Source organism: Choloepus didactylus, chromosome 5 (assembly GCF_015220235.1).
Source record: "Choloepus didactylus isolate mChoDid1 chromosome 5, mChoDid1.pri, whole genome shotgun sequence".
Classification (NCBI taxonomy): Eukaryota; Metazoa; Chordata; class Mammalia; order Pilosa; family Megalonychidae; genus Choloepus; species Choloepus didactylus.
In genome coordinates this window covers 62,451,799-62,740,156 of record NC_051311.1, presented here as the reverse complement: position 1 = coordinate 62,740,156, position 288,358 = coordinate 62,451,799, and the positions used below count along the sequence as shown (strand labels likewise).

Here is a 288,358-nt window from a genome sequence, read left to right as displayed (position 1 = left end):
AAGGTTGATTGTGGTGATGAATGCACAACTATATAATGGTGCTGTGAACAGTTGATTGTACACCATGGATGATTGTATGATATGTGAATATATATCAATAAAATTGAATTTTTTAAAAAAAATGGCTTTCTCCAAAATGTCTGTGAGCTTCTGTCTGACTTAGCTTCTCTTGACAATCTGCTTGGTTCTTGTGGGGCATTTCTCTCTAAGCATCTGGGAGTCCTCTCTTAGCTTCTCCAGGGCAAATTCTGGAATTCATCTCTTAGCTTAGCTTAGCTTAGCATCTCCAAATGTCCTTCTGTCTGTATCTCCCAGTGTCTCCAAGTATCTGGGTCTGTATTGGCTTCTCCAGGGGGCAAACTCTGGATTACATATCTTCTTTCCAAAACGTATCTCTCAGCTTCTCTGAGCTCCTTCTGTCTGTGAGCTCTCTTAAAGGACTCCAGTGATCTAATTAAGACCCACTGGAATGGGCAGGGCCACGCCTCCATGGAAATGATCTAATCCAAAGATCTCACCTACAGTTGGGTGGGTCATATCTCCATGGAAACAACCTAATCAAAAGGTCCCATCCTAATCAAAAGACTAATAAATCTGCCCCACAAGATTGCTTTAAAGAACATGGCTTTTGTGGGGGGACATAATGGATTCAAACCAGCAAACAGGGCAACCAACTCCCTCAAAGAGGTTATTCCTGAGTCTTTGCATAAGGCAGGGATGGCTTCATTGGCAGAAGGGAGGTAGCTCTGCTGTCAAGGGAGGGGGTTGAGAGTACTGAGTCCCACAAGTGAAAGACGGATATTGAAGGAATAAAGAAGTGGCTGTAAAGTGGGCCTCAGGGTGCTCCGCCCCCTTGCTGTCATTTGGCCCTTACATCGAGGAAAAACAGGGATGCCCCACTCTCCACCACCACCCCAGTGATCCCAGCTTCTGCTCTGGGTCATGGCAGCATCTCAGCCTGGCTCTGCAGACCGCACAAGACCCTTCACCCTGCCCTCCCTCCCACCCCTTTCAAATGCCTCCAGGGCCCTGCAGCAACCCTCCCAGCCCAGGCTCCTGAAGAAAGCAGAAGCTTCCTAACTCCCTCAGTGATTCCTCACATTGCCCCTGAAAGCTCATCCCCAACCCTTCAGGATCAGAAACCTTCCTTTAGTGGGCTGGGTCCTCCCACTTGCACAGCCTGGTGCAGGCCCCATTCCAAAGTTTCATCCTCTTTGCAGGAGAAACTTCCTCCCTTGGCATTGCCCTCTCCTTTTGCCTCTCACAACTTAATCAGAAAAGCAAAATGAGCCATGTTTTCTCTTCATCTGTCCCCTTGCAGTTAGGAGATTTTCCTTAGGTGGCCAAGGGTCGTGGGCCTTCACACCACCCAGCATGCAGGTAGCGTCACCTTTGCCAGCCTCTACTGCTTGGGTTTTACAACCTGCCGCACACCTCTGGCAGACCTGCTTAATTTTTCCCCCTAATTATAAAAATAATACAGGCACATTGTGAGAATCTACAAACTACAGAAAAGTAAAAGCAGAAGGAAAAAAAACACAAGCACCTATAATCCTGCCACCCAGAGGCAGTCCTATTAACATTTTGATGTATTTCCTTCCTGGATTTTAAATGCATTTTTCTGTAGCTGAGATCATCCTATATACATAATTTCATACTCTGATTTTTTTTTTCACTTGTTGAAACATTTGCCCATATCCTTAAAAATTGGTGGAAAATATTAAAACAAATTTTCCATATTAGGTTTTTAATGACAAAAGTAATTCGGTATTCACTTTTAAAGAATTAAAATAGTTCAGAAATATATGAAGGAGAAAATAAAATTTTCTCCTCCACTCCTCCTCACCTCCCCCATACCTCAGAATTAAACCATTTTGAACAGTTTCATTTTTATCCTTGCATAACTTTATACTCATACAAAATGGCTTTTTTAAAACATGGTTCTGCAAGTAGCTTTTTCATATCAATATACTTTGGAGACATTTCCTTATCAACACACAGGAATCCACTGCACTTTAAGAAAGCTGCCAAATAGTCCATCCATAGATGTACCATAATTTATTTTGCTATTCTCCCGTTAATGGATGTTTAAGATGCTTCTAATCACTTTTATCAGTCTTTATGTACATGCAAGACTATTTCTCTTGAATGATGTCCTAAAATTGCAATTGAGTGTCAAATGGTATGTGCATTTGATAACTGTGACGGGTGCTGCTAAGCTGCCTTCCTATTAGAAGGCTATAACCATTGCATACCCACTAATAGTGTGTGTGGCTATGAAAAACTTACCATGATTGTGTGCTAGTGTTTTGCCTATAGCCTAGTGGTTGACACTTGGATGTAGGAGGCAGTCTTGGGCTCAGATCCCAGCTCTGCCACTAACTGTGTGATCTTTGGTGACTCATTTAATGTCCCTATGCCCCACTCTTCTCGTCTATAGAATGATAATGATGGTGATAATCGTCTTATTCTCTTGGGCTATTTTGAGCATTAAAAAAAAATGAAATAATGTCTATAAACACTTAGCTTTGTAACTGGTACAAAATCAGCCTACAGTAAATAGCAACTCATTATCACTCTAATTTTACTTAATCATTCCCCTATTGTTGGATATTTAAATTGCAGAAATTCTTTTAAAGAACTTTCTTCAAAGGGCTTTATGTTTATCCTTTAAAATTTTAAGCCTACACTGAAAATAACTGAGCAGTTTTTTTAATGTTTAAAATGTTTATTTAATATTTAAACAACTTCACACTAGGTAATACCCATAACTGATGTCGTCTTAATACAACTCTTTTTATAACTAAATATGCCCTCCCAGTGTACATAAACACACATACATATTTTTTATTGTACTGTGTACCACCTATATTTATATACCAATAGCTTCAGGCACAATTACATAGAAATTTTGGAGCAAAGATGGAGAACGTTACGCCAGCGTTACATCACAGATCATGACCCAAGGCCCCACAGAATTTGATCAAGCAATATTCATCTGTACAGACCCCATGCTGTTTCTTCATCTTTCCAGGAGGTGATCCTATATATCTGGGACCTAAAATTGATTTCCATCCACTTCCCATCTCCCTGATGATTTTCCAAGTGAACAGACTCATGGTCTCCAACCATCTAAGTTCCTTCCCTTGGAAGAGCAGAGAAAACATCAATGACCTTTGAATTATGCAAGCAAGTGGCACGCAGGTGGCTTCCAGCATTGCAGAAGCCATTTATGGAGTGTGCAGGATTCAGCCCAGAGGTGCGCGGCTGGAAACAGAATGTCAGCCGCAGCTTTAGGCTAGCCCTTAATGAGCACTCAGTGACTTGCCAAAGTCACACACTTAAAAACTAACCAAGTTTACAAGCACCCGGGCTGCCCGGCCTCTGACTTCTGGACACGTGTTGCCTCAGGCTTATGGATTATAGGGACCCGCACACAGATGCTTGGCAGCTGAGCCAGGGCTTCTGGAATTTACAGAGGGCAGAGAGAAAGCCTCATGTAGTGGAAACATTCAATAAGCAGCCAGGCTGGGGGCTCTACGAAAACATAAAGCTCAAGAAAGCAAAGGGCCTCACCTCTGCTTTGGCTGATCAGACCAATGCCCCCCGGCCACTGCTCTGGGGCTGCCCCAGACCTCACTGAGATGTCCAAGGATTCTGTGGCCAACAGAGCAGGTTGCTGGGAGTTCATCGCCAGATGTTTCTTTCCTCATGGGACAACAAAGATTTCCCTTGCATAATTATTGCTGTATATGCAATTGCTCTGTACAATTCTGAATCCCCAGAATCCAGCACAGCACTTGGCTTGGAGAGATGTTCAAATATACCTCTTATGAACCCTAAAGATGCTCAAAAAATACCTTTTTTGAAACTATTTCGTGTCTTTGCTCTCATGGGAAATGTTCGTGTTTTTACAGCACTCTTAAGTAAACTTGGAGGGGATTTGGAGACGCCCATGTGCAGCTTGATGGAAAAAGTTATTATGTTTTCTTTTTTAAAGAATTATAAAAATAAAATATAGGGTAATTAAAGAACAGATTAAATACTGAATTTGTATAAAAGTTTCCAAGGAAAATATTTTCAAAATTTTAATGAGAAACTTGAGCTTGCATCTGTGAACCATAACGTTTTTTAAACACGTTTTTTAAAAATGTGTTTTAAGTGTCTCTAAATAATTACCTGATCTATTCGAATTCTTGGTAATTGCTGTCAATGAGAAATTTTACCCAAGTAGGAGATAAAAAGTTTAAAAGCATGTTTACCATCCTTCAACAATTTTTCAGCTGTTGAAATTATCTTCAAAGAGTCTAACATCTCTTCCTTATCTTGCATTGACAAATGTAACACTGAAATTTCTTGTGATAAGGCCAAGGATTTCAAATCCACCAAACTTTTGCTTGCCACATATTTCAGGATAATGCTGATCCTCTGTTTACATATGTGTTGTTAAAGCGGGTGCCACGCGGGTAGGATACCGTGATCTCAGGGTGACAGTGATTTCAGTGCAGGTGAAGACCGAGCCCTGCCCCTGCGGCAGCGCCAGCCTCCCCATGCCCTCACTCCTATCACCATGGCTGGATCCTGGGCTCCCAGACCACGTGGCGCCCAAACCCCAGCAGCTCCTGGGGCCCATCTCCCCCTTGTGCACCTGCTGACGCAGGTGCCCAGGTGGTGGAGCATTTTCGGCAGTGGGACTACAAGTGACAGAGGTCATTCATTTTTCTCTTTCGCTGTCACTCCACCCTCTCCCCACCTCCACCCCTGTTGGGCTGCTCTCTAAGAAACCCTGATGCTGCCGCTCACAGCTGGAAGTGCCTGCCCTGGGGACTCTGCCCACCCCAGAGCCTCCCCCAGCCCCAGAGACAGAGGTTGGCAGTGACTCCAAGGCAGCACGTGGTCTGCCGGGAATCTCTGCTGCAATGGACTCTACCCAGCTTCCACACCCTGCTTCTTTCTTGCTAACCAAATCCTGCCACTTAATAACTTGGTGATCTTGGGCAAGTTATCTAACCTTCATGGACTTCAGTTTTTTTCTCTCTCTCTTTTAAATAGCATTACTGATTTATAATTCACATACCACGAGATCCACCCATTCAAAGTGTACAGTTCAGTGGTATGAAGGTTTGAAGCTGTACATACCCCAGGAAAGATGATGTTCTTTTAAAATCCATTCCTGTGGGTGTAGATCTATTGTGGGTGGGACCTTTTGATTAGGTTATTTCAGTTAAGGAGTGCCCCAGGGTGGGTATTAATCCTCTTATTGGAGTCCTTTATAAGAGGATGAAACACAGAAATAAACCCTGGAAAAGCTGTGAGATGGCCCACAGAAAACAGAGAGGAAAGCACTGAAGCAGAAGCTGGAAGCAGTGAAACCCAGGAGAGAGGGACCAGCGGACACTGCCGTGTGCCTGGCCATGTCACAGAGGAGCTGAGAATCACCAGTAGCCAGTCTTTGGAGAGGAAGCATCACCTGTTGATGCTTTCAATTTGGACATTTCTCACAGCCTCAGAACTAAACTTATAAGGTGAAAAATCCCCATGGTAAAAGTCTACCCATTTCTGGTATGTTGTGTCTTCAAAACTGTAAGCTCATAAATTCCCATTGTTCAAGCCAATCCATTTCATGGTATCTTCTGGGCAGTCGAGGAAACTAAAACACCAATTAAATATATAGGGGAGGCGGGGCAAGATGGCAGACTAGTGAGCTGTATGTTTTAGTTACTCCTCCAGGAAAGTAGGTAGAAAGCCAGGAACTGCGGGGACTGGACACCACAGAGCAATCTGACTTTGGGCATACTTCATACAACACTTATGAAAACGTGGAACTGCTGAGATCAGCGAAATCTGTAAGTTTTTGCGGCCAGGGGACCCGCGCCCCTCCCTGCCAGGCTCAGTCCCGGGGGAGGAGGGGCTGTCAGCTCCAGGAAGGAGAAGGGAGAACTGCAGTGGCAGCCCTTATCGGAAACTCATTCTACTGATTCAAACTCCAACCATAGATAGACTGAGACCAGACACCAGAGAATCTGAGAGCAGCCAGCCCAGCAGAGAGGAGACAGGCATAGAAAAAAAACAACACGAAAAACTCCAAAATAAAAGCGGAGGATTTTTGGAGTTCTGGTGAACACAGAAAGGGGAAGGGCCCTGAGGTGCATATGCAAATCCCGAAGAAAAGCTGATCTCTCTGCCCTGTGGACCTTTCCTTAATGGCCCTGATTGCTTTGTCTCTTAGCATTTCAATAACCCATTAGATCTCTGAGGAGGGCCCGTTTTTTTTTTTTTTTTTTTTTAATCCTTTTTTCTTTTTCTAAAACAATTACTCTAAGAAGCCCAATACAGAAAGCTTCAAAGACTTGCTATTTGGGCAGGTCAAGTCAAGAGCAGAACTAGGAGAGCTCTGAGACAAAACGCAATAATCCAGTGGCTGAGAAAATTCACTAAACACCACAACTTCCCAAGAAAGGGGGGTGTCCACTCACAGCCACCATCCTGGTGGACAGGAAACACTCCTGCCCATCGCCAGCCCCATAGCCCAGAGCTGCCCCAGACAACCCAGTGTGATGAAAGTGCTTCAAACAACAGGCACACACCACGAAACTGGGCATGGACATTAGCCTTCCCTGCAACCTCAGCTGAATGTCCCAGAGTTGGGAAGGTGGAGCAGTGTGAATTAACAAAGCCCCATTCAGCCATCATTTGAGCAGACTGGGAGCCTCCCTACACAGCCCAGCAGCCCAGAACTGCCCTGGGGGGACGGCACTCACCTGTGACATAGCACAGTCATCCCTCAACAGAGGACCCGGGGTGCACAGCCTGGAAGAGGGGCCCACTTGCAAGTCTCAGGAGCCATACGCCAATACCAAGGACTTGTGGGTCAGTGGCAGAGACAAACTGTGGCAGGACTGAACTGAAGGATTAGACTATTGCAGCAGCTTTAAAACTCTAGGATCACCAGGGAGATTTGATTGTTAGAGCCACCCCCCTTCCCTGACTGCCCAGAAACACGCCCCATATACAGGGCAGGCAACACCAACTACACACGCAAGCTTGGTACACCAATTGGACCCCACAAGACTCACTCCCCCACTCACCAAAAAGGCTAAGCAGGGGAGAACTGGCTTGTGGAGAACAGGTGGCTCGTGGACGCCACCTGCTGGTTAGTTAGAGAAAGTGTACTCCACGAAGCTGTAGATCTGATAAATTAGAGATAAGGACTTCAATTGGTCTACAAATCCTAAAAGAACCCTATCAAGTTCAGCAAATGCCATGAGGCCAAAAACAACAGAAAATTATAAAGCATATGAAAAAACCAGACGATATGGATAACCCAAGCCCAAGCACCCAAATCAAAAGACCAGAAGAGACACAGCACCTAGAGCAGCTACTCAAAGAACTAAAGATGAACAATGAGACCATAGTACGGGAGATAAAGGAAATCAAGAAGACCCTAGAAGAGCATAAAGAAGACATTGCAAGACTAAATAAAAAAATGGATGATCTTACGGAAATTAAAGAAACTGTTGACCAAATTAAAAAGATTCTGGACACTCATAGTACAAGACTAGAGGAAGTTGAACAACGAATCAGTGACCTGGAAGATGACAGAATGGAAAATGAAAGCATAAAAGAAAGAATGGGAAAAAAAATTGAAAAAAATCGAAATGGACCTCAGGGATATGATAGATAATATGAAACGTCCGAATATAAGACTCATTGGTGTCCCAGAAGGGGAAGAAAAGGGTAAAGGTCTAGGAAGAGTATTCAAAGAAATTGTTGGGGAAAACTTCCCAAATCTTCTAAACAACATAAATACACAAATCATAAATGCTCAGCGAACTCCAAATAGAATAAATCCAAATAAACCCACTCCGAGACATATACTGATCACACTATCAAACACAGAAGAGAAGGAGCAAGTTCTGAAAGCAGCAAGAGAAAAGCAATTCACCACATACAAAGGAAACAGCATAAGACTAAGTAGTGACTACTCAGCAGCCACCATGGAGGCGAGAAGGCAGTGGCACGATATATTTAAAATTCTGAGTGAGAAAAATTTCCAGCCAAGAATACTTTATCCAGCAAAGCTCTCCTTCAAATTTGAGGGAGAGCTTAAATTTTTCACAGACAAACAGATGCTGAGAGAATTTGCTAACAAGAGACCTGCCCTACTGGAGATACTCAAGGGAGCCCTACAGATAGAGAAACAAAGACAGGACAGAGAGACTTGGAGAAAGGTTCAGTACTAAAGAGATTCGGTATGGGTACAATAAAGGATATTAATAGACAGAGGGGAAAAATATGACAAACATAAACCAAAGGATAAGATGGCTGATTCAAGAAATGCCTTCACGGTTATAACATTGAATGTAAATGGATTAAACTCCCCAATTAAAAGATATAGATTTGCAGAATGGATCAAAAAAAATGAACCATCAATATGTTGCATACAAGAGACTCATCTTAGACACAGGGACACAAAGAAACTGAAAGTGAAAGGATGGAAAAAAATATTTCATGCAAGCTACAGCCAAAAGAAAGCAGGTGGAGCAATATTAATCTCAGATAAAATAGACTTCAAATGCAGGGATGTTTTGAGAGACAAAGAAGGCCACTACGTACTAATAAAAGGGGCAATTCAGCAAGAAGAAATAACAATCGTAAATGTCTATGCACCCAACCAAGGTGCCACAAAATACATGAGAGAAACACTGGCAAAACTAAAGGAAGCAATGGATGTTTCCACAATAATTGTGGGAGACTTCAACACATCACTCTCTCCTATAGATAGATCAACCAGACAGAAGACCAATAAGGAAATTGAAAACCTAAACAATCTGATAAATGAATTAGATTTAATAGACATCTACAGGACATTACATCCCAAATCACCAGGATACACATACTTTTCTAATGCTCACGGAACTTTCTCCAGAATAGATCATATGCTGGGACATAAAACAAGCCTCAATAAATTTAAAAAGATTGAAATTATTCAAAGCACATTCTCTGACCACAATGGAATACAATTAGAAGTCAATAACCATCAGAGACTTAGAAAATTCACAAATACCTGGAGGTTAAACAACACACTCCTAAACAATCAGTGGGTTAAAGAAGAAATAGCAAGAGAAATTGCTAAATATATAGAGACGAATGAAAATGAGAACACAACATACCAAAACCTATGGGATGCAGCAAAAGCAGTGCTAAGGGGGAAATTTATAGCACTAAACGCATATATTAAAAAGGAAGAAAGAGCCAAAATCAAAGAACTAATGGATCAACTGAAGAAGCTAGAAAATGAACAGCAAACCAATCCTAAACCAAGTACAAGAAAAGAAATAACAAGGATTAAAGCAGAAATAAATGACATAGAGAACAAAAAAACAATAGAGAGGATAAATATCACCAAAAGTTGGTTCTTTGAGAAGATCAACAAGATTGACAAGCCCCTAGCTAGACTGACAAAATCAAAAAGAGAGAAGACCCATATAAACAAAATAATGAATGAAAAAGGTGACATAACTGCAGATCCTGAAGAAATTAAAAAAATTATAAGAGGATACTATGAACAACTGTATGGCAACAAACTGGATAATGTAGAGGAAATGGACAATTTCCTGGAAACATATAAACAACCTAGACTGACCAGAGAAGAAATAGAAGACCTCAACCAACCCATCACAAGCAAAGAGATCCAATCAGTCATCAAAAATCTTCCCACAAATAAATGCCCAGGGCCAGATGGCTTCACAGGGGAATTCTACCAAACTTTCCAGAAAGAACTGACACCAATCTTACTCAAACTCTTTCAAAACATTGAAGAAAATGGAACACTACCTAACTCATTTTATGAAGCTAACATCAATCTAATACCAAAACCAGGCAAAGATGTTACAAAAAAGGAAAACTACCGGCCAATCTCCCTAATGAATATAGATGCAAAAATCCTCAACAAAATACTTGCAAATCGAATCCAAAGACACATTAAAAAAATCATACACCATGACCAAGTGGGGTTTATTCCAGGCATGCAAGGATGGTTCAACATAAGAAAATCAATCAATGTATTACAACACATTAACAAGTCAAAAGGGAAAAATCAATTGATCATCTCAATAGATGCTGAAAAAGCATTTGACAAAATCCAACATCCCTTTTTGATAAAAACACTTCAAAAGGTAGGAATTGAAGGAAACTTCCTCAACATGATAAAGAGCATATATGAAAAACCCACAGCCAGCATAGTACTCAATGGTGAGAGACTGAAAGCCTTCCCTCTAACATCAGGAACAAGACAAGGATGCCCGCTATCACCACTGTTATTCAACATTGTGCTGGAAGTGCTAGCCAGGGCAATCCGGCAAGACAAAGAAATAAAAGGCATCCAAATTGGAAAAGAAGAAGTAAAACTGTCATTCTTTGCAGATGATATGATCTTATATCTAGAAAACCCTGAGAAATCGACGATACAGCTACTAGAGCTAATAAACAAATTTAGCAATGTAGCGGGATACAAGGTTAATGCACGTAAGTCAGTAATGTTTCTATATGCTAGAAATGAACAAACTGAAGAGACACTCAAGAAAAAGATACCATTTTCAATAGCAACTAAAAAAATCAAGTACCTAGGAATAAACTTAACCAAAGATGTAAAAGACCTATACAAAGAAAACTACATAACTCTACTAAAAGAAATAGAAGGGGACCTTAAAAGATGGAAAAATATTCCATGTTCATGGATAGGAAGGCTAAATGTCATTAAGATGTCAATTCTACCCAAACTCATCTACAGATTCAATGCAATCCCAATCAAAATTCCAACAACCTACTTTGCAGACTTGGAAAAGCTAGTGATCAAATTTATTTGGAAAGGGAAGATGCCTCGAATTGCTAAAGACACTCTAAAAAAGAAAAACGAAGTGGGAGGACTTACACTCCCTGACTTTGAAGCTTATTATAAAGCCACAGTTACCAAAACAGCATGGTACTGGCACAAAGGTAGACATATAGATCAATGGAATCGAATTGAGAATTCGGAGATAGAGCCTCAGATCTATGGCCGACTGATCTTTGATAAGGCCCCCAAAGTCAATGAAATGAGTCATAATGGTCTTTTCAACAAATGGGGCTGGGAGAGTTGGATATCCATATCCAAAAGAATGAAAGAGGACCCCTACCTCACCCCCTACACAAAAATTAACTCAAAATGGACCAAAGATCTCAATATAAAAGAAAGTACCATAAAACTCCTAGAAGATAATGTAGGAAAACATCTTCAAGACCTTGTATTAGGCGGCCACTTCCTAGACTTTACACCCAAAGCACAAGCAACAAAAGAGAAAATAGATAAATGGGAACTCCTCAAGCTTAGAAGTTTCTGCACCTCAAAGGAATTTCTCAAAAAGGTAAAGAGGCAGCCAACTCAATGGGAAAAAATTTTTGGAAACCATGTATCTGACAAAAGACTGATATCTTGCATATATAAAGAAATCCTACAACTCAATGACAATAGTACAGTCGGCCCAATTATAAAATGGGCAAAAGATATGAAAAGACAGTTCTCTGAAGAGGAAGTACAAATGGCCAAGAAACACATGAAAAAATGTTCAGCTTCACTAGCTATTAGAGAGATGCAAATTAAGACCACAATGAGATACCATCTAACACCAGTTAGAATGGCTGCCATTAAACAAACAGGAAACTACAAATGCTGGAGGGGATGTGGAGAAATTGGAACTCTTATTCACTGTTGGTGGGACTGTATAATGGTTCAGCCACTCTGGAAGTCAGTCTGGCAGTTCCTTAGAAAACTAGATATAGAGTTACCATTCGACCCAGCGATTGCACTTCTCGGTATATACCCGGAAGATCGGAAAGCAGTGACACGAACAGATATCTGCACGCCAATGTTCATAGCAGCATTATTCACAATTGCCAAAAGATGGAAACAACCCAAATGTCCTTCAACAGATGAGTGGATAAATAAAATGTGGTATATACACACGATGGAATACTACGCGGCAGTAAGAAGGAACGATCTCGTGAAACATATGACAACATGGATGAACCTTGAAGACATAATGCTAAGCGAAATAAGCCAGGCACAAAAAGAGAAATATTATATGCTACCACTAATGTGAACTTTGAAAAATATAAAACAAATGGCTTATAATGTAGAATGTAGGAGAACTAGCAATAGAGAGCAATTAAGGAAGGGGGAACAATAATCCAAGAAGAACAGATAAGCTATTTAACGTTCTGGGGATGCCCAGGAATGACTATGGTCTGTTAATTTCTGATGGATATAGTAGGAGCAAGTTCACAGAAATGTTGCTATATTAGGTAACTTTCTTGGGGTAAAGTAGGAACATGTTGGAAGTTAAGCAGTTATCTTAGGTTAGTTGTCTTTTTCTTACTCCCTTGTTATGGTCTCTTTAAAATGTTCTTTTATTGTATCTTTGTTTTCATTTTAATTTTTTTTTCATACAGTTGATTTAAAAAAGAAGGGAAAGTTAAAAAAAAAAAACAAGGAAAAAAAAAAGATGTAGTGCCCCCTTGAGGAGCCTGTGGAGAATGCAGGGGTATTCGCCTACCCCACCTCCATGGTTGCTAACATGACCACAGACATAGGGGACTGGTGGTTTGATGGGTTGGGCCCTCTACCACAGGTTTTACCCTTGGGAAGACGGTTGCTGCAAAGGAGAGGCTAGGCCTCCCTATGGTTGTGCCTAAGAGCCTCCTCCCGAATGCCTCTTTGTTGCTCAGATGTGGCCCTGTCTCTCTAGCTAAGCCAACTTGAAAGGTGAAATCACTGCCCTCCCCCCTACGTGGGATCAGACACCCAGGGGAGTGAATCTCCCTGGCAACGTGGAATATGACTCCCGGGGAGGAATGTAGACCTGGCATCGTGGGACGGAGAACATCTTCTTGACCAAAAGGGGGATGTGAAAGGAAATGAAATAAGCTTCAGTGGCAGAGAGAATCCAAAAGGAGCCGAGAGGTCACTCTGGTGGGCACTCTTACGCACACTTTAGACAACCCTTTTTAGGTTCTAAAGAATTGGGGTAGCTGGTGGTGGATACCTGAAACTATCAAACTACAACCCAGAACCCATGAATCTCGAAGACAATTGTATAAAAATGTAGCTTATGAGGGGTGACAATGGGATTGGGAAAGCCATAAGGACCACACTCCACTTTGTCTAGTTTATGGATGGATGAGTAGAAAAATAGGGGAAGAAAACAAACAGACAAAGGTACCCAGTGTTCTTTTTTACTTCAATTGCTCTTTTTCACTCTAATTATTATTCTTGTTATTCTTGTGTGTGTGCTAATGAAGGTGTCAGGGATTGATTTAGGTGATGAATGTACAACTATGTAATGGTACTGTGAACAATCGAAAGTACGATTTGTTTTGTATGACTGCATGGTATATGAATATATCTCAATAAAATGAAGATTAAAAAAAAAAAAAAAAGACATAATGCTGAGCAAAATAAGCCAGGCACAAAAAGAGAGATATTGTATGTTACCACTAATGTGAATTCTGTGAAAAATGTACAATGTTTTATACTGTAGAATGTAGGGGACCTAGAGATACCAATTAGTGGAGGGGGAATGATAATCTAATAAGAACAGATAAACTATGGAGGGTAATCTCAATGTTATGGGAATGCTCAGGAATGATTATGGTTTCTAAACTCTCTTGGATATAGTAAGATCATGTTGGAAGCAATAGAGTTATTTTAGGTTTTTTTTTCTCTTATTCCTTTGTTTTCTTAGGGGTTGTTAATTTTCTTGAGGTATGGTAGGAACATGTTGGAAGCAATGTAGTTATTTTAGATTATTTGTTTTTCTTACTCCTCTGTTTGGACATGGTTTATTAATTTTCTTGGGGTATGGTAGGAACATATTGGAAGCAAAGTAATTATTTTAGGTTATTTGTTTTCCTTAATCCATTGCTTTGTTTGAAATGTTGTGGGGTTTTTTTTGGTTGTTGTTTGCCTGTTTGTTTTTAATTTTTTGATAAACAAAGTTAAAAAATTGAAAAAAAATCAGTAGAAAAATGGGAGTAAAAACTAAATGACAGATAGGGTGGGATGGGGGGATGGTTTGGGTGTTCTCTTTTCACTTTTATTTTTTATTCTTATTCTGATTCTTTCTGATGTAAGGAAAATGTTCAGAAATAGATTGTGGTGATGAACGCATAACTATATGATCATACTGTGAACAGTTGATTGTATACCATGGATGACTGTATGGTTTGTGAATATATTTCAATAAAACTGAATTAAAAAAATATATATATATAGGAAACTTTTTCTAGAGCATGAATGTTTTCCATCACTTACTTTCGTGGGAAATCATCAGCAGGCAGTCTGGCATTATCAATCTGCAGAATGACATTAGCATTCACAGCAGAGGAAGAGATAATCTAGAAAAAGTCAAAAGGGAGGGCAAAACAAATAAGTCTGTTCTTCTAATTAATATTTCAGGAAATAAAGAGATGCCACACAATTAAGCTTTTGCATTCAAAATGTTACTTCTTTGAGTAACACTCAAAATGTTTAAAATACAATTTTTAAAAATACCCCCCCCCCCCGACATTTGACCAACTGCTGCCTGGTCTCATTTGGCTAGGGGTTTTTTGTTTGTTTGTTTTAAAGACAAATTTTATTCTCTTAAGATTATTACAAAAATAGTGTTTTTGTTAATTTTTTAATATAATCCCCTCCCCAGAGGTAATTTTAACTAAAATTAAAAGTTTAGACTAGATCTTTACAGACTTCCCTGCACACAGATATATAGTTTTTAAATATAAAAATGAAATGACAACATAATATTGTTCTACATTTTGCTTTTTTTCACTTAAGAATATATCTTGACTACCAGTCCATGTCAGTAAACAAACTCACTTTTTAACAACTGCATAGAATTCTTTGGTGGGGACGTACCATTATTTATCAAATCCCCGCTAGATTGACATTTAGATTGTTTCATGTTTTTGTTGTTGTTGCTGTTTTTGTGATTGTTTGTTTGTTTTAATCATTGCTGTAGTGGGTGCTGTGGTGTGCCATCCAGATCCCCTCTTTGGCACTAAGGCCTCATTCCCCAGGTCTACCTGTTGATGGCCCTCAGCTGTGTCCCTATCTGGAATTGTCCTCAGCCAAGTGGGTATCTTGCATCTAATGACCAACTGGTCAATGTGTCCGTGGATTAGGGGGTCAAAGGCTTGACTCCCTTGCCTCAGTGGCATAACTCTGAAGGGTCATTCCAGCTCCAGAACTTTCTGCAGGATTGGGTAAGGACTCTGTTCCAATTGCACCGTAGTTCAACTTCTCCCTCAGTTCAATCTTGCTTCTCTCACTCCTTACAGGTTCAGTTCCCAAGAGCATTTTCCAATAAAACTTCTGCACACAAATCTCTGAATAACCTGTCCTGAGATAATTGCAAATATAAAAGATTTTTTAAAATATTTTTACTTAATAGTTGTTACTAGAATTTTTCTTAGGGAAAGATGTGTCTTTGCAGAAAAAAAAATCCTTGATTTTCCACTTATATGAAATACCTAGAATATGCAAACACATAGAAATAGAATGTAAAATACAGGTTACTGTATTACAGGTGGGGGAGGTGGGGTATTTTAGTTTCCTAAGCTGCTTAAAGCAGATATCATGAAATGGTTTGGTTTAAACAATGGGAATTTATTAGCTTACAAGCTTACAGTTTTGAGGCTGTGAAAATGTCCAAATCAAGGCATCATCAAGATGATGCTTCCTTCCTGAAGACTGGCTGCTGGTGATCCTGGATGTCACTGCCACATGTCAAGGCACACAGAGGCATCTGCCAGTCTCTCCCTTCTCTTCTGGGTTTCACTGATTTCAACTTCTTGCTTTTGTGGTCTCTCTCTCTCTCTCTCTCTCTCTCTCTCTCTCTCTCTCTCTCGCTCTCACTCTCGCTCTTGTTCTCTCTTCATTCTGCTTATAAAGGACTCCAGTAATAGGATTAATACTCATCCTGATTGATGTGGGTCACATCCTAACTGAAGTAACCTCATCAAAAGGCCCTGCTTACAATGGATTCACACTCACAGGATTAGATTTAAGAACAAGTTTTTCTAGGGTATATACAGCTTCAAACCATCACATGGGGGAGGGGGAATGGGAGTTAATGCATAATGGATATAGAGTTTCTGTTTTATGTGACCGGAAAGTTCTGGTAACGGATGGTGGTGAAGGTGACACAACATTATGAATGTGATTAATCTCACTGAATGGTATGTTTGGCAGTGGCTGAGATGGGAAAGTTCATGTTGTATATATATTTCTACAATTAAAGAAAAAGAGCAACTAAAGAGACAATGACAATTAAATGCAATGCATGTTCTTGGACTGGATCTAATAATGGAGGAGAAAAAGCCCAATGGACATTATTGGGACATGAAAAAATTGGACTATAGGCTGTAAGCTTTATATCAATGTTAAAGTTCTTAACTTGATAACTGGGTATTTACGGAAGTGAATACCTTTGTTCTCAGGAAATGTTCATGGAAGTATTATGTGTTCAAGGAGCATGATATGTACAACTTACTTTCAAATGTTTAGAAACTACCTAGCTAGTTAGATGACTGATAGATTGGGGGGGTGGATAATAGAATGATATGACAAATGTGGCAAAATGTTAAAATTGGTGCATCTGTATCTGTATATCTGGGTGGGGGTGTACCGGAGTTCTCCGTATGGGTTTTGTATTATTTTTGCAACTGTTTGGTAAGTTTGAAATTATTTCAACTGAAATATTTTCAACAATTATTTCAACAACTGAATTTATGTCAACAATTACTTCAGATGGAGTAGGTCTCAAATCTCTAGCTAACATTCTAAGGTTTCCGTAACAAACACCCTTATAGGGTCATTGTGAGGAATAAAGAGGGAAAGCTTGTATGGACATGGTGAGCTCTCAGGAAGGGACATGGTGAGCTCTCAGGAAGTAATGGTTATTAGTGTTATTTATCCTTTTCATCTGCATAAGTTTCATGGCTTTAATATTCCCTGTTATTGGACATTCAGATGGTTTCTGGCCTGTGTCTACTATAAATAATACTCTCCCACTGTCTTACCTGGAAATTGACATATAGGATAATTCAGTGCTTTGAATGATCTTTAAAAGCTCTTGGCTCTTTAGAGAACTGATAACAACACTCACCCACCTCATGGTGTGTTTATGAGAATTAATGAATTAATGGATTAGAGCAGTGCGCGCCATGTGGGAAGCTTTACCAAAGTGTCTGATGGTGCTGATGCTGTGATCATCCGGCCACCTCCACGGGTCCCTCCCCGCTGGGTTCTAATTATAGGCTGATGCTCTGCCCTCTGTTAAGCAATCATTGTCATTTCTCCCAACTCCTGCAAGGGGAGAATCAGATTTGCCTCATCTATACATTCAATTCACTCAGAACTGGAACTCAAGCAAAAGGAACCTCCTGAGGAGAATCTGAGAAGCCTGGAAGCCACGTGTTCACCTGTGCTCAGCCCTTGGCTGCCGCGGCCCTCGTGGGTGGGAGACAGGCTGCTGGGCTCCCTCTCCCCAGAGCGTGTTCATTCCTCATCCTTGGCTCTGGCATTTGCCCTTCCAGGGATGGCAAGGCCAGCAGTGAGCAAAACTGTGAGATTCTAAAGAAAGGTCACAATCCCCTCTCAGTTTCATTTAGCGTTTGCCTTGTCATGTGGGACACCCCAGCAGGACAGAAAGTCGTTGGTGTGAAGCCACCCAGACCTGGGTTCACTCTTGGCTCAGACACCTGCTAGCTAGTAGTTTGGGCAAGTTAATTTCCCTGAGCCTTTGCTTCCTCATCTGAAAACAGGACAATACATCCCATCCAGGGTTGTTTTTGAGGATTAAATGAAATAATGTCTATAAAGCCTGAGCACACAAACTGGAACCGAGTGAATAATCAATGAATTTAGATTCCCTTCTCTCATTTTCCCACAGTCTTGTGAAGAGTAGCAAGAATGCCTTGCTTGGCTCGTTACTGTAAAGGGGAGGCTAAACTTGCATATAATTGTGCCTAAGAGTGTCCCCCTGAGTGCCTGTTTGTTGCTCAGATGTGGCTCTCTCTCTCTCTCTCTCTCTCTCTAACTGAGCCACCTCGGCAGGTGAACTCGCTGCCCTCCCCCCTACATGGGACCCGACTCCCACAGGTGCAAATCTCCCTGGCAATGCAGGATATGACTCCCGAGGATGAATCTGGACCTGGCATCATGGGATTGAGAACATCTTCTTGACCAAAAGGGGGATGCAAAATGAGACAAAATAGTTTCAGTGGCTGAGAGATTTCAAATGGAGTTGAGAGGACACTCTGGTGGACATTCTTATGCACTATATAGATAACACCTCTTAGGTTTTAATGTGTTGGAATAGCTAGAAGTAAATACCTGAAACTATCAAACTCCAACCCAGTAGCCTTGACTCCTGCAGATGATTGTATAACAATGTAGATTACAAGGGGTGACAGTGTGATTGTGAAAACCTTGTGGATCACACTCCCTTTATCTAGTGTATGGATGGATGAGTAGAAAATGGGGACAAAAACTAAATGTAAAATAGGGTGGGATGAGGGGGATGGTTTGGGTGTTCTTTTTTACTTTTATTTTTTATTCTTATTCTGATTCTTTCTGATGTAAGGAAAATGTTCAGAAAATAGATTGTGGTGATGAATCCATAACTATATGATGGTACTGTGAACAGTTGATTGTACACCATGGATGATTGTAAGGTATGTGAATATATTTCAATAAAACTGAATTTAATTTAAAAAAAAAAGGAATGCCTTGCTTGGTTTGGTTTGTAAGTCCAAGCCCTTGTTCCGTCTCCTATCACAGACACCATCCGGCCCCATCTGTGGCCACCGCTTATCAGCCAGTCAGTTCTGTGTGGGACCTTGTCTTGTGAGGAGCCATCAAAGGAACTGGGCATCTTGGGAGAGTGTTTCCTGCGAGATCTGACTTGCAGTATCTCGTGGCAGTCATGGGGTTGAGGGAGCAGCCTTATCTGGCTCTTTTCATGCAGCTGAACTAAGCCAATGGGTGAAAATTATAGGGAGCCGGATTCCAACTGAGGGGCCGGAGGCCATCTCTGTCATCGGCTGTGAACGCAGCGCATGGGAGGTCACTCATTGGTTTGGGGGGATGTTTGTTTCCTGTTTTGCTTGTGCTTCAGCCAAAGGAATACGGCAAAGAGTTTTAAAAATCGCATTACACCAAAAGGTTTAAAACAATTAACAACAGCCTCCTTTCCCATTCCCTACCCAGTCAGGCTTCTCTCCAGAGGTGAAAATTTTCAACTCTTTTAGATGTTTGTTCTGCTATTTACCTCCACATTTCCAAATAACATGCCTGTTCTTATATTTTCTGGTTTATTGCTTTCAGGTGATTCTGACTTTCTGTTACAATAGATGAGGATTTAACTCACTGTACCATGCCTACACCCTTATTGTGAGTTTTAGTTAAATCAATATTCAGATCAGGAATCATTCATGCCTTTGCAATGTCCTACAAAGTCCCGTAGAATCTAGCCGCTGGCTCCCTCTTCCGCTTCCCCATTGTTCATCCTCTCCAGCACCGCTGGCCCCCTTGGTTCCCAGAACCTGTGAGCACACCAGGCACGCGCCCACCTCACGGTCTTTGTTCTTGCTCTCCCCGCTGTCGGAATGCTCCCCGCTCTCTGCTTCCTAGTTTCATCCAGGAATCTAATCAAGTATCACCTTATCAGAGAAGGCTTTCCTGACCATTCTGTCTAAAATAATATCCTACCACACTCCATCTGCTCAGCTGGTTTTACCTTTCTTAGCAGACTTACTGTTACCTGACATTACATTATGTATTTATTGATTTAAATATTGGTTGTGTATTTATTGAGGGCAGGGATTTTGTTCAGTGCTGTACCTGGGAAAGTGCATAGCACATAGAAGGCTATCAATAATTATTAGTTTTAAAATTTTGATGAAATTCTATTTACTTATTTATTCTTTTGTTGCTCATGCTTTTAGTGTAAAGTCTAAAAATCCTAACAGAAGGTCCCAAAGATGTTTCTCTGTGTTTCCTTCTAAGAGATTTATAGTTTTAGCTCTTATACTGTTGAGTGTGAAATAGTATCTCACTGTGGTTTTGATTTGCATTTCCCTAATGGCTAGGAATGTTGAACATCTTTTGATGTGCTTATTAGCCATTTATGTATCTTCTTCGGAAAAAAATGTTCATCCAAGTGCTTTGCCTATTTTTAAATTAGGTTGTTTGTCTTTTTATTGTTGAATTGTAGGAGTCCTTTCTATAGTCTGGATATTAAACACATCAGATATATGGTTTTCAAATATTTTCTCCCATTCTGTAGGTTGTTCTATCACTTTTTTGATAATGTCCATAGATGCACAAATTTTTCAAAGTTTTGATGAAATTCATTTTACTTATTTATTCTTTTGTTGCTCATGCTTTTAGTGTAAAGTCTAAGAATCCTGAAAGAAGGTCCTGAAGATATTTCTCTGTGTTTCCTTCTAAGAGATTTATAGTTTTAGCTCTTATACTTAGGTCATGGATCCATTTTGAGTTAATTTTTGTATAATTTTGCACGTGGATATTCAGCTTTCCAAGTATCATTGTTGAAGAAACTGTTCTTTCTCCATTTAGTGGACTTTACTCTTGTCAAAATCAATTGGCCATCTCCCGGGGAGGGGCGTGGACCCGGCATCGTGGGACGGAGAACATCTTCTTGACCAAGAGGGGGATGTGAAAGGAAATGAGGTAAGCTTCAGTGGCAGAGAGATTCCAAAACGAGCCGAGAGGTCACTCTGGTGGGCACTCTTACGCACACTTTAGACAACCCTTTTTAGGTTCTAAAGAATTGGGGTAGCTGGTGGTGGATACCTGAAACTATCAAACTACAACCCAGAACCCATGAATCTCGAAGACAGTTGTATAAAAATGTAGCTTATGAGGGGTGTCAATGGGATTGGGAAAGCCATAAGGACCACACTCCACTTTGTCTAGTTTATGGATGGATGAGTAGAACAATAGGGGAAGGAAACAAACAGACAAAGGTACCCAGTGTTCTTTTTTACTTCAATTGCTCTTTTTCACTCTAATTATTATTCTTGTTATTTTTGTGTGTGTGCTAATGAAGGTGTCAGGGATTGATTTAGGTGATGAATGTACAACTATGTAATGGTACTGTGAACAATCGAAAGTACGATTTGTTTTGTATGACTGCGTGGTATGTGAATATATCTCAATAAAATGATGATTAAAAAAAAAATCAATTGGCCATAGATGGGGGTTTATTTTTGCCCCCTCAGTTCTATTCCATTGGCCTATATTTCTGTCCTTTTGCCAGTACCACACTGTTTTGATTACTGTAGCTTTGTAATAAGTTTTGAAATTGGAAAGTGTGAATCCTCCAACTGTATTCTTCATTTTCAAGATGGTTTTTGGCTATTCAGAGTCCCTTGCCCTTCCATATGAACTTGATGATTAGCTTTTCCATTTCTATGAAAAAGACCATTGGAATTTTGATTGGGATTGCCTTCTCTCTCAAACCAATTTTTTTAATACAAACATATCAGAAAATCTGCTATGTTTAGAATTCCTCTCTGAGTGCAGAAACAATGCAAGAATCAGAATCTGAAAAATAGAGGTAAAATATCAACATTACTACTGATAAAGTTGACTGAAGAACAGGACTTAGATCTGTAGCCAAACATCTTCTAGTACATCTGACTGCCACCCCTCCCCATACCTCACTGTCCATTTTACACTTACCACTTAGAACTGCAGGCTGCCCCTCCACAGGACAGAGCCTGCTCTTGTCACTGACCATATGGAGGCAGGGAATATATTATCCAAAGAATAAGCCTTTCCAAAGGGAAGGGATATGCCTCAGATGCTGAGATCCTTCTCCCATTGTCACCAATCAGTAAGTCTCATCTCCTTCCCTGGACAGAAGTTATTCTTTCCAATACTTTTGCAAGGATGAAAGATCCTATTTAGTAGCCCAGATAAGAGAAAGAGAAGTGGTAGAAAACACTTCCTCCTCCTCTTTCTTATTAGTTCTTTTTCATTCTCCCCTGGTGATCTACCTCCTGGAATTCTGTCCAACTGCTCTGATCTGGATGAATCACTCTCTAGTCCATTGTCCTGGGATTTTCCCTCATTGTCACTGTTTTGATTGCCTCCCCTTCACTCATGGTGAGAGATGGAGTCTTGCCCTAGGTTATGGGAATGGTCGGACACACAACATCTGACAGTGGACAGATGAAATGGGCAGCAGTTTATTAGTCACATATACTCATAGCCCAGGGGAAGAGGTCACCACACCACACAGGGCCACATAAGAGTTGTACTTGGGAAAGAAAGTGAACAACCAGGGGCTGTAGGAGGCAGGCTTTGTAGTATTAAGAAGGTGAGGTGCTCCCTTGTTGTTATGGAGGATATGATTGTTTTATTTGAATAATTCCATTGGCTGGAAGGGAACTGAAGCCTGTTACTCAAGGATAAACATTAACTGTGCCTGGTCCCCATGATAAGTAGGGTTGTTTGGCTAGGGGATCTGTCTATGGGAGCAGGGTGGGGAGAGGATCTTGTGGTTAGGCCATTCAGAGCCCTCTGAATTTTCCCCAGATTTCAAGGCAGCACATAATATTGGAACTTTTAGGTCTTACACCACAGTCATCCTGCAAATTCCTTCACCCTTCTTCTGTGTTGGAACCCCTGTTTGGTAGACTGCATTTTAGTGGAGCACAGCTTGCAATGGTTTACAAAAAAAGGATGTGTGGTACAAAAGTTTTCTATATCTGGCAGAATGCAAATGTCTTTATCCACTCTCACACTGATAAATACTTTATCTGGGCTTATAATTCTAGATTAGAAATCATCTTTCCTCATAATTTTGAAGGCTTTGCTCCACTTTGTTTTAGCTTTCATTGCTACTCTTTAAAAGTTTGATGTCATTCCAAAGTTCTTGAACTTTTTATGTGATCTGTTTTTTTCTCTCTGAAAATCTTTATGAACTGTATTAGTTTTCTATTGCTAGTGCAACAAATTACCACAAATTTAGTGACTTAAAACAATAAAAATGCATCATCTTAGAGTGCTGTAGATCGGAAGTCTGAAATGATCTCACTGTTGTCTTGAAGATGCACTCCTTTCTGGAGACTCTAGGGGAGAATCTCTTTCCTTGCCTTTTCCAGCTTCTAGAAGCTGCCTGCCTTCCTTGGCTCATGGCCATGTTCAAAGCCAGAAAAAACAGGATGAGTCTTCTCATGCTGCCATCTCTTTGGTTCTCCCTATTCTGCCTCCCTGTTCCACTTGTAAGGATCCTTGTAATTATATTCAACCCAACTGGATAATCCAGGATATTTCCCTATCTAAAGGTCAGCTGATTAGCAACTTTATTTCCATCTATAACCTGAATTGTCCTTTGCCATATAACCTACATTTTCACAGGTTCTGGCAATTAGGACATAGACATTGTGGGTGGGAGGGCATTATTCTGCTTACCAATGGGATTTTCCCTTTATTTCTGGTGTTCTAAAATTTCATGAAAATATGCCTTGATGAGAGGTGATTTTTTTCTTTTTCATTCATTCATTGTGCTGGGTACTTGATGGTCCTTTCAATTTAGATACTCATATCCTTCAGTATTGGAAGGTTTTCTTGTATTACTTCGTTGAGTGTTTCCTCCCCCTATTCTCGTCCCTCCCCTCCCCCCTCCCCAGAGATTGAACCTCCTGGCCTACATCACTATTTTTATTTTTTTCCAGAATACAATTTAAAAAAAATCACTCATCATAACAAGAACCAGAAAAATAACAACTTGAATGAGAAAAGACAATCAACAGAGGCATGCAAAGAGACTCAGATACTGGAATTATTTGAAAAGGGTTCAAAAGCAGCAATCATAAAAATGGACCTACAATTTTTCAGGCTTTGGTTTGAGGTCATGGTAATAGAGGGTAAACAAAATTCTTGCCCTCATGGGGCTTACTTTCTACTACATACATATTATGTCATGTCTATCATTATGCTTTTGGTTAAGTCTTGAACTTACTCATAATTTTTAATGTCTCTGCTGTGTAGAGTCTGTTGAATGTGAAATCCTTATAAGGTTTCTCTGCTGTTTGTTCTCTTGATAATTATTAGAGCTCTGTTTGAAATAGTAGCCATATACAAACAACAATAAGCTTTCTTCAGTAGAACTCATGATTGAAAAACTCAACTTATTCTTTAATTCTTTAACAATTTTTAAATTAAAAAAATTTTCTCCCACATCATCCATCTCTTTGTCTTTTTGTTTTACTTTCAAAGAGAGATTTCCACGATTTTATCTTCTATTGAATTTTTAATATCTACTATTAAATTTTTCATTTCCAAGAGCTTTTTGTTCTATGAGCACACCTTTTCATGGCATCTTATTCTTATTTCATGGATGAAATAAATTCTCTTGTCTCTGAGAATTAGTGGCATACCCAATGAATTTGACACTTATACTATCATATGACAAATTTATTTTTAGTAATAATTGTGAAAATAAATAAGTAATAAGATTCAGAAAGAGTGAAAATTCTCAATTATTGAACTTTGTCTAATCATGTCAGTAAACATAAATAAATAAATAAAACATTAGAATACAAAAAGTGGTAGATTAACACCTTTTCTTTTTTTTTAATTTTAAACTTATTTTGAAATACTTGCAAACTTACAGGACAGTTACAAAAGTAAAACAAATGACACACAGAGAACTCCAACATACTCTCATCCTTCCAGATATTCAGATCCACCAATTTCAACATTTTGCCACATTTGCTGTATCTTTCTATTTATCTATTCATCAGTTTATCAATCCATCTATCCATCCATCTATCTCTCTCTCTATTTATTAATCATTTTCTGAACATGAGTGTGGGTTATATAATATCATGCTCCTTGGACACTTGATATTGCCATGTACATTTCCTAAGAATAAGGACATTCACTTATATATCTACCTTAAGTGCAGATATCAAGTTTAAGAAATTTAATATTGATATAAAGTTTACAGCCTATATCCCAATTTTTTCAGCTGTCCCAGTAAAATCCTTTTGAGCCTTCTCTCCTCCCTTGTTAGATCTCACACAGGATCCTGTCCTGCCTTTATTTGTATAGGCCCAATATAATCACGGCATCCTTATACGTGAAAGAGAGAGGCAGAAGAAGTGGGAGAACCCGAGGGACCACAGTGTGAGAAGAACTTGGCCCAATATTGCTGGCTTTGCAGATGGAGCCCACAAGCCAAGGAATGCAGGCAGCCTAGAAGCTGGAAAAGCCAAGGAAATGGATTCTTAGAGTCTCCAGAAGGAATGTAGCCCTGATGAAATTTTTTCTTTTAATCTTCATTTTATTGAGATATATTCACATACCACGCAGTCATACAAAACAAATCGTACTTTCGATTGTTTACAGTACCATTACATAGTGGTACATTCATCACCCAAATCAATCCCTGGCACCTTCATTAGCACACACACAAAAATAACAAGAATAATAATTAGAGTGAAAAAGAGCAATTGAAGTAAAAAAGAACACTGGGTACCTTTGTCTGTTTGTTTCCTTCCCCTATTTTTCTACTCATCCATCCATAAACTAGACAAAGTGGAGTGTGGTCCTTATGGCTTTCCCAATCCCATTGTCACCCCTCATAAGCTACATTTTTATACAACTGTCTTCGAGATTCATGGGTTCTGGGTTGTAGTTTGATAGTTTCAGGTATCTACCCCGGTGACATTTTTATTTTCATCCAGGGATACCCATTTTGGACTTCTGTTCTCTAGAACTATAAGATAATAAATTTGCCTTGATTTAAGCCACTAAGTTCATGGTGAATTGTTACAGCAGCAATAGCAAATAAATACAGATTTTGATGCCTGGAAGTGGGGTGCTGTAACAAATAACTAAAAATGTAGAAGTGGCTTTGGAATTTGGCAGTGGGAAGAAGCTGGGAGAATTTTAGCAGCATGATACAAAAAGCTTGTCCTAAACAGATTGTTAATAGAAAGATGGATGCTAATGACTCTGCTAGTGAGAACTTAGAAGGAACATGGTAGAGAAAACATAGATCATCTTAGAGAATACCTAAACCATTGTGAGCAGACTAGTGGTAGAAACATGGATGTTAAGGATTCTGCTGGAGCACTGGGGCAGTGTGACACCCACACAGGGCCAGGAAGGGGACCAGGAACCCGCTGCTGGACCACCAGGAGCACTGCCCACAGCTCGGGAGGAGCTTCGAGAAGCCACCTTGGACTACTGCCACTCCATTTGCTGTGATTTCAAGCCAGCATCTATAGATACTTCCTGTGAAGGAGAGAGCCTCAGGCTGACAAAGGAGATGAAGTCACAATTACGCTGCTACATATCCCCGGATCTACACCACCAATCACTGTGTTCAAAGGGAACAAACGACCATATCAGAAAGACTGTGTGCTCATTATTAATCATGACACTGCTGAATACGTGCTTGAAAAGCTCAGGAGCAGCATGCAGGTCAAGAAAACAAGAGCCGAGGGTGCGGTAAAATCCAGGCCCGAATGGAACAGCGGTCCGCTTGTCCCGCACAGCCATCGCGCCTCCACCGCCTCCACCACCTCTGCCATTCAGAGCGCCAACGAAGCCTCCAGTTGGACCCGAAACATCTCCCTAGAGAGATAACCCCTCACCTGCACCTCAGCTGGGTGACATCCAAAGGCAGCTGAGGGCCAAAGTCGATGTGCCTGAGCAGCTGACCGGCAGCAGTGGGAGCCGCTCCTCAGACTTTGAGCGCTCCTCCGGCAGCGACCGCGACAGCTCCAGCTGCAGAGGTGCGGACAGTGCCCCGGCCTCTCCTCCACGGCTGCACACCAGCAGCCCTTCAACAGCAGGCCCGCCGCCGCCAACGGAACCAGTGCCCGCAAGGAAGCAGCCAGCCAGTGCACACCCTCAGAAATGACTTGCCCTTGAGTGAGTCTGGCAGTGACAGTGGTGACTCGAGCCAGATCTTTCAGAATCTACTTTTTGGTGCACAAATATGCTGCAAGACCAAGCTCCTGGAGCCTGGAGTCCATTGTCAAGAGGAAAATGTTGTGGATGCAGGAGTGTAATAAGAGTTTGAAGCTCTGGAGCTCAGATAGTCAAATCTTTAACTTGGAGGTGATGGGTGGTTTTCTCATGTCTTTTTTGAACAAACTCACATTTCAAAAGTTTAAGTAGATCTATAGAAGACTGTGCTGGTTTGATGTATTGTGTCCCCCAAAACTCCATGATCTTCAGTGCAATCTTGTGAGAGCTGATGGATTTAGTGTTGATTAGGTTGGAATATTGGATTGAGTTGTTTCCATGGAGATGTGACCCACCCAACTGTATGTGATGACTTTGATTGGATAATTTCCATGGAGGTGTGGCCCTGCCTACTCAGGGAGTACTTTAAAAAGAGCCACACAGGCCTAGAGCAGCTGCTAACAACCGAGAGTGACATTTGAAGAGGAGCTGAGCCTAGAGAGGAATGTCCTGAGAGAAAGCCATTTTGGACCCAGAACTCTGGAGCAGATGCCAGCCACGTGCCTTCCCAGCTAACAGGTTTTCCAGATGCCATTAGCCATCCTCCAGTGAAGGTACCTGATTGTTAATGCATTACCTTGGACACTTTATGGCCTTAAGACTGTAACTGTGTAACCAAATAAACCCCCTTTATAAAAGCCAATCCATTTTTGGTATTTTGCATGATGGCAGCATTAGCAAACTGGAATAAAGACCTAACAGAATTCACATCCTATCTTGTTAAACATCTTTAATGAAAAAGACAAGTATGAGCTGTCTAGGTTACTGAAAGTTCACATCTTCACTAAGCTAGTGATTCAGTTTTAAACATCAGTTTGGCCAAGTGGTCTGTGCAAGTGAAATGAAAAAATCTTTGAGGAGTAGAAGAGGAAGGGAAACCTCAGACTACAGCATAAAAGAATGTTAAAACCACTTTAAATTGTTGCTACAAAGCAGTAAGGAAGTTTTGTCTGTCCCAGCCCGACAAGCCCACATAGAACAGCACTTCAAGCCAGAGTCCTAGAGAGCCAGTTGGGGGGAACCCAAGCCACCTGCTGTTTGAATCCCCTTGCAAATTAGTAAAGTGAGGCACACAGCTGGTTTGTGGTAGGCCTACTGCCTCCAGTCCAGGCTTTACCCACTGTTCTCTCTTTGGAATCTCATTTTTTTGGAGCCAGAGATTCTTACACATGGGACTTTAAATGTATGTTGGAGTTTTTACTGGATTCCAAAAGACAAAAGCATTGGGTGCTCCCAGCTCAAATTCAGATCCAGACAGTCCCTAAATACATGTGGCTGACACGTGTGACTCATTTATATTGGGGCTTTTGGTTCCACTTTAGCTCCATTCTAAGTGTTCCTCATGAACTGGATTTTAGGGGTGTGGTGCAGGGGAAATGAGGTGTAGTGGAAAAACCTCTCTGAGCAAGTGAACCAGCAGCAAGTTTCCAAAAACCAGAATCCAGATAGGAGTGTTGCAGTATGAAATGAGCACATTTCTTGATGAGGTTGTTTCGGTTCATGCTTTTGTACCACTGTTTGTGCCTGACTTCCAGATGGATTTGTATTTTTATACAACTAGAAGAAAAACACAAGATTGCCTTCTGCAGTGTGCAGTTTCTGAATGACCCTGCTGTTGCAGATCACCGGTAAACATTCATATTGAGAGAATGTGTGATAAATTGTCTCATAAATAGTATGGAGTAGCCCATTTCAGTAGTTTGAATGACTATGTCCTGAGGAATTTCCATCTTCTTTGGTTCAGTGGGTATCAAGACATTAAAAATGATTTTCCTTCCCCAAGTCCCTCCACACACATGGCCCTGCTTTGCCCAGCTAGTGGAGGGAAGCATTCTGGACTAGAAGGGAAAGAGATGATCCATGGTGAGGGCTTTGGTTAGAGTTGAGCCATATAGAGTCAACTCTGTTTCATCCACGTGGTGACTCTAGGAACTGAGGATGTGGGGCCCCATCATCCAGCAGCACGCTCACACCACTCTACCCAAGCAGAGGTCCTGGGTACACCCAAGTGCCTTTTCTGGGCTTCTTAGCCCATCATGAGGTTTCAGTGGATTTAATGGCAAATTTATATATTGAATTAATAATTGATTTCTAATTCCTTGGTAATGATGACAGCTCAAGGATGGTGAAGGTCATGATTGGGAGATTTGAATTGTTACTGGATGTGGGAATCTTTTCAGGGCTCTTAACTTGCTCAAGCTGGGTCAGGTTCCAGGAACTTGAACTAAAAATATCTTTTTAAGCCTCTCTTATTTTATTTTTTTTTCTTCCAAAGTCTTGATTTATGTAAACATAACTGTGGATTTTGGCCTGTCTGGTCAAGATGTTTTTTGTATAGGAAGTGCCTTCGTGTGGAACTGGGCTTGGTGAGTCAAACTCTGCAAGCTTCAGATCCTCTCCCTTTCATCCATCCTACTTGATTGCATGGTTAATCTCTACATGGACTCTAGTAAACTATTATTTCTGTAGCAGAATGATTTCTTTCTACGTGTGGTGTTGATGTGTATGTGCTTTGGTGGTAGGAAAACTTTAAAATTCCAAAGTCCCCACTTCCCTATTTGAGAAGCCTATTGAGTAGGATGTCTATATATGTGTGATGCATTTATTGCATTATATGGATGAATATTAGCTACAGCCAAGTTGATTGCTTACCTTTGGCAAGGAAGGTTGAATTTTTGCAACACAGCCATAACCAGTAGGTTGGCAGACAAGACCAATTGAAGCTTTATGAAATGCATGTGTTTGGTGCTTCTGCTATTTCTATCTTGGGTTTTTTTTGTTGTTGTTGTTCCTTAAAGATTTTTAAAATTTTATGCCTAAAAGTTTATTTTGCTTAATTATGAAGTAGATATGCATGGTTCACATTTATGTGAAATATTTCTATGTAAAGTTTTTGTTGTTGTTGTTGTTTTTCTTTAAAAAGGATCAATATTTTAAAATTAAAAATGAAGGTCAGTAATACAAAAAAAAAAAAAAAAGATGCTGCTGGTGAGGGCTCAGAAGAAAATGACGAATATGTTATTGGAAACTGGAGGAAAGGGAATCCTTGTTGTATAGAGACAGCTTAGCCAAATTGTGGCCTTGATGTCATATGGAAAGCAGAACTGATTAATGATGAAATTGGACATTTAGTTGGGGACATTTCCAAACCAAATGTTGAAGGTATGGCCTGGTTTCTTCTCACTTTTTATAGGAAAATGTAAGAGGAGAGAAATAAATTGAGGGAAAAATTGTTAAACAAAGGAGAACAAGGGCTTGATTAAGAGCCAAAAATTAAGAGATTCCCTGTCGGGAAAGCATGCTCTAGAAAAAAACCTGAAGGTGTGGCTGGACAGCTGTCTTAGTCTGCAGGCTGCTGTGACAAACACCACACAAGTTGGCTTAAACAACAGGGATTTATTGGCTTATGGTTTTGATGCTAGAAGGAGTCCAAAATCAAGACGTCAGCAAAGCTTGCTTTCTCCTGGAGCCTCTAGCATTCTGGTTCTGGCTACTAGCAATCCTTGGGGTTCCTTGACTTGTATCTCTTCCTCCCATCACATGGCGATGTCCTCTCCTTTCTGCTCATCTAGTTACTGCTGACTTCTGGCTTCTCCCTGTCACCTTCTTTGACGCTGCCTTTTTCTCTTTATAAGGTCTTCAGTAATATGGATGAAGCTCCACTGATTCAGTTAGACACATCTTAACTAAAAACAACATCTTTGAAAGGTCCTATTTATAATGAATTCGCATTCACAGGGACACAGATTAGGATTAAGAGCCTGTGTCTTTTCGGGTGCATAATTCAATCTATCCTAACAAATGTCTGCTAATACCTTAGGAAGATCAGAAGGTCAAAGTATTCAGCCACACAAAAAAGGCTCTTTGAAGAGCTTGCAATTTATAAATCCCCTGAGCCTTCTCAGCAAAAGCCAAACATAGAGAAGAGCTTATCTCAGAAGGATCCGTGGGCAAGTCTCTTATTTAATGAAATTAATTCTCATGACATCCATAGGGGAGCCACAAGGTTCTTGAGAATTCAGACCAGCAGAAACACAGCCAGTTTGGACTGAAAGGAACAGAAAGCATGAAATGACAAAAGGCCATCAGACCTCCAAATCTACTGACAGGAAACAGGCTGAGAAAAGCAAACCTGAGCTATGTTTCGTGAAATAGAAAGGATTACTCAAGGGGTGGAATATCAAGCCCACAAGGTGGAGCAGAGACTACAGAGGATTATCCCAGGCCTTGAAACCTAGTGTTTGCCCTGGTAAATTTTGATATTTCTTGGGACTGGTGATTCTTTATTTTCCTTTCATTTTCTCCCTTTTTGAATGGGAATGTCTATAGCTGTTATCCTATACCTGTCTAATCATGTACTTTGGGAACAGATGACTTATTCCTTAAATTTCCCAGGTTCACAGATAGAGGGGAATTGTATCCAGGATGATACAATACCCAGAGTCGCACCTATACCTGATTTAGATGAGTTTGGGACCTTTGAACTAATGATACTTATTGAAATTTTGGATTTGAAGTGATGCTAAAATGGATTGAGAGTGCAGCTGTGAGTGATGGTTTGAAGAGGAGCAAGCTTGCTAGAGAGGAATGTCCTGGGAGAAAGCCATTTTGAAACTAGAACTTTGGAGCAGATGCCAGCCACGTGCCTTCCCAGCTAACAGAGGTTTTCCGGATGCCATCTGCCATCCTCCAGTGAAGGTACCTGATTACTGATGTGTTACCTTGGACACTTTATGGCCTTATGACAGTAACTGTATAGCCAAATAAACCCCCTTTTTATAAAAGCCAATCCAGGGGGGACTCGGGCAAGATGGCGGCATAGAGAGGAGTGGAAGCTAAGTAGTCCCCCTGGAACAACTACAAAAAAACAGAAACAACTAGTAAATAATCCAGAATAACTGTGGGGGGCAAACGAGACCATCCATTCATCATACACCAACCTGAATTGGGAGGAATGCCCTAGAACACAGCATAAAATCTGTAAGTAAAACCTGCGGAACCAAGTCGTGAGACCCCCTCCCCCATAGCCCGAGCTGCAGAGCCGCGTAGTGCCAGAGAGAAGCTCTCTCCCAGCAAGCGAATACAGCTCAGCTGAGCTCCAACTGGGGTTTTAAGTAGCGAGTGTGAACTGCTCACTACAGGTACGCATCCCCAAAAAACAGACAGAGGCTTTGGATGATGACTGACCTGGGAGAGCCGGAGGGTTGCCTTGGACTGGGTCTCAAGGGGACTATCTGTTTCTTTTTTGGCTCAGTGGAGAAAGCCCCAGTCATTTTCAGTTTCCAGGGCTGTGACTCTGGGAAGGGTGGAGACACCACAAGCAGAGAGCGAGACCATTGAAATGCTAATGACCTCCACCTGGGGGCTCTGTCTTCTTTAGGAGGAAAGGGGTGGGGCCCTTTCCATTCAGAACCAGACCCCAGAGCCTGGGGGAACACGGCCATACCTCCTCACACCAGTCAAGAATTACAGGCTAACAGGCGTCACCTGCTGGGCAGAAAAGCACAGTGACCTGAGGCATCAAAGGGTAGAACAATTTTCTAAGACACACCCGCAGGGAAACCAGATACTGAATATTTCTTCCCTCTGGGACCTGAGCCTGTTCTGGTCTGGGAAAACCTGATTTGGATAACCAAGGAAACCATGCCTAGACAACAGAAAATTACAACCTACACTAAGAAAAACAAAGTTATGGCCCAGTCAAAGGAACAAACATACACTTCAACTGAGATACAGGAATTTAAACAAGTAATGCTAAATCAATTCAAAAAGTTTAGAGAAGATATTGCAAAAGAGATAGAGGCTGTAAAGGAAGCACTGGACATGTATACGGCAGAAATCAAAAGTTCAAAAAACCTACTAGTAGAATCTATGGAAATGAAAGGTACAACACAAGAGATGAAAGACACAATGGAAACATACAACAGCAGATCTCAAGAGGCAGAAGAAAACACTCAGGAACTGAAAGCCTACAAGCAAAGGAGCAGATGGAGAAAAGAATGAAAAAATATGAGCAACGTCTCTGGGAACTCAAGGATGAAACAAAGTACAATAATGTACGTATCATTGGTGTCTCAGAAGGAGAAGAGAAGGGAAAGGGGGCAGAAACAATAATAGAGGAAATAATTAATGAAAATTTCCCATCTCTTATGAAAGACATAAAATTACAGATCCAAGAAGCGCAGCGTACTCCAAACAGAAGAGATATGAATAGGCCTACACCAAGACACTTAATAATCAGATTATCAAATGTCAAAGACAAAGAGAAAATCCTGAAAGCAGCAAGAGAAAAGCGATCCATTACATACAAAGGAAGCTTAATAAGACTATGTGCGGATCTCTCAGCAGAAACCATGGAGGCAAGAAGGAAGTGGTGTGATATATTTAAGATACTGAAAGAGAAAAACCGCCAACCAAGAATCCTGTATCCAGCAAAGCTGTCCTTCCAATAAGAGGGAGAGCTCAAAATATTTTCTGACAAACAGACAATGAGAGACTTTGTGAACAAGACACCTGCCCTACAGGAAATACTAAAGGGAGCACTACAGGGTGATAGAAGACAGGAGTGTGTGGTTTGGAACATAATTTTGGGAGATGGTAGCACAACAATGTAAGTACACTGAACAAAGGTAACTATGAATATGGATAAGAGAGGAAGGTGGGGAGCATGTGAGACACCACAAGAATGGAGGAAAGATAACGACTGGGACTGTGTAACTTGGTGAAATCTAGAGTGTTCAACAATTGTGATAAAATGTACAAATATGTTCTTTTATGAGGGAGAACAAGAAATGTCAACCTTGCTAGGTGTTAAAAATGGGAAGGCATTGGGGGAGGGATGTAATCAGCATAAACTAGAGACTGTAACTAATAGAATCATTGTATTATGCTTCCTTTAATGTAACAAAGGTGATATACCAAGGTGAATGCAGATAAGAGGGGGGAATAGGGGAGGCATGTTAGACACTTGCCATTGATGGTATTGTCTGATTCTTTATTCTACTTTGATTTAAGGTTATTTTTCCTTTTGCTGCTTCCTAGCTGTCATTTTTTTGTTTCCTCTTTCTTTTGCCTCTCTACCTTCTTTGACTCTCCCTCCTGCCTTGTGGAAGAAATGTAGATGCTCTTGCTTAGTATGAGCAGAATGTTCAATTAGGATGAACTTAAATGTTTGGAAATGAACAGGGGTGTTGGTAGCAAGATGTGAGAATAACTAACAGCGTCGAATGGTGTGTGAATGAGGTGGATAGGGGAAGCTCAGAGTCATATATGTCACCAGAAGGAAAGTTGGAGGTCAAAAGATGGAAATGTATAAAACTGAATCCTATGGTGGGCAAGGTCCATGATCAACTGTACAAATACTAGAAATCACTTCATGAACCAGAACAAATGTATGACAATACAATTAGAAGTTAATAATAGAGGGGCATATAAGGAAGAACCATATACCTATTACAAACTATATACTACAGTTAGTAGTATTTCAACATTTTTTCATAAACAGTAACAAACGTACTATATCAATACTAGGAGTCAACAATTGAGGGGGGTTGGTTAGGGATAGGGGAGGTTTAGAGTTTCCTTTTATTTTTTTTCCTTTTTCATCTTTCACTTTATTTCTTGTCTGGAGTAATGAAAAGTTTCTAAAAATTGAACAAAAATTAAGTGTGATGGATGCACAGCTGTATGAGGGTACCCAGGGGCAAGTGATTGTACACTTTGGATCTTTGGATAATTGTATGGTATCTGAACAATCTCAATAAAAATAAAAAAAAATAAAAATAAAATAAAATGGATTGAGATTTTTGGGGAACCTTGGGATGGGCAAATGTATTTTGCATATGAAATAGGTTGTGACTCTTTAGGGGCCAATGGGCAGACTAAGTTTGTGGTAATTTGTTACAGCAGAAATAGGAAACTGAAACATGTACTAATGAATACCAAAGGATACTTTTCAAACGGCAGCATCTGACACTGTTTCTGGGCTCTTCTATTGACTTTCTTGGCCCCATATCTATTTTTCTTCTTTCTTTTTCTATACTTAGCCTTTTATGATGGATCTTTTCTCTATTTATCCCTTAAGTATCATTGCTAGGATTCTGTCCTAACCCTTCTCTTCTCAGTGAGCACACTGTCCTTGAATAGTCCTGTTCATTCCCTTGAAGTCCATTTCCACTTATATTCAGATCTATATCTTCAACCCAGAACTCTTTCCTGAACTCTGGACCCATTTAATTATTTGCTTTCAGGACTTCTCAATGTAGATATTCCACGGCCATTGAAAACATCCTTTTACCACTTTCCACTACCCCCACCCCCATACATTTAGCTTCTGCCCTTCTCTCCTACCTCCCCCCCTTTCAGCCCATCCACACTCAGCACCCTGTGCACCAGCCATTCTCAGTTCCTTGCTGAGCAAAGCCAACATTCCCTTTCAACTGCTTCTCCTTTTCCTTGGAATGTCCTCCTCTTCCTTCTTCCTCCTGGTTAAGTGCTATTGGTTCTTCAAGACTCATTTCAAGGAACAACTACTTTGCTACACTTTCACTTTTCCCTGAATCTCAACCTCGGTCCCCCTCTTTTGTATGTCCTTAACAGCCCAATAGCACCAGTGCATTAATATGTTCATCTAACAAATATTTATTGAGTACTTATAGCACTCCAAGCACCATGCTAGCTCTGGGATGCAAAGGTGAACAGGACTCAGTCTCCAGCATCACAGAGAGTCTAGAGGAGGAAACAAGTAAGCTGGCAATTACAATAAGGTGCCCTGCAAGTCAGGGAGTGCTGGAGATGGGAAGGAGGGGAAGAGAAGACATTCAAGGCAGCAATCCCTCCTAGACACTGGAGAAAGCAGGATGCTTTTGGAGACCTCAAAATTCTGCTGGGATTTAGAAATGGGGTGGTAGATTGTGAGACATGAAACTGGAGAGGTGGAGAGGAACCCGAGAAAACAGGTCCTTATACACCATGCTAAGGAGTTGGGGCTTGATCTTTGTGAGCAAAGAAAAGCCATTGGAGGCATTAAAAGGAAACTACTGTGGCTGTAGTTTGGAGAATGGGTTGGAGGTGGACAAGAAAGGAAACAAAAAGGAAGAGTTGCAGTTACCCAAGTGAGAAGAGATGTTGGGGAAGATATTGTTGTTGGATGTTAGGAGAGAGAGAGAACTTGAGGTTGACAGCCAGGGATTTTTCATGTTTGTCTCCCCCACTGGTCTGTCATTCATCTTGACATTCACAGTGGTTAGAAAAATGCCTGGTATCTATTAGGTGTTTGGGAAATGTTGCTGAATTCTATTTCTTTATAATGACTGCATTTTAAGAATTAAAATGCAAGCTAAATAATCTAACTAGACAGAATCTGAAAATGGGATTGTCCTGGAAAAGCCCAGGTAGCTGTGGTGGCTATACTTAGGGGGAGATTTCCAGGAGAAATGTGGATATACTTTTCTCTTGGCCTCCTACTTTGGTGCTGCAATGAAAATTGCATTTAATGATCCTCCGTTTTACTAAGATAGTGAGAAAAATTCCACTTGATTGGTATGAATAGTGGATTAGCATCAAAAACCTTCTAAAGTAATTCTAAGAAATTTTATCTTTTGCCTGAGAATCTACCAGCTGAGACCTAGCTGACTTTTGTGGGTCCTTGTAATTACCCGAAGTGGAAATTCTGCAGTGGATTATGACATGGCTGGTAGGCTGGAGGCAGTGAGACCTAGTGGAATGAGCATGGGCCAAGGATAACTGGTTTCAGAACCCAGTTCAACCACCCACCCTGTGATCTTGGTAGGTCACTTAAACTTTCTCAGTCTAACCCATTTGGTGGAGACAATCATACCTTGTACAAGAGATGAGGCTTCCTACACTTGCTGTGGACTCCACAGTTGCTCATTCACACCTTCCTCCAGCTTTGGACACCTGCAGGAAGGTCAGTTGTATGCTTTCTAATTGTAGCTTCATAAATTTGATCCCCTCCTTCTTGGGTGTAAATGAGCCCTACTCATCCAGAAGCCTTTAACAATTTGGGTGGGTTTCAGCAGGCAGGACTGACCCCCGAGCCCAGAGCACTAAAAAGGCTTCTGGAGCTGTGGGTGAGAGCCAGATTCTGACCCAGGAAATGGTTCACAGTGGCCGGATCCACAGGGCCAGTGCTATTGTTTCTGAGATAATAACAATAAGAGGAAACAAGAGAATGGCACTTATTATGTGCCAGGTGCCATTCTAAGTATCTTCCACATTTTTGTTCTAGAGAAGTACATGGTGGCTGGTGGCAGACTTCTGCTAGGCTGACCCCTACCCCTAGCGGGTTGACTTCCTAGAGAGCACCAGTGCGCCTCAGGCTCTCTACACTTTTTTAGACCCATTTTTGTTTGTGGCCTCTGTAAAATTGATCCTTGGGGAAACTGAGACAACTCAGCAACAAATCGTCAAGTGGAGGCAAGAGCAATGGTTATGTTGTCTGAGTAGAAGAGCAATGGGGCTTGGAGTCAATCACACCCAAGTGGAATCCGGACAATCACAAACCGGATGGGAAAGTTACTGGCTCCCCCTGTGACTGGCTGGTCATAGTTAACTTCCAAGGTGGCTATGAGAATTAGATCAGCTTCTAGCACAGTGTTTGGTACACAACAAGGACCTCAGTGAGCATTGTTCCCCTCATCAACACACATCCCTGCTTCTTGTCCTCTCCCCTTGCCTCTTTCCCTCCCTAATGTTTTCACCCTTCAAGTCCCAGGTGAGGGTTGACATAATTGAGAGAACTTTCTGGACCCTCTCCACCACTTCCCACTGAAGTATCCCTCATCCCCACCCCCACAGCCCCACATCCTCTGGCATGTACTCCCATAGCACTCAATACTTACCAATTTTTAATTGACTATTTAATTGCCTATACTCCTTAGTAAACTGTAAGGGCCTTGAAGGCCAGGGCCCCATCTTTCAACCTCTCAGTGTGTGGCCAGCATATTCTAGGCACTCAATAAATATTTGAAAGATCTAAGATGACTGTACTAGCCAGAGTTCTCCAGAGAAATGGAATTAACAAGATATATACACACACATATATGCATTTACATATATGTGTGTGTATATATACACAGAGAGAGAGAGAGAGAGAGATTTATAGGAATTGGTTCACGTGACCTTGGGGATTGGCAAGTCTGAATTCTGTAGGCAAGGCCACAAGCTGGAAAGTCTAATGAAGGTCATGTTGTATTCCCCAGGAGAAGCAGGCCAGCTGAAAAGGAGGCACAAATTCTTCTGACTGCTACAATCCTCAGTTCTCACTTTAAGACCTCCAACTGACTGGATGAGAAGACTTCCCTCATCACTGAAGGTGGTATCCTTTGTTGATTGTAGGTAGAATCACTTGACTAATGATTTAAATCCATCTACAAAATACTTTCACAGTAACAATCAGGCCAGTGCTTGTTTGATCAAATAACCAGACACCATAACCTAGCCAAGCTGACACATGAAATTTCCCATCACAGTGACCACAGAAATGTGAAAATACATATTTTTCAGTTTGGGATATCATGTATAAAAAAAATGAAGGGGGCTTAAAAAAAACAAACTTTGTTCTTAATTCTTGGGCAGTAGTGAGTATCTAAAACAGAAGTTTTTTTATTGTTCTTTTGATATAATTTCAAATTTACAGAAAAGTTGCAATAGTTAAGAGGAACTCCTGTAGGCTTGTTACCCAGATTCACCAATTAGTTAGCATTTTGTTCCATTAGCTTTATCCTCCCTCTCTATGTATTTATATATTTTTCTAAAATCATTTATAAACTGGAATATTGTGTTCCTTTACCCATAAACATTCAGTGTGTATTTCCTAAGAACAAGGACATTCTAGTACCTGAACGCAGAACAATTGTTTAGTTGTTTCAGTTTGTTAAATCTGCTGGAATGCAATATGCCAGAAATGGGTTGGCCATTTCAATGGGGATTTATTAGGTTGCAAATCTACAGTTATAAGGCCATGAAAATGTCCAAATTAAGACATCAAGAGGTAGGTACCTTCTTTGAGGACAGGCCAATGGCATCCAGGTTCCTCTGTCACATGGGAAAGCACATGGGTGGCTCTGCTGAATCTTCTCTCCCAGGGTTAGCTTCTGGTTTCATTGGCTTTCTCCAAAATGTCTCTGGGCTTCTGTCTCAGCTTCTCCTGTGGATCCTTCTTGCTTCTCTCAGCACATTCTCTGTCTAAGTGTCTCTCTCTCTGTGAACTCTTAAAGGACTCCAGTAAAGGATTAAGACCACCTTGAATGGGTGGGTTCACATCTCCATGGAAATAACCTAATCAAAAGTCCCACCCACAATAGTACTGCCTCCACAAGATTAGATTAAAAGAACATGGTCTTTTCTGGGTACATAATAGATTCAAACCAGCACAGCTGAAAAAAGCAAAAGGAAAAGAGAGACAGAATGAAGGAGACTGAATGGTCCCAAGACTTCCCTGTGAAAGATTCAGCAAAAGCCCCAAGTAATACACAAAGGCCCCAGATGCACAGAGGATGCAGCACGCGAAAGGATGTAGCTGAGGGTGGCTGCAAAGAAGGTTTTGCCTCAGAGGCCCCAAAAGAAGGGCAGAGTGAATAAAAGGCAGCACATCTGGAAGCTCGGCACCCAGGATGTGCCAGAAGTGGCTCAGCAACAAGTGGGCCCAGTTCCCCAAGGACAGTTTAGGTTAACAGGATTGAGATTCCTGAGGGTTTTGAAAAGAAGCGTCTTCTTCAAGAAACCAAGTTAATCAAGAGACAGGCCTGTGCCTACCGGAGGTGTGGGAAGGTGTCTCCTTGTGGTTCTTGGGAAAAGAAAATCAAACGAGTGGGTGCTTTCAGGCACCCCTCTCTCCCCTCCTTCTCCCCCTGCCCAATAACTAGGGGGCATGTAAGGGCTCTGACCTTCTAGAAAAGTCCGTGGTGACATACATCATAAAGGAGTGGAATAGTAGGCTCTGGAAGAACTCTCAAAGCACTGTCCCCTTTTTTTGTCTTTTCTTTTTTTTTTTAAGAAGCAGAGAATATTGGAAATGGAGTTCTCCTAGCTCTGACACAATCCCTTCATTTCTGGAGTGAGGAAAACAAGGCTCAGGTCTCTCTGCTGCTTTGGGCGGAATCAGGACTGGATCTGGACCTGGAGCCGTGGGCGAATTCTGGGAGGAAAGAGAACGGGGAGATAGCCAGGGAATTCAGGGATACAGTCCCAAAAAGGGAACCGTGAAGATGAGCATCACGGTGGCAGTAACTTCCAAAGAAGTAGGATGAACATTACTGCAGAGGTGACAGTTCATCCACTTAGGAAACAAATGTAGGAGTTTGCCAGGCAGAAAGAAGTTCAGCTGCAAAGATCAAAATCTAGGGACCAGAGCTTCCATGATTGAGAAAATACATCTCTGTTCCGGGAGGGTGACACATTCTGATGCCACTTAGGAGAGTCCTTGCCCCCAAGTGTCTCTACTTTTGGCTTCTTCTCATTTGTATCCTTTTACTATAATAAAACTGTAATCAAGCAACAGTTGAGCTCTGACGGACTCAGTGCTCATCAGAAACATTACTGAGGAAGGAGATAAAGAAACCATGTAGCAAGCCCTGGAGGAACAGAACTTTGAGGATGGGAATCTGGAATTGCTTCTCTGACCTGGTTAAATTTAAAGCCATCAGTGACTATGATGTCAGTGTTCAAGTGGCTCAGAATGGCTCTGTTTGCTTTGATGGTTGACTTTTTGTCCTGTTCAGAAGTCAGACGGATCTTTAAGAATGATAATGGATTGTTGTGAACTTAATCAGGTGGGGACTTCAATTGCAGCTGCTGTTTCAGATGTGGTCTCTTTACTGGAGGAAATCAACATATCACCTAGCATCTGCTATACAGATATTAATCTGGCAAATGCCTTTTTACTATACCCACTAGTAAAAACCACCAGAAGCATTAAAACACAAACAAACAAACAAACAAACAAACAAAAACTAGGGACCCGAAAATGTGACTGTGGGTTTGTGGAGTGCGAAATCCAGGAGAGGTATTTTCAGACCATGAAAAATTGCATAACATTAATGTAGACTAGTAAAGATTTATGCAAAATGATAATATATGATAATATCAATACTGGATGGGGTGGGGTGCTGTTTCCCTGCAATACCTGATGGCTCCTCCCTGTCTTCACTGACTCTGTGCCTTCCCAGACTGGGGTTATCTGGCAGCTCCCCCAGTTTTACCAGACAGCCTCCTGGCGTGGGCCTCACTGGCCTCGTTCTGGTCCATTAGGAGCCATGCCTAAGCCTGGCTCTCCAACTCCTCACTCATCATGCTCTCTGAATGACCTTCACCACCAGCCCATTTCCCTCTCCTTCCCACCCTCCACAAGCCTTCAGCCTCTGGTGCCATTTGTTTATGCCCCGTCCATTCCTTTGTCCCACCTGGATTCTACTGACCCACCAAAGTCAATCTTAAACTGAAAATAGTGGTTGCCTCAAGGGAGGGGAACTGGGGGCTCAGGGGACCAGGCTGGAAGGGAGACTTCACTGCATGCCTCTTTGTACCTTACGAAGGTTGAACTAGGTGAAGGTCCTAGATGCTAAAATGAAATACGCAAAACAGAACAATCACATCTTCCTATGAGTACTTTTCTGACTGCTCCTGGGAAAAGGGAGGCCTTTACCCTACGGCCTGCTGTTTACTACATTTGGCACTACATTTGGTGGTGCGGGTCACCTTTTCCTGGATAAATGTCTATCTCTCTTCCCAGACCACAGGCACCTTAAGGGAAAGAGCTGTGTCCTCCATAGTATCTCCAGTGGGGTCTTGCAAGTATTGTGTTCAATACCGAATGACTCTTTAGTCAAACAAGGGTTAGATACTAGAAGATCAAAATCTAGGGAGAATTGAATGACGTTGAAGGTAAGGGAAGAATGGGAAGCTTCTTAATAAGTAAACTAAGATGCTACATTATTTTAAGAACTTGAAGTTGGGCATCTTTTGGTTGCAAAGTTGTAGACACCAAACTAAAATTAGCATAAATGGAGGGGAAAGAAGAGAGGAGAAGAAGGAGAAAAAGACGTTGTTTTCTTGACACATATAGCTTCTGGGTTATCCATCAGGATGGATTCAGGGACTCCTATCTGTCCTTCTCTTAGCTCTGCTTTCCCCTGGATTGGCTCATCCCCAGGCAGCTCATTTTCTTGGTAGCAGGGAAGGTCGCTATAGCTGCATTTTGCTTAGTTTCTTCTTACAACTTGCAGTCCCAGAGAGAAGAGAGTACTACCTTTCTGCTCTCTTTAGAAAAACCCGTGCATGCTTTTCATTGACCCAGTTTGTATCATGCTCTTTTTCTTGAATTAATCAGTGTGGTCAGGTGATGGGGGACTCTGATAGGCAAGGCCTGGGTCATGGACCCAGTCTTGGAGCTACAGGGTTAGAGGTAGAGCCTGTCCCACCTGAACCACAAAGACAGAGAGGGGGAGCAGTAGTACCGCCAAAGGAAGGTATATGGGGCCGAATATGTCCAACATGGGAATTAAAGATAACATAGTTTTCTAAATATTTATTGAATACCAAATATTACAGCACTGAGAATTAAAGCTCAATGAAGCTAATGGATCTAGGTATCAATGTGTGATTACATCACAATAGAGACAACCAGATACTATGTGACTCCTGAAAGTACACATCATCACCTATGAAGTAATCTTGCCAAAAGAAATGGTTTTGAACTAAAATCTAATCAAGCCTGTAGATCTAATTACCAACTTACAGGAAAGACAGAGGACAATATATGGGGATGTAATCAGCAAAATCCAGACTGTGGGAAACTCTATAAGACCATTTACCCAGTTTCTTCAACAAAAAATTTCATGGGAGAAAAAGATGGGGGGACCTATAGACTAAAAGAAATTTAACCTATCATAATAAATGGACCTTGTCTGAATCATTATTTTAACAAGCTATGAGAAAAAAAATTAAAAGAGACAATAAGGGGAAAATGGACACTGGTGGGATATTTGATGATATCAAGAAATTATTGTTGACTTTTAAGGTATCATAATGGTATTGTGGTTATGTCCCTATGTTTTATAGATACATATGAAAATATATAGAGAGAAATGATATGATGTCTGGGATTTGCTTTGACATAATCCTGAGTACAAAAGATTGGATGAAATAAGACTAGCCATGAATTGAGAGTTGAGGAAGCTGGCTGATGGCCATGTGGAGGGTCATTATAATATTCCTTCTGCTTTGGGTATGTATAAAATTTTCTATAATAAAATGTGTTTTTAAAAGTACATGATATGGATATGTAGTTTCCAAATATTTTCTCCCATTGAGTAGGTTCTTTTTTTTTCACTTTCATGATAAACCCTTTGATGCATAAAAGTTTTTGATTTTGATGAGGTCCCATTTAACTATTTTTTTCTTTTGGTGCTTGTGGTTTAAGTGTAGTCTACGAAACCATTGTCTAACACAAGATCCTGAAGATGTTTCCCTATATTTTTTTTCTGGAGTTTGATAATCCTGGTTTTTATATTTAGGTCTTTGATCCATTTTGAGTTCATTTTTGTGTGTATGGTGTGAGAGAGGAGTCCTCATTCTATTTTTTTTTTTTTTTGCATATGGATAACCAGTTATCCTAGTACCATGCGTTGAAGAGATTATTCTTTCCCAGTTGAGTGGACTTTGCAGTCTTGTCAAAAATAAATTGGCCAAAAAAAAGAAAAAAAAAAGTCAATGAACAATGGAGGGGAGGAAGGGAATGGGATGTTTGGGATGTTCTTTTTTATTTTAATCTTCATTTTATTTTTTGGATAATGAAAATGTTCAGCTTTGTGGTGATAAACACACAACTATTTGACAATACTGTTAATGACTGATTGTACACTTTGAATGATTGTATGTTATGTGATTATATCTCAATAAAATTGCATTAAAAAATCAAAATACATATATAAAAAAATAAATATATTCACTTCAATAACATTATTTTACTTAAAAGAGATGCTGTGCAATTTTTTAACCAGCATCATCAATACTGTATTTCAACTACTGCAAATGTACTATATAAATACTAGGACTAATTCAAACCATTTATATTTATGCCAAAGACTAGTTGTCATATAAATCATCATACAATAATTACAAAAATTGATGAAGGGGAATCAACATCCAGGTTTTAAAAATATTTTAAAATAAAAGGCTACCAACACTTCCCTAAAAAAAAAGTATATAATATTATTATAAAGATACATGAAACTTTAAAAATAGATAAAAATAATTGCCAAAAATGATTTTGAGCTACAGGGAAGTAACAAGAAAAAAAAAATCACCAATATGAAAGGAAAAGAAAAAATGGAGAACAAAGAGCATAAGATTTGGAATAATTAGCATTATTTCATTTATGAATACATCTTAAAGGTTTTATCTTTTGCAAGAAGTAGCCATAAAATAGAATCTTTTAAAAATGATGTGATCATGTGGTTACTTCTATTTGCTTGATTTTTTAATACTCTGCATTATTCTAGACAAACAAATAACTGTGATACATTAGCAAAGTTGTGGAGAAAGAAGCAGCTTGCCTCCATTAGTGGTGGGAGTATAAATTGGAACAACCCCTATGGAAGGGAATTTGTCAGTATCTAGTCAAGGATAGCCTTTGACTGACCAATTCCACTTCTAGGAATTTATCCTACAATTACACTCCCTCCCATGTAAAATGCCATTCATACAAGGTTATTCATTGTAGCATTATTTATAATAGCAAAAAAAATCTCTTTTTGTATTATTATGGAAAAACCTTCAAGATAATGTTGAATTTTAAAAAAGGCAAGATACAGAAGAGCATGTATATCACACTACTATTGTGTAAAAAAAGTAAAAATGTTTTCATGAGAGCTTATTTAAGTGGCTGACAGCTTATATTGCAGTTTTGAATATCTGTTTTTAAAAAGAAGAAATTATAATATATTGGAATTAAAGCACATAAAATAATAGTAGTAATGAATTTTACTATGTATATGATTATAAATTAATATCCCTACCCTTTTCCTTTCTTCTTACAAAAGATTTTTATGAATTAAAAATCTGTGAGCTCTTCACTGCCCTCCCCCCAATGTGGGACATGACTCCCAGGGGTGTAAATCTCCCTGGCAACATGGGACATGACTCCTGGGGATGAGCTTGGCCCTGGTATCATGGGATTAAGAAAGCCTTCTTGGACCAAAAGGGGGAAGAGAAATGAAACAAAATAAAGTTTCAGTGGCTGAGAGATTTCAAATAGGGTCGAGAGGTCATTCTGGAGGTTATTCTTATGCATTATATAGATATCCCTTTTTAGTTTTTAGTGTATTGAAACAGCTAGAAGGAAATACCTGAAACTGTTGAACTGCAACCCAGTAGCCTTGATTCTTTTTTTTTTTTATTAAATTCAGTTTTATTGAAATACATTCACACACCATGCAATCATCCATGATATACAATCCACTGTCCACGGTATGATAATATAGTTATGCGTTCATCACCACAATCTATCTCTGAACATTTTCCTTACATCAGAAAGAACCAGAACAAGAATAAAAAATAAAAGTGAAAAAAGAACACCCAAATCATCCCCCCATCCCACCCCATTTGTCCTTTAGTTTTTATCCCCATTCCTCCACTCATCCATACACTAGATAAAGGGGGTGTGATCCACAAGGTCTTCACAATCACACTGTCACCCCTTGTAATCTACATTATTATATAATTGTCTTCAGGAGTCCAGACTGCTGGGTTGGAGTTTGGTAGTTTTAGGTATTTACTTCTAGCTATTCCAATACATTAAAGCCTAAGAGGTGTTATCTATATAGTGCATAAGAATGTCCACCAGAGTGACCTCTCGACTCCATTTGGAATCTCTCAGCCACTGAAACTATTACTTCTCATTTTGCATCCCCCTTTTGGTCAAGAAGATACTCTCAGTCCCACGATGCCAGGTCCACATTCATCCCCAGGAGTCGTACTCTGCGTTGCCAGGGAGATTTACACCCCTGGGAGTCGGGTCCCACGTAGGGGGGAGAGTAGCCTTGATTCTTGAAGACGACAGTATAACTATGTAGCTTACACGATGTGACTATGTGATTGTGAAAACCTTGTTGCTCACACTCCCTTTATCCAGTGTATGGACAGATAGGTAGAAAAATGGGGACAAAAACTAAATGAAAAATGGGGTGGGATGGGGGGAGGGTGGAATGCTTTGGATGTTCTTTTTTACTCTTATTTTTATTCTTATTTTCATTCTTTTTGGAGTAAGGAAAATGTTGAATAATTTTAGTGATGAATGGACAACTATATAATGGTATTGTGAACAATTGATTATGAGCTGTGGATGATTGTATGGCATGTGAATATATCTCAATAAAACTGAATTTAAAAAAATCTGTGAGTTCTAATGTCACAGAGTAATGAGTTCAAATCCAGAAACAGACCCACACATACACAGTTACTTGATTTATGTGGTGGCAATGCAAATCACTGGGGCAAGGGCAGTCAATAAATGATGCTGGTCAATTGGATATACTTATGCTTTTCTGTGTGTGTTTTTTTGTACCTCAGGGGCAAATGGTGGAATTAATTATATTCCCCAGTTCATGGTACACTGTTACAATTGGTCCACATAAAATCCTCTCTTTTGCTTGTTGTTCTTTATTCCTTTCTTTTTAAACAATTTTTTTTATTGTGGAATATAACGTATATACATAGAAGTGATAACTTTCCAAGTGCAACTTGACAAATAGAGACCAATTTCAAAGAATGTTATGGGTTATAGTTCCACAGTTTCAGTTATTTCCTTATTATGAAACATAATATATATGCAAAAAGGTAATAACTTTCAAAGTACAATTTAACAAGTAGTTATATAGGAAATTTCCAAAAATGTTATGAGTTGCAGTACCATAGTTTCAGTTATTTCCTTGTATACGCATGCTTTTTTTTAAAAAAAATGCATCATGACTTTTTCATAGTCTACACAAAAATAAATTCCAGATGATTGGTAGATCTAAATGTGAAAATTAAAATAATAAAGTTTTTTAAAAGATGATATAGGCACCAAGGGATTGAGAATGCATTTTGAACAAAGTGGGGAAAAGAAAGGCAACAAAATAAAGTTTTAGTGGCTAAGAGAATTCAAATAGAGTCAGGAGGTTGTCGTGGAGGTTACTCCTGTGCAAGCCTCACCTAGCTATGCCAAATGATTACAATATGATAGGCCCAAGTCAACAGTGGTCCCAAAAACTTTAAAGAGTGCCTGGATCTCTATCTGAGACTCTATAAAGGTTTCACTCACTAAGTTTATTTGTCAGAAAGTTAGATTCTTCAGAGTGCTCCTATGCCAGCCAAGTCCCAAAACCCAGAGGCAATAGACTCTTCAAGAACATCAACTAGATGTGTCCCCTTTGCTCATAAAGTTGACACTCTTTTTCAACACGAAGAGGTTGGGGTGGTCACTGCCTAGACATCCCTGAAGATCGGGAAAGTGATTGAACTAGAGGAAGGGGTAGCAACACACAAGACGGAATTTAACAAAGGATTATGAATACTGAATCTCTACATAATTTTCTTTTTCTTAGTTGCTAGGGGAACAAGAAAAGGGTGTCTGCTCTTACCACTTCTAGTTAACATTACTGGAAATCCTACCCACTGTAATACAACAAGAAAAAGGAGTAAAGGCATCCAAATGGGAAAGGAAGAAGAAAGTATCTTTCTTCACAGATAACATAATTATCTATGTAGAAAATACTGAGGGATCTACAAAAAAACTACCAGAGCTAATAAGTGAGATGAGCACGTTTGCTGGATACAAAGTCAATATACAAAAATACATTTCTGTATTCCTGTATACTGGAAATGAACCATCAGAAATTGAAATTTTAAAAATACCATTTATAATGGCATTAAAAATATGCAAGACTTGTGGATATTTTAAACAAAATAAATACAATACCTGTGTTCTGAAAACTACAAATCATTGCTGAGAGAAATTTGAGATCTAAATGAATGGAGAGATATTCCACGTATATGGATCAGAAGACTCATAGATGTCAGTTCTTCCCATAATTATCTCTAGATTCAGTATGATCCCAATCAAAATCCCAGCAGACTTTTTATGGAAAAAAAAAAAAAAAGGCAAGCTGATTCTAAAATTTGTATGGAAATGCAACAGACAAAACAATTTTAGGAAAGAAGAACACAGTTTGAGTATTTACAATACCGGATTTCAAGACATTATGAAGTTACAGTCCTCAAGAATGCATGGTATTGGTATAAGAATAGATATAGATCCAAGAATAGATGATGGGATTGTGTAAAGAGTCCAGAAATAGACCCACACAGACATGGTTAATTGGTTTTTGACAAAGGTGCCAAGATAATTCAATAGGAAAAGACCAGTCTTTTCAGCAAATGTTAACAGAATATCTGGATATTCATATGGGAAAAAAATGAACTTTAGCAATTATCACCTCACACCGTATTCAAAACTTAACTCGAAATGAATAGTAGACTTAAATGTAAAAACTAAAATCATAAAACTTATAGAGGAAAACACAGGGGAAAATCTTTGTGACCATGATTTAGGCAGAGATTCTTAGACTGGATTAAAAACATGAACCATAAAAGGAAAAAATAAACGAATTGGACTCCATTGCAATTTAAGACTTTTGCTTTCCAAAAGGCACAGTTAAATAAAAAGTCAAACCACAGACTGGGAGAAGTTATCTGCAAAACATATATTTGATCAAGGACTATTACAGTTGCTATAGCTTTGCTTTTTCCAGAATGTCACATAATTGATGTCACAGAATATATAGCCTTCTCAAATTGGCTTTTTCCACTTGGCAATATACATGTAAGCTTCCTCCATGCTTTTTTATGGCTTAATATCTTACTTATTTTTATCACTGAATGAAATTCCATTGTATGGATGTATCAGTTTGTTTATCCATTCATCTATTGAAGAACTTCTTGGTTGCTTCCAGTTTTGGGTGATTATTACAGAAGCTGCTATAAACATTCACATGCAGGTTTTTGTGTGGACGTAAGTTTTCAAATCACTTAGGTAAATGCTAAGGAGTGCAATTGTTGGATCATATGGTAAGACTATGTTTAGCTTTGTAAGAAACTGCTAAATGATCTTCTAAAGAGGCTATACCACACTAGCAATGAACAAGAGTTCCTGTGGCTCTGAATCCTTGCCAGCAATTGGTGTTATTAGTTTTCTGGACTTTAGCCATTCTAACAGAAGTGTAGTGGTATCTCACTGTTGTTTTAATTAGCAATCCTCTAATGACAAATGGTGTTGAGAATCTTTTCATGTGCTTCTGCCTCATTTTAAAATTCATTACAAATGTAATTCACTGTATTGCAAGTATGATAATGTACTGTGATGTTTACATCACACGTAGAAGTAAAAATCTATGATGAAAGTAGCACAAAGGATTGTTGGGCAAAAAATTGATTTATATCATATGTAGGTTTCTATTTAAACATGAAGTGATATAACACCAAATAAAGGTCGACTGTGATAAATTAAAGGTACATATTTATAAAATCTAGAGCAACCACTAAAAAAGTAAAAGAGGTCTAGCAATAAGCCAATAGTGGGGATAAAGTGGAATCACAGAAGAAAAATAAATTCTAATCCTAAAAAAGTCAGGCAACTAGGAAAAAGGAACAAGGAACACATGGAACAATAGAAAACAAGTTGCAAGGTGACAGATTTAAACCTGACCATATTGACAATCACATTAAATAAAAATAGTCCAAATATCCCAATTAAAAGTCAGAGATTATCAAACTGGATAAGAAAGCAATTTCCAACTATATGCATCTGAAGAAACTAACTTCAAATATAAAGACACAGATAATTGAAAGCAAAAGAATGGAAATGTTGTATCATGCAAACACAACCGTAAAATGTTACCTTTTGTTTAAGAACTGTGAGTGTGTGGGGAAGCAAATGTTTGTATGTGCTTATTTTGCAAAAAGAAACACCAGAAGGAGAAATAAAAAACAATAAAATGATTATCCATGGGAAAGGGTAACGGAAGGAACAGGGTTGGAAGTTAGGCTTCTCTGAATATACCTTGCTTTACATTTTCAGCTTTGCGATCATGTAAATGTTTTGTGCATTTAAAATAAAGCAAAATAAAATCCCTTGACTTTACACAGCAGCACACACTCAGGTGGCTGACACACAGTGTTGAACGCAACAGCCATGAATGAGCCTAAGTATATATCAAGCTGGTGTCATAATAGAGAGAAAAAAATTATTTCAAGTGACTTTAGATCATCTTATTTTGACTATATATCCTTGGTGGAATTTTTTTTAAAGGACAAATAAAGATACAAAGAAATCTTAAACTTTATCTTTACAGTAATATTATTACTGTAAGTAGTAATATTGGTTTTATTACTTCAAAACTATTATATATAGATTATATGACAAGGTAAAGAAGTAATTGGCTTAATGTTATTGGGAACTTATATTTTCAGTATAAGAGAAAAGTGGTACAAGTATAAAATCAGTGCAGTTAAGTAAACAATTGATTGTAAGATTAAATCTGAATTGGAAATAACATTGTAAACTTTTTGCTCTTTTCAAAAATACACATTTCCTAGCACTGTCCATTGAAAATGACAACCAAATAGCATTGATCACTCCTAGTTCCTGAATTGTGCTCTGTAGATACCATTCCCCATTAAAAGGAACCAGGACTCTTCACAGGAATGGCTAATTGCTAGTATGTGGCAGGAATGCACGTAGGACATCTTGTTTTGCCTGGGATATCTTCTTGTTACAGAAAGCAGGGAAGCTATCAAAGACACATGAACCGTAATGAATACATTTAAGAACAAAACAAAACACCCAAGCTGACTCTCATAAAAGGGAATGCCAAAAAAACAAGCAAACAAAACTATGTACTGGCCACCTGAGAGTGTGTGTGCTGCTGTGGAAAGCCACAGAAAGCATGAGCCACGTGGAGTGGTGCCACCATATTTGAGCAGTTCCTGATCTCAGTTGGGCCTTCCATGCCAGTGGTCAACCCTTTTGTTTGCCCTGGTTCGGTGTTTTCTCCCTCAACAGGGCCTGATCTACACCTTCACTGTTCCTCCCCAGGACTCTCTTGACTGCTGGGTCTCCCCTTTGAGCAGATGACTCACTCAGTCTCCTGCCTCAGAGAAAACAGGGACCAACTGGCTTGAATTCTCTCTGCCTCCTGGTCTATGGTTAACAGTAACCTTGTAATATTCTTCCATTAATTGTAACAAAGGCAATATAGGAAAGCTAAATGCCAACGGAGGGGGTATAAGGAAGGGGTATGGGATCCTTGTTGTTGTTTCTCCCTTTTTTTCTCTCTCTCTTCTTCTTTCTTTGCAGAAGAAATGGAAATGTTCTCATATAGATTATGGGGATGAATGAATAATTATGTGATTATACCAGGAGCTACTGATTGTTCACTTAGGATGGATTGTATGGTGTGTGAATAAAACTGTTTAAACAATAAACAGAAAGTTACAAGTACTGGGGAAGATGTGGAGACAGAGATATACCTATTCACTGTTGGTAGGAAAGTAGAATGGGGCAGCCCCTCTAGAGGGCAGTGTGATGGTTCCACAGGAGTCCAAATATAGGGTTGCCATATGATCCTGCAACCCCGCTATTTGGTATATACTTGGAAGAACTGAAAGCAGGGTCATGAATAGGCATTTGCCCACTGGTGTTTTTTGTGGCATTATTCATGATTTGCAATGGATGGAGGTGGCCTAAGGGCACATGGATGGGTGAATGGAAGGTGAACTATGGTATATACATAGAACAGAATGTTGAGTGGCTGCAAGAAGGAATGAAGTCATGAGGCATGCAACTAAGTGAATGAACCTTGAGGGCATTATGTTGAGTGGAATAAGCCAGAAACAATAGGACAAATATTGTGAGGCCTCACTAATATAAACTAACTGTAATGAGCAAATGCTGAGAATTGAATTTGAGAGCACAGGTTATCAGGGGATAGAACATGGGCAGACATGGGGCAACTGATGATGCAGGAGTTCAGATTGTTCAATAACGCTTATTGTAAAGGTTCCTAGATTGTAAACTTTTACAATAGTCACATCTATTCCTGTTTCTTAAGAGATGTTTATTTAGTACAAAATTTATATTCTTTGTAACACACTAATTTAACCTGTATGGTCAGTTTAATAAAGCAACAGAATTACATGGAACCAAAAATAGGGAATGAGATCTTGTTATTCTGAACAGGTTAATGTAATACCCTGATACATTTCAGATTATTTTAGGCAGAAAATAAAAAAAGTATTTTCAAAGTCCCCTTGAGGGAATGGGGTAAAATGTGTAAATATTAAACTTCCCCATCTGGAGAATTCCTAATATTCTCCCAAGCATTAGGGACACCCAATTTAATAAGTCAAGCCATTGATTTGGGGGCTTGCCCTTATATAACTTATTCCTGCAAAGGAAAGCTAAGCCTACTTATAATTATGCCTAAGAGTCACACCCAGAGAATCTCTTTTGTTGCTCAGATGTGGCCTCTTTCTCTCAGCCAACTCTGCAAATAAATTCACTACTCTCCCCACTACATGGGACATGACTCCCAGGGGTGTAAGTCTCCCTGGCAACATGGGACATGACTCCCAGGGATGAGCCTGGCCCTGGCATCATGGGATTGAGAATGTCTTCTTGACCAAAAGAAGGAAAAGAAATGAAACAAAATAAAATTTCAGTGGCTAAGAGATTTCAAATAGAGCCGAGAGGTCATTCTGGAGGTTATTCTTGTGCATTACATTATTTCTTTTTATTTTCTAGTGTATTGGAATAGCTAGAAGGAAATACCTGAATCTTTTGAACTGTAAACCAGTGTACTTGATTCTTCATGATTGTATAACTATATAGCTTTTATCATGTGACCGTGTGATTGTGAAAACCTTGTGACTGACACTCCCTTTACCTAGTGTGTGGGCAAATGAGTAATAAAATAAAGATAAATATATATATATATATACATATATACATAAATAATATAACAGTAAATATTTTTATTTTTTTCTTTATTTTGGAGTAATGAAAATGTTCTAAAATTGTTGTGATGAATGCACAACTCTATGATGATACTGTGAGTCACTGATTGTATACTTTGGATAGATTATATGGTGTGAATATGTATCAATAAAATTGCATTAAAATGTTTTTTAAAAAATTCTCTCTCCCTCCCGAGCTCCCTACAAACATTCACATCCATACCTTCACCCATCTTTCCTTCTTCTTCTCCAGCTTATCTCAAATGTGCTGGTGTCCCACCTCCTTTAAGTCCCACACCACCCCTGTGTTTTCTCACCTCCTTCACTTTCTCCAGCAATATCCCCTTCTTTTTTTCTATAGTTTCAACCTCTCTCTTTCTACTGGTTTATTTCCAGAAGGCTATAAATAATTCATATCTCCCTCATCCGCAATACATTCTACCCTGACCTTACACTCCCTCTAGCTATCACAGCCTCTTCATTGTTTCCCTTTCATCCATTGTTTTTAAAGGAATAGTCTACTCTACTTACCTCTTCTTTCTCACTTCTCCTTCACATCATTCCCTAGAAACTATTCTAGCAAAGGTGTTTCACGACCTCCTATTGGTTAGATCTCCCATTCCCCACTACTTGTAGGACCTCTTCACCTGGATGGATGTACAACTGGCATCTCAATCTTAGTGTGTCCCGGTCGAAACACATTATTCTTTTTCCCAAATGAATTTCTCTTCATTTGAACATTTGAACATCTTCTTACTTTTATTGATGGAGTTACTGTCACCCAGCTCCACACTTTACCATCATCTTTGGGATTGGGTATTATTTTTGTTTAGCAATTTATTAACTATTCTCATTAGTTAATACATCCAAAGAGTCCAAAATTCAAAATGTTCCAAGAGTAAACCCTGGAAAGATTCCCTCCTATTACTGGGCAACAGCCATCCAGTTTTCCCTCCTGACAAGCCACCAATGTGTTCAGCTTTGTGTCTTTTTTTTGTTCCACATTTTTTGCATATGTAAGTAAAGATATTTATTGACGTATTTCATTTTTCCCTTTTAAAAAATACAAATGACAGCATACCGTAAACACAATTCTGCCCCTTGCTTTTTTCACTTAACAATGTATTCCAGACATTGTTTCATCAAATGCTTTCTCCCCCATTGTTACAGCTGCACAGTGCTTAGCAGTTCTGATTTCTCTTCTCCCTTGTCTCCAACAGACAATCAACTGCCAAGCGTATTAATTGTATATTATTTTTTCCTACAGTCTCTCTATTCCCAGTGCCAATTAGTTTAGACTTCCACCTCTCTGCCTGGATTATCACAATAGCCTCCTAACTGGTCACTCTGACCTTAGTCCTTCTTTTAGTTCAAACTATGCACTGCAGTTTGATTCATCTTTTTAAGCACTGCTCTGATTATGTCATTTCCCAGCTTAACAACTGTCACTATTTTCTTATTGTTTGCAGCATCTGATTTCTTTAAATGCCCTCTTTTTTTTCTTACTGCCCCCTCCTCCTTCATACCCTGTACAATTAAGTCCCACTCAAAGAATCTGATGATCTTTGAGCAGATCCCGTGATTGCTCACATGGGTATTTTCTATAATGTTACTTTACCATGTGGTATATGACATTGCCAGTAAGTTCAAATCCTCCCTGCCTCCAGGTTCAGCTCAGGTACTAACTTATCTATGAAGTTCTCTCAATCCCCACGATTAGCCAGGGCAGAACTGGGATGAGACTAGCAAGATACCAAAGGTGCAAAATTTAAGGAGGCACTCACTCTCAGGGTCATGCAACTTGGTTCCTTGCTTGCATCGCCCTCCTCCCTGCCTTGCTGTTAAGAGTTCCAGATTTCCTCTAAGCCCAAAGAGCTTGATACATACATTCCTAGTGGCTTTTTCTCTTCCTACCCTATATTGTAGTTATTGATTTACAGAGTCTGTCTCCTCCACACTGCTCTAAATTCCTTGAGTGCAGAGCCATGCCTGATCCATACAGGATCCCTCAGTGCCTAGCCTAGAACCTCACACATAGCAGAACATAGCAGATTTATTAGAACTCTTTAGGTTCATTAGTGTGTGCCCATCAGAACCCTACTCAATAGTGCTCTAAGGGAAAAAAAAAAAGCAATTTATTAGAAGGGTACTCAGGAACTTATGAAATCCAAGGGCAAGGATCCTGCAGGTTTCACGAAGGGAACCAGAGACTAGTGCTCTGTGGTGACCATAGGAAATCTCTCTCATATCTGCTTCTCTGGGTGTGTCTACCTCACTCCTCTCTCCTACTGATGGATTTTCTGAGTCCAAGGTCATTTGGTAGAAAATAGTCTCTGCCTATAGTTACCAAGAGTATATAAGATGCAGCCCAAGTAAAAAGAGAGAATGAGAGAGAGACAGATCTCAATTTCAATTCCATAATCTCTATGAAAGGATCTGATTGTCTCAGCTTCAGCCAGGTGTCTGTCTACTCCTGGACCAATCATTTGTAGCCAGAAGGCCTTGCAGCAATATGGCAACCTTGGGGATCTCAGTGGTGTTCATGGACCTGTTCTCTATAGCACCATCGTGGGACTCAGTTCCAGCATGCTTCCATCTTCTCTGTCTCTAAGCCAAAAATTCCAAATTCCTGGGGCAGGGAATAAACTTGGTACAGCTTGAGTCAGGTGACCACCCAGAATCCCTCAGCAATAAGGTAGGAGCAGGTACTGAAGTATAGACATGACTTCTGGGGGCCATTCCTGTGAATGGGGGCAGTTTCCAGAGGAGGAGGAATCTGTTGAGCTGGTGAATAACATCCAGAAATGACTATCACAAGGTATTTGTTGAATAAATAAATGAAATGAGTGAATGATCTCATTAAAAGAGAACTGAAAGCTAACTCAAAATGGATCAAAGACCTAAATTTAAGACAGAAAGCTACAAAACTCTTAGAAGAAAACTGGAATAAATCTTCATGACCTTGGATTTGGCAATGGATTCTTAGATATGACACCAAAAGCAAAAATAACAAAAGAAAATATAGATAAATTTTAATAAAAAAATTAAAAACTTTTGTGCATAAAGGACTCAATTTAAAAAGTGAAATGACAACCCAAAGAATGAAGACAATATTTGCAAATCTTTTATCTTATAAGAGACTAGTATCCAGAATTCATAAGGAACTCTTAGAACTCAACCACAAAAAGACAAACAATCTAATTCAAAAAATGGGAAAGGACTTGAATAGACATTTCTTCAAAGAAGATAGTATACTAATGGCCAAAAAAGCACAACAAAAGACGCTCAACATCATTAGTCATTAGGGAAATGCAAATCAAAACCACAATGAGATACCACTTTACATCCACTAGGATGGCTAAAACTAGAAAGACAGACAATAATAGCTGTAGGTGAGGACGTGTAGAAAGTGGAGTCTTCATGCACTGATAGTGGGAACGTAAGATGGTGCAGCCAAAGTAGAAAACAGTTTGGAGGATCTATAGGTTAAACACAGAATTATCATATGATTCAACAATTCCTCTCCTAACTATATATACTCAAAGAACTGGAAACACATATTCAAACAAAAATCTGTACAAGGATATTCATATCAACATTATTCACATTAGCCAAAAGGTGAAAACAATCAAAATATGTATCAACAGATGAATGAATAAACAGAATGTGGTATATCCATACAATGGCCTATTATTTGGCAATAAAAAGTAATGAAGTGCTGAAACATGGATGAACCTTGAAAACATTATGCTAAATGAAAGAAGCCAGACACAAAAGACCACGTATTACATGATTCCATTTATGTGAAATATCCAGAACAGGCAAATCCATGGAGACAGCAAATTAGTGGTTGCCAAGGGCTGGGGTAGGTGGGGAATAGGGAGTGACTGCTTAATGTGTATGGGGTTTCCTTTTAAGGTCACAAATATGTTCTGGAACAGCAGGTTCCACCTCATGCCTGGGGACACCAGGCTCAGGCCCATGGAGCTGCAGCCACCCTTCATGCCCCCTCACCCTTACCACTGACATCATGCTCTAGTTCCTGTTTGGATTTTCTTTGGGAAGCATGGTTGGAATGCATCTTGTTCAAAACTGGGACATACCAAGTCTGGCTAAAAAACTAGGAAATATTAAAACAGACTTGGATGCCAAGAAGAAAACTCCTAGTTCCTGAGGCCAGCTTCATCTTCCTTCTGGCTCCACTGATTCTACTGTCCTTGAGGGCCTCCTTTACCATCTGAACCAAAAGCTTTTGTTTTGATCCCCAGCATCAGGGATTTTCTTCTTTGCTAGACCCTGAGTTGCCTTAGAGCAAAAATGGGGCCACAAGTTAAGAATTACCTGTCCTTTCCCAATGTTTTCAGCTCTTCCCATCCTTCTTCCAGTTGCTTAGGGGATTCTAAGACTGGAATTATGGTACTGGATTAGTGCACATGACTTAAAAAAATAATGTTCTGGAACTAGATAGTAGCAATGGTTGCATCACATTGTGAATGTACTAAATGCCACTGAAATATCCACTTTAAAATGGCAAATTTTATGTTACATGAATTTTACCATAATAAAAAATCAATTTACCAATGACAAAACAGAACACAAGAGCAACTGTTTTGGAAAAACTCGCTCACTAGGTCACTCAAAATCTAAGTAGTCTCCAAGTCCTGACTAAACTTTCTTCCCATTGTCTCTCACGTCTTTCCCTTTCTTCTATTCACACCAGGACAGTTTGCCCTCAGGTCTGATGGCCCCGCCTCAGCCCACCCTGCCTTCAGCCGGTTCCAAACATATGGGCTCTCTGTTTCCATGCCCTCATTCAATGTCTAAAGCCAAACTCATCCTCTTTCCAACCAAATGTCCCTTTAGACCTCTGTCAGTGACACTACCACCTCTAGGGCGTTTACTTCTTAAAACCTTGAAATTGCCTCTGACCTCTTCCTCCTTGTCCCTCCCATATCTCATCAGTTACCAAGCAGTGCTGAATCCTTTGTTTATCTCCTTCACTGGTTTTTTCCTTTCCATTCTTTTAGCCATCTCCAGCCTAATTTGGGTCTGTAGGGAGTTCAGAGTATCTTTCAAAGGCTCATGTTAAGAAGGTATAGAGAGGGTATTTGGTTGGAGATCTGGGAATGCTTGAATCCTGCCTTGGCAAGCCATATCTCCTTCCCATGAGGTCTTCCGGGGAAATACAGGTAGGGGGAAAAATGACAGTACCAGGCAAAGGAGTACTTTATTAGTTGGGTATTTGGTCCTAACCCTCATTGCAGAAATCAGGAAAGATAAGCTGGACCCTGGTGGTTTCTGTCTATTCTCCCCCACCCCACTCCCAAGTCAATGCCCAAACCTGAGTCTTAGAACTTTACTCCCTAGTGGGACAAAGAGACACATTAGGAGAGAAAGACAAATCTGTACCCTCTTTGCCCCAAGGCTGGGCTGCCCTAGGTCTTCATAGGTGGGTTGTAGCCCCAGGGCTGGCTACCTTTGGGAGAGGGAAAGAGGATGCTGGCTGGGATGCCTCTGGGTAGGGCAAAGCAGGATATGTTGAAAGGTGCACCCACTTGTGCTGGAACCTTCTACCTTTTAAACGCTCTATCCCAGAAAATGTGACTTAATCCATATTCTTCAATTTTGGCAAGATTTTCTTCCCCTGTGTGGCTGTGTGTATGTGCAGTGAAATTTCTGCCTCACCATCGTGTCTCCACCTTGGAAGGAATAAAGGGGGTTGGAGAAAGGAGGGGACTTGAGTGCCCTCTAGGGGCCGGTGGGTCAACTCATGTTTGGACTTCAAGGTGAATGCACTATTCTGATATTGTTAGTGCCTTGTTTAAAATTGTCAAAAGCTATCTGTTGCCTACTGAATTAAGAACTAATTCCTAATGAGGTCATTAAGACCCTTTATAGGCTGGCTCAACCTACCGTTTTTTTGTCATTAGAATGACTTTAGGATTATGGCAGAAAAAGCAAGCATAGGAAAAGATTTAGTCATCCAGTAGAGATCAGTTGGATCTAATCAAGACGGGAAGGAACCTGGGTGGAGATAACCAGAATTTCATCAACCTCATAACCTCATCAGTGAGTCCAGAAAGAACCAGGTAAGGCATCACTGGAATCTAATCTGTAGGGTAGGGTTTTGGAGAAACGTGTTGACAGCGTCTATATAAAAGGAGCTTTGTTTGTTCACAAGGGTAGGAGAAGAATCCCTCTGTGCATCTTGGCCAAAAATCTCTGTCCAAAAGGCAACTTTAGGCTCCTGAGTGGGAATCCCTGTTCTCCTGGAAAGGTAAGCCCAATTTGCTTGGGACATTGAAATCTTACTCTCAGTCGGAGCAGGAGATATATATTCTAAGAGACCATTGGCAAAGCTTGAGTTTAGGGAAAGGAAGGTCCCTTGAAAATTATTGTTAACAATTCCTAGATTTATAAATAGATAAGATTAGTGGATTAAGCTTAAAGGTTTAAAGAAAATAGGTTTTAAAATTCTGTTATTTTAATAAATCAAAAATTATTATTTTTTAAAAAGTAACAATAGTCTTTTCCATCCTGCCCAATCACCCTTGGGCATCAAAAGAAACTCACCTTGACATTTCTAACCTTGCTACACAGTGCTCCGTTACACAAATACCTTGTCTTGGCACCCCCCATATGTTCTCCCCAACTTTTGGGGGTAGTCTCCAGGGATACTTTTATGTGCTCAGGAACATCATTATCATGATCACAGCAGTCACCATCTATCATACCTTTATTTTGTACCAAGCAATTTACATGATTAATGGAAATGGTAAATAGCTAATAATACTCAGTGCTTACTGTGTGCTTCCTGGGTGCTAGGCACGGTTCTGAGCCCTTAATGAGCATTATCTTTTTTAACCTTCATGGGGGAAGAAACAGAGGGTTGAGAGACTTGATAAGGTACACAGCTGGCAAGTGGCACAGCAGGCTTTGAAGCAGGCAGTCTGATCCCAGCACTCATATCATGGTGCATCACGACTCTTCAGACGACACCTGTGGGCTCTGAAAGCCTGAGAAGGGTGGATGGTCATTGGGGCCAGTGCTTTTTGTAAAAATATGAACTCTACCCTGGGCCGGTCTTTGATATTCCCAAAGATGTAAAACTCCCTTAAAATTGCCCAAATAGTGCCAGGTTCCCATTAATCTTTAGTTGATTGAGGCTGTGCATATTCCAAGTAGAGATGGGGAGGCTGCTGCTCTCTGGGGCTCAACACAGTTTATCACTGTGTCCGGAAGAGTCCCTTGTGAAAGTAGTTTCCTTAGACGCTGCCTTGGTCTGTCTGTCTTCATTCCTGTCTTCTTGGGGCAACTCAAGAAGGGAATACTACCTTCTACAGCCAAAACCCTCCTACAAGTCAAATCCTGCCAATTTTCTCTTAGAGGGTCAGTCCCACTAGCAAGCAAACCACCTTAGACAGGCCTGAACACTGGATGCTCAAACTGAGATCCACTGCACTGCTTCTTTGCTTACTGAATACACACGGTTGCCTCCCGCCTCTACCTGTTGCTCCCCCAACACTCCACCTGGTTAAAGTGTCTTCACCTTTCTGCCTCCTACCCATAAGGATCTTGCCCACCCTTCAAGTCCAAAGTATTTCTCTCTGTGAAATTTCCATAGTGCTTCAATTCTGATTACCTAGAGCTTTTGCTATCTGTCTGTGCAAATAGCTATCCATATCACTACTCCTTTGGTTCTTAGCACATACTGTATGTTTTTATATATAGTCAGTCAATTAAATGACCATCCGTCAGCTTACTGAAAACAGAGCCAAGTTAAGGACCTCCTTCATTGCCCAGGCTGCTGAGCCCCCAGCGATTTGGCAAGGGTCTAGGCTTCCTTTTTTTCCTTGCTCTGACCTTAGGATCAAGTAATCCCTTCTTTTTTTCTTGTTGGGAGTTTTCTTCCCACATTATACTGTCTATGGTTTCTAACTTCCTTGTGATGAAGGTGATAGCTGGAACTTTGTTGGAATCCTAGCTCTTTTTAATCTCTTCCAGTGGATTGTTCTGGGTGTGTGTGGTTTTGTTTTTTTTTTTCTTTCCGTGAATGATTCTAGAATCTTAGGTCCTCCAGACTAAAGAGCCTATTGGATGGAACAACTGGAGTCCACAGGCTCATTTATCTTGAGAATAATTTGCATTTCTGAGGAAGACAGATGCAGGGGTCTTTCTTTCATTACATGTTTATTGAACATCCATTATGAATCTGACATTGCACTAGATGCTGGATATACAGCTATGAACAAGACATAATCCCTGCCCTCCTGGAGCTTCACTGAGAAATGCTGTGGAGACAGAGTAATATAGTGCTTTCAAACTTTTTGCGACCGTAATTCAATAAAAAAGTACATTTCACATCATGATGGAGTACAAACATACAGATCTATGTACATATATGTATATCGCTGAAATAAAAGTTTCATAAAATAATAGCCTTCTAAGTTTGATGCATTCTGATATTTTCTATTTCTTCTATGAAATGTTGGTTATGACCCACAAAGTTAATTTTGTGCTTCATCAATGGGCATCAGCTTGCAGTCTAAAAAAATCCCAGCAATGGTTAAGAGCATGGCTCTCAGGTCAGGCTCATGGCTTTCAGATCTAGTTCCATCTCTTACTATCAGAGTTTGGACAAATAACCTCAACTTGTCCTCATTTTGCAATCTGTAAAATAGGAATAAGATAATAGTAGTAATAGTGACTACTTCATAGACTCTGCTTGAGGATTAAATCAGAAAGGAAATAACGTGTACGAAGCATTTGGGACAGGGCCTGCCACGTAGTGAGGGCTCAATAAATGTTAATGTTAAGTAATGGGTGTGATGATGGAAGGGCCAAAGCATCCAATCTTGGGGGATTGGAAAAGGCTTCCTGGAGGAAGAGGTGTTAATGTTGAAACCTGAATGAGTAGTAGGAATTATTCGGATGAAGTCTTAAGCCAGTGAACAGAGGGTGGAGAGGTGAAAGAAGTTCCAGGCAGAGGGAGCAGCCTGTGCAGAAGTTGTGAGTTTGGAGACCTTCCTTGGAGCTTTCCAGTTTGGCAGTACCCCAGGGAGGAGTCTGTGACAGATGAGGTCAGGGATGGCAGAGGTGAGGTCATAAAAGACTCTGAAGCTACCTTAAATAATTTAGACTTAAATTAAGTGCATTGGGGTCTTAATAAATGTCATAAGCACGTGAAATCACATGATTTACTTTTTTGAAAGACCATTCAAGTCGCAGTGTGGAGAACGGATTGGAAAGGGAAATTCCAGAGGCAGGGAGACCAGGGAGAATCCATTGCAGTATCTTCATTAGAAATGAAAGTGGGGCCTTAATCAGGGTTAAGAAAAGACAGGGAGCAAACATTTTCAAGAACTAATTGGATGTGGGGACTTACGGGAGAGAGGATGTACTAACGGATCATTCCCAGGTTTCTGGCTTATGCACCTGGGTGGTTGGTGGTTGGTAACACTTTCTTAGAAAACACTGGAGAAAAAGATTCTGTGTGGATATATTGAATTTTGAGGTAAACAGAATCTATTCTTGAAAATTAGTTTCCTGATTTTGTTACAGTGTTTTCTGAAACCCTTTGGATATTTAGTAACTCCCTAATGTAGTGGTACTTCACCAGGGGGGGTGGGGAAGGGAAGCCTTCTTAAAAATGCAGGTTCCTAGGCTAACAGGCCAGGATTCTGGAAGAAACAACTGGGGCCCAGGCTTTTAATAATCATTCCAGGTGATTGTGATGTAGACAGTCCTCTGATCACACTTAAAACAGCAACAACATGAAAAAGAGCCCAGATTTCAATTAGTGATATGAATGAAGCAGGTCTGGTTAAGACCAGGGCAAGCCAGGCCAAAGGGTAAAGGTTGAAACTGATTGTGTTTTAAAACTTCAACTTTCATATGAGACCAAGGCAATAGATATCTATTTGGTACAGGATCTAAATTTTCTAAACGGTGCAACTCTACAGTTGATTTGTTCAAACACCACAACTGCATGGAACTTTGAATAGGAAGTGAGATACATAGGTTAGTATAGGCTGGAGTGAAATAGTGACACATCCTAGAGTAATTTGGGCAGATAATAAAAAATATATTTACAGCCTCCCCCTCCCCAGCCCTGAGGATCTGGGGGAAGGTGCAGATGTGTTGGACATCCTCAGCTGGACTGGTGTTCATGTTGTCAAAAACATTGGGCTGAAGGTTTGATGTGCTGAGCCCTCGAGCATGGGACTTGCTCGTATGAAGCTCATTACCACAAAGGAGGGTCTAAAGTTGCATGTAATGGTTCCTAAGAGTCTCCCCCTGAGTACCTCTTTGTTGCTCAGATGTGGCCCTCTCTCTCTCTAACTGAGCCATCTCGACGGGTCAACTCGCTGCCCTCCCCACTATGTGGGACCTGACTCCCAGGGTTGTAAATCTCCCTGGCAAAGCAGAATATGACTCCCGGGGATGAATGTGGACCCGGCATCGTGGGACTGAGAGTATCTTCTTGACCAAAAGGGGAATGCAAAATGAGACGAAATAGTTTCAGTGGCTGAGAGATCCAAATGGAGTTGAGAGGTCACTCTGGTGGACATTCTTATGCACTATACAGATAACACCTCTTAGGCTTTAATGTATTGGAATAGCTAGAAGTAAATACCTGAAACTACCGAACTCCAACCCAGCAGTCTGGACTCCTGAAGACAATTATATAATAATGTAGATTACAAGGGGTGACAGTGTGATTGTGAAGACCTTGTGGCTCACACCCCTTTTATCTAGTGTATGGATGAGTGGAGGAATGGGGATAAAAACTAAAGGACAAATGGGGTGGGATGGGGGGATGATTTGGGTGTTCTTTTTTCACTTTTATTTTTTATTCTTGTTCTGGTTCTTCCTGATGTAAGGAAAATGTTCAGAGATAGATTGTGGTGATGAACGCATAACTATGTGATCATACTGTGGACAGTGGATTGTATATCATGGATGATTGTATGGTGTGTGAATGTATTTCAATAAAACTGAATTTAATAAAAAAAAAAAAACAGCAACAAACTAAAACTATCTTCGTGTGTCTCTAACACTAGATTTTTTTTTCTGGTGTCTGCCACTCCCTATTTCTCAGGTACGTGCTTGGGAGTCCCTACTGCTTCTGATTTTCTCTACCAGTGTGTAAGCTCCATGAGGGCCTGGACTTTGTCTTGCTAACAGCTGCATCTCCAGCGCGCCCAGAACAATAATCAGTACAGAAAAGGCCTTCTGGAAATATGTACGTTGAACAAAAATCAATGAGTAAATAAATTAATGTAGTGCTTTGTAGAAAAACTTTTGCTTTTAATGATCCGGGAAGGGTTTGGAATTGGGAAGCAAATGTCATTCCCAAGAGACGCTGATTAGCCAGGCAGCCGCGGTGGAACCTGTAGGGAAGCCCCTTTCTGATGTTCAAGGCACATTCTGGAGGTCCCCATTCTCCCGGCTGGGGAGCGAGAAATGTTACTATTTCCAGATTAGCAACCATTTTGGGCTGCCTGCCTCACTTCTCTCGGTGTCCACGTTCTATTAATTCAGTTGCTTTCGTGGTTCTCGTCCCGTCCAAACCTTTGAAATGAAACAGGAAAATGAGGAGGCTGCGGGGGGCGGGAGGAGATCAGGTCCCAAGCGTCCCGGACTCTTGCCGAGGGGCAGCGCCGACCTCCCCATCATGGCGGCTGCCGGGCGGGGAGGCCGAGCCCGTGCGTCGCGTGCGTGCCTCCTCTCCCTCCCCTCCCCCTCCTCGGCGGCGGCGGCGGCGGCAGAGGCGGCAGCGCTCGCCATTGCCGCTGGTGGCAGGAGGCTGCGAGGAGCCGGCGCGGTCGCAGTCTCCACGGCGCAGGCCCACGGTAGCGCAGCCGCTCTGAGGTGAGTGCCCTACCGCGCAATCTCCAGCTATTTCAGCCCCGGCGCAGCCGCAACACGCCGCCCGCCCGCCGGCCGGCCGGCCCGCCCCGCAGCCGGCACCCTGCCGCCCCCGGCTCCGGGCCTGGGCCCCCACCGGATTTGGCCCGCCTTCGGCGAGGGGCCCCGGCCCGGCCTCGTCAAACCGCCACCCCGAGGATGCGCAGGCCGCACTAGGCCCCAGGCGTCCTGGCGGGCTCGGGAGGGAGGCGCAGCCCTCCCCAGAGCCCCAGGGCTCCGGCCTCTCCCGCCGCCTGAGGCTCTCGGGGCCGCCGCCTCCTCCCTGCTGTGGAACCCCAGGCCCGGGCTGTAGCCGGGCCTCCCCGCGGGCTCGGGAGCGGGAGGCCTGGGAGAGCGCGCCCGGCATGGGAGCGGGAGGTGGGCGAGCTGCGCGGGACCCGAGCCGCAGCTCCCCCCTCGCCCCCTCGGCTCTTCCTAGGTCTTGTCCGCGGGCGGCGCGGTGGGGTCGGGCCGGGCCAGGGCGCGGGAGGCGCTGTCTCCTGCGGGAGAGGAGGCTGGCTCTTCGGGCAACCTCCGAAGCTTCCCTCCCGCCGGTGTGGCGTAGGCTTGTTACCCAGGTAGACTGGGGGACGCTGGAATATGGCGCGATGCCCACCTTCTTGCAAGTTAGGAGGCGGCCCGGGCAGCAGCGGCGGCATTTCGAGGAGGAGGGCGCAAAGTCCTTTTGTACAGAAATAAGGAGCAACATTGTGTTTTCTACCCCAGCTGAGATGCTGCCCTTGGAGGGGCCTTGGTTCTTCCTGTGCCTGGGGTGATAGTCTCCTGGGTGAGGGAGAGGGGGAGTGGCGCGCCCCTCCGAAGGAACCGAACCCTTGCCGCTGGAAAGACAGGGTCTCTGGGATAGTCTCGTGCATAGTATTCTCTACTGCAGCCTTTCGGGGAAATCAAGACTTGTTTGCTGTTGCATGCTATCCGCTTCACTATTGTCGACCGTCCCTCTCACCTGTTGTGGCGTTGCTGCTAGTCCCAAAGTTTCTACCGTGCATCTGACTGTGTCCACTTGAAGCTGTTTAAAATCTTAGTATTTTTAGGGCTTCCAGTGATGAATCTGTTACAACCAGTTGAAGGTGCTGTTACCTGTTCTCCATCCCTTCTTCTCAAGGGTTAGATTAGATTATATTAATTGTTTACATTAGAGCTGGTGTCAGTGTCAGTTGTGCTTAATTCTTTCTATGGTCAGAGCAAAATTCACATTTTTTTTAAGTGTTTAGAGCCGGTATATTGAGGAAACTTAGAAAGCGTGGTTGAGCTTGTTAACCTTGACAGTGCTGGACAGGAGAATGGGTACATACCTCTCACAGCTCTTGTTCCCAGGACATCATCTTGTGTTCATTGTGAACCTTTCCTCACTTCCTCTTAGTCCTGCCCTTTAAAAAAATTCCTTTTTCTTTGGCCTTGAAGAGTGAGTTATTGAGCTCAAAGAGAAGGGGAAAAGTAGGACTTAGATATGATGGATTTTTTTTTTTTGTATCTTGATCCCCTAGAATTATGTTTGAAAGTTCTTGACAGTTATCTCATACGGCAAGGAAAATATAATACCAAACAAAACAGCTTGACTAGTTCTATATGCACATCTGTATGTCATTTCCTTATTTTATGGTAGGGTGAAAGCAAACATTTATCACATACGATATAGTATACTTATTCTTGAATAACAGGTCCTAAATTGTGAGAATTTTTTTCAGTGTCAAGGGACTTTTTTTTTTTCCTGCTGATAAGTGTTAGATGTGGCTTTCCACAGAGTCCATGACGAAAAAAAAAATTAAGAGTTATTGCTTTAATAAATTTTGACTCAGCCTTATTTTTAAATTCTTTGATTTCATGACATGGTGTCCTCTCCCACATCTCACACTCATCATATCTTATATCTTATGTGAGGAATAATGGGATAATGATTTTGTTGTTGTTGTTGTTTAGTAGTAAGTGGTCATTGTCTCATTTAGCAAAACATGTTTTTTTCCTCAAGCCAGGAGTTTTCATGGGAATAGTTTTCTTATCAAGTTTTAAGGAAGTTTAGCTCCTGGATTTAGGGAAGGAACTCTAGAAGAAGGAGATGAAACCCTTGTCCAGATATTGAAGGGATTAAAGGAAATAGGATTTCAGGTTTCCCTCACAATTCATGTATATTCCAATGGAACCCAAAATTGTAGTTCTTTTTTTCACATCACAACTATATAGCCATTTCTAATATTATTAGGGAGCTGAAGGCCAATTCTCCATAATCTAAAAACCTGAATGTGTATTGCCTGTGCATTGTCAGTTTGGCTAGACCTCTGGGTTGTCTTCAAGGGCATTTCATGTAAAATAACCACAAATGGTTGACTTTTAAGGAAAATTTCAACTCCTTGTTGTCTGGGATGAAATTTTATACCTCTTTCCCTGTATGTAGTAAGGCATTCAGTAAATGTTTGTTGAGGAATAATAATGATGAACAGTAATTAGTGAAATTAAAATATTTTCACAAGTATTTGAGAAGCATGTTGATTTTTTTTGGTTTCTGGAAGGGCTATGAACTATCAGTCTTTAGAAGCACACTCACCAGTTCTGCCTCTGGAGAACAAGAAGTTAATGCAGGTGCAGAAACGTTAACAGTGCTTCGAGCTGAAGTGGACTTGTTCATCCCCTCAGAGCCGCTGTGAAGAGTTGGAGGGGACTGGGGAGAACTCCATGGATTGTTGAGTTTCACAAGTGTGTACTCTAACCTCAAAAATTTGAATGCACCGTCTCTGGAGCTGTAATTATAATTCGTCCAGGAAATGTGATATTTGAATTTAGATGTTTGCTTGTGACTATGTGTGGTGCTTATTAGTATGTATGTGAAAATAGTATTTGGAAGATCAGTCCTTCAAATAAGTACAGATCTTTGCTTTTGCAAAAAACATTTCTGTTCTTTTTGTTTTTCTTGAGAACTAAAGTTAGTGCTTTGAACCTGAGATTACCCAAATATTATTTTCCATGAACCCTTAGTAAAATAGCAGTGAAAACGAAACCCACTTGTTAAGTTGATTTTAGAAACATTTTATTTAGATTAAGTCCAGTAATTTTTGAGGCTCCAGATACATGTTAATTTTTGTGCATTATGTATCCTATAGCTCCTTCATTAACTGGAAGGTAGATTATCCATTTTCTTGGCTTTTCAGTTGGTGCTTTTATCCGTTAGTTTTCTACTAAGGTGAATAAGCTGGAAGAGAAATAGTAAAAGGAGGTGAAACAAATCAATTTCAGGTGTTTCCAGAAGATTACAACCACATTGAGTTATTGGAAACTTTTAATCCTGGAGCAACAACAATGCTTTGTCTGAAATTATTTTAATGTAACATGGGCAAAACTTGGAAAATGAAAAGGAGTTTTTGAATGTTCAAGGAAAATAAGTGGATTATCTATACCTTGGAACATATATTTCTTTCTAAAGTGCAGTTCAGAATTAGGCTAATGTGTTTTCTGCCCTGCTTAGTGGAGTTTAGTTACTGAAGATCAGAAAGACTTCATGTGGTCTTTACACCTAAAACATCCTAAATGGGAACATTTATATGATGCCAAGTAAACTTTATATGAACTGAAGAAAAGCTAGAACTTAAGAGATGTTCTAATATATTAAAAACAAAAACAAAACAAACTAGGGGTAGTTAAGGCAGGCCTACCACATTTGTGCTCCTGTAAGGCAAATCTGTGTTGTATCACCAGTACAGTTACTTAGAAGATAATCTGGCATTAAGGAATCATCTGAATTGTCTGGCTTTAAAATTCCAACTGCTAAAGAACCATCAGATAATTTCTTGAGGAAACTATGTCCAGTAAGTGAAGGATGTGTATATGTGTGTTGGAGGATTGGAAGGGGAGAAGAGAGGAGGAAAGAATGTGATACTGGTAAAAGAATCTAGTTTGATACCTTGGGATGATCTATGGAATTTTGTTGGGTAGGTAGGGGTTAGGTATTTTTAAAATAAGCTATGAGAGTTACTTTTTTATGGGTCATCAGTTGTAGTAATTGTATTCTAGTAAATAAGCATAATATTTAGATCAATTCATGCAAGCTGATTCCTGTTGTTATAAATATGAAAGGTCTGGCTGATAGTTGACATTTTCTTAAGAATTCCTTTATGGGGCCTGTTGGATAAACTATGTCTAATCTTTTTCATAATCATCATGAAGAATGAGCTCTATATGCATATACATTAAGACTATTTTTTAAAAGAGCTTGTATTTTAGTGTCGGTAATTTCAAAGTCTTGGCTTTTCAGAACTTCGAGAGTGTGTTTTGTGGCTGCTACTGAATGCTAATGTGGTTAGGCTGGCAGCTAAACTTAACAATGAATAAGAGGAAGTGAGGAAATATCCCCATGAAACATTGCTTCAAGCTATTTAAGCAGTGGAATGAAAATGGGGAGCTAGGGCTGGGGGAGACCTGATTCTTGTTTTAGGTACAAAAAGTTGGTGAGACATACCTTCCATTGAGAAATAACCTCCTTAAGCATGTCCTTTCTTGGGTTTTAGCCACTCATTCACCAGACATTAATTAAAGGCATACTATATTCCAGGCATGTGCTGGATGCTGGTGTAGCAAAGAAACCATGACCCTTCTCTAGTAGAAGAGAAAGATGTGGGCTCAATTAACTATGATACAACTTGTTGAAAACCAAAGTAGAGTAAAGAAAGAGTGGTATGGGTATATAGAGGAAGGGAGAAATTCCTTCTGGATGGGGGATGGAATGAAAGGATAATAAGTGAGACTAGGGAAGACTTCCTATACGGAATGTTTGAGTAGGACTTGGAAGGGTGAGTAAGAGAAGAGAAGACTAGAAGGAAGAGTATGGATAACCTGATTTGAGAAATAACAAGTAGATTTTGTTCTACTTGGGGAGTATGGGGAAGAAATGAAGCTGATGAGGCCATAGTCTGATTTTACGAGTGTCAGATTTAGGTGACAATTGAATATGGGGGGAGGGAAGTAAAAATAACTAAGGATTATAGTTTGGTAATGGATTATGCCTTTAACTAAGGAAGGGAATGTATAGGAAGAACAGAATTTGAGGAGGAAAGTAATAGGGTATGATTCTTGTATGTTGAGATGCTGTGAGGATCAAGGTATGTCAAGTAGGTGCTGGAGATTTTGGCTGGAGCTCAAGGGGAAGCAGGAATCATCTAAGAGATTTCTGTTCAGCATAATGTGATGAAACTGTATGAAATAGTATCAGGAGTAAGGAAAAGACTAAGGGCAACCTATGGAACCATCTACATATGAGGATCAAGTGGAAGAAGAGGGGCTTATGAAAGAGGTTGAAAAAGAGTGGCTAGAGAGGTAAGATAAATGGTGTAAATTTGAAGAAGCTGAGAAGGAAAGGGTTTAAGGGAATCATAAAAGGGAAGTTAGCAATGTGAAATGCTAGGGAGAACTCATTGGGATTAAAAACTGGATTTGGCAATTAAGAAATAAAAAATTTTTTGAATGTTGTATGAATTGTTTTCCTAGAATGATAATAGACACAATAAATTGCTAGAGCATTGCTGAATACAGAGGTAGGGCCTGATAAAACCTAATTTAATGAATGACCCATGCTTAGAAAGAGGTCCTGTCCCTTCTGTGTAAAGAATTGCAGTGTAAAAGCTTTGGGAGGTGACCCCCAGTGACAGGTCTCTCTAAAAATCTGTCTCCATACTGTAGGATTTTTTTTTTTTTACACTTTCTTAAAAGTCTTAAATTCCAGCAATTAGAGATTAATTTGGGTTGACAGTCTCCTAAAATAACAATTCCTCTTGAAAGGTGTTGAGGTTTTATGATGTTTTTATGTTGAGTGCAGGAATTCTTAACCTTGGGTTTATAGTTCTGGGGGGCTTACGGAAATATTTGGCTGTGTAACCCTGAATCTCTTGAATTGTATGAAAAATTTTGGCTGGGTACCTATGTGATTTTTCTGGAGAGACGGTTCATGATTTTTATGAGATTCTCAAAGGGATCTTGATGCCCAGAAAAGTCAAGGATCTTTTCAGTATGATACTGACTGATTAAATCAAGTGTTGTGTTAATGGGCTTAGGTCAGTTATCCTGACTGGGATAGATTGATGGGAAGAGATTTTGAATGGGCACCTCAGGTGAAGAATTAACAGAAGGTAAACGGTACCCAGTAGGAGATTGAGAATATGGGCACCAAAAGGGAGGAATGCCAAAGCAAAGTTTAAGCAATTTCAGAATTTTGCCATGTTTTCTGGATTCCTTGGCTTTTCATATTTCAGGACTAGTATATGACTATTCATGCACTAAACAGTAGCTTTTTGGGTGGAATTTAATTACTGCTGTTTAAAAGGGAAAGTGTGTTTAGAAAGAAAGCAAAATAGTTCATAGTCAAATTGCATTCAAAAATTCATTTTTATGTTGGGGAAATTTTACTATGGAAATTTTGGAAGATGTATAAGTTTTTCATTCTAGTAATATGGAGCAAGGCATTTGTTCTCTCCTTGTTCTGACCATGAAATGAAAATACCCCTAACTTATTTTAAAGGGCCATTCTGAAAAATGACACTTATGGAATACTTTGAGATGCTAACACATTGCCAGTGTTCACATTTCTAAAGTCATGAATAAAATTTAGAAATTCAACAAACTATTTTAAAATGTTCTTACTAGAACTTACTTGTTTCCCAAAATATATTGCATTCTGAAATTTTAGATAATTGGTATTTTTTAGTTTCTTTTCTAACCTTGGGGTCTTTGAAATTAAATTAGGAGACAGTTTTTTTTTCTGCAGGGCCCTAGGTTCTGGGGCAATGACACAAATTTTTGGTTGTTACCCTCACAGTAAAATTTAGAGCAAATGTTCTGAATATATATACATTTATTTATAAATGATGTTCTTGTGCTACTGTACATTTATGTGCATTGTAAAACATATAGAAGGTAGAGATTTTAAAAGTGAGATAAAGATGAAGTAAACAGTATTTTTAAATGTCTTGCTAATTGAGTTAGTGGTAACTTTAGTAACTGATTTTACAAGTTTGGTTAGCTTGTTTTTTTATAAATGTATTTGCTTATAACCCATGATATTTTGAATATAATTAGTGCCAGTTGGCACTGCTTTATAGTATACCCTGTAAAAGTGTTGGTTAATTCCAGAATGATAAGAATAAAGATCTTGGGTAATCTTAAATGTAGAAAACTTGTGTTATGTAACTTTTAATTAGCTTTCTGTTTGTGGATTATCTTTACATTTCTTAAGTCTACAGAGAGGGTCCCTAAGAGTTGAGTATTTTGTTTTTTCCTTTTAACCACTTTATTTTTTTGTCCTTTGATTTTCACTAACAATTCAAAATAAAGTTCTTAGTAATAGGTTTTCCATATAAAAATGTAACTCACAAATCAAAGAACCAACCAAGGTTTGGTTTTCCTAAATACTGAGCATTACTGATGTAAAGAAAAACACTCAGTATAGAAATAGTCTCTTGACCTAAAACTGGCTTTAGGTACTAAGTCTAAAGAAGAAATAATTCTGATATTAACAATTATGTGAGTGAGTGTTAAAATTTTTGCCTTTCTTCCTTAATTTTTGAATCTTTATTTAAAAAGTTTTTCTATATTGAAAAGGTATAACTTTTTTAGTGAAAACTTTTAGTAAGAAAATTAGAAGAAAAATTAAGGGTTATGTTTGGTTTATAAGATTATAGGGGATTTTATTTGCTTTTTGTACCTTTCATTATTTTTCAAATTACCCTTAATAAAATCACATTAGCTTTCATAATCAGAAAAAAAAAGTGAAAATAAATTTAGATAATATAATTATGGCCCTAATGACATGCTATCAAGTTTCCGTTAGGCAAGTCAATTATCCTCACTGGGCCTTTTTCCCCATTTGAAAAATTAGGAGGACAGAAATGATATTTAGTTTCTTTTGCATAAAAATTCTTCCTATAATTATTGTGTGCCTGTATTACAGCATATCAAACAATAAATAGGATATTTTCTTCTTAACTTAGAAAGACATGTAATACTTGTTCATTGTAGAAAAACAAAAACAAAATATAAGTAATCACAGTTCTACCATATATAATATTTTGATACATCCAGTTTTAGATATTTTTCTAAGTATATGTGTATATACTTACACACACAATCAAACATGCATACTGTTTTGAACCAAACATGTCTAAGGACATTTGGTATTACCAATTTTATTTTTGCTCTGAAACATTCTTAATGGGGCAATTACGAATCCATTTGTTTTAATGAAATAAAAGAAAAAGTAAAATTTTCTTTCCAAATACATATTTGTCCAGACAGTGCTTACACTCTGCTTCATGCTCTGTGTGGTTTGCTGATGAAAGGGTAACTTGGAGTAAGGGCACTAAGTAAAGCTTCACTAAAGTAAAGCTTACTTCACTAAGTAAAGCTTACTTAGTGAAGAATGAAAGCTAAATCCTGGGTTAACCTCAATTTCATTCACATATTAACTTGCTTTCTCTCCACTCTGCCCTTTTACTTCCTGAGTTAAGATTCCTATTTGCAGGAAAGTTTCTGAGGTGAATAATCTTGTCTCAATATATTATTGGTCTTTTATTTTATCATGGGTCATCCTGAGTTGTTAAATTTCCATTGAAAGCAAATTAGGCATTAGTAACAGTAATAGTATAATATAGTAGTGTTAAGAATATCTGCTTTTTGCCTTCATTGGTGGGGAGTTCATATATATATAAATATAAAATGTAAATATATTTACAAATATAAAATACCATGTAATTTAATTCATACTCTTCATCAGTAAAGTTTGTGATATATATAATTCTAATTTTACGTAAAGAATAACTGGGGTCTTTTTCAAAGTTAACTCCCTTAAAGATTTTGTACACTGGAATCCTCTTTAGAGTTAGGAATGTAATCAAGTGTTCCTGCATTCTCTTTTAGTGTTCTTTATCCCTTCCTTTGCAGGAAGATGTTTTTGTTTTGTTTTGTTTATTTTTTCTTATATAAAATGTAAAGCAAATACAGGGTAAGTAGTTGCTTAGTTACTGCAATTAGTATTTAAAATAATGTCATTATTTTTCATCCAAGTATAATGCTTTTGAAGGTGTGTGTGATGGAAGAAAAGTCTGACTTTGAATATGAAGATATTTTCTAGGAGAAAAACTTTATAATTTGTGTTTTACAATTAAGATGCTTAAATCTGTATCTTACAGATATTAATGTTACCACAAACTTGGTGGTTTAAGACAGTGGAACTTTATTGTCTCACAGTTCTGGAGGCCCGAAGTCTGAAATCAAGGTGGCAGGGCTGCACTCTCCCTGGAGGCTCCAGGGGAGAATATGTTCTTTGCCTCTTCCAGCTTCTCACGGCTGCCAGCATTCCTTGGCTTGTGGCTGCATCACTCCTTGGTCACGTTGCTTCCTCCTCTTCTGTCTATGTAGTCTCTTTGCCTCACTCTGAGCGACACTTGTCATTGAATCTAGGGCCCACCCAGATAATCTAGGATGATCTCATCTCAGAATCCTCAATTTAATTACATCTGGAGTGACCCCTTTTCCGAATAAGATTACATTCTCAGATTCCTGAGATTAGGATGTGGACATATCTTTTTGAGGGCCACTATTCAGCCCACTACTGGAGCTCAGGGTTTAAATCCTGATAATGTTATCTCCTAGCTTTGTAACCTTGAGCAAGTTACTTAACCTTTCTGAGTCTGAATCTCCTTAATTGTGAAACAGGTAATAATGCCTTTATTGTTGATTCACGAAGATTTAAGAAAAATGCCTGTGAAGTACTTGACATGTAGTAGCTAAATCATTAAATGTTGCCTTCTGCATACCAAACTACTTTGAACCTACTGTACTTCTTCAGGCTTCCTAGATACCAGGTGTGGTCAGGAACCCAGAGGGAGTTGTAGGATTGATTTGACAAGTGTAAATTAGAATGGCCCTGATTTTTGTGTATTCTGGACACTGTAGCCACTATGATTAATATAACCTAAGTTTGAACTAGGTTTATTTGTAACCATATCATAAAGTTGACTCTTTAAACTTAGAATTGCTTAAAACCCCCAAGTCTTTTTCATGGGTTTAGTTATTAAGCCTATATTGTGTAATTAGTTGTTTAGATTCCAATGTCTCCTGTTACATTGTGTGTTACAAGTGTTACATTGTCAAGTTATAATGCCTGATGCATAGTAGGAGCTAAATGAATACTGAATTTAATGTTGCTGCGTGGTTTAAAGGAATCTTTAAGCACCTTTTTTAGTGTTATTCAGAGAGTATTAAAACAAATGTTGTGATGAATAAGAAAGGGAAAGAATTACACTGACAGAGCAAGTACATCAGTTTTGGGCAGATGAATGGCATTGCTAGATACTCCTATAATCAGGTACTCCTTCAAGTAATAAATGACTGACCACTTCAAGGTTGTCAGGTGGCTGGCTTTGCTTTTTTTTTTTTTTTTTTAAATTCAATTTTATTGAGATATATTCACAAACCATACAGTCATCCACAGTGTACAGTCAGTTGTTCACAGTACCATTATATAGTTGTGCATTCATCACCCCAGTTTTTGAACATTTTCATTACTACACACAAAAAACAGTAAGAATAAAAATTAAAGTAAAAAAGAACACCCAAAACATCCCATACCCCCCATCCCTCCCTATTATTCATTTACTTTTCATCCTCATTTTTCTACTCATCTGTTCATAGACTAGATCAGGGGAGTGGGAGCCTCAAGGTTTTCACAATCACACGGTTACACCAGGCTGCTGGGTTGCAGTTCAGCAGTTTCAGATATTTCCTTCTAGCTATTCCAATACACTAAAAACTAAAAAAGGATATCTATATAATGCATAAGAATAACTTCCAGAATGACCTCTATTTGAGATTTGTCAGCCACTGCAACTTTATTTTGTTTCATTTCTCTTCCCTCTTTTGATCCAGGAAGGCTTTCTCAATCCCAGGATGCTAGGGCCAAGCTTATGCCCACAAGTCATGTCCCATATTGCCAGGGTGATTTACACCCCTGGGAGTCATGTCCCATGTATGGGGGAAGGCGGTGAGTTTACCTGCAGAGTTGGCTTAGAGAGAGAGGTGGGGTGGCTTGCTTTTGATGCTTCTGTCAGGTGTATGAGATGTCCCTATTGTTTAACAGATGCGTTTTAATAATTTTTGCATCTACTAGCATTATTTGGGATTTGCATTTGAGATAAAAGATTAAAGAATAGATGATGTAGAGATGATGTTTTGAAAATACTTATTTTTGAAAAAGTGTTTCATACACATGGTTAAAAGGTCAGACAATATAAAAAGGAATACAATGAAAAGTGAATTTCTCTCCCACAGTTCTTTCCAGAAACAACCACCACTATCTGTTTCTTGTTATCCTTCCAGGTGGACTAAGCAAAGATGTGTGTGTTCCTGTACCACCCTTTTAAAAATTGCAAATGATAGCATAAATGCATACAGGTCTGTAGAAAGTGCTTTTCGTAATAATAATAATAATGATAATAATAATAATAATGTTTCGTATCCTGATCCTACAGAGAAGTGTAGGATTTCTAGTTTTTTGCCCTGTTGTTGAGAGGCAGGGAACCAAATTCCATAGCCTTCTGTTACTAATTTTGATTGTGTGAAATGTACTTCCAAGAGAGTTTTATACTATATAGTCCTTTGTGAAAGAATTCTTTTTGTAGGCTGACTCAGTTTATACCAGGAAAATAAAACTAATCTTAATTCAGATAATTTATTTAGAAAACAAGTGAGAAAAAAAACCATCAATTCAAATTTGCTTACATTATCTTGGTATTGCTTGGTTCCTTTTCATGCTTGCTAAATAAATTTCTTTTTGATTATATTGACAGCAGGGCTAAATAAATTATTTCAGGAGCCTGGTAGGTAGTGTAGAACTAGTTTAGGAAGAGAAGGAATGTCCAGGAATAGAAGACCTATGGCAGTCTTAGCATTCTGTCTTGTATTGTTATTTGTGTTTCTTTTTCTCTCTTATGCTGTACGGCAGCAGTTTTTAATCTTTGGTCTCAGGTCCTCTTTACACTTATACTCCTGAAAACTAGAGCCTCCAAAGAGCTTTTATGTGAGTTATAACTTTTTATATTACAACTAAGACTTAAAAAAAAAAAAAACAACATTTAATTTAAAAATAGCAACAATAAACCTACTAACTGTTAAAATATGATATATTTTTATGAAAAATAACTATTTTCCAAAACAAAAATGTAAGAGATGAGTGGTATTGTTTTACATTTTTTGTTAATTTCTTTAATGTCTGGCTTAAGAGACAGCTAGATTTTCATATCTGCTTTTGCATTCAGTCTTTTGCAAAATATTGGTTTGGTTAAAGTATAAGAAGAAAATCTGGTCTCATACCAAATATGTAATTAGAAAATGGAAGAGTATTTTAATGACCTTTCCAGATAATTGTGGATATTCTTCTTTGATATGACACCAAAACTTGACAGTGGTAGCTTCTTAAAGGTTAGTTGCACGTGGAATATGACTCCCGGGGAGGAATGTAGACCCGGCATCGTGGGACGGAGAACATCTTCTTGACCAAAAGGGGGATGTGAAAGGAAATGAAATAAGCTTCAGTGGCAGAGAGATTCCAAAACGAGCCGAGAGGTCACTCTGGTGGGCACTCTTACGCACACTTTAGACAACCCTTTTTAGGTTCTAAAGAATTGGGGTAGCAGGTGGTGGATACCTGAAACTATCAAACTACAACCCAGAACCCATGAATCTCGAAGACAGATGTATAAAAATGTAGCTTATGAGGGGTGACAATGGGATTGGGAAAGCCAGAAGGACCACACTCCACTTTGTCTAGTTTATGGATGGATGAGTAGAAAAATAGGGGAAGGAAACAAACAGACAAAGGTACCCAGTGTTCTTTTTTACTTCAATTGCTCTTTTTCACTCTAATTATTATTCTTGTTATTTTTGTGTGTGTGCTAATGAAGGTGTCAGGGATTGATTTGGGTGATGAATGTACAACTATGTAATGGTACTGTAAACAATCGAAAGTACGATTTGTTTTGTATGACTGCGTGGTATGTGAATATATCTCAATAAAATGATTAAAAAAAAAAAAAAAGGTTAGTTGCAGTACGGAATCTGAACTCATAGTGTACTCCGTTAACATCCATTGGTCTACCATGCACCTTGAATGGATCTTTTTTTTTAATTTATATTTATTCACATACCATGCAGCCATACAAAACAAAGTGTACATTCAATTGTTTACAGTACCATTATCACCAAAATTAATTTTTGACAATTTCATTACCACACACACAAAAATAATAAGAATTAAAGTGAAAAAGAACAATTAAAGTAAAAAAAGAACACTGGGTGCCTTTTTCTCTCTCTTTTTTTTTTTCTTCCCCCATTTTTCTACTCATCCATCCATAAACGAGACAAAGGGGGGTATGGTCCATATGGCTTTCCCAATCACATTTTCACCCTCATGAGCTACATTTTTTGTGTGTGTGTGTGTGGTTCTTTTTTTTTTTTTTTAATTAAATTCAATTTTATTGAAATACATTCACACACCATACAATCATCCATGATATACAATCCACTGTCCACAGTATGATCACATAGTTATGCGTTCATCACCACAATCCATCTCTGAACATTTTCCTTACATCAGAAAGAACCAGAACAAGAATAAAAAATAAAAGTGAAAAAAGAACACCCAAATCATCCCCCCATCCCACCCCATTTGTCCTTTAGTTTTTATCCCCATTCGTCCACTCATCCATACACTAGATAAAGGGGGTGTGAGCCACAAGGTCTTCACAATCACACTGTCACCCCTTGTAATCTACATTATTATATAATTGTCTTCAGGAGTCCAGACTGCTGGGTTGGAGTTTGGTAGTTTCAGGTATTTACTTCTAGCTATTCCAATACATTAAAGCCTAAGAGGTGTTATCTATATAGTGCTTAAGAATGTCCACCAGAGTGACCTCTCAACTCCATTTGGAATCTCTCAGCCACTGAAACTATTTCGTCTCATTTTGCATCCCCCTTTTGGTCAAGAAGATACTCTCAGTCCCACGATGCCGGGTCCACATTCATCCCCGGGAGTCATACTCTGCGTTGCCAGGGAGATTTACACCCCTGGGAGTCGGATCCCACGTAGGGGGGAGGGCAGCGAGTTCACCCGTCAAGATGGCTCAGTTAGAGAGAGAGAGGGGGCCACATCTGAGCAACAAAGAGGCACTCGGGGAGACTCTTAGGCACCATTACATACAACTTTAGACTCTCCTTTGTGGCAATGAGCTTCATAAGGGCAAGTCCCATGCTCGAGGGCTCAGCACATCAAACTGCCAGTCCCAATGTCTGTGACAACATACGCTAGGGGATCGGCATCTCAAAGTTTAGAGATAGGCCTTACAATTCAGGGACAGAGTTAACTGCTGTATGAGCTACATTTTTATACAATCATCTTCAAGATTCATGGGTTCTGGGTTGTAGTTTGATAGTTTCAGGTATTTACTGCTAGCTATTCCAATTCATTAGAGCCTAAAAAGGGTTGTCTATATTGTGCATAAGAGTGCCCACTAGAGTGACCTCTTGGCTCCTTTTGGAATCTCTCTGCCGCTGAAGCTTATTTCATTTCCTTTCACAGCCCCCTTTTGGTCAGGAAGATGTTCTCCATCCCACGATGCCGGGTCTAGATTCCTGCCCGGGAGTCATATTCCACGTTGCCAGGGGGATTCACTCCCCTGGGTGTCAGATCCCACGTAGGGGTAGGGCAGTGATTTCACCTGCCAAGTTGTTGAATGGATCTTTTGACCCATGCATGATTTTCTAACATCATGCATTGGTCATTTGGAAAATATTGGTTCACCGAGTTATCAGATCTTCTAAATGTTGATTCAGAGATCCCGTTGATTAACATCACCACTTATCTTCTCAGAAGAGGCTTTTAAACGGAAAACTATTAAGTTATCAAATTTTAATTACTTCTTGAAAGATCAAATTTTATCATTGGCAACAGGTATTGTCAGTTATTTTCCTTGAAGTGACAGTCTCACTTGGTTCATTTTTGAGAAAATATCTGTCTGAAATATTTGTTTGAATGCCCAAGTCTGAATAACCTTAGTTTGTCTTTCAGTCTCTCTTTCAAGTAGCAATCATGTTCCTTGTGGGAAAAAACAGCCAACTCAGCTTGCAACTCAAGTCCTGGTATACATGCTTTTCAGGACAGACATCGTAATTCCGAATTCAACAGAAGTGTTTTATGCGTACTTTCCATTTGGTTACACAGAATGGTAAAAAGACAGGCACTCAAGTGTAGATTTAATAAAATTAATAATTCTTACTCTTATCAAGCACATTCTTAAATAAAACTGACTTTTTTCTTTTTTACTGTGAGCACTTGAAAGTTAAGTGCCATTTGGTACCATTACCTTGAACTGTATTAAGGTGCCAGCAGTATTACCTACCATTGCTATTGTATCATAGGGCAAATATACACACGTGAAGAGGCAAATAACGTCTTAGTTATTATCAAATTAGCTTTGACCTCACTGATCCTTTGAAAGGTGTGAGAGAAACCCCTTGGATTCCATGGTTTGCGTTTAAAACCACTGCTGTAAGCTATTGGAGGATTGAACTACTCATCCTGATGTCCCCCTTTGGTGCCTGGTACAGAATTTTACACAGAAAAAGTACTCAAAGAATATTTATTTAATTCATGTCACATGATGAAATTTATACACGACACAACTTGGTGTTAAAATTATCTAGACAGTTTCACATGTATCTCACATCTGTCTTGATTAGGCAGCTTTTCCACAGACATTTGTGAGAGTAGGGTAAACAAATGAAATGTAAATGATATATATTTGGTAAATTCAAGTGGTGAAATAAAGCAATAAAAAGTGATATTGAAGTTAGAATTAACTGATTTCAGAAACGCACAGGAAAAGGATACACATATAAAAGTATCTACAGAGGTAACCAGTTTGAACCTTCTTGGGCTTTTATTAATGAGTCCTCTACTTTTTGTGTCCTTAAATTTGTACTGGTCTAAGAGATCCTAAGTAGATGGATCTGATTTGACTTATTAGAAATGAAGTTGGCTGTTGGCCTAACTGATGATTTTGATAGTGGTCTGAAAAACAAACATCCAATTAAATTTCATTCGGTCTCTGTGCTTGTGTAAAGTCTTTTCAAAAAGGGTTACAGGAGGTGTTTTTAGCACAAATCACTAAAAACAAATCACTTTCATTTTCCATAAATGTAAGATATACATTTTTATCCTTCTGATTTCTAAGCAACAATATATTGGACTTTTTCTTGTTCTGTTATTATATATATGTGTGGGGGTGAAGAGAGTTGGTCCAAGGAAACCTTTGTTTTCCATAAATCCTGATACTTGTAGCATTGAGTTCTTGAAGAGTCTGTTTCCTAAATAAGGCAGAATCTGACTGCACAGAATAGACTGTCATATTACTGCACCTTCACAGAGATTAAAGTAGAAAATTAGGTGAGGATATTGCTTTAAAATGGGGAAAGTTTTTTTTTTTTTTTTTTTTTTTTTATTCTTTTAAAGGAAGTAAAGTAGAGAAGAAATTGATCATTTCAAATACTTGGAATACCTTTAAATCAATTTTATGTTGATTTACAGAATTATTTTGTAGGAATTTGAACTTTGACTTCATTTTTTGACCTAAGTTGATTTGAAATTGATATCAAATGCTGATGACCATAAATTAAACATTAAGCAAAAAACATTTGAGCAAAAAAAGAAATTTTTTTTATTTTAGATAGGGAATAGGGTGATAAAATAGCATACTATATACACTCTTTTTTTTGAGTAGGAGCCTTTTTTCCTTATTTTGCTTACTATCTTGTGATAATCTTAAAGTTTGGTAAAACGTATGCTTTCCTTTTTTGTTTTTCAGGTCATTAGTGACAGTCCGTTTCTGGTGTAGGGCTAGGATAGGAAAGGGCAGTAAAGTTGAAGGTGGAAATGAGAAGGAACAGCAGTAGTTCTAAACTGGCTAGGTCTCCCAACCCCCCACTGACTACTTTTTTTTTTTTCTTTCTTTCTTTTTTATTCCCCTTTCATGCAAAAGCTTAAGAGATAAGGCACTTCTGACAACTGAAACAGCAAACTTGTTTCATGTTGAAAGTTGCTGGGTCTCCTTAAAGGAGTTTCTTCAAACATGTTGTCAGTTTACATTTTGTCCTTGAATCTCATTGATTCAAATCACAATGGTGGTGGTATGGTCAGGGGTAGGATAGGTGTTACTTAAACTTGGATTGTTATCGTATTATGTAATTTAGGTAAGAGGATGCAACGGGTCAAAAATACAGTACAGGGGATGTGTTAACTCTGTGAGCCACTTCTGTGTGCTTATTGTCGTAGGTTTCATGTCCTGGTTAGAAATCATATTAAATCACCAAGCCGGAAAATACCAGTCAGAAATTAATTTTATTTTTAGGACATTCTTTAAAGACTGAATCCTGTCTTAAACTGACCAAAGTAAAAAGTCTGCCTTCAAACAGAGTGTAAGTGGAAATGTAAAATAAGGCCACATTCAAAAGAATTTATGTATTCAATTCACTGGACAGATTTACTGGACAGATTCAGTTTTTAGTGCTGAAACCTGGGAATGAACCAACGTTTAATATGAGTTCTCTATGCAAGGCACAGGTTGGAATGTTTGCTGCAGATATTTTTTGTAATGCAGATTTCAGATTGCTATTTGCCTATAAACACATGAAAAACCTAGACTAAATTTTCTTATTGTAAAAGATAACATTTATTTTTATTATCCCAACAGTAATTTAAGTAGTTTGAGGAGATTAGGGTTAAGTCCTACTACTTTTACTATATGTCCAGTAGCTGCTGCTTTTTAAAATGTTTGAAATAATTGAGGCATAGAAAAGGATATAGAACAATATAATGAATATCATGTACTTATTACCAAGCTAAAGAAATAAAATATCACAGTATTATTGAAGCCTCCTGGGCACCCCCACCCCACATCTTCCTTGTCCCCTCCCTTCTCAGCAGTGAGCATTATTCTGAATTTGGTGTTTATCATTCTCCTGTGTTTTAAAAAACTTTCCCTGTAAGTGTATGTATCCATAAAAAAGACTTAATATTGTTTTGTATATTTTTGAACTTTGTATAAGATTAATCTTTATTGATACATGTAGTTACAGTTTATTAATTTTAAATGCTGTATAATATTTGATACAGTGGAGTATGAAAGTAATATATGTTCTTTGTAGGGAATTTTGAAAATACAGGAAAATATGAATATGATAAAAATTTGTAACTCTCACATCCAGGGATAACCACAGTTAATTTTTTTTCCTTGCCTCTCCCCTTCCTGCTTATATGTATTTTTTGGGTACCTTTTAATCTAAAAGATTCAGTTTGATGAGTTAAATAAAACTGCAAAACAGCCACATAAAGGTCATAATCACATTTTAGTTGGTTGATTGCTTAGTTGAAAAAGGAAAGAAAATGGATGACCATCACAAATAAGATAGGTATCAGACAAGTTCACTTATCTGTACTTAATCAATATCGATGACATATTCTTAGTACAGAAACACTGTATAAATGCCATAGGGAAGAATTAGGTAATATTGCATAATATGTTTTTAAACTTAGAGTTTTCTAGTAAACAAATTTGTAGATTGGTGATGCTTATCCTTTAAACATTAAGTACTATGTTTAGTTTTAACAATTTTTGATGCGAAAAAAAGAAGCCTAAAATGAATATTTCTCTGCCATTTAAACCAGAATACTGTGTCCTGTTTATGATTTTATCTTTTCTTGGCAACTTGCTGTCACTGTGGAGAGCACCGATTGTGGAATGTATTGGAACTTCTTTGGATTACTGTGCACTTTTTAAGTTAGACTTTTTGTTAGCATACTGTGCCACTTTGGGGGGTAGGGGTAGGGAGGCAGGAAGAGTATGATATACAGTTTGAGACAAGTGCCACCATAGGCTGCTGCAAACATGAGATCCACCAAACCATGGTTCACAATGAAAAAAGGCAAAGTCTAGGTATTTCTCTCACGATGGCAGTGTTGGGAAAACTCTTCCACCAGCAACATTGTTTCTTCATTGGATGAAGTTGACCCACCCCCTGATTTCTTCAGTCTTTTCCACTATCGTTCATCCTGTACATTGAAATATATTCTGCATTTTATAACCACCAGCTTTGGTGATTCAGATTGGAGAAGCTCCTGAGTGTGCCCCCAAATCCCTGTCCTGTGATTTCTTATGGGAAAAGTAGTTTTCAACATATATATTTTTGGACTGCTTATGCTTTTTCAGGAACCCATTACTCTAGAATGCTTGCCCTGTGATCGGATGATGCTCTTACAAGCAAATAAGGTGTGTAGAGCTGATTGTTCTTACTTAAATAAGACCAGCTGGTTGTACTTTGCTTATTCTTGTCTCCTTTTTTTTTTCTTTCCCTTATTACTCTTATTCTTTTTGCCCTATTTTATTGCTTCTCCTGCTTTAACCTGGGAATTCAGAGAGCTACATGTATTAGAATGAATTGTGTACAAATTTAAAAGAAAAGTAAGACAAAACTAAAGGCCTTTCCCAGGGTTTCTTGGCTATGTTATGGATGGTTGAGATTGCAATGTTAAGTGAGGCGTTGTTGCATTTAGTTTCAGTGTATATAATCTTCAGAGATGAGTTTAGTGATGAGTACATTAATAAAATCTGCTTTCCTTTGCAATGTTCTAATAATAGGAAAATTATGTGAAATGGTTTAAGACTATAATATCAGAAGAGTTGTTTTTTTTCCCCCTCTACATTTCTGTAGGAAAGGCAGCTTCTGCTGTTAAAGTTCTCAGAGGATGAAGCTTTTGGTTAAGGCTAGTTTTATACTATTTGTAATTCTATTTGTATGTACATTTATATATTCCCCCCAACTGCAGCAGAATTATTTATTGCTAGATTGTACTCTCCCAGTAGGTGAAGGGTAAGGACTGTATTAAATCTTACCTGGGGTAAGATTGTTAAATGATCTGGTTATGTATCCAGATCATCTGAGACAGTCTTCCTAATACGTACCCGTGGACCGCAGAATCCAGAATTTCCTGGGATGGAATCTTTAGAGGTTTTATCTTATTCTCTGCCTGCTAGTTTGAGTGAGGATGGTGCAAGGCCCACTTCTCCATTGCCCCCAAGTGGTTGTGGGTACTTCGTTTAAAGATACCTACTGATGGGAGAACTTGCTACTTCCTGATAACCCACTCTGTTTTCACTTGTTAGAAAACTACGTCTTGACCAGAATTCTGCCCTACGCTAACTTTTTGCCTCTTTTTTTCTCATTAGGGCACATGATAGACTTTCTCATAATAGCCCTGTATAGTGTTTGATTAGGGGGATAATTTTCCTAATGTCCTTTCTTCTCTACCTTTAAACATCTCTACTTTTCCCAACTATTCTTTATAACATTGAACCTTTTCACAGTCTCAACAAAATATAGTAGAGTTTTTCTATGTCTTTAAAAAGTTAAGTGTCCAGCACTAAATATAGGGTACGGTCAGGCTGGTGCTTTCTGCACCTCATTATCCACATTTATGTTGTGGATATGATGTTTATTTCCATACTAAGTTTAGTGTGAACCAGTACTCCTAAATCTTTTTTTTTCTGTGATGATGACACAAGTCTCCATCATCTTATATTTTTCTACAATGGGTTTTTTAGACCATAGTTCAGAATGATATGTTTATACTTAATAAAATTTATTCTGTTAAATATTGCTCATTATTCTAGGCTCTTGGGTTTTTTATTTGCTTGTTTGAATTTGATTTTACCCTCTAAGGACAGAATTCACAATTAAGTTATCTGTCCACTTGATTAGCATCTTTTCTGTTTTTGTTTTTTGTTTCTTTTTTTGCCAGTATCAAAAACTGTCCTTTCGTTGCTGCTTTTCTTGCATTTGTTTTTCTCTGTGGTTGATCTCAACCTGGGTTATGTTGATAGATATGTGCGGCTGAACATGAACCTCAGTCCATAGAAAAACATACATTTGCAAAGCCACCAGGGAACTGTGGTGTGCTTGATTCTTGCTGAACATTAAGAACCTTTTGCTTCTTTTTCTTTTTTGGGAATGTGGGTGGGTGGGGCATTTAATTATACATTTATTAATTTTGACTACAGTTTTCTTTGGTATTTTGGAGCCAATTAATCTGTGTTTTCAGGTCTTTAAACTTTTCTGTATGTCTTTGAAAAACTTGCAGGCCCCAAGTACTCTGTTTACAATGCCTAATAGATAAAATGACCCTGAATGCCTATAGCTCTCCACATTCCCCATCCCCTCCATTAAGAGTAGTTCTACTTCTGTCTTACATTTTGAGGTTCCACATAGCATTCTGTGTGCAGAAAGGGCTCTGCTTAAAAAAAAAAAAATAGACATGGTTCCTAAAGGATAATTGGGCAGCTCTGCCAGTGTCTCTGATTCCCTGGGTTTGGAGGTCTCAGGTTTTTCATTCAGTGAAGGGGAGAGGGCCTTGTCTTTTCTTTCCCAGACATGGAAATAGCTCATGCCACTGTCATAAAAGTAATACATACTTATTATTTCAAAGGGAGAAAGAAATCTGTAAAACAGCAAGTCTCTGTAAACCACAATTTCATCCTGCATAAATGAAAACCGTCTTAATAGTTTCAGTTTATCTTTCTAGATTATTTTATTGGCCCATAACCATATACATATATATATTTTTTTAATGAAACCACACTCATTCTAGTAGATTTTATAACCATATTCTCCCCCACCCCCCGCCATCTCCAACAGTATATTGTGGGCATTTTTCTGTGTCAGTACATATAAGTGTATTTCATCCTTTAATACTTTCATAGTATTTCTCTGTACTAGTGATTTGTAACTATACTAAATCAGAGTTAACATTACTTGTTGCCCAACACATGTAGTCTGTTCTAAAGTATAGGCCTGGTTTTATTTTCACATTGCTACTGGTACACTCATTATTTCTCTTCAACATTTCACTCTTTTTGGGGTTGTGATACTTGTTGCCTTTTCCAATTGCTTCTCTTTCTTTTGGTTTGACTACAGATCAAAACTTCAGGAAGCATCATCCCAGTCAAGCTATGGATGCGGATAGCCTTTTTCTTTTAGGCAACCACTCTTATTTAATGTCCCCTTTTATATTTACAAATTTATTCTTAAGAACAAAGTCTTGAAAGCCTGAATTATTTTTGACACCTTTATTCCAGCATATTTCTGCTGGTGAGAAAGTCAGTTGACTTGTTTTGACCCAAGTGAGTTTAGTTCTAAGAGACTAGGGAGGTGGGTGATGAGCAGCTTTTGGTGGTTTGATGCCCAGCTGCAGGACATGTATTTTATTGTGGCCAGAACAAAGTGGCTGCTGATAAATGTATATGATAAATTATATTTGATGATCTCTTTACCTTTCTAGTTTTTAGAATTTTATCAAAGATCACAGTAAGGAACTGATAGTGAAAAAATATTTTTTTATTTTTATAGGATGAATATATGTTTGTATAGTGCTCTGTAGTTTTTCAAGTGCTTATTCTAAATGAATGCAACAGTTGATAGTCTGGAAAAATGTTGGTGACTTTTTTAACAGGATATATAGTGTGTTATTTAGAGAGTTATGATGAATTTAGAAATTTAGGATAGCATTTTTTTTTGTTTTGTTTTTTCCGTCTAAGTTTAGGGCTATCTTCTACGGGTTAAACACATTCTAAATTGGAAACATTATTCCTAGTTTTCAGTGAAGTCAATTATTCTCTAAATTTCAGTCTTGAAACATGTGCTTTTTACTTTTCTCTAACTTCTTTCCTTAACTAAGATTCTAATAGGATTTTTCCTTCTTACTACTGTGTCTAACTTTAATAATATACTATTCTAAATTTTCTTTTGTAATCCAAAATAGAGTTTATATTTAATGGATTACTCACAGAGTAAATATGGGGAGTTTCATTTTGAATGGGTACAGTTCAAATTTAGATAATCTGGACTTTTTTGGAGTGTTTATGGGTAGGAACCATTATTATTTTATATCATTTAGAAAGTTTTTTGTTTTTGTTTACATTACAAAATATCTTGGTACTATTTGTCCTTGTCTTTGTGTTCTTGTTCATGTAATTTAGGAAGTTCTAATTTATTATTCATTTGACAAACCAGTTTCAGTGATTGCTGTCAGTCTTGTACAATTCTAGGTGATGGGAATAAAGCACTGAATATAACAGAAAAATCTTTACCTTCATGGAGTTACTTTCTAGTAAACAAATAAATATTACATCAGGTGGTGATGAGTACCATGGAGAAACATGATGTCAGCTTGAGAGCGTCAGAAGATTGTCAGAAGATTAATCCAACTGGTATTACTTTTATAAAGAGGTTACAAATAGAAACCTGGGCTGGGTGTGTAGTAGATTTGTTGATTGATTATTGATTGATGGGTAGTTTGAATGGATTCCCATATATATATATATTGTCTGCTCTCTTTCATATTCTAATGTCACAATTGGGTTAATCATTCTTATTGTGGTTCCATTTATTATTGCTTAAAATAATACCTTGCTTTGCATAGTGCTTTACAGTTAAAAAGCATTTTCACATTTCATTTTTATAAGTGGTTATAGCATAATAGTTAACAGTGAACCATATGACATTGCTGTTTGACTGTTTTGGACCTACAAAAAAGCAATGTCATATGCTTCAATCTAATACTTTAAAAAATAAAAATGTGAAAATGTTTTGTAAACTGCAAAGCACTATGTACATTGCCAAGATTTTAATTGTTTTTACCACTTACCTCCTGTTTTTTCTAGAACAGTTAACCTCAGTTGCCTATTTCATACTGTTAGTAAAGATAATAATAATGCTACTTCAGAATTGTGAGGATTAAGTGAGATTATGTAAGTAAAAGTGCTTAGAAAAGTACCTAGCACATAGTAAGGGCTCAATAAATGTTAGCTTTTATTACCCCATGAGGCCAGTATTATCATTCTCAATTTTGTGGATGATGAAACAAGCTCATAGAGATTTTATGATTTTTCCAAGGTTATGCAACTAGAAATTTTAACCAGGTACTCCTGACTCCTGCATTCTGGTTTCTTTTTGTTTAGACAGCATCTCTTTTTAAAAAACAAAAAAGAAAAAAAACAGGGAAGGGGGGAAGGAAGGGAGACTATTTCTGTAGTAATTTACAGAGTACATTATTGAATTTCTCCAACATAGTTGCTTTTACTTACTTGTATAGTTATCTTGTTTTCATAGACTGTCTTGACATCCATAAAGAATAATGTTTGTCAGAAATCTGTAAACTGAGATATGATAGGTAATTGTGACCTAGTATTATATTGTTACCTTAAAAAAGGTAATGGCGGTACTTGTATAACTGATTTATCAAGAAATTATTGAATCTAAATAATAAACATTGATCTCAAACATTTCTAAGAAAATCAGTGCAATTCTTAACGTTCTTCAAAAGAGGAATGAAAATAAATTTTCCTTAAAAGTGGTTAAAAACAATAAACAAAAAAACTTTAGGCCACCATTTCACAGCATTCTACTCAGGGTTTCTATTTGAATATCTAATAAGAATCACAAGCTTAACATGTCTAGAATGTCTTGGTTTTCCCCTCAAAAAACCTATTCTTCTGACATTCATTCCCATCTCAGTAAATGACTGTTATGCTCTTCCAATTGCTCAGACCAAAACCCTTGCAATCATTCTTGACTCCTCTCTTTTACTCTACCCTGCAACCAAATTAGGAAATCTTGTCAGCTCTTCCTTCAAAATATATACAACATTTAACCACTTCTCTCCACTGCTGCTACCCTGGTCCAAGCAACTTGCCTATTTCAGTAGACTTGTAATTGGTCTCCCTGCTTCCAAACCCTTTAGTCTGTTCTCACATAGCAGCCCAAGTTACCCTTTTAAAGTGTAAATCAGAAAATCAGGTCACATCTCTCCCCTGTTCAAAACCTTTCAAAGACTTCCCATCTCATTCAGAGTAAAGTTCACCGTCTTAAATAGCTCTTAAGGCCCTACAAGCCTGATCATGAGTAACCTCTCTGACCTCATCTGTTGTTCTCCCCTTGCCCGGCTGCTTCAGGCACAGGAACCATTTTGCTTTTCGCAGTCATACCATACATGCTCCTGCCCCAGCATCTTTGCATTTGCAGTTCTGGCTGCCTGCTGTACTCTTTCCTCCAGAATTTACATGTTATCTCCCTCACTTTCTTCAGGTCTGAGCTCAAATATCGTCTTATCCTATATAAAATAGCAAGGAACCTCTCCTGTCCCCACCTCCCCATCTTCCTTACCCTACTGCATTATTCTTGTTGGCACTTATCACCAGAAATATTATGTATTTATTTATTACCTATCTCCTTCCAATATGATGTAAAGTCCACGAAGGCAGGACTTTCTGTTCACTGTAGTCTCTTCTGTGTCTACATCAATGGTTGACACAGTAGATAATTATTATGTATGTGTTGGATGAATGACTGTATTGAATCTCTTGGCAAGTAGGTATCTTAGCTCCTTTCTTTTACTGCATTTGCTGTCCTTGACCTCTCCCTTCATTTGGCTTCCATGACACTACCATCTCCTGGATTCTCATTTTTCCTCTGACTTCTTTTCAGTCTTCTTTACAGTTTTTTCCCTCCTCTCTACCCCCATGAATATTTCCTGAGTTTCCTTGCTTTTTTATCATCTACTTTACATATTATTCCTGGTCAATTTTATTCACGCTTTCTGCTTTCATTACCAACTGCTTGTTGATGAGTCCCAAATTTATACCTGCATCACAGACTTCTCTCCCAAGCTCCAAATCCTGGGTGTCTGTTTGGACAGCTCATTTGGGCAGCTTAGATCCCTAAGGCACTGTCTTCTGTAAGTGTTCTTTTCCTGTTCCTTACCTTAGTTAATGAACCACTCACTATCCCAAGCCAGACACTTGGGAATCATCCTGGATTTGCCTTTTCCCTCACCGTTTACATCCAATTGGTCTCTCAGTCCTTTCCATTTTCACCTGAATATGCCATGTGTGCTTTGCATCCCCATTGTGTGTGTTTAGGCCCTCATTCACTCTCACATGGGCCATTGAATTAGTTACCTGACTAGTTTGTCTGCCTCTAGTCTCCATTCTTCCCAAGTGATTCTTCACACAGCTGCCCTGAGAATACTGAAAAATGCTACTCATCACCTTTAGCAATGTTTTTATCCTGTGGCCTAGAACCCTAAGGGAGTTATTGCAGAGGGCTTTTCTGACCTACAGTTGTCTGTAGGCTGAATAAATAATACTGTCTCTCAAAAGTTTGCTTACTAGTAAGTTTTCAAATAAGCTAAGTGATTTACAGTATCCTCTTCATTATCTGTTTTTCTGAATAAATACAACTACAGGAGAGGTTTCTCTTTTCTGGTTGTTATAAAGGGGTCTTCATAATATTGGGTGGTGCTGAGCTATAAAATGAAGTACCAATTACTTTGCACAGCATATAAGGCCCCCACTATCTGGCTTCTAATTCCAGCCTTCCCCCAACTGAACCTCTAGTGCACCCCATCCTTGGTCATTCTCCATATACCAGTTTGTTTCCAGTGTTCAGGATACTTCCTCCCCTCCCCACTCCTGACTCCCAACAACACCTCTCAAATAGCCACTCCATGAAATCTTTCCTAACCAGAATAAAATCCATACTCTTTTCCAGGGCCTACAAAGGCCTTACATGATTTTTCAAATTTCATTTCCCTCCACCTTCCTTCTTTTCAGTGTTTTTCCGCCACACCCCTTTTTTCAAAAAATTCAGTTTTATTGAGATATATTCACATACCATACAGTCATCCATAGTGTACAATCAGCTGTTCACAGTACCATCATATAGTTGTGCATTCATCACCCCAGTCTATTTTTGAACAGTTTCCTTACACCAGAAAGAATCAGAATAAGAATAAAAAATAAAAGTAAAAAATAACACCCCAATCATCCCCCCCATCCCACCCTATTTTTCATTTAGTTTTTGTCCCCATTTTTCTACTTATCCATCCATACACTGGATAAAGGGAATGCAGTCCACAAGGTTTTCACAATCACACTGTCACCCCTTGTAATCTACATTGTTATACAGTCGTCTTCAAGAGTCAAGGCTACTGGGTTGCAGTTTGATAGTTTCAGGTATTTACTTCTAGCTATTCCAATACATTAAAACCTAAAAAGTGTTATCTATATAGTGCAGAAGAATGTCCACCAGAGTGACCTCTCAACTCCATTTGCAATCTCTCAGCCACCTGAAGCTTTATTTCGTTTCATTTCGCATCCCCCTTTTGGTCAAGAAGGTGTTCTCAATCCCACGATGCTGGGTCCAGATTCACCCCTGGGAGTCATATCCTGTGTTGCCAGTGAAATTTACACCCCTGGGAGTCAGTCCCATGTAGGGGGCAGGGCAGTGAGATAACCTGCCAAGGAGCCACACTCTTTTTGCAGTTCCTTCTGCTTGGAACACATTTCTCTCGTGTTCTTCCTGTAGCTGCCTCCTTCTCATCCTTCAGGTCTGAAAGCAAATGTATTTCCCCAGAGACACCCACCCCCCATTTTCCTATCATATTGTCTTATTTTATCTTCTGCATATTACCTGTGACATCCTGAAGTTCTTGTTTATTCCTTTATGTCTTTGCTGTTGTGGCTCCCTCCAACACAATGTAAGCTCCTTGAGGTAAGGTACTCTCTTTCTCATTTATCACTGTGTCTCCACACCTAGAACCTGGTCCTAGATAAATATTTGTTGACTAATTTGATTACCTGCCCCCCTCCATGGAGCTCCACTATCCTTATAATTATCTCTTAGCATTTATGCATTGCATTGTAAAGTCTTTGTTGCTTTTAGGGTTGATAACTTCTAATGCTGGGCCAGATAGGCACTGTAAATGAGCGAGACCAGTCAGGAGTGGACTACCTGGAGAGAACATGCTGGTTTATGGGGAGCATGAGCTGTGCTCTGTAGCTGATCCATTGTTACCAGGCCAAAATGATGACAATGGCAAGCATCTGAGGGAGGGGCACTGTATTGCGTGCTTAATTATCTCATTTAATTTAATCCTCATGTCAACACTGTGAGGAAGGTATTAGTACATTGTCTATCATTTACAAAAAGAGAAGCTGAGGCACACAGAGAGGTTACATAATATAACCAGCAAATGGCAGCACTGTAACACCAAGCTTCTGGAGCTCACATCCACATGAAAGGCCAATTTTTTATAGAGGCTGAAAACCTCATACATAGTGGGCCCCATCTACAGCAGCTCATTTATTATCAAAATGTAGTTTCTGGGGTGAATCCACAGAGAACACAAAGCTCTTTTCCATGATCTGTGCTCTGAGAGGTGTCCGTAACGGTCTGCTCTGTAAGCATCATTAGCTTATGGATGTCTGGTCGGCCCTGCGCATGTTCCCGCCGACTACATTTTAGGACCCCGCGGGGCCACTTCGAGCGCCAGCAGGCGGTGGCCGAATGTCCGGCGGGTGGGCCCCATGGTGCGCTGCCAGGAGTCGTCGGCGCACCTGAGGTAACGGGAAGGGGCCGATAAGGACCGAGCCACAGGCGCTCGGCGGAAGAGGTAGCCGCAGCACCGGGTCACGCTGGCAGATGGTGCAGGCGGCCGCCTCCGGGACTGCGCGGACTGGGCCCTCGACCAGGAAGGACGCCGCGGGAGAAGAAAGGCCTGATCGAGCCCAAGCTTTTAACACAGTACTGCTTCCTGGTGTACCCAGATCTTCTGATTTTTCAAGAGAAGTCAGAAATCTGGATTTTTATGCTACCTCCTAATTTTAAAATGTTGGCAATTCATTCACATTTAAAAAACAAAAACATTGCAGACTAAGCAAGAGTTGTGAGGTCCCCATGCAGCCTGAAGGCCGTCATTTTGCTACTTTGGTTTTACATGGGCTTTGTCTGACCAAGTTTGGGACTGCTGCTTCTGCTGCTTTTTTTCCTTATTCTCTTTTTTAATATACATTTTTTTAAATAATTCAATTTTATTGAGTTACATTCACATACCATGCAGTCATACAAAGCATACAATCAGTTGTTCACAGTACCACCATATAGTTGTGTGTCCATCACCAAAATTAATTTTTGAACATTTTCATTACCACACACACAAAAGTAGTAGAATAAAAATTAAAGTGAAAAAGAACAATTAAAGTAAGAAAGATCACTGGGTACTTTTTTTTTTTTTTTGCCCCCGTTTTTCTACTCATCCACCCATACACTGGGCAAAGGGGAGTGTGATCCACATGGCTTTCCCAATCACATTGTCACCCCTCACACACTACATTTTTATACAATTGTCTTCAAGATTCAAGGGTTCTGGATTGTAGTTTGATAGTTTCAGGTATTTACTGCTAGCTATTCCAATTCATTAGAACTTTTAAAGGGTTATCTAATATTATGCGTAAGAGTGCCCACCAGAGTGACCTCTTGGCTCCTTTTGGAATCTCTCAGCAACTGAAACTTACTTCGTTTCCTTTCACGTCCCCCTTTTGGTCAAGATGTTTTCCATCTGTTCTAGTTTGCTAATGCTGCGGAATGCAAAATACCAGAGATGGATTGGCTTTTATAAAAAGGGGGTTTATTTGGCTATACAGTTACAGTCTTAAGGCCATAAAGTGTCCAAGGTAACACATCAATAATCGGGTACCTTCACTGGAGGATGGCAAATAGCGTCCGGAAAACCTCTGTTAGCTGGGATGGCACATGGCTGGCGTCTGCTCCAAAGTTCTGGTTTCAAAATGGCTTCTCCCAGGACATTCCTCTCTAGCAAGCTTGCTCCTCTTCAAATAACATCACTCACAGCTGCACTGCGTTTCCTCTCCTTGAGCCAGCTCGTTTATATGGCTCCACTGATCAAGGCCCACCCCAAATGGGTGGGGCCACACCTCCATGGGAGTATCCCACCAGAGTCACCTCCCACAGCTGGGTGGGGCACATCTCCATGCAAACAACCTAATCCAAACATTCCAACTTAATCCCCACTATTCTGTCTGCCCCACAAGATTGCACCAAAGAATATGGCTTTTTCTGGGGGACATAATACATTCAAACCGGCACACCATCCCACAATGCTGGGTCCATATACATTTTTTTAAATTAGAGAGGTTGTAAGTTTACAGAAAATAGAGTTCCCATATACCCTCCTGTTCCAGTTTGCTAATGCTGTCTTTTCGCAAAACACCAGAAATGGATTGGCTTTTATAAAGGGGGTTTATTTGGTTGCAAAGTTACAGTCTTAAGGCCATAAAGTGTCCAAGGTAAGGCATCAACAATCAGGTACCTTCACTGGAGGATGGCCAATGGTGTCCGGAAAACCTCTGTTAGCTGGAAAGGTACGTGGCTGGCGTCTGCTTGCTCCCAGGTTGTGTTTCAAAATGGCATTCTCCAAAATGTGTGCATCAGCTTCCAACAGCCATCTTCAAAACGTCTTCCTCAGCTACCACAGCAAGCTCCTTCTGTCTGAGCTTATATAAGGCTCTAGTAAACTAATCAAGACCAATTCTGAATGGGCGGGGCCACACCTCCATGGAAATTATCTAATCAGAGTTATCATCTGCGGTTGGGTGGGTCACATCTCCATGGAAACACTCAAAGGATTCCAATATAATCAACACTAATATATCTGCCCCCACAAGATTGCACCAAAGAATATGGCTTTTTCTGGGGGATATAATACATACAAACCAGCACATCTCCTATCATTAATACCTTGCGTTAGTGTGGTACCTTTGTTACAATTGATGAAAGAATATTATTATAATTCTACTAACTGTAATCCATAGTTTATGTTAGGGTTCACTCTGTGTTGTACAGTCCTATGGTGTTTTGTTTTGTTTTTTATACTAGCAACCTGTATAATCTAAAATTTCCCGTTAATTTAGCCATATTTAAATATATAATCAGTGCTGTTAATTATTTTCTCTAGGGGCTTTCATACCGCTTAAAATTCAATTTTAAAATACTTTTTATAAAATGGTATAAAACAAGCATAACAATTATGTCTGCCATTTTCCTCAAAAAGTTATGTCCCAACTCTCTTTTCAATTTAGTCCCCTTTCCATCTACTGAAAGTGGGAATAGTTAGTTAGCTAAACCATTCAATATGGTTGAAGAAGAACATGAAATCAGCTGTACCCACAAAAGACTAGCTTCAAAAGTAGATTGCATTTATTCCCGTGGCTGAGAAGAATGCTATTGGAACTGTCAGTTTGTAGGAATCAGTCCTCAAAGTAGGTATATCCTTGAAGGCAATGAAGGTGGGGGGAAGAGGAAGTATATTAAAGGGGCAGGGACGGGTGGCTGCAAGTGTACTTTGAAAAATCCCTTCAATCTAATATGTATACCATTTTACAGTACAAATTCACTGGACAGCCAGTAAAACCCAAATTTTGAACTTTAAGATATGCATATGATAGTGTGGGACAGCAGTTAAGGAGCCAAGCAAAAACAATTAGAGACTGTATTCCAGCACAAGGATGGGTCTCTGATGGGGCAGATATCGCACATGATTGGAAGTCAGGAGATCTGGGTTTTTTGAGTTTTGGTTTTACCACCAATTAGAGACATGACTTTGGGTGACTCAGCCTTTAGGGAGCTCAATCCAATTTGTAAAATTTGAAAATCAGACTAGATGGTCCCAAGGTCTTTGGTGTTTTAGATTTGCCTCTGGTTAAAGGAAAGCTCTGGTGGGCAGTTGGGTCTGACCAATTTTCAAGATAAGATAGTTTGGGGAGCTAAAGTGAATAGTTCCAGATTTTTCAGCCAATTTTTATCAAGGTGATATTTATACATCCTAACAAATCAAATAGTGGAGAGGGCTTTGATGAAATACTTGAGTCTCCTGCCTCTTCCCTTTCCTTCCCATCACCAGCCCTACTGTCCAGAGGCTACCTTTTAAAAATTTCAGTATTTCTCTTCTTAGCTTTTCTTATGGTTACTTCCATAAAGCTAAATAATATTATTAAATTTCTGTTCCTTGATATATCAACTTAAGACAGTATCTGTGGATTTTTTATATGAAAAATAAGAATTAGTTTACTTTTTTACCCACCCCTTCATCTCTCATTATTTGATATTTATATTATTTTTGAAACTTTTATTATCTTTGTAACTTTAAATGGTAAACTTTTAATTTTTGATCCATCAACTTTTAATAGGGTCCCTTAACTTGCCGTTTGGTAAAATGGGTTTGTAAGTATTCCTGCCCTCTTTCTGTATTCCACCTTCTGAGAGTTACTTTTACATTGTCAAGGTTAATATTTTCATTCTCTCCTGCATCCACTAACAGGTATTATGTGCATCCCTTTATGTTTTGATAGCTGTTTTTATCGCATTACCTTTCTATGCCTGCTGTTATAGCACTTCCAGAATCATGATTGTATAATTACTCAAATATAATGTCCTTTAAAAGCTAAGGAAATAATTGGGTATGTGCTTAAAGACGTAGTTACTATTTGTTTATTCATTCATTAGCAGATATTTACTGAAAACCAGAATTGTCATTGCACTGCTGTTTATAGTAGTAAAAAATTAGAAACAACCTAAATTACTGGTATTAAGTGATCAGTAAAATAACTTGTACATTTTTATGGTGGAATGCTCTGTAACCATTACAAAATAATGCAGAAAAATGTTGATAACATGGAAAAATTCATGCAATATTAACTGAAAAATATTTATAAAACAGTATGGATGAATAAGCCCACTTTTTGTTTTAAAACAACAGAACAAAACCAACCATATAAGAAACTATAGACGGCAAGTGATTTGTGTTTCTTTCTTTCTTTTTTTTTTTTTTTAAATTTTCACCTGTATTTTCTTACTTACCCAAGAAGAATATGTCACTTCTGTAATAATAAATTTTCTTAAACTAAAGATACAAAATTAGAATTACCAGTCATAGTTATTCTTGGAATACTCATGTAAAAATAATCTAGGAGTACTTGATAAGAATTCAGTAAATACTCATTGAAGGAATGAGAGATGGATTGAATTGCAGAGATTCCTAGTTTCGTAGTGTTGGCACTTACACCTTCAAGATTTTATCCAGAAACAAGTCCTTAGTTCATGTACCTAAAAAAAAAAAAAAAAAAATCATGCACAGAACTGTCAGGCAGAATCTAGGAAACAGCTTTAACTGAATGTTGATTGTATAATGTCAGATCTAGCAGAATTGGAGCCCTTCACAGAAGCAACCAAGCAACAATGCTATATTTCACAGTATGCAGGATTTGAATAAAAGTGTCCTTTGTGCTTGCCTGAGACTGAGGGGTGGGACTTGTGGCAATTGATGTTATTTCTCCTTAATGGAAATTGAGGCAGCCTCTAATCCTCCTATCAAATGACAGCTCCTTATTTGATTTTTGGTAATTTGGGGAGCAGCTGTGGCCAAACAATTACTCCACAAATGAGCCATGCCAGCTGCATTCTGACCCAGTTGCAAATGCCTGGGCCTACCAAACTTCCTCTCCACCATGTTTCTAATCCAGGGATAGTTTCAGCAACTCACCTGCTTGTTATTGATATTTGAAGCTGCTAATATAGATTTAAATATTTGAGAATGCATTTTTTAATCCTTTTTATCATTGTCAACATTCATTAGGTACCTACTCCATTCAGGGCACTGTGCCAGCTGCTGTGTTGTAAGCTGAAAGGTATTGTACAATGTGGGATAGACTGCTTTCCTCTTTGACAGGTGGGTCAGCATTAGCTTTATTTTTAGCAGATTAAATTGGGGTGTAAAGAAAGAACCTGGTGTAGAGGCAGCTGTGAGCTGTGTTCCTTTGGTGCCTAGGATCCCCCAAGTCCAATGTGTGGGTGTTCATTGATGCCCCTTACTATACTGTATACTTTCACAAGCTATTGCCTGTGCCTGCACTGCCCTTTCATTCCAGTGCTTGACAAACTCCTGGCTGAGACTGTCTTCTCTTTTATGAAACCTGCCTGGGTGCCATTACAGTCTTTTCTTCTCAGTGCCCCCTTAGCTCTTGGCAAATCTATTAACAGTTATTCGTATAATATGAATTTTATTTTTTAATGGCAAAAGTCTTCTTACTTTATTAATTACTCATTCAATCTGCGTTTATTTTTTTAAGCACTTATGCTCCAAGGGCTTAAAAGTATGTTTGAATAAAGAAATACAATCAGAGAATTGGATAAGTGGGGTTCTATAATAAGCAAAGGAGAACTTTATTTTTATTGTGAACACTTATGGGGTAGGAAAAGACACAATTGTCTTTCTATCCTGCTGTGTTGAATTATCATTAGGGACACATTGATCTGAATTATTTCATGAACCTACTCTATTAGAAATCCTTTTAAACAATAATATGTAATGGTCTGTGATTAGAAGCAAGCCATTTCAAAAGTTAAAAATAGAATGTAGAACCGTACTGTTCAATATGGTAGCCAAAGCCACATGTGACTATTTAAATTTAAGCTAATTTAAATTAAATAAAAAAATTTAGTCCCTCAGTCATAGTAGTCACATTTCATGTGGTTAATAGCTGCATGTGGTTAATGGCTACTATTTTGGACAGCACAAATATAAAAATTTCCATAATTGCAGAATGTTCTGTTGGACAGTGCTTATCTACAACCTATAGAGTTGCTATGTTTTAAAGCATTTGGTGAAATAGATTCAACTAACAATTCTTTTCTATTGAAGGATTTTTGTTCCAGTGAAGAATTTTAAGCAATTCTCTGTGCTTTCTTTATATTTTTCTTTGGTTGTGGCACCCTCTAGTGTGTCAGCTTTGTTACAGCAATAACTTTATGAAATCATCTGTCTTGAGTCCAAGAACATTGAAATAAATATTTTGGAAAATCTGTGTGCATGTATTTCTAAGGAGAGGGTCTTAGCTTTCATCCATCCTTAAAAGGGTCTGTGATTCAAAAAAGGTCAAGAACTATTCTCTGATAAAGGTTCTTGTATGATCAAAACTCTTGGTGTCTGATATATAAACATTATTTCTCCCAATACAAAAATATATCATGTAACTTTCCCTTTGGCATTTCTGTGCTTTCACTGTCTTTGTATGTGCTATAATAATAATAATAATGATAAGTTACACATATAGTGTCACTATGTGCTGTGTCCCATTTTAAGCCCTTTTACAAATATTAACTCATTTGGTCTTCACAATAGTTCTGCAAGATAGGTTCTATTCTCCATATTTGATGAATAATAAAACTAAGGCATGGAAGTTGAGTGAAATTTGTTTTAAGGTGCCATTGAGTAGTAGAGCAAAAGTTAAAAATAGAATGTAGACCTATACTGCTCAGTATGATAGCCAAAGCCACGTTGAGTGGTAGAGCAAGGATTTGAATCCAGTACTCTGTACTCTGTATACTCTTAACCTCCCTGCTATAGAAGTGAAGATAAGCATTAAAGCAGGAATGGGTGAAATAGAGAGGAGACTTTGCATACCCAGTTGTATAATAAAAATTTTTTTAAAAATTAACTCTAAATTGCAGATAGGCACGCTGGAAACTAGTAGTCAGTACCCGCTATTGATTTCCAGTAGATATGCATAGATCTACATGGTCTGCCAAGAACTTAGAAAGGTAGATGAAGGTCAAAGCTGCCATTGCTACACATTTCTTTGATTTGACAAACACCTAAACTAGTCTCTCATTGAATAATATGACAATTTTTTTTTGTCTGTTCCTATTATTATCATAAAAATAAACTTGTTTTATTGTGATGCAGTTTTTGGTCTAGCTGATCTTCCTACTATTAGGTTTTAAGTGCTTCCACTGTGGCACTTGTATCACTTCCTTCATTGTACTTTAGGACTCCCAACTAGACTTTTAACATCTTAGAAGGCAGGGCCCATTTTCTAATTTACCTTTTTTATTTTATCTGAAGGGCCCAGCACACTGCCTGGCCTATAGGACACTTTCAGGGATTATGTTTGAATAAAACTATTGAGCCAGGCAGGAAGATTCACATGTACTGGACTCAGGAAGAGAGAACACAAAAGAATGCCATAAGGAATGCATTGGTTTGTTACGGTTTTAATCTTATTTAAGGAAGGTGAGTCTTGGGTGATTTGGAAGAATGGACAGCAAACCTGGAATTAGGGGAATTATACTATTGCAGATGTGAAGGGCAGTAGCAATGTGAATGGAAAAGTGTTTCAAAAGAAAAGTAGCAAGGTGGACTGACCAGGCAGATGACTAGACAGAGTGGGAGAAAAGAGCAATGGGTCAAAGAACACTACGTGGCTGTGACCTTGAAAGAATGGTAGCTTGCCTTTCTGGTCTTCATAGTCCCTTCTGGGCTTTGTGTGGTACCTCATACAAATACAGCATTTGGCTCAGGGACTGTTTCCAAAGTTGAGAAGGGTGGGTGTCTTGGGAGAAGAAAGTTAAGATCATTATGAGAAATGTTCAGTTTGAAGTGAAGATGCATGTTATTAGTTCATAGTGATAGGAAGGGAAGCCAAGGCTGAGATAAGGCAAAGCTGAGAAATACAGGTTAGTTATGGGTGAGAAGTACTCAGTGGCATTAAGGATGGTGCCTGTGTTCTGAAGTCCCATGCAAGAAATGTCATTGAACACACTGGTGCCAGAGACCAAGATGGGTGAGGCAGTGAGTCAGAAACAGGCTGGCTAACAGCGGACTTCCTTCTATTGAAGGGTTCTTATTAACTGTTTGAGGAGGCAGGAGCCAATCTTATTTTTGTTCCACCCCAGAGATTCAACAAGTCTATTGGCCACCACTCTGGCTGGAGTGGTGAGTATTTGGGTCAGAGTTATTGATAAGATTAAATCCCAACAGAGCAAATAGTCAAGTGTAAATTACCTGGTAAGTAGTGTGAGTGTAGTACTGAGTGGGGAGAAGTGGTAGGGGTTGGAGGCAGAACTGCATATTAGGCTCTTTATGATGGTCCAGCTCCTGCCTAGTTTTCTGGCCCATCTTCTGTCCCCTTGCTCCATGTGTTCGTCACTGTAGTCTCAATAAACTATTTTGAGGTCAGGTTCAATTGCTTTTGTTTACAGATGAAGAAACAAACTCAGAAATCTTGAGTAGACTGACTAAGACCACTCAGGTAGGTGGTTGTAGAGACAGGACCAGAAATTAATCTCCAAAGTCAATCCAGGGCTAAGTTCAATGAATAAGGTAGAAAGTAGACATTAGACATGAGGTGATTTAAGGAAAGTAATTTGTGAGAGATTTTAGTTTTACTTGTTCAATGAATGAGCTTGGTATTTGGGGGTAAAACAAGGAGGTAGATGAAAAACTAACTCAGTACATAGTTACATAGGTGAGCAGCACATGTAACTCTATTCTGTAATTTAGCCCTTCTTCTACAATTAATCAAACTCATGATTTCCTACTCAACTTGCTTCGGTGTATGGAAACAGAAACAAACCGTAGTGATGGTTTTATAAAAATGCTCTAGAATAACTTCTTTTTTGTGAGTGTAAGAAGTGCAAACCTGCTGTTTACCAGGGCTCTATGAATTTTTGATGAAGGTATGTATTTTCTCCCTTCTGTATCAATCAGGGTCTAGAAAACCATGCAAAGTATTTCAGAGAATTTAATTTTGGGAATTGGTTGCACTGGTGTTGGAAGACGAAGTGAATAAAAAGTGTACATTGAGGTAATCCAGATATTAATAACCCCAGGAAGCAGCTACCACTCCTAGGGCTGCGGGAACAGAATAGAAGAACCCTAGGAGCTTAGAGGGAACCCCACACAACTGGTAATTTGACCTCTGAGTGGATGCCAACCACCAAGGGAGGAGGGGCACAGCTGGAGTGGGGAGATGAAGCTGTCCTCTGTTGGCAGAGCACTGCTGATAGGAATGAAAATAGCCAAGATATCCCTTCTGCCTCTCCCTCCCCCTTCCATTCTCACTCTGTTGCCTCTCATTGGCAAAACCTAAAAGGAAGCTGACAGGCAAGTCTGGAAAACATGGATGGCTGATAGAGCAACTCAGGACAAGAATAGATGAGAGGGCTTGAAGGTGAGAGACAAGAGAGAAGTAGCCAGCCCAACTTTACAGGGAAATTACAAAGACTATAATTGCCTAGTTTAGCTTCAGTAATTAAAATGTTCCGGCAGTTATCCCCAAGCATTTATTAAGGAACAAATTATGGTAGGTACTGTTCATAGAAACTTTATGGGCCCAAGTCCTGTCTTCAGTAAGCTTACAGTATTGTTTTCACAAAACCACCACTCATCCTTAAGTCATTATGAAAATATGTGGCAAAGCTTGTTTATCTCATGAACCATATAAAAGCATCATTATTAGCTGGATTCTTGGGCTGTTATTAATATTAATGAATATTTATAAACTTTATCAATATAGTAGAATGAAAATATGTGATTATAGACAAATAAATTTTTGTTATAGATGTACAAAGTTTTGGATGCTCCAAATTAGGAAGTTTGTCTTAACTCGAGGCAAGGCTATTTCTAAACCTAAACGGTGCTGTCCTCTTGGCTCTTAACATAAGAATGGGACTTGAGTTTTCTAGTGATAGTTTACCCTAGCACTTAATTTTACTTTGTTTTCAGAGTGATCAATTTGGAAGGCTTTATTTTAGTTATTTGTTTTTAAAGTTCCTTTTGTTAAAAGTCAAAGTAATACATTTTTATATGATAAAAAATCAAATAACTCAAAATCTCAAATAGATTAGAAGAGCTTATAATGAAGATCAGTGGTCTTTTGCCACACACTTCCCTTATCTCCCAACCCCACTTTAGCTGGTTTTGTTTATAGTTTAACTGTTATGTTTTTGATATTATAACTCTAAATAATATGTCTATACCGCTATTTCTTGATATATCAAACTTGGACATTATTGACTTCCTTCTATGAAAGATAATGATTACCTTCTGGCACTCCCTTTTCCTCTCTCTTTTTGATAGTTACATTGTAATATTAGGTTCTTGTTAGTTACTCTTGTTAGTATCCCCTGACTCCCTCCCTCACTAGGCGAGGAGAGGATATTAGTGCTTCTAGCTGTTTCTCTACTTCTCCCGTCTCACACCTCCCAGCTTCTTTTGCTTTATATTGCTTTTACATTGTCATGGTTCATAACTTTTACATAATTTTCATAACTTTTACATTCTGTTTTGTATCATATTTAACTTTCTGTACTTTTGTCTTATACTAGGAGTTTTGAAAATGGGAAACAATAAACCTGCATTTACAGTACTATGACCCTTTTCATTGTAGACCCCAGTGATGTGGAAGGACATTTTTTTCTGTACTGGTCCAATATCACTTTTGGGCTATTCAAAAGAGAATGTTCCTAGGTCAAATGGGTTTTCTTGTCTTAAGCGCTACTAATTATTCAGAATTATGCCACATTTTACCTTGCTTCCATTTGTGCCCTTTCTTGTGCCTTTTTTTTTTCCCTCCCCCTTCTGTGGTAAGATTTTGATTCATTGCCCTAGTTATTCCCCAAGAAACAAATCCTATTGTTGACTTCAGGCTTCTTTGAGAAAGGATGTTCTGTTGAGTGAAATTTTTATCCTAATCTTGAAGTTTAGGTTCTGTATATGTCCAAGAATGTAATTTGAGCCCCCTTGGTTTTCCTTCTCTGGCTTAACTGTAGATGCGCTCTTGCTCTGAGACTTTCCCTTAGGCAGTTCTTGCCACTTTTCCTTTGATATGATAATGCTATTGATTAGACTAATGCTTTCTTATACATTTAGTTATACCTTGATTATATTTTCTGATCTGCTTTTACTCCTACTTTGATTTTTAAATACTCTACATTTAATCTTACCCATTATGTGTGGATTGGACTAAATTTAACTCCCTTGGGCATTTCTTCCAAATTCCAGTAGCTCCCTGGATATTGTTGATTACAGTTACTATCAGGGTGCTCTGGGAATGAAAATCTTTTTTTTCTGTGCTCTCTTCCTCATTATTTTTCAGTCTCACTCTTACTGATCCAGAAAGCAAAAATAAGAACTCCTTTGTACCAAACTGCCTCCCCCCCCATACCCCTTGTTGTTTAAATAATAAGGAAGGACCTTTAAATGAAGCACATTATTGCATCCCCAGGTGATGTTCCAAACTAAGAAAGAGGTTTTGATAAAATCGTCATGTTAAGTTATTATTTGGTGGAATGATTTTTTTTTTTTTTTTTTTTTTTTTTTTTTTTTTAAATCAAGTGTTAACCAATCTGCTAAACATCACTGACTAGGTGATGGATATGCCCAGTTAATTGGGTATGATGTTGTTTCATCCTAACTTTGCAAATCTGTTCAAAGAAGTCACTGTTGGGTCCATCTGCTGGCTCTCCATTTTGTCTGCTGTCATGAAGTTATGCTAGGCGTGTTGGTTTCCTACAGTTTCCTTATTTTATGTCTGGGAGAACAGTATTTCAGTTGTTGGAGTTAATATAATAAAGTATGGCTTTTTAGACGCCTAACTCCAAGTCTCTTACACACCAAGACAACCCTATCCTCAGAGATGGATATCTAATTTAAAGATGAAGGAATTGAGGCCTAGTGTTTGTGAGACTAGTCAATTGATGAGTACAGAAGGACAGACTCATAAAGACTTAGAAATCCTGGCATCATAACAAAAATTAACATTGCTCACATACGTGCCTGACACTGTGTACCTCACTTTATTTAGATGGTCTCATTTAATCCTCATTTGGTCCTGGTAAGGGTAGGTATTATCATTTTCTCCATTAAAAAAAAAAAAAAAAAAAAAAAAAAAAGATGAAATTGAAGCTTTAAAGGTTCAGTAACTTGTCTTTTAAATTTCAGATTATCTAATATGTTTTCATCTATTAGCAGTTCCTATCAGTTTTGCTATCCAGAGAAACTGACTCCTCATTGATGAAAGCTAAAATGTGTCATTAAAATTGACTTGGGGGTGGGGTGGGGCATGGTGACCTACAGCAATATGTGTATGTCAGTATATCTGTCTTTAAGAAAACCTATTTTATTTATTATTTTTTGAAAACTTTGAAAGCATCATTTATGGAGTGCTCTGTAAACTCTGCTTCTTTGAATTCATGGAGCCTGAGACCCCTTTGCCTTTGCTAGAGAGGCTGAGGCTGGGATGGGGGAGGGAACTAAGTGAAAAGGGATGAGGCACTGGCAGAAGTGACAAGCCTGTGAAGCAGACAGCCCTATTGATTTATGCTGTGAACCACATTCTAGAGAAAAGAATTGAAACCCATTATGCCAATGCACAGCGTACAAATCCCTTTGAAAATCAGTTAGATGTCATCTAATCCCAAATCATTTAAAAACAATTCTGAAGCGTCCAGTATTCTGAAATGCCCTGAAGCAGTTTGTCTCTTAAACTAAAAGAACAGTGAAATGAATGGCAAAGTAGCATTTTAATAGTACCTTTCTCTCATATATTGTGTTTGTATGACTTAGAGTGTTAAATTGCATTTTAGATATGTACAAATCTGGGGGCTAGGATATATTCTCTTGGCTATTCTGAAACTCACACCAAAAAACCTTAGGACAGCTTATCAGGTACCCCTCGTTACAAAAACAATAAAATTATTTTGATATAATTTCAGACTTACAGAAAAGTCACAAGAAAAGTACAAAGAATTCTTATATAATTGTCACCCAGAGTTCCCAAATATTAACGTTTTACCACATTTTCTTTCTATTTATACATATTCTTTTACCAGGTGCCTCTTAAAAAGTTCCATTTGAAGGACCAAGGGTGTGTGTTCATGAAGGCAGTATGCCACACAGAAAAAGGACTGGGGAGATGACCTCAAGCAGAAAAGAAAGTGTGAAAAGGGGGTCAAATGATAGCTAAGTGATTCCTAATCTTGGGTTTGTGGCACCCTGTAGTTGTTTTATTTTGTAATTAAAGTGAATTTCATTTTAAAACTCAGAATACTCCTTGGGATAATTAAATATTCCCAAAGTTAAGAATCACTGAGCTAGAAGGATGATTTGTGATGTGTAGAGTGGTATGAGAGTGAAAAGAGACAATTAAAAGTTAGAGCAAAGAAAGATTGGAGACAGTGCAATTATATAAAACAGGAATTAAGAACCTCAGAAAAGAAAAATTTGGTTTTCTAAGTGAAACATTTGACCTAAAGAAGAAAGACGTAGCCGGATGTGGCTTAAGAAAGCAGTCACTCAGAGGAACAAAGGATTTTAGAAGTATTCATTAAAGGAAAAGGGTGTTACAAAAATGAGAGAAGTTGTTTGCATGAGTAGATGATTCTGTTCTTTTTACTTGTAGCTATAAAGGTTACATTTCTACATCTATGTGGCTGCCGTTGTTGTTTGAACTTTAGATAATGCAGTGCTATATATTATTATATGACAGTCAAATTCCAAATTTGTGGGTCGGTATGGGAGGGTTTCTACAAAGAGAGATAATGTCAGCACACGAGTTACATGCTCAGCTTTTCAAAATGCATCAAAATTTAAAAAATATATACCCTGGTCCCAGCCTTTTTTACCTTCAAGAATTTATTGTAAAGAATAATAACCAAATAATAACCAAATAAGTATTCAAAGTTTTATGTACAAGGATGTTTTTGCTATGTAGGTGATTGGTTACATAAATTACAGCACATCCATACAGTGAAATATCTGCAACCATTTAAAAAGGATGTGGTAGATCTGTGTTTTGACATGGCAAAATGTTCAGATATATTGTAATATAAAAAAATAAAGCCATAGCCATAGAATAGTATTTGTACTATGAAACTGTTTTTGGTCGCAAATTTTTTTTCAGGGATAGCAAACTTCTTTGTGGTTGATGGGAGAGAGGGGACAAATTTTAAGTCTGGTAGGAGATCAAACCTTTAACTTAAACTTTGTAAATTCCTACATTGTTTCAGGGCTTACAAGAAGCATTTTTATAAGCAGAAAAAACAATTTGGATTTCATTTTTGGAAAAAAAAGTTTTAACTCCCATTTTAATTTGTCTTTGAAATACAAAGAAAATGTTTGTATTTCACCTAATTTCTTTACCAAGTGTTTTTAGATCACACTGTCAAATGCTAGTCACTGGGATATTTTAAACATCTTTTAATTGTTATGTGTAAATATCTTTTATTGTTATGTACTATCAAGGGTATTTATTGATTTTTGACCTGCGATATAAAGTTAGCACAGTGAACTTCCCTCAAAATGGCTTCACATAAGGAAAATATTCCACCATTTTTATGTCATATTTGAATGGTGCTTCCCATTTCCTATGGTTTAGTGTAGTCAGATCTGTAGTGAGGTCAGAAGCTTGTCAAAGTTTCTCTGCTCTTAAGGAAAATATCAGTTTGAGCATTATGTTATATTACATGCTGATTCCTGTTCTCTTGCTGTTTCTTTGTCTTTTTTTCTGATAGTAGGTCTTCATGGAGGAACACGGAGTGACTCAGGCTGAACACATGGCTACCATAGAAGCCCATGCAGTGGCCCAACAAGTACAGCAGGTCCACGTGGCCACCTACACTGAACACAGTATGCTGAGTGCTGATGAAGACTCGCCTTCTTCTCCCGAGGACACCTCTTATGATGATTCAGACATACTCAATTCCACAGCAGCTGATGAGGTAACAGCCCATCTGGCCGCTGCAGGTAATGTTGTTTGGATTAGAAGCTCTTCATTTTTTGTTTAACTCATGGTATCATGCATATGTGAGACTAGGATTCAGGTACTCTCATATTTATCTCCATCTCATTGAAAATTTGCTGCACCCCTCAAGCAGCCTGTATTGGACTGAGACATGAGTTCTGAAATCATTTACTATCAGTGTTAGAATTTTGGTTTTGTTTTTTCATCCATTCTGCCAATCTTTTGGCTTTTAATTGAAGCATTAAGTCCATTTTCATTAAATGTAAATACTGATATACCTAGTTTCTATTTGCCATCTCTGTTCTTTTTATTCATCCTACCTGTTCTATGTTTATTTTTCTTTCATATGTTCTTTTGGAGTGTTTGAAAAGTTTTTATTTATTTATTTTTTCATTTTTTCTTGTTTGGAAGCTATATAGACTTTTACTATTAGTGGTGCCGCTAGAAATTATAACATGCATCCTTCACTTATCAAAGTCTTACATAATTGGTACTTTCATTCCCTTCCTGGACAATGCAAGTTTCTTAGAATACTTTGAATTTCATTTCCTCTGTTCCTGACCTATGTGCTATTGTTGTCCTGTGTATTAATTAATTCTCTCTTATTTTTAAAACCCCACAAGACATCATTTTTGTTAGAACAATATTGGTGGGATGATAGATATTTGAGATCTCTTTTGATTTTAAAATTCTCTGATTCCTTTGAGGAAGACTTGCAGTCGCAATTTACCTTAATTGACTTAGGCTTAATCTTTGCAACAGCAAAAATAATCTTTATAATAACTATCTTAGTTTACTAGAGCTGCTGTGACAAATACCACACAATGGGTTTGTTTAAGCAACAGGAATTTTTTGGCTCATGGTTTCAGACGCTGGAAGTCAAAACTCAAGTGTTGGCCGGGCCATGGTTTTCCTGGTGTCGGTAGCATTCTGCTGATGGCAGGGCTCTGCTAAATGGTAATGACCTTGATCTTCTGTGGCTTTCTCTAACTGACTGCATCTGAATTTCTTCTCTTTATAAGGCCTCAAGTAATACAAATTAAAACTCACCCTGATTCAATTTGGTCATACCTTAACTAATAATTATATCTTCAAAAGGTCGAATTTACAAATGGGTTCTCACCCACAGGAACACAGATTAAGATTTGAACATGTCTTTTGTGGGGTACATGATTCAATCCCCAACAATAACTGGCCTTAGTTTTGAATTTTATAATGGATTTTTGTGCAGAGGCCCTTACATACTGAAGAATCTTAATCATAATCTAAGAAAATTTTCCAACTTTAAGGCTGAGCCAATATATAAAGAGCTATTCCTAAACAATCAGTTCATTTTTCCTCCAAATCCAGAGAATACAAATCCTATCAGTCACAGACAAAGAAACAGTTTCTTTTTTTCTCTCTGAACTAAGACCTTGAAGATCTGAAAGAGGTTACTGATAGATGGAAGGACCTAGAAGGAAGCAGGATTCAGTATTAGAATCATTTTAGATAGTGGCATAGACTCGAGCAGATTTTAAGGGTGGTTTTAATATTTGTTTCAGAAAAGCTGATCTTGATGCTAAATGGCTCTGGAGCAGAAATCACGTCTAGTAGCTATACTGTGTTTATATCATAGGTATGATAACCAGACATGCTGGATTTTCCTGGAACAATTCAGTTTCTCAATAACTCTGTCATTTTTCATTACTTCCCTACCTGCTTACTAGACAACATATCCTGATTTCTGGTTTGGAAGATCTGGTCTCCATCATCGTAAGGAATAAGTTTAGTGTCATTACACATCTAATGTTTACTCCATAAATATTTGTTGTTAAAATGAGGGAACTATTAAGTGGGTACAGTAGATCAACTGTGATGTCCTTTTTTGTTCCATAGTTCCAAAAATAAAAAATAAAAAGTTTTTTTAAAATCTCTTTCTTTAGAAAATTTAGCTTCATTCCCTTTGCTGTTTCCATTGAATATTTAGCACTGTTTTAAGAAGATTTCATGTAAATCATGCCTGCATGGGTCTAGTACTGTAGAAGGACTTTTGATCTTAGAGATGCCTTTTTAGGAAAAGATGGACAGGAAATCCAATTACTAGGAATGGCCAAAATACTACATTTTTAAAGTATATATTGTATTTAAGAGGAGGAAGACAGATACAATGAAGGATAACATTATTTTCAGTTATTATCCATTCATCAGAATGGTGAATTTAAAAATAAAGCTTAGAAGCAGCACACAGAAGATACAGGTAAAATATTTTGTGAAATTCGCATACTTCCCAGAAGAGGGCATACTAACATAATAAATCCAGATCAACTTCTTTACTGGGAAGGAAGGTGCTTTTGAGATGTGGCTTTGCTTGTACATGCTGTACTGTATTGGCATAGTGTTGATTCAGGAGAGGACTTTAGTCTAACCCTTTCATCTGGCAGATATGGAAACTGAGGCCCAGTTGGTAGAAATGATTTACTGTTTAATGATTCAACAATTATTTATTGAAGGATTACCATATACTAGGAACTGTTCTAAGATAATGTGAATAAGACAGGCAAAAGCTTGCTCCTGGAGGATCTTGCAGTCCAGTGGTAAGGGGAGCAATACAAATAAAATGATTTCAAAATGCAAAGAGTGCTCTGAAGAAAATAAGGAGGGGATGGAGAGGAAAGGGAAGTAGGCTTGTCTGAGGAAGTGAGACATGACTGACACACAGGAGTCAGCAAAGGGAAGCACTAGGAAAATGCATTTCTGGCTGAAGGAGCTATCAGAAGCAAGGCTTGCAGATGGGAAATGGTAAGGGGGCCAGTGTGGAGACTTGTGAGCAAGAAGAGAAAATGGTGCAAGGTGGTGCAGGCCAGACTGCACAGGACATGATGGCTGTAGTAAAGAATTTAGAGCGACAGCAGAATGCAGTGGTTAACTTCCCAGACTCTGGAGCCAGGCTTCCTGAGTTTGAATCCTGGGTCTGCTTACCAGCTGGGGGATTTTCCTGATGATTGGAGCTATAGTATTCATCATAGCTCAAAGGTAGCCCAGAAAAGATAAATGAACCTTCTCTATACCATGCTGCCCCTCAAAAATGCTTCTAATTCTCTGCAGCCCAGACAGTGCCTGATTAATGTTAATTTTCTTTTTTTTAAATATCTAAATATGTTTTATTTTTTTGTCTTCATTTTATTGAGCTATATTCACATACCACACACTCATACAAAACAAATCATACATTTGATTGTTCACAGTACCATTACATAGTTGTACATTCATCACCTAAATCAATCCCTGACACCTTCATTAGCACACACACAAAAATAACAAGAAGAATAATTAAAGTGAAAAGAGCAATTGAAGTAAAAAAGAACACTGGGTATCTTTGTTTGTTTCTTTGTTTCCTTCCCCTATTTTTCTACTCATCCATCCATAAATTAGACAAAGTGGAGTGTGGTCCTTATGGCTTTCCCAATCCCATTGTCACCCCTCATAAGCTACATTTTTATACAATTGTCTTTGAGATTCATGGGTTCTGGGTTGTAGTTTGATAGTTTCAGGTATCCACCACCAGCTACCCCAATTCTTCAGAACCTAAAAAGGGTTGTCTAAATTGTGCGTAAGAGTGCCCACCGGAGTGACCTCTCGGCTCCTTTTGGAATCTCTCTGCCACTGAAGCTTATTTCATTTCCTTTCACACCCCGCTTTTGGTCAAGAAGATAAATATAAAAGCCTTATAGCAGTTGTACAACTAAATGAAATCTGCAGATAATAAAAACAGTAACAGTGCTTCAAGATAGTCAACCCTTTTCAGTCTTAATCACCAACAAGAATTTTAGAGGTCTTAATTCCTGTTAAGCAAAATTGAGTTTTATTCCTTGGATTTTCTTTAGGGTCACAAACAAGTGGAGAAAGGTTCACATAGTCTGTAGACATAATTAGTACCTTGATGGTGACATTTTGGTAATTTGTCCAGCAAATATAAATTATAACCTGTGTGTTGAAAGTTGGATCTACTCTTTTAGAAATTTTCCTTTATTTTTGTGCACAACCTTCCTTCTTTCCTCAGGACTGAATGGGCTTCAGTGCTCAGCACAGATGCCATTTATATAATTAGCCAATAGATTTTTGTGTGGACTGGTGCTAACTGTGGGGAGAGATTGATCAACCGACATGCCCTGGGAGAAAAAAAGTTATACAGGGAAGGGAGCAGTCTATAGACTTAGGCTGTATCCTGATGGGGCTTGAAAATAGGTGATTTGTTCAGCCACTAAATACTTAAAGTACCTGGGACATGAAGTACTGTTCTCCAGCCCCCTTTTCCTTAGATTTCTATATTGAGCATGTACTACATTTTTCTTGGGGGTGGGGAGTATTACTTAAAAATAAAACATCTATTTCTTAAAAATTTCACTGAAGTCAATGATTTCCTTCAATAGCATTAAAGTTTTTATGTAATGATCATCAGAAAGTTTTTCCTTGTGTGTTAACATAAATGATTTGTTTTAAATTAAATTTTTAATTTTAGCTTCTGCACATCAAAAACAGAAAATTTCTTATGAAAATCTTTTAAGTAATTGGTTTCATGAATGAAGTTGCATTTAGCCTTGTCTTCTGTTTTCCATTCTTTTAATAATATTTGGAGCTCTTTTCTGGATTCATTGTAATTTTTCCATATATTTTTAAAATTTCTTTACAACAATGAGTATGTGATTCAGGCTGTAGCAGAGTTACTCCCTGACCCGTGCATATTGTAGATTAATTCTTCTCAATACCATTGTACGTTCACTGCTCCCACCCTCCCCACCCCAAAGGCCTAACTGCCAACTAATTCAGCTGGTGTTTTGTTGATTCTTAGGTTTCCCCCTGCTTTTAGTAAAATTGATCATCATAGAAGGAAAAGGATTATGAGCTTTGCTTTATATCACAATTTAAAAGTTCAATCAAGAATCAAGTCACCACATGTCAAGGAAAAGGTTAGGATAGGAATCTTTGCTCCAAAAAGTTCATACATACTAATATTCATAAACTACTGAAGAAACACTCTGAGATATATAATGACTCCATATAGGGATACCCCTCTTTCCAGGAGCATTTTCAACTTTACTAGATATTGCCAAATGTCTTTCTAAATGGTATTAATTTACCTCCCCACAAGCAGTATACTGGAGTGCCTGTTGCTTCTCATCCTCACCAGCACTTTATATTATCAATCTTTTCTCATTTTGTCAGTCCGATGGATATGAAATAGTATCTCACTGTTGGCTTAATTTGCATTTCTCTTAGCTAGGGATGCCAGCCAGTGTTGTGGAGCAGGATAGACCATGATTTCAGATCTTCATTGGCTATTCAGTTTTCCTTTTTTCATATTTCCTGTTTTAAATCTTTGCTGGTTTCCCAACTTAGTTGCTTGTCTTTTTTTTTTTTTCTTAATGATTTGGTACGTTTTTATACTCTTTCTTTTTCAGTAATATGCATGGCAATTATCTTCTCCCAGATTGTTCCCTCTGCCCCAATTATTTATCTCTTTTTGTCCATAAGGTTTTAATTCATATTATAGTGAAATTCATCAAACTTTTACCTTATTGTTTATCCTTTTGGGGCCTTGTTTAAAGAATTCTCCTTAACCTCAAGTTTATAAAATGGTCTCCAGTAGTTTATTTTAGAGGTTATAAAGTGTTTTTTTTGTTGTTTTTTCTTGTTGTTTTTACATTTAGGTCATAAGTACTGGCATCTGGTAGGATGAACACCCCCCCCCCCCCCCCAATCTTAACATCTTCAAATTATTCTGCCTATTTTGGGCCATTTTGCTTCCATTAAAATTTCATGGAATTTCCAGCTTATCAAGTTCCACAAAAACCCATGCTGAAATTTTATTTGAATTGCATTGAATTTTTAAAATAATATTGCAGGAGCACATAGAGTATCCTTCTATTAACTTAAGTATTCTTTTATTCTTTTAATAAAGTTATACCTTTTCCCTATGAAGGTCATGTCTATCTTTTGTTAGATTTATGTCAAGGTTTCTTATATATTTTTAATGTTGTAAATAGCATATTAAAAAAATGCTTTCTAGTTTGTTGCTGATACATGAGGATGCAGTTGCATTTTTGCATGTTAATATTGTATCCAACAGTCTTGCTAACTACTTTTTACAGTTCTGATACTTTGCCTATAATTATCTGGATTCTGATTTACAAGCAAATGATCTGTGAATAATGACACTGCTTTATCCCTTTTAAATTTTTATATCATTTATTTCTTTTATTGTCTTACTGCATTTGGCTGGAACCTCCAGTAAAATGTTGAATAGAAGAGGTGATAGTGTCTCTATTTAGTTCCTTTAAAGGTTTTTAAAGGGAATGCTTTCAATGTTTAACCATAAACATCAGATTGCTCTGAAATCTCATGAAATTTCATGAAAATCTTTTCATGGATCCCCCTATACCTGGTTAAGGAAGATCTGTCCTCTTCTGTCTTGCTAAGGTAGTCCCTCTGTGTTTGTTTTTTCCACTCATGCTAAGTTGGTAACTTCCTTCATATGTTTTCTGTCTTCATATATTATGGTTTGGGGTTTCAGGTATTTCTTAGATTTATCAAAGATTAAGATGGAGTTTCTGTTTCTTGGTCTTTTTTTTTTTTTGAGGAGGTTGGGATTTCTGAGAGGTGGCAGAAAGATCTTATTTCTTCATCTTAAAATTGCACTTCTGCTGTGCTTTTTTGTTCTAAATTATAATGTACTGTCTGAGCTAAGGAAAATATGTTGAAATAAAATGCTTCCACTCATCAAAATAGCTGTAATACCAAATGTTGGTGAGGAGGTAGAGCAACTGGAACTTGCATGCATTGTTGGTAGGAGTGTAAAACGGTACAGTCACTTTGGAGGAAGGGCTGGCAGTTTCTTCTAGGGTTACACATACTCCTACCCTATGACTGCTTCTTAGTGTTTACCCAAGAGAAATGAAAACAAGTGTCTTTAAAAAGCCTTGTACAAAGATGTTCATAAGCAGCTTCATTCCTAATAGGCTAAAACTAGAAATTGCCCAAATATCCATCAATAGGACAATAAACAACAAACTGGTTTATTCATACAGTGTAATATTACTCTGCAGTTAAAAGGAATAAGCTACTGATACATACGGTAACATGGATAAATGTCAAAAACATTATGTTAAGTGAAAGAAGCCTTACACAAAAGAGTATAGATTGTATGATTCCATTTATATGAACTTCTAGAATAGTCTAATGTAGGGTGAAAAAAATAAGAATAGTGGATACCTTTCGGAGGCAGGAGTGGTAACTAACTGGGAAGGTCCATGAGGGAACATTACATTCTGGGGTGATGGTATTGTTATATATCTTGATAGGGGATTAGGTTTCACAGGGATATATATTTTTCTAGATTCAGCGAATGTACACTTAAGATTTGGGCATTTCAATGTATGTAGATTTTACTTCCAAAGAAAATAATTATAAATGAATATTGAACTCTAGTTAATAATATTCTTGCTGAAGTATTTAGAGGGATCATACTCATTCCTACAGTTTAATTTGAAAAGCATTTAAAAAATAAAATGGATTGATGAATGGATAGAAAGATATGTGATAAATTAAGTATAATAAAATGTTAATGGTTGAATCTAGGTGGTGGGTATATAGATGTTCACTGTAAAATTCTTTTAACTTTGCTGTATGTTTGAAAGTTTTCATAATAAAATATTGGGAAAAATAAAATGAAACAATAAGATTTTTTTCTCCTACTGATTGTGTATGTTGGAAGAGAAAGTAAAAAGCAATCATTTACTTTTTTACTAGCTTTGGGGCTCTTTAGAGGGTCTTATTTAAGTCAGACTGATTGTGCTACTAAATAACATATAGGGAGGCTCATTTTCAGGGAGGCTTTTTTTAATTGAGCTGCTTAGAACATATATGCGAGTATAAATTAAACTTAATTTCCGCTTAAGCCTTTTACAGGGTTTGCAAATAAGGATGAAGGTGGAATGTCAGTTTTTTTTAAAAAAAGAGGAATGCTGCTGCTATGTTGAGATCCTAGGAATCCGAGACTCCAACAGTTCCTCAGGGCCTTCTCTACATTTCAGCAGTTAGATTTAGGGGCAAGCCAGGTAAACTTCTTTTTAAATTCAGTTTTATTGAGATATATTCACATATCATGCGATCATGCATGTTGTACAGTCAGCTGTTCGCAGTACCATCATATAGTTGCGCATTCATCACCCTAATGTGTTTTTTTAACATTTTCCTTATACCAAAAAAAGTAAAAATAAGAATAAAAGTAAAAAAGAACACCCAAATCACCCCCCCCACCCTATTTTTCATTTAGTTTTTCTCCCCATTTTTCTACTCATCCATTGATACACTGGATTAAGGGAATGTGATCCACAAGGCTTTCACAATCACACTGTCACCCTTGTAAGCTACATTGTTGTACAATCGTCTTCAAGAGTCAGGGCTACTGGGTTGCAGTTTGATAGTTTCAGGTATTTACTTCTAGGTTTCAGTACCTTAAAATCTAAAAAGGGTTATCTATACAGTGTGTAAGAGTGCCCACCCGAGTGACCTCTCAAGTCTATTTGGAATCTCTCAGCCACTGAAACTTTATTTTGTTTCATTTCATGTCTCCCTTTTGGTCAAGAAGATGTTCTCAATCCCACGATGTCGGGTCCAGATTCATCCTCGGGAGTCATAAGCTAGATAAATTTTTATTAGCATTTTCTCCTTAGAGTAGGAAAGTTTTCTTCTCTTTCTTGCCAGGACGTTTTCATCAACTTAACCTTGTGGTGAACATGTCCATTTTTGGAACAATTCCCAGATATTCCAGAAAAAGTTTTCTAATTAAGATGGTCTTCTTCCAGATATTCTTTTTATAGTTGTTGTTATTGGAATTCCTGGTGTGAGTGATTATCTCTGCCTTTCTTAACTTGGCAATATCGTAGAGTAATGGAAAGAGGAGCACAGGGATGGCAATGAAATTGGAAATCTGTAATTTTTTAAGCTTGGCTAGCTCTTTTTCTCAATGCTACAATTTTGCCTAGCACCTCTGAGAATATTGCCTTAACAGTATGGCATGTTGGCAAAACAAAAACAACAAAAAACAACATTTTACAAAATTCATGCTGGTGTGTGGTACAGAGGTATGTCATTTACTGTTTAAAAAGATTCATTGTAAGTTTCATTGGTAAATTAAAATATGATTTATGTTAAACAGTAGAGAAATATGTTGATAATATCATGAACATTCTGTATTTATTGAGAGTGTATAAGAAAGAAATACTACCTTTTCGTGCCTTTAACTGTTTTCTGTCTTGTACCATTAACAGGCTTCTGCCTAATCTCAGCACATTTATTATTATTTCAGGTCCGGTGGGAATGGCTGCTGCTGCTGCTGTGGCAACAGGAAAGAAACGAAAACGGCCTCATGTGTTTGAGTCTAATCCCTCTATCCGGAAGAGACAACAAACACGCTTGCTTCGGTAAGGGTTCCTTTATCCATATCATTGCTATTCCTCATATGCTCTGTGTGGATGGCAGAATTAGAACACACACTGTGAGGTTCATGAGAGACAGCAAGCTGGAGTCCTTGATGACAAAATTAAACTTTAAAGTAATCTTACAAAATTAAATAAAAGAAAACATAGAAATATGATTTACAGATATATAATATCACATCCATTCAGAGAAAATTTGTATGCCTACTATGTGCCAGGCATTGTTCTGGGAATAGGGATACAACAGTAAACAAAATATAGCCCTGAAAAGAGCTTATATTCTACTTGAAAGAGAAAGAAAATTAACAAATATGTAGTATGTCAGGTGGTGATAAGTGCTAGGGAAAAAAATAAAGTGGAATACAGAAACTGGGAATGTCAGAGGAGTGGAGGGAAATCCTCTTTGATGAGGAGATCTTTGAACAGAGACATGGAAGTGAGAGAGCAACCATGCGATGTCTAGAGGAAAAGTGTTCCGACAGAGAGAATAGCAAGAGTGAAACTCAGGTGGTAACATGGTGGTCATGTTTGAGGAGCAGTGGGGGAGTGAATGAGAGCAGATGAGGTCAGAGTTGACGTGGAGAGCCACATCATGGGGTCTTCTAGTCCTATAGAAGCACTTGGACTTTAACTCTGAGTGAGGTGGGACGTCACTGCAGGCTTTTAACTATAGCAGTGTTTTGATCTGGCTTATTTTCTGAAAGGAGCACTCAGGTTACTGTTTGGAGAATAGATTCTGGAGGAATAAAGATGGAAGCAGGGCAACCAATGAGGAGTTTATTGTAATAATTCAGGCCAGAAATGATAGTGCCTAAAACCAATGTGGCAGCAGCAGTGGTTGTAAGAAAGTCAGACTCTGGGTATATTTCAAAAGTGAACACAGCCTGATTTGTTGAGGGATCAGATGTGGGTTATGAGAGAAAAAGAGTAGTGAAGGGTGGCACAAGATTTTGGTCTAATTCATGAAAGGATTGAGATGACACTTACTGGAGATATGGGAGTGAGGATAGAGCAGAGTCAGGAATTTGGTTTTGGACATGTAAGTTTGTGATCCTCTTAGCCACTAAGTGGAGATACAGAACATGCAGTTGGATATATGGGTCAAAGGAGAGCTCTCAGAGATACTGTAAGCATTTAGATAGCATTTAAAACTATGTGATTGGATGACCTTGCCTGGGGAATGTGTGTGAGCTGAGGCCTGAAAGCACTCCACCTTTTAGAGGTGGGAGAGATGAGGAGGAAGCAGCAAAGGAATCTAAGAGATGACCAAGAGATAGGGGTGTCCCAGAAGCCAAGTGTAAAAAGTGTTTAGAAAAGGGCTTGTGATTGGCTCTGTCAAATGCTGCTGACAGGTTAAATAACATGCAAATTGACCATTAGATTTCGCATCATTGAGGTCGTGATTGAACTTGACAAAAGTATTTTTAAAGGAGAGGTTAAGATGGTAGTATCTTCAAGAGAGAATGGGGAGAGAGGAATTGGAGACAGTGAATATAGATCATTCCATCAAGGAATTCCACCAGAATTCCTTGATCCTTTGCTCCTTTTTATTTCTTCTCAAGGGTTTGTAGGTTGCAATAGAAATATTACTCAGGTATGTAGTACATTGAAAACTTGGAAAATGTTGCCTAAGTTTTTCCTTGTACTGTTTTAAATACTATATCCAAAATTTCCAGATTTTTATTGGAATATTTTATATGAATGGAGGGCCAGTCCATGTAAATGATATGTAACAAAGGCTGGAAAATACAGTCTATATTAAGGACATAAAAAGGAGATTTTAAGAAGCTGAAGTGATGTTACTTAAGGAGGAAAACCCTGGAAACTACTTAATAATAACTTTCAGCATGCAAAAAGATAGACTATATTCCCAGAAGAATTATGAGACATCGAAGTTTAAAATAATCTATGATTTCTGAGGGAAAGCGCAGTGTTTCTATTTCATCTAGTATTGATACACTTGAAAAATATATTTTCACCCCATCCTCATTTGAAAGATACTGCAGGACTGAGAATTAGATATTGTTAATACCAAATGAACACCAAGAAGCGACAACATTTTTAAACTAGTATTTTTAGATAAAATTACATCCATGAGACATCAGTACTGACTATATCAATTGAAGAAGTTAGAAGCAAGTCATTTGAGCCCCCTTCATTAAGCATGGAGATAATATAATAAAGTCTATATGATGACATCTCAGCAATAATCTTTATTATTATAAGTAGCAGTAAAAGAAAACCCCTTTGGGGTGGCTCAGATTGGAAAGGACAATACTTCTGGGTTCAAAGACTTGATTATCGGTCTTTCAAAGAAGGGTATGTACATATTTCTGCCAAACAAGATATCAAATCTCACACTCCTTTCTTCACATTTAGTGTAAAAGAAAACATATCTAATCAAAATAAATTGTCTGAAGTCAAAGTAACTTTTATTTATGTCATTAACACTATAATTTTTATCTTCTTTAACTGTTTTTATGCTTTTTTCACACTCTGATTCAGGAAACTTCGAGCCACGTTAGATGAATATACTACGCGAGTGGGACAGCAAGCTATTGTCCTCTGTATCTCACCCTCCAAACCCAACCCTGTCTTTAAAGTGTTTGGTGCAGCACCTTTGGAGAATGTGGTAAGAGTCAGAAATGAGTTGTGCTGTCAGATACTCTTTGTTTTCTGTGTGCTGTTCACATGCTGATCCTTTCTCTATCACAATAGTTATCACCTTTACACTCTCCTCATCTAGGGGTGGAAACAGGGCCTAGTTTTCAAACTGCTTTATGCAGACCAAAATGATTAAGGATCAATTAATGGGAAAAAAAAATGCTATTATGTTTGTTAGGAAACCAAGGAAGTATTTTGTAAGAATAGTGATTCTGTTAGAAACAAAATGGTAGATAATTCTAAAGTGTAAATTTCATGAGGAGGCAAACCTGGGAGCATTGTATTGATCACTGATATTTGGGTTATATTTGAGTAGCATATTTTAAATCTCTCTTTTGCATTTCTTCAAAGAATTGATTTAACACTCTGTTTCAATTTTGAAATGTATTTGACTATTTTGATTACGTAACAATCCATAGCTAACTTTATACAAACAGTATTTTGCCCTTACATGCTTAAACGATGTGAACTACTCTTTTTTTTATTTTGGCCAAAATAACTTTGAATCATTAATAGAATAATTATCTGCCCAGATTTAAACTGCATTTTGTTTTTATTAGGTTGAAATTTGTCTAACATGATATTTATGAGATTTCTCCCATGTTGACTGTAGACATTCCAAAAGTTCAGAATTAATATCAATTGATGATTTTATTTGTTACATTGTGTTTTTTTTAAACACCATCCTCCTATCCAAGAAATATTGTGATTATTTCTTAACTTTTTATGTTTGAGTTTTCTCAAAACTTCCTGTATTAGGATGCTTATTAGGATCTTTCCTTAAAAGAATATGGTAGGGAGGGAGGATGGCAAGATGGTGGCATAGAGAGGAGTGGTATTTAGTTAATCCCCTGGAATAACTAATGAACAACCAGGAACAACTAGTAAATAATTTGGAATAACTGCTGGGGGACAACCATGACTGTCCACACATCGTACACCAACCTGGATTGGGAGGAATGCCTGAGATCACAGAATAAAATCTGTAAGTAAAAACTGCGGAATTGTGCCAGAGCCCCCTCCCCCCCATGGCAGGCTTAGCTGCAGAAACTCACTGTGGTAGAGAGCAGCACTCTCCCAGAAAATGAATATAGCGCAACCGAGCTCCAACTGAGGTTTTAATTAACAAATGCCGACTGCTGAATACAAGCTACAAACCCCCAACAAGCAAACAGAGGCTTTTAGTGACAGCTCACCTTAAAGAACCAGAAGACTCATCGGTCCTGGGAGGGGGAGCCCAGAAGACCAGGTGTTACCTCTGGCCAATGAGTGAAACTGGGGGGCCATGTACTGGCTCTAAAAGGGGATTTTCTGTCCCTTTTTCTCTCTCTCAACCTGAGGGGCTCAATAGAGAGAGCCTCAGCCATTTTCAGTTCACAGTCGCTCTGACCCAGATAGGGGTGGAGACAGAGAGAGTCAGAGAGACCACAATTCAAATGCAGATGATAACTCCCTAGGGGGTGTATCTTCCCTAAGAGTAAGGCGGTGGGGCCCAGCTTTCCCTTCAGAACCAGACCCCAGAGCCTGGGAGAAAACAGCCAAAACAGAAACTGAAGTGGCCCATCTCCCTTACACCAGTTGGGAGCGACAGGCTGACAGGTGCCACCTGCTGGGCATGCTAGGAAAAGCACAGCGACTGGAGACCTCACAGGAAAGTCTGTCATTCTTCTAAGATACATCCTGAATATAACCCCATTCTGAGATCTGAACCCATTCTAGTCTGGGAAAATCAGACTGGGGTAACCAAGGAAACCAGATGCCTAGACAACAGAAAACTACAACCTATACTAGGAAAAACAAAGATATGGCCCAGTCAAAGGAACAAACTTACACCTCAATCAAGATACAGTTGAGATATTGTTTCACTTTAATGAAACAATGTATTAAAGATTTTCAAAGAGATATGCTAAATCAAATCAAAACCAAATCAGTGAGTTCGGGGTAGATATAACAAAAGAGATGAAGGCTATAAAGAAAACACTGGGCAAACATAAGATAGAAATCAGGAATTTGAAAAATAACTGGCAGAATCTATGGAAATGAAAGGCACAACACAAGAGATGAAAAACACAATGGAGACCTACAACAGCAGATCTGAAGAGGCAGAAGAAAACACTCAGGAACTGAAGAACAGAGACACCTGAAATCCTATACACGAAAGAACAGATAGGGAAAAGAATGGAAAAATATGAGCAATGTCTCAGGGAGTTGAATGACAACATGAAATGCATGAATGGACGTGTCATTGGTGTGCCAGAAGGAGAAGAGAAGGGAAAAGGGGCAGAAGCAATAATAGAGGAAATAACGAAAATTTCCCATCTCTTATGAAGGGCATAAAATTACAGATCCAAGAAGTGCAGCATACCCCAAACAGAATAGATCTGAATAGGCCTACACCAAGACACTTAATAATCAGATTATCAAACGTCAAAGACAAAGAGAGAATCCTGAAAGCAGCAAGAGAAAAGTGATCCATCACATACAAAGGAAGCTTGATAAGACTATGTGCGGATTTCTCAGTAGAAACCATGGAAGCAAGAAGGAAGTGGTGTGATACATTTAAGATACTGAAAGAGAAAAACTGCCAACCAAGAACCCTATATCCAGCGAAACTGTCCTTCAAATATGAGGGAGAGTTTAAAATATTCTGTGACAAACAGACAATGAGAGAGTTTGTGAACAAGATACCTGTGCTACAGGAAACACTAAAGGGAAAACTACAGACAGATAGGACAAGACAGGAGTGAGAAGTTTGGAACACAATTTTGGGTGATGGTAACACAGCAATGTAAGTACACCAAACAAAGATGACTGAGTATGGTTGAAAGAGAAGGGTTAAGAGCATGTGGGACACCAGAAGGAAAGAGGAAAGATAAAGACTGGGACTGTGTAACTCAGTGAAACCTAGAATGCTCAACAATTGTGATAAAATGTATAAACGTTTTTACTTGAGGGCTAACAAATGAATGTCAACCTTGCAAGGTGTTAAAAATAGGGTGGTATTGGGGAAAAAATACAATCAAAGCAAACTAGAGACTATAGTTAACAGAAATATTGTATTATGCTTCCTTTAATGTAACAAAGGCAATATACCAAAGCTAAATGCCTTTAAGAGGGGGACGTAAAGGAGGGGTATGGGACTCTTGGCATTGGTGATGTTGTCTGACTCTTTTATTCTACTTTAGGTTAACTCTATCTTTCCTTTTTAGCTGTCATGTTTTTGTTTTTGTTTTTTCTCTTTCTTTTTCTTTCTCTTTTGTCTCTACCTTCTTTGACTCTTCCTCCTTCTTTGTGGAAGAAATGGAGATGTCCTTATATAGATAGTAGTGATGGTGGTGAATACATAAATATATGACTGTACAGAGAATCATCGATTGTTTACTTAGGACAGAAAGTATGGTGGGTGAACAAAACAGTCTTTTAAAAAAAAAACTGGTTGATGAAAAAGCCTTGAGGGCACTACATTGAGTCGTATAAGTCAGACACATAAGGACAAATATTGCATGGTCTCACTGATATGAACTAATTATAACATATAACCTCATAGCCATGAAATCTAAGTTACCAGGATATAGAACGAGGTTAAAGAATGGGGAGCAGTTGCTTATTATGAGCAGAATGTTCAAGTAGATTGAACTTAAGTGTTCGGAAATGGACAGAAGCAACGGTAGCATGTTATTGTGAGAATAACTAACAGTGCTGAAAAGTGTGTGAATGTGGTGGGAAGGGGAAGCTTAGAGTCTTGTATGTCACCAGAAGGAAAGTTGGAGGTTAAAAGATGGGAATGTATAAAACTGAATCTTGTGGTGGACAATGTCTGTGATTAACTACAAATATTTGAAATTTCTTTCATGAACTAGAACAAATGTATGACACTGTAACTAGAAGTTAATAATAGAGGGATATATAGGGAAAAAATATATACCTGTTGCAAACTATGTACTGTAGTTAGTAGTATTTTAACATTCTTTCATCAATAGTAACAGATGTACTATACCAATACTATGAGTCAGTAATGGAGTGGGGTGGTTAGGGGAATGGGAGGATTTGAATTTTCTTTTTTTGTCTTTATTTCTTTTCTGGAGTAATGAAAATGTTCTCAAAACTGAAAAAAAAATTGTGGTGATGGATGTACAGCTGTATGATGGTACTGTGGGCAACTGATTGTGCACTTTGGATCTTTGGATAATTCTATGGTATGTGAACAATCTCAATGAAATTAAATTTAAAAAAAAGCCAAACAATACAAAAATATTATGAATAGATTTATTCAAAATTCATGTACACTATTAATTGAGGACAGTTCTGGGTATTTGCTAGAATCTGGCTATGTAAAGACAAATAAATCATGATTACAGTCCTTATTCTTTGACTAGCTGAAATAACCTACCTTGACCTTCCAGAATCATTCCCATCTTCTGGGTACACTTTTGTGCCCCTCTGTCTCTTATGCTCCCTGGACTGCCTACTTGTTGGTGATTTCTTGGCTTCCTCTTTTAAAGGCTGCCTGCAAACCCATCCCAGTTTGAAGAGCCCCTCTCTTCTTCCTGCCAAGGAACCTTTGTATGTCAGTGTTGGTCCTGCCTATCCTTTCCTCTCACCATAGCCTGGACTCATCTGCTTCTCTGTCTCCATTACTTGATGGATTGACCCCCACTTTCCTCCAGGGCTTCTGGGTAACTGACATACTCATGCTCACTCCTTCAAGTGTCACACTGTACAAACTTTCTAGTTGAAATAAAAATCATTTTTTAAACAACAAAAAAAAGAATATGGTAGGAAGCGTTGAGTTCAAAATGATACCTGGCAGGCAGCCCTTAATGTCATGCTGTTAACAAACATGAGATCTGGCTGTGTCTTCCCTTCATCAGTATTGAAAATTTAAAACAATACGACTACTACTACTACAAATAATGTAATCCATGAAAAAGACTCATCTAGAAGACTCAGAAAAATACCTTCGAAAATTACTCACTAAAAAATTGAAAAAAAAGTTTTAGGAAACTGGCGTCTACCACAGAATGTAAACAGATAGAGACTCTATGAAACAGAAATAGTTTTAAGGATAGACTAGACAGAGGTAAAAACCACAAGATATTTTACCATATACAGCCTTATAAATGAAAGAAATACGAGAAATGAGTTATAATTGCAGATAAGAATAGATTGAATATTACAAGAAAATGCTGTGTATTAATTCGTATACATTAAAAATGTCAACTAAGTGTATAATTTAGTAAGAAAACAAAATAACTAAAACTGAACCAATTCTCAGTAGAACAATAAACTATAAACCAGAAACCTCAGTAGAGCAATAAACATACACAAATTGAAAAAATAAACAATATCCCTCAAAGGGACACTAGGTTCAGATTATTTTGAGTAACTTCTATTAAACCTTAAGGTTACAGATAATTCCTTTATCTTATATAGTGGCTCTCAATTTCAGAACTAGAACCCATTGTTTGTTATTATCAGTTATGCACTATATTGCACATAATCTCACATTAATAACAGAAATTGCTTAGATTTTTGCATATTAATGTCTGACATTTACTGAGTGCTTACTGTATTCTTGGTATGGTTATAAGCATTTTGTATCTATTTAATAATGTTAAAACTATGGTATTTGCATTTTGTCCTTGTGCCTTAGGCCATCATTATATCTTCCTCTTTGTTCTTCTAACCAGAGACTGATCAGATCTCTGGAAAAATTAAAATGCAACAGGGCTGTTCATCTTTGGAATATGGATTTCAGATTCAAGATCATCTATTATTCTAAGAATTTGTTGAAAGGGATTCTGAAAAATTTACTAAGCCTTATGATAGTTGTTTTTTAAACTTTTATATTCCAGATTTTTGCCTATTTCTCCACTGTTCTGCCCACATTAACTCCCTGCCCTCAATTGGGATATATAAGGAGGTACAAACAAAGTTAAATGGCTTTTTTAATATATTTTTAAAATTGTGAACTTTAACACATATGCATAACAGTGATAACTTTCAAAGTAACGATTTAACAAGTAGTTAGCAAATTTCAAAGAATGTCGTGGGTCACAGTTCCACAACATCAACCATTTCCATTATTGTAAAATATAACACACATACGAAAAAGGTGTTAAGTTTCGGTGTACAGCTCAACAAACAGTTATATAGGTAATTTCAAAAATTGTTATGGGTTACAATTCCAGTTTCAGTTCTTTCCTTGTTATGCAATATAGGGTACATGCAGAAAGGTGAAGACTTTCAAAGCACAATTCAATAAGTGGCTATAGAGCAAATTTCAAAGCATGTTATAGGGTACAGTTCTACCATGTTGTTTACCTCCTTACAGCTGTTCCAACACCTCAACATTAAATATATATATATATATATATATATATATATATATTTATATAAAGTCTCAGTATTCAAACACCTTTGTTAAATCTTATCTTGTTTGTTACTATCCCTTCCTCTCACTTAGTCTCTTTTTCCATCTTCAGGGGTGTCCAGGCAGTGAGCACCCTAACTTGTTCATATTGAAAGGGAATGTTGACAGTATGGGGAAAGGGGCTGCATCTGATTGTTGTTCTTAAAGGGGCTGTTGCCTCTGGATTTTAGGACTTGTCTGGTATAGGAAAACCCTGGTGGATTTAAGTTTCTGAGAGATAAAACTTAGTGAGTGAATCTTTTATAGAATCTCAGGTAGGGACCTATGTATTTGGGGACTACTTTTGGTAAGGGTGTGGCATATTGTGGCCATTTGGGATGTTTAGCTGGAGCTTGCATAAGAGAAACCTCTAGGATAGCCTCTCAACTCTATTTGGGATCTCTTTGCCACTGTGACCTTAGCTTATTACCTTTCTTTTTTCCCCCTTTTGGTCAAGTAGGCATTTTCAATCCCTCACTGCCAGGGCCAAGCTCATTCCTCAGCATCATGTCCCACGTCATCAGGGAGATTCATTCTCCTGGGAGTCTTGTCCCTCATGGAAGAGAGGTTAATGAATTTATTTGCTGAGTTGGGCTTAGAGGGAGATTGGCCACATCTGAGCAACAAAAGAGGTTCCCTGGAGGTGCCTCTTAGGCATAGTTATAAGAGGGCTCAGTCTCCCATTAACAACCCTAAGTTTCGCAAGAGCAAGCCTCAAGTAGAGGGCTTGATTTATTAAGTAGTAGGTTCCTAATTGCTCTTAATATATTTTCTTTCCCAAGATAAACAGTCAGTTTCTTACATTATTTTCACTTAGTTGTACAATCATCATCACTCTCAACTTTAAACAATTATGATAACATAATATATCCAAAAGCTCTTATCAGCTGCTAATTATTCATCCCTAGTGTTATTGTAGTGTTGGTAAGATATTCCTACTAGATATAGTCTTTAATGTGTAATGGGTAGTTTTTCTATATACCACTCTGTTGTTAACCTTCTGCACCAGTGTCATTAAGTATATCATGCTAACACTTATTTAGATTTGTGGTACTGCTCTGTAGATTATATGCCTTTAAACAACCATTTACGAACATGTTCACCTTCAGTGCATCACTGATACTTACAATCTCATTAACAAGCTATAGTCACACCTGACAATTCCCATACAATTAAGTTTATCCTCATTTTCATATCTGTACATATTAGATTATCATTCACCCTTCACTAACTTCTGTCTATCTCTGGGTCCCCTATGTTCTACATTATAAGACACTTATTTTACATTTTTCGTGGAGTTCACATTAGTGATAAATACAATATATATCCTTTTGTGTCTGGCTTATTTCACTCAGCATTATGTCTTTAAGTTTCATCCATGTTGTCATATGTTTCATAACCTCATTCCTTTTACTGCTGCATAGTATTCCATTGTATGTATATATCACATTTTGTTTATCCACTCTTCTGTTGAAGGACATTTGGATTGTTTCCATTTCTTGGCAATTGTGAACAATGCTATGAACAATGATGCTGTGAAATCGTCAGATCATAGGGTAACTCAATAGCTTGTTTTCTGAGGAACCGCCAAACTGTGTTCTGCAGTGACTGTGCCTTTGTACAGTCCCATCCGCGATGTATAAGAGTTCCAATTTCTCCACATCTTCTCCAGCATTTGTAGTTTCCTGTTTGTTTAATGGCAGCCATTTTTATTGGTGTGAGATGTTACCTTGATTTGTATCTCCCTAATAGCTAATGAAGATGAACTTTTTTTTTTCATGTATCTTTTAGCAATTTGTATTTCCTCCTCAGAGAAATGTCTTTTCGTATCTTTTGCCCATTTTATAATTGGGTTGTTTATGCTGTTGTTGAGTTATAGGATTTCTTTATATTTGCAAGATGTCAGTCTCTTATCAGATACGTGGTTTCCAAATACTTTTTCCCATTGTTTTGGCTACCTCTTCACCTTTTTGACAAATTCCTTTGAGGTACAGAAGTTTTTAATTTTGAGGAGTTACCATTTATCTATTTTTTCTTTCATTGCTTGTGGTTCGGGTGTAAGGTCTAAGAAGCAAACTCCTAATATTATGTCTTGAAGATGTTTCCCTACATTATCTTCTAGGAGTTTTATGATACTATTGCTTATATTGAGGTCTTTGATCCACCTTGAGTTAATTTTTGTGTAATGTAGGGGTCTCTTTCATTCTTTTGGATTTTGATATCCACTTCTCCCAGCCTCATTTTTTGAAGAGACTGTTATGTCCCAGTTTAGTGGATTTGGGGACCTTATCAAAAATCAGTCAACCATAGATCTGGGGGCTTATTTTCGAATTCTTAATTCAGTTACATTGGTCAATATGCCAATTCTATGCTGTTTTGACTACTGTGACTTTATAGTAGGTGTCAGAGTCAGAAGTGTTAAGTCTTCCCACTTCATTTTTCTTTTTTGAATGTTTTTAGCAATTCGAGGCCCCTTTCCCTTCCGAATAAATTTGATAACTGGCTTTTCCAAGTCTGCAAAGTAGGTTGTTGGAATTTTGATTGGTATTGCATTGAATGTGTAGTTTGCAGTTTGGGTAGGTTTGACGTCTTAACAGTGTTTAGCCTTCCTATTCATGAACACAGAATATCTTTCCATCTCTTTAGGTCCCTTTTTTATTTCTTTTAGTAAAGTTATATAATTTTCTGTGTAGAGGTCTTTTACATCCTTGATTAAGTTTATTCCTGGATTTTTTTAGTTGCTATTGTTATTGATTGATTTTTTTTATGTTGACCACGCTTGCATGCGTGGGATGAACCCCAGTTGGTCATAGTGTATGATTTTTTTAATTTGTCTTTGGATTTGATTTGCAAGTATTTTGAGAATTTTTGCATCTGTATTCATTAGGGAGATTGGCCTGTGGTTATCTTTTCTTGTAGCATCTTTATATCTGGTTTTGGTATTAGAGTGCTGTTGGCTTCATAAAATAAGTTAGGTAGTGTTCCATCTTCTTCAGTTTTTTGAAAGAGTTTGAGTAGAAATGGTGTCATTTTTGCACAGTTTGGTAAAATTCCCTGTGAAGCCGTCTGGCCCTAGGCTTTTATTTGTAGGAAGCCTTTTGATGACTGGATCTCTATACTTGTGATTGGTTTGTTGAGGTCTTCTATTTCTTCTCTGGTCAGTCTGTGTTGTTCATGTGTTTCCAGGAAATTATCCATTTCCTTTAAATTGTCTAGTTTGTTGACGTACAGTTGTTCATAGTATCCTCTTATGATTGTTTTTTAATTTCTTCAGGATCCCCAGTAATGTCCCCCCCTCATTTATTATTTTATTTGAGTCTTGTCTCTTTTTGACCTTGTCAGTCTAGCTAAGGGTTTGCCAATCTTGTTGATCTTCTCAAAGAACCAATTTTTGGTTTTATTTATTCTGTCTATTGTTTTTTTGTTCTCCATATCATTTATTTCTGCTTTAATCCTTGTTATTTTCCTCTACGTGCTTTTCTAGCTTCTTCAGTTGTTCCATTAGTTCTTTGATTTTAGCTCTTCCTTCCTTTTTAATAGATGCATTTATTTTTTTAATGTATACATTTAGAGCTATAAATTTCCCCCTCAATATGGCCTTCACTGCATCCCATAAGTTTTTTTTTTTTTACTTCAATTGTTCCTTTTCACTTTAATTTTTATTTTTATTATTTTTGTGTGTGGTAATGAAAATATTCAAAAATTAATTTTGGTGATGAACGCACAACTATATAATGGTACTGTGAACAACTGAATGTACACTTTGTATGACTGCATGGTATGTGAATATATCTCAATAAAAACGAATTAAAAAAAACGAAATCCAAAAAAAAATAAAATAAAATATACATTCTGCTAATCTCCCCTTTTATGTTTAAAATGATTACTGATAAGGAAGGATTTACTTCTGCCATTTAGCTATTTGTTTTCTGTATGTCTTATATGTTTGTTTCTTAATTACTCCATAGTTACTTTTTAATATTTAGTTGTTATTTTGCAGTGGGCCATTTTGATTCCCTTCTTTCCTTTTGTGTGTATATTTGTTAATTTTTTAATGGTTACCTTACTGGCAGTTTTTTATCACTTTAATATGTCATCCCACTGCCTTCTGGGCTCCATGGTTTCTAATGAGAAATCAGCTATTGGTCTTATTGAGGATCTCTCATGCATGATTAGTCACCTCTTGCTTGATGCTTTCAGGATGCTCTCTTTTGTCTTTCGACAATTTGAGTATAATGTATCTCAGTTTAGATCTCTTGCAGTTTGTGCAGTTTTGAGTTCATTGAGCTGCTTGGATGTGTAGATTTATGGAGTTTTCAGCCATTGTTTCTTCAAATATTCTTCTCCAATCTCCCATCCCCCCACCTCTTCTCCTTTTGGGACTCCCACAATGCGTATGTTGGCATGCTTGATGGTGTCCCATCAGTCCCTTAGGCTCTCTTCACTTTCATTCTTTTTTCCTTCTATTCCTCTAGACTGGATAATTTCAATTGTCCTATCAAGTTTGCTGATTCTTTCTTCTGTCCACTTACATCTGCTGTTGAATTCTTCTAATGAACTTTTTGCTTCAGATATTATATTTTTCAAGTCAAGAATTTCTATTTGTTTCCTTTTAACAATTTATATCCCTTTATTGATTTTCTCAGTTTGTTCAAGCATCATTTCCGTAGTTTCCTTTAGTCCTTTGTCCACAATTTCCTTTAGCTCTTTGAACACATTTAAAACAGTTGATTTACAGTCTTTTCCTAGTAAGTCCAGTGTCTGGGCTTCCTCAGGGACAATTTTGATTTTTTCCTTTAATTGGGCCATACTTTCCCAATCCTCTGTATGTTTTGTGAATTTCTGTTGTAATCTCATTGAAATATAACAGGATGACTCGGAAAATGAGATTCTTCACTTTCCACAGGGTTTGCTGTTTGCTTGATTGTGGAAGGTTTAGCTTGTGTTCGGCCAGGGTTTTGACAAGATTTCCTTGAATATCAGGAGCTGGATGCTGACGGTGAGGGTGGATGGCTCCTGGCACAGCGTCGTGGCAGCAGAGGGAACCAAGGAGTGCAGATCCAGGGTGGGCAGCAGCAGGCACGTCACTCACATAGGCCTGGGATGCAGGGGTTCCAGGGCAGGGTCCCAGTCCTGTCAGCTCCATCTCTGCTTCCTTGGGCTGAGCTCTGAGGCTGGGCATGGCCAGGGCTTTGTTATGCGGGATTTTGGGTCCATCCCAGGACACTTTTGTGGTAGGCAGAATGCCTCTCCCCCCACGCCCACATCCACATCTTAGTCCCTGGAACCTGGGGATACGTTACCCGCCTACCCGCCTCCAAGCCACAGCGACACAGTCCTTCATCCCATAAGTTTTGATGTGTTGTTTTCTTGTTTTCATTTGTCTCTAGATCTTTAGCAATTTCTCTTCCAATATCTTCTTTGACTCACTGATTGTTTAAGAATGTGTTGCTTAACCTCCAGATATTTGTGAATGTTCTAGATCTTTGATCTTAATGGACTTCTAGTCGCATTTTGTTGTGGTCAGAGAATGTGCTTTGAATAATTTCAATCTTTTTAAATTTATTGAGGCTTGTTTTATGCCCCAGCATATGATCTATCCTGGAGAAAGCTCCCTGAGCACTAGAGAAGAATATATATCCTGGTAACTTGGGATGTAATGCTCTCTATATATGTCTGTTAAGTCTAATTCATTTATCACATTGTTTATGTTCTCAGTTTCCTTATTGGTCTTCTGTCTGGTTGATTTATCTATAGAGAGAGTGATGTATTGAAGTCCCCCACAGTTATTATGGAAACATCTATTGCTTCGTTCAGTTTTGCCAGTGTTTGTCTCATGTACTTTGAAGAACCTTGGTTGGGTGCTGTGCTGGTTTGAATGTATTATGTCCTCCAGAAAAAGCCATATTCTTTGATGCAATCTTGTGGGGCAGATATAATAGTGGGGATTAAGTTGGAATGTTTGGATTCGGAGATACGCCCCACTCAACTGTAGATGATAACTGATGGGATATTTCCATGGAGGTGTGGCCCCGCCCATTCTGGGTGGGCCTTGATCAGTGGAGCCATATAAATGTGCTGACTCAAAGAGACTGAACGGAGTGTAGCTATGAGTGACGTTTTTAAGAGGAGCAAGCTTGCTAGAGAGGAACATCCCGGGAGAAAGCCATTTTGAAACCAGAACTTTGGAGCAGATGCCAGCCATGTGCCTTCCCAGCTAAGAGAGGTTTTCCGGACGCCATTGGCCATCTCCAGTGAAGGTACCCGATTACTGATGTGTTACCTTGGACGTTTTGTGGCCTTAAGACTGTAACTGTGTAGTGAAATAAACCCCCATTTTATAAAAGCCTATCCATCTCTGGTGTTTTGCATTCTGCAGCATTAGCAAACTAAGACAGGTGCATAAACATTTATGATGCTATTTCTTCTTGGTGAATTGTCCCTTTTATTAGTATATAGTGTCCTTCTTTGTCTCTCATGACATCCTTGCATTTAAACTCTGTTTTATCTGAGATTCATATTGCTACTCCTGCTTTCTTTTGGCTGTGGTTTGCGTGGAATAAAATAAATCCAAATAAACTCACTCCAAGACGTATTCTGATAAGATTCTCTCTCTTTTTTTCTCAACCGGTAGAGCTCCCTTTAGTATTTCTTGTAGGGCTGGTTACTTGTTAACAGATTCTTTCAGCATTTGTTCATCTGTGAAGATTTTAAGCTCTCCTTCAATTTTGAGGATAAACCATTCTTGGCTGGCTATTTTTCTCTTTCAGAATTTTACATCTGTCATACCACTGCCTTCTCACCTCTGTGGTGCCTGCTGAGTAGTCAGTATTTAGTCTTATGTTGTTTACCTTGTCTGTGGTGAATTGCTTCTCCCTTGCTGCTTTCTGAACTTTTTTCTTCTCTTCTGCATTTGATAATCTGATCAGAATATGTCTCGTAGTGGGTTTATTTGGATTTATTCTATTTGGTGTTCATTGGGCATCTTTGATTTGCATATTTATATCTTTTAGAAGGGTTGGGAAGTTTTCCCCAACAATGTTTTTGAATACTCTTCTTAGCCCTTTACTCTTTACCTTTTGGAGCACCAGTGATTCTTACATTTATGTGCTTCATGTTGTCCATCATTTCCGTAAGATCAGTTTCAGATTTTTCAGTTTTTTGACCATTCATTCTTTTGTGCTTTCACATTCTGTCATCCTGTCCTCAGTGTTGCTAATTTATTCTTCTACCTCTTCAAATCTGCTATATGTCTCAAGAATATTTTAAATTTGATCAACAGTACCTTTTATTTCCATAAGATCCGCTACTTTTTTATTTACTCTTGCAAATTCTTTATGCTTTTCTAGGGTCTTCATGTCCTTTATATCCTGAGCCATCACATTGATGTTTGCATATTTTTCTTTGATTAATTGCTCCATGTTCTGTTTCCTCTGGCTTTTTAATTTGGACATTTGGGTTATCCATATCTTCTGGTTTCCTCATATGCTTTATAATTTTCTGTTGTTTTTGTCCTCTTGACATTTGCTTATCTTGATAGGGGTCTTTTAGGATATGTAGGATTACTTGGATGTTTATCTATAATTTGACAGCTACAGCTTGGTAGAGTGTACTTTCTGTGACCTACCAGCTGATGGTGCTCTTGAGCCACATCTTCCCCCTCAAGCATTTCCTCCCCCAGCTTTGTCTATGCATTGAGTGGGTTCCAAACCATGTGGAAGTCCAATCAGTGCACCAGTTTCCCGTGTGCACTGGGGACTGCCAGCCCTGTAGGTGGTGGGCATACCCTGTGCAATTTGGCAGGGAGTCCACTCCAGGAACAGTGGGTCAACTGTTCCTGGGGCTGCGGGTGGAGTACTCTGGGGCTTCAGAGCTATGTGTCTCACCTTCCAGCTCAAATGCCCCATGGTGCCTGTCTGCCATTTACCCACAAGTCGTTGGGATTGGAGGAGGGCTCCTGACACTTCCATGCGGTGCACACCGTGGGCTTCCATGGAGGAAGAGTGGATACTGGCACAAGCCTGCTGAATCCCGAATTCCCTCGAGGAAGCTCTCAGCCATGGGACTGTGAAGGATTATCTTCCCAACCAACTGCAAAGATGGCTGCATGGGGTGTGGAAAGTTGCCCCCTTCTGCACTTGTCTGCCTGCTCCAACCGTCAGTCCCTGGCACAGGGGCTCTTCGCTGCAGGTTTGCAAAAGGCTATCACCTGAGCCAAGTGCTGAGGAGGGTGCCCTGGGCTTGGAAGTCGGCTCCCCTCTGTGCTCATCGGCCAGCTCTAACTGCCTGTTCCCCAGTGGCATTCCAGGCCAAACACCCATCTCTAAACGCAGCCTCTCGGTTTCTCCAAGTACATTCTCACTATGGGTGTAGAAGTTCTTGCCCAGCCAGTGGAATCCTGGAACTGCTGTTCTGTAGCACTTTCTGTCCTTTATCTAGTGTTTTTCATGGAGGAGCATTTTGCTCTGTCTTTCCTAATCCTCCATCTTCCCGGAAGCTCTAAATGGCTTTTGTAAACAAAGTTGCATGACTCACAATGAACTAGAAAAAAATTTCCAACATAAGAACAGCAACTGCAATTTATTGAGTGTTTACAGTGTGCCTTTTTTCTGCTAAGCACTTTTTATTTTTTATTTCATTTTTAATCATCAGAATTACCCCATGGTGTATATGTGTTATTATCTCTGCTTTACAGATGTGGAAATTGAGTGTTTAGAATTTAAATATGTTGCTCAAGATCACAGAGTTAGCAATAGTAACTAATGGTTAATATTCTTAATATATAAAAAGCTCTCAGAAATCAATAAGAGTATGAATAGATCAATAACAAAGACCCAATGGTATACATTTGAATATAGATTAGGTATTAGATGATATTAAGGGATTATTGGTATTTTTGTAGGATGTGAAACTGTACTGAAATTAGGTATGAGTTATGTATTTTTCCAGGATGCATGCTGAAGTATTTAGAAGTGTCATGATGACCGTAAAATATACTTTAAATGGTTCAGCCAACAAAGTGTGTGTGTGTATGTGTGTGTGTGTGTGTATAGGTGGTAGATAAACTAATTTTGCCAAAATGTTGACAACTATTGAATTTAGGTGGTAGATGTACAGGTGTTTATTTTACTGTTCTTTCCATCTTTCTGTATATTTCAAGTTTTTCATTTAAAAAGTATTTTTTTTAAATCCTAAGACACACGTGAAAAGGACACAAGCAAAAGAAGGAAATACAAATGATGACAAACATACAAAAAATTTCAAAGGAATGTTAATTAAAACAAAAAGCCATTTTGTATGGCTCATGTTGACATGGACCTTTTTTGGTGTGGATTTTTTTTTTTTTTGAACGTCTGCAACTTTATTCCAGAGTAGAAATAAGTCATTTTCTAACAATAACTATTTAAAAAAAAAAATAAATTAGGGTTCAAAAAAAAAAAAAAACCCCAACAAAACAAAGCATTAACATTGATAGAGAGGTGAGAGGCCAGGAGGACTGGGAAATGGGCAGGAAAATCCTGCCAGCACTGACCCCCCCCAACCCTTGGAATGTTTGATACGGGCCATCCCCAGCCATACACACATTCTCCCCACAAAGTACAAAATATATGTTTAGGAATCCTCAACATAACCAGGCATCCTGCAAGGGCCCCTGGGAAGCATCAGTTTGGTGGAGGGCAAGGCTTGGGAGTCTAAGAAAAGCACTGGAGGGAGGAGGGAGCTATCTTGGGTCTTCTGGCCAGGCCGAGTTCAATGTCCATCTTCTTATAACCTGCAGTGTTTGCATGGCAGACAGCTAGTTTAAATTGGCAGAATTTTCGAGCTCAGGTTGGCAACTGGTTTTAAAAATTCCCAAAATGTAAACACTTTTTAACCCAGCTTCATTTTGAAACTTTATCTTAAGGAGATAATTCATTAAATGAGCAAAGATGTGTTTTGTGCAAGGATACTACTCACAGTGCTCTTTTTTTTTTTTTTTTTTTTTGCCTATTCTTATTCTTTTATTTTTATTATTATTTTTTTAATCTTCATTTTATTGAGATATATTCACATACCATGCAGTCATACAAAACAAATCGTACATTCGATTGTTCACAGTACCATTACATAGTTGTACATTCATCACCTAAATCAATCCCTGACACCTTCATTAGCACACACACAAAAATAACAAGAATAATAATTAAAGTGAAAAGAGCAATTGAAGTAAAAAAGAACACTGGGTACCTTTGTCTGTTTGTTTGTTTCCTTCCCCTATTTTTCTACTACTCCATCCATAAACTAGACAAAGGGTAGTGTGGTCCTTACGGTTTTCCCAGTCCCATTGTCACCCTTCATAAGCTACATTTTTATACAATTGTCTTCGAGATTCATGGGTTCTGGGTTGTAGTTTGATAGTTTCAGGTATCTACCACCAGCTACCCCAATTCTTTAGAACCTAAAAAGGGTTGTCTAAATTGTGCGTAAGAGTGCCCACCAGAGTGACCTCTTGGCTCCTTCTGGAATCTCTCTGCCACTGAAGCTTATTTCATTTCCTTTCACATCCCCCTTTTGGTCAAGAAGATGTTCTCTGTCCCACAATGCCAGGTCTACATTCCTCCCCGGGAGTCATATTCCATGTTGCCAGGGAGATTCACTCCCCTGGGTGTCTGATCCCACGTAGGGGGGCAGGGCAGTGATTTCACCTTTCAGGTTGGCTTAGCTAGAGAGAGAGGGCCACATCTGTCACAGTGCTCTTTATAGTATTTTTTAAAAATTGAGAATAACCTAAGTGTTCAAAGATGAGGGATTGGTTAAATAAATTTATGGTTCATTCATAGATAGGACCATTACACTGCAGTTAAACATGATGATGTAAAACTTCTTATTAGTGATACAGTAAGTGAAAAAAAGCAGATTATAGAACCATATATAGAGTTTGATCCTGCTTTTAAAGTAAATCTGCATATTCTGTTTGTTTATGGAATTGTTGATTGTGGAAGATTGTTGTAACTAACATCAGTATATTAAGTTTCCATTTATAGAACTTTGAACTTATATTCTTAATAAATTCTGACAATAACTCTGAGAAGAAGGTAAATTATTGTTATAATTTTCATTTTGCAAAGGAGAGTACTAGCTTAGAAAGATTAAGTGATTTGCCCAAGGTCCCACAATTTCTAAATAGTAGAGCCAGGATTCAGTCACTGTAGGGATTAGCTTCAAGGTTATGGAATATTGTACCCCCCATAGGTTTGCCCAGAGTATTGAATATGGGGTTTCAAGTTTAATCTCAGTTTCTTAGCCTGGGTTTAATCTTCTAAAAGGGAGCAAATAGAGCTACCTTATAGTTCTCCACCATCCTGTGAAAGGTCAGGATTGTTTTACAAACAAGCCTACTGTATAACTACAGCTGGCTTCTTTCTGGGGAGGTAAAGGAGTTTAAAGGGTACAGTCTAGTAGCAGTCACCAACAAGAGTCATGTCCCCTTTCTACCCTCCTGGACAGACCTGCAGAACCAAGGAGAAAGGTGATCTGATCATCTTGGAGTTGAGTAAGTAAAGGGGAAAAAGTTAGAAGGAGGCGAAAGAGACAGACTTCATCTATATGTGCATATGTTTGTATATGGAAAAATTATTTCTATATATTAAAAATACAAATAACAAAAAATAGACATTGTCAAAAATACTTTCGAAAGATGGTGACTGAAAGAGAACAGTAAAGAGAAAAATCTCCTCTTGGATGCCTTAACACCTAGCTTACCATGTCTGAAATTAAACTTAAATAGATCTGTTGTCATCATCTGTCCACCCCGTATCCAGTTATGCAAGGCAGAAACTTGGAACCATTTTTACAATTTTTTTTCTTTTAAAAAAGTTTTATTGAGATATATTCACATGCCCTACAGTCTATCCAAAGTGTATGATCAGTGGCTTTTAGTGTATTCACAGAGTAGTGTATTCATCACCACAATCAATTTCAGAACATTTAGACTATTCCAGAAAGAAAAACCCCATACTGCTTAGCAGTCACCTCTCAATCCTCTTTCCTTCCCCAACCCTACGTAACCACTGATCTATTTCTGTCTCTATAGACTTATTTGTATTTACATTTTATATAAATAGAATCAAACAATACGTAGTACTTCGTGTTTGGTTTCTTTCAGTCAGCATGTTATTTTTTTAATTACTATTTTTTTAATTAGAGAAGTTGTAGGTTTACAGAAAAGTCATGTAAAAAAATATAGCAGTCCCCTTTACCCCTCTGTTGTTGACAGTTTGCATTAGTGAGGTACCTTTGTTACAAATGACAAAAGAATATTAAAATAGTACTATTAACTATAGTCCATAGTTGACATTAGGTGTATTTTTTCCCCGTATATCACCCTATTATTAACACCTTGTATTAGTGTCAGACATTTGTTATACTTCATGAAACAACATTCTTAATACATGTACTGTTAACCCCAGTTCATCATCTACAACAGGGTTCACTGTGTTATACAGTCTTATGTTTTATCTTCTTTCATTCTAGTAACATGCACAACCCAAAACTTCCCCTTTCAGCCTCATTCACATACATAATTCAGTGCTGTTAATTACACTCACAATAATCTGCTTCCATCACCACCATCCATTTCCAAACCTTTACAGTCAACCTAAATAGAAATTCTGTACAAATTAAGCATCAGCTCCCCATTTTGTACCCCAAATCTGTTCCCTGGTAACCTATATTCTAGATTCTTTCTATGAGTTTACTTGTTATACTTAGTTCATATCAGTGAGATCATACAATATTTGTCCTTTTGTGTCTTGCTTATTTCACTCAGTGTAATGTCCTCAAGGTTCATCCATGTTGTCACATGCATCAGGACTTCATTCCTTTTTACAGCTGAATAGTATTCCATGATATATATATGTGACACTTTGTTTATCCATTTATTAGTTGATGGACACTTGGGTTGCTTCCATCTTTTGGCATTATGAATAATGTCACTTTGAACTTCGGTGAGCAAATATCTTTTTGCGTCTCTTCTTTCAGTTCTTCTGGGTATATACTTAATAGTGGGATTGCCAGATCATATGTAATTCTATGTTTAGTTTCCTGAGGAACTGCCAAAATGTCTTCCACAGTGGCTGCACCATTTTACATTGCCACCAGCAGTTGATGAATATTCTTATTTCTCCACATCCTCTCCAACACTTGTAATTTTCTGTTTTTTGTTTGTTTGTTTGTTTGTTTAGTGGGTATGAAATCTCTCATTGTGGTTTTGATGGGCATTTCCCTAGTGATGTTATAATCACTAGTGATGGTAAGCATCTTTTCATGTGCTTTTTAGCCATTTGTATTTCCCCTTTGGAGAAATGTCTTTTCAATTATTTTGCCCATTTTTAAATTGAATTGTTTGTCTTTTTATTGTTAAGTTGTAGGATTTCATTATATATTCTAGATAGTAAACCCTTATCAGTTACGTGGTTTCCAAATATTTTCTCCCATTGAGTAGGTTGTCTTTTCACTTTTGTGACAAATTCCTTTGATGCACAAAAGTTTTTAATTTTGAGGAAGTCCCTTTTTTTTTTTTTTTTTTTTTCTTTTTTTCTTTTGTTGCTTGTGCTTTGGGTGTAAAGTCTAAGAAACCATTGCCTACACAAGATCCTGAAGATGCTTCCCTGTATTTTCCCTATATGGTCCTTGCTCTTTTCTTTTTTTTAATGCCAAGATAAGAAACAATTTATTATTTTATTATTATATCCAAAATATAGAAATATGTACAACTTTGCCACAATCAATATACATGAACTGTACAAATTTACACCAGTTCATAATTTACCAAATAAAAGATGACTAACAAAGTTCACAAAATAGATGGTGGTTTGTAGAAAAGACTTTTACCCAATTAACTACAGGGAAGGTTACAAACCAGACCTCCACTTTGTAAAAATAAGTTTACTCAGTCTTAGAAAACTACAAGCTAGCAAATGTACAGCGAGCTGGCTGGTGCAACACCACAGTTGAGACAGTGTCTTTTTTTTTTTTTTTTTTTTTTTTTATCTTTTGCCCAAATTTATTTAGTGGGAACAGAAGAGAAGTTGTGTGTGATGATACACACAATATATAAACATTGCTGCCTCATGAATTGAAGGTTTGAAAAGTTTATATGAAACTGAATACAGAGACATCCATGAGAGCTACATCTCATCAGCTGAAGCAGAACCTGCACCCAATAGGATCACTATCCTTGGTGGGCCAAAGAAGGCCTTGCTCCTATAAGGAATTATGCAGGCAGAAAGTGCTTTTCAAATTGCAAGAGCTGCAACTTTCACAGCAAAATCAGAAACATCACTTCAAATAACAAATTACAATTTTTAGTCTTAAACAAATAATTTATGGCATTCTGTAGGAACTACTGGGTAATTCTGACACTCCAGTAAGTGTCAACTCTCCGAGACAGTGTCTTTTTCACGGTCTTGTTTAAAGCCTGTTGCCATGGCAGATTCGGGTCACTTGATACTTTCAAGGCCAAAACACAAGGTCTGACCATTTCCCCAGGTCATGCTTACTAGTTTGTCTTATGTACATTTATACATATTTAAGTGGTAGGTAAAAGTCTTGTCATAAAATTTCCAGTACTACTATGTTTAAAACATTAAGTTTTCCTATTGAGCTGCCAAAAAGATTAATGATAACAATATTCAAGTGTAATAGTGCAGATTTCCTCTGCAAGATCTACAGCAGAGAAAGATTCTTTGAAATACAGATTTGCATTAAAGGGATCAATGTAAAAATCAGTTATAATGTCTGGGAGAATAACTGAAACCACCCTAGGATTTCACTCCGTGGCAAATAAAGTGATCATTTACTTGGACTCACAGGCTATTGAATCACTGAAAGGTACTGTCCAAATTATGGCACTGTCACTTAAAATTTTTTTTTTACCATTCTATCTTGTGCCAGATCTTCACAGCTGTGACATGGTTTAAATTCCATAATCCATCCCCAAGAGGAGGCCACCCAAAGCAAAAATCAAATTTATCCGTCTATTATAAGATGATCCATCCATAGACTATATCTTTTTTTTTCTTTTTTTTTTTTTTCTTTTTTATTGAGATTGTTCAGATACCATACAATTATCCAAAGATCCAAAGTGTACAATCACTTGCCCCTGGGTACCCTCATACAGCTGTGCATCCATCACACTTAATTTTTGTTCAATTTTTAGAAACTTTTCATTACTCCAGACAAGAAATAAAGTGAAAGATGAAACAAGAAAAAAAGAAAAGGAAACTCTAATCCTCCCCTCTCCCTAACCAACCCCCCTCAATTGTTGACTCCTAGTATTGATATAGTACATTTGTTAACTGTTTATGAAAAAATGTTGAAATGCTACTAACTGTAGTATATAGTTTGTAATAGGTATATAGTTCTTCCCTATATGCCCCTCTATTATTAACTTCTAATTGTATTGTCATACATTTGTTCTGGTTCATGAAGTGATTTCTAGTATTTGTACAGTTGATCATGGACATTGCCCACCATAGGATTCAGTTTTTATACATTTCCATCTTTTGACCTCCAGCTTTCCTTCTGGTGACATGTATGACTCTGAGCTTCCCCTTTCCACCTCATTCACACACCATTCGGCGCTGTTAGTTATTCTCACATCTTGCTACCAACACCCCTGTTCATTTCCAAACATTTAAGTTCATCCTAATTGAACATTCTGCTCATACTAAGCAACCACTCCCCATTCTTAAGCCTCGTCCTATATCTTGGTACCTTATATTTCATGTCTATGAGTTTACATATTATAATTAGTTCCTATCAGTGAGACCCTGCAATAATTGTCCTAATGTGTCTGGCTTATTTCACTCAGTATATTGCCCTCGAGGTTTTGTCATCAAACCATTTTTTTTAATATGGTTTTGTTCACTCACCATACATTCCATCCCAAGTAAATAATCGATGGTTTTCTGGATGGTCATACATTTATGTGTTCACCACCTTCACCACTATCTATATAAGAGCATCTACATTTCTTCCACAAGGCAGGAGGGAGAGTCAAAGAAGGTAGAGAGGCAAAAGAAAGAGGAAAAAAAAATGACAGCTAGGAAGCAGCAAAAGGAAAAATAACCTTAAATCAAAGTAGAATAAAGAATCAGACAATACCACCAATGTCAAGTGTCTAACATGCCTCCCCTATCCCCCCCTCTTATCTGCATTCACCTTGGTATATCACCTTTGTTACATTAAAGGAAGCATAATACAATGATTCTATTAGTTACAGTCTCTAGTTTATGCTGATTGCATCCCTCCCCCAATGCCTCCCCATTTTTAACACCTTGCAAGGTTGACATTTGCTTGTTCTCCCTCGTAAAAGAACATATTTGTACATTTTATCACAATTGTTGAACACTCTAGATTTCACCAAGTTACACAGTCCCAGTCTTTATCTTTCCTCCTTTCTTCTGGTGTCTCACATGCTCCCCATCTTCCTCTCTCAACCGTATTTATAGTTACCTTTGTTCAGTGTACTTACATTGTTGTGCTACCATCTCCCAAAATTGTGTTCCAAACCACACACTCCTGTCTTCTATCACCCTGTAGTGCTCCCTTTAGTATTTCCTGTAGGGCAGGTGTCTTGTTCACAAGGTCTCTCATTGTCTGTTTGTCAGAAAATATTTTGAGCTCTCCCTCATATTGGAAGGACAGCTTTGCTGGATACAGGATTCTTGGTTGGTGGTTTTTCTCTTTCAGTATCTTAAATATATCACACCACTTCCTTCTTGCCTCCATGGTTTCTGCTGAGAGATCCGCACATAGTCTTATTAAGCTTCCTTTGTATGTAATGGATCGCTTTTCTCTTGCTGCTTTCAGGATTCTCTCTTTGTCTTTGACATTTGATAATCTGATTATTAAGTGTCTTGGCGTAGGCCTATTCCTATCTCTTCTGTTTGGAGTACACTGCGCTTCTTGGATCTGTAATTTTATGTCTTTCATAAGAGATGGGAAATTTTCATTAATTATTTCCTCTATTATTGCTTCTGCCCCCTTTCCCTTCTCTTCTCCTTCTGGGACACCAATGATACGTACATTATTGTACTTTGTGTCATCCTTGAGTTCCCGGAGACGTTGCTCATATTTTTTCATTCTTTTCTCCATCTGCTCCTTTGCGTGTAGCCTTTCAGGTGTTTTGTTCTCCAGTTCCTGAGTGTTTCCTTCTGCCTCTTGAGATCTGCTGTTGTATGTTTCCATTGTGTCTTTCATCTCTTGTGTTGTGCCTTTCATTTCCATAGATTCTACTAGTTGTTTTTTTGAACTTTTGATTTCTGCTGTATACATGCCCAGTGCTTCCTTTACAGCCTCTATCTCTTTTGCAATATCTTCTCTAAACTTTTTGAATTGATTTAGCATCAGTTGTTTAAATTCCTGTATCTCAGTTGAAGAGTATGTTTGTTCCTTTGACTGGGCCATAACTTTGTTTTTCTTAATGTAGGTTGTAATTTTCTGTTGTCTAGGCATGGTTTCCTTGATTATCCAAATCAGGTTTTCCCAGACCAGAACAGTCTCAGGTCCCAGAGGGAAGAAATATTCAGTATCTGGTTTCCCTGCAGGTGTGTCTTAGAAAATTGCTCCACCCTTTGATGCCTCGGGTCCCTGTGCTTTTCTACCCAGCAGGTGACGCCTGTTAGCCTGTAATTCTTGACTGGTGTGAGGAGGTATGGCCGTGTTCCCCCAGGCTCTGGGGTCTGGTTCTGAATGGAAAGGGCCCCACCCCTTCCTCCTAGAGAAGACAGAGCCCCCAGGTGGAGGTCATTAGCATTTCAGTGGTCTCACTCTTGCTTGTGCTGTCTCCACCCTTCCCAGAGTCACAGCCCTGGAAACTGAAAATGACTGGGGCTTTCTCCACTGAGCTGAAAAAGAAACAGATAGTCCCCTTCAGACCCAGTCCAAGGCGACCCTCCAGCTCTCCCAGGTCAGTCGTCACCCAAAGCCTCTGTCTGTTTTTGGGGGCTGCGTACCTGTAGTGAGCAGTTCACACTCGCTACTTAAAACCCCAGTTGGAGCTCAGCTGAGCTATATTCGCTTGCTGGGAGAGAGCTTCTCTCTGGCACCACGAGGCTCTGCAGCTCGGGCTATGGGGGAGGGGGTCTCCCGACCTGGTTCCGCAGGTTTTACTTACAGATTTTATGCTGTGTTCTCAGGCATTCCTCCCAATTCAGGTTGGTGTATGATGAGTGGATGGTCTCGTTTGTCCCCCCGCAGTTATTCTGGATTATTTACTAGTTGTTTCTGGTTTTTTGTAGTTGTTCCAGGAGGACTACTTAGCTTCCACTCCTCTCTATGCCGCCATCTTGCCCGAGTCCCATAGACTATATCTTAACCTGATACAGTCATGTTATTGTAATTTTTCGAAGGGCTTGTTCTGCCCAAGAGAAGTTTCTTCTTACGCTGATTCTACTATCTACCATTTGCACATTGGTGTTGTTTTGAGTGCTATCTCCTGCTGATGAGGCTTCATACATAACACAGATGGAGCCATCCTCTCCAATTCTGTACAGCACTTCGTAGGGGTCAACACAAAGTGTGAGTTCACTTGGGAGAAGCCTGAACAGCTCCTGACTGCTCAGTCCACTCCACTGTGCTGCCTTTCCAATCAGAGGATCCATTTTATGGTTGATGCGAATACAAGGGTACCTGATCCTTTGCACGGCTTTTCTGGGAGCCAGTGATGTTTATAATGTTCTGCCAGGAACTCCTGCAGGCTCTGGCTAACGGTCTGCAGCTGTTGCTCACTCGTGAGCCCCTTGGTGTGGAGGAACTTGGAGATGAAGGACACAGTGTCAGCGATCTCGCTTACCATGGTGGCAGCCGACTATAGAAGGGATGCATGGGGTCGGCGGGCAGGAGCGACCCGGGTCAGCCGGCTGGGTGGAGTAGCCCCGATGGCGTAGCCCCGACGACCGATCGGCCAGCTCGGGCTTCCTCTCAAGGCAGAGGGCTTAGAGGAAGAGAGGGCGCGAGGGGCGGATGGCTACCTTTTTTTCTCCTTCCTTTTTAGTAAAAAAGTTTTCGAGACAGGAGGCAGCAGGAGAAAGAGGCGAGGGCCGGTGACCTGGTCACATCGCTCAGACTGCCCCAGCCCCCTCCGCCTCCAGCTCTGCAGCCGCCGAAGCTCCGAACAGTTTCATTTCCAGCTCGGAGGGTCAAAGAGGTCCCGGCTCTTATGTTTAGGTCTTTGATGGCTTTTGAGTTAATTTTTGTATACTATGTGAGATAGGGTGCTCTTTCATTCTTTTGCATATGGATATCCAGTTCTCTCAGCATCATTTGTTGAAGAGACTATTCTTTCCCAGTTGAGTGGACTTGGCAGCCTTATGAAAAATCAATTGGACATAGGTGTGAGGGTCTATTTCTGAACCCTCAATTTGATTCCACAGGTCGTTATATTTATCCTTGTGCAAATACGGCTGTTTTGACCTCGGTAGCTTTGTAATACACATTAAATTCAGGAAGTGTGAGTCCTCTGACTTTGTTCTTCTTTTTCAAGATGTTTTTGTCTGTTCAGAGCCCCTTACCCTTATGAAGAAAATTTGATAATTGGCTTTTCCATTTCAGCAAAGAAGCAAAGAAGGTTGTTGGAATATTGATTGGGCTATGTTGAATCTGTAAATCATTTTGGGTAGAATTGAGATCTTAATAATATTTAGAACACAGGATGTCCTTCCATTTATTTACGTTACCTTTGATTTCTTTTAGCAATGTTTTGTAGTTTTCTGTGTACACGTCCTTTACATCCTTGATTAAATTTATTCCTAGGTATTTGATTCTTTTAGTTGCTATTGTAAATGGAATTATTTCTTCATTTTTTCCCCCCGCTTGCTCGTTGCTACTGATTTTTGCTTGTTGATCTTGTATCCTGCCACTTTGCTGAATTCATTTGTTAGGTCTAGTGTGGATTGTTCAAGATTTTCTATATATATTATCATGTCATCTGCAAATAGAGTAAGTTTTACTTCTTCCTTTCCAATTTGTATCCCTTTCATTTCTTTTTCTTGCCTAATTGCTCTGGCAAGTAATTCTTGTAGGGCAGGTCTTTTGTTGACGAACTCTCAGTTACTGTTTATCTGTGAAAATTTTAAACTCTTCCTCATTTTTTTTGAAGGACAATTTTCCTAGATAAAGAATTTTTGGTTGGCAGTTTTTTTCTTTCGGTACCTTAAATATATCATACCACTGCCTTCTTGCCTCCATGGTTTCTGGTGAGAAATCAGTAGTTAGTCTTATTGAGGATCCTTTGTATGTGATGAATCGCTTTTCTTTTGCTGTTTCAGAATTTTCTATCTTTGGCATTTGACATTCTGATCAGTATATGTCTCAGGGTAGGTATGTTAGGCACTCAAATCCCTGAGACACTGCTCAATTTTTTTCTATTATTTTCTCTTGTCTGTTCTTCTGACTATGATTTCTATTGTCCTGTCTTTCTAGTTTGCTGATTCTTTCTTCCGCTTGTTGTAACTGTTCTTTACACCTCCTTCACCTCTCCTCCACCCCACAACCCATCCTTTATTTTGTTCTCCATTCTTTTACTAAATGTCTCTGAAATTAGGCCATTGTTCTCCATTTTCATATCCCCATGACCCTCACTACCAAACCTGACATCCATCCAATTCCCTCTTCAGTGGCAAGAGTTCTTTCCTTGCCTCCCAACTGTCTCCAGCCTCCTCTTGCCCTGCTCCCACACTTCTCTCCACTCTAGCCACCAGAAACTCAGTTAAATCCCTTACATAAATCTTACTTTTTCCCTCCATAGAGTATTTGTGTATATGCCGTTCCTTCTGATTTGCTCCTCATTCTTCACCTTATTAACTTTTGCTTATATTTAAGATTTCAACTCAGTGCAGTCTTCTCTGTGAAGCCCTCTCTGACCTCCCTGTCCAGGTCAGAGCTCCCTGTTCTATTATAGACTCTCACAGTACTTATCACAGATGCATTTTTACATTTATTTAGGTGATTATTTGACTAATGTCTGTCCTCAGCTAGCTTATAAACTACAGGCAAGCAGGGCCTGGATTGCCTTTGCTCTCCATTATGCTCCTAGCACCAAACACATTACCTGCTGCTAGTAGGGGCTCAATAGTATTGGCTGAATGAATAAAGCATCTTAAACATTTGGCAGCATTCAGAGATTCACAAATGCAGGTTTGGTTTCTAAATTCTAGACCTACATTGGATCTAAATCAGGACCTTGAGAAGTAAAGTCTATGAAGTTATGTTGTTTCATCCTCTATAGCAGTTGTCCCAGTTTGTAATTATACATTTATTTTTTTGTTTCTCTTCCCCTTTAGATTAGAATATGCACAATAGACAATATCGCTGATAAATTTGTTCACCATTTAGTCCTCAGTTGTTCCTTAACATAGTGTCTTTATGTATCATTAGATAAATAATTATTTGTTGAATTGATGGACAGATGGAGAACCTACCAAGTTCATAGATTATATATGTAGTATCTTTATTTGTAATAGAGAGTAGTAAGAAAATAAGTCAAAACTAGGTAATCTTTCACTTTGATGGAGTATAGGAGCTCCTTACTTAGAAATTCAAGGTCTCTCAGTATCCTTCAGGTTTAAAACCTTTGCCTTTTTAAGCCTCTGCTCTTTAAAACAATCAAGTTAAAAGACCTCTAGAACAACTCTACCAAGTGTTTTGGTCCTTTTGAGTATCGTTCTTAGTGAAGGCTTGACTCCCATAGTAAACAGAAAGCCATCACTAGTTAAGCAGGCTAATTCAATCCTGCCTTTGGGGTTGTGGGGTTTATGGACATGTGGCTAAAAACTCCACTTTTGTGAAACCTTTTTTAAGACTCAATTTTTGCAATGGTTTCCCACATTGATTTGTCTTATCTGTGGGTCAGTGTCTTCGTGTGAAAAATAAGGATGATAAAACCTTCCTCACTGGGGAGCAGTAGAAATTAACCAAAATTGATTATCACCCCCCTATATATAATGTTTAGGGAAAGTTGGCATGAAAAGTGTTGGCAAATGGCTCATTTTAAAGTTGCTATGCCCTGAGGGCATTCTCTTTGTGGTTTGCTGCTATAGCGTATACTTTTATGAGCTTTGAAAGATTAGGCCTGGGTATATTTTGTTGAGGGACAGAGAGAGAATTTCCGTCTTTTTTGGAAGAGCCATGGTAGTTCTTTCTTCAGAGGTGGGCCCTTTCTTCAGAGTCAGTAATCCATAGCGTTTAGATGGAGCTACACTGGATATGACTAACCGGTTATATAGGTATAGAAATTATTCACCATAACAGAGCCAAGAGAGGTATTGCCCATCTGCCTTTGTTTGGTTCCACTTTCCTAGTAGGATGAGGGGATTCTGGGGTTGGTCTTTATTTCTTGTTATAAGTGATTTATTTATTTATATAGGCTTTTTAAAATGGCTTCAAGTTAAATGAAATGTGGAAGCATATTAAGAGTAGTGTAGTAAAAGCCCTATTGCTTATATATTCATTTATCCAACAAATAACTATTTAACACTGTTAGATACTAAGTGTGAGATAAGGATTCCATATACACCCTCTTATGTTTCAGGGTTCAAAACTAGGGATCTGGGAGGAATAAAACCAACTAGAGATCTGGGCTGAGACAGGAGAGGAAAGGAAGGCCAACACTGGGGCCAGAGAGAGAACAGGATGAAGCCAACATAACTTCATGGGCCACAGCGTGTCGCCTAGCTAGGTGTGCTTCAGAATCACAGGTTGGTGGTTCAACTCTGTGCTTCACTTTGTTATATGCCTCAGGTGATATATTTTCAGTCTCAGAGGAATTTATAGGTAAACTTATTTTTTATCTTTTATGGGACCTGCTGAAGACTCCTCTTTTATTCAGAAAAACATGGTAGTGCTACGCTGGGTGAATTGAGACAAAGAGAGATTGATAGGCAGACCAGCTGGTTTTTTTGACTTTTTTTTTGTTTTGTTTTTTTGTCCTTAAGTGTTGATGTTTTTATTTCTTTGGGGCATATTCCCAGGAGTGGGATAACTGGTTCAAAGGGCATGTTTAGTTTCAATTTTTTTTTTTATTTGAGAAGTTGTAGGCTCACAGAAAAATCATGCATAAAACACAGACTTCCCATATACCACCCTATTAACATCTTGCATTAGTGTGGTACGTTTGTTACAATTCATGAAAGAATGTTTTATAATTGTGCTATTAATTATAGTCCATTGTTTACAATAGGGTTCACTGTTTCTTTTGTACAGTCCTGTTTTTGTTTGTTTAATTCTTATCCTAGTAATATATACAACCTAAAATTTCCCCCCTTTAACCACATTCAAGTATGTAATTCAGTTCTGTTCATTACATTCACAGTGTTGCGCTACCATCACCACCATCCTTTATCAAAACTTTATAATCAACCCAAATAGAGACTGTACAATTTAAACATTAACTCCCCATTCCCTACCCTCACCCCAGCCCCTGGTAAACTATATTCTAGATTCTGACTCGATGAGTTTGCTTATTCTAATTCTTTCATATCACTGAGATCATGCAATATTTGTCCTTTTGTGCCTGACTTATTTCACTCAACATGATGTCTTCAAGGTGCATCCATACGGTCGCATGTACCAGAACTTCATTCCTTTTTGTGGCTGAATAGTATTCCATTGTGTGGATATACCCTATTTTATTTATCCATTGTTGGTTGATGGACACTTGAGTTGCTTCCACTGAGTGGTTTTTAACTTTAGTTGTGAAGCCAGTTAGTTGACTGTGACTTTGATGTGAAGTAATAAAGGCTTGAGCTATGGTTTTTGTAATAGCAGGCATAATTTGGAAAACAAACAAACATGTATTTCATCATATCTATAACACTATCAGTTATAAGATGCCCATTATTTTGCATACCACAAAGAAAGAAAAAACGTTGACAGACTCTGACACAATGCTTTATTATCACTTAGAATTTTTATTTTATACTTATTGAAGGAGATACTTCAGGCTTACGAGGCATAGAATTTTCTCATATGTTGCTTTGTGTATATATGAAAAGGAAAATGTAAGTGAAATAAATTAAAATATTCCTAAAACATTTTCAGAGTCCAACTCATTACAATTACTTCTTGTTTCAGAGTCATTGTTTGAATTTTTTCATATAATATTGTTCTCTTTGCCATTAAGAGCATGGGTGATTCTGCATTTCTTAAAAGAGTGCTGTGCTAATTGTCTCTGAGATGTTTTTCCCATGCTGCAACAAGTTTGATGCTAGTGTTTATTGATCTTACCAGAAAGTGTCATTGGGAAAGTTTTCAGACAATCAAGACTCATTCCTTTCTCAAATGGTCCTGAATTGTTTGTTAACTGTCTGGTCATTCCTCCATGGTTAACGACCCTGTTTGCATATGTACAGGTTGTGACAGTTATGCCCCAACTGTTGCCTAGTCCGCAGCAATTTTAAGATGTGTCCCAATTTCAGAGGATTGGTAAATGTTAAAAAAAAAAAAAAAAAAAAGGCATGTCAGAATCAATGGATCCAGTAGAATTGAAATGCTGTCTTTATAATTTGGGGAAAATTACTTAACTTTACCAAGTAAGCTTATATGGAAACACTGTGGTCCAATCTAAAGTTGTTTGTTGCAAATTGCTATGAGGAATGCTCTACTAGCATTTTTTTTTATTATTAATTACAGCACTGATAAATTTAGCAAACTGCCTGGAAATGAAATTCTAGAGTTTTACTGACCTACAAAAATGATTGAAATGGTTTGAAACTGGCTAATGATGTTACCTTATGTTTTCCTTCTTCGAATGCAAGGTGTTTTCAGCACAATGAGATTTGTTTTTATAATATTACCAAATTAGTCTTACTGTGGACCCAGATGATACTATAATGATGCAGCCAGATACATTAGTAAAGTCTGAAGACCAGAACCTATACTTATAAAAGATACAGATTTTCTGTGAATCAAAAATTCTACATAAAATACAGAAACCTAGAAAGTAGAAAATATAATCCCATAAAGTTGCCATGGCAACACTAGCTGCTTATGTTGCAATAAATCTAATGGCAATAATTTTTGAAACTTTCTTTTTTTATTAGAAACCAAGACAAAACTGCATCCGTAGAGTAATAATGATTTTACAATTTTGTACTATTTTTTAATCCCCTTACTTGTTGCCTTTTTGTAGGATTCCTTAACTGCAAAATTAGTACTGTGTGGTAGATCAGGGTATCGGGGAGGGAGGTTGGGGTATGCTGGAGTTCTGTGTATGGGTTTTGTATTGTTTTTGCAACTGTTCCTGTAAGTTTGAATTTATTTCAAAATAAAATTAAAAAAAAAAAAGTAGTACTATGTAGCCAAAAATAATTTTTACTTTTCCAGATACTTGGGGTGAGTATTTTTCTTTTTTACTCCTTTTAATGAGGTACTTACAATGAAGTGTGTGCTTGCACATCCAGTCCGCTTAGCAGAAAATCCAGGCCTCAAACATTGTCATAACTTCTGGCAAACCTCATTTTCTCTTTCCTTTTTTTTCTAAGATAGGGCCTTCAGCCCTGAAAGGAACTTAATTTCGTATCCCATCTTGTCACATTTCCATAACCCCATGGCTTCTTCATTATCCCCAAAGGTATCCTCATCCCCCTAATGTATTCTTCTAAATTAATGAACCCATTAAATTTGTGGTTGTAGGATTCAGTGTCCACTCTTTCTCACGATAGAATGTGAGCATGTACAAATGTGCTACTGGTATGTTCTCTCCTGTGAGAGACGTTTCACTGGCAGTGAAGAGGAACGGAGTCAAAGAACAACAATATCTGGTTCTAACCTGTGGTTGCCAGAGATTCAAGGCATCATGAGTTTGAAGTTCACCTCTGTCACCAGGGAGTATCAGAAGGGAGGAAGACTTGACCTCTGGGGCTCTCTGGCACTGGTAGTGGCACCTTTGACACCCAGCTACAAAGTAACCTTTTGTGTTTTTTTCTCTGATTCCTTTCAGTTCAACGTCTTGTGCACTTGAATTTCCTATCTGTTTGGTGGGCTGGCTTTGCAGGAACGTAGCAGCAGTTCAGAATAGGAGTTTTAGAGACACAAGATCTTCAGGATCTTGATAATGATTCTAGCCTAAGTGTTTATCAATTGGCCTGGGAAATGCAAAAGAATAATGAATGCCATTGCACCATTAGATCCGGAACAGGTGATGGAGCCAGCGTGGCTGAGCAAACATGATTTTAACTGACAAGTAGTATTTCCATCGAATTTTTCCACTGGCTCCTTTCTACTGTTGTTACCTGCAATTTCATCATCTTTTAATTTAATTCTGTTCAGTGTGATGTCTTTGGGGCCACCGGGTGTTTTTGTCTGCTAGTTGTAAAAGTGTTCCTCGGGCTCTGCAGTGGCTCAGGGAAGCCAGCCCTGCCCACTCTAGTTGCCTGGCACCAGCCCTCCCTGGTTGTTGGGCATCTTGTTTACTTCTGCCCTTAATTCCCTGCAGGTGCGTAAGTACAAGAGTATGATCCTGGAAGACCTGGAGTCTGCCCTGGCAGAACACGCCCCTGCGCCACAGGAGGTTAACTCAGAACTACCGCCTCTCACCATCGATGGAATTCCAGTCTCTGTGGACAAAATGACCCAGGTAAGGGGCGGGAAATGATGAGACAGAAAGACAGGTGGCACAGGTGTAGGCAGGCCTCTGATCACTTTCCTAGCTTTTTCCTCAGTGATGCCACCAAATAGTGAGATGCAGGCTAAAGTCTGTTAGTGAAACAGTGGCACTGAAAAAGAATATGTATTGCCTGAAGAGTGCTCCCAGCCACAGGGAGGGATGAGTTCTTCTTCTCTTGGCAGTTTTTTTTATTTCACTTGGGACCTTGAGTTGAATAAAAAAACTTCTGGCTTGGGGTAGGTTCGAACAAGAGAGTGTTAGGAGTTTGATGAATTACCAAATGGGGCAAGTAAATTTCTAGTCTCTTCTTTGGGGCTGAGCTGCTTCTCTTTCCATGTAAATTCTAAGTTCCATCATGTTATTGCCAAATAAGTCCCTCCACCCCCTGAGAATATGAATGTAAAACTCAGAAGGACACCCTCCTGAGTCATTGATTGCCTCTCTCTCTTCCTTTGAGAAGAAGTTTTAGCCTGATAAGTCAGTGTACCTTAATAATTTTGATGAGACTGTATCTTTTATTTAACTTTAAAAGACATGGATTGATTAAGATCAAACACCTTCTATACACACATTTTCCCCTCACCTTATTCCTTTATTAATGTACTTCTATCTTGCTAAACACACACTGGTCCATTTTCTTTCCTTATAGTCTTCCAGCAGCATTTAACACAGTTGAGTACTCCTGCCTTCTTAAAACATTTTCTTCTGTTGGTTTCTGTGACCCCACACTCTCCTTAATATCCTCCTATCTCACTGAGTACTCCCTCTCAGCCTCTCCTGCCTTTCTCCTCTTCCTCTTCTCACCTGATCAATATTGGCATGTCCCAGGGCTTGGTCAGTCCTCAGCCCTCTGTTTTATCTTTAGTTTCTCTCCAAGTGATCTCATCCTGTCCTGTGGGCTTTACATCCCATCTCTGTGCCAATTATACCCCAATTTATATTACTATAGATCTCTCTATTAGATACCTCCATTAGATGTATACTAGACATCTCAAGCTGAACATGTCCAAGACAGCCCTTGATTGTCCCCACTCTCCACTCCTAATGTGTTCCTCCTTTAGTCTTCTCCATATGAATTAATGGTGTCACCATCCGATTGCTCAAGCCCCCAAAATAAGATTTTGCCCCCTGCCCCAAACCGTGTCTAATTCATCAGCAGGTCATCTTGGTTCACCTCTAAAATGTACACTGAATGTGATCATTCTTCTCAGTCCCCATCACCACCAAAGGCCAAGATTTTAGCATCTCTCAGGTAGACTATCTAAATAGCTATTGGTCTCTTTCCTGCCACTCGAACCCTGCTGCAGTTGATTCTCCACATCGCCATCAGTTTTGTTTTTTTTTAAAACTTAGATCATATCACTCTCTAGTTTAAGCCCTTTAACATCTCTCCACTGTTCCTAGAATAGAATTCAGACTCTACCATGGCCTCTCAGGCCCTGTATTTTCTGGCCTCTTCCAACCTCATCTCTCCATTCTCCCCCTCAGTCACTGTACGCCCCTCTTTTTGTCAAAAAAACCCAAGTTCATTCTTTTGCTTTTGCCTGGAACGTTGTTCTCCTGTATCATTGCATGATTGATTTCATCTCATTCATGTCTAGCTCCAATGTCATCTCCTGAGCCAATCCTTTCTTGATTATTCCATATTATTATCCTTCCTCCTCCCCACCAAGTCACTGCCTATTACATCCCCTGATATATTTATAGCTCTTATCATACCTAAAATTATCTTATTTATTAACATTTATGCTTATTTGTGGGTTTTGTCTCTAGCTAGAATTTAAGAGCAGAGACTTAATTTATGTTCTTCACTGCTGTCCAGTAAAAATATCCCCCAGCTAAAATAACATTCATCATCTAAATAATAGTACACATATGTTAAGTAAATGACCTGGGAGTCAGAGCAAAGACAAATCAAGTATAGTGGGTAACGCCTCCTGAGTAGTGTTCAGACAGTGATGATGGTACAGACAGTGATGATGCTGTTCAGGAGGTGTGGCATTTTTCTTCCTTTTTAAGTCTGAACCAGCAATTTGGTCTAAAGTAACACTACATTTTATAAATCTGAATCTAAATCTTTATACTTTAGGTATAAAGTATACCTAAAGCCTGACCGAGCTTCTGGTTTAGAATACTATATTAGGTAGACTCCTCTCCTGTGATGGGCATTTTTCCCCCTCTGTCACTTTTTGTGTGTTAGGTTGCAACAATCTGAGGTTTTATGATTATATTAAATTCATGGATGCTAGTTGTTATGAAAATTGACTGATGGCCATAGAAGTGAGAGCAAACAGTTTACCATTTTGGAGGTAAAACATTTGAAATGCTTGTCTTTCTTCCTTCCTTCCTTCCTTCCCTTTCCTTTCCTTTCCTTTCCTTTGTTTTGTTTTGTTTTGTTTTGTTTTCGAAATATGCAATCAGTAGACCTTAGTGCATGGGTAGATCCAAGGGAGCTGGTACCCAGTCCAGACTTGGTTTTTCTTGTTATCACACATTCCCTCCTTTCCCTTCTTGCCATAGATGACGACTGAAAACAAACAAACAAATAAAATAGAAACTAATAAATGTGGAGGAGTAAGCAGGATGATGAAAATCTTAGGTCCCAATTGAAGGGGAATTTTGATCCTGGTTTTTTTTGTTTTTTTTTTTTAAGTTATATTAGGCAAGAGTATTTGAATACAAGCACTTCAATATAAATTGGTTTGAAGATGCCAACAGAAATGTAAATTGGTAAAAATTTCTCTAGAGGGCTATTTGGCAATGCATATAAAAATCTAAAATGCACATGCCATGCCCTCCAAGTAAGCAATGATATATGTTCACTGTTTGTCATAACAGTGTTTACAATAAATTTGGATTAGATCTGATGGTGGTGTTTAGAATTTACATAGGAAGTAGAGCAACATGGCTGAAAAGAGACAAGAAGTTTACTATTCCGTCAAGTATTAGACACTAAAAACAAGGATGTTGCTCTCAACTGCAGTAGAAAAATACCTGTGATATATTAAGTTAAAAAACAGGTTGTAAAACAGCATTTCTTGTATACTCTAATTTGAAGGGTGTAGGGATTTATTTTTTGTTTCTTTTGAGCAGCTAGATTTTTTTTTTCCAGGAAGCACAGAATTGAGGTGCTTAATCACATTTGTCTAAACCAATCTCACAACATGTGCCTATGCCTGTGTGCAGGTATAAAACTTTGGAGGGATGTATACTAGAATATTAACAGTGGTTATCTACACATAGTTACATTCTGGTTGATTTTCATTTTCTTTGTCTAATAAGCTTGAATTACTTTTATAACCAGAGAAACACAATAAAGGATTTTCATATTTTATATCAAACTTGAATTTTTTGAGTGCATGTTTGATGATGTTTCTAACTTCTTTTGTCCAAAGATTACCTGCAGAGCCCACTGATTTCATATAATTCTATATAAGATCCTAAAATGTGTTCTGAATGATTCAAAGAAAGTAAATTATGTTCAGTATTGTTCTGTGTTCATAACAAATACATTATCTTAATTCTTTGCTAATTAGAAAGGCAGCATGGTTTATTGGAAGGAATGCTAACAGAAGACCTAGTCCTAGGTCTGTTCTACCACGTATCAGACCTAGTTCTTAGTTTCATCTTCTGAAAGTAGAAATAGTACATGCCCTCCTACTTAATGGAATTAGAAGAAGGAAAAAAGGAGGTATTATGTAGTAAAGTGCTTTGAAGACTAAGGTATCACACAAAAGTATTATTACTAATTACTAATACCAATTATATGTATTAACTATATTAACTTTTGAATAACTTGAACACTCCATCACTCACCCATGCTTTATTGCAAAAAAATTAATGAACCTAGAATTTTTCCTTTGCTTACCAGTAAAGTGGGGTAATACAGATTACAACATATTTTGCAGATTGAAAAATTGAACCATAAATAGAGGAAGTAATTTGACTAAGTTTAGGAAGCAAGCCAGTGACAAACAAGAATAGAACTTAGGGTTAAGTCCATATTTCCAGTGCTTTCTGCTCTTATTTTTTGCTTTAAAACTGTATTATGATCATCGCTAAGGTTGAGTCTTTCATCTTATCTACATTAAATAACTGTATTAAAGTATGACTTGCTATTAAGACTATCCAAATTGTCTCCTACACAGATAGAAATTACACATAACAAAGCAGCTTAAGTTCTATGTGAATTAAATAACCTATTCTTTTGGAAAGCAGCTCTATTAAAGTAATATTTTTAACACCATGATGAAAACTTTAATTTCTTGACTCCTTTAAGAATAGTGGCTAGAACTTATCCTATAACTGTCTATCCACTTGCATAAGAATTGGAGGTGGTCCAGAAAAGGTTTAACAGAGGAAATCATTAATTTGGGGCATTCTGCAACCCTATTTACAGTGAAAATGAGTCACCTTTTCCAGAGATTTTGAAAGCCAGGTTAGCTTTCTAGGATACTACAAACAAGAAACCAGAGGATGGATTGAAACAGTGCTTCTCAGACTTCATTGTGCATTCACACCACCTGGTGGTCTTCGGCAAATGCATATTATGAATCAGCAGGTCTGGAATGGGACCTGAGATTCTTCTGCCTTTCTAGCAAACTTCCTTTTGATGCCAATGCTGCTAATTCTCAGACTGCACTTTGAATTCAAGGAATTGCATAGTTTCTTGAAGAATCTGTGATTTTGATTTTAATCATTTGATTTTAATTATGATTTTGCTAGGGGAAAATCAATTCTGTTCTTTTACTACACTTAAGCCCAATAGGACTTCCTTGTTCTTGCGAGGCTGTGAATCTTTTTGGAATCTGTCTGAAAAGATCCAGGCAAAATTGTGATTATTGGAAAGACCTGTCCAGTATTATTGGTTAAAATTCACTCCTCTTTCCCTCCTTCCTACCTTCTCCCTCCCTTGAATTTACTGTCTTCCTCTTACTCTCACTGGGGCAGTCCTTGTTGCTTTAATATTCCCTTTGGAGTGATGATGCAACAGGGTAGTAATTCTTTGCCAGTTTTCAGGGAAACCTTCAGAAACATTCAGCACGGTGATTGCTTCATTATAAAGAAGTTATTCACAGGGTTTATATGTTTACTTAGAAAAGTCAGTTTTTAATTTAGGTTTACTGAGTTTTTAAATTTTGTTTTGTTTCTAAAAGAATAGATCTGGCCTCTTTTACCCAAATTGTAGCTAAAATAGCTGGCATGTACTCAAGGTCTACATTCACATTCCTTCTCTTTATTATTATTGATTTCATGGCATCTGCTATGGTCCCTTTAGTTGCTTGGCTTAGCACTGAATCTGAGTTCTTTAGTTGAAAAAGGAGGTCAAATGTAGGTATTCTATTAGTGTTATAATACTGACGAAAGTTTTAATTCCTTTAAAAACTATTTAGTATTTCTAATAAATTCTCTAAATCATTCTGAATAAACAGAACATGCCTCTAAGTTCATCAGGGATTAAAACAGTAAAGCTAAATGAAATGAGATTTTACATTTGAACAAAACAAAATGAAAGCACATTTCTTCAGTGTATATAGATTGTTCAGAAATGTGTGGGTTTTTCCCTCTCAAATAACGACTATTGTTTGTAATGGAGTCTGGTTTATAGTGTTAGTAATGCAATTCCTGAATGTAGAGAAACAAAATCCTGATAATCCGGTCCTGACTTGGAAAAAGTGATACTCTGGGAAGGGTAGACTCAGGATTGGTTGTTGAAGGAATGCTAGAGGTTACCTTGTCCAGGCCCTTCATTGTAGAGATAAGGGAACGAAGGGAGTTCTTTCCCTTCAGAAATGGCGTTTTTGTTTTCAGCATTAAAATCAGTATTTTAAAGCTTTTTTTTTTTTTTTTTAAATAATATTGTATACAGTAAAAAGGAATCCTTCAACCAGAGCCTTCTATGGACTGGATTTTTTTTTTTTTTTTTCCTGTATCATACTTCAAGGACAAGTAAATAAATCCTAAAAAAACAAGTAGATATTGGGAATTTATTTTTAAAAACAACTTTGTATTTCTTACTTTTCTAGTAATTAGAGTGAAAACGAAATAAGAAAAAAAGTCTATATCTAGATGTGTGGAATGTTATTATTATTTACTCTAGATGTTTATTTTTCCTCATGTTGCAACTAATTAAAACAATTTTGAAATTTCTCCTTTACGCTTTCCTCTAGAGCCAGTTTTTCTCTGACACAAAACAGAGATCTGTTTTATTACTCTAAGGCCAGAATGTATTTGAACCTCAAATTCTGTCACTGTTTTGATGATGTTTCTTATTTACCATAATTGGCTCCTTATTTTGTAAAATCAAGTCCAAACTCAAAGGAAAAAGTGTTGTTGCCCTTAACAATATTCAGAAGAATTTGATGTATGTACTGAAGGTAATTCCAAAAAATGAATACCCTCCAAATGGTGACCCTGAGGCATTGTAGCATGCTGAGTCACTGAATATGATTTGATTTTTGGTTATGAGACTTGTTAGAAATATTGGGAATGTGGGAAACAAATTCAAGTCATCTTTGATTGCATTGTGTTGGGAATGAATACCCCATCTTTATCACGTCTAGTTTTCCTTCTTAGGATAAAGTTTATGTAATCAATTTAAGTTATTTTAGTATTAAAAACTGAGGTATAATAAGCTTTCAGTGTAAAACTAACTATCCCTAATCTTAGATCTGTTTTCTTTTGCTGCTTTTATCTTCGCTTCTTGAAAATTTTTTGTTCTTTGATCTTGAATCCAGTTGAAGAAATAATAGGATTACTTTAGAAAGTAAAAAGTATCAATACAAAATTACTTTTTTCCAAGACCCTCAGGTATACTACCTAGTTAGTAAGGAGACTTGACATTGTAAATTGGATCAGAAAATTAATAGGCCTATCATCTGATCCTAAAATATGAGTCTCTGACTTTGAACAGGTGCAAAATGGTATTCAGTGTGAGTTTACTAACTCCTGAAGAGAAGAATGTGAAAATAACCAATCCTCCATTTAATTGCCCTGTTTCTTGTCTGTGGGGATTTTGATCAAAGATGTTTGTGAATTTGCAGATGAAGAGAGGAGTAGTATGATTAAGTCCAGCATATATATTTTCTATTAAAGGGAATAAAATTTAAAACAGTTGTGTTTAGCTTTATTATGTAAATATGCAGACCCTTTGAAAAGTAGTGTCATTTATCATATGATAGCAAACGCTGATAGTGATCATCACCTCTGCCTGTGCCTGGCTTACCCGCAGAGCCCTTTGATCATGGTGACTTCTTAGCTATTAACTCCCTAAAAGACAAATTACCGGTGATATGTCTGGGATGAGTATGTAGAAAAGAGAACGCTGGGTAGCACACCTGTAGTTCTGTACTTCCCAAGATTTGGGAGGTAAAACAAGATCTTACCTTGTTCTGAATCTAGGTTAGGGCTGTGCCTTCACATTAGATATGCTCTTGTGGAATGTATGTCTGTGAGCCAAGTTATCTCATGTAGTATGATAGTGTAACTGGTAATTTTTAAGTCTTGTTTGTATCGAGAAGGAAATGTTTTGACTCTTGCAAAAAGTGGGTATTGATTATTCTTGGCCTTTTATTCCCAAAGTAGTTCCCCAAACAGCTGATTGCTGATGCTAGTTTTATTCCACCAAACCAAATATCATTACTACAGTATTAGAAAAAACAATATTCTAGCCCCTTAAGAAGAAAGACTGTATAAAAAGTATTTTGGGTTAGTAGTTCTTAAACCTGGCTGCGCATTAGAATCACCTGGGGAACTTAAAATCCTAATGCTTAAGCCACACTCCAGACCAATTAAATTGGAATCTTTAGGGATGGAATCCAGGCATCTGTAGTTTTTAAAGCTCCCCAGATGATTCCAATATGCAGCCAACTTTGAGAACCACTGTTGTAGAGTACAGTTCCAGACTGCTACTCCTTACTGTAACATTAGAGTAGTATTTGTTTGCAAAGTAGGTTTTTCACATTATCTAAAACTTCAAAAAGTGTATTATATATGATACCATGTTTTAAAAAATATTAGGTAGTTAGGCAGAGAATATATAGAAAAAAATTAAAACATTGGTTGTGTTCTTAAGTAGAACACAGCACTTTTTGAGGAGAGTCAAAGAATAAGAGTATATTCAAGAATACTAAGAGAAGGGAACCATATAAATTCCATATTCAGTTAAACAACTGTACCAGGGGAAATATTTTCAATTTATATGACAAGGAATCAATTCCTTTTAGAACAGATTAAGATTTCCTTCAAATGAATAAGAAAAAAGATAATTAGAAAAATAGGCAAAGCTTTATAAAGAGTTTACATGAAGAAAACCATAACCGGTAAACACAAAAAACCTCTCACCCTCATCAGTAATAGAAATTAAAATGAGGTACCACCTCCCCCCAGGAGATGAGCCAAAATAAGATCGGTTATATAAAAAGTGCAGGAGAGTATGAAAAATCGCATATTGTCACTATTGTTGGTGAGAGTGCAATTGGCAAAGTCTTTCTAGAGGAGAATTTGGATGTGTCTGTTAAAATGTTAAATGCATATACTCTTTAAACAGCAATTCCACTTTTCTGAATTTCTCCTAGAGAAATACACCTGTGCACAAAGAAGCATCATCTACAAGCACTTTTTGTAAGAGCAAAACAAAACTGAACTTAAGGGGAATGGTTAAACAAAATGGAAGCTCTGTACCATGGGTACTGTGCAACTGTTAAAAAGAATGAGATTATCCTAGTTGTACTACCTTGAGAAGATCTATGGCAAAATGTTGAGTGGAAAAATCATGTTGTAGTAAATATGTCCAACCTGGTACCATTTGTGGTTTTTTAATTACATAAAACTGTATCTTTCCAGCATATATTTATGTAAATGCATAGAATTTAGCCTGTAAGGAAGGATGCTCATCAAATCGATACCAGTGGTTACCTCTGGATAGGGGATTGGATGTGCAGAGGGTAAAACAATGAAGTGTTTGCCTTTATCTGTATTATTTGTTTGTACAAAAGAGTACAATAAGCTAACAAAAACTGACCAAATCTAAGACTACTTCAAAGACAAGGTAACATTTTAAGAGCATTTTGATTAATGAAAGGGAGAAGGGGTGTGGAGACAGAGAAGGAGACGCTTTGGCTTGAGAGAGAAGGGTCTAAAGAAGTCTCCAAGTGTCTTAATTGGCTATCCCTTAAATTCACTAATTCTGAAGTTAAACTTGTCTTTCCTTGTAAACCTGCTTTTCTCATGTTTTCAAAATTTGAATGTGTTTTTATGGGAAAATGAGATTAAGAGAAGCCATTGTTTCTGCTGGCACTGGGTTATGGGAATAAGTGGAAGGATTGAAGTTACTGATAAAAATCACCTTTATTATCTCTGAACAGACATAATAATTCCAAATAATAAACAAAAATATAACTCGCTTTAGCTTTTTAATACCTTTTAAGCATTCATTTGAATATAATTGACTCTGTCAACCTGGAAGTTTGTAATTTTAAATTAATGAACTCAGCCTGAGAATTCTCCAGTTTTCCTTCCCTACTTTCTTCCTGTTTTCCTATAGGCTATAGAAAACATCACTTTTCAACATGGTATGATTTCAGCTGCCTTCTCTTTAAATTTGTTATATCTTCTCTGACCTCTTCAGTAGAGGTTGGAGTTAGCAAACATTTTGGTTTGAAATACCTTTTCTTGGTAATTGAGCCTAAGTGGACTTGAGAAGCCTCAGAATCCCTATACTCAGACCACATGCAGAGCAGAGACAGAGAGAGTGAGAAGAAAAGGGTAATTGGGGATGTGCAAGGATAGTACATTGTTGGACAGCAAAAAATTAATTGAATTTACAAGTGGCGAATTTCCAGCATTTTATTTTGGCTGGATTAAACTTCTTAGCATTTTGGAAAATCTTTTTTTTTTTTTTATGATTTTTTTTTTTTATTAAATTCAGTTTTATTGAAATACATTCACACACCATGCAATCATCCATGATATACAATCCACTGTCCACAGTATGATAACATAGTTATGCATTCATCACCACAATCTATCTCTGAACATTTTCCTTACATCAGAAAGAACCAGAACAAGAATAAAAAATAAAAGTGAAAAACGAACACCCAAATCATCCCCCCATCCCACCCCATTTGTCCTTTAGTTTTTATCCCCATTCCTCCACTCATCCATACACTAGATAAAGGGGGTGTGATCCACAAGGTCTTCACAATCACACTGTCACCCCTTGTAATCTACATTATTATATAATTGTCTTCAGGAGTCCAGACTGCTGGGTTGGAGTTTGGTAGTTTCAGGTATTTACGTCTAGCTATTCCAATACATTAAAGCCTAAGAGGGTTATCTATATAGTGCATAAGAATGTCCACCAGAGTGACCTCTCGACTCCATTTGGAATCTCTCAGCCACTGAAACTATTTCGTCTCATTTTGCATCCCCCTTTTGGTCAAGAAGATACTCTCAGTCCCACGATGCCGGGTCCACATTCATCCCCGGGAGTCATACTCTGCGTTGCCAGGGAGATTTACACCCCTGGGAGTCGGGTCCCACGTAGTGGGGAGGGCAGCGAGTTCACCTGTCGAGATGGCTCAGTTAGAGAGAGGGCTACATATGAGCAACAAAGAGGTACTCAGGGGGAGACTCTTAGGAACCATTACATGCAACTTTAGACTCTTCTTTGTGGTAATGAGCTTCATAAGGGCAAGTCCCTTGCTTGAGGGCTCAGCACATCAAACTGCCAGTCCCAATGTTTGTGACAACATCAACACCAGTCCAGGTGAGGATGTCCAACATATCCGCACCTTCCCCCAGATCCTCGGGGCTGGGGAGGGGGAGGCTGTAAATATATTTTTTATTATCTGCCCAAATTACTCTAGGATGTGTCACTATTTCACTCCAGCCTATACTAACCTACCGTATCTCACTTCCTATTCAAAGTTCCATGCAATTGTGGTGTTTGAACAAATTGTCTGTAGAGTTGTACCATTTAGAAAATTTAGATCCTGTACCAAATAGATACCTTTTCCCTTGGTCTCATATGAAAGTTGAAGTTTTAAAACACAATCAGTTTCAACCTTTATCCTTTGGCCTGGCTTGCCCTGGTCTTAACCAGACCTGCTTCATTCATATCACTAATTGAAGTCTGGGCTCTTTTTCAGCTTTTTTTTTTTTTTTTTTGACAGTGGCTGTATGCACTAATACTGACATTCATATCTGCCGAGCTCTAGCTCTGAGTTTCAGGTGTCTCAGAGATATGCATTGTTCCAGAGACCAATCAGGTTATATGCTAGGGGATCAGCATCTCAAAGTTTAGAGATAGGCATTACAATTCAGGGATAGAGTTAACTGCTGTAAGAGCTTACAATCTAGGGACTATTACAATTATTGTGTCCACGTTAGGCTATGTTCTAAGATTCAGTTCTGAGTTTACACGTTGTAGTTAGTCCATATTGGTGAGGCATCATCCCTCTCACCATGTTTTCTCCAACACTTTTACTCCTATATATATATTTTCCTACAAGTGGCAAATTTCCAGCATTTTATTTTGGCTGGATTAAACTTCTTAGCATTTTGGAAAATCTTTTATTTTAAAACCACCTGTGGCTTCTACATAATCTACTTTTGACTGCCACTGGCCTGGATTTGATATCCTTTTCTTTGCTGAAAGGATGCAGTAGCATTTTCCACTTTTTGTTGGTTTGGGTGGGTTTACTGGCCCAGCTAGGGCACTTAGATCCCTCAGTCGGAATGAAAGAGGCCAGAATAACTTGCTCCAGCCCAATTAAAGGACAGCCTGAGAAGTTAGGCTTTACCTCTGCTGATCCTGTTGATTATCTCCCCTGTGGATTAAAGACAGGCCTTCCTTAACAAGCACATTGAGTGGCCTGGGTTTCTAAAACTCTCCAGGACCAGTAATTAATCCAACTGGTAATGAGACCACAGTGATGAATTCTGGAAAGGAATCATTTAACTCTTTCTATATTGAACAGCTAATTTTCCTTTATTTATAGTCCCTTTGGCCTTAGCATTATTTATTTGGGACAGGATATAAAAATAGTCTGGTGGAATATTGCCTTTTTCAGTCAAGTCAGGTTATCTCTATGCATTTAAAAGCAAATAATGTCCCTCAATTTGAATTTTTACCTCTCCCTTTGAAGTTGGGGGTGTGTGTGCAAATTTTGCACAGTGATAATTAGCACTTTACAAGGCTAAGCTCTTTTTCCAAATTAGAACTTGTATACTGTCAGTTCATTTCACTCCAATTCCGTTTTTTAATTTGGTGGGGTCCTGCCTATGAAAGCAGTCTTCCCTTTGTGTTGCTTCTGTTTCTTCTGCCTCTCATATCAACCTCTCGTGCCATCTGCCTAGGAGTTTGAAACATTTCACACTCCGAGATTTCTGGCACATAAAACATCTTTGAGAGTTTTCCTGTTCTCTCCTTTCTCTAATTATGTTTACCCTTAAGACACATTTTCTGATGATTTCTATTAGTAATCTGCCTGTACATATTTTTACATACTCAAGTAACCAGCAGAACAAGTCACTCCAACTACCTGTACGTTGTGGATGGTTGATAACAGCATGTTTCCTCAAGGCAAAGAATCGATTGACCCAGATGATCATTTTAGTTCCTTCTTAGTTCTAGCATTCTTTATATCTCATCTTCAATCATGTTTACATGGTACGTATATATTCATTCTTTTGCCCCATTTACCTTTTTCCATTATAGCCCATCTTGAAAAGCCAAAGATGAATGTCTGTGTATATCAGTAGAAAACTATTTCAAAGAGTTGGATTTTTCTTTGAATTTGGCAGAGTAGACTCCTTTATTTCCCCAATTTAAAAATAAAATCTCATTTATCTTTGAAAATGATTTCTTTTTGGAAAATGGTTACATTTGGCCTTTGGGAGAAACTCAATAGCAGATTTAGGATAAAAACTGAATTGGATTAAAGCCATGTTGTTTCTGAATCCTTATTTGTTTTGCATTTGAGTAGTTATAGTTTATTTAATAGATTTGAAGCATAGGTGGTTGAAGCATCTTCTTTGAGAAAGAGCATTTTTCTCATAAAATCAGAATTATCAATCAGTTGCCAAATAGCTGTCAGCACCGAGTGGGGGAGATACATAGTCTCCTATAAAACTTACCTGAAATAATCAGAGAATTCGACAGTGTATAAATTAAGCTCTAGATTTAATGGTAAAAGTTGTAAATGCGATAGGAGTTGCTGCAAGAAGATGGGTGATGACTCAAGCAATAGTAGTAAAGCCACTCTTAATTCAGTGCTAGTATGTGTATGCCCGCTATTGCTAATCCTCTCAGTTGACTGTATGTTTGGCATTACTATTACCATTTTGCAGATGAGAAAATTAAGATTCAGAGAAATTCGGATTCAGAGTCAAGAGCTCATGTTCTTATTGCTATGTAATAAAAGCTGATTCAAGAAAAGTAGTCAAAATGTATTTCATGAAGAATATAGGACTTGCTGCGCATTAAGGAATGAGCAGTCGCATTTGAATAGTAGCCCACAAAAGTAGTCCAGATAAGGAAAGAATAAATCAAAAGACATGGAGGCAGGAATGAGCTCAACACTTCACAAGACAATGCAGAGACTTGCCTGATGAGAACCAAGGCTGTCTGGTGGGAATTAGTGGGAACAGAATTTAGAGTGAAGCCAGATTGTGGTGGACCTGAAAAGCTGGACAGAGGAGTGTAATTTAGTAGATAAAGGCCATTTGAAGGTTTTTGAACATTGGAGCCTTGTAGCATTAGGAACCTACCCGGCAAGGCTGTCTGGGATGAGGAAGAGAGGGGAGAACTTGGAGTTCCACAAGAAAGCCAACTAGAAGGTATAACTAGCATCCCTAGCCTTGGACTAGGAAATAGGGATGAAGGTGGGACTGGAGAAGAAGGAATGGATACCACAGACCTTTAAAAGAGAAACAATTAAACTTGCAGTGAGTGGCTAGATGGATTTTGAAGGAAAGAGGTAAAGATATCTTTGAGGTTTTGCACTTGGATGGCTGGGGAAAGGGGGTGGTTTTCTACTGGCAAAGACAAAGAAGTTGACAAAACAAATGATTGGGAAAAGGGGAGAACAGGAGCTTAAGTCAGTAGGCTGATGCTGCGCCCACATTTCCAGGGATCAGTGATTTACTGAAACTCAGTGGAAAGCCTGGTGTGAGAGAGCCAAAGCAAGGCTGAGGATGAAAGGTGTCCACAATGAGATGCCGGAGTGACCTAGAACTGAGAAGCATAGGGAACTGTCGGTGCAAACAGGGTAAGGAATCAGAAGCTGAGCAAATCATCAGAATTAGAGAATTTATGGGATTCCAGGTGGGGTTTGAATAGATTTTGTCAGCCTTTGTTCTCCTCAGCCAGTTCTTTCTGGATGCTTTAGTCTTGGGTTATTTTAGTGATATTTAGCCTTCTTATTTCATTTTCTTCAGACTCTCCTTGATACGGATAAAAGGAACAATCCTTTTGGAAACTGCTAATGGTATTACAAGAAAGAGGAGCTTATTTATTTGATTTAGTATCTGAGAAAGCCATTGGTTTTTGTATGAAGAAATGCAAATATGTATGAAGATTAAACTTTTTCTTCGGTGTTTAGCAGAGACTAGAAAAAGACACTCCAGAGAAGCCAGGATAAATGGAAAAATGACTTTGAGATGCACTTTCTTAAAATAACTGGAGTGACCTCATGAGCCAGCTGATAGCCTGGTTGCAAATGGATACATTTGCCTAATGCCGCAGAGCCAAATATATATGGAGTATATTATATCATATCCTGTAGGCAGGAGACTGGGAAAGGGGGGACTTAGAGAGGTGAAGTGGCAGGCTCAGCACAAGAATTAAAAATGTGAATACTGTCAGCCAGATCCTTCTTTATTAGGCAAACATTACTGGTTTGGGTTTGTGATTCCCTATTATGTGATAATTTGTATTATCTTCCAGTAAGATTTTTAACATTTATTATAATAAGAACTGTAAAAACACCTGATATCTATAAAATATTTTCAATATTAAAAAGTGTTATCACACTTAAATTCTCTCATTAATACTTAAGTATTCCCATTTCTGTTTTCTATTTTACAACTCCACACCCATGTCCTTGAAGTCTGACACTCTGCTTAAAATGTCATCTTTTGGGTCTTAAGCTGCAGAGGCAGTATGAATGTATCCTTAGTTGATAGACGATGCTTCTCTCTGGAGTATTGTAGATCACTAGGTTAAAAGGAAAGCAGTATGTCTGGGAGGCGTTATAAGAGTATAACTCAATAAACTGCTTCTCTTGCCAAAAATCATTGTCAACCATTAAGAGTATTCACAGTGTCTTCCCCCTACCCCCATTCCACCACTACCCCTCACTCCCTACCCTCCTAAAAATATAGTAGTTAGTATGCCAGGAGATAAAGAATGGTAGTTTGTCTGTGGTTTAGAATCTGCTGGATCTGGATTTGTTTTGTAAAGTAAATAGGAATGAAGTACATAATGTGTTAAAGATCACATGTTTCACAATAGCCTTATGTCAGACCCATAGACATTGGCTTAGCCTACTAGAAACTTTATAGAAGGGTTATAGGGTTATTTTCCCCTTTTAGTAAACAAAAAGCCTGTTTATTTTTATGTATTTTGAAACCAGTTGTGTTACTGAATTTTCTTATTGTTTATAATAGTTTTTCATTTGATTCTCTGGAGTTTTCCAGATATACAGTATATCATCTACAAACTTATGATTTGGTCTGCTCTTCACCTCTTCTTTCATTCTTTTTTCTAATTGTGTTGGCTACTACCTCCAGAACAAGACTGTAAACACTTTGACTTTGATACTTTAAATGCATAGAAAATTTCCCCTGTGGGAGGGAAATAAGCAGTGGTAACAGTAGTAATTTAGGAAGCTGAAATTGGACTCATGGGCAGTTATTCTTGATCTTATAAGAACAAGTCGAGGAAATACAACTTAAGGTGTACTTTACCACCATTATGTATAATTCTCTGTCACCCTTGGACCTCTAGTAACCTATGGAAGTCACATTTTGAGTTCTCTGGGACTCTCTAGGAAAGCTCTTAGTTTTAAAATGTTGGAATTTGGTAAGGCAAATAAACACACCCCAGATGTCTTTCATGACTACTGATCACTACACTTTTCTCTTCCAGGCCCAGCTTCGGGCATTTATCCCAGAGATGCTCAAATACTCCACAGGTCGAGGAAAGCCAGGCTGGGGGAAAGAAAGCTGCAAGCCCATCTGGTGGCCTGAAGATATCCCATGGGCAAATGTCCGGAGCGATGTCCGCACAGAAGAGCAAAAGCAGAGAGTAAGCTTTCTCCTGGCCTGAGTTCCTGTTGCTTTTCCGTTTTGAATCAACCACCCAAATTTTTGTCATTTCCATTCCTTATGCTAAAAAGTCTAATAATATTTGTGTAATTGTCAAAATTGTCCCTCTAAAAGAAGTTTAAGATTCTCCGATTTATAGTCTTTCCCATTCATTACTTAATCACTATAAAGAGAAGACTTAAATAGGTCCATGAATTTATACTTCTCTCTCCAAAGTTACCTTTTGGAGCAGTTTTAATTTTATGACATAGGTGCTTGGGAAAACCAGAACAAACTTGAAGTAAAACTGTTAATCACTTTCAAGACTCAGAAATGTCCTTGTTTCTGACCAGCAAGACTCACAGTTGAAAAATGTAAATATCATGGAATTAGAGAGGTCTGAAATCTGCCTAGTGAGTCTGCTGATGAAAAAACATCTTTTCAGAAAGAAGAGAGATTAGGCTTGACGCTATCCCTTCCCTTTCCTACATATTTGTTTTTCATTTCACTGGAAGTTTACTGAGAATTTTTATAAAAAATTTTTATCTAGAGTGACCTTCTTTCATGAGAATTTTAGACTTTGGTCTTAGGTTGGAATAGGGTGTGAAACCCAAAAGTTCTTTGTGGCTTTAATGTACTTTTCTGGTCTTTTGTTGGCAGGTTTCGTGGACTCAGGCACTACGGACCATAGTTAAAAACTGTTACAAACAGCATGGGCGGGAAGACCTTTTGTATGCATTTGAAGACCAGCAAACACAAACACAAGCCACAACCACACACAGTATAGCCCATCTTGTACCGTCACAGACCGTAGTCCAGACCTTTAGCAACCCTGATGGCACTGTCTCTCTTATCCAGGTGAGTCAGCCTCATGGTGACCAGACTGTGGCTTTTGAGATGGATCAGTGGGCACCTCAGACTGGAGAAAGTGTTCTTGGCCCAAACTCTTGTATCAACTTTATATATAGCTCGCCAAGATTCTTCCCACCTGAAATTGAATATTTTAAACTTTGCATTTTGCTAAATACAGAATTATACATAGCTTTCCTGGGTATTTCCAAAGGGGAGGAAAAAAGGTAATATTTGAAAATGGCTTCTTTTTTTACTGGTTTTTTTTTTTACCCCTGCTCTGTCAGTGGCCAGGGGATATTTCTTCTGAGGTAAAACAATTTGTTGGTAAATGGGGAACACCTAAAGTTCCACTTGGGTAAGAGTAGAAAGTTGATCATCTGACACTGAGGACTGATGAAATGTGATGGCTCTTCTAATATTCATTTATTTCGTTGAAGTAAAACTCTGAAAGCCATCTTAAGTCTCTGAGATATGATTTTAATAACTCATTTAGCAGAGCATTCTAATTGTTATCTGTGCTGAATTTGGGATTAAATAAATCTTAACTTCTGAGTAAAAGAGGTAGGAGGACATCCACTGACACATTACTTTCCGTATTTTTCTTTAGGTTGGTACAGGGGCAACGGTAGCCACATTGGCTGATGCTTCAGAATTGCCAACCACAGTCACTGTTGCCCAAGTGAATTATTCTGCTGTGGCTGATGGAGAGGTAAGGAAAGTGATTCTGTCTGCATATACATAAATACTTGAGTATATAGGCAAGGGAGAAGTGAGGGTCCAGAAGATGAAGAAACCGTTTGTAGCATTTTATTTAAACCTTTTTTTTTAACATCAGACTATAACAGTTTTATAGAGAATCTTATGCTATATATTAATAGTAACATGAAATTCACGGATCATTATGACTCAAGCTTAACTGTCAGGAACTTACATTTGCAATATAGCATTTTGTATGATAAACAATAAAAAGGGATTATACATTTAATACTTTTATGCTGTGAATCCCAAAGAATTTCGTCTTTGGGCTTCATGAAAAATATTTGGATCATTTAAACCAGAGCTGACCAGGGGAAGCGTTCTTTGAAGGGATACCTATATTTGTAAATAAGAATGATTGAATACATTTTAAACATGGCTTTGAAAAGATTTTACAGTAGAATCCTTTACTAAAATTGAGGAAGCTATGGGATGTTGGGAGGGAATGTTTTTAAATGGAAAGAGAATTCGTTCAAATAATAAAGGAAAGAATAGCCTACCTTTATTGAGCACTTACTGAACTTAGCACTCAACCCTTTGAAGTATAGATTTTGTTGTCTCCATTTTATAGATGAGAAAAATGAGACGTGTAGTTTAGATGACTTGCCCAAAGTCACAGAGTAAGTGTTGAAGCTGGGTATTGCATTTAGAAAAACATTATCTAGGCTCTGGGCTCTGAACCTTCAGTTAAGAGTCAGCAAAGGGCTATTAAGTCACTATGGACTTTTGCCGTAAAGATACAATGTGGTGTGCTCCACAAGTTTGGAAAATAGCCGAAAAATATCAGAAATAAAGCTAGAAGTGTTATCTTTCCCTTGTTCAAAACCGTGGAGCATTTCCGCTTAGGGAATGCTACAAAGTAACTTTAATTTGTGCACCTCGGGAAAGGGGGTAGTTGAAAAGAGAGTAACATACTTGAGCTACTCATTCAGCCAATATTGAGTCCCTGTTGTTACAGGTGATATGTTAGAAGTACAAAGTTAATTTATGCAGAAACAATGCTCTCAATGAGCACCCGTCTACTAGAGGAGAGAGATACGTACATAAATGAACTGAGGTACATGCCACAGAAGGTTAGAGATGCTGTGAAGGGGTCTGTCCTTTCAAGAGAGAAAATTTCCAGCAACGTAGTCTGGGAAGGTTTGGGACAGAAGATACCATTTGGTTCTTTGCTGTAGAAAGGAAAGGTCAAGAGGACAGTTATTTCTAAAGGTATATCAACATCATAAAAGCACAGATTGAAAGAAATGTTCATCAATCCCAGAACACTTAAAATCAGAGGACACTCCTTGAAGTGTGAAAGAAGTTGAGAGACTGTGATGAGTACATTTATAAGATTAATTACTTTTTGGCTTAGTCCAAGTAATTATCAAACATATATCCCTGCTGAATGTTTCCTGGTTCCATTTAAGAAAAGTAACTAGTTTTCTTAAACTCTTCTCTGGAGACTCTTTAAAGCCCGTTTTACTAAATAAATTCACATAGAAATAATCAATTTACTAAAAAATTCATGAACAGTGTGAAGGATTAAAAAAAAAGCTCAGTCACATATCTTATGGCTTTTTCAGCATACTAACATCATTTTTAAGTCATCTACTGTGGGGATAGGTAAATGACCTATATAAACTTCTAGTAGCCTTTTGATAAATGCTCCAACTCCAGTGAAAAAATATTCTAACTCTTTGTACTTCCAGTGAAACAAAAATGATATCATGAAGAGAGGAAGCATAGGTTATCTCAGAGAGTGATACCATGTTTTAGATTATATAATATTTCTAATACCTTCAGATTTCTCTTAAATGTTGACATAGTTATTAGCATCTTATTTTTGAACCATGAGAACTATGATTAGTCAATATCTCACTGTCCTGGGGTAGATACGACCACATCAATGCCAATGAAGAATTAAATCAGGTGACTCGGTAGAAACATCGTACTTCTTGTACTTAGCATCCCCCCCACCTCAAGGAATGGAAAGTACTCTATAAAAATAAACACTGTCTTTACTTTTAGAGGTTGTTAGGTCATTTTGTTATCCCAGCCTTACCAGTGAGAGTTCTTACCCATTAGACCAGTGCCTTCACTATCCAGTAACAGTAGTTACGTTTATGAGAACTGTTGGGGAGCCTGTCTCTTTTGGTATTATGATCTCCCAAGTCTGTTTATTGAGTACTCTGTGTGCTGAGACAACCTAATAATCTGAGTAGTTACAAAGAAACAAAGAACTATTTGGCCTTAGACAGGTGAATGGATAGACAGACAGACAGAAAGAATGATAGGGCAAATGTGGCAAAATGTTAAAAGTTGGTGGATCTGGGTATCTGAGTAGGGGTATGTTGGAGTTCTCTGTATGGGTTTTGTATTATTTTTGTAACTGTCCTGTAAATTTCAAAGTATTTCAAAACAAAAATTATTTCTTTTAAAAAAAAAATACTCTCTAGCCTTAAGCACTTCAAAATTAATTAGCGACAGACCCAGAACAATTACATACACTTTCAGATAAACATGGAAGTATTTTCAAACTTTAAAGTGGAATAAAATATGTTTGTAAACTATTTGTACAATTTTGATGGCATGTTTTTTTTCACTTAGAGAATTTCATTTTATTTTAGTAATATGTGATACTATGTAGGGTACTTTGAAGTAGTTTTGTACACTTTGGATTTTTTTTATCGTATTTTTCTGTTGGAGAGTATAACATACATACATAGAAGTGATAACTTTCCAAGTGCAATTTAACAAGTAGTTAGAGAGCAAATTTCAAAGAATGTTATGGGGTACAGTTCCATAGTTTCAGTTATTTCCTTATTGTGAAATATAACATATATGCAAAAAGGTAATATCTTTCAAAGTGTGATTTATCAAGGAACTATATAGGAAATTTCCAAAAATATTGTGAGTTACAGTACCATAGTTTCAGTTATTTCCTTATTGTGAAATATAACATATATACAAAAAGGTGATAACTTTTAAATTACAATGTAACAAGTAGCTATAGAACAAATTTCAAAGGATGCTATGGGTTACAGTTCTACCATTTCAATTCTTTCCTTCTAGCTATTCTAATACCCTAGCAACTAAGAAGAATAAAATTATATAGAGATTCGGTATTCATAATCCTTTGTTAAATTCCATCTTGTCTGTTGTTACCACTTCCTGTAGTTCAATCACTTTCCCGATCTTCTGGGATGTCTAGGCAGTGACCACCCTAACTTGTTCATGTTGAAAAGGGGTGTCGACATTATAGGAGACGGGGACACATCTGGTTGATGTTCTTGAACAGGCTGTTGCCTCTGGGTTTGGGGACTTAGCTGGCATAGGAGTTCTCTAGAGGATTTACGTTTCTGAAGAATAAACTTAGTGAGTGAAATTTTTGTAGAATCGCAGATAAGGATCTGGATGTTCTTTAGGGTTTTCGGGACTATTGATTTGGGATTATCATACTGTGGTCATTTGGCCTGTCTAGCTGAAGCTTGCATAGGAGTAACCTCCAGGACAGCCTCTTGACTCTATTTGAATTGTCTTAGCCACTTGAAACCTTATTTTGTTGCCTTTCTTTTCCCCCTTTTGTTGATGGCATATTTACAAATACAAATGATCTTGAGAATCTTTTCCATTTTTTGATAAGACCAGCAATTGGTGTTGGTCATACATCACATTATATGTCAGAAAAGTCAAAATTTGAAATAGAATGGTATCTGATAATAAAGATATGTATGATTCTATTAGAAGAAGAAAAACAAAACCAAGGTACAAAAACATTAAAGACATGAATTTTTAAACTGAAGCATCAACACATAACAGTTTTGAAGTTGCACAATTCATTTTAGATGGGTTTTATATGAATGTTAATTTATCTGAAATATGAGTAGGCTAAGAACAAGTAAGAAAATGCGAGTATAGGAGTATGTTCTTCATCCAGACATTCATTAAACACTTTTTGAGCCCTGTGCTGGGCACTACAGGTAAAGGATAATAAATATTGTCCTTGCCCTTAAGGAGCACACAGGTAGGATAAGAGATCTAGGAGAAGCAAGCCAGGGTACTATGGAACAAACATAGGTCCTTAACCTTGGACTGTAAGGGAGTGGTGGTGTCTCAGGAAATGCTTCCCAGAGGAGTAACTTCTGAATACTAGAAGCATGAATAGTGAAGCAGAGGACAAAGAGATGAGAGTCATATTCCTGTCAAAGGGAGCAGCACATGCACTGCATTGAGTTGTGAAGGGCATGGAATGGAACAGCCACCTGTGGTTCACTAGAGCTAAAGAACTAAGAGTAGCCACAGTTAGAAAGGCCTCGTCTTAGTGGGCTTCTCAAAAAAGGATAGAAGCTAACAGTATATTCTCTGAATATCTACCCCTTCTAGGGCTTGTGGCCCTTTCTTTGGGACATGGTAACATTCAGGCATAGATAACAAGGCGTAGGTATCCATACACTGTCTTCCCACCATTGGGAACAGAGAACAACAAGAGCTCAAGCAAACCCAGTTAATGCACTGACACTTAAGAGTAGGAAATTCCAAAGAAATGTTAATACCTGAGCTGATTTATTTATCAACTCTCATATTTTTTATTAGAAATCTCTTCCTCTTCCCATTCCCTCTCCATCCTTTACTCCCACTGATCTTTCTTGCCATGTATTTACTTGCTGCCATTGGAATGAGTACTTGGGGGAGCTGCACTGGGCCAAGCTCGGGAGAGAACAGCGGCAGCAGGATGGGCAGATCAGGAAAAAGGAAGACTGTGGGCAAGGGGTGCCAGTGGTGCCCACCTTCAGCTGATGTTTTGAGTGGAATCGTCGGCCATCTAAGAATTGGCATGGAGCTTGCCGTCTGAAGTGTCATTGCTTATGGTGATACTCATTGAAGTGATGAGATCAAAGCAATAAAACTTTGGGAAGCAAGAGTTTTGTGAGTTCCTAAGGGAACTCTAAGGAAAGGAAATACACTCTGCCTCTGTAGAGATGGGCCTTGAAGGCTTGCTGGTACAGCACACTGCCCATGAGAACTCAGGACAAATACTAAGGGGGTTCAAGGAATGTCTCAGCTAACATGATGAGCCCCAGGAGTCCAAAGAAATAGTAAACCTGAGCTGGTTTATTTATCACCTACCAAATTTCTGATTAGAAATTGCTTCAACTGCCCCTGCTGCTTTTTTTTTTTTTTTTTTTTGTAAGGCAGGTGACAATTAACCAACCAGCACTTATTGAGCAAAATGGAATGAAGTAGGTACTTACTTTAGAAATCTCTAAATGCAAACCATTGTGTTAAAATCAGTAGTTCCCAACTGAGGGGCAATTTTGCCACCCCCTCTTCCCCCAATCCCTAACCCAGGAACATTTGGCAGTGTCTGGAGACATTAAAAAACAAATAAACAAACAAACAAAAAAACTATTTTCTGAGTTTGGCAACATCCATCAAAAATAAAAATACAAAATGCCTTTGATTTATAATTCTACCTCCAGGAATTTACCCTATAGAAAAAGACTCAAATACAGTATACAAAGTAGTGTTTAAGGATAAGTGCTCTTGTAATAGCAAAAGACTGGAAACCACATAAATGGCCATTAAAAGATGGCTAGTTAAATAAATCATGATGTATCTATATACTATAATGCTGTACAGCCATTATTATGAATCATAAATGAATGAAACAGTTTTGTATATTCCAAAATGGAATCATTTCAGAGATGTATTGTTAAAAAAAAAAGCAAGATACAAAAGATATGTAGAATATGCTATCATTTTCATTTTTAAAAGGAGGGCAGGGGAATGGAAAGGGTGAAAGGAGTGTGTGCATGTGTACCTGTGCATGTAAATTTGCTTATATATCGATAAAATATCTCTGCAAAAATACACAAGAAATAGGTAACTAGTTGTCTTTGGGCAAAGATTCTGAAATATACTAGCATTACTTTGATACAATATGAATTTTTTTTACAATTATATTTATTGTCTACTCAAATTTTTAGTTTGATTTTTGAATAGGTAATATATTGATATGGCTCAAGATTTTTTTAAATATTAAAAATTATAAAGTGGGAAGTCTTGCTTCCTGTCCCCTACCCAAGCTATTCCCCAGAATCCCCACCACACACACATACACAGAGTCACCTTCAATGGTTTTTCTGTGTGTCCTTCCAGAATATCTTTATGCAAATACAACCAAATTCAAATTTATATTCTGAAACCCCTTTTGTACACAAAAGAGAGCATACTAAATACCCTGTTGTGTATATTGTAGGTCATGTTAATTTAAAAGTGTGTGTGTGTGTATATGTGTTTGGCTAAGTATGTAGCACTTTATTAGAAAAATTACTTTGTAAGGTCATAACCCTTTTGTGGCTTTGATCTTTTGCCATCTTGTCCTTTCTGCCTCAGGTGGAACAAAATTGGGCCACGTTACAGGGAGGTGAGATGACCATCCAAACGACGCAAGCATCAGAGGCTACCCAGGCAGTGGCATCATTGGCAGAGGCCGCAGTAGCAGCTTCTCAGGAGATGCAACAGGGAGCTACAGTCACCATGGCACTCAACAGGTGGAAGCAGGGTCGGGGAGTAAATGAGGACTGCAAACCTGTCCCTAGATATGATTGAGGCCCTTTAAAGAGTAGTGTTGTATCTCAGTTTGTCACAATTGGCAGTTGGAGTTTGACACTCCCAACCCATAGGATGTTGTAGGTTGGCTTGTAATCATGCTCATCCATCCCACCCCACCTCATCCCCCCAGCAAGCAGTCCAGCCTTTATGACCTCTATTTCAAGTCTGCTGTGAACACTTTTACTTTATCCTATTCTGTGCTCAGTAACTGACCAAAAGTGACAAGGTTTTTGTGTTTTTCCCAAGCATTGAACCCCTGTTTTAGAGGAACCAGAGGCTATATAACAGATCAAGAGGCTTCAAGATTAGTTGTCCTTTTACTCTTACTAAACTGCTTTTTGTCAGCCATGGGAATATTTATCCATGTTTAAGTAGATCAAGAGCTGATTCATTGGCTTTTCAAGAAGTTTATTTCCCTTGCTTATCAGTGGCCTCAATATAAAGTAAGTTTTGGGTTATTGGAGAAAAGAATTGAAATTTTTTCTTTGGGTGTGTTTAGTAAGAATGCTTCCAAATGGAATAGTCCAGTAAGAGGTCATTTCTAAAACTAAATTATATTGTTCCCTACTTGGTTCCTTCCACTATTTGTTGACAGGAAAGATCATTCCCATATCGTTCTTCTTATTCTTCATTCCTATCACAATTTTATTTTCAGTGATCCTAGGCATTTCAACTAATGGTTAACAGTGGACCTTCAAGCCAGACTACCTGGAATTGAATCCTAGCTGTCTCTCACTGCTAGTTGTGTGACCTGAGGCAGTTTACTTGAACTTTCAGTGCCCAGGCTTTCCTCTTCTGTAAAATGGGGATATTATAACAGAACCTCCTATGTAGGGGAGCTATGAAAACAGAATAAGTTAATGCATGTGAACTCTAAATGACTTAGATAGAGAAAAGAGTGCTCTAAGATATAATCGCTGGTCTCAAAAAATCATACTCTTGTTAGAGAGACTGATTTAAGGAAAACACTTAGCAAACATTATTTCACTGTTGAATTGTGAAGCGCAGACTGTGAACATGGTAGAAATTCAAAGGGATCACATCCCCAGAATATAAAAATCAGATTTTTAGTTTTGCTGTAATGATACTAGAGAGCCACGGCAGGTTTGTGTACAGAAGATTTACGTAAGGCTGTATAGAATGATGGTTGAGAAGAGGGTTTGGGGGTCACATAGACCCAGGTTTGAAGCATAGGTCCACCACTTACAGCCATTTTATCTTGAGAAACTTACTTAACCCTTGAGCCGCTGTCATGCCCACCACACAGAATCAAAAGGATTCAGTGAGATGATATCTATAAAACTCTTATCAAAGTGTCCAGCTCATAGTTGGTACCTCACAAAGTATATTATCATTTAAATTGTACCTTAAGATTAGTCTATTCAGAATTTTTTACAGTAAGAAGAGAGATGACATAAAAGAATAGTTAGGAAGAGGCAGTCCCAGTGTACTTTGTTAAAGGCTTGAAAATTAAAGTAGTAAGAATGGAGATAAAGTGGCTGATTTTGAAGGTGGTTTGGCCAGGACCTGGTGGGTGATTAGGTAGAGAAAATTGAAACACACACAAACATGCACAATTGTCTTCTCCAAGTTACCCAGCAAATCCTTCAGTGACTTGGGATTAAAATTTATTTCTCAGTCCATTAAACCATGTTGCTTTTCAATACCATCAAAGTCTTGTTAGATACATTACACTTTGGCTTAATCCCACTCCTTCCTTTGAGAGAGGACACCCAGATAACTTCCTGAGATTCATGGCCAGATTGAGAGCTGCCCTCCGTTTGATTTGGTAACCCCTTTCTGTAGCGTGGGGCCTAACAGGCCACCATGAAAGACCAGCAAAACTTGATTTTTTTGAGGCTTGCAGCCAGCACCTTGGATATTCCAGTGAAGTGCGAGTGTCCTGGGAACCCTGTACATAGTGGAAAATATGAGGCGCATTCTGGCTCCCGTTATTGTAAGGACCAGGGCTTATTTCCAAAGGCAAGGTGGGTAATGGTTTCCCCTGAGGGCTTGTTAACAACTCAGATGCAGCTGAGGTGACTATAGTGTTTACTCCAAAGGAAGGAGAATGTGGTTCACTGTGGCATGTAGGAGGAGCAAAGAGATGTTGAAATCTGTTTGCAATCAGATAGTTCAACACCCCAGTGAGTGTTGGGGGATGTGTTACAGCCTGTGTTGGGGATGAAGAAACCAAGCCTGGCAGTGAAGGGTCTAAGGACTTACTGTAGCTGACCTATTAGGGAAACATCAAGGGCTTTCTGAATCCAAGAGATTTAACTACTGTCTAATTTGTTAGTTAGATTTAAGGCAAAAGCCCTTGGTGTTTGCTTATTTGTGGGATGAGATACACTGCAGCACTTTATCCCCTGTACTCCCAGCCTTTCCACAGGTTGTTGTTGAAAGTCATCTTAGTAAAAAATATACTGAGAAATCTGACCCTTATTCCTGTGAACAAAGTCATTTCATAGATCTGCCCCCTTCCAGCCTGTGACTGTTTCAGGTGCACGTGGAACAAGCATGGTGCTCTAATAATAATCACCTGCAACTCTGCTACACAGTAAACAGCAGATGTGGGTATAGGCTGAGAAAGGAGACGCAAGCCGCATGTAATGACAGGTGAGGGAATAAGAAGACAGAGGAGCTTCTTCATTTGTTAGAGGGGAAAAGGGGATCTGGGAAGATGCAGGATGGACCTGTTTCTCGCCATGCTGTTAAAGAGTTTTGTACAGAAAGTTAAAACGAGGGCCCTGGGCCCCACAGCTTTAGCCCATCCTGGCTTTACAACAACACAAAGAGGGTATGGAGGAATTGTAATTTAAAAATCTGAAAACTATGTTAATTTTAATTTTCAAAATAATAAATCACTTTTAGGGAGGAAATGGGGAAGGAATCACAGTAAACAAATGAAGATCAGGGCATCATTGTTCGGAAGAAGTTGAGCTATTCAGCCTGAACAACCAAAGAGGAAAGGAAATTAAATAATCATCTACTTGTGATACAGTGATTAATTTGAAGTCTCTGTTGATTAAACTGTCAGACTTATATCTTAAGCTAGTCCTTTTGCAAAGTCAATACTTGAATATGCCCACTACAGTCCTTGCATGTGGAGATGTAGGATAATATTGTAGAATGCATCTACATTTACCCTAGTAGAAATTTACTTTATGTTGTGTTGTGGACATCAAGAGTGTATTTTTTGTGTGACTTGGTGCTATGGGGAAATAGATGCTTAAGTCGGTTCCTCTTCTTGAAGAATTAGAATGTGCTGATCTTTTGCTCTGAAGAGACTTTGCTTTTAAAAAAAAGTGAACCCTATTTTTAAAGAAAAATTCACTCTCTTTTTAAAGTGCAAATATTATTGACTTAAAATTAGCAATATTATTAAAATAGAATATGACTTTAATATATGGACAGTATTTGACCAATACAGTGGGATGGAGAACCTAGATGGGAAATCTTCTCTGGAAATGGAGGGCAGGGATTGTGCAACTTCTTTTCTCTCTGAGCATTCATAACCAGATAAAAAGTGGATGGAAACCTCTCATTTGTAGCTCTAGTTTGCAAGTGACTTTTGTCTAAAAAGTAGCTTGGGGGCATTTCTAATTCCTATATGTTCCTTAAAGTAATGGTTGTCTTTTCTAGTGCAAATGGTTAGAATAGATTTGAAAATGATAGGCCTGCTGGCCACGGAGTCATCATTGTCTTTATGCCCCATATAAAAGAGCAGTCATGGCTGCTTTGTCTCTGGCCCCTGGCCGAGGAAGGAGGGGATAACCTCCCCTACCCATTGACCCCATAAGGACCCTTCATATCTGGCATTTCAGATTATTTTAAGTTGTTGCTGATTCTCTGTATTCGGTCAGGCAGACTCCAATCACAGCTTTTCAGCTACCGCATCATATTTTAGAAAGGTATCAAGGAAAATAATTTAAAATATTTAGAACTTCAGATGCAATAAAATGGGTGTGATCAGGTACAGTTACATTTTCATATGGGGACTTGAGGGAGCTGCCCTTCCCCATCACCGCCCATGAAACTCCGCAGTGTAAGCCTGTGTCCAGGATGTGCAAGAGTGGCAGGGCATCAACTTTGATAGTCATAGAAATAAGATTATTGTAAAGCGTGATAAAAATTATGGGGAATGAGCAGTCACTGGGATAGCCTGTTAACAAAGATCCTATTTCCATATAAACAATTCTCATATACCAGCTCCCTTCTTCAGAATACCACACAGCTGCAGCTGCCTTCAAAGAGTATGCTTTTCAGCTTTCCATGAAGTTTCGGTTGGGGTGAAATATTTTTATTGTAATCATGACTGCTGGATATTGTAAAATTGGCTGATGGTATTATCTATCGACACAAATTTCTTAGGAAATTTTAAAAAGAAGGACCCAGGTACTAAATAATCATTCATTATATTATCCCTAATAAACACTAATGATGCACTTTACAATTAAAATCTACCTTTTAAAATATAAGAAAAGTAGCCTTAGTACTAATTCAAAATCAAGGGTCCCCTTTTGATCTGAGTTCACATTACAGCTACTATGGAATGACTGACTATGAGTATCAAATCACTGAGAAGTATATTTCAGCATAGAGAATGACTTTAGCTTTTATATGGGCTGCATGTAAATTCTATGATTCTGTTCAGCTTTTGCTCAATCTGACTTACATCTCAGATTTTTTTTATGGAGGAAGAAATGAATTTAAAATATATAATCAAAGTAAACCCAGAAATGAAGTTTTGTTTCCCTCTCCCACATGGGAGCAGTTGCCACAGCTAAACAATTAGAAGAAAGGGAAAAATCAGTTTTACATTTGATTCATCATTTTAAATAAATGTCAAAGAATATTTGCATTACATGATATTAAGCGGAAAAAGCAGACCTGTATGTTTAGTAGGCTCTTGATTATTTGTTTAAATTTGTGTTTAAGATTAGAAGGAAATAACATCTCTCTATGATATTGTTAATTTTCTTTTATACTTAATGAGATTTTTTTCTGTTAGAAAAAATAACTTGTAAAACACACAAACATGGAAACAAAAAAGCAAGTCAAGTTAGTAAGGGGAGAATTTTATATTAAATGAGACTTTTGTCCATTGGGTTTCTTTTACTGCTTCCCAAAACCCTTATAGTGACCAAGAAGTCTTCCCTTGTGGAATTATGATGAAAATGACAAGGTTGAGTTTGATATACACATTGTTTTGCCCATAGTCATGACATGTTTACCCTAATCCACATCCCCTCATCCATCCCTACTTACAGCTTGCCATATCAAGGTGACTGGCCATCGCTTCAGAACAAAGCTGAATCAACTAGCTTATTTGGTGATCAACCTGGGACATTGTCTACCTCTGCTAAACCAAATACCACCTTCTCTATGCCATGCCCACTTTTGATATGCTCTCATAACTGTGCAAATTGGCATCTGATACTTTTCAATAAGAGATACTGAATTTATCTGTTTTTCCACATTTTAACAGCTCTGAAATTTAGATTTCATCTTGAAAATATAATTGTCAGGAATTTTTCTGGAACATAAAGTAATAATGCATTTTACACTCTGTAGCATCACAGAATCAAAATGGGTATTTATGCGTATAAGAAGGAAAAGGAAGAAAAATGTGACAAGCTGCCAAAAGAGTGCTCATTGTAAACAATGGTCTATCTTTCCCTTCTATGGAGTGTTTGTGGTGAAGGGATATTTATTATTTCGTTGTATTTATGGAGTCAAGGAGTGTGAGGTATAATAATATTTCAAAATTTAAGTCTCAAATTTAGCACTGTGTATAGTGAGGCAAAGGGAAGAGTTAGACTTTTCAGGATATTGGTCAACCAATACTTTGTATTCGAAAAGCACAGAAATAAACCAAATTATTTAATATTAATTGAATAGCTAGTTCAGGTTGCTGGCTCCTCAAATTGTCATCTATCCTTGGCTTTAAAAGGGCAGTTTCAGATGGACTGCCTTGTGTTACCATAAGGAGAAAAGAGGAAAAGGAAACCTTGTGATTGACAACCAAAATGGCTTTTGTATTGTAAGTATGGATCAGAATTTCCGCTGTGGCCTGCTAGCACTCAGTTGATGTTGATGAGGAAGCGACTAGTAAAGATTGCCTCCTCTCCTCACCCACCCATTTCATTTCCTAAGTTTAAAAAAAATCTCACATTATTAGCTTTATAAATATGTAAGACTTGGAATTTTTCTAGCCATTTATTATTACCATTTTCAAATTAGTCCTGGCTCTCCTCATTAGCATTGGGGTCATATAGTTACTGGTAGGCTTGCAGCCATGGAATCAATATAGACCCAAGGAAAGAGTTGAAAGGATGGTTTGCTTGCTGCAGTGCTGTACCTTTATTCTTCTTACACACCTCCCTCTCTCCTGTTCCTGTACCCGCAGCGAAGCCGCCGCCCATGCTGTAGCCACCCTGGCCGAGGCCACCTTACAAGGGGGGGGGCAGATCGTCCTGTCTGGGGAAACCGCAGCAGCCGTCGGAGCACTTACTGGAGTCCAAGATGCTAATGGTAAGTGAACATAAATATTTTATTGAATTTCTTCTCTGTTTCCACTTAAACCTTCATGACATGACTGACAAATCCTTCAGAAAGAGGTTGAGCTTTCATTTGAATTTTTCTCTACTGGTAGGCAATTGATGCCTAAGAAAATTCTAGGAGCTTCTGATAAACTTTCTTCCTTTCACTAGTGAGAGACTTGGGGTTTCCTGAAAGAAAATGTCATGATGATGGCTACTTAATTGAATTGTTTATTTGAGAAATGCCTGTTTTGCTATGACGAGACTTGGTGAGAGGTACTTCAGAATTTGCTATGGGGCATATTTTGTCCTTTTACTCTCCCATGAAGATATCAATGTCCCTTACCGTAGTAGGGACTCTCCCACGGGTGGGTACATCGTGGCAGGGTGGAGTGTGGACTGCCACAAGAAAGGCACCACTTTCTGTCTCATCTGGGACCTCTGGGTTTAGCCAATAACATGCCACCACCCTGCCCTTCTTTCCCAGCTCTTTGATTTGTTAGATATTGCTGAATATTCTGAATAAATAAAAGGAATAAAGTTCACAGAAATACAGTGGGAAAAGTTTACAACTCCTGCCAAGCTCTTTGGATCCATTTTAGCAGGCTCTGGAAGCATTCCCAAGATTAGGCTAAGGAAGTGCTTCAGAAGTCTGGGTCAAAAAGGGGTCCAGCACTGTCCTTGTGAGGTTCTAGATGATTGTTTCTTACATTTTTAAGAAATATACCAATTAAATTAAGTACTCTGTGGTTTTTAGAAATGTATTGCTTTAAAGTCCTGGAAAGATAGATGAATAACATACTTTTATTTAGGCAGAAAAGTTCCTTAAAGGCATTAGTGGCTGAAAGAAAAGTCCCTGGCACTTTTTTTTAGGGTAGGTCCCTACAGCAGAGCAAACTGTTAGTTGGAAAAATCTTTGAAGAGGGACACAATGTTGTGTCCCTCTTTAGAAGTGTCTGGGGTTGGGTATGGGGAGGGGGGGTTGTACTGCTGTCCTCCAGAGAAGAATAACAAAGGAAATGTGAAGAACCATTGTGGCTTCTGAGAATCATTTTCAAAAAAAAAAACAAAAAACAAAAACATTTATTCAAATACTCAAACTACAGCCTGCTTTTTCCATAGTGCAAGGGACTTTTGTAAACTAACCCAAATAGAGACAGAGTTGATCTTAGCCAGAATGCTACAGGATAAAGTGCTTCTTATAGCCATGGATGATGTATGTTCAGGATGAAATGAACCGTAGATTGAATTAAGAAAAACCCCTCTCTGTAGCTAGAGCCCTACCCATATTCCTTATGTTTCTCTATTTCTCATCTGAGTCTTAGTCTCTCCAGAGCAGCAGGTAGGATTTCTGGCTATGTGACATTCCTCTGAAGTGTGATTGCTATTATTCACTATGGAACTGCTAAAAATACTTCCCTGTGTGGATTTAATAGGAGACATTGTTATCCATTCTAATTGTCTTGACCTGTCTGGGAGAGAACAGACTGGTTTAAAGCTCTGGCTCCTCCCCAGCCCCACCTTTTCAGATACATGAATTTATAGGTAAGTGTAAGGACCCTGTAGGTCACGAGCTGTGTAGACTTGTTCAGCCATGTGATAAAGTTAAACCACACTCATGTATCAGTTTATTGGTTTCATGTTTCTGGCTGCATTTATGATGAGACAAAATTCTGGTCTACATCCTAGAAGCCAGCAGTTCCCCCGACCAGGCCATCTCCAGTTTGTGACTGTGAATACTTGGTGCATTCTGGCCTTGAAAGTTGGAATTATCACTTTCTCAATACAACCTTTTTATACCAAGTCAGATCATTGAGTTGTGCCTTATCCCAGCAATTTTAGGCAAAGGCTAATCATTTTATCTCTTCCTTGGGAATCCAGAGAATGAATCTACTGGTAGTTCTGAAATAATTCTGATATTCCTTCTGTCTTCTGACATTTTTACCCAGAGTGTTCTAAGATTTACTCTGGGACTGAAACCAGATTTTCCCCATTTAACCAACTAATTTATATCTGGCTAGACTTTTAGGGGTTTTCTTTTCATCATTCTTTCAGACTGTGTCCTGTTGCAGTGTTTGTCACTTCTATGATGACAAGCTTGTGGTGTCTGCCGGTAGACCAAGTGTATTATCATGAAGAACCAGCTGATAGCAGAACAAGGTGCTGTTGATGGGCATAGAACTAACTTGGAAATGAACACTACTGGAAAAAAAATACATCCCAAATTCCAGAATATGGTTTAAATAAAAATCCTACTAACAGATGACTCTTCTAAGAGCAATTTGGATATTGTTCAGGCCCAAAGCAGAAAGTTTGTCTTTTGGGATGGAACTAGAGGGGGTAGAGGAACATTGCTTGTGGGGTTTGATAGAGTACAATAACCAGTTGGGACATCCAGCCCAGCTTGCCTTGTATGCTCCCATCTTCACTAGTCCAAACCCTCCCACATGCCACCTTCTCCAGAAAGCGCACCCTAGTCCATCCTCAGTCCATTCAAAAACCACAAACAGTGACGGGAATTTATCAAGAATAAGAATGGTTTTAGGTAAGAAGTTTTCTTGTGGTTCAGGAACCTAATTTAGTTCTGCCTCTGCATTCCCCAACTCATGATTACAGAATAGCTTTCATCAGCCCCTGGGGCTACCTCTGTCTTTTTCATGTCCCAGCAAAAGCCTTGCCATCCACCCAGGTTGGCCCAACTCAGATGTCCAGGACTGCCACCCCTGAGGCTGGGGCTGGAATCTGCTTCCAAGCCACAGATGGAGCTGTGGAGGGCACAGGGAGAACAATCCGAGGGGCTCACGCCCCCCTCGACAGTTCCGTCAAGGCCCTGGCCATCCTTTCCATGTGTTTTATGCCAGTATCTGCACCTCCCCCAGAAAACTGCAAGCTCCTTGGGATCAGAGACTGAGTTTCATTCATATTTAGGTTCCAAGAGATTTTTTCACATTTTGATGTTCAATAAAGTCTTGTTGAAGTGAATTAAATTTTTTAAAAAGGAAATAAAAAGTTGTTTTCATACTTTCAAAAAAACCAGTGGGAGATGGCTGGGGCAGAGTGCAAGGATATGATTATGTGGGAATAGTGTTTTTCGAGTTAAAGATAATGACAATCAATCAATAAATAAATTCCAGTCACTAAGGCAGACCTGACAAAGAAGTTGTACTATGTACCTGTACACCTTGGTTTGGACACCTACTCCATCCCCAACACTAAAGAGACCATACAAGCACCAGCTTTTTACCCATGTTTGTTTCATTTATGTAATCCCTTTTTTAAAATAGAAAAAGGTGGGTTTTGGATTTCTTAGGATGCAGTTAAATGGTTTGGATCAATTTAGAAATTTCCACAGGTAGAATTTTTCATTGAGATGCAGGTAGAATAGCCTAAGGCTAAGAAAGGTTACTGTTCCTTCCTTTCCCTCTGTTCTTTTTTTAACACAATTATTCCCATACTTTCTCCCTGCCCCCCTCCCAACACATCATTATATAAGAGGTTCTACAATTAGGTCCTGTGACTTTTCCATCCTCTCTGCTGGGCCCCAGCAGCCCCTGTGCTAGTAGACTCCAGGACCAATTGGTCTGGCCAAACCATCAGGCAGAGTAAGGCTCACCACAGGGGTTGAGGAGCTTTTTGATGAGTGCTGTTCACCTCTAACCCAGACCTTGCCCCCTGTTAGCAATCTTCAGTGAACCAGATCCATAGATCTTTTCTCCTCCATCCTTTTTCAGCAGAATTAATGAAAAGTAATCATATTGACACTTGGCAACCAGAAATGTTCTTATGCCTGAAATCTTATTGCAGATTCATACTGCTGCCTTTCATTCCTAAAAACTAGACAGGGGAAAACAAAACAGATAAATGATATTCACAGGTAGTCAGTAAGGGTATGGGAGTCATCTGCTTCAACTTTGTGTCCTGTCCAGTCTCTTACCAGAGCTGCTATGGAAGTACCAACATTTTCTAAAATGGTTAACACACTCCCCAGTGATGCCACAATACAAGGGGGGAGGTGGAGCATAGCATTTGCCGGGAACTTATTTTTTTGCCCTGATTGTAAAAATCATCCCTAAGCCCAATACCATAGAATGTTAAGGTTTGTGGGGGTTTTTTGTTTTTTATTTTTAATATGGCTTTTCTGTTCACAAAACATTTTTAACCTAATTAGGATCATGTTGTCTATACTATTTTTTAATTCATTTTGAAGTACCCTGACCATTTTCATGCAATTAAATATTCTTTGAAATATCACTTTAATGCTTGTTAATATTTCATCACATTATCCATAATAAATCAATCCCTATTGTTGATAATTTAAATTATATAATTTTCACAGTATAAGTAATAGTCTATGTTTGTACAAAATCTTGCCCACATCTTTGTTAATTTGCTGTCCACCTAACCTATACCTGCTTATACTTCCAGTAACACTGTTGAGAACCTAGATTGTATCTCATTTTCATTTGCATTTTTTATATTAGTGATGTATTTTTTCACATTTTTTTCTCTTTTTCCATGTTTTTGTAAATGTTTTAATACTTATCTACTTATGTTCTTTGCCCTTTTTTTGTTGGAGTCTTTCTCTTGATTTTGAAAAGCTCTTCATTCATGGAGGATAGAACCTCTTTATTGGGTATGTTGCAAATAGTTTTTCCAGGTTATTTTTATTTTATTTCATCTTTGTAATGTACTTTTCCTTAATTATTTCTCTTTTGTTTTTTTACTTCCAAAGGTCTTTTCTACCCTCAGAGTCAGCTAAATATCGTACTATATTTTCCTTCAGTTCCTTGATGGTCTCATTTTTTATTTTGAATACTTTAAAAATCTGGAATGAATTTTGGTATGTGGCATTAGTTGGGACCTAAAACAATTTCTTTTCCTACATAGTCCAGTTATGCCAGCCCTTTTATTCCATAGTAAATGAAATTTTTACCCTGACATGAAATGTTACTTTTATCATACATAGAATTTATAAATAGACTGTGTAGAGTCTTGTGTGGGAGCTATTCTGTTTCCATTTATCTGTTTGGTCTATTCTTTGTTCTATAATATTTAATTATTGAGGTGTTAGTATTAGCAATTAGTTAAAGGCCCATCTCCAGATTTGAAAAAAAATGTATTCAAAATTCCAATTTTGGAGAGGAGCTAAGATGGCGACATAGAGAGGCGTGGAAGACTGTTAGTCCCCCCCAGAACAATCCATAAATGACCAACAAACTAGTAAATAATCTGGAATAACTGTGGGGAGACAAACGTGACTGTCCACTCATCATCCACCAACCTGAATTGGGAGGAATGCCCGAGATCGCAGCATAAAATCTGTAAGTAAAACTGCAGACCCATGCTGAGAGCCGAGAGCCCAGAGCCCCTCCCTCATGGAAGCCTCGTGGTGCTAGAGAGCAGCACTCTCCAAACAAGCTAGTGTACCTCAGCCCATCTCCAACTGGGGTTTTAATGTTAACTGCTCAATACAGACAGCAAATCCTCAACAAGCAGACAGAGGCTTTTGGTGACAACTGATCTTGGGAGAGTCGGGGGACATATCTGTCTCAGGACGGGGAGCCCAGAGGATCAGGTGCTATCTCTGGCTGGCGGGTGAACTGGGAGCTTTTGTGTCCCTTTCTCTCTCTGTGGAGAAAACCTCAGCCGTTTTCAGTCTGCAGCGCTTTGCAGTAAAGACAGCCTCAGCCATTTTAAAATCAAAACACTTTGATCAGCAGAGTCAGAGAAACAAAGAACTTATTGATATTCAGATGACCTCTCTATAGGGGGCATAGCTTCCCAAGAGGAAAGGGAGGGGCCCAGCTCTACTCCCTGCCTTTCCGGAACCAGACCCCAAAGCCTGGGGGAGGGGAGCCACAGGCCACACCCTCTTACACCAGCTGCTGACAAGTGCACCTCCCAGACAGAAAAGCACAGGTGTATCAATCCTCTAAGAAAAACCGTAAGGGAAACCAGGTACTGAATATTTCCTCCTTCTGTGACGTGAGCCTGTTCTCATCTGGGAAAACCTGATTGGGGTGGCCTAGGAGGTCAAATGCCTAGACAACAGAAAACTACAACCTACACTAAGAAAAACAAAGCTATGGCCCAGTCAAAGGAACAAACTTACACTTCAACTGAAATACAGGAATTTAAACAACTAATGCTAAATCAATTCAAAAAGACTATTTTGCAAAAGAGATAGAGGCTGTAAAAAAAACACTGGGCATACGTAAGACAGAAATCGAAAGTTCAAAAAAACAACTAATAGAATCTATGGAAAGGAAAGGCACAACACAGGAGACGAAAGACACAATGGAAGCATACAACAGCAGATCTCAAGAGGCAGAAGAAAACACTCAAGAACTGGAGAACAAAACACCTGAAAGCCTACACACAAAGGAGCAGATGGAGAAAAGAATGAAAAAGTGTGAACAACGTCTCCGGGAACTTAAGGATGAAACAAAGTACAAGAATGTACATATCATTGGTATGCCAGAAGGAGAAGAGAAGGGAAAAGGGGCAGAGGCAATAATAGAGGAAATAATCAATGAAAATTTCCCATATCTTATGAAAGACATAAAATTACGGATCCAAGAAGCACAGCGTACTCCAAACAGAATAGATCTGAATAGGCCTATGCCAAGACACTTAATAATCAAATTATCAAATATCAAAGGCAAAGAGAGAATCCTGAAAGCAGCAAGAGAAAAGCAACCCATCACATACAAAGGAAGCTTAATAAGACTACGTGTGGATCTCTCAGCAGAAACCATGGAGGCAAGAAGGAAGTGGTGTGATATATTTAAGATACTGAAAGAGAAAAACCACCAACCAAGAATCCTATATCCGGCAAAGCTGTCCTTCAGATATGAGGGAGAGCTCAAAATATTTTCCAACAAACAGACAATGAGAGACTGTGAACAAGACACCTGCCCTACAGGAAATACTAAAGGGAGCACTACAGAGTGATAGGAGAAGACAGGAGTGCGTGGTTTGGAACACAGTTTTGGGAGATGGTAGCACAGCAATGTAAGTACACTGAACGAAGATAACTATGAATACGGTTGAGAGAGGAAGGTTGGGAGCATGTGAGACACCAGAAGAAAGGAGGAAAGATAAAGGCTGGGACTGTGTAACTTGGTGAAATCTAGAGTGTTCAACAATTGTGATAAAATGTACAAATATATTCTGTTACGAGAGAGAACAAGCAAATGTCAACCTTGAAAGGTGTTAAAAATGGGGAGGCATTGGGGGAGGGAGCAATCAACATAAACTAGAGACTGTAACTAACAGAATCATTGTATTATGCTTCCTTTAATGTAACAAAGGTGATATACCAAGGTAAATGCAGATAAGAGGGGGTGGGTAGGGGAGGCATGTTAGACACTTGACATTGGTGGTGTTGTCTGACTCTTTATTCTACTTTGATTTAAGGTTACTTTTCCTTTTGCTACTTCCTAGCTGTCATTTTTTTCCCTCTTTCTTTTGCCTCAAAATTCCAATTTTGGGGCGGGGGGGGGGGCAGTGAACTTTAATTTTAAAGTTGACCTGGAATAATAAAGCCTTATTTTAGCCATTTTCTCCTACCAAGCCTTTTAACAGAACTGCTAACAAGTTGTGAAACTGACTAAGATTTCTCCTCTCCTTCCCACCCCAGCTTTCCAGGGGGTGGGAAAGTGCTCATGACCACAGAGATGGAGTAGGGGCAGAAGCAAGGGTTCTCAGTACTGTGCCTATCGGTGGGATAATGAAACACTAATTATTGCTGGAGGAGGCATTGTACCTGGGATGGTGCTCATTTTCTTAAGACTAAACAAGGTGTATCTTTCTGGACTAAGGAATTTTGGCTATCTGTTCTTTTTGTGCAGAGTTCTGTGGAGGCTCAATTCTTACACTTGGCAAGTTTGATTTCCAATTCTGTATGTGTGTGACTTCTCAGTTTCATTTTTTGCACTGAAGATGGTAGTGGGGCATTCCCCACTTTATGAAGCTCTCCAAGATGGGACATAAGCATTCTTCTCAGCTATTGACCTTGTATTCTCTCTCTCAGCCCCATCGTCCCATTAATGCTTACTATGTGCAAGCCCTCTACTAAGTGTTTTACATGCATTAACTTATTTAAATCTCAAAATAACCCTATAAGGTAGATACTATTATCCCCATTTAACATATGGGACATCTGAGACACAGAAAAATTCACCAACTTGACCAGGTTCACACAAAGTGTAGCAGAGGTGGAATTTGAATTTAGGCACTTTGTTTCCAAAACACCCTGCTATGCTGCCCCTCTTGATAAGAGGTCTGGGTTCCTGCTTGAGCTTCACAAATGCAGAGTGATGACTGTCTCCCAATGTTGAACAAGTAAGTTTGGTTCAGGTTCTCTATTTGAGGTTTTCTATTAAGACTCTTCAACATAAAATTTCCTAAAACTGAAAGATCCCACTCAGTCTTGCTGTACTGTAAAACAAGTGAACATTTCACTACCTGCTCCAATAGTCAAATCAAACTAAAGCAATTTAAAAATTGCTTTGGGGAAAAAATTCTTCTGTCTTCTCAGACTGAACCTGCCTTCACCCTTTCACATCCCTATGTGATCTTTATAGCAAGAGGGATAAGAAAAAAGATGGTGAGAAGAGAAACATGAGGTTCAGATAAGGGAACAGGACTCTTGGGTGGGGTCCTTGCATGAGAGATTGGAACACACGCTTCTATTCTGCAAGGCCTCCCAAGTGAGACAGAACAGCTGTAGGGTCTGTTCTGTGCAGACTATAAAGAGGCAGCCCAGCTGGACCCAAAGGAGGCAATGTGTATGTTTGAATTTTCTGTGAAAACCTACTTGATCTGTATTATAAGGTGACTTGATCTGTATTACACACTGTATTATAGTGTGTCCTCAACCTGGGGTCTCTCTAGACCCTGAGAAGTTCTATACAAAAGTAATTCTTTTTCTGGGATTCAGAGCTTTGATCAGATGAGCAAGTTTGTCTCAGACACCCTTCCCATCCTTCCAAAAAAATGGCTAAAAACCTGTGCCATAAGTGAAATTGCTTAGAAATAAATACCTGAAACTATCAAACTGCAACCAGTAGCCCTGAATCTTGAAGACAATTGTATAGCAATGCAGTTTATGAGGGGTGACAGTGTGATTGTGAAAGCCTTGTGGATCGCAGTCCTTTTATCCAGTGTATGAATGGATGAGTAGAAAAAGGGTGACAAAAAACTAAATGAAAAATAGAGTGGGGGGGATGGTTTGGGTGGTATTCTTTTTTACTTTTATTTTTTATTCTTTTTTTTTTTTCACTTTTTCTGGTATAAGAAAAATGTTCAAAAAATACATTGGGGTGATGAATGCACAACTATATGATGGTACTGTGAACAATTGATTGTACCCTTTGGATGATTGTATGGTATGTGAATATATCTCAATAAAAATGAATTTAAAAAAACAAAAACCTGTGCCATAGAAACTGGTGGCTAAGGTCAAGTGCTTAGTATAGTAAACATAAAATTATCAGTTGTTCGTGTCAGTTTCTTCACCCTCATCCTTCACAAATGCATTAAGTTCTTCAGGGCACAGAGTATTACTGTGGACCCTGCTTTCCTGTCTTTAAGACAGATCCAAATACTTAGGAAATTAAAGGATTTATATGCCAGAGATAAATACTGTAAAAATGGGAATAGATCAGAAGTCTTTTCTATAACCCTGATGGAAGGAAATGTAAGGTGACGTTATTTAAGGGCTCTCACATTTGTTTATAGTACTGTCCTTGGCCCAGGGCTGCCCTTCTCTTCCAGCAGAGTTTTGCTGTCATCAGTGTGGCCTTTGTTACTCCTAATGTGGGACAGTCTCCTGTCAAATCTCAACAACTGCATCATACTGCAACTTCCATCTGGAAGGGTGACTTCACTTTTTCTTTATCATTACACCACCATCGTCTATTATCACTCACCCCATGTCCTTTTGTCAAGGACATGCATAAGATGTGAAATGCCAGTCCTCATCTTGATAAACTAGAAAATAATATCTCTCATTCTAACTTTTTCTCTGCTCCTCCTCATTCTCTGGAAATATTAGCACACAGACTTGCTCTCAGATTTGTCAGTGTTACTCTCTAAAAAGGGTGCCAGTGTGCTATTCCAGTGTGTGCTAAATTCTGCCTCAGTGTTTTAATTAAAGTTAAAGTAAGAAAATGTATTTAAGTTTTATTGTAAGAGATAGTGCATTTTCAGTCATTGTAAACCATGATAACAGCTTTAAAAGAGCTGTTGCATTCTATGATTCATACCTTTAATCCAAAGACGGTCAATTCATTGCCTTCAGGACTTGACACAAGAAACGCCTGAGTAACTGGTTTTTGTGTGAGATATGAGTCCCAAGAAGCAAGCCTCCCATACCCAGAGAGCAGTGGGTATGGTGGCCATAGGTAAATGACTCTCCTTTTGCCTGGCCCATTGTTGATAGGTAGACTTGAAGGGAAACTAAGATACTAGGATGGTCTGAGGCATTGCCTGCTCTGTAAGAAAAAGCAAATGAAGACTCATTTGTAATACAACTAGTCTTTTGGAATCGTAGGTGTCTTTTAAACATGGCGGCAGCAAGGGGGCAGGGGGTGCCTATTCATGGCCCTGAAACTATCAGAATTAAAATGAGGGGAGCTCTGAGCTGTGGCTCGGAAAAAGGAGGCCTGAGGAGTGAGCTGGTCGGTTGCTGGCTGCAGTGCCACACTTTGGGAATAGGGCTGCTCTAGGGTCCTCCGTGGGCAACTCTGGAAAATATGCTTTCATTACAGGAAACATGTTGGTAGATGTTATACCAGGAAAAGAACCATTTCAGCTTTGTTCTATTTTTGACTGTAAGCTTGGGGCATAATTGTTTGGGACCTTCTTTTTCTTCTTTTTCCTTTCTTTCTCCATTCTTCCCTTTTCTTTTACTGCTACTACGACTGCCGCCTCCACAACCACCACCATACCCTTGCAGTTGACTAAGCCCTCTCTGCATTATTCTACCATCACCCATTAAGGTGGTAGAAGCAGTCTTACAAGTCCTGTTTCACAGCGGCGGCCAAAGCTGGGGCTTGCCCAGGGTCACTCAGCTAATAAAGGGTGAAAATGGAAATCCAACCCAGATCTCCATGTCTCCTTCTAATATCCAGTGTGGGCTCCACTTCTTTCCCCTTCACACTCACTTGCCAACCTCCCCAATACAGAGTAAACAAGGTATAAAATATGAAAATCACTATATTTGTTATTCATTTGATTAAATTGTTTCTTGTTATGGGTGACTATTTTGCAGGGTCATTTTAAGGAAAGGTGATAGCCATATATTTTACTCACTTTAGAAGTGTCAGAGTTATGGTAGATCTTAACAAAGGCAAGTAAATACATGGTATCAAAACCCAGGATCTAAAGAGGCACTGTCCATGTTACTAGCTACATGTGGCTATTTAAATTTAAATGCAAATTAATTAAAATCAAGTAAAATTCAAAATTCAGTTCTTCAGTCACTCTAGCCACCTTTCAAGTGCTCAGTAGCCACATGTGCAGATATAGAACATTTCCATCATCGCAGAAAGTTTTTTTGGACAGCACTGACCCAAAGGCTATAGCAAATAAACTGTGGTCCTCTGGCAAGTTGTACCCCCTTTGCACAGGGGAGGGCAGCACAAATACTTTATGAGCCTTGTCTCTCAGTGACCTTCTCAGCTCATAGACAGAAAGGCTTTGCTAAAAAAACCACCCATGTGACTGCCATAATCCCCAGTCAGTAAACAGCTGGGCAGGAGGGTTGTAAGAAGAACCGGACTAGTTTTATGCACTACAGAGTCTCAAAATGGAAAACCTAAGGCAGGAGGCTGTAAAGATAGATGGTAACACCTCAGCCTCCTTCCTCCTCTTTTTCCATGACCCAGGCCACTTGCATATTTCCACTTAGATTCCCCACAAGTGCAAGTTTCTGTTCTCTGCCAAAAGCATCTGCAGACCACCAGATGTTCTACTGGGTTTGTAGTGACTCCAACGGGGATCAAATATCCAGAGGCTGGTGGGTTACAAGGCTTAAAGAAGTCATTATTATTGAATGAATTCCAGATTTCACAATGAAACATGGCTACTGCTGAGAAATGGGTAACATGGAGACTTGTAATAGGGCTCTTGATTCTAGAACACTCAAAAGGGTATACAGTTTTCTGCCACACCCTTGACCCTCCCCCCCCCCCCAAGTGTTACACACCAGCCCTTTTCATAGCATTGAGAGAGGGGAATGATAGCCTGGTGGTGATTCCTCACTCCTGCAGCTTGTCCTCCTTCCCTTCTCCCTTCTTGATGACGTCCTGAAGGCCAGAATGGCTTGCAGAAGGAAGTGGCAGTTTTTCTGACTCCCCAGTCTCCCCTGTCCAGAGAGATGTGTTGATGGCACTGATCTTTAGGGGCAGCAGAGAATGTTTAGTCCTACTCTGTTCAGTGCCTGGATCATCACGAGCCTGTGGTAACTATTAGCTACATCTACTAGTACTACCATTATTATTCTTAAACACTTGGCACTGAGTAGAAAGGGAATTAGTCTTCAGGAGGTGCACTCTCAGCACTTTCTGGCCCCATTCTTAGGATCTGGAGGCTGGTAAGCCTCCATTGGTGAGAGGAGGTGGAGAATCCTCACACTGAGAATCCCTGCTACAGGCTGCCTCTGTTACTGATAGAAGCATATCGTATCCCTCATGCATGTTGGAGAAGACAAAACTGAGATTCTATTTAAGTTTTTTTCGGCTCCTCAGGGCCCCAGAGGGAATTAGCACATGCCATCAAGCCAGGTGAGCATACCTGCATCTAGTCCTTGGTCTGAATGCATCAGGTGTTCTCAGTTTGGAGAAACTTGATGAGCCAGTGCACTCTACTGTGAACAGAACACCAATCTGAGCCAGGGACAGTCTGGCAGAGGGCTCAGGTCAGGGCTACAAGGCAGAGATTCCCAAGAAGGTTTCTGCCATCTGGCAGCCCTGGCCAGGCAGATGGATGCCACTGTGCATGGTCTCCTCCCCATCCCCAGTGTCCTCAAGGCCAGTTACAGTTTTCGTTACCTCATTCTCCTCCCCTTTAGGTCCCCAGGTCTTTCCGAGTCTTATTGTATTCAAAAGACAGATTCTGGTCTTAGATGATTCTAATACCTATCATTGCAGGTAATATCGTATAAAGGAGATTTTTTTTGCATACTAAATCCAAAGCCATAATTGGACAAGTTAAGGTTAAATTGGAATCATTTCTATTCAATATGTGGATGGAAAAGTGGATTTTAATTGAGTGTACAAAAAAGTCTAATCACTGCTCACACAGGAACCAGAATATCATCACAGGAAAAAATATTTAAGAATTAATATTTCTTGAGTAAAGGGGACTTTCCTCTTCTTATTTATGCTTCCGTTAGGATTCTGAAGGAATGTATCAGTACACTGTTATTAACCCTAATAGCTTGCACATCACAGCCAGTATGGTTTGGGGCCCTCTGGCTCTCAGGTTACCTGTGTAAATACAGGGATTCACTTCTCAGTGCCTAGCTCTAACATTTGCTTAATAAAAAGCAAATGTGCAGAATCCAGCAGCAGCAGCCTGGCAGAAGTAGTAATCTGAACAGGATAAAAATGCTTCCTCTTTGTCTGATGCTCTCTCTCCATCGTCCTGCCAAGAGCAGGATATCAAATGAAGGGGTGGTTGTGGTTGGAGTCAGTAAAGTGAATGTCTAAGTGGCACCTGCTTCATTCAACAGATCTGCTTTCCCGGGGCCTCCCACTGTACATCTGCTCCTGACAAAGCCTCTTTTCTCCTCCTGTTGGTCAGCCCAGGAGCAGAAGCCCAGCATGGAGACATATTGGTTTTGCTTTGTCAGCACAATTGCCTGTGACACTATAATTACCCCAAATCTTTAGAAAGGCCCCAATTTAGAGATTGTTTTTCAGAGCCTAAATAAGATTTTCAAAGTGAAATTGATAAAAACATCTTTTCTATTGTAAATCTATCAAATTGGCTCTCAGAATCATTGAAGGGGTCTAAATATGGAAGTGGAGACACTGCTGTCAGCGCTGCTACAAAGACAGTGCTGTCAGATTGGCTCACCAAAGAGACATCCAGTAATTCTGACTTTGCCCTGCCCAGCCTCTCCTGATTGCTGGTAGCACTATAATGTTTAGCTAAATTGCATTGTTCTCAAATGCTGACCAAGTTCCCTGTATAGGGGCCTCTGGGCCTATGGGCCTATGGGGCTATGGGGCTCAGGAATGTTAAAATAAGCTGCTGGGGTCAGGCAGTAGAGGAAAGAACCTATGGTATAAATAAGGGAAATGTCTTTTAGGTGAATGCAAAGCATCCAGTTTCAGATTGAATTTCTGTCTGATCAAAGGCAGCTCTTCTAGTGTTATTATACAGGATGGGTGTCTGACTGATACATGTTTCTGATGTGTAGTTGGCATACTGGAAGCTCCAGAAAAGTTATAGAGCCTGTACTCTGGTTATTTAAATTTAAATGAATTAAAATCAAATAAAATTAAAAATTCAGTATATGCTAGGCTACATTTCAAGTGCTCAATAGCCACCATAGGAGACAGCTCACTAAAAGAATGCCATCGTCCCAGAAAGTTCTATTTGACAGCACTGTTTTAGAGTGGTCTGGACCTTTTGAAATGTCTTGAATGCTTAAGGAAACCTTGGAGTTTCTATTCAGCCTTGTTAGATGGGTAAAAGGAAATTTGAATGTTTCTGAGACAGCTCTTTCCAGTCATGTTACCAAACTCTGTTCTTTATCTTTTCATCATCTTTGATTTGTTTTTTTCCCTCCAAGAATCTCATGAACTTCCTCTCCTCCCTCCAAAATACTGAACTGTAACCAGTGTGAAAAACTATTTTATTGTTTAGGAATGTCTACTTTCAGCTGACCTGCTCTGTGGCTTTCCCTTCCTTAAGCTTTCATGGCCCTGCTGTTTATGACAGAAGAATTCCTTTTTTGTTGTGCAGAGCCTCTGGCTAACAAGAGAACATGTGAACACTCATGGGCCAAGAGCATGTATGTGAATTGTTCAATGTGTGGACAATGCAGAGTACAGACAACATTCCTGGGGATGGAACAATGGGCTGGTAGCACCTTTAGCAACTCTTGGGACCAAGGCAGGATCTTTATTCTTGCTTCCTCTGTTTGCCTGCCTCTGGGCTGAATTGTTAAAAAGAAAATTGCTTGACTCCTGGGAGAAAACCCATGGAAAAAACAATACTACTTCAAACTCAGTGTCTTTTTTTCTCAATCACTAAATCATGCAAACATAATGTTACTTATCCTCCTAGCAGCCCTATGAGACAGGCGAGGCCTGTTGGTTTTATAAATGTAAATATAGCCAACTCATAGTCATCACAGACAGATTATCTGTCATGCAGATTACTCATGACACATTTTAAATCCTTGGCCAGTTTCTCTAAGCAAGCCTCTGTAAGCCTGGACCATCTCCCCTACCCCCCGCTCAGCTGCTAGGTTCTTAAGAAATACAAATTAGTTTTCATATTAGCTTAAGGAAGACATAATTAGGAAGGTAAGTGTGCTACAAGAAAACCACATCATAAATACCAGTTTAGAGTGGGCGGTACTAAGAGCTGACTCAAAGATAAACCTTTATAAGCATGTACACCATTTGCCTTAAATATGCTGGCTTGTTTACCAAAGGAGTTGCAAAACCCTCTGTGGTGGGGATAGCAGAGGTGGCTTTGTAACCTGTGAGTCAGGGAAGCCTGTGAGGGAGTCTTCCCTGCCAACTGCCCCTCCACAGCAGGTTCTGGGCCCATCTTGCCCAGTGCTTTTTAAAAGTTCCGTGTTATTGTCACACACCTTTGTGGTAGAGTATGCAGGTTGCAAATGGATCCCGACTAAGATCTAGTACAAGACCAATCTTGTTTCATCTCCTCCTTTTTTTGAGGAGGAAGCTGTTAAATTTTAAAGCAAATTCCAGACATCATATCATTTCACCCATAAATCTTTCAATATGGACTTTTAAATATATATATAACCATAATGCCATTATCATACTTGGCAAAATTTAAAGTAATTCCTTAGTATCATATGAAATCCCCTCCATAGGTCCCCAGTTGTCTGAAAGATACCTTTTTACCCATGGTATGTTAGGATTGGGATCAAAATGGTGCCACATATTTTATTTAATTAATATATCTTTTTGTTCTGTTATTCTTTAACAGTTCCTTCTCCATTTTATCTGTCTTATCTATTTCATTTTTGCTTGTTTGTTATTGTTCCCCATGCCATTTATATTTCTTGAAGAATCCAGTATTTGTCCTGTATAATTCCCACATTCTGGATTTGATTGATTGCTTTCTTGTGGGTTTTTTTTTAATAAATTTTTTGGTTTAGAGTAATTCGATTAACAGAAAAGTTGCAAAGATAGTAGACAGTGTTCCCATATACCCTTCACCCACCTTCCCTTAATGTTAAATCATACATCACCAGAGTACATTTGTCATAACAAAGAACTTAATGTTGGTACAACTGTTAACTGAATGACAGACTTTATTTGGATTTCACCACTTCTTCCAATAATGTCCTTTTACCATTCCAGAGGCCAATCCAGGATACCACATTCCATTAATCTTGTGGTATTGTTAACCTGTTTCCTGTATCCCATGCATTTCCTATAAACTGGTAGATAGATATAAAAGAGACTTGTTGAGATTGATGTTGAGTTGTTTTTGGCAGGAATACTTTAAAGGTGGTGCTGCAGGCATCTACATCACATCCAGACCCTTGTGATGTCTGGTTGTGCCGTATTTAGTGTTAAGATTGGTCAGTAGATTATGGTTGTAAACCCTGTATTATTATGAATGTTGTCAATGTCCCTTTCACCTAATGGTTTTAGCAAGCATTGATGATCTTTGCATAGATCAATTACTTCACAAAGGATTACAAAATGGTGGTTTTTCTGTAATTCCTTCTGCATTTATTAGCTGAAATTCTTTTATAAAGAACTTGTCTCCATTAACAATTTGGTTATACTAAGTAGAATTCAACTAGGAAAGGCAAAATAAATAGTTGATTAAATGAAGTTTATTAGGATATTTCTTTCTCTATGACTAGCAAGTCCCTTAACTGTCCATTTATTTCCACTTTCCAAACTGCTGTCTCCAATCTCTCCAATACAGAATCTGCTAAATGAGGAGTTGAAAAAACGTCATGCGGGTTACCTGGATCTCCTTTTGCTTTGATATTGACATTCTTTTTGTGACCTTCCTTTTCTTGTCCTATAACTGTCTTTCCATCTGTCTTTGTTATTCTCACCGTTTCTATCTGCTGTCCTGCCTACTAGACTAGCATCTTAATTTCCTTTTATCTTCTCCCATTTCTGTACCAGTACATACCATGCCTTTGCCTGTTCCTTCATATTAACAGTGGCCTTCTTTAGACATCAACCACTGATTTAAAATTCTTTCCAGACCTGCAAATGAAATTTTTTAAAGCACTTCCCTCCTGCTTACCAGACCTAAAAACACCTATAGGTACCTTTGATAGCTCTTTAAAAACTGCAGGAGTTACTCAAGTAATACCATATATGGTTTTATAAATGGTCATAGCCTTCTGGTTTGTCATTCAAACCAGCATTTTCCTGATACATATAGTTAGCTGTCATGTCTATATACTACAGAAGGCAGTACATGTGAATTGTAATTTTATTTCTTTGGGTTTTAAGGATATTTCTCTTCTACCCCTTGTTCTGTTTATTTGATCACTTAATTGTTTAGCTCTCTATTTTCTCTCACAACCATCAATATTTTTCTCCCTACTAAAAGATATTTCCATGACCAACGTGGAAGGCCTTAGGACTGAAAGATTCAGTTACAGCAAACAACAACTCCCAAAGGTTTCCTAGATTGTGAGGGTAAATGAAAGGCCCATTCTTCCTCAGGCTGTCTGTCCTGCTCTATCTTGCCATGGGGTGGAATGGGGACATGGGGAGGGCAATCTGGGTAACCCTAATCAGACCTGCAACCCCATGCTCTGCTTGGCTCAAGCCTATTTTCTTAGTTTCTGGAGGGGTCTAGAAAATTATCAGTGATGACATCAGAGCATAGTGTCCCTGATCATCTCATATATTTAACACTCTTAATATTGGTTAATGGGTTTAGCTAGATTATTTGACATGTACCAGATCAGCAGCTACTTCATATACATCAGGGCGAGTTTCATTTCCAGGGCCAATTCTATCACTGCATTTCAGAAGGAAGCTGCCTGCCAGCCCATCTGCCTTGATTTCATGGCTTTTATCTCCAGTCTTTACATCTTTGAAGGCCTTTGGCAAACGATGTGCTTCCTGGCGGGAGCAAATAGCTCCTGAAAAGAGATCTGTACTGTCTCTGCTTTACTTTCTGTTTCCTGAGAGCTTTAGTCTGACATCCGTGACCCCAACCAGATTCATCAAACCTCTTATTCAAAGTCATCTTTGAAAAGCAGCTAACATTTATTGTATACCTACTGTGTGCCAGGCCCTGTGCCAGACTTCACCTGTGTTGGCACATCTAGTTCTCAACAACCCTGTGACGGTAGTAATTATCATTTTACATATAAGAAAACTGAGACTCACACGCCATTAAGTGGCCGAACCAGATTCACCTGTAGGGCTTTCTGTTGGGAAGCCTTTAATGGAAGTGAAATTTACCCTTATATAAAATGCACCTGAACTACCACATAGCATTTGGCTGTAGTGCATTAAGGAAATCATTGTAGAGAAAATCCATCTTCATTCTGGAGAAGAGTAAAAGGCTTCAAGGCTCTTGACTCTGCAGAGGTCAAGGCCAAAGGAAATGTAATCAAGTTTCTTAAAATCTTGAAGAATATGATCAGTGTCAGTAAACAATTATTGAGCACCTACTATGTTCCAGTTGCCCAGTATTCAAAGACATAGTTCTGCCTACAATCTAAGTAAACATGTTTTTCACAGGAAAAACAATAATTGCTTGTATACAGTAACACAGACCTCGTGCCAAATGAGTGGTGGAGGTGGTAAAATCACAGGAAGGAGAGAACCTGTAGGCTTTCCATCTGGGGTAACTCCATGGGAAATGTGGAAATTGTTGGAAGAACAGGACTTAGATTGGCAGGGGGGTAATTCTGAGCAGGGGAGTCCACCTGAGCAAGTATATGTGTGGTGTTCATGGGACATTGAGAAGACAGGTATGGTTGTAATGAAGGGATAATATAGGGTATTTATAGGAAGCGCTGGTATAATACCTCACCTGTTAGCCATTTAGACTTTATTTTTCAGATAGTGAAAAGGCCCTGAAAGTAGTTTCTTTGGTGGAGCGGGATGGCCATTGCCAAACAGTATTTCAAGATTTAGCTAACTGTGATGTGGAGTCTTACTCATCAAATCTCAGAATACTAAAAGAAGTTAATCTTGGGAAAAATAAGTGAGTTCCATAAATAAATAGTCTGTAATTAAAAAACATATGTGTATATGTATATACTTACACACACACATGCATGCATATATATATTTCATTACATAGCAGGCAAGTGATGAAACTCATTACCCAGGAGAGGTCAGGAGTGGAGGAGGTGAGCTCATGAATGATAGAACCACAGAGTGTGCAAGGCTGTGACCCTAACCTTTAAAGTTATTCTCATTGGCGCCTGTGGTCTACCACAGGCATCAGACCACTGTAGCACCTCTTGGCCCCCGTTTTGTAGAAAAAAAAGACCAAACTCCTTAACTTGAATGAATGATCATTTACATTAGAAGACAAAACTAGGCTTATGAGTTGGTAGCACTGTCTGCCACCCATGTAATACAATTTGAGAGACCCTAGACCACCCCCTGTCCAAAAGTGTATTTCCTTTTATAATTACTTATATCTTAAGCTCCACTACTACAGATTATTTTCAGTCTTAAAAGGAATTTTTTTTTGGCGGGGGGGGATCAGTTAAGAGCTTCCTATTACTGTACCTATCAAATTTTTAAATATAAATATCCTTTGCCCAGGAAATCATACTCTTAGGCATTATCCTGCAGATACACAGTGTACTTGCATGTGTGAGAAATTATATATACATTTGGCATAACAGCAAAAGGTTGGGGAAACATGAGGATAAGTCATCAGAGCCCTGGTTAATCAAATTCAAGTACTTCCATACAATTGAATACTATGTAGCTGTTAAAAAAAATACAAGGCAGCTCTCTCTCTATGTAAAAGGAAAGATCACCAAAGAAAGCAAAGTACAAAATAGTATAAATATGCATTGTTTGGGTCTGGAAAATTACAGACACGCACATGTTTCCAAATGCATAGAATATCTCAGATTGACTGTAAGCCATCCAAGAGGCTGGCCATGGTAGTTACCTCTGGGAAGGGGAACTGGGTGACTGGGAGGGAGGGAGAGTAGTTTACTTTTTTCCATTCTGTACCTTTTTGTGGTGTTTTAATTTTGTACTCTGTGTTACCTATTTTTAAAAATTAAAATAATAAGTCTCTGTTAAAATACAGATTCTCCTGGAAAGAGTTAAACTTTAAAGTGACCGGTGAACACCTATGAGGAAGGGGTGACCTAATGAGAGGAGCAGGACCCCCTAAGAATGGATCCTGTGTAGGGATCTCTTTAAAGCAGGGCAAAACAGAAGCCAGGCAATTTGGTGCTCAGTCTCCCTATGATCCCTCCCCAGAAGGGCATTGGACTTGCAGGGATGAGGAGTGTCCGGCGGGGAGTGGGTGAGTTGTGTCCAGAGCTGGCCTAGCCTGGGAATCTGAATTCTGAGAGCATTTCCCTCGTATCTAACATCTCATATGGAATTTTGTTAAAGATCCCTCCTGCTGCTATGTGGAGAGGAGACTTAAGTAGAGGAAAGGCTGAAGCAGGGCAGTCACGTAGGATGCTAAAATGTAGACCAGGCAAGAGATGATAGCAGTTTGCCAGGGAGGTAGCAGTAGAAGTGGTTGAATTCTGGGCTTATATTTGAAGGTGGGGTTGACAGGATTTGCTGATGTACTGGATGTGAAGTAAGGATGACTTCCAAGTTTTTGACCTCAGCAACTAGAAGGACGTAATTGCCATTTATTGAGATGGGAGAAGACTGGGAGGAGTATATTTGACCATTTGGACTCAAGAATGATACCCAACTGGTAGAAAAATAGAGCGGGGTCAGTTCTCATTGTCTTTTACAGAGAAATGTCCTGGAACCAGGAGTTCCTCCAGGGATTTTCATCTGACTGCTGTTTGACAAGGAAATCCTTGTGCTGGGACCTGAAGCTTCTGAATCACCTTTGGCCTCTTTTTCCATCTGGTCAACTCTGTAAACCCAACCGAAGAGCCTGAGAGGAGAGGTGGCAGGAAGCCCAGAGAGAAGAGTCCTTTCCCTTCCAGGTCCTGGGCAGCCCCTGGCCATAGTGCTAGGTGTTAAGGGCACCCCAGGGTATGGAAAGGCTCCCAGAACAAGAGCGTGGACACTTGGCCTTGATCTTGAGGGGGAGAATCATTTATTCCTCTCTTCATCTCTGTTTCCTTTTTTTTTTTTTCCAAGTAAAATTCTTATCTGTTTACGTTTGAATTTAAAAAAAGAGAAAGGGGACTGGATTTACTGAATTGGATGAACTCTAAGATTTCTTGTAGTTTTAAAATATTGGGGCAGTAGAAATTGTTCTTCAGGATTTTATAAGGATGTGCCTTTATTGATAAGCCCACGGTTCTGCCAAAGGAGCTAGCCTCTCATCGTGAAACACCTGCCTACCTCCTTATCCAGGGTCTTGGCAGAAATCAAATGATATGCACGGGTGGGGAGGGCTTTGAAAAGTGCTATACAAGTGGCAAGGCAGCCTTAGGACTATGGGGTGTCTGAAAAACTAAAAGGAAAACTCCAGATCCTTAACGTAGAGTGTAAAGGGCTTTCTGTTGCTTTATCAATCGGAATGACCCAAAATACAAGCTTGGATTAACATGCACCTTCCAGATTAGGGCTAATCAGGGGCAGACTGAGCAGATGCAGGGACAATCCCAGCCTGATTACTGTACCTCAGCATTTAATCATCTCTCTTCCAAGGGCAGCTGGGCAGACTTAGTGCGTACTCAGTTCCAAAGCCTCCAGTCCCCTCCCCCTTTCCCTTGCCACGGACATAAAGGCTGCTAGGTCAGACACTGAGACGATTTAATCTAATCCTATGTCAAAATGCCTGTGTGTGTGTGAGAGAGAGAGAGAGATCCTAAAAGCCCCACAATTGGATGATATTACAATTACCATTGAGGTGGACTGAAACTGCATGTGAAAATAATGGAATTGGGATTTTAAGGTATTTGAGTTTATGAAATGACCCCTATATATAGAATGTCTCCCTCTGAAAAGCTTTTAAGATGCATAGACACTGTCACCCGTTATTCACCCCGTGTGCAGGTTTGTTTGAGTCATTTCATCACTCAGTGGTAGAGGCTGAATTTGTTCCTTCTCTAAGTGTGCAATGGGGTACAGAAGATGTAATCTCAGAAAATGTTTTTTTTCCAGGTGAATCCTGAATGTAGCATTTTAAAATTCTGTTCTGGGCTGGGAGCTTCCATTCTATAACAGCCTAATTACCCAGTCTTAATTTTAAGAGGGATACAGGTTAAATTTCAGGGAAGGCAGGTTTCATTCGTGACCATAGAAAACATTTATTCAGCACCCACTGACTGCTAAGGACTCAAAGATTCAGGCTCATTCTCTCCCTTAAGGAATTTACAGTCTCCTTGGGGACAAGGCGTGCAAACAGCGATGACAAATAAGATCAGTGCCTCCGTGGAGGCATGTATAAGGTGCTGTGGGACCACAGGGGAAGGGTATTTAAGACAGAGGAACAGAAGCTTGAGCTGACTATTGAAGGAAGCATATGAACCCTTTCAAGGAACAAGTCTGAGACAGTCATTTGAGGCAGAAATAACTGTGTATGTAGGTGTAACTGAACAATGGGGGCCAACAAGAAAGGTTTGAACACCTGCAAAGGGATTTGGACTTTATATCCCATGGGCCATTGGAAACCACTGAAGAGTTGTAAAGGAGAGTGACAAGATCAGTTTGTATGCTCAAAAGACCATTCTGGTTATATAGCAGTGTCAGCCAATATGTATTTTTGCATTTGAACCTTTTTCCATTTTATTCTGGGACAGATCTTCCATGATACAAAAAAAAACAAAAAACAGTGTTTTAATAAACAGTGTTGGGCAGGAAACAAGCACATCATAAATCAGGTGAAAGAGATTTAACTCTGACAGTTCTTTAAACTTCTGTCCTCCACTCCAGCCCCCACCAAGGCTAATTGATCACTCTTAGGAAGGCTCTTCCTAATTACAGTAGTAACTGTATTTGTAAGGTGTGTAACTTGTTGCCTGAGTTTGGTGTGCTGGGAACTGAATCAAGCCCAGAGTTAAAAGCATTGCGATGAGACTGCTCTTTGCTTTTGGTTTGGTTGCCATATGCCATGTGGGTTTGGGGGAGAGTTACAAAGGTGTCCTGTCTTTGCCACTAGGCATTCTGGGTTACTTTATTAGCTTTACCTATTTTGACCAGAGGAGATTATGAAAACGGTGATGATCAGGATACACGGGGGTTGTGGTGGGGGTTGAAGGGGTTGAATGGCTGCCTTGTATATTCACACCCATACTTGTGGCCTGATGACTGGAGAGTGGGACCTGGCTGTGTACGGGTTAAGCCAACAATACATTCCCTTGGCCTCTTGCCCTTGGTGCTGTGTTGATGCCAATTTGTGCCAGACTTTGAACCTCATAGTGTGGGAAATATAAAATGAACCAGAGCCAGACCTGGCCTTGAAGAAGCCCTCAAACAAGTGGGAAGGCCTGTACACACTCATTAACTGGCCCAAGCTGGATTATACGCTCCTGGCTTGATGCCTATTGAGAATCCCAGTGGACACCAGAGGAGGCTGTACTGAGTATTGACTGGGTCCGGGGTGGGGCAGGCCTCCAAGAGGACAACTGGACTGAGTTTTAAAGGGGAGGTAGTGGGGGTGAGGGAATTCCAGTAGCTGAACAACCCGAGCATAGGGCCAAGAGAAAGGAATATGACCAAGATGTTATGTTGGGGGAACTGAGAGTAGTCCAGGGGGCTGCCCAGAGCACAGGCTGCCTGGCGGACGGGGTGGGAGGTGGGGGGAGTACTGGAAAGATAGAGCAGAGCAAATCATGAAAGTCCTCGAATACCATTCTAAAGCATTTAAACTTTATTATAGGCTTTGGGAACCTTTTTAACGTCATGGGATTTGAAAGTTTAAAATTAGGTGAGTGACCTGTTATGGAAAGGTAATTCGGGTGGCAGGTTGGGGTGAACTGAAAGAAAGATTGATTTAGAGACATTTAAGAGCCATTTGCAAAGGTCTAGATAAAAGAAATTGAGCCCTACAACTCTCTGAAGCCAATGCCTGACCTCCCAGCCCTCATTCCTCCCAGCCCCACGTGAGAGTGCCCAGCTGGCCACTGTCTCCTCCTCTTTTCAGGCTCCAGCATCTCAAGTGTGAGGAGTGGCTAGATAGGCTTCCATTTCTGTTAACTCATACAAAAGTGGTCCTGGATTTTCAAAAATGACAATCATCAAGCTTGGTTTTATGTTGCATCATCAAATACTTATCCCTACACTTGCAAAACATACCACTAGAAGTTGTAACTGAGAAGTTAGGATTTAACAAATGATTATGAACACTGAATTATTACATAGATATTTCTTTTTAGTATCTAGTGTATTAGAACAGCCTAAAGGAAATAACTGAAATTGAACTGTAACCCATATTATACTTTGAAACTTCCTTGATAACTACTTGTTAAACTGCAATGTGAAATTTATCACTTTTCTGCATGTTATATTTCACAATAAAACAATGTTAAAAACAAAAAAACTTAGCCCTAGAAAACAGTTAGAAACAGTTTAACATTGTAAAATAACACTTTATTTTGTTTGTTTTTGTTTTTTTTTTTTTGCATGAGAAAATATTCTAACATAACTTTTTAAAATTAATTTTTAATTTCACCAAACTAATAGGTTTTAAATGTCAGAGGACTAAAAGCTTTTTTTAAAAAGTCTGCAACTCAAAGGTAACACTTTCTGCTTTTTTTTTTTTTTTTTTTTTTTTGTGGTATATATCTTCATGGCTCTAAATAACAGTCTTATATTGTTATTTTTTGAGTTAAGACTGTCACAATTTTTAGTTAACTTAGTGTTCACATTGTATTTGTAGCTTTGAAAAAATTGTTCACTGCCAAGATAAGCAGTGAATTATGATTACATTTACCTTTTTGTATAACTTTTATTTTCTGTTAAAGTTAATACATGCTTCTTTTTGCTTCTACTTTTTAAAGTAGGAATCACCAGTTCTACCCAACTAATGCAAATGGAAGCCCCTCTCTGTACTCTTTCCCACATGGTCAAATGTGTCAGCTCCTCGGTGCCATTTTACCCCAGGGTGCCCTGCCCTCCTCAGGCCTGCTGCCCAGCGCTCATCTTGGGCCCCTTGTCTTCATCCCAGAGCTCCCTTCACCATCCTCTAGAGTGGAGTCAGTCTCCTAGATTGTACAACCACTCCTTTCATAGTTTTCATCTTCAGAGCTTGCTGGGAAAAGGTGCATGGGTGGCCCATTTATTTGAGCCCTCACTATCTGGAGATGTCTTTGATCTGCCTCTGCACTTACTTCATGGGCAGGGTATAGAATTCTAGATTGAAAGCCTTTTCTTTCATTGCTCCCTTCTTCTAGCTTCCAGATTGCTGCTGAGAAATCTCACTCTGTGTTCTGATTTGCAGATCTTTTTATATGACCTTTTTTTTTCCTTTCTGGGAGCTTTTAGGATCTTTTCTTTATCCCTGATAGTCCAAAATTTTGCAAAAATGTTTCTTAGTGTCTAGATCTTTTCTATCTATTGTGCTGGATATCAAGTGGGCCTTTTCAATCTGACACTCGTGTCTTTCAGTTCTGAGAATTTACTTATAATGTCTCTGATTATTTCCTACCTTCTATTTTTTCTTTTCTCTCTGGAATTGTCTATTATCAGAGGTTGGATCTCCTAGATTATTTATAAGTCTCATATTTTCTCTCCTACTTCCCCTTTTTTAATCTTTTCTTTTCTACTCTGAAAGATTTCCTTGTCTTTATCTTCTGGTCCTTCTGAATTTATTTCATCTATTGAATTTTTAATCTTAAAGAGCTCTTTTAAAATTTTTCTCATACTCCTTTTTTATAGAATGGTATTCTTATGATACAAATCTTCTCTTCTCTCTCTGAGAATATTAGAGTCTGGGGGTGCATTTCATTCTTGTTTTCTGCTCCCCACATTGTCCCTGCTATCTCTGTGTAACTTAAGAGTAAGACACTGAAATGCTGATTGGAGGCAGCACGTGCAGGGACAGAGCTTGTTGACCTGTGGGCTTCAATGTGAGTGTTAAGACAGCAGACCAGATTTTTCACTGCCTCCCCATCCTCCAAATACCACTACTGAGAAATCTTTTCTTTAAACCTCTCCAGGTCAGTTTCTCAGTACAATGAATGAACCGCAGATATTCCAGGGAAAAAGGTCCGTGTATCTTGAATAGTGGGTTGGGGGATCTACTGGTCCAGTCAGTTGAATACAAACTTTCAGCTAATTCCTGTCTTCAGCCTCACCCCTCTTTCTGCAATATCTAGGTCTCCAGGTCCTGAGTCTTCTGAGGTTTGTGGGCAAACCAACTTGCTTCTTTTAGTGTTCCCCTCTCTGGGCACAGGAGTTGCAACTTCCATCTTTCTGCCAAGTCAGAGCCACTTGACATTTGCTTGCATCTTCCAAAAATATGACCTCCCTCATTTATGTCCTTCCCCTCCCCCTTTACTACAATCTTAGTTTCAAGATGAAGTGGAGGTAGATATGTATATCCGTATTCTGCCTTATTTAACTGGAAATGCCTTTTTAAAAATTGACCTCGAAATGTGTTTAAAATTTTTATTTGCCTGTGAAATCTAAAAATCAGGAAACCAATGACTTAGGCTACTTTTTTAATAAACTTAACTCAGAAAGGAAGGACACAGAGCAGTGGCAGAGGACAGGACAGAATTTAGGGAGAAACTTTCAGTTTTCAAGCTGAGAGAAACTTGAGCATGGGCAGAAAGCGAGTTGAAGAAGGCAGTATAACTGAATATCAACAAGAATGAATGGTGGCCTGTTCACAGTGGAAGAAAGTTAGAGGGGGGTGAGCTTCAGAGAAGAGGAGTTCACACCTGAAGGACCCATGTGTCCACAGCTGGAGGCAGGCAGGCTCAGCACTTGGGGGTTGGGGGGCCCTGCCCTGAGGCATGTGTTGCACAGTTTCTCCAAGCCTTTCTTTCCTGATAACCTGTTTTTTAAAAATTAGAATTGGTGAGTAAAGACATTTATTTGTGCCTGAGCAATGAGTATGTGATTCGCCGGGGCTGGCAAACAGCGGTGCCCTGAAGGGCGAGCACTGGTGGCCACTGTGCAGCCAGCCCCTGGGGACTGAGCACAATCCCCACCAACGTGTCTTCCCTTTGTCTCCCCAGGCCTGGTCCAGATCCCTGTGAGCATGTACCAGACTGTGGTGACCAGCCTGGCCCAGGGCAATGGGCCAGTGCAGGTGGCCATGGCCCCCGTGACCACCAGGATATCGGACAGCACAGTCACCATGGACGGCCAGGCTGTGGAGGTGGTGACCTTGGAACAGTGACATGCAGCCATATCATGGCTTTGTTTCTAGTCTACTTCAAAATTTTTTACACGTTTGCAGAGGTGCAATCAAATGGAATTAAGTCTCTCGACTTCAGAAGAAAAGTTTTGTTAACCTTTGTTTTTAAAAGGAAGAAAGGCAGCAGATTTTGGAATTGCATTTTTTTAAGCACCACTTTTGATTTTCTGGCATCAGTGAAGTAAGATACTGCACTGTCAATTTCGCTGTCCCGAAAAAGCCAAATTGTGGCAGGACTTCTTTCTGCGGAAACATGTGTGTATACTTATGTGCTTGTATGTGTGAGTGTGAATATATGTATATGTGTACATATGGACACACACATTTACATATATATATATAAATATATAAATATATATATATGAAACCCGCATGGAATTATCTGTATGAAATCAAGGTGAGCTGTGGAAAAATAATTCACCCAGTTTAGTGGGTGGTACGGTACGTGGCCAGACACAGTCACCCGGTTTTTGTTCATACCAGGGTCATGCGTTGCGCTACTGACAAACTCAGGCAGAGGTGACCGTGCCATACACCAAAGCTGCCTCCCAGTGACCGCTCAGAACTCTCCCTGCTGGACTCACCTAAGGAAGGGGGTTCCAGAATGGGGTGGGGTCCAGAAAATATGTGTGCAGGGTCCAGGGGCCTTGTGGTCTGGCAGCTCAGATGCTCCTCGGGCTGGCCCAGGTGCTGACCTTGCCGCAGGCAGGTGAATGTCCTGAAAGCTCCCAGGCAGGGACCGGAGGGTTTTCCTCAGCCTCCCATCTCTTCCCCTTCCCAGGAAGCCTTCTCGATCTCATGACCCTTAAAATGTTGCTTTGGTTTTAAGGTCAGTCCTGGATTGGTCAAGTATATGAACTGAAGGTAACATGTATTGAGGGTTTGAGGAGCGTGTATGTGTGAGGGTACGTGTGGGTGCGTGGCTGGGGGGCGAGTGGGAAGGGGGGTGGGAGGGGCTGGAAGGGCAAAGGAAGGAGGGAGAAAAAAACTTCATAGACCAGGATACACCGATAGGAGCCATTTTCTCCTTTCCTGTTACTTTCTGTAGTTCTCCAGGGGAGACTCTGGAACTAAAAGGTGCGCCTGGCCCACCCGAGGCTGGCCATCACGTCACGGTGACATGTTAGAAGAGGAAAGGACTGAGGGTGTTTTCTGCACCCCTGGTTCAGGCCCTGCTTCAGAAGGAACTCCACAGATTTGGAGGCACATTTTCCCAGTGCGTCCTGGTGGGCCCAGGCCCCACCCAGCTTTCCTACTCACAGGTGTCGACTGGTCTGAATGTTCTTTTTATCTACTAAATTCTGCATTTTCTCAGCTACAAGCCCTGAATCTCCAGTGGCTAAATTCACCTGACTTCTCAACAGGCCAAATCTCTGCTCCTTGAGTACAGGGACAACTCTTCTCCTCCCCTCCCAGGTCCCCCGACGTGTGTGACAGTGTATTTAATGTGTTTTTTTAATGCGACATTAAAAGATTCTTCATGTCTTGCTCAGCCTTTGAGAAAGTTTCAAATTCTTGTATTTGCTTGTTTTATATAAAACTATCCAATGTTCTTTGTATGTTTTTTTCTGTACATAATGGGGGGAGGGTAGGGAAATTTAGGGATGAACAGTCCTAGGTCTACAGTTTGTTATTTTTTTAATTATTATTTTTTATCGTCATTGTGAAGCTGTCCAGGGGCTTTAAAGGCCGTGTTCCTTTGTGGTGAAATAACCTCCTAATAGTTTGAGAAATTGCCAAGAAGAAAAAAGCAAAACCCCAGTAGCAGAGCATGGATTCTGTGTTGTTTTCCATTGTCTATTACTGCCTCATTCAATAAATAGTTAAAAATGTGGCAACAGGAAGTGGAACTGTTCATCTCTCTAGGAGCACCTGACCTCTTAAACAAAAGCAACCATCTTTTGGGGTGCCTTTTTTTTAAAAGTTGCTTGTACTCGCATCAGTGTTTTTCAATCTGTGTTCTTGAAGTTTTAGCAAAACTCCATAAGGAGGGAGCTAAGGACAGGATCAGGGCCTCCTGCCCGGCTGCCCCTGCCACAGCAGCTCCACTGAATTGGGATTTGGGAGTTTTGTGGTTTAAGTTTTTTCCCAAACAAACATTCCCCCTCCCCCCACCAGTTTTATATCATGATATGAGGGGGACGGGAAATTCTAGCTTGAAAAATCCTAAAGATAGTTTTGAAAGCCTCTACCCTGGAGTTCTTTATTTAAGAGTTGATTTCATATCAGGGTGCCTCTGCATCATCTCCCAACGTAAGCGCTGTTACTATTGGCATGGTTTATCCTTAAAACATAGGCCCCAAGCCTTTATTTGTTTCCTTAGGTCCTCACTCATTGCTTTCCCACCCAGCTCATTGCCTTAACATGGCAACTCTTTCCAGCTTGAAGCTCTTTCTAAGCCCCCCAATAGTTTGCTTCTCCATATTTGTGCAGATTCTGTGCCTCAACCTGGAATGATCTGCTCTCTTTTCCACCTCCACCCCTTTCTTTTTGTTGTTGGATCTTTTGGTTGGTTTCCTGGTGATGATTAGAATAATTGAATGGGGAAGGCCACCAAAGGTTTTCTTGATGCTTCACTATGGCTCAGTAAAACCAATTACCTACCTCTCCCCGTTCTTGCACAAATGGCACACAGCTGTTTCCAACAGAGAGGATAGATCAGACAAAGAGGATTGATTGTGGCTGAATCAACCAGATATTACTGCTATTGGCCGTCCATGGAACTCTGGATTATCTAGAGTGCTTCTTTATCAGTCTTAATTGGTGTCTTACTGGGATCAAACCCTGATATGTCTGTCTCTAGAATCCTTGCTTTCTGTGCCAGCCACTCGGGTAGGTGGCAACAAAACAAGTGGCACATCAGGCTTCCATTTTTTTTAAAGTAACCTCTAGGAGTGTCATGAGCTCAGCCCATGTGCAAAATGCAGCCCCTCCCAATGGTCAGTGTTTTCTGAGGCCGTCATAAGGATTGCATCATGGTCCTTTCATAGGGCTCATGTACACAGAACAGCCTCCCAGTGGCAGGCCCTTTTCATCATCATCATCATCACACATACACAAAATCCATGTAGCAGGCACTCAGTACATCTCATTGGATAAGTGAACCTAGTTTTCCAGTGGTTCTTTATTCCAGAAAATTCAGGGAACCAAAATATTCATTCCCACAAATCTCCTTTAATCAAGTTTTTTTTTTTAATGAGAAAATAATCTTGATTTTATTCCTATGAATAATCTGGCCCTGTGATACTCTGACCAGGTGAAGGGCAGTGAAGATGTTAGTACCTGAACATTTGTGGGCATGAGCAATTACTCTTATGCTGTTTTCTTCAAAAGCTCCAGGAACCAAACATAAGAGAACAGTTAATCATAATATCAGGAACCACTGAGCAAGGCTTCGGCCAAGCCAAATCTTGGCAAAGGAGTGGAATTGTGAATCATCATTTGGTCTTAAGCCCCAGACAGCCTTTCAGCATCCTTGTGCCCTTGTGCTTAGGCTTTGGAGGTTAAAGCCTAGAGGCACAGAGATGGGGGAGCCACATGACTGGCCACACTGCACCTCCAGCCCAGACTTATGAGTTTTGGTGGGGTTCGTTCCTCCCCATTTCACTGTTCTACTGAGCTTCTCCTGCCTTCACTTTTGTAAAGAACAATGTTGAAATCAAAGAAATTAAACAAGTCGGGAATTTACCAAATTTGCTAAAATCACTGCAAGAAAACAGCTGTAAAAGTTATTTAAATTTTACATGTAACTTACTTTAATTAAAATTTTTAATTAAAAATTTTAATTCACAGGAGAAAATTTAAGGTAGACTAATCACATGACAGGATTTCTTACCCTGAGCCTCAGGGTTCTCATCTGTGCAAAACAGCAAACCTATGTGGACAGTGAATAACGACAGTTGGTGGGGCTTTATCAGTGTGGTCGTCCAAGTCCTTTGCTTCTCCCTGTAAAGCAGGTGGTTCAAGACGTAACTATTTTACCATGAGAAACCAGGGGCAGCAGCCGGCGGGCTCCAGAGCCAGGCGGAGCGGGGCTGATCTCGGCCGGGTATTTCCTAGGGGTGAGTCCCGCGACCCCCATTTCCTGCCGCAAAGCATCGCCCCTGCCCGCCTGAGGAGACCGAACAAGATGATGCAGGAAAGCGCCCTTTCCGGTTGTGAACCGCAGAAATCTGGGAAGTGACCTGAGCAAAGGTGCTGTATTTCCAGCCGGCGGGGGCCGCGGGCAGAGCTCCCCGAACCGCCGGGAGGGACAGCATGCCCGACTATCAGCCGCAGTCTCGGGAGCGCGTATCTGATTGGCCGACGGAGCCACGTGTCCACCTCCAGCCCAATCAGCGTCGGCCAGGGGAGCCTTGGCACAAACAAACCTGGGTGCTGGGGTCTTCCCCGTAGGTGGGGGCAGCTCTGGGAGGAAAGACCTGCGATTTGGGTCCACTCTAGTCCTCGCCAAGTGGTAGTTACCATCGTTACCTCCACCTCAGATGCTCTGCCATCCCCACAGCCTCGCTTTGCTTCTACCATGGCCAACACCGCCTTGGATCTGTGAAGGTTTGAGTCGGCAAATTAGGGGTCATTAGGGTGGGCATGCTTTCTTTAACCAACACTGTGTCCTAGGCCCCCACTCCCACCCTCCCCTGTTCCTAGGCCCCCACTCCCACCCTCCCCTGTGACCGCAAGGTAGTTTTTTTTTTAAATTCAGTTTTATTGAGATATAATTAACATATCACACAATCATCCGTGGTGTACAATCAACTGTTCACAGCACCATCATAGAGTTGTGCATTCATCACCCCAATCTGTTTTTGAACATTTTTCTTATACCAGAAAAAGTAAAAATAAGAAAAACACAAATCCTCCCCTCCTCCCACCCTGTTTTTTTAAATTCAGTTTTATTGAGATATATTCACATACCATCCATACAGTCATCCGTGGTGTACAATCAGCTGTTCACAGTACCATCATAGAGTTGTGCATTCATCACCCCAATCTATTATTGAACATTTTCCTTATACCAGAATCAGAATAAGAATAAAATGTAAAAATAAAAAAGAACACCCAAATCATCCCCCCCCCCATCCCACCCTATTGTTCATTTAGTTTTTGTCCCTACATCCATCCATACACTGGCTAAAGGGAGTGTGATCCACAAGGTTTTCACAATCACACTGTCACCCCTTGTAATCTATATTGTTATATAATTGTCTTCAAGAGTCAAGGCTACTAGGTTGGAGTTTGATAGTTTCAGATTTTTACTTCTAGCTATTCCAATACATTAAAACCTAAAAACGGTTATCTATATAGTGCATAAGAATGTCCATCAGAGTGACCTCTCGACTCCATTTGAAATCTCTCAGCCACTGAAGCTTTCTTTTGTTTCATTTCGCATCCCTCTTTTGGTCAAGATGTTCTCAATCCCACAATGCTGGATCCAGATTCATCCCTGGGAGTCATATCCTGCATTGCCAGGGAGATTTACACCCCTGGGAGTCAGGTCCCACGTAGGGGGGAGGGCAGCGAGATCACCTGCCAAGGTGGCTTAGTTAGAGAGAGAGGGCCACATCAAGATAGCTTTTTTAAAACAGTTTTATTGAGATATCATTTACATACCATTAAGTTCACCAGTTTAAAGTGAACTGGTCTTTGGTATATTTACAGAGTTGTGCAACCCTCACCATAATATAACTTTAGAGTGTTTTCGTCATCCCCAAAAGAGTTGATTTTAACACTTCTTCCCAGAGAGTAATTTGAAGATTATATAAAAGATGCATACAATGAAATAAGAAAATAGGAATAAGAAATCAAGACTGAATAAAAGGAGGCCATACATTGTCCACCTATGGGGTCAATGCTTCAAATGAGGTGAGCAACCATCAATTGGTGAGCAGTCAAATGGGTGTGACAGGAGGCTGTTGGGACTCTTCCTGGAATTGGTGATCAGGTGCCACAACTGAGGACCACGAGTCCTCCCCCACATTCGAACACCCATATTCTCAAGAGGCTTACTAAGAGGCTGCAAAATCGACCCTGCTACCCCCAGCTTCCACTTGATCTGGCCCCTCCCAGTACATAGACCTGTGGGGAGTGGGAAAGGAGCTACTAGGATCACTGGCTATTAGGACTGCTGCCTTCCCTTTCCCATCCTCCCTGCCTGCCCACCACCCTCCATCCCCTAATCCTGGAGGATGTGGACTCAGAGGAGAGAGTGGAGGCACCTCCAACACAGACCACACTCCCACCCTGCACACAGCAGGTCCTGCCCTCTTGCAGAGCGGGAAAGAAGATGAAGAAGTTTAAGTCGAGCTTAAGACTGAAGCTTCAAAGTGAACTGGATTCAATGATGAGAGTGTTTACAAAATTACGGAATCCACCCAAAATGTCATTAAGGAACTAGAAGGGAGAGTCAATACAACATGGTAAGGGTAATGGCTGCAAAAATAAAACCATTTTGGGTTCAAACCCACCAAGTTAAGATGCCTTTGGGGTTTCATAGAGAGAAGGCATCTCAGATTTGTGGGTTAGTCAGTGGCAATGAAGGATTTTATTTCTACACAACTGTAAACTGTAAAAGATGCAAATCTGTTTACATAAAAGTGTCAGCCCCTCACCCCCACCCCAGTTCCTTCCCTGCCTGCATCACACTCCCATCCACCCACCCAACCCCTGCCCTGACAACCTCCACAGGAAGTTGTCCTTCCTCCTCTAGTCCTAAAGGCACCTAAACCCTGCCCTGCCCTTAGGCTGCCATCCCAGGACAGATGAGGCAGGACAAGGCTGGCCCCTAGAAGGCAGGGGTTCCCCAGGACAGGCAAGGAAGATGTCATCAGGGGTGGAGGGCACATACAAGATACTCTCCAGAAGTGTCTCCATAGCGGAGTCATGGCTGGGAAGAGAAAGCCTTTGTTGCAGCCTCCAGCATCATCTCCAAAAGCTTCTGCCTCCCTTTCCCACTGGGCTCTTCCTCTAAGAATCCCTCATGGAGCCAGTGCAGAGGACACCTGCCATTCCTGAAAAGGCTCGGGTCATGCCTGGCCCAACACCTGCAGCAAAGCTTCCAGAACCCCTAATACAGGGTTGGCACAGTGACGAGAACCCATGGCCCAGCAGCCCCAACTACTATAGGGATTGGCTTTTCAATATCTGCTGTTTGAGAAAAGACACATCTACCATGAATGCAAAACTCCTGATTTATAGTATTTCCATTGCAGTAGCACTTAGATGCATTTTTAAAACTGTGTAAATAAGTGTGAGCTGAATTATGCCTAGATAAGGCTGGTGAGTTTAGGGAGTTGTGAAAGACCCCCCTTGGGTTAGGAACTGGCCTAAGCATAAACTTGGCATTGGTCCAGCCTCCCATCAAAGGCTGCCATCCCACCACAGCAGCCCAACACCTTGGTTTAAACATCTCCAGACGGGTGAGCCCACCCCTTCATGAATCACAGGCCCAGTCTACCAGTCAGGAAGTTATTCTGCTGGATGATACAGAATCTGCCTCTCCATAAAGACCACCAATTGCTCCTGGTTCCATTGTCTTGAGTCACAGAGAATTGCAAACATCTCATTCCGACTGCAAATACTTGGAAATAGCTTTCACAGTGAGTAAAATCTCCAGTTTCAACTTTCCCTAGAGATTGGAGAATGGTTAAGTGGACTAGATTTCCTGACTGATCCTCCCAATGAAAACCAACACAAGCTGGATTTAAAAATATTTTTTAAATATCTCCTTAAATTTATCACCAAGCTAGCAATAAAGTAATCCACAGATGGGTACCTGGGTACCTGGTTCATGGTTCTGTCCATGTTCTGGTCTGACTCCCCAGTGCAGCCCCTCCGAACATGACCAAGGCACAGACATGATCTGTTCACCCCAGGGCTCCATGGCAGGCTCACCTCCCATGATCTGCCTCCTGTCCCCCTTCTTCAGTACTCCCCAGGTGGTCAACCAAAGTCATCAGGTTTGCCTTTTCACACTCCTTCCAATACAGTCAAGTCTCCTCCAATTTTGTCCTTGCACAGTTGATTTTTTCTAACTTAAACCCAGGACTTAGCACTTCTTCTCAGATGTCAACTTGCTCTTTCCAGCCCATCACTCAGTACCAGGGTTTCTCACCCTTGGCTCTGTTGACATCTTGGGCCTGATAATTCTTTGCCATGAGGGGCTGTGCTTTGCAGAATGTTTAGCAGCATCCCTGGCCTCTACCCACTGGCTGCCAGTAGCACCCCTTCCCCCCAGCTGTCATAACCAAAACTGTCTGCGGACATTGCCAAATTTCCCCACTGCTCTGCACGGTCCTGGCTGTGCCCCACATGCCTGCTCTGCCCTCGTCCTAGTGGCGAAAGGCACTGCCTCCTTGGGTGAGTGTTCTGGGCCCCAGAGCCCGGGTCTCCCCTAGTCTCTGACTTGACTCTCCTGCCATCACTTGGCTATGGCTTGTCCCTCCAGGCTGCAGACTTTGTCCACACTTGTTCCTCCTCCTGGAGCCTGCTTCTTCCCCCTTCTCTTTGTCCATCTCAATCCTCTCTATATGGTTCATTTTAAGTCCCTCCTTTGCTCAACACATGCTGGGCCATCCCCATCCTGGAGACCATTCCTTTCTATAGCCCCAGCCCCACCTCCTGTCTGTCCCACACTCCCGGGCCCTCTGTCCACACTGCCCAGCAGGTGTATTACTGCACCCCCAGGTGCTGGCTCCATCTCCACCATGTACCCGGAGGGCAGGAACTGTCTCTTCTATGAGCCTCGGCAGCCAGCCCAGCCCTTTACTATTAGCCTTCACCAGCAGTTGCTTCATTGCAGCTGGATTCATCCTGCATTTAATGTTGGCCTCTGCTAGGAGCCTGCCACAGGTGGTCTTGGTGACACTATGCCAGAGAACACTTACTCTGTGCTCCTAAAGGTGTCCTGGCCTGGAAGAGCCACCTCAGTCCTCAAGACCCCTGTGGGAAAAGGGTTCCCCAGCTTAGAGCCATCTGCTCAGCCCTGACCCCGGGGCAGTGTCTCCAGGCCTTCCTGCGACCTCGGTGGTGCTGATGGGCGACCCACGCATGAGGATCCCTTCCATGTGGGGCTCGGGAGGCCACCAGGACCCTGGAGGTGTCCAAGGTCACGCACTGTGTGGGAAGCAGGAACTCAGTACCCAGGACTGTGGGACCCTAGGACCACCCTGCACCATAACAGATGCAGTGCATAGAAGTATGCGTGAGACACAGGCTGGCCCCAAAGAGCTGCCAGTCAGCTGGGGAAGCGTGGTTTCAGCTGGAAGGAGTGTGCAGAGGGCATTGGAGAGAGGCGGCCTGGAGGACAGTTCAAATGATGTTCAAAGGATGTGGAGGGAAAGGACCAGTGGCAGGGAGGTTGGGCTGCAAGAGAAAGATGGGGTTGCAAGAGACCCAGGCATAATTTCCTCTTAGCAGAGCATAAAAAGAAGGCAGGAGCAGTAAGGGGGTGTGGGGGGTGAGGTGACCACTCGGCAGGGCTGAGAAACCAGGTAGGGCTTGGCTTGATCCTGTGGGTGGGGCAACAGCGGGGGTCCCAGGGTCAGATTAGCATGGAGGGTGGTCAGGGGAGCAGGGCAGGAATGGGAGCCCCTCTGGGAGGCACAGATGGTGCCCAGGGCACTCCTCCCCGTGGGGCCTCCCCACAGGTCCTGCTTCATTCTAGTTCTGCTGCCCCAGCTCCCAGGCTCCACAGGGTGGGTGAGGGGTAGCAGCCCCAGTAGGGGTTCCAGGGGCCACCCACTGGCCCAGCCCCCACAGCCCCAATTGGCTCCCTTCTGGCTGTGAGGCGTGGCAGTTCACAGCCTCTGGAAGCAGATGGCCAGGGCTGGGATCCCCTGCTCCACAGCTCACCTTGAGCAAGGCACTTCCTTGTCCGGCTCCTGCTTGCTCCTCTGTGCCCTGCCCCTGGTTGTAAGGATTCATTGAAATCATGAAAACTTGGCACATTAGGTAAGTGCTCACAATCTGGGAGCTTTTACCAGGACCAAATTTGTCCAAAGCCCCCATTTCTTCTTAGCCCCACCACCACCACCATCACCAAGGCCCCAGAATAATCTCATTCCTGTCTGCGCCTCCAGACCCCAAACCAGCCAGCTTCAGGCACTGGTGCCAATGGAGTGAGCCAAGAACAGGAGGCAAGCGGCCCCTGGAAGGTCAGCTGCCCACTCTGCTCACCTCCACACCTGCTTTGACTACAAAATTCATTCTGATTATAGTCATCTGCCTGCAGCTTAGCATTTATCAGAAGCGCATGGGCACCGTGCACAGCCTCACCTGCCGCTCGACTGAGTGCGCTGTGGTTTAGTGCTACACTAAACCTTTCAGGGCAGCCTCCTTGTTTTGTTTCTCACAAGCTTAAGAACAGAGACCTTTAAGGATCCAGGCTCCTGTCTCTTCCCCATTCACACCTTCCTGTGGAATCTGTCTCTAAGTACTTGATCTCTTTGAAATCCAGCCCTGGCTGCCTCAGCCCTTTCCAGGCCAACTTCTCCCCTCTGGGATTAACTCTCACACCCCCATCATGGAGCTAACACCCCTAGTCTGATCCTGCCATTCATTCTCCTCATAACTGCAAGAGTGATCTTGCCACAATACACATCTGATCACATCACTCCTCTGCCTAAAGCTTTCTATGGCTCCCCACTGCCTTCAGGTTGAAGAACAGATATGACCTACAGGACCCTGAAGACTGGCCTGCTTTTCAGCTTGGCATTGTCCCAAGGAAATCTGTGCTTCCCTGAACAATCTCTTTTCCTCAGCTCTCAGCTTAGAGCCACCACCTCCAGAGCACCCACCACACCCCATGCCCCAGCAGGTGCCCCACAGCCTTGGTCTATGGCAGCCCTGCTCACGCTGTGGTCCTGCCTGCTGCGCGATATCCGTGTGTTCCTGGCTACACCCCCAGCGTGTACACAGAATCTGCGATGTAATTAGTACTCTATAAATGTTTAGCAAGAAGGAATAAATCCATGTCCTCCCCATGCCTGCCACATAATTGATCAGATTTTTTTTTTAATGAAAATTGCAGACAGTGTGAGAACAGCCCCCCTTCTCTCTCTGCAGGCTCTGGAGGTGCCTCCTCAGCCTACCTACTTCCCTCCTCCAAGCTTCCTGCCTGAGCCCATCTCTTCCCCAGAGGCTGCAACTGAGCTGCATGGAGCTGGGGGAGCCTGGGTGGGCTGAAGGCAGCCTGCCCCACCCTGCCCCACCCATCAACCCCAGTGGCTGGAGCCACTAATGTAGGCGGGTGAGGGGGAAGAAGAGGCTGGTGGGAGCAGACAGCGGGAGCTGCAGCTGGAGGGGGTAGAATGGTGTCTCCCAGGAGATGGAAAGCTGGTCAGGCCTGGGGATGGGTTGCAGAGGACAGGCCTTTGTATTTTACCACTCACCTGTCTCCTGTGGGTCAGACCACACCCACATGCACAAATTCTCAGCCGACCTTGCTGCTCCTGGGGTAGCAGCTCCTGCGTCACCTGTAGGCACAGGAAAGAGACTCCAGGGCTTAGCCTCCCCACTCCCAACCCCAGCCAGGTTCTGTGGCCTCTGGTCTGACTCATGGAGTACCCACTGCAACCCTGGGGTCTGGGCTGCTGGGAGTGGGGCCTGTCACCCTGCTCGAGCCTAGCCCACAGGCCACCATCTCCCCAGGGCTAGTCCTGCACCTATGCAAGTGGCTTTAATGCCCCCCTCCCCCAGTCACATCTCAGAGCCTTCATCCTATCTCCCTCCGTTGCTTAGCAAGTGGTTACTGGATGCCCATGGACACACCGTCTGCCCTCTCTCTGCCCTCACACTCCCAGACAACCCAAAGGAGAGACCCGCTCTCGGTGAGGCATCAGTGACGTGTGGAAGGGAGGAGGTCATCACCCAGAAGAGCTAGGCGATGGCACTTGAACTCCAAACGTTCCTACCCCCAGCTCCTCCACCACCCTCGCCTCCAGATTCCAGGGCCATACCGTGGAGCAGGGCTGGACCCCAAGCCCTCCCCCCCGAGGGCCAGAGCTGACTCGGAGACCTGTGACCTCAGGGGGATGCAGGGAAACACTGAGTGTCACTTCCAGCTGCACCTGCCCTCTGCCACTGCCCAGCAATCTGGGGACCAGAGTCCCCTTCCTCCTTCCAGTGGGGCAGCAGGCCCCGGCGTGGTGTGGACCCTCCCTGGGCGGCTGGGCACGGAGCTGCTGGCTGAGCCCTCGCACCATAGTTGGCAAGTCTAGAACCACCGGATCCCATTACCTCACCAGTGTGAGTTCTACCATTGCCAAAAACGGTGGGAGGCAAGCGGCAGCTGGGCCCAGGAGCCCAGGTATGTGACGTGTCCTGAGAAGAGACGGGCTGTTAGTGGGGCAGGAGGCGCCCATGCCCACACACCAGGCAAGGCCATGCGTGTGGTCCTTCCTGCTCAGCCATCCAGTGTGGAAGCTCGTCCTTGCAGGCCACTGCCCCTCCCCGTCCCTCCCTCTCCTCCTTCTGCTCAGGGATGGATGGGGTACCCAGGGGGCAGCTATCAGGACCCAGCCCAGGTCCACCAGCTCCCAGGTGGCTATACCCACCTGCTCTCGGGGGAACCCGAGAGGGCACCTGACAGCAGGAGGCTCTGGGAACAGGGCCCAACACCTAGACCAAGTGGCTCCCACTTCGCTGTTTACCTTATACGCACATGTCACTGTCCCATTTTCCAGGGACACCCATCCCATGTCATTCCCCAGGGCTTAAAGCCCTTTGGCTCCTGTTGGACAGCTGCCCCACCCCACGGGGAAGGTGAGTTTCGATACACATCATTACTTTCTCGCTATCAAGCCTAAAAGATGCAAACAGTTCCTGCAGATGGTGGGCAAACACCTGGGTGAGGTTCCAGCCCAGACAGGGCTCAGGCAGCCTCGGGGGCCCATAGCATGGCTCATCTTAGGAACAGGCCCTGCTAAAACCAGCCCTGTACTCCAGCCCCACACCATCTCCCCGCTGCAGAACATAATCCACACCTCTCACAGCTGCCCCTCACTCACACGCTCCCTGGGAGGGTTGGCTGCAATTTGATTCCCAAAAGTGATTCCCCCAGGCCCTGAGGTACCTCACACCAAGGATGGCACACTTCTGTGTCCCACACCCCAGGTTACGGCCAGGTTCTTTTCTAAAGAGCCGTGAAGGTCTCAGGTCACCTCAAGTCTTCAGTGCAGTGCACGCCCCTGCCTTCCGGGACAGTGTGACTGGCTCACAAATGGGCTCATTTCCAAAACACAAACCCAAGCTGTGGGAGCTGCCAGCCAGGGAGCACGAGCCCATCCCACAGGGCTCTTGTGGGTCTCTGCAGGGGCCCTAAGCCACCATCACCCCTCCCTCCCGCACCCTTTGGGAAGATGGAATTGGGAAGAGCAGAGATGCAAACAGATCTGGGGCCACCTTCAGGGTAGGGGTCACCAGGAAGATTACAGGACTCTCTCCAGGGTGGGGGAGTAGCTGTAGCCCCTGGCAGGGCCGGTGGCCTGTTCCTGGGCATCAGGGAGAGACCCCTCTGCGGCAGGCAGCAGTCTGCTTGGTAGGGAAGGTGACAGGCCTCTGAGCAAGGACAAGGCCCTGGAAGCTGGGGCCAGCACAGCGTGGGGGTGGACCAGCCAGCTCTGGGACTCCAGGTGGCACTGAGCTCTCTTGCTCCCACGGTATCCCTAGAGCCTGGCAACTTGGCCAGGGCCACTCCCGCCCCCAGCGCAGAGTGTGTGTGTATGTGGGGCTGGGGGGCGGCTCCTGCCTCTTCTCCCCATGCCTGTGGCTGCAGACCGGCAGGGGGAAGCGCTGGTGAGGGTCATCTCTCCCCTGTAGTCAACCTGGCTTCATTCGCAGCGCTTGGAGCCCCCGCCCTGCCACCGGGGGTTGGGGGTGGGGTGGGGAGAGTGTGCCTCGCGATCAATGGAGCCGGATCGCATTTCACCGAGCCGAGGCCAGCCTGGCTGGGGCAGGGACCGGGATAATGGCCTGGATTGAATAAGCAAATGGAGTGGTGGGGGAGGGGCGGGAGTCTGGAAAATGCACTTCACAGGCTCCCTCCGGGGAGCGGCCATCCCCAAAAGCTCCAAAACACCAGACAAGTCCCCTGCATGGGGGCGGAGGGAGGGCAGTAAACTCACCCCGGTATGAATAGCTGCTCTTGAAAAAGACCACAAAACAGCACAGAGCGCTTCCCAGAGACGTTATCACTCTGGCAAGAAAATGCTTTCCGCCGCAGCAAGAGATGCTTAAGTCAGACTGTAAGAATTCCTGTGTGGTCGCTGGGCTTAAGGTACATTAAAAATCTCCAGAATTGAGATTGGTGCCTGTTGAGTGGGTAAAACCTTTTGCCCATGCCACAGGGCCCCTGGGGGGCACGCAAAGGAGGACCCAGGCACCCATTTTCAGGGTAGTAGAAGCACAAAGGCTGGGGGTAGGGAGACAAAGGGAGGGTCTTCTCCCACCGCTCTTGTCCCAGCCTGGTTGATGTTACTTTAGTGTCACCCAAGCCAAACTGCAGCCTGACCTCAAACTAGCTAAATTACAAGGATTAGAAACTAGTTAGGATCCAAGGACTTCCCGCGGGGAGTGCTAGAGCTGGGCCCCCCGAGGTAGCTCGGCACGGAGGCACAGGACCAGCTCCTCCGCACCCCCCACCAGCATCTGCCACTCGTCTCAGCAAAGACGTCCCAGGCGTCAGGAGCAGAGGCAAAGCCATCTTCCCAGTGATGTCCGGAAGGAACAGGGCCCCGGCAGCAGACCATCGGGGGTCTGAGGCCAGGGCTTCCCGGAAGTACCACCCTTCTCTACTAGGCAGAACATGGCCAGACATTTCAGGAGTTCCAGGGACACTAAGGAAACGCCCACTCCCAGGGGCCTTCTAACCCCCCTTGCTGGGTCTCTGTGCCCACCCCACCCCCAGGCGTCATCCTGATTCAAGGCATGGTGCCCTCCCTCCCTGCCCCTCTGACCTGGAGCTGGGAGCCCTGGAGGCGAGTGCTCGCGTGGATCAGCCATTTTAGTCCTGGGGTGGATGGCAGAAGCACAGAGCAGGATGGGGTGCAGGCCAGCCAGGCCCCGGGCCTGGGAAATAGGGCCATTGTGGGGGCATCCCACTTAGGGGCACCTAACCCGAGCAGGAGCCCGTATCACTTCCAACAGTTCCTATTCTGTGCAGGGGCTTGGAAGGGCTTCTGCACAGAGACACCGTCCCCACACGTGGGAGGGAACTGAAGGGGGTTCTTCCTTGTTGGGCATACAGCAAACTGGTAGAAAGAAGTGGCCCAGCCCCTGCAAGGCAGTCCCTCAGGCACCCAGGCAGGCAGGTGTCCTAGCCCATCCGTGTTCCTACTGAGCAGCTCATTTGATTATCCTCTGGCTGACAGCCTCATCCACACACCCCCTCCACCACTGCCCTGTCAGACATCTTACTAGCTGTAGACTAAGTCACCAGCCCTGGTCTGAGATAGCCCAGGCAGAAGCAGCTCAGTCAGGGCCCGACGGGTGGCTTCAGGCCTGCCAGCTCTGGCCTGTCAGTACCCCAGGCGGGCTGGCCGGCCTCTGGCTAACCACCGGTCACCGGGCTTCACACGGGGCCAGTGGGATTTCCCCAGCTTTGATGGACTAGGTTCAGGCCTCTCAGCCTCGATCTCTGTCTAGTCCGGGGCCATCCTGGAAGCCCAGGCCTGTAGGTTCAGGGCTGAGATGACTCCAAGCCCCGTGGGAGGCACCCCCAGCACAAAACCCACCAAGGAGGCTGACCCCACCCAAGTTGTGACTAGTGACTGAGAGCCACATTGGCCCAGCCCTGCCACTCACCGCTGACCTTGTCAGCCAGGCCTCTACAGAGCCTCGGTTTCCTCATCATAAAATGATTAAAAAAAAAAATTCTACCCATAAGGCTGTGGTGGGGATTAATGAGATTACATATGTAATGACACCTGATACACCGATGGAGCGGAAGGTTCGAGCCCTAGCCCAGATGCAGGGACCCAGGGATGTGGATAAGTATGTGGGACGTGAAGGACAATGGACCTGTCCCAGAACCTCCCAGGGCCTTCCTCCCCTTAGAGCTGCCCAGGGATAACCTGCTCCACAGGTGGGCTCCAGCTGCAGGGACGTGGCCCCCAGGACACCCCCACTGCCAGGAGGTGCTTCCTTCAGTACCTGCAGAAGGCCAGGCCCCATGCTGCCAGCGTAGGGAGGCCTCACCCCAAGGGTGTGCTGGGAGCCGAGCTTGACCTGCGGCACCATGCAGGCTGGTCCTACAGATGGTGACACCCCCCACCCCCACCCCCAGCGGGCCCCATCTGCTGGCCCAGCTCAGATTGCCAGGCTCCCGGCTCAGCTGTGGCCCCAGGCGGTGTAAGGCGATCTGGCTGCCCACGAGGCCGCGGCTGTGGCCCGCACACAGCAGCTGAGCCAGATGGGCCAGGGAGGCGGCGAGGAGGAGCAGGCTGGGGCCCGGCAGGGCCAGCCGCAAGCATGCAGGGGGAGGTGGATTTGGCTGCGGCGTCCTGCTTCTCCCATATTGGCACTGCACATGATTGCTCAGAGCAGATAGAGACAAGCAAAAATGTGCTAGTGCCAAAATCGGCCAAGCAGATGGTCCTGGTGCGTGTCCTCTTGGGGGGACACGCTGGATGGGGCTCCTTGCATCCCTGCGCCCCCTGGAAGCAGCCCATTTCTGACATCCAGGCCAGCCCACTCCGGGGCCAGAAGGCAATAAGGTGCTCCTGAGGCCTTCGCGGATCTGTCTCTGCTCTGTTTATGGCCCTTCGGTAATTCACTGACCGAGACTGTTCACAGTGAATTCTACCAGTGCCATACACAGAACAGGAGTCATGCTCTCCAGCCTGCCGACCCTGTAGAGAAACAAACTGCCCCCACCTCCCCAAGGGGAGGTCCAGCCTCAGACCTCCCAGCCTGCCTGCCCACACTAGCGCTGAGGCTGCTATTACCTCCCACCGGCTGCCACTCCCCACTGCTCAGCAGCCCACCCCCCAATCTTCACTAGCTTGAGATCCCTCATCTCAGCCCAAGATGACCTTCAAGAAGACAAGGACAGCGGGGGGAAGGGCTAGATTCCTGGCTTGAGAGTGGGGGAGTATCTTAACCTGAAGGCCCCACTCCCCTCACAGCCTGAGCTAAACTCCCCCCACCCTCCCTTAAACCACCCTTGCACAGGCTGGGGATGGAGATGAGTCAGGAGAGAGGACATCCAGCTCAGAGCGGCTCTCCACCCATCATGCCGGGTCCTGCCTGGCCCCAAAAGGGCAGTGAGCAATGGGACATCTAGGGTGACTCTCTCCTGGCCTCTGAGCACAGACACCAGCAGCCCCCCCTCCAAGACACTTGACTCTCCATCGTCCTCCAGCCCTCTGAGTGGCAAACCAGACCTGCAGCTCACACCCACTCCCATCCCAAACCAGACCAGACCGTGAACTTCCCAGGCTGGGCATCTCTGCAGCCAGCCTGGGGCCAGGACCGAGGCAGGAGAAGGCCAGGACAGGAGGGCAGGTGGGCAGGAAGCCCCTCAGCCAAGGAGGCAGCAGGCGAGGACCTGGAGGCATGGCTGCCCTTCCGCAAGGGGAACGGCTTCTGGCTGGCTCTGCGGGGACTGCAGAGGAGAGCGGAGGCAAGGGAGCCAGGGGAGGGGCCGCGAAAGGTTGCATCAGTGGTTGCCAGAGCGGCTGCCTCGAGAGGAGGAGAGAAGTCGCTGTGGTGGCTCCTGCCTCTGGTGCCGGTAGCCCAGGGGAAGGAGGGGGAGGAAAAAGGGAAAGAGGGAGAGGGGAAAAAAAGAGGAGGGAGGGAGGGAGGCTCGGTCTCTGGGGAGCTGGAGCCCAGGGCAGGAGGGCTCTCTGCAGAGAGGCAGCTGCAGTCGTAGCCTACCGCAGGCCAGCCGGGAGCCCAGGGAGCACCCGCATGACCTAAAGACCCTGGAAGGGTCAGAGAGCTGCCTGGCCCAGAAATGATGTAACCCCCTTGGAGAGGGTACCCCAGAAACGCTCTCCTAGCGACCGCAGGGCACTCCTGGCACCTAAACCAAATTCTCACCCGCTCTGCCCTTGTCGCCTATGCACAAGTCACTGCTCAGTACTCCTCCCTGTGCCCTGCGACGAGAGCATCCCTGAGGACTTATCCTGCTTCAACACACGCTCACTGCTGGGTTCTGGTCCTCTAGCTAGTCCATCTCCCAGAGGCCAAGCCAGGTCGGTGAGCTAGTGGTCTAGTCATGTGGGTTTGGGAAATCCCTCTCTGACCTTCTGCCTCAGTTTCCCCCCACTACAACTCTGAATTCTGCTGATGAAAAGAAGGGACAGGATCTCAACGTGGAGGGTGGGAAGTTGAGCAAAGGCAGTGGGTCTAGCAGAGGTAGGTAGTTACCAACTTTGTTCAAGGTGTAACCATCACAAGCACCCAAAGGGCCCGTTGAAATGCAGATTTGTGGGTCCACCCGGTATTCTGCATTTTAATTGGTACCCAGGTAATTCTGCTGCAGAGGGATGCAATTGCTCTTGGAGAAATATGTGGGAACTCTTTCCCCCAAGGCATCCACTCTAAGTAATTAGAAGCCTTACTTACCTGAGGGTACTTAAGAAAGGGAATCCTGAATTCCTTTTTCTCTTTCTTTCCTTTTTTTTTTTTTTAAATAATTAATTTAAAAAATTTTGGTGGGGGATGGGAAGAGAGGGGTGCTGCGGTGTTGAGGGAATGTGGGCCGTTTGCCTGATCCGCGGCAACCAAGGAGAAGGCCGAGGCCTGAGAAGCAAGGAATTAAATTAAGAATTCTGCTCTCCCGGCGCAGGAAGGACTAAAAGGGACCCTAGATAAAGAAAAGTGCCGTGTAACAGAAAGTGCAGGCGGGTCTTTGGGGATTTGGACGCTCCTTCTGCCTGCCATCTTGCTCTCCATTTTCATCTTTGCAACTGACGTGGGAGGTGGGGATGGGGATGCAGGCAATAGCTTACAAGGCCAAATCCCCTTCAGCCTGGGGTTCGTGTCGCGGAGCTGGGCGAAGCTCCTCCCCTGCGCCTCGCCTCGCCCTTCCTCACCCGAATGCCGCAGGACGCGCCTTGCCGCAGTGCCCAGGCCCGCGCCATAGCCGCCCCCCAGCCCAGGCCAACCCCAAAAGCCGCGCGGTACCTCAAAAGCTCGGTTAGGCAGGGCTCAGGCCTGGACCTTAGGGAAGCGGGGTCTCCCAGCTCTTAAATATGTGGGGTGGGGGGAAAGGGGAGCTGGAAGGACATAAGCAGCAAAAATCTGCCTCAAAATCTCAAAAGGGAAAATTGAGGCCTATGGCGTGGGGGGGGGGGTGAGTTCTCGGGGCAGTCTCCTCCTCTCTCCGCCCTCGCTGCGGGCCACAGTCCTGACCTTGAGATCAAAAGGCACAGAAATCCACTCCTGGGAGCCGGAGGATGAAGATACGGTCCCCGGTCCCTCATCCTGGCCGGTGTGATACCCGTGCCACCGAAGCGCCACCAAGTACTGCGAGGGTCTCAGGGTATGGGGATGTGTGTGTGTGTGTGTGTGTGTACGGGCGTGCATCTTACACAACATACAAGGCCTCTGCTGCCCGCCTCGACTGGTCTCGGCCCCACCCTCCTGAACTCTCTAGGACCTTCGGACATCTCTCAGAGCCTCCCTCTGCGTTGGCGCCCACGGGCAAGGGGCACACCCCAGGCTGATCCCTGCTCCGGAGAGGTGAACATGGCAGGGATCCCCGGCCGTGGGTTCTCTGAGATCCAAGGTCCTTCGCCATCACTCAGCCCCGCGGCTTTCCTCTCGACCTCTACACAACGAATCTGGAGTCCCCGCTGTGAGCCGCGCCACCCGCTCCAAGAACCGCCCTGATCTCTCGGGTCTCCAACGAATACCCCCGAGATCCAAAGGGCTTGGGGAGCAGGGATGGCCAGGGCCCTCGGTCATATCCCAGGCTGGGGGGTGGGGGGAGGCGCCCGTAGCCTGTTTCCCATGAGGTCCCCGGGGAAGGGCCTGAAGCTGCGTGCAACGCGGCCCAACCCAGAAGCACACCGACCAGTAACCAGGGTGCCTGGCAGCACGAACCCCTAGGCCCCGTTAAACCGCATCGTAGGGTAAAAAAGAAATAAACGAAATTCTTACAAGTGTGACTGGCGCCCCCCCATTTTTTCTTCTTTGCCTAAGGCCGACTCTAGAAGCCCCTCTTCCCTCCACCGTCTCTCCCCAGGAGCAAGGCCAAGGCCTCGAGTGCATGGAACCCGTGGCCATAAGCAGTAAATAAACGAGAAGTAGCGGGGGCTGCAGCTCTGCGGCCCCGGTCGGAACCTGGAGCCTGGCGGGGAATGCGCCGGCGGGCCGCAGTTGAGACCTGGACGCCGGGCCACGTTCCTTTGGGCGTGCGCAGTCCATTGTGCGTCCCCACCGCAACGGAGTTCTTGGAAGCCTCGGCCTCCGGCTCCGGGACCTGCCGATATAGGGTCTACGGGGCTCAGTGCGGGAAGGGTGGAGGGTAGTGCGCATCCTGTGGAACCCCCGACCGGAGGACCAGGGACTTAGTATAGACATGCGCCACCTGACCCCCAGGAAGGAAATAGGGCTTTTAGTTTTTAGGAACTTTGCGAACTCCGGCGTAATGCAGGGAGGCTCTGTGCGCACGGTACCGACGAGGGTGGGGGGAAGTTAATTCGAGCACCACCCGCTCTGGGTACCTAATCGCTCTGAGCAAGTACGAGCACCCCCAGTCCCCGGCGGTTATTTCTATACAGGGTGGCAGGGCTGGGGGGAAGGGAGAGCGAATGGCTCAGCCTGGAGGGCACCGCGGAATCTGGAGGTCCCTACCCCAGATGGCACCCTCAAAGCCCAAAGCCCTAGGATGGGTGGATCCGAGAGGCACGCGAGGTGCGTGGTCCAGCCGCCGCCCCCGGAGCAGGACTCAGTGGCCACCGCACTCCCTCTAACAGAGATGGGGGTAGGAACAGGAAGGGGAGGTGTCTCAGCCACTTGTTCAGAGGCCCCCAGGATGGGTGGCCGCGAAAGCGAGACTAGCTGGAGGTCTGAGAACAGCTTTCCCCAGAGACTGGGCGGGGCCGCCCGGGGGCCACGGAAGAGGTAACGAACCTGCCGCAAAGCTCTAAGACACGGCTGAAGAAACGAGCTCTTGGAGAAGAACTGCTCCCCACACCGGTTCAGGGCTCACCTCCCAGCCTGGCCCTTCCACCTTGGCCCACCAGGGCGGCGAAACGCCGGCGCGACCCCCACTGGATTCTTCGGGGAAGAGGGGCTTGGGCCCGCGCCGAAACGCACCTCAGAGCAAGCACTATCTGCACTCAGACAGTGCAGCCGCCCCCAGCTCGGGTATCAGCGCTGGGCGCAGAGCAGACTCCGCTGGGGGACCTGGGGCCACTGTACCGCGTGGGCGCCTCTCGCGGAAATGAGCTGGAGAGCTGTGAGTCCGCGCTGCCCACTCATCGCCGAAGTCCGGCCGCGCGGAGGGGACCCCGCCTGCAATCGGGTTCTGGCCCCGCTCGCCCCGGGGCGCCCGCCTCCACCTTCCCTTTCTCGCCCCGCGCTGACTCCGCCTGGCCCCGCCCCGGACACTCACCTGCGTCCGCTCCGGGCAGGGTGCGCCACCGCCTCCGAGCTCCGCGCGGAGTCCACACGGGAGAAACCAGGCAAAATCTGCCCTCGTTTCGAGCGGGCCGATGGACGGAATTCGAGGCTCGCCCGGGCCGGGCCGGGGGCGGTGCCCGAAGCCTCCCAGCCCCGCGCGGGGGGAGGCGGCGCTGGAGCCCAGAGCCCGGCGGGGGAACAAAGAGGAGCCGGGATGGGGCCGCGCGCTTCCTGGGTGTCGGGTGACAGGTCTGGTGGGAGAGGTCCCGGCCCGCCACCTGAGGAAGAGCCGCCTCCGCGCGACAGCAGGAATTGGGCAAGAGAGGCCCGGGGCCCGGGAGCCGGGAGAAGGTGCGAGGAGTGTCGCAGACAGCGCGGCCTGGGAGAAGCTCGCGGGCTCCGGAGCAGGGGCTCGACGGATTACGGAGATAATGACTCCAGGAGGTTTTTACCGCCCCCTGAGCCGCGCCCGCCCCCAGCGCCATGCCATTGGCTCAGGTGCCGTGAGGCGGGGGAGGGGCGGAGGGCGGGCCGGGGATGATTCACCTTGACTGTGGCTGGGGTTGGTGAGCAGCGCAGGGCACGCCCGATCCGCGCCGCGGAGACGCAGGGAGCCCCGCCTGCTCGCCCTACCCAGCCGCACTGGCCCCAAGGGGTCCCGCCGCCTGCCTCGTATCCCGCCTCCTGACCTCGGGCTAGGGTGCCGCTGGCCACGGTGCGCCCTGACTCTCTGCCACCCCAAGGTGCTCTGAACCTGGAGCTAGTCGAGGTGTGTGTAGTAGCGTGCTTGGAAATCGACTCTGGGCTGGGGGAGGGGAGGTGCGTTTGCAACTAGGAAGCACTGTGGGGCCACTGGACGGACCCCCACAGTTTCCCCGCAGAAAGGTGCACAAGGCTAACTTGTCTCAGTGGACGCTCCGGCAAGGCTGGAGTGGGGACGAGGGAATGCGTCCCGCGGGATCCCCGCCACGGCCTCACCCACCCACTCTCGCCAAGCTTTGCGGCCTCACAGGTGTCTGGCCGCCGCCGCCACCGGGAACAAAGACTGCCTGTCCCAGAAGGTAGAGGGGGAGGGGAGCCGCCCCCCAGACCCGCTCGCAGGCCCTTTCCCATCCCCCTTTCTCCCACTGCGGCAGTGGATCACCTGGGAGGGGGCAGGGCCGGCCGGGGCTCGGGGAGCGGCGCGGATTAGGTCCTTCTCAACCTCGCTTCGCTCGGTTACCACCGGGAGCATTCCGAGGGGCGGGGCAGGGACTTGGGGACTCCCAGGCTGTCAGGGTTGAGACGGCTGCTTCCTCCTTCCCCAGCATCCTGGGCACCGGTTCTTCCTACCACCACCCGGTCGCTTTGAGGCGTCCTTCCCCATAGCCAGCCCCGCCCGGCAGCCTCAGACGGCAACCGTAGTTCAAAGCCAGATTAAAATAAAACGTTAATCCGCCCTTCTCCCTTTTAGCTCTAGTTCTCCCGTTCGACCCCCGCCAGTGTGGCGGCCCAGACGCTCCTTTCTAAAAGGGGGGGGGGGGGCGGCAGTGCTTAGCCGATGCCAACAGCAAATCTATGTCCCAGCAAATCTAAACGCCCCTTGCACTAAGATTGAATTCCGTTAGTATCCTGTACGGGCTCGAGCGCTAAAGAGGGCGGCCAGTGGAGGGGAGTCTATAGTGTACCCCCTCCCCAGCCGTTCCCTGAGGGGCCAAGGGTGACGGTGCGAAAACGAACCCTTCAGTAGCCCCAGCTCTTGGGCAAGGCCTGCTCAGGCCTTGGATATCGCAGCCAGTTGGTGGGGGAGGCAAGACCACCATACTAGGCGGGCTGGCCGCGCGGGTCGCTGGGCCTCGGTGCCCTCTCCCCGCCCAGTCAGGGACGGGGCGCCGTGCCCCGGGACATGGATAGTGGAAATAATGAGAGAGGCACGGAGCCGAATAGGCCAAAGTGGGAGGGGGTGACTCCACATTAACCCCTCACTGGTCCTCTTGCATTCTCCTGCCAGGTTAGGCCTCCCGGCGCTTTCCTGGCCGCGTCCCGGCTCGCCCGTATCCTACCTGAACCCCGAGGGCCGGGGAGATGCTAGCGACCGGGGCACGGCGTGTAAGGGACCGCAAAGCGGGGAGCGCAGGCCACGCCGGCTGCGAGTGGCCCCGCGGCCGGTCGCGCCGCCTTTATAGCGCGCCTCCCGCCCCCTGCGTCTCGCGCGCTCCGCCCCGGCCCATTCACCTGCTGTCGAGAACCAGACACCGCACCGCGGAAAGCGAGCCCCGGGCCGCGCGGTCCGGCCGTCGGGGCTGGCAGGGCGGGGGCGCCGCCGAGACGGATCCGGTTTCCACCTTTTCTTAAATGCGCTGCTGAAAGTCGAGACGGTCCCCAGCCCAGGGAGCCAGCGTCGCTTTCTCCCCCCGCAGTTCCCCGCGCACCCCGACGCCCCCAGTCTCACTCCGGGAGGGGCGGCGAAACTGCACCGGCCAGAGGCTCATACATATTTTAGGGAGCAGGCCCGGCCGGTAACCAGAGCTGGCCCCGAGTGGTGGGGGGACGGCCCCCGGGGACACGATACCCCGGATCCCTTACGGTGCAGGGCGCGGGCGGGGTCGAGGTGATTCCGGCCGACCTGGGGTCCTCATTTTGCTGTCCTGTCCCCCTCCCCCTACGCCCCCACTAATCCTACTCTCTCCTAGCAGGTCAGATGTGTGTCTGCCCCACCAAGGGCAGCGCCGCCAACGTCCCACTTTGCCGCGAGCAGTGCGTGAGCCCCAGGACGCGTATTTCGGGGTTTCTGGACCTTCTCCGGCCTACCCACACCGGGAAGACTCGGCGCCAGATTCAGGCCCACCCCTCCCTAGTCCGTCCCGGAACACGGGCCTCCTTTCTCACCTCTCATCTCTCGCCTTATCCCTCCGCCCCCTGCCCCACTCTGCCCCCGTAACTCCCACCCCCACCCCACCCCCACCCCACCCCATCTCCCCTTGGCGGCTTCCGTTGTGCTGGAGATGCCGGGCAAAGAGGCCATCAACCCTGGGTCTCTCACTCCCTGTCTGTTCTACGCGCTGCAGGCTGTGGGGAGGGGTGTCTGGGAGACAGGCCTCCCACCTGACTAGCTGGTACCGCGGTGGTTCTGCCACTGGCCTCGCTGGGACTGATCAGGTCCCTGCGCTAACCCGGGCTCTCGGCTCGGTGTCACGCGAAACTAGCATAACCCCACTGAAACCGAACCTCAGATTCTGATCCTCCCCGACTCCAGTTACCAGCTGCGCGATCTCGAGCGATTCATTTGACCTAAGCCTCAGTTTCTCCATTTGCAAAATGGAAAGAATGACTCCCACCTCTCCGGGGATAAAAATAATGCATGTGTGAGCGCGCGAGTACTTCGTGACCCGCAGATTTCTGCCAACTGTGCAGGCCCCGCATTGTCATTGCTGCGGACCCTACAGCCCAGCCGGAGCAATGTCCTCCTCTGTGCCACCCCCGCCGTATCCAAGCCTTCTAGTGCTGCCGCTCGAGATCTCGCCTCCCCACTTCCACTGCCGGGACCACGTGCAGGGGGCTTCGATCTGCTGCGTAGCCTAAGCGGCTTCTTTAGCTTCTTAACCGATGTCCAAGCCCCAGCCCTCGGGGCTTTGCTCTGGAATCTAGATGCGCGTTGGTCGACACCGACAGGATAGTTCGAAACCCAATTCCCCCTTTATTTTTTTCCCCGATAAAACGATTATTTTGTGCGCATTTTTCTCGAAACGGTTCAGGGTCTCTGTACCATTCTCAAAGGGCTGGGTGCCTGAGAGGTTCAACTCCAGCCGCTGGGGATGGGGGTAGGAGGTAGGGGAAGAAGGAGAAACAGAGAGACAAATGAAAGGCGATCCCGTCACAGGAATCTATCTAGCTCCTAAAAAGAGCAAGGAAGCAGTATATGGACATTATGTATCCTAGAAAATATCCTGGACGTTAAGTGAAAATTGCAAAGGACACTTGGGCTCCTGTTTGCGTAAAAATATAAATGGAGGAAGGTGTGCTAGGCGTCAGGATTTTTTATGCACGAAAGGTCTCCCGGCGGAGACCCAAGACGGCACATGCAGTTTGCTTCGGTGTAGGATAACTGAGCACCAGAAGTCAGGAGACTTTCTGACTGTACAAAACGTGTATGTTTGTTTACCATGTGCTTGTATTGAATTTTCAATAAAAAAAGAAGAAACTGCAGGAAATAAATAAAAACAAACGAACAAACAAAACCCTGATTTGGGGATGCTGAAGTTTGGAGGAACCAAATCAGTGAGGGAGAGCCAGAGCCGGAGACCGAGAGCCCCCCAGCTGCGGTGTTAAGGGACTGGGGTGGGGGGTGGGGGTGGTTGTCAGTGCTGGGGTGCTCTCCATTCCTGGAGCACGGGAATCCAGAAAGCAAGGGCAAGGCTCGGCGGAAGCAAGCGGGCGCAAGCGTAGCGGTCTCGCAGCATTACGTCTCTCTTCTTTCCCTGCCAGCTGACTCCCGGGCTGAGTTTGGCCCCAGGACCGCTGAGGCAAGCGTGCCAACACCAGGGGTGCTCCGGGACCTGGGCAGCGGAGAAGGGGACCGAGTACTGGGTGGAGACTCAGGACGTGGGGGTGAATGAGTCCAGCCACCATTTTCTCATCTGTAGGATAAACTAACACCTGCCGCGCCTCCTTCGGGAGGAGGTGGGAGAAGGCGGGGAGAAAATGGACGCATTGCCCCTGGCCCGCAGTGGAGCTGAGCTCGGGCCGGGTCCCTCAAGGGCTGGAAACTTAGCCTCCCATCCCCGTCCCAGCAGGCACCCGCGCGGCGGCCCCCACCCTCCTGCATCCACAGTACGCAGACCCCAGAGCTGGCGACGACGCGCCACGTGCGCCGGGGATGGCTCCAGAGCTCCGGAACCCCCAGATTCTACACAGAGGTTGTGCCAGCGGTTGTTCAGGGAGCGGGGGCGGGGGGGGAGGTCCCCAAGCCTTCAGCAGAATCTTCAAAGGTCGGGTGGCCAAGAAATGTTCTTCGCCACGGGCATATATCTCCAAAGCAGAATTTAACTGAATAATTCAGCTAAAAAGCCAAACACTTTTATTTCCGTTTTGAGATGCGTCACAGAATTAGGACCTAATTGTCCCGAATCAGAAAAATCTGCATTATTAATCACGTAAAGGGTATTTGTTGGATATCCGGCTGATCTTTCTGAGCCTCAGTTTCTTCCATCCCTGAACTGGAAGCTTGCCGAAGTCGGAGGGCCGTTGGAGGATGGAGTAACACAATATTTTTCCAAGCGCTTTGGAAACAGTAAAGCGCTTCTCGAGGGACATTCTTTTCAGTCCTGCAGCCTTCACCCAAGAGGTCAAGTTGTCCATCTCTCTTGGAGAAGGATGCGCAGCTCCTGCACCGGGGAGGAACAGTCCTGTCCCTGCTATGGAGTGGGCTGTGCATTCAGTTCCCGGGCGTCGCGTCGCTTCTCCAGCCCCTTCCCGCCGGCCGCGGTGCCCAACGCGGACTGTGCGCGCTTCCCCGCGGACGCCGGCCCTGTGCCCTGCACCCGCGCGGGCCTGGGCTGGGGCTCCTCTCAGCCCAGGCTCCTCGCTGTTCTCCTCTCCAGCTGTCTGCCTTGGGGTCCGTCTGGTTCGCCCCGCGCCCCCTCATGTTCTCCCAGGCCTGACTCCCACACTCCTAGCTGGGCCCCTGGCCGGGAGTCGTCAGATGAGGGAACCAAAGCGAGGGACGTGCCTGCCCAAGCATGCCTGCGAAGTCGGGGCAGAACCGGGACCAGAGCCCACTTCCCAGGGCTTTTTTGACTGGGCCGGTCCGGTCCGGATTCAGAGAACTCCGTGAGTGGGAAATAAGAAAGAAGTGCCCAGGCACCCCTTGGGGACCGAGGAGCTCCCGGGCATCAGACTGCTCCTGTCTCTTGGGCCGCCCCTGGCCTCTGGCAAACGGGATGGGAGGGAACCTCTGGAACTGCAGTGATTCTCCTAGGGACAAACCCCAAGGATGGGATGCTTAGAAGGAGGGTTGTTGCAGGGTACCTGGATGCAGGCTGACAGCCCCTCCTCCCCGGGAGATGGTGCAAGGGGAGGGGGTGGAGAGTAGGCCTGCAGTGAGAGGAGGGGCCGTGGAAGGGAGGGCTTAGAGGGTCAGGAATTATCGAAGCTCTTTGATCATCTCCGAGTCTGCTTTTCCCCAAGCTTCACCAAGAACCAGAACAGGGCAGTAGCTCCTCGGCTGTGGGAATCTGGCTAGCTGAACCTCCCAGGACTGATGGCAGCTGAGGGAGTCAAGCCAGGGTGGTGGGGGAGCAGCCCCCACAGAAGCTGTGAGCACTGCCCTCTGGGCTGCAGAGTCCCTGTGGCAGGAGGCAACAGTCCATCTGTGTCAAAGATATAGAGCTGCTCTGAGCAGGGTCAGGAACTGGTTCCAGCCCCAAACACTCCCCACCCCATAGGCTGGTGGTGAGAGGATTGCCCACCCAGCCTTTTATGCAGGTTCCAGGGTGTCATACAGTGAAACCTCCAGGAAGGTCAGGGCCATGTCTGTCCTGTTCGTTGCTTTATTGGCATGTCAGACTCTCTGAAGGTGCTCCATAAATGTGAGCTTGAGTGAATCAATGATGGAAGGGTTGTGCTGTTTGCAGACAGCAGTCACAGCCAGGGGCTCAAGATTCTTACTGCAGCAGAGGGGCGACCTGTGGAACCATTTGTAGATGAGAAACAGGTTCAGACAGGCCAGCTGCAGAACTCGGGCCAGATCCTGTGTCATATCTAGTTCTCTTTCCATCACGGCCTCCTCTGAGGTAGCAATGACAAAGCCTGCGCTTTGTCTTGGTGGGTCATTTCAAGGGAGACAGAAACTCCTCAGCGTGACTTCCAGGGGACTCCCTGCCTCCCATTTTCCCATCTCATGCACACAGGATTTGGACAAGTCATCTCCCACTCTGGGCTTCAGTTTCCTCCTCTGTAAAGTGAGGAGACTGGAAACCCTAGCCTGTGCCTGCTTTTCCAAAGCTAACTGAAAATGCTTTTCCTTTCTTCCTTCATCTCTTCATTTTTCTTTCTTCCAAGACATACTGAGGAAGTGGGCTGTGGGAAAGCATTCTGTAGTCCTAGAAATGGAGGCAGGTAAGCTGGGCTGGACTTGGACCACAGCCCTGACTGTGCTAAATATGAAGCTCCCACTGTGTGCCGCCTGGTGTGCGATAGCAGATGTCCTGTGCTGCTTCTGGATCTCCTGTTCTCCTACAGGTTAAATTAGCACATGGTATCCCAGGAGCTAAATCACATTAAGTTCTAGAATTCTAGACCATAAAACCAAGACAGTTTGGGCCTTCAAGGAGCTCACATGCTCTTTGAGACTAGAGGATGAGTGGTGGGCAATGCTCCAACTTCCATGTCAGAGAAACCAAAGCTGACCCAAATCTCCCCTTCCAGCAAAGACGAGGTGGAGTGGGGTGGGGTGGTCCAAGATTGAAGAGCCAACAGACTCAACAAACACATCCCAACCATGCTCCTCACTCTGTCTTGTTGACCTGCAGAATCCCCTGGGCATGGGCACAGAAATCCCGTGGGGTGACAGGAAGACTGGGTGAGCCAGGCCTGGATATCTGAGAACACTCCTTGCCTACCTCATCCTCCCAGAGTGTTGGGAATCTGCGCTCACCGTGGACCTACCTTGGGAGGCCCTGGGCTCCCTTCCTTCCACTGTTTTGGAGTTGGGGAGCTGCCCCTGTTCAGTCCCCAATTTACAGGGTCCGCAGCACACCCCCAAGTCTCAGCTTTAGGCCACCCGCCAGCTGATGGAGTCTCTTTAAGAAATTGATTTTTGCAAGTCCCTAAAGTATTTCCTTGGCAGTAAATCTCCTGCCACCCTGGGCTCTCTGCTCCATGAATGATTTAGCACCTTGGAGGGATTGGAATAGTCTTCTTGTGCACTTCGAGGCCTGAAGCTGTGACATCACTATCTCCACTGGTGATGGATAGTCTCTTTTGCCCTAATGGGGAGGAGAGTGCACAGGGCCGCCTGGGAGGGGGTCGGGGCCATGGAAGTAAGTACCCATCTGGCTCCACAGACTCTGGTTTGGAGATCTTACTGATGGACCTGCCAGCTAATTGCCCTCGGAGGTACCCAGAGAAAGGGACCGAGTCCATCTCTCAGTCCTCAGCCTCTGAGCAAGATTTGCCTCTTCAATTCTTAAAGCCTCCAGAGAAGGGGATTATACCAAGTGCCATCTTCCTCTGCCCTGGTTTTACAACACACACACACACACACACACACACACACACACACGAATGATAATTTCCTCAAGGACCCTCTAGGAAGTTCATCATTATGTCCCACCAAATCTTTCCTGCTACCAATGAAGGTCATTTTTCTCTGAATCCATCTGGAACCGACAAAGAACAGCTGTTCATTACGGCCGTATGCTGACGCTCCAAGCACACATGTGAGTGATAGTGTAGTCTTGGTCCCTCCTGCACACACTCTGCCTCCCTTCCCCCCAGCCCCAGTCATCTTTCCTCTAGGCCTAAATGAGCCTGGTTCCCTTAGTTCTCAGAGAACTGCCAGCCTGTGGGGGAAGTGGCTGGGGCTTTGTCAATTAGCCACCATGGGTTACTGACTTTTTCAAGGCAGAGGGTAGAAGGCAGAGAGGGTGGCCCAGGCGGCGGGATGTTGCTTCCACCCATTCTTGCCATCCCTGACTGCAGCAGGCCTGGGCCTACATTGGAGAAGGTGCAACTTGCAGTCCATTTCCTGCTTCAAAATATCTTCCTCATTGGCCTTCAGAGACAGCCATTTGTTCAAGAGTTTTCTCTAATAGTGGTACTGGGCTGTGTAGCATGTAATCTACCAGAACCATATGTATGTTGGCAGAGAGAATGATCTAATGGAGTGGGACATAAAATGAGTAAGTTTTTTTTGTTTGTTTTGGATAGTTCTGTTGAGGTATAATTTACATACAATAAAATTATTAATCAATTTTAAGCATATAATTCAATGAGTTTTCACAAATATATGCACCTTTATATTGTAACCACCACCACAATCAAGATACAGCACTTCCATCACCCCCACATTTCGCCCATGCTCCTTTGAGGTCAAATTACCTTCCCCTACCGTCCCCACTCCCACCTACACCCCAAACCCATGCAACTACTAATCTGTTTTCTATTTCTGTAGTTTTGCCTTTCCTAAAACATCATCTAATTGCAATTATACAGCATATACCTTCTGAGTCTGACTTCTCTCACTTAAATACGCTTATTTATTTCTTTTTTTGTGATATATAATATAAAGTATATACCAAAATTTCCCATTATATATATATATACAAAACAAAACTTGCCTTTTTAACTATTTTTAAGTGTGCAATTCAGTGGCATTAATTACCTTTACAATGTTGTGCTACCATTGCCACCATCCATTACCAAACTTTTTCATTGCTGAAAAACAAAACCGTGCACCCATTAAGCAATAATTCTCCATTTTGCCCTTCCCCTGGCCTCTGGTAACCTCTATTCTACATTCTATCTCTATGAATTTGCCTATTCTAGATATTTCATATAAGTGGAATAACACAATGTATGTTCTATTGTGTCTGGCGTATTTCACTTAGCATGTTTTCGAGGTTTATCCATGTTGGGGCATGTGTATTAATCAGGGGTCTCCAAAGAAACAGAACCAACGGGAGGTGTGTGTGTGTGTGTGTGTGTGTGTGTGTGTGTGTGTAAGAATTAAGATTTGTTATAGGAATTGGCTCATGCAACTGTGGGGATTGGCAAGTCTGAATTTCATAGGGCAGGCTGCAAGTTGGGAACTCCAACAGTTTCTATGAATTCCCCAGGAGAGGCTGGCTGGCTGAAGTAGAGATAGGAGAGATAGACATACTTTTTTATGACTCCTGAGACCATCAGTTCTCCCTTTAAGGCCTTCACCTGATTGGATGAAACTTCTCTCATTGCTGAAGACAATATGCTTTGTTGATTATAGATGTAATCAGCCATAGACGCAATCAACTGACTAATGATTTACATCCTCCAAATGCCCTCATGGTAACAATCAGGCCAGTGTTTAATTGACCAAACAACTGGACACCATAACCTAGCCAAGCTGACACATGAAAGTAACCATCACAGCATGTATTAGAACTTCATTCCTTTTTATGGCTGAATGATATTCCATTGCATGTATATACCACATTTCATTTATCCATTCATCTTTTGATGGAAACTACCACCTTTTGGTTATTGTGAATAATGCTACTATCAACATTGTTGTACACGTATCTGAATCCCTGTTTTCAATTCTTTGGGGTATATACCTAAGAGTGGAGTTTTCTGGTCATATGGTAATTCTCTGTTTAACTTTGAGGAACCACCAAACTGTTTTCCACAGTGGCTGTACCATCTTACATTCCCACTGGCAATACGTGAAAGTTCAAATTTTCCCACATCCTTGTTAATTTCCTTCTTCTTTTTTAAAAAAAAAAAATTAAAGCCATCTTAGTGGATATGAAGTGTTATGTCATTGTGGTTTTGATGTGCATTTCCCTAATGGCCAATGATGTTGAGCATTTTTCATGTGCTTATTGACCATTGTATATCTTCTTTGAAGAAATGTCTATTTAAGTCCTCTACCCATTTTTTAATTGGGTTGTTTGTCTTTTTGTTGTTGTGTTGTAGGAGTTCTTTATATATTCTGCATATTAAGCCCTTATCAGATATATGACTTAGAAATATTTTCTCCCATTCTGTAGGCTGTCTTTTCAATTTCTTAATAATGTCCTTTCATGCACAAAAGTTTTCAATTTTGATGAAGTCCAATTTATTCATTTTTTCTTTTGTTTGCTTGTCTTTTAGTGTCAAATCTAAGAATCCATTGCCAAATACAGAGTCTTGAAGATTTCCTCCTAAGTTTCTTCTATGAGTTTTATGATTTTAGCTCTTATATTTAGGTTGTTGATTCATTTTGAGTTAATTTTTGTATATAGTGTGAGGTAAGGGTCCAATTTCATTCTTTTGCATGTAGATAGCCAGTTTTCCTAGCACCATTTGTTGAAGAGACTATTCTTTCTCTTTTGAGTGAACTTGGCATTCTTGTCAAAAGTCACTTGGCCAACCTTGGCAGGTGATCTCACTGCCCTCCCCGCTACGTGGGACCTGACTCCCAGGGGTGTAAATCTCCCTGGCAATGCAGGATATGACTCCCAGGGATGAATCTGGACCCTGCAGCATGGGATTGAGAACATCTTCTTGACCAAAATTGGGATGCGAAATGAAACGAAATAAAGCTTCAGTGGCTGAGAGATTTCAAATGGAGTTAAGAGGTCACTCTGGTGGACATTCTTATGCACTACGTAGATAATACTTTTTAGGTTTTAATGTATTGGAATAGCTAGAAGTAAATACCTGAAACTATCAAACTCCAACCCAGTAGCCTTGACACTTGAAGACGATTGCATAACAATGTAGACTACAAGGGGTGACAGTGTGATTATGAAAACCTTGTGGATCACACTCCCTTTATCCAGTGTATGGATGGATGAGTAGAAAAATGGGGACAAAAACTAAATGAAAATAGGGTGGGATGGGGGGGATGATTTGGGAGTCCTTTTTTATTTTTATTTTTTATTCTTATTCTGATTCTTTCTGGTATAAGGAAAATGTTCAAAAATAGATTGGGGTGATGAATGCACAACTCTATGATGGTACTGTGAACAGTTGATTGTTCACCATGGATGATTGTATGGTATGTGAATATATCTCAATAAAACTGAATTTTAAAAAAAGTCACTTGGTCATAGACATGTGGGTTTATTTCCAAACACTCAGTCCTATTCCACTGGTCTATATATCTATCCTTATGACAATATCACACTGTTTTAATTCCTTTAGCTTTGTAGTAAGTTTTGAAATTGGGAAGTATGAGCCCTCCAACTTTGTTCTTCTTTTTCAGGATGGTTTGGGCTACTTGGGGTGCCTTGCCCTTCCATATGAATTTGATGATTGGCTCTTCCATTTCTGCAAAGAAGGCTATTTTAATTTTGATTGGGATTACATTGAATCTGTAATTCACCTTGGCATCTTAACAATATTAAGTCTTCCAATCTATGAACACAGGATGTCTTTACATTTACTTAGATCTTCTATAATTTCAGCAATATTTTTTAGTTTTCAGTGTACAAAGTTTTTCACATCTTTGGTTAAATTTATTCCTAGATGTTCCAGTTTGCTAATGCTGCCATCATGCAAAATACCAGAAATGAATTGGCTTTTATAAAGGGGGTTTATTTGGTTACAAAGTTACAGTCTTAAGGCTGTAAAGTGTCCAAGGTGAGGCATCAACAATAGCGTACCTTCACTGAAGGATGGCCATTGGCATCCGGAAAACCTCTATTAGCTGGGAAGGCATGTGTCTGGCGTCTGCTTGCTCCCAGGTTGCATTTCAAAATGGCGTTCTCCAAAATGTTGCTCATGAGGTGTTTTGTCCTCTCTTAGCTGCAGTTCCTGTTCAAAATGTCACTGTCAGTTGCTCTGAGTCCCTCTGTTTATGAGCTCTTTATATAGGACTCCAGTGAACTAATCAAGATGCACCCTGAATGGGTGGGGCCACATTTCCATGGAAACATTCGATCAAGAGGTCACACCCTAATCAAACGTGTCACTCACAGTTGGTTGGGTCACATCTCCATGGAAACACTCAATCAGAAGTTTCCAATGCTAATACGTCTGCCCCCACAAGACTGCATTAAAGAATATGGCTTTTTCTAGGGGACATAATATATACAAACCAGCACACTAGATATTTTATTCTTTTGGATGCTACTGTAAATGGAATTTTTTAAATTTCCTTTTCAGATTGTTCATTGCTGGTAAATGTAAAGCTTTTGAGATTGATCCAAGTTGTTGCATGTATTAATAGTTCATTCCTTTTTATAGCTGAGTGGTATTCATTGTATGGATTACCACAGTTTGTTTATCCATTCCTGTATTAGTTACATTGGGTTTTCCAATTTTTAGCTATTATGAAAAAAGTTGCTATGAACATTCATGTAAAAATCTCTTTGTGGACATATATTTTCATCAGAAGTTGTGCTGATAAATGTTTAATAACTGGCTCTTCAGGGTAACATTTGCTGATTTCTGAGGTATAAATACTCCCACCGTGGCAATTTCAAACTACCAACATGCAATCATTGCAAGAGCCAGGAAGAGAAGCTCACAAGTGGCTCTTGCAAGCTGGTGTGAGCCAGCTCTATAGTGTACCACTGATTTCAATTTCCTTTGGGTAATGAGAGAAATGAGAGTTCTAGTTGCTCCACATCCTTGTCAATACTTGGTAAGCCAGTTTTTAAATTTTAGCATTCTAGCAGGAGAGTAATAATATCTCACTGTGGTTTTAATTTGCATTTTCCTGATGGCTAGTGACGTTGAGCATCTTTTCATGTGCTTGTTTGCCTGGAGAGGTATGTTCTGAGAGGGAAGGGAAGAAGAGTCTAGCTGAGGAGTTTATGGGAAAGGTTGCCAAGTAAAATGCCACAGGCAACAACTCTAGGCAACATGGACCCACAATGGAAACCTGAGGCGCCTGGGCCAAGGGTGGGTCAGCCGGCAAGCAGCCTTGCCTGAGGCCGGATAGGTCACCGTTTGCAAAATTCTTCTTGAACACTTTCATTTTCCCCTCAGACCTCGGTGGGGCTGGGTGATCTGAGGCTTGATGAGAATGTCCATTTTCCACATTCACTCAGAGGGCACTGGGCAGATGAAGGCTTCAGACCCAGGTTTTCTCACTCCCACTGCCAGTAATTCCACTTTTGCTATTTACAAAGAGCTTTTACACACATCATCCCATCTGATTCTAAGGACAACCCTGTATTACAAAATGAGGTAACTGAGACTCAGGGAGATTGAATGACTTATCCAAGGTCACACAGCTGGTAAGTGACAGAGCTGAGACTTGAACCCAAGTTTCTTGACTCCTTGGTTCCAGCACTTGTCCCTTGGGAGGTCTATTGAGCTCCAAATCTTTTGGGGTTTGAAGAAGTTGACTTGGCCCTGCTTTATTTTACTGGGGGGGGGCACAGCAGGAGGTTACTCAGGCCACCTGCCCTAGGTCTCTTGCTCTTCCCAACTAGTTCTAGCTGCACCACATTTAAATAACTTCTTTTAACATGGTAGCATTGACCTTGTGTTTCAGTTTGCTAAAGCTGCCAGAATGCAATATACCAGAAATGGGTTGGCTTTTACAACAGGGATTTATTAACTTACAATTTACAGTTCTTAGGCAGTGAAAATTCAAGGCATCAACAGAATGATATTTGGACTCTGGAGACAGGCTGCTGGCATCCGGGACACCTCTGTCACAGGTGAGGCACATGGCCAGCGTCTGCTGGTCCTTCACTCCCAGGTCTCATTGCTTTCAGATTCTGGTTCCAGTGGCCTCCTCTCTGAGCTTCCATAGGGCCTCTCGTAGCTTCTCCGGTGCTTTTCCCTATGATCTTCTCTTAATTTCATCTCTTTTCAAGGACTCCAGTAAAAGGATTAAGAATCACGTTGGGGCAAATCTTCAATTGAAACAACCTAATCAAAAGGTCCCACCCACAACAGGTCTGCACCCACAGGAATGGATTAAAAGAACATGGCCTTTTCTGGGGTACATAACAGCTTCAAGCCACCACATCTTGCCTCTAAGACTCCGGGACACCTTGTTTCTGGTTGCCCTCGGTTTTGAGGTTAGAAAACCAAGATATTCCTCCTGAAGACCATTCTCACATTTGCTGCACCTTCTGCTTTCAACATGAAAATCCAGATTCAAAATGACAGCCAGTTGGGGGGACGAAATTACGACATAAGAGTTATTTAATAAGCATTTCCCTGCTCTTATCACCTTCAGAGCACAGGTTGAGGCAAGGAGGAGAAATGTAAGTGAAGAGGGGGATCTTTATTACGACACAGGCAGAGATCTTGCCCTGAATTGTACTCTCTTATGTGCTAACTCACAGTGCTATCTCTGACTGTTCACTAGCTCAGGTGTTTTAATGGTAACTGTCTGGCTTATAGTAGACACTCATTCTGTTTTTCGAATAAATGAATAATGGCCTTTGTTAATGAGTGTGGTTTCTTTTCCTGGACTGTAATTAATTACATTTATATTTATTAGACAGGTGCTTTACACTCCTCATCATAGCTGTGTGAGGTTAAATTATTATGCCCACTTTATAGATGAGAAAACTGAAGCTTTAAAAATTTGGTCACATAACTAGAATGAGGGGGAAGCCAGGTCTGGAATGAGTCTGTCTGTGTGCCAGGCTCACCCTCTGTGTACTGTGAGAGACTGAGAGTACAGGCATCCCTGGCTGGGTCCTATAGCTTCCAGTGGGTGACAGCAGCTTAAGATCCTAGGCTGTAGGTGTACTTTGGCCCTAGCTCACCCTACGATGACAGTGAAGATGGGACAGGCACTGGTTTCAAAACTATTATTTTCAAACTTTTCTCTAGAGCTTTGTCTCCAACCCAGCATCAGCCATGATCACAGAGAAAGTCACTCTACTCTTGCCATCCATTTTTTTTAATTAAATTCAGTTTTATTGAAATATATTCACACACCATACAATCATCCATGGTGTACAATCATAGTACCATCATGTAGTCATGCATTCATCACCCCAATCTATTTTTGAACATTTTCCTTACATCAGAAAGCATCAGAATAAGAATAAAAAATAAAAGTAAAAAAGAACACCCAAATCATTCCCCCATCCCACCCTATTTTTCTTTCAATTTTTGTCCCCATTTTCGTACTCATCCATCCATACACTAGATAGAGGGAGTGCGATCCAACAGGGTTTTCACAATCACATTGCCACTCCTTGCAAGCTACATTGTTATACAGTCGTCTTCAGGAGTCCAGACTACGGGGTTGGAGTTTGATAGTTTCAGGTATTTACTTCTAGCTATTCCAATACATTAAAACCTAAAAAGGGTTGTCTATGTAGTGCATAAGAATGTTCACCAGAGTGACCTCTCGACTCCACTGAAACTTTATTTCGTTTCATTTCACATCCCCCTTTTGGTCAAGAAGATGTTCTCAATCCCACAATGCCGGGTTCACATTCATCCCCGAGAGTCATATCCTGTGTTGCCAGGGAGATTTACACCCCTGGGAGGCAGGTCCCACATAGTGGGGGGGGGGGGGGGGGGCAATGAGTTCATCTGTATGGCCAATTGCTTTTTGATAAGGTTGCCATCCATTTTGAAATCAAACAGGCCAGCCCCTGACATTCTGGCCTGTGCCAGCCTCAGGCCACACCCTGCAGCCCTCTGCAGCCTGTGGCTGTGGCTGGCTGAGGCCACAGAGGCCGGGGTACCAGCAGCCTGGTCCCCACGGGGAGAGGGTGGTGGTTGTGGGGATGGTAATGCTGCTCCATTAATGTCCAACCACGGGAACACATTTCATTGTTTGTTTATTTAAGGTCTGTTTCCAGAAGGGCTTCGAGGAGCTGACAATGAAAGATTGCTAACGGGGCCTTCGCAGCAGTACAGCAGCTCCCCCTGGGTCAGCTCCCACTTTCCCTCCTCTTGAATGTCCAGGGGGTGTAAAGGGACCAGGTCTTGGTGAGAGGCCAGATCTGAGCTCGTGTTACATGGGGTTTTTTTGCATTAGGAGACACAGCTCCCACCGAAGGCCCCCAGTGTGAGTTGGATTTGGGATGGGAGGCTGTGGCCGGTGCTTTGTCACCTGAGCAACTCCATGCGTACTGCTTAAACCCTGCCCCTTCTGGCTTGCAGCCCTGTTGTCTGCTCCCACCACCATCATGGCCCTTTTCGGCAGAGACCAGCTCCCAGGGAGCATGAATAGGGGCCCAACTAGGTTTGCCTGGGACCCCTTGGCAAGAGCAGCAGTGACAGTGATACTTCAGGGTGCCTGCAGGAGCCTATTATCTTTCTCTCTCCTTCATGGCCCATTCGGCATGGTTTGAGGGGAGGGGCAGGGAGGCTGGTGAAAGGCAACCTGAGGCTACTTTCCAACGAAACTATCCATGTACAGGGTAGAATTACCTCTCTCGAACACACAAGACTTTTACTCCTCTTTGTAATCAAACAGGACATCGCTCTTGGCCCCTAGGAGCCTGAGATGACAGCAAATGCCCACCCACTTTGCAGGTGGGGAAACCAAGGTACAGGGGAGGAACAGAAGTGAGTCATTCAAACCAAGCAGGCAGTGAAGAATTGAGAGCTCTGGACTGCCAGGCCAGCCCTGCACCTTTGCAGAAGACGGGGTCCAAAGTGCAGTTGCTCTTGCAGAAGTCCCCTCTAGCAACAATTGGGTTCTACCAGGACTGTGCATTTTTTTAGTGGGGAGGGAAGGCCGATACACACAAATCCGTCTCACCATCCCATCCCTGCATGCCCACGAGCTTGAGAATGAGCTGGAGTTTCTCATTTGCAGAAGCTGCGTACCTTCTCCGGGTCCCTCCCCTCACTGGCTGAAGAATTAGCAGCAAGCTGCCCTGGGGTTTCTCATCCTCCCTCCAGCCAAGAGTTTTGGTTCCGGTTTGAACTCTGCCTCCTTCTCTCTGTAGGGCTTTGGGCTAGTCTGCTGTGTGCCTCAGCTTGTGCAGCCATGAAAACAGGGCAATGTTGCTGGTTCCATCTCTTTGTTGTCAGGAGTAATTGTGCACCTCGAATGGGACGAAAGAGGAGAGAGAACTTTGCTAAGCAGAGAGACAGAAATGGGTCTTGGCCAAGGTCCAGGATAGTGATGTGGGGAGAGCACTTGCCTGGGGGCGAAAGGGCCTGGGCTCTGGGACACTCATCTATAAAGCAGAGTTGGAACTTCCTTGCAGCCAGACATTCTATGGTGTTTCAAGGAACTGCCTGGGTTGTGTCTGGGGTATTTCTCTAGTCATAACCCCATGCCTGGGCCCCTGGACACACTTAGCCAAGGCCATGCCTCCTCTGGACCCTTGTACTGGACCATCTGTTGCCACCCCCTTCTTGGGGAACATGTAGGCTCAGCTGGTTTCTGGGAGCACAGGACAGAACAGTACAGGTAGGGGGAGAGTGGCTTCTAAATCTTAGTCGGCACCGGAGGGAAGGGCCTTGTCATTGTTCAGCATTTCCCCACGCTGGGGCCTGGGACAAGGCCTGGCCTCCACAGTCTTGGAGAGGAGATTTGAAAGTGTAACAGGACTGAGAAGACTGTTCCTGTTGTGTGAAGATGGGCATCATTGGCCAGAGGGTGCACTTAGGTGCCCTCTGAGTACCCCTGAGGAAAATGTAGGTCCATGCTCTAGGGTTGCCACTAAAACACAGGAAATTCTAACTTAACTGGTGAATTTCAGATAAATAACAAATAATTTTTTAGGACAAGTATGTCCCAAATATTATATGGAATATACCTACACTAAAAAAAATTGTTTATCAGAAATTCAAATTTAATGGGTATCTAGTATTTTTATTTGCTAGATCTGACAACTCTACCTGGATTCTATCCCCCACAGAACTCCCCCAGCCCCTGCAGCTAGCTAAAATGTCTGACAGGAGCTGCTGGTGCCCCATGTGGGTATCCTCCTGTGTTCTGATCCAGTCTCTCTGGGAAGCTTTCTGTTGCTTGCTCTTGCTGGTTCTGTCTCTGTCTTCTCAACTCTTGCCCTCCAGTCCTCTGCTACCCATTTCAGACACCCCCTCCTCAGTCTCTCCCCTGCCCACCCTGCTACCTACAAGGTGACACCTGTCAGCACCACTAACAACCCCCCAGGTTGAGGACTCAGACCCACCCCATGGGGCCAGGCGCCTGCTGGGCCTCTTTCCAGCCTGCACAGCCATGAAGATGAGACCACTGAAAGTGAGGGGTGGGGCTTGGGGGATAAGGCACTGCTCCCCCAGATGCCAGGAAAACACACCCGGGGCTCCAGGCCAGAGCCCTTCCCACTCAGCCTCCCAGGAGACCCTTCTCCACCTGGGAACAGGTTGGGGCCCTTCCAGAGGTCAGCTGAGCTCATGCCCTAAGGGGGTGAACACTGTCTGTTCTGTTCTAGGTGAGGGGAAGGCAGAAGACAGTGGGAACAGCCTGTCCAGGGCCGGGCTCCCAGGCCCCACCTGCCTGTGACATGGCTGGCTGGGGCTGGGAGGAGAAGGCTTCACCAGATCTGTCCCACCCAAGGGCCCCAGCTGAGCAGCAGAGGGACCTCCCACTTCCTTCCTGACTGAAATAGACCCAAGAGAATGGATCCAGGATCTGCCAGCAGCTAGAAGCTTCTTCTGGCTTCCTGGCTAGTATTATCTTAAAAAAGTAACCTATATTCTATGAGCCTCGGTTTCCTCATCTGTATAATGGGGATAAAAACATATCTATCTCACGGGAATGTTTGGCTCAGATTCAGTAATAATCTATAAAGCTTTTAGCATAGTGCCCGGAAATCGGAGATCCTTGACACATGTGACATTTTGCCTCTGCAGGCCTGGAGCCATCTCAAGTATCTTGTTACAGGATAATTAAACAAAGGGGAGGGAGCTCTTAGCAGAGCAGACCACCCACTCAATCTCAGAGGGTCCTGCAGACCCATCCCCAACTACAGAAAGCATCCTATGGGGCCCAGGGGACCAGAGAGTTTTCTGCTCGGTGGAAGCCTAGGCTTGCTCTGCCCCCAAGGAGGGATCTTCCCTTTGCAGATGCCCCCAGGCAGAGGAGCCCTGGAGGGGGCGACCTCATGGGGAGGATCACTTTACAGGAGAGAAGCCCTGGAAAAAAAGGGAGGGGAAGGCAGCCGTGGGGTGTTGGGTGCCTCATACCTGTGTGCCAGGGCAGGCAGGCCGGCAGCTAGGGTGTTGGATTGCCATTTTTCCTTTTTCTCTAATTTTCTTTTAACACTAATGTTTGGTGCCCCTCCCCTATAACAGAAGTAATCCCTAGACTGTGCAGACAGACAAGACCAGAGCAGACAATACAAACCCCAGGCAGGCCCCAGGCTCTTCCAGCTTTTTTTTCCCAGGGTGTGTGTGTGTGTGTGTGTGTGTGTGTGTGTGTGTGTGTGTGTGTGTGTGTGTGTGTGTGTGTGTGTGTTTTAAGAAGCACGAGATGGTTTTGTACATACTGTTTTCTATCGTACTTTTCTCACTGAGTAGCTTTTCTCCCATTTGGGTCCTACCGTCGCAGCATAGTATCACGGTATGGCTATTCCTTCAACCATCAAGCCCATTTTAAGGACATTTTAGCCAGTTCCCAATTTTCTGCTATTAATCCAAAAGTGTGCATTTTTTAGGACACATTCCGGTAAGTGGTATTTCTAGGTCAAAAGATATGCAAATTTAAAACATTACTGGTTCATATTACAAACACACCCACACACAGTCGCTGTCATAAATTCCAACGAGCCGCTCGCGTGTGCAGCAGGCGCCCCGCGGGGGGGCCCGGGCGGTGGGCTCAGGGACGCCCACTCAGGGGCCGCTCAGTCGGGGCTGGGGGGTCCCCGCTCCGCCGGGATCCGGACGGGGGCGGCTCCCGGGGCGTGGCGCCCTGACCCGGCCTGGAGAGCCCGGGATGCCATTGGAGGCGCCGGGCGGGCCCTGCTCGCGGGTCCTCGGGTCCGGGCGCGCCGTCCCCCTCTCGCGGAGGCGGCGGCGGAGGAGGCTTGGGGTGCGGGCGCAGGGGCCTTGGGCCCACAGAAACGCCGACCATTCAATATGGATGGAGCTGGGGCCGCATCCTCCCGCTGACCCGAGGCCCCCTGGCCGGCCCTTTCTCCCCCAGGGCTGGGACTCAGGACGTTTGGCCCCTCCCAAGGCCAGCGACAGCCCGGATTGGGGGTGGGGGTGGCAGCGGGAAGGCTGGGCCGCCGCCCCAGCTGGGGATGGGCGGGGAGGGGTCTGGGGTCCCTCGTGGGGTGGAGTCAGGGCCTTGGAGTCTTGTAATGGCTCGGAGCTGTTGTGACGGATCACCAGATCCAGCGGTTGTCAAACTCTGCCTTGTGGAGAAGACACAATGGAGGGGGCACCCCTACTTCCCCCCACCTCCCCTACCTCATCGATTGCAGTTCCGTTTTTTTTTCCCCTTTTTTTATTGTAGTAAAATGTATATAACTTAAAATTTACCATTGTAACTATTTTGTGCATTATATGGCATTAAGTACATTCATAATGAGATGTAACCAGCACCACTATTGCCTCTACTGCACCCCCCCCCATGCACCCCACTTCCCATCTGCCGTTCCAGGGCTCCCAGACCCTCCTGAAGGTTTTGGGGGTGGGCAATGCCCTCTCCTCAGTGTTCTGAGGGGCTGTCTGGCTTCTCTCGTCCCTGGCCAGAGACCAGCCTCCTGCCTGGCTTTGCCTAAACCCCTCCCCACGAACTCCCAGCCCGCCCATCCTTCATGACCAACCTTAACAGCTGCTTTCTGGCGGAAGCCTTCCCAGACCCCAGCCAGATGTGCTGTCTCCCCCGCAGCACTGTGACACACCTGTTCTCCAGAGCAAGGGGGAGGCCCCCCCTTCCTGGGGTCTGGGCCTGAGGCCCGAGGCCCTAGAGAAGGAGGTGGCCTGGTTTGGTGGTAGCCCTACTTGTCTGGGCAGGAAGCCTGGGAGAGAAAGCTGTGGCAGGTCTTGAAGGTCCTGGTGGAACTTTTCATGCAATTCTGTTGGCACTGGGAGGCCTTGATGTAAAGAAAGCAGCACTGTGCCAGAGGGTGGAGGATGGACTGGTGCAGAGAGAGCAGGAGAAGAGGATATGGCTAGAAATCCCTGGAATGGTAACAAAGTTCCCAGAGGATCCAGGGTTTTGTGGAAGGGAGGCTTCCAGAGCTTTCTATTAGGCTGACTGTAAGGCAGGGTAAAGGGAGGAGGCAAAGGTCAGAAGCCCAGGTGTCCCAAGCTGAACACATCGGGTTCATATCCTGCTCCTTCAGTGACTGGCCATGAGTCTGAGGGCCAGGCAGGATGGCACCATGATTACCAGGCACCATGATTATCAGGCTGCTCAAGTTCCCACTGGCCCCTGCCCCTGTTGGCTGACCTTATGCAAGGCATTTACCTCTCTGAGGTTCAGTTTCCCGACCTATGCATGGGGATGACAGCAGTACCTCCCTCATGGGGCTGTGTGTGTGTGTGCGTGTGTGTGTGTGTGTGTGTGTGTGTAACATGAGGGAATGTGCGGAAAGTGCCAGAGAGCACTCAGTGCACATCAGCCCTCACCCTCACTCTCTGATCTCAGTTTCCTTGCCTGGAAACAAAGGAAGATCATAGTGCCTGTCTTATAGGGCTATTGTTAGGAAAGCCAAAGCCTGTGAAGCATTTAGCACTTATATAGTAAGTGTTCCGCAAGGGGTTGTAACTAGTATTCTTACTTCCAGGCACTACTGGGCCCTGCTGTTGGAGATGGAGGTAGCCCACCCCGTGTGGTCAGCCTGGGGAGCTCTGGGGTGTTGCAAGGGCCCAGGGAGGGCCTGCGGAATTATGACAGTGTCCCACCCTCAGAGTCATGGGGGGGTGGGGAGTGTGGCAGAGGGCTGGGCCCCAGGAGCACAGCCGGCAGAGAGATCCGCCCCCTGCTCCCAGCCTTGAGTCCAGCAAGAACCAGGAGCAGCCCCTGCCCAGTGGGAGGACCGCTAATCCCCCCTGCCAGCCTGGCCTGGAGGTCCCAGGTGTGTCAAGATAATCACAGCGATTGCAGTAATACAGGACTTCCTGTTGTGGGGCAGTGAGGTGCTGGGGTAGGTGAGGAGCTGGGAGAAAGCCAGGAAGGATCCCCCTGACAGAGCTGCCTCCTGGGGCGGGGTGAGTGGTTCCACACAGCCATGACTCTCCGCAGAGACAGGGAAGAGCCCTGGGATCTTTCAAAACAAACAGACCCATCATCTCCTGAGCGAAGGGAGATGTGGATGGGGAGGTGGCGAGAGCAGCCTGGAATGACTGTTGAAAGTTCAGGTTATCTTTGTTTACCACTGTGAGGACTTAAAGCTGTAGGCAGGTATTAACTGTGCCCACCTGCTTCCATCGTTAATTTGCTCATCCGGGATTCCAGCCAATGGCACCAGCAATAAAGGAAATTGGTTTTGAAGTTGACAGAGGCTGGGGTTGGAGCTCCAAGACAGTCCCTGTCTCCTTCAGGTGACAGCCACGTCCCCCACTCCCCACCCCCATCCCTGCAAGGCTGAGGGCAGGTAGTTGTCACCATAATCAGGAGGTTGCCAATCCTGATGTGCATTTTTCTAAATTGTCTCTCCCAGCCCAACCCAGGGCCATCTGCTAGGGCTCCCACATGAGGGCATTAGGGGAGATACTAAGCAGAACTTCCTAAGGACAGGCATCGCGAATAGGAGAAGGGTGTGGGGTGGTCCCCCTGCAGTTCTTTGGGAAAGCATTCTCTTGTCTGGGGGCTCAGGATTGGACTGGGGAGCCCTCCTGTCTAGGATGCCCACTAATCTGCAGGACTCTCACCCCACACTTGAGCAGTGAGATCCACTAAGATATTCCTCCACCAAGGTGGTGGACTCTGAACTCCCAGTTTTCTGAGAGGGCCTCAGAGAGCTGAATCATCCCCCCAGTGCCTCCCAGTACCCTCCCCCAGACTCTTGCTCCTGTCACCCTAGGCCACAGGGTCCCCCAGCCCCTGCAGACCACCTGTCTGTTGTCATCGGCAAGAGCAGTGACTCCCTTACTATGGAGGTGCTAAATGCCTCACACCACAGCCCATTTTACCCCTGGAACAACAGCCCTCTGAGGTAGGCACTATTCTCATTTTCATTTATTAGGGCTCTGAGATTCCAGTGGCCATTTGGGAGGTGGGCTGCTCTAGGATCTCAGGCACAGCTCCTCCCTGTCCGGCTCTTCCCCTCCTCCAACCTCCAGCTAAGAGACAACCTCCACTTGGGCTGGCCCTGTGCACCCTCCCCACCCTTAGATCACCATGGCACTGAGAGGATGTGGAGGTGGGGGGGGGGGCTGTTCCCGGCCTTCATGGGCCTCACAGTCTACAGGGCATTTTCCTGGGCAAGGAGGACACCTGGAACTTGCAGTGCCTGCACTCCATCTCTCTGCTGCACTACCCCCCGTTCTCTGCCTTCTTTTTCTGTATCAGCCTGACCAGCTTCCAGAAGTTTCCCAGGCCCTAAACCTCTTGTAAAGGACACTGCCTTCCTTATGGAATAGGACCCAGACTCTCCAAGGGTCAGCTCCTTGAGGAGGCTTCCAGGAGGGAAGATGGGCTGCACCCTGAGTTCCTCTCTCCTCTCGGGGTCTCACTTTGATTGGGCTGGCACCATGTCAGCCCCGGAGGTGAGTCGAGCCCTCTTGGCTAGTCTGGTCCAAGGACCAGGGTTCTTTGAGGTACAGCCAAGACTGACTAGAACTTTGCCCCGTTTCTCCTCCTCGAAGGCTGGTGCTCTGAGATCTCTCCCCCACCCCACTTCCACTGACTAGAAGAGCAGGTCTTTGGTCGCAGGGGCCTCACGGACATCTTCACTTGGCTGTCCTCAAAACCAACACTAGCACCTCCCAAAAAACCTGCTCCTTCTCCCTCGCTCAAGCCTCTACCCTGGGTGGCCTCTTGGAATCTCCTCTTCCTTGACCCAAAATAATAATAAAAATAATAAATGCAGCTTATGTTCACTCAAGTATCTCCCGGTCCATCCACTTTGTTCCATCCCCAGCACTGCCGCCCTTGTCCAGGTCGCCACCAGGCCTCTCCAGGAGTGACCGCCAGCTGACCGCTCCATGTACACCCCCTCCCCTTCAAATTAGGCTTGCTATATTGAGGGCTGGTGAAAATGAGCACTCAGACCTTCACTTCTCATACGAGTGACTGTTCACGGCGCTAGGGATACATTTCTGCAAAGGATTCCCGAGGCCATCTGGGGTAGGGGACATGGATCCTCCAGGTTCCCTGGTTGCCTCTTGGGGGACATGTTGGTGGTGACGATATTCAGCCTGTCCCAACACTGGTGGTCCTCAAATCCTCAAATTTTTTTGGTCCTAGGACCCCTTTCCTCTTAAAAAAACTGAGGGCCCCAAGGAATTTTTATTTATGTGGGTTATATCTGTTGGTATTTATGCTGTTAGAAGTCAAAACTGAGAAAATTTTAAACTATTAATTCATTTAAAAGTGAAAATAGTAAAAGTAGCATATTTTAACAAAAATAACATATTTTGTGAAAAGTGACTATTTTCAAAAATAAAAATATTTAATGAGTGGCATTGTCTTACATTTTGGCAAATCTCTTTCATGTCTGGATTTTCATTTCTGCTTTTGCATTTAATCTGCTGCGAATGGTTGAGAATCTGTTGAGATTGTTGGGAATTGTTTTGGTTGAAATGTATGAAGAAATCCTAGGACCTGGATCCAGGACCACATTCTGAGAACTGTGGTCTAGATCTATTCTTCATTAAGGGTTTCAAAATGGTGTCTTCGAATTCGATCACTCTTTCTTTGTGTGTGAGGAGAGCTACACCACTTCTGTAAGTTCAGGTTGGAAAGTTCATCTAGAAAATACATTTCATATAGGAGAGCTGCACACATGATTTTCTGTTTTCAGAATGAGAGATTCCCTAACATCTTCCAAAGATGATCAATAAGGATATTTTGGAGGCCAGGGTGAGACAGCATTGATGAGCTTCAATCCATTGCAGTTAGTACCCTTATTGATGTTCAAATGGCTTCATCTTTAGCCAGGAGAATCTTATTCAGGCTGGATCCTGAGTCCTTTTGAAATGGCCCTGTTATCCCTTAAGAACTTCTTTGCTTTAGGACAAGTTGCAGGTTCATCTTGTACATTTCCTGCCCTACACCTGGAATCAACAATTTCTCCAGGAATACCTGTTTCTATTTTTAGTAGGAGATGATATTTAGAGACTATAATCTGGTACTAGGGTGCTCGTTGCTACTGGATTGGCCATTGTTTCTAGTCCTTTACAGGCACCAGAACTTGGAAATAGGATTTGTTTTAAAGAACACTTAAAAAAAATTCAATTTTATTGAGACATATTCACATACTATACAATCATCCACAGTGTACAATCAGTTGTTCACAGTACCATTATACAGTTGTGTATTCATCACCACAATCAATTTTTGAACATTTTCATTAATGCACACAACAAAGAATAAGAATAAAAGTTAAAGTAAAAAAGAATACCCAAAACATCCAATAACCCTCATCTCTCCATATTATTCATTTACTTTGTGTTCTCATTTTTCTATTCATTGTGTAAAGGGATTGAGAGCCACAAAGTTTTCACAATCACACAGTCACACAGTGTTAAGCTACACAGTTATACAATCATCTTCAAGAATAAAGGCTACTGGGTTGCAGTTTAACAGTTCCAGGTATTTCTTTCTAGCTATTCCAATACACTAAAAACTAAAACGTTCTATCTATATAATGCATAAGAGTAACCTCCAGAATAACCTCTTGACTCTATTTGAGATCTCTCAGTCACTGAAACTTTATTTTATATCCTTTCTCTTCCCCCTTCTGGTCCAAGAAGTCTTTCTCGATCCCAGGATGCCAGGGCCAAGCTCTTCCCCACAAGCCATGTTCCACATTGTCAGGGAGATTTACACCCCTGGGAGTCACGTCCCATGTAGTGGGGAGTGCAGTGAGTTCACCTGCAGAGTTGGCTTAGAGAGAGAGCCCACTTCTGAGCAACAAAAGAGGTTTTCTGGGGGTGACTCTCAGGCACAATTTTAAGTAGGCTTAGCCTCTCCTTTGCAGTAACAAACTTCATAAAGGCAAGCCCCAAGATCAAGGTCTTGGCTTTCTAAATTAGTAGCTCCCAATGCTTGTAAGAATATCGTTAATTCCCCAGGTGGGGAAATTTAATATTTTGACATTTTCCCCCAGTCCCTCAAAGGGGCTTTGCAAATACATCTTTATTCTCTGCCCAAATTACTCTGGGATGTTTTGGGGCTTCACATTGACCTGTACAAACCAATCAGGTTTCACTCCCTCTTCAACATTCCATGTAATTATGTTGTTTGAATAAACTGACCATACAAGTTAAATTATATAGTGTGTTACAAAAAAATATAGATTTTGCACCTAATAAACATCTCTTCCTTTGGTCTCACACAGAATTTGAAGTTTTAAAAACACTGTCAATATTGTCCTTTGCACTTTAGTTTAATTCACCTTAGTCCTAACCAAATCCATCTCATTCATATCTCTAATTAAAGTCTGATCTCTTTTTTCAGACTCCTTAACATTTGCTGTGTGGGGTAATGCTGACATTCATAGCTATTGAACTCTGGCTTTGAGTCTCAGGTTCCAGGGACCAACCAGATTATACAAAAAGAGCTCAGCATCTCAGAATTTAGAAATAACCATTACAACTCAGAAGTAAATGGAAAGCTTTATAATAAGCCTTCCCCTGATAACCTATGCCCTCAGACTCAATTCTCAGAGCTTGCACATTATAGTTAGTCCATATTAGTGGGGCATTATAATGTTTTTCTTTTCATTTCTGGTTTATTTCACTCAACATACTGTCCTCAATGTCCAAGCACCACACAACTTCACTCCTTCTTGTAGCAGCTCAATATTCCAATGTATGTATACACCACAGTTCACCATTCTGTTAATCAGTCAGTGTACCCTTAGGCCACCTCCATCCACTGCAAATCGTAAATACTGACACCTTAAACCCCACTGTGCAAATGTCCATTTGTGTCCCTCTTTTCAGTTCTTCCAAGTATATACCCAACAACCAAGTTGCAGGACCATATGGCAACCCACACTTATCTTCCTGTGGAACTACCACACTGCCCTCCAGATGGGCTGCACCATTCTACTTCCCCACCAACAGTGATTAGGTACATCTCTTTCTCCACATTTTCTCCAGCACTTGTATTCCTCTGTTTATTTTTTAGATGGTTTTATTCACACATCATACATTCCATCCTAAGTAAACAATCAACGGTTCCCTGTATAATCACATACTTATGCATTCACCAACACTATCTATATAAGGACATTTCCATTTTTTCCACAAAGAAAGAGGAAGAGCCAAAAGAAAAAGAAAAGGAAAGAAAAAGAAATGACAACTGAAAAGCAACAAAAGGAAAAATAAAATTAAAATAAAATACAGTAAAAAAGTCAGACACCACCACCAATGCCAAGAGTCCCATACCCCTCCCTTATGTCCCCCTCTTACAGACATTTAGCTTTAGTATATTGCCTTTGTTACATTTAATGGAAGCATATCAATGTTACTGTTAACTAGAGACTCTAGTTTGCATTGATTGTATTTTTTCCCCAATATCATCCCATTTTTAACACCTTGCAAAGTTGACATCCATTTGTTTTTTCTCATGTAAACACATATTTGTACATTTAATCACAATCATTGACCACTTTAGGTATCACTAATTATACAGTCCCAGTTTTTATCTTCTATCTTTCCTTCTGGTGTCCATATGCCCTTAACCTTCCTCTTTCAACCATACTCACAGTTATCTTTGTTCACTGTACTTACATTGCTGTGCTACCATCACCCAATATTGTGTTCCAAACCATGCACTCCTGTCTTTTCCTATCTGCCTGTAGTGCTCCCTTTAATATTTCCTGTAGAGCAGATATCTTGTTCACAAACTCTGTCATTGTCTGTTTGTCAGAGAATATTTTAAATTCTCCCTCATTTTTGAAGGACAGTTTTGCCAGATATAGAATTCTTTTTTTTATTAAATTCAGTTTTATTGAAATACATTCACACACCATACAATCATCCATGATATACAATCCACTATCCATGGTATGATAACATAGTTATGCATTCATCACCACAATCTATCTCTGAACATTTTCCTTACATCAGAAAGAACCAGAACAAGAATAAAAAACAAAAGTGAAAAAAGAACACCCAAATCATCCCCCCATCCCACCCCATTTGTCCTTTAGTTTTTATCCCCATTCCTCCACTCATCCATACACTAGATAAAGGGGGTGTGATCCACAAGGTCTTCACAATCACACTGTCACCCCGTGTAATCTACATTATTATATAATTGTCTTCAGGAGTCCAGACTGCTGGCTTGGAGTTTGGTAGTTTCAGGTATTTACTTCTAGCTATTCCAATACATTAAAACCTAAGAGGTGTTATCTATATAGTACATAAGAATGTCCATCAGAGTGACCTCTCGACTCCATTTGAAATCTCTCAGCCACTGAAACTATTTCGTCTCATTTTGCATCCCCCTTTTGGTCAAGAAGATACTCTCAGTCCCATGATGCCGGGTCCACATTCATCCCTGGGAGTCATACTCTGCGTTGCCAGGGAGATTTACACCCCTGGGAGTCGGATCCCACGTAGTGGGGAGGGCAGCGAGTTCACCTGTCGAGATGGCTCAGTTAGAGAGAGAGAGGGCCACATCTGAGCAACAAAGAGGTACTCAGGGGGAGACTCTTAGGCACCATTACATACAACTTTAGACTCTCCTTTGTGGTAATGAGCTTCATAAGGGCAAGTCCCTTGCTCGAGGGCTCAGCACATCAAACCGCCAGTCCCAATGTTTGTGACGACATCAACACCAGTCCAGGTGAGGATGTCCAACATATCTGCACCTTCCCCCAGATCCTCGGGGCTGGGGAGGGGGAGGCTGTAAATATGTTTTTTATTATCTGCCCAAATTACTCTAGGATGTGTCACTATTTCACTCCAGCCTATACTAACCTACCGTATCTCACTTCCTATTCAAAGTTCCGTGCAACTGTGGTGTTTGAACAAATCGACTGTAGAGTTGTACCATTTAGAAAATTTAGATCCTGTACCAAATAGATATCTATTCCCTTGGTCTCATATGAAAGTTGAAGTTTTAAAACACAATCAGTTTCAACCTTTATCCTTTGGCCTGGCTTGCCCTGGTTTTAACCAGACCTGCTTCATTCACAGATATAGAATTCTTGGTTGGCAGTTTTTCTCCTTCAGTATTTTAAATATATCATACCACTACCTTCTCACCTCCTTGGTTTTAAAGAACACTTTTTTAAAAGGCATCCTTTTTTAAAAAGAAATTTCCATCCAAATTTAAGACCAAAGGGTTTTTACTTAATTTTATTGATCTTGTATCCATATTTTCCTTTCAACTATGCCAAAATCTGAGTTCTCAATCATGCCAACATAATTGCTTGCTTGACTTACACAATGCAGCACAACAGTCTCAGAATAACAATACCAGCCCTACCACTAACAGCATGATTATTAAAAGCAAATTAATTTTTTTCAGTTTTTTTTTGGTCTGTAAGGTATGTTCCACTAAGAATATCTAGTCAAATTATTGTGCTTTAAAGATACTTTCTATAGTTCCTCTCTTTGTGAATATACCTTCAACTAGATACAAGGGTTTCTTTGTTTTATTTCACTTTTAATTTTTAGAGACTTCTTTCTTTCTACATTTCATTTAAAAATTATTTTAAATTAATTTTTAGTTTTAAAAAGGAAATATGGTCACATGGTTCAAAACTCAGGACAGCATAAAATGGTGTACAATGAAGTCTTCTCATCTATGCTCCTTTCAGTTCTATTTCCCCCTTTCCAATTACTTTTATTAGTATTTTATGTATCCTTCCAGAGTTTTTTTTAGACGTAGGAAAACATGAATATATATTATATTCCCCATTACATAAATGCTGTTTACTCAATACATTGTTCAGCACAGTATTATTTCATAAAAGGACCTAGAGAACTTACTCATTCTTTTTTATAGTTGCATAGTATTAATTTTATAGATGTAGCAAAAGTTATTTATCAAGTATGCTGGTGATAGACATTTTGGTTGTTTCATATTTTTGCTATTACAAATGGTTTACATTTCATTTTGTTTTATAAATTTCTAAGATATTTACATGCTTCCATTGCCAAATCTATAAAACAGGATACACCAAAAAAGCCTAGCATCAACCCTGTTCCCTCCCCACCTGTAGATAATCATTAAAAAATGTTTTATGGGTTTTTCCCTTCATTAAAAAAAAAAAAACAAACGGAAATACATACATGCATTCATATTCCCCTTTCTTGGATAAATGATAGCATACCATATTCAGTGTTGAGGATTGAACCATGTCCCCACAAAAGGCACATTCAGGTCCTGTGGGTGTGAACCCATTTGTAAACAGGATCTTTGGTGATATTATTTAACTGAATGAGGGTGGGCCTTGATCCAACATGGCTGCTATGCTTATAAGCAAAGGAAATTGGACACAGAAAGAGAAGCCATGGGGAACAGCCAGAAGCTAGAAGTCAGAAGAACCGAGAAGTCAGCAGAACCCAGAAGACAAAGGAGAAGAGTATCGCCATGTGCATTGCTGTGTGATAGTAAAGTCAAGGAACCCCAAGGACTGTTGGCTAGCCAGAAGATACCAACCCTGGGAGGAAGTAAGCTGCTTCTAGCTCCTGAAACCACGAGCCAATCAATTCCTGTTGTTAAGCCAGCACATTGCATGTATTTGTTTTAACAGCCAAGAAATTAATACATACATTTTTCTCTACCTTGATTTAAATGTTTTAAAAAATCTGAACTGTAATTGCTGAAAAATTACAAGTACAGTAAAAAAATTAAAATGTGTTTTTTCCACTTGAGAGTAGTAGCCAACATGATGCCATATCACCCCTGAATACATTTATATTTTCTATACAAAAGAAATTCTATGTAACCACAATACAAATATAAATTCTATATAACCACAATACAAACATCAAATTGAGGAAATTAACACTGACATATTACTACTATCAAATCCTCAGATCCCATTCGGTTCTATCACTTGTCCCGACAGTGCCCTTTACAGCAAAAGGAGCCAGTCCAGAAACATGCATTATATTTACTTGTCAAGTCTTCTAGTCTCCTTCAATCTGAAACAATTCCTCAGCCTTTCCTTGACTTTCATGACCTTGACCCATTTGAAAATTACAGGCCAGCTATTTTGTAGAATGGCCCTCAGTTTGGGGTTTGTCTGTTTGGATTCCTCATGATGAGACTTCTTGGGTCATACATTTTCTGCATAAAAATCACAGAAGTGATGCAGCATTCTCATTACATCCCATCAGGGGGCATATGGTTTCTTTTGTCCCATTACTGATTCACTTTGATCACGTGAGTAAGATGATGTCTTCTAGGCTTCTCCACTGCAAAGTTACTCTTTTTCCTTTCCTTATTAATATTATGTGGGAAAATGCTTTGTGGGAAAAGGCCAGTTCCTCATCAAACTTTCAATTTATTTATTTGTATCGGTATAGACTCATGGATTCAGATTTTATTCAATGGGTTATAATCTTTTACTATATTTATTTTGATGCTAACTTGTCTTAGATTTCGCCAGCGGGGGTCCATTCAAGCTGGCTCTTGTGTCCTTTTTACATATCCCTGTATTTCCTGGAGTACTTATTGTCTGGCATAACAATATAGCTCATGATTGATTGTGCTGATGAATGCACAACTATATGATGATACTATGAACAACTGATTGTACACTTTGAAGGATTGCATGTTATAGGAATATATCTCAATAAAACCGCATTGAAAAACAACAACAATATGACTCATTTGTACATCTCTTGCCCTGGGTCTGTGATCGGCCATTGATCCAAGGAGTCTTGGTTCTTTTTAGTGGAAAATGATATTTAGAATCCAAGATGGGGAGATCTGGGTGTTGGTTGGCTCATTGCTATCAGGCTGTTGCTGCTCTCAGGTCCTATTAGTATATAGAACTAGGGAGTACATTTATATGGATATTTATTTCTGTATCTGTAAATACAAGTATATATTTATCTGTATCTATATTTATCTAAATATGATAAAAGACCAAGAGATAAAAAAACCACAAGTTTTCCAACTCCTCATAGTTTATTCTAGTTTTCCCCTTTCTCATATTTATACCTTCATCTCCAACAGTGAGAAACCAATTCCCTGGAAATGTGCTCCACCCTCTTTGGGACCTGAGGTGGCAAAACTCTTCCAGAGCATCGAGGCGGAAAGCCCGCCCTCGACCTCCAGGGCAAACTCACCCTTTCCATGCGTGTGGGCTGCTCCGCTCTCCCAGCCCGAGACCTCCTGACTCCAGACCTCAACCTCCATGGCTCTGTCTTTGAAGAAATTTTTCCTTCAGTTTGTTCCTTGTCTATCTCCTCCAGTCCAGACTGGCAACGGCTCTGTCTGTAAAGATCTCGCAAAAATTCTGTTGGCTTCGCATGAAGCATGCAGGGGTCAAAGCCATCAGACAATAGGACTTTCCACAAATCCTTTCTGGATAATTCCATCTCCAATCTTGGCTTGTACTGAAATGGCGGCTGGGTTCCATGTTTGGTTACATCCTCACATTGGGCTGTAGCTTCTGGGATTCCACCCCCTGGAAGCTTGTAATTTTCCAAGCCATCAGCTTCTGGTTTCTTTGAACCCAAGAGTTCAGTTCTAAGTTTATCTCTCTCCACTTGCATTTTACTATAAGCTGCAAGAAGAAGCCAGGGTACCTCCTCCACATGTAGTCTGGAGATCTCCTCAGCTAAATATTCCGGGTTGTCACTTTCAAATTCTTCTTCCATCTAACACCAGGACTCAATTTTGCCAAATTCTCTGCCACTTTAAAACAAGGATCACCTTTCTTCCAGTTCACAACAACAGGTTCATCATTTCTTGTCAGAAGTATCTTTAGAGTCCATATTTCCACAGTCTCTTCAAAGCAGTTTAGGTCTTTTCTATCAAGCTCCTCACAATTCTTCAAGAATTTTCCCCTTATCCATTTAAAAAGCCACTCCAACATGTTTGGTGTTTGCAAACTCAGCAGCAAAAGCACCCCACTTCTCTGGTACCAAAATCTGTTCTAGTTTGCTAATGCTGTGGAATGCAAAACACCAGAGATGGATTGGCTTTTATAAAAATGGGTTTATTTGGCTACACAATTACAGTCTTAAGGCCATAAAGTGTCCAAGGTAACACATCAGTAATCGGGTACCTTCACTGGAAGATGGCCAATGGCGTCCAGAAAACTTCTGTTAGCTGGGAAGGCACGTGGCTGGTGTCTTCTCCAAAGTTCTGGTTTCAAAATGGCTTTCTCCCAGGACGTTCCTCTCTAGCAAGCTTGCTCCTCTTCAAAACGACAGCTGCACTGAGTTCCTTCTCTTTGAGTCAGCACGTTTATATGGCTCCACTGATCAAGGCCCACCCTGAATGGGTGGGGCCACGCCTCCATGGAAATATCCCATCAGTTATCATCTACAGTTGGGTGAGGCGCATCTCCATGCAAACAACCCAATCCAAACGTTCCAACTTAATCCCCACTATTATGTCTGCCCCACAAGATTGCATCAAAGGATATGGCTTTTTCTGGGGGACATAATACATTCAAACTGGCACACCAGTTATTCTCAAAATATTTACTTATCTGATCAACACCCATTTGTAAGTAGTCTCACATCACTGCCACTGGTCCCCTGCCTCTTCTATTGGGCTGTGATTCTGATTTCAGCTGGCCCTCCCCTGTGGCTGCCCTCCTCACTCCTCTTCATCTCTGACACTCCATGCTGGGGGGTCCTACATGGGAATGTCCTTCTTATCCCATCTGGGCTCTGACACTCCATCTTGGGTGGTAGGATTGGCTGTTTAATTTGTAGGGCCCAGTGCAAAATGAAAACACAGGGCTTTTTGTCCAAAACGTACTAAAAATTTCAAGACAATGACAGCAGAACATTAAACCAAGCCCAAGGTCCTGGCGACTGCACATATCACGGGCCCATGCAGCCCACTGTGCTGTCACCACAGACCCTCCCCGTCCACCACTCGGCCCTTCTCTTTCCATGTGGATGCCCTCCCGACCTGACCTGGCCTCTGAAACCTCTTGCCATGTCCCTCCTGCACAGGTGCCCTCACCTGCCTCAGGTGGCTGCCTCCACCACCATGTGGACGGATGGAAATATTCTCCTTTTTTTTCTTAATGGTGACATAGTGTGTAACTATATCATAGTTTAGTCAACTGCTCCCTTTAGGTGCACATTTGGTTGTTTCCAGTCTGGACTTCTGAAGGCCAGAAGCCTTTGAGGAGGTTTGGAGTCAAACTGCCTCGCTGGCACTCTCCATATGGGAAGGTGACAAGGATCCAGTCAGAGCCTCTCTTTGGGGTAGCCTGAATTCCTTCAGCATGGCGAAGGAAGGTCAAAGGTGCTTTGGATGTATCCCAGATGGCCCTGAGAGCTGTTGTAAAAGGGGAGTCCAGGAACCCAGGGTTCAGCTGAGGAGACAACTGGCTGTCGTCAGGTATCCCTACCGCAAACTCTGGAGAGCAACTGCTAAGAGCCCAGCGAAGATAATTCTCACAGGCTGTTACATAAGTCTTTCTTCTCAGTCGTGCTATTCATTTACTCAGCACTTTTTTTTTTTTTCTGCATTAGAATGCACATTTCCTCCGGCTCTTATATCACAAATGCCAAATTTGAATTCAAGATGTTTTATTGCAGGTGCTCTTGCAATGTGAGTGAATGAGCGTGTGTCCATGTCTTGTATTTGCATTTGGGCCGGACCTGAAAGAATGATTTTAAGAACCGGACTTGAATCAGGATGACACAGGCAGGGTGAGGGAACGAGACCTCCATTGAGGCGACATTATTTAGCTGTCCTTTTTTCAAAAAGTTAGGAATTGGCTAAGCGTTTTGGACACGCAGGTCCTCTGGCTCGCAGGAGTGGGTGGGAGAGCCACCAGAGGAGGGCAGCCAGGCTAGTTTCACTATTCCAGAAAGGCGAGAAGAGGGATGCGGCCAAGACCGTCCTGCCAGCCGGGTGAAATTATTCATGGGGAGGAATACAAGTCCGGTGGAAAGAACCCTGGGCTGGCGATAAGGAGATCCGTCCGTGACCTCGGATGATTCCTGTTTGGCTTTGAACATACCGCTTAAACTCCGTGAGCCCAAGCACAGGCTATTGCACCTGTAAAACAGGGTCACAGTCCCCCTCTCTGGGCCTCACGGGAGAAGACTGGGTTACCAGGTAAAAAACTTCTGCGAGAGAATTTAAAAAGCACTTAGGAGACCTTCAATGCCTGAAGTCCATTCCTCAGGAAGGCAGGGTGTAAACGGACAGACAGAAAGACAATTAAAACCGAAGGCATCAGGGATGCAGGTGAGGAGGGGAGCAAGGTGCCAGCCTGGGGGTCTGCATTGGGTGCTGCCCCCTGGTAAGGGTGAGGAGATCGCCCGGGTGGAGGCCCTGGCGGGAGCGCAGACCATTTCCCTTGCAAAAGTGAAATCTGAGGTGGTATTGGCCGCAGGGGAGGCTCTGAGCGCCGGGACCCGGAACTCAGGAGCACCAGACCGGGGTTCTGTCTGACACTCCCCTTGGCTCCTCTGAGCTGTCAGGCCCGGGGGCTGGCTGACTCCGCCAGGTGGACGTTGGTGTTTCCTGGGCCGCTGCAGGGCCGGGACTGAGGTCAACGAGGGCTGCACCAACCCCAGGCCCCGAGAGCCTCCGGCCCCTCCCGGGCGCCCAGCTGGGAGGCTGAGGGCCGCACATGCATTGGTAATGGCCACCCGTCCCGCTGGCCCCGCGCCCTGTTTCCAGCCCGGGGCGGTAACGGGAGCTGGCACTGCGTCCCCCAGATTCCACTGCCCAGTGGGACCACTGGACACCATCCCTTTCTCCTCATCTTCACTCTGCAGGAAAATGAAGAGGAAGTTATGTCTCCTCCAACATCCCGGAGCATCAGTTGTTCACGCTGTCATTTCTTTTTGAGTTTTCCTAAGTACGAAGCGGGAGGAAGCCACCTGGGAGGCCCCTCAGGACGCCTTTGCTCGGGCGCCTGGCCTTCCGGGGCTGGGCTTCAGTCTCCTTACTGGTAGTGATCACGTGTGTTCTGAGGCCATCTCTGCTGTAGTGTTCTGGGGCCTTGGGACTTGGCCTCTGCCCTAACAGGGGTTGCAGCACCGGTAGGGGTGCTGAGGGGGACAGAGGGGTCACAGTCAGACCACAGCAGGCTATGCTGCATGTGCCAAGGGCTCCTGAGGGGGTGTCCTGGATTACCCGGGCCTGGAGGTTGGTAAGATGCTCAAAAGCAGGATGGGGGAACTGCCCTCAGGGGCCAGCCTAGGGTAGAGGGAGGGGCCAAGGCTGTGGGAGGCTGGCCTCACTCTGAGCCTGAAAGCAGCTCCTCTTCTCTTCCCCGGGGTCAGGGATGTGGGCCCTGCCTCTCCCCAGTCAGGCCTGAGGGTCCCTCCATTCCCACCGCAGCCCTGGGTTGCCCCTGTGGGTCCCAGGCTCTGAGCTGGGGCCTGTGACCTATCTCTGGCAGTTGCTCTTGGGTGGGAAGGTCCTGGCTGCCTCAGAATGCCTCTCCTGGGGCCCCTGTAATTCTCCCCATGAGAGTTAAGGCCTTGCTACATGAATACATGTCACACTGGAGAACAAACACCTTCAGGAACTAGGCTGTCAGCAGAGGGATGGACAGGCCTGTACAGGAAGGGAGACTTGGGTGAGGGGCACATCCCAGGTGGAGCAATTGGGAGCTTGGGGCAGCCCGGGGCCGCTGAGAGAGTGAGGGTACTGAAGGGAAGTGAGGACAACTGACTCCTCATGGGAGGGGGCCAGCTAGGCTCTGTGGGGGATGATCTGGGTGACCCCAGAAAAACCACCGGCCCTCGGGAAGGAGGAGAGCTCAGCCCACTTCTGCTTGCCCACCTGTGGCCCTGAGAGTGACCCAAGGTTGCTCTGAATGGAGCTGTTGACACCGTGCATTGCAAGTTGCCCTCTGTACTCAGACCCTCTGTGGGCATCGGCCAGAGGGTCAGAAAGAGGGGTCTTGGGGGCAGGATGACCAGAGAGGTCTTATTTGATTGAGGCTTTCATGAAGACCCAGAGTTTCAATCAATATCCACCCTCATGCCCATCACCCACCCACCCGCCTAACAGGATTGGGTTTTGTTCACCCGTTTTTAGCCCAGGGCCTGGCTCGCAGTGGGATGGACGGATGGATGGATGGATGGATGGATGGATGAATGATGGCTCCTGGGCCTGGGGCTGGGGTGTGGGTGGAAGGAGACTGGTGACCTCCCAGGCTGTGCTTCCTATTAGTCCCACCTGCTCTGTGTCTGTTTTTCTTTCCTCTTTTGTCTTCTTTGGATTGATATTTTTCTTATTCCATTTTTTTCCCTTTATTAATTTGGAAGTTATACTTGCAATTTCTAATCTTTTAGTGGTTACCCTAGAAATTACAACATATATATACAAAACTTATCAACTCTGAAGTTCAATAATACTTTTACCTTCTTCTTGGGCAATTCAGAGTTCTTAGAAAACTGAACCTCTGATTTATCCTCCTCTTGACCTATATACTATTGTAGTTGGCCATTTTAATTGTACATCTTTAATTCACTGCCCTCACTATTGTTGTTTTATTTATCAAAGTTCATGGAGACTTGCCCTCATGCTTACCATTTTCTTTGCTGTCTGTTCTCTCTTGCATCTTAGACTTTCCTTCTGGAATTATTTTCCTTCTTCCAGATCTTTCCTATAGTGGCATCTAATTTTTCAGTTATTTCTTTGCCTTAATATGTTTTTATTTCACAATCATTCTGAAAGACACTTTCATTGGGTTTGAATTCCAAGCTGGCTGTAATTTTCTCTCAGAACTTGTGGTTTCCATGGTTACCAGTCAAATTGCTGTTCTTTCAGAAAGAACCTTTTCTCTTTGGCTACATTTTAAACTCTTCTTTTTGTCCTTGGTTTTTTTTGTAGTTTCACTATGCAGTATTTGAGTGTGAATTCCTTTTTACTTATTTTGCTTGGGATTTGTTGGGCTTCTTGGACCTATGTAATGGTTTCTTTCAACATAGGTGGAAAAATTCTCAGCCAGTATCTCTTCCACTATTAACTTTGCTCCATTTCCTCTCTACTCTTCTTCTGGGATTCTGGTTTAGCATGTCAGAACTCTCCTATAGCCTTTCTGTCTCTTACCCTCCCTTCTATATTTTCCATCTTTTTGTCCCTCTGTGCACCCTTCTGGACAATTTCTACTGATTCACTAATTCTCTCTTCAGCTATATCTAATCTGCTATCAAACCTGTCCACTGAGATCTTAATTTTGGTTATTATGTTTTTAAGTTCTAGAAGTTCTATTTGGTTCATTTTCATATCAACTGTGTCACTTTAAAAAATTATTTCCTGTTCATTGCAGATATTTTCAAGATTGTCTTCCATTTCTCTAAACAGAGTGTATATTGTTTTATAGATTGAATCTGATCATCCCAATATCTTAAATCTTTGTAAGACTGTTTCCTTGTTTCTTGAGTTTCCTATCATTGAGTTTGTTTTTAACTTTTATTTAGAAATATTTTCAAACTTAAAGGACAGTTGCAAAAATAACACAAAACCCAACATACTTCCCCTCTCCCAAATACCTAGATCCACCAATCTTAACATTTTGCTACATTTGCCATATCTATTTTCTGAACAGTTGAGAGTAGGTTGTATACATCATGCTCCTTGAACACGTAATCCTTCCATGTACATCTCCTAAAAACAAGGATATTCTCTTACTATCATTGGCTTTGTCCTAGTCATTATATTTGAAATTATGTTTAGGAATTCTTTGAGGCCTGGAATAAAGATGGCCTGTTCTGAGATTATTTGCAGTTGCTTCTTCCAGGTGCTGGGAGCTCCTCTAATCTAGGACCAATTTCATCCAGGGCTCGCTGGCCCACACATGTGATACAACCCCCGACTGCCAGGCCTGGCTTGCCCTTTTTTGAGGTGCAACCCTGAGGGATCTCTTCTTAGACTCCCCACTTTGTGTGGGCTCTGGACTTTGGCCTTTGTTCTCCTTGCCTCTGAGACCATTTAAACCAAGCCTCAAAATTTCTGAGACTGGCAGGTGTCTTCAGTGGAAAAATAGCTTTTATGCTTACTTATATTTCTGTGTTCCTATTTTCTCTTCATTTTTGGTCTTATAATTTCTCACTATCTTGTCAAGTATTCATATATTTTAAGAAAATGTTGTGGTGGTTGTTTTTATTTTGCCCTGCTGTTTTAGTTGTTTTCCGCCAGAGGGTTGGTGTTATTTACCTAATCCACCATTACTAGAAACTAGAACCAGCCTTCATCTCCTGGCTTCACCTTTATTTTCTCTTTCCTATATTTATCTTTCATTGCTCCTTAAAATGTGAACTTAGGCTCTTGACTGGAAATTTCAACATTTTGAAAACTGGTCCCCTTTGGAGTCAGTCATCCAACTAATTAAGAAATTGCCAAATGAGTGGTAATTTTATACAGCAAGTTATCTTGTTTTGAGAAACAAAATGGAACTTTAAAAGCAAAATTCCACTTGAACGATTTACACATTAAAAAAGGAACCATAGACTTTCTAGAAGAAAATGAGGGAGAAGAATTCTTATAATTTCAGAGTGGAGAAGACATTTCTAAATATGGCACAAAACCCAGAAGACACATCAATTAATTACATAAGAAATAAAAATCAACATTTCTCCAGAGCAAAAGATACCATAAACAAAGTCAGAATGCAAGTGACTAGGAAAAAATACTTAAAACTTGTTATAGCAAAGGATTACTTTCCTTTATACATCAAGAATGCTTACAAGTAAATAAGAAAATGGACAAAAGAACAGTTCACAGAAATTTAAATATCTTTTGGGGTTCAATCTCTTTCATAAAAAGATAAAAGTAAATTAAAAACTACCTTCAGACACCATTTTTCACTTATAGGTTTTTCAAAGATCAAATAATTTGATAAAACTCTCAACAAGGGGATAGGGCAACACATATACAGAACTGGTGGGAATGTAAATCTAAATAACCCCTATGTGGAACTATTTGGCAAAATAATCTGAATTTTAAAATGCATATATTCTCTGACTCAGTAACTCTACTTCTAGGAATTTATCTTACAGATATCCTGAAACGTGTAATAATATATATGATGATACATTGTTTTTTTATTATTATTTTATAACATTTTTTTTAATTAAAGAAGTTCTGGATTCACAAAACAATCATGCATAAAATACAGGATTCCTGTACACCACCCCACCCCCAACACCTTGCATTGGTGTTCTTCCAAAACCACTTGTTGAAGAGACTATTCTTACCCAGTTGAGTTAACTTGGCAGCCTTGTCTATTTCTGAACTCTCAGTTCAACTGCATTGGTCAATATATCTAACCTTATGCCAGTACCATGCTGTTTTGACCACTGTAGCTTTGTAATATGCTATAACATAAGGAAGTGTGCATCCTCCAACTTTGTTCTTCTTTTCAAGATGTTTTTGGCTATTTGGGCCCCTTACCCTTCTAAATAAATTTGATAATTGGCTTTTCTATTTCTGCAAAGTAGGCTGCTGGAATTTTGATTGAGATTGCATTGAATCTGTAAATCAATTTGGGTAGAATTGACGTCTTAATGATATTTCATCTTCTAACCCATGAACACAGAATGTCCTTCCATTTAAGTCTTCTTCGATTTATTTTAGCAAGGTTTTGTAGTTATCTGTGTACAAGTCTTTTACATCCTTGGTTAAATTTATTCCTAGGTATTTGATTCTTTTAGATACTATTGTAAATGGAATGTTTTTCTTGATTTTCTCCTAAGATTGCTCATTACTAGTGTATAGAAATAATGCTGATTTTTGCATGTTGATCTTGTATCCCGCCACTTTGCTGAACTTGTTTATTAGCTTTAGTATCTCTGTTGTAGATTCTTCAGGACTCCCTAGATATAGGATCATTTTGTCTGCAAATAGAGAAAGTTTTATTTCTTCCTTTCCAATTTGGATGACTTTTATTTCTTTTTCTTGCCTAACTGCTCTGGCAAGAACTTCCAGCACAATGTTGAATTACAGTGGTGACAGTTGACATCTTTTTCTTGTTCCACATCTTAAAGGGAAAGCTTTCAATCTTTCACCATTGAATAAGATGTTAGCTGTGGATTTTTCATATATATCCTTCATCAAGTTAAGGAAGTTTCCTTCTATTCCTATTTGTTGAAGTGTTTTTATCAAGAAAGGATGCTGGATTTTGTCAGAAGTCTTCTCTGCATTAATCAAGATGATCATGTCATTTTCCCCCTTTGTTTTGCTAACATGGAGTATTACATTGATTGATTTTCTTATGTTGAAACATCCTTGCATAGCTGGGATAAAACCCACTTGATCATGGTGTATAATTCTTTTAACGTGCTGTTGGATTTGATTTGCAAGTATTTTTTCGAGGATTTTTGCATCTCTTCTCCTTCTGGGACACCCATGACATGTATGTTTGTGTGCTTCGTGCTGATATTTCCATACCAAGACACTGTCCAGTTTTTCCCACTCTTTCCTCTGTCTGTTCTTCTGTCTGTAAGATGTTGATTGTCCTGTCTCCTAGTTCATTGTTCTTTCTTCTGCTGTTCAAATCTGCTGTTGTATGCCTCTAGTGTATTTTTAGTATCTTCTATTGGGCATTTCACCCCGTAAGTTCTGCTTTGTACCTGTTTATCCTTTCAAATTCTTCTTTATTCTCACACATTATCTTCTTAATATCCTTTATCTCTTTAGCCATATTTTCCTTCATCTCCTTGAAATGATTTAGGAAATTTGTTTGAACATCTTTGATTAGTTGTTCCAAATTCTGTGTCCCCTCTGAAGTTTCAATTTGTTCCCTTGATTGGGCCATATCTTTCCATTTCTTAGTGTGGTTTGTAATTTCTGGCTGATGTCTTGGTATCTGATTATCTAGAAGAGTTTACTCTGAAGGTCAGTTTCTCTCTCTTGTCCAGGGTTTTATTGTTGACTGGCTTTGTGTTAGGGCTGATTTTTTCAGCTCTCCTTCATCTTGTTCTTGCATTGGATATGCAGCACAATTTTTAAGATTGCATTTTTGAGTAATTGTTTCACCTCCAGGAGAAATCTTCTTTTCTTCTATTCCTTCTCTGGGAATCTTGATCTATTCTGTGTGTTTTTGTTTTGCCTCTATAGTTTTTTTACACTCTTTTTCTTCTCTCTAGCTGCTTTTGCCTGGAGGGCAAATTCTGGAAGGACAGTCACCCAGGAGAGGACTTTCCCAAGTCCAGATTTCTAAGCCACAACAGGATCAAGGACCCATTATGGTAGCACAGACCATCTCCAAGTGCTGTGAGAGTGGGGGGTGGGTGCTGACAGCCACCTTGTGGAGAAAGCAACTCACTGTTCTTTACCGTAGTTTATCAGCTTCTTCCTTCCGCTCTTCTCTGGATGCTGCACAGTGGTCTTCTGTCTTCTGGAGACCAGAACAGTTGTTTCAAATGGTTCCTGCCCATTTACTACCTGTTTTGATGGAAGGACAGAGTCCTGGAGCTCCCTGCTCCGGGAAGTCCTATATTGTTATCCATATTGTTTTTAATAGCAAAAGATTGCGCAGAATAAAGGATTGGTTAGATAATCTTAATATAATGGAACATTTATACACAGCTGTTTGAAAGAATGAAACAGCTCTATATGTGCCAATATGGAATTATTAATATGTAAAATAAAGCAAGACACAGTGTGTGTGTGATCTGCTTCCATTTATATAAAAGAATCTGTGAATATGTGCTGGAACATATATGGAGGCTACCCTTGAAGCTGTACACAGTGGTTGCCTCTGGGAAAGGAAACCAAATGTGGAGGAGTAGGGAGGGCAAAGGAATTTACTTTTCACTATATTTTTTTGGTAACTTTTTGAAATTTTGCATTGTGCTTATGTGTTACCTATTCAAAAATATTTCCTGTTCCTGAATGAAAAGACTAGACATTGTGAAGATGTCTATTTCCTTTAAACAAATTTGTATAATTTTGCAATCCTCTGTTGCCATTCTCAACAAAGTTATTTGGGTCTTGACAACGTGCTTCTACAATTTATTTGGAAATGTAAACAGGCAATAATTTCAGATTTTATTATAACAAAATGGTGGTTTCGTTCTATACCATCTGAATGTATTATAATGTACCAGTATTTTAAACAATATGGTGCTGAGTAAAAATAGAAGTGTCAATAAGTAAAACAAAATGAAGAGTTGGGAAATAGATCTAATGAACATAAATATTTGATAGAAGTTAAGGCAAGTTTTTTTAAAGAAAGTAGGTAGGGAATGAGAACCTCTAGCCATCTTTCTCCCTAGGGAATCCCACCCAATGCCATGGGCTTTCGATATCATCTGCGGGCTAATGACTCCTAAATTGGATGTATTTATCCAGGCCTCGCTCCTGAGGACCAGACAGTTCCACTTGCTGAGTGGTGCTCTCAAGCTCTCCATTTCCTTCCTTCCCAGACTCCCCTTCCACCATCCCATCTCAATAAATGGAATCCTCACTCTCCAGTTACTCAAGTAGAAACCCAGGCTTCATCCTCAACTCCTCTCTTTCCCTCAACCCATACCCACTTCCTAATGACTGTGTCTCCCACTCCACTGCACCCACCCTGGCCCAAGCCCCTACCAGCTTCAGGCTTGGATTATGGCACATGCCCCGGGCTTCCCCCAGTGTCCTCTGTACGTACAGCAGCCGGAGCAATGTCTTTAAAATATTTCCCACATCCAGCTTTCACCATTGCCCGGCTCCCACTGCACACCCCTATCTGTTGGAAATCCTAAAGTGCATTGCCTCTGGATATAAAAACCTTCAGGGATCCAAACAAAGGGATTATTTGAAAATCTGCTTTGGGTAAAGCCTCCTGTCAGTTTAAGCAAGGCCTACAAACCAGTGTTCCGGCTCTGGATCTTTCTTTGATAGATACGTATAGCTCTTAAGTTCATGGTGAAAAGGTGTTAAACGCTGTGTATTCTGGCCCTTTCTGGAGTTTCAGGTGTATTGTAAATTGTAGGCAGCATATAGTTGGACCTTGTTCTATTCATATTTAAAAGAGGATGCTTAAAAAAGCTGCTTGGAAGCTCTGTGTGCATGGGTGAGCTCATCAAAGGGTAGCTTCACCAGTTGTGATCTGGCTGGGCCATTTTATGGGAAACTCCCAAAGTTAGAATCTTTGGGTCTTCATCTTGGGTTGGACAGAGTGTCCATAGAAGAAGCTTTTCTTTTCCTGCCTGGATGTGAGAACCCTGGCTCCCAGGCTTCTGGAAGCTAAGAGGTGGAAGGAGGTTGAGATGACACTGTTCAGTATGTTAATTTTCACTTTAACCCCCGTTTTTTGTTGTTGTTGTTTTGTTTTGTTTTGGTATGGTAACTTCCCCTTCACTATGCTTTACCCCTCGGTTTACTCTTTCCCTAATTAGGTTGGCAGAGGGGCTGTAGCCTGGCTGTGCTGAATCGGGAAGGAGATTTAGGTGTTTCACTCTCAAACCTTCAAACTCTCCTCCTGCTACAGTCCTTTCTTCCCTCTCATGATTAAAGAAAATGGGAACCACCAACTGCTGGGCCTTTCGTAGGGATTCTGCAGTGTAAAGTGGGTTGCTTATTCATTTTCCTCCCTTCTAGCTTAGGAATAGGGTTTTGATGAGAAAGATTTTTGTGTTGTTTCATTTTGAATCTGTTGTATTAGTTACTATATGTCTACCTTTTTTTCCAGTTTCTAACATTGCTTTTTGCTGTTGTTTTTTGGCTGTTGTCTATTCCCCCTTTCTTTTTGTTCCTGTGGGGCAAACCCCTTTCCCCTTTTTGTAACCCTTTACTTTCAGGTTAGTGGGGTTTTTGGAGGGAGGGAAGTTAATCTGTGTGTTTAATCAGTCATCTTTAATTGGAGGCTACCATATTCTATTTTACCTCTTGGTTTCCTCACCTGAATAGTGGAAGTATGTATAAGTTTCTACATTCTTGATTGCAAATAACAGAAAGCCAACCCAACTGGCTTAAAACAAAAAAGGCCAGGAAAGTTTGCAGGCAGACTCTCCCTAGCCCTGTCCAGGCTTACATCTCACATCCCACCAGCTTAGCAATCCTAGAAGGAAAAGGACCCCCTCTTTCCTGCTGGTTTCAACAAATGTCCTAGCTCTGAGCTCCTCTCTGATTAGGGTGCCTAATTGGCGGGGCCTGGGTCAAAGAAGTCCACCACTGGAAGGAGGGTGAAGAGGGGTCAGCCTCCAAAATCCACATGGACAAGAGTAAATAAGGAGGGGTAGTTTCCCGAAATAGCACTTCCATACTAATAGCAGAAGAGGGAACAGATGCTGGGCAAGCAAAAAAGGCAGGTGTCCATTGCAGAGTGATCACACCAGCCTCTGAGCCTTGCTGTAAATCAAGCCCTTCGCTCAGTGCCTGGAACATTAGAGCAGTGACTGTTGTTGCTGTTGTTATTATAGTCATTATTAACGGGAACTTTCTGGTTCACCTTTTTAACCCTGAACAACGAATTCCCTGCCAGGACCAGGACCAGGCGCGGAGCTGCAGCGTCTCAGCCCCGAGACATGCAGTTGCCAGCAAGGTTCAGCAGAGCCTCCTGATCGCATGTCCCCTTTGCCTGATGGGCCTCTTCTCCTTACCAAGTCAAGGCTCAGTTCACCCCTGCCTCCTCCTCCAGGCAGCGTTCCCCCATGACTTGGCCTCACTTTCTCACTGAAGGAACATGCATGGATTGATCTGGCACCTATTTTTTAAAAAATTAAATTAAATTTAATTAATTAATTAATTAATTTTTAAATTTTATTTTGAAATAAATTCAAAGTTACAGGAACAGTTGCAAAAGCAATACAAACCCCATGCACAGCATACCCTGACCCTCCCTCCCCCAATACCCCGATCTATCAATTTTAACGTGCTGATCTGACACCTATTTTTATCCTGTCTTGGAGGGATTACTTGGAGTGTGGGTGTTGTTACATTGATTCTGTTTGCTCAAATAAATTATAAACTGCTTGGGGCTGGGGCCAGGGCCTGGGTTTCATATGCCTTCAGTAATGCCCTTTCCCCCTTTTCCTCCCCTGGCCCAAAATGCAAATCTGGGCACAAAGCAGGGTCCAGTAAGTACCAGCCAATCATAGTATCTAACTGGTGGTGTGGCCTGAAGGCCAAGGCCCAGGCCTATTGGAGGACATCAGATTGTGAACATTGGGCCAGCTCTGCCAATTAGGAAGTAAGCTCAGCTGCTGGTAACTGGGACAGAGTTTGCTCTGTATGTTCCCAAAGCCAACCTCTTCTGTTACTTAGTAAGAGAACCTCACTTTTTTTGTAACTCCAATTCTTTAAAGTTGATGGTATTGGAAATTAATTGCAAATTAAATGCAAATTAAATAATGGAAGCACTGTTAAATTTTAGTATATTTGTGTTTTTAAATCACTGACACTTGTTGAAACTGAACTAAAACCAGGATATATACAGGACCCTGCTCTCATTCTTACAAAAGTGATACCAAAAATGTCTTTATAGCTCTTGAGCCAGGCTCTGGAGGTATTTTTTAGATAGAGGAATAAACCTGCATCCTTTCAAACCAAGTTTTACAATACAGATCCCAAAATGTTTCCTTAATAGTTGAACTTCCAAGAGATTTTTGTGAAAACTTTAAAACCTGTTCAAAAGTAGAGAATGGTAAATGAACTCCCCTGTACCCATCATCTAGGTTTAGCAATTGTCAACACATGGCTAATCCTGTTTCATCTATTATACCCCCTCCCACCACTGGATTATTCTGAAACAAATATACCTCTAAAAGGTAAATAGTCTTTGAAAAAAATATACAACATATATGTGTGTGTGTGTGTGTGTGTGTGTATAAACACTTATCTACTTATTATTCAAATTTTTCCAATTGTCTCATAATTGTTTAAGAGCAGACTTGCTCAAATCGGTAAGTATGCTAAAAAAACAAGGTCCACATATTGCATTAATAGAACTCCAATTTTGTTCAAGGGGCAATGCACTCAGCTGAAGAAGTACATTTCCCAGCTTCCCTGCAGTAGGGTGTGGTCATGTGACTCTGTTTGGCCAAGGAGATGTAAGTGGAAGTGTGGAGGAGGCTTTGAAGAGGACGCCTTAAAACAACAACAACAAAACACACTTTTATTCTTCCCATCTTCCTTCTTCCTGTCACCTGGAACTTGGGATATGATTTCTGGAGCTCTAGCAGCTATCTTGGACTGTGAGGCAACCTCGTAAACGGAAGCCAAAGCAAGAATGGCAAACACAAAGAGAGTAGGAACCTAATTTGTCATGCCACTGTTACTTCCAGTCATTATTATCCAATCATTTAAGATTAGGTTCAGAAAACAAAAGAAACTACAAATTTTTAAAAGCAGTGGCTTAAATATGATAGAAATTATTTCTCTTCCTCTCACATAAATCTAAAGATAAGCAGTCTAGGGCAAATGCAGGGATTGTGCAACGTCATGGATTATTAAGTATCTATTTCCGTGTAATAATTTATACTCAAAACTAGAAGCTTAAAACAACAAACATTTATTATCTATTTTACAGTGTCTGAGGATAAGGAACCCTGGAGCAGCTTAGCTGCTGACAGCTGGTTTTGGCTCAAGATCTCCCATAAGGCTGGGGCTTCCGTCATTCGTAGCTTGGTTGGGTCTGGAGGATCCACTTCCAAGTTCACTCACACTAATGCAGTTGTTGGCAGGCTGCAGGTCCTTGCTGGCTGTTGGTTTAGGGCTTCAATTTCTACCCATGTGGGTTTCTCCATAGGGCAGCTCAAAACATATCAGCTGGCTTTGCCCAAGACAGCAATTGAAGACAGAGAAAGGCAGAGAGCCAACTCAAGATGGAAGCAGCAGCCTTCCTCATGTCTCTGGGCCCCATTTAGCCTTTCTGCCTCTTCTTCCTCATGTACTTGCACTCCAGCTCCCCCTCCCCTCTTGCCCTGCCTTCCTTGCCCCTGCTGCAACCTGCCCTTGAGATTTGACCCATTGCCCACTCTTCCTCCTTGCTGCTCAGTCTTCTTGTTTCTTCTGGAGAGCACTTCTGGTCTCCACCCACTTCTCTCCTTCATCTTCTCTGTGTTCTTTGTTTGCCCTTCTGACACCTGATTTGGCCCCAGACCACCATTCAACCTCACTATCATGACCTTCCCACCAACCAGAACCTTGCCGTCACCCCTACTCCCACACAGACAGAAACTTCAGTCCAGAACCAGCTTCCTGTTCTCCTGGGGCCATGTCCCAACCTGAGCTGCCCTCTTCCTTCTCCCCATATCCAATTCCTTCCCATCCAAGCCAAGCCCTGATCAAGTAGTCCCCAAAGCCCCCTCCTTGAGGCTTGTGACGCTTTCCTCACGCTGAGCCTTCCCTGTGCAAAAGGTCAGCTGAGGAGGTGGGAGGACCTGTCTCCCGCCTCATCCCTGACTAGGCGTCCTCTCCTGGCCCCAGCTGGAGAGGTCTGGGAGGTTAGCACAGCAGTGGCAAACATGTCGGTGTTGGCGCTTCTGCGCTGAACACCCTTCCTTTCTGGGGATGCGGTGGGGTGATGTTCCCTTAGAATGATCGTGTTGAAGCCCAGGTATCTAGATCCCTCCTTTCCACGTCCCCACCCCTCCTGGAAAGGGAATCTGGCTCCTTGCAGGGGCTTTTCAAGGTTCAGCTTGTGATGCAGACAGAGGAAGGGGTGGTGAGACATAAAGCCGCGTGGCCGGGGCAGCCGGGGCTGGGATGGCCTCGCCCTGGCCCCGTGGTTGCCGAGGCCGCGTATCCTCTCATTTTCTAAGTCTTGTGCATATCTAGGGATTCTGGGGCCCTGCCTTGCCTTTTCAACAAACCCCTGATTACTTTGGCCATGACATCTGTCGCTGACCAGCGGAAGCCCGGGCTGAAGAAACAGTCAGGCCGAGAGGCAAGCGAGGAGCCCGTGGGCCCGGAGGTGCTCCTGTCTGAAGAACGGAGAGACCCTGCCCCCTCGCGACGCAGGCAAGGCGGGTCACGGCCCGGGGAGTCGGGGGCGGATCAGGCACCCGCACCCCGCGGCCTCTGCGGCACTCCGGGTGATTCTGGGTGGCGCAGGTTTACTGGGCTCAGTGTTTGGGTAGCCCCGGCCCAGACCCACACTCTTCTTTCTGGCAACAGCCGGGCGCAGTGGGCAGGACCAAGGGTTCTCCCTGCTCCACCCCCGCCCCGCCGCGCTTCTCACGCGGGAGCCGAAGGGCCGCAGCGCTGGGCCCGGGCGCTCCCTGGTGCCCGAGGCGGGGAGGTTCCCGGCACCTTCGCAGCGCCAAGATGGTGGGGTCGGGTGGGATGGGGAGGACCGGCTGGGCCTCCGCGCAGACTTCGCGCCCCCTCCACCCACACCCGCCTGAGGAGGAGTCCGGTGGACTCATTGATCGGGGAACTTCAGTTTCCGCAGAGGATAATGGTCACCGCTGAACGGGCGCACCGGATGGAGGCGGCAATAGGGGCCGGGCGGCGCCCTCAGGCCTCGAACTCCCCGCGGAAGAGCCGCCGGCGCTGCTGCCCTGCCCTGCCTTGCCCTGCCCAGCCTGCGGGCCCGGACCGAGGAGACCGCGGGGCAGGCGCCGGCTGGCGGTCTCCGGCCGCGGTGCATTTTTCTTGTTAAATTTGGTTTTGGTAGGACTACGTGTCACTTTAAGCATTGAAAATTAATGTCCAAATTGAGATGTGCAGTGGATTTTCAAGACCGTACAAAAGTAATGTAAAATATTTAATTTTGACAATACTGATTACACACTGAAATATTTTGGATATATTGAGTTACAAAACATTCATTTTATCTGCTTTGTGTTTTGCTTTTTTAATATGACTACTAGAAAGTTTTAAATTACCTATGTGGATTATATTTTGCTTCTACATTTCTGCTATAGAGTGGGTTTGGGGTACACTGACTCCATTGCAGGCCCGATTGGTTGGGGATGCTGATGACGGTGGAGATGGGGATTTGAGGAGCTAACGGTCCCGATCCTTGGGGACCAAGGCCAGGGGAGTGACTGCTGCAGGAGGTCAGCTAGCTGACAGGAGGGGACAGACACCTGGGAGGCATCCCACAGAGGCCCCCAGAAGGTTTCTAAGAGGCTCACACAGATACAGGCACCCACAGCCCTGGGGAACGCTGGAGACAGCCACAGAATTTGGCAGTTTACAGAACAAGACCTGGGTCCCTGCATTGGTTGTGCTGCTCACCAGCTGTATTAGCTGTATGACTAAGTTGCTTGGTGCTTCACAAGCAGTTAATGTAAAATGGGACCAACGCTTCATCTAATGGGGGTGGGGTGGGGTGGGGGTGGCTCACAGGGCCAGTGTAAGGATCACAAATGGAACTATTTGGTCAAGAGAAAAGCCCTCTTCAGCCACTGGTGATGGTGGTTATCACTGGAGGAAGACATTATGTAAGACTTTTCACATTTCTAGAATACTAATTTGTTAAGAGCTCACAATTCTTACGAAATCTGTAGAAATGCATGTTTAAAAGCTCAGTTCCACACTTTAAAATGCGTGTTAGTGGACCGTAGCAAGCACTCAACTCACCGTTTATAGAACTGAAGAGAACAGAACCGAGTCTGCCTGTAAAGAGCAGGCTGAGGGAGAGATACATGAAGGCCGAAACCCCACCTGCTGTCCAGCAACTCTTCTCTAGGTTAATTTTCAATGATGGAGCACCAGAAGGGTAGGGCTTTCCCTCAGGGAAGCAGTCTGTTCTTGCACACCCAACCACTTGACACCAGATTCTGGAAGCAGTCTTGAGCTCCAGAACGTTATGAAGCAGGACCCATACACAGAATTTCCCAGCCATTTTTCAAAAATAAACATCCTTCATGGCACACACACATACACACACATACACAGCCTGTCTCTTTACCTTTTAACATTAAATCCCCAGTCAGGGTAACTCATCAGTTCCAAGAAGTTGAGCACTCACAACCTACAACACAAGGCACTGGGGAGCATAATTTGGCATAAAGGGGACTGTCCTGGGCTCATCTGAGAATCTGAGTCCCTGAGATGCCTGTGGGCTTCTTATAAATAAGGTTGCTCAGTCTGTTAAGTGGCTCCAGGGTCTCCACAGGTCCAGGGAATTTAGGAGTCATAAAAATCCTCTTGGTGAGGGGCAGTGTCAAGCCTCACAGAAACCCATCCCCGAGTAGGCCAACATTTCTTGCCTACAGAGATGGCAAGAGAATTCAAGGTGAATAAAAGTCCTGAGTAACAACTTACTTTATTTTCCCTTAGGATAATATGCCTCAGAAACCTTGGGTTCCCCTTCCCAGGAAGAAGTAATGCCTCAGGCTGGCTGTAGAAAACCACTTGCCACTTGGGAAGCAAGCTGAGACTGTGGCTGAGGACAACAGTGATGCCAGGTGAGATTACTGGTGGGTAAGAGGAGGCCCCCAAGCCCCCAGAATGCACTGAAGCTTCTCCTGGGCAGTCTTTGAAGTGGTGCCCGGTGTGGTGTGAGGTCAGTAGAATGACCCACATCTTTCAATTCCCTTTTCAGCTCTAACTCCCAAACCTCTAGTGTCTAAAAACTGTCAGCCTCTGATCTTGAAACTTTGGTGTTTCATGGGTTAATACGAATATTCTCTCATAGGAGACTATGTTCTGTGATACACTATTGTTTCAGGATGTGGCGAATCTTCTGGGTCACTAAGGTCAGAGTTGGAAGCTACTAGTTTAGGGACCTCATTCTACAGAGGAGTAACAGGCTCACAGGTCATCCAGCCTGTTAGTGGAAGAGGTGGAATTAGAATTCAGAGCACTGATATTCAGTCCTTTGTTTCACTACACCCTTGGCTGAGGGGTCAGAGAGGACCACCTCCACGTTTTGCTTCTGAGCACTGGAGGCAGTCAAGGTAGCCTGAGGGTTTACTTCCCTAGGTGGTTGGGGGGCAGACACCCGAACAACATCCCTAGGTGGGCTTACCCTCAATCATTCTCTCTCACAGGTAGGTACAAAACTGGGTACTGGAGGAGAATGCATCAGGCTCCAGTGAAGAATAAAGGAGTTTGGGGAATGTAAGATGACGACAGCGGACGCAAGATTGGGGAATGAGAACATGCAACCAGAGGAAACTATTCCTTTCTCTTAAGGATCTTTGAACTCAATAAAGCACAAGTAGATTCTCCATTAGAAACTAATCAATACCGCCACCTAGTGGTCACTGAAGGCATATGACTCAGAAGGAACTGAAATGTCACTGCTTTAATAAAAACTGGGCTAATCCAGTGATCCATTAGCTTCCATGCAACAGCTCTGTTTGCCCCGCCTTCCAGCTGAGGCTGGCACGTGGCTCAGTGAGGTACCTGTTGTGGAGATCCACCCTGGCAGGAAACTGCACTGCCTGTGAACTCCAGAAGTTATACTCACAGATCCATACAGGAGTGGACTGGGGCCTTCTGGCCACAGGACTTCCCTGAAGACATGGCTTTTAAGCCACTAATGAAGAAGCCTCGTGGCCCCATTTTTACAGCTAGCATCACCTGAAGGACAGGGACAGGACTCTGGGGGCGGAGCCTCTTTCTTACTACTGCTTAAGAGTGACACTGGTTTCTTAACTGAAGCCAGTCACTTGTCTTCCAAGAGGTTCTCAGTCAAAAAGAGGCAAGGTCTCCTGCTCAGAGGAGCCAGAAGAACAGGGACTAAGAGTAATCATGGGGACTATTATCTTACTGATCAAGGTCCAGCCACTTGCCAAGGTATATACACATTTTATTTAAAAAAGTTTACAGTTTTCATTATACACAACTATTAAGAGGTTATAATCAGAGGAGGCATTTGTCCTGTTGATAGACGTGCCCACGAGATCATCACAATGCAAGGAAAAAGGTGGAAGGGAGGAGACAGGGTGAGGAAAAAATAAGCAATAAAAAGCTTAGATTTCAATTAAGGGCTGGTAAGTCCCTTTTATCTCTTCAAGTATCACACAGTATGTACCAAATACAATCAGTAAATAATGGCCATTTCTTCCCAAGCCCACAGCCAAGATGAGTATTTGCTGAATGAAGAGCCCTGGCCCTTCCCCAGTCAAGTAGGAGCTATTAACTCCCCCTTTTTTGGGGCTCCCCCTCCAGCCAATACCTAGCAGAATCACCAAGGTGTCTGGTGGCCAGAGAAAATATGAACATGGATTCAGAAGTCCAAAGAAATGCAGTTCTTTGTACCCAATCAGAAATGATTTCAGTCAACAAGGCTGTGAACCAGTTATGAAGTTGATGAAATTAAATGAAATTCTTGCTAACTTTTGTGAACTGTGAAAGTTTACACTTTTCTGAGTCCCTGAATAAAGAAGGGTCACATGCTACTTAAAATCAAACACAAGTTCCCCAAAACTTGGTGTCTAGAAACTCCACCTATGGAGGTTAGCA

The 288,358-nt window shown here is 41.4% G+C and overlaps 2 protein-coding genes and 3 pseudogenes across 7 annotated transcripts; 4 read left to right on the top strand and 1 right to left on the bottom strand.

Annotated features, from left to right (window-relative positions):
• The first annotated feature begins 26,037 nt into the window (after window positions 1-26,037).
• LOC119535316 lies at window positions 26,038-27,159 on the top strand (annotated as a pseudogene).
• Window positions 27,160-57,218: 30,059 nt separating this feature from the next.
• On the top strand, window positions 57,219-57,362 carry LOC119534064 (annotated as a pseudogene).
• A 7,420-nt stretch (window positions 57,363-64,782) lies between these two features.
• On the top strand, window positions 64,783-98,763 carry LOC119535315 (basic proline-rich protein-like). The gene is made up of 4 exons (XM_037837746.1): window positions 64,783-64,905; window positions 65,068-65,676; window positions 76,469-76,543; window positions 98,745-98,763. The coding sequence occupies exons 1-3, from the start codon at window positions 64,783-64,785 to the stop codon at window positions 76,475-76,477; spliced, it is 741 nt and encodes a 246-aa protein (XP_037693674.1). The 3' UTR covers window positions 76,478-76,543; window positions 98,745-98,763.
• On the top strand, window positions 64,951-214,153 carry NRF1 (nuclear respiratory factor 1). 6 transcript variants are annotated; one of them, XR_005216961.1, is made up of 12 exons: window positions 64,951-65,062; window positions 108,461-108,692; window positions 118,040-118,154; window positions 120,675-120,801; window positions 153,722-153,862; window positions 170,046-170,204; window positions 170,864-171,061; window positions 171,663-171,764; window positions 178,193-178,350; window positions 184,824-184,948; window positions 212,480-212,916; window positions 213,710-214,153. XR_005216961.1 is itself a non-coding variant. In XM_037836170.1 (11 exons), the coding sequence occupies exons 2-11, from the start codon at window positions 108,470-108,472 to the stop codon at window positions 212,641-212,643; spliced, it is 1,512 nt and encodes a 503-aa protein (XP_037692098.1). In that variant the 5' UTR covers window positions 64,951-65,062; window positions 108,461-108,469; the 3' UTR covers window positions 212,644-213,576. The 6 variants fall into 6 exon arrangements, 5 of the variants coding, with proteins under 5 accessions (XP_037692098.1, XP_037692102.1, XP_037692100.1 ...); XM_037836170.1 differs by lacking the exon at window positions 213,710-214,153 and having other exon boundaries at window positions 212,480-213,576; XM_037836174.1 differs by lacking the exons at window positions 212,480-212,916; window positions 213,710-214,153 and adding an exon at window positions 187,012-189,183.
• On the bottom strand, window positions 145,603-146,115 carry LOC119534124 (annotated as a pseudogene).
• Window positions 214,154-288,358: the final 74,205 nt, after the last annotated feature.

Excerpts from the sequence above, each read along its gene's own strand:
- LOC119535315 (XM_037837746.1), top strand. The coding sequence starts at position 64,783 with ATGAGGAGGCTGCGGGGGGCGGGAGGAGATCAGGTCCCAAGCGTCCCG. Across the intron at positions 64,906-65,067 it reads AGGCCGAGCCCGTGCGTCGC|TGCCCTACCGCGCAATCTCC; the intron begins GTGCGTGCCTCC and ends CTCTGAGGTGAG.
- NRF1 (XM_037836170.1), top strand. The coding sequence starts at position 108,470 with ATGGAGGAACACGGAGTGACTCAGGCTGAACACATGGCTACCATAGAA. Across the intron at positions 118,155-120,674 it reads CAACAAACACGCTTGCTTCG|GAAACTTCGAGCCACGTTAG; the intron begins GTAAGGGTTCCT and ends ACTCTGATTCAG. Across the intron at positions 171,765-178,192 it reads CTGCTGTGGCTGATGGAGAG|GTGGAACAAAATTGGGCCAC; the intron begins GTAAGGAAAGTG and ends TTTCTGCCTCAG.